The sequence below is a fragment of the Chiloscyllium punctatum genome, chromosome 9, assembly GCF_047496795.1.
Source record: "Chiloscyllium punctatum isolate Juve2018m chromosome 9, sChiPun1.3, whole genome shotgun sequence".
In the NCBI taxonomy this organism is placed as follows: Eukaryota; Metazoa; Chordata; class Chondrichthyes; order Orectolobiformes; family Hemiscylliidae; genus Chiloscyllium; species Chiloscyllium punctatum.
Window position 1 is genome coordinate 127,000,823 of NC_092747.1, and position 259,183 is coordinate 127,260,005.

At 41.5% G+C, this 259,183-nt stretch overlaps 2 protein-coding genes, 1 long non-coding RNA gene and 1 pseudogene across 5 annotated transcripts; 1 reads left to right on the forward strand and 3 right to left on the reverse strand.

Moving 5' to 3' along the window:
* Positions 1-33,105: 33,105 nt before the first annotated feature.
* On the reverse strand, positions 33,106-163,720 carry yap1 (Yes1 associated transcriptional regulator). The gene is given in 8 exon segments (XM_072578237.1): positions 33,106-35,849; positions 36,603-36,715; positions 39,321-39,451; positions 41,974-42,152; positions 67,717-67,830; positions 78,301-78,419; positions 162,932-163,425; positions 163,427-163,720. Coding segments are annotated over 8 exon segments (1,446 nt in total). The 5' UTR covers positions 163,484-163,720; the 3' UTR covers positions 33,106-35,610.
* Positions 147,941-148,832, reverse strand: LOC140481680 (RNA-binding protein with multiple splicing 2 pseudogene; annotated as a pseudogene).
* A 773-nt stretch (positions 163,721-164,493) lies between the features above and the next one.
* LOC140481681 (uncharacterized) lies at positions 164,494-167,327 on the forward strand. Its single transcript, XR_011961584.1, has 2 exons — positions 164,494-164,839; positions 166,567-167,327. It is a non-coding gene; the product is annotated as an uncharacterized lncRNA (long non-coding RNA).
* A 28,513-nt stretch (positions 167,328-195,840) lies between these two features.
* On the reverse strand, positions 195,841-231,906 carry cfap300 (cilia and flagella associated protein 300). Of its 3 annotated transcripts, none has more exons than XM_072578239.1 (7): positions 231,788-231,906; positions 231,386-231,467; positions 226,190-226,253; positions 222,069-222,235; positions 216,415-216,587; positions 203,006-203,072; positions 195,841-196,538 (listed from the first exon to the last, which is right to left on the reverse strand). In XM_072578239.1, the coding sequence occupies exons 1-7, from the start codon at positions 231,892-231,894 to the stop codon at positions 196,407-196,409; spliced, it is 792 nt and encodes a 263-aa protein (XP_072434340.1). In that variant the 5' UTR covers positions 231,895-231,906; the 3' UTR covers positions 195,841-196,406. The 3 variants fall into 3 exon arrangements, with proteins under 3 accessions (XP_072434340.1, XP_072434339.1, XP_072434341.1); XM_072578238.1 differs by having other exon boundaries at positions 226,190-226,265; XM_072578240.1 differs by lacking the exon at positions 195,841-196,538 and adding an exon at positions 201,715-201,790 and having other exon boundaries at positions 226,190-226,265.
* Positions 231,907-259,183: the final 27,277 nt, after the last annotated feature.

Consider the following 259,183-nt stretch of genomic DNA (forward strand, 5'->3'; position numbering starts at 1 on the left):
ATTTGTGAAAATAATTGAACTGTATTGCAATGCATATAATTTCAAATTGGAAGTGTTGTGATATGATTATGTAAACTTTATTTATAAAGTATTAGTTTAATATCTGATACACACTTAGCTGGGGAGCATTGATGTAACTCTAAACAATACACCTCTCTTTTGAGAGATTTTCAAAATTAACAATAGCTTTATTCAAGACAAAAGTAAAAATAGGTGGATAAGAGAAATTTTTAAAAATCTTTCCATTTAGTTTCTCATTTTTTGGGAGGTTTTTATATTACTCTAATTTTTTTCTTGATTTTGCATTCCCAAATGAATATTATATTACCATTCACTCCTTTCTATACATTTTGACTGATTGTATCTTAGGACACATGACAATAAATCAGTGAATTGTTTACAAGCAGTATACAAAGAACATAGTAAGCAAGGATATATAGATCAAGACAGAGGCTTACAGGTTACATTGAACAGGACATATGTGAGGCAAGATCATTGTTAGCATTATTTGAGGCTAGATGATCTATTCAACAGTCTAAAAATGGCTGGGAAGAAGCTGTTCCTGAACCTGTTGGTGTGTGTATTCAGGCTGCTATATCTTCTGCCTATTGGAAGAGGTTGCAGGAGATCATTATCGGAGTGTGATGGGTCCTGGATGTTGGCACTCTTTCTGCAGCAATGAGCTGTGTAAATGGAGTCAATGGATGAAAGGTTGGCTTCCCTGATGATGGGCTTGACTATCGCCTTCTGTGGTTTCTTATGGTCCTGGGCAGAGCAGTTGCTATACCAGGCTGTTCTACAGATGTCTGGGTGTATAAGTTGGTTAGGGTACTAATGGACATGTCAAATTTCCTGAGGAAGAAGAGGTGGTGTTGTGCCTTCTTGACTGTTACATCTACTTGGGAAGTCCAGGATAGTAGTCGATTATCAGCACTGCGAGGAACTTGATGCTCTCCACCCTCAAACTTGGTTCTATTGATTTAGATGGGAGCATGTCCTCTTTTCTTTTTGAAGTCAATGATAAGTTCTTCAGTTTTGCTGACATTGAGAGAGATTATTCTCATTGCACCCATTACGTCACCAAGACCTCTATCTCCTTTTTGTATTTTGTCTCATCATTGTTAGATATTCGTTCCACTACAGTGGTGCCTTTAATTAATTTGTAGAGGCCCGTTCATTTGGAATTTGGCAACACACTAGAGGATGTACAGGGAGTAGAGTAGGGGATTGAGGACTCATCCTTGGAAGACTCTAGTGTTATTGCAGAGATGGTGTAAATATCTGTCTTCACTGATTGTGGTCTATGGGTCAGAAAGCTGAGGATCCAGTTGTAGAGATTTGTTTCTTTGCTTGATGCCTCTGCCATTAACTATTGGCATCTCATCACTATCTAATCCCATCCACCACGGTAAAGATCTACTTCCTCCATAGTTGATATTACAGTTTGTAAATTCATATTATGCATTGCAGAACTTTGACAAAGCTTTATCCACAGACAAGGAGTCAGCCTAGTGGTAGTAGTGGTGGACTGTTAAGCTGGAGACTGTGATTCAAATCATGCCACAATAGGTGGTGAAACTTGAATTCAATAAAAATCTGAAGTGTTTAATAATTACCACAAATCCATTGCTGATCACTAGTGAACCAGATGGGTTTTCTCAATATCCTATAGGGAAGGAAACCACCATCCTTGCCTGACCTCCATGCGAGTCCAGATCCACAGCAATGTAGTCGACTCTTATTGCGCATTCCTAACTGCTGTCTGGGCAATTAAATGCTGACCTGGCTGTCAATGTCCCCATCAAACAAATGAATAAAATAACTTTTCAGTCTGCCTCACATCTCAACTCCTCGGACACAAACCTCCAAAAATCTGCTCCAAGTTGCATATCATCCCATTTGGACATACTTTTCAGATGGTTGTGAGGAAGGGTCACTGGACCAGAAACATTTGGGGCGGCACGGTGGCACAGTGGTTAGCACTGCTGCCTCACAGCGCCAGAGACCTGGGTTCAATTCCCGCCTCAGGTGACTCTGTGTGGAGTTTGCACATTCTCCCCGTGTCTGCGTGGGTTTCCTCCGGGTGCTCCGGTTTCCTCCCACAGTCCAAAGATGTGCAGGTCAGGTGAATTGGCCATGCTAAATTGCCCATAGTGTTAGGTAAGGGGTAGATGTAGGGGTATGGGTGGGTTGCACTTTGGCGGGGCGGTGTGGACTTGTTGGGCTGAAGGGCCTGTTTCCACACTGTAAATAATCTAATCTAATTAACTCTGATTTCTCTCCATAGATGCTATCAGGCCTGCTGAACTTTTCCAGCAAATTCTGTTTTTGTTTGTGATTTACAGCATCCGTTTTTTTGGTTTTCATTGCAGACTCTTTGTTGTTGCTGAGTCAAAATACAGGAAAACACCTATCTTACATCACTTTGTAGGAGTACTGTTACAGCTGAGGCTAGAGAACGACATAGTTGCTCTGGTCCCACTGTATCTTGGGTTATAATGTAAAATAGAAATACAATCTTCAGTTATTGACAGGACCAATTAAATCCTTTAATAATCAATTTTAAACAAAAAAGTTATTAATAAGATTGCTTAGTAAGGAGCATTGGAGGTTTATAAAATCATGAGGGCCATGGATAGGGTAAATAGACATGATCTTTTCCTTAGGATGGGGATGGGGATGGGGGTGGAAAGAGTCCAGAACTAGAGGGCATAGGATTAGGGGGAGGGGGGTAAGAGATTTAACAAAGAATATTACAGCACAGTACAGGCCGTTCGGCTCTCGATGTTGCACCAAAAGTGACCCAATGGGCAACTTTTCCACACAAGGTGGTGCGTGTATGGAATAAGCTGCCAGAGGAAGTGGTGGAGACTGGTACAATTAAAACTATCCAGATGACTTTTCAGGGCTGTATGAATAGGAAGGGTTTAGAGGGATATGGGCCAAGTGTTGGCAAATGGGACTAGATTCATTTAGAATATCTGGTCAGTGTGAACGTGTTGGACCGAAGGGTCTGGTTCCGTGCTGTACATTTCTGACTATAAAAAATACAAATCAAAAGGAACATAATGATGTAATAATTGATTATCTATTTATATTGGTCAGTAGAAAAGAAGTACAAATGCTTACGCTTCTAAATAGCTCTAAAACACATACAAATGCACAAACACATTTCAAAAGAAAAGAGGTGGAAAAAAATTACCATCACCCTAAAAATGTTTTGTGGACTAATGAGGTTACAGCTAACTCATTTCATTGCATATTCTTGAAGCTAGAAGATTTCAACCAGACAGTTGCTCTTTTTACTGCTCCATCCTTGCAACCTCTAGCTCACCATCTCTCTCTCTCTCTTTCAGCCTCTCCTTCATCAAATCTCCCTCACTGCATCACCCACTGCCACAGTTCTTGTGTTCTAGTGAGCCAACCTTTCACTACTCGCTTTCTCCAATCACTGGTTACATCTCTTCCCATGTTTGCAGCAAAGCAGCCTTCGATTGGAAGAACAGCTTCTCATTGATTCTGTCTCTTCAGTACACAGGTATAGTTTCTTTCCTTGGTTGCCTTGTGATTTGAATTTTCCAGGGCTTTCTGGGAGCTTATGGGACCACCTCACACATGTATACTGAACCTTGACTCAACTGCCTATAAGCTGAGTTGACTACAATGTGCTGCTCCATAACACCAACAGTATGAGTTCAGACACCATTTCAATTGAGATAATGCTTGCAACTGCCTGTTCTCCTTGTCCAATTGTGATACCATGGCATGGCAATGAGCAGAAAGCCATGGTTAACAACCTAGACAACAGGGTACGACATAAACAGAGAGAGAGAGAGAGAGAAAGAGAGAGAGAGAAGTTTAACTTAACTTCTTACAAGCAGCAAGAATTTGCTGCTGCAGCCTGTATGAAAAATATTTGATTGACACTTTGAAGTTCCTTTTACACAACTTCCCAAGTCATCTTTTTAATGAAACTGACTGAATCTGCAATCGATAAAACTGTGAAATGATATCACAAGGAAATTGGAGCACATCGAGAGGGACACTAAAAGGTATCTTACTACTGATAGTAGAATTATCTTTAACCTTGAGGGGATTTTTGCTGATAACCTTCAATCTCATTCTCAGTTTGAAAACGGTGGGTGGGGGCATGTATCTTTCAAGTATGAAGAAGAAAATATTGGACATTTGAAATGAAAACAAATAGCAAGTACACAGTTATCACGTTATTCAGCATCCAGTAAGGGAAAATGTAGTGAATATTTTAAGTGTATATTTTTCTTCATTGGGTAAAATTGGGAATTAAGGTTTAAGCTACTTTTATATCATTCATACATGGTGCAGTCACTGACTAGCACCAATGCATGTATCCTGACTGAGATCGATCAACTCAACAGTCCAATCTTATGATTCTCTTGATTTGAAATACTTTGTATCCAGCATTGAGCTTTCATGGTTTTCATTTGAAACAGCAAGATTTTGTTTCTCGAGATTAATTCCGTCCAGCGTAACAGAGTAATTTTTAAGTATCTCTGTTGAAGGGAGAGTTAATTATGTATCTTCATTTTCCTAAGTATTTGTTTCGAGGTTTAAAAACCCACATATTAAAGTGAAGAATTTTAGCATGCAATCCTCCGTGAATTTCTCCAGAGGCTAATTTTCTTCGACCTTTGGCAATGGCTATTGTGAAGCTATTGCAAAATTTGTCTCCATTTGTTTTGCTTAATATTTTTATCAGAATAGAAATATCATATAGAAAAGTTAATGTTTTAAAACGGTATGTAAAATATTTATTTGTGAAACAAAGGTGGGATTATTCAGGCATGTCTTGCTCAAATATTGATGTCATTGTACAAATATAAAAGCAGAAGACAACTAATCAATTCAAATACATGGGCTTGGTAACTTTACAGCCTGGGAGTTAAAATAGATCCTTCATACCAGTTCTTATATAGTACTGCAAGTAGTTTAAATTAAAATACACTGACTCTAATTTGCTGAAATGCAGAATATCATGCCATTGTTGCACAATTTGTGTTATAGGTTCATCATATATAGGCAGGAAATTCACTTTTAGAATGCTGTCCTGTTCTAGTGTTCTTACGGCATCAGTCTTTACCTCCAGGTTTTTGGATTTGTTCTGATATCCTTTTATTTTAGTTATAATCTGTGGATTCTTATTAAACATCTCTCGAATGTACATGAATTTCAAAAAATGCTTTCAGCCTTATTAATCACTAGCAAAGACAAAGACAATGTGTTTCCCATTGCTAACTGCCTTTAAAACTAAGTGGCTTACTAGACCTTTTCAGAGGCCAGTTAAGTGTCAAACATATTGCCATGGGTCTGGAGCCACATGGAGACTAGGTAAAGATGGCAGATTTTCTTCTTGAAAACATATGAGAGAATCAAGTAAGGTTTTGCAGTGATAACTGTCACAGTCACCGTGAGTGAGGCATGTCTTATAATCTATCATTTATTTATTCCAGTTAGTTCACAGTCATTTCTGGAGTCAAAGTAACCTTGACATTATTTTTTTCAATTTGATACACATGAAAGCTTAGTTTATGGCACTTTAAAGTGAAGGAAATCTTTAATAAAATGATCCATTGACATCTGGTATCTGTGACGCACTAAAGAGAAGCTACAATCACTTTGCTGACATAATAGGTGCGTGATAATTGACTATTAATGTTTACAGATATTAAATAAAACCTGAAAGCTCATCTTCAAACGATCAAGTGAAGTTTAAAAGCAGATGATTTGATAAAGACCTTCCTGATGAATGCACAGCATGATAGTAATTCTCCATCTTCAGTTCTCGGACCAGAGATCAGGTGAGACCCACAATGGCATCTATATACTTCACAAACTCAACTTCACTATGAGGGCAGAATCTTGCATTACGTAGCTGAAATCTGGTGTTGGATGTAGAAGTCAGAGATGTACAACATGGAAACAGACCCTTCGGTCCAACCCATCCATGCTGACCAGATATCCGAACCCAATCTAGTCCCACCTTCCAGCACCCGGCCAAATCCCTCCAAACCCTTCCTATTCATATACCCATCCAAATGCCTCTTAAATGTTGCAATTGTACCAACCTCCACCACTTCCTCTGGCAGCTCATTCCATACACTTATAACCCTCTGCATGAAAAGGTTGCCCATTAGGTCTCTTTTATATCTTTCCCCTCTCACCCTAAACCTATGCCCTCTAGTTCTGGACTCCCCGAACCCAGGGAAAAGACTTTGTCCATTTATCCTATCCATGCCCCTCAATTTTGTAAACTTCTATAAGGTCACCCCTCAGCCTCCGACGCTCCAGGGAAAACAGCCCCAGCCTGTTCAGCCTCTCCCTGTAGCTCAAATCCTCCAACCCTGGCAACATCCTTGTAAATCTTTTCTGAACCTTTTCAAGTTTCACAACATCTTTCCGACAGGAAGGAGACCAGAATTGCATGCAATATTCCAACAGTGGACTAACCAATGTCCTGTACAGCCGCAACATGACCTCCCAACTCCTGTACTCAATACTCTGTCCATTAAAAGGAAAGCATACCAAACACGTTCTTCACTATTCTATCTACCTGCGACTCCACTTTCAAGGAGCTATGAACCTGCACCTCAAGGTCTCTTTGTTCAGCAACACTCCCTAGGACCTTACCATTAAGTGTATAAGTCCTGCTAAGATTTGCTTTCCCAAAATGCAGCACCTCACATTTATCTACCACTTCTCAGCCCATTGGCCCATCTGGTCCAGATCCTGTTGTAATCTCAGGTAACCCTCTTCGCTGTCCACTACACCTCCAATTTTGGTGTCATCTGCAAACTTACTAACTGTAACTCTTATGCTCACATCCAAATCATTTATGTAAATGACAAAAAAAAGAGCCCAGTACCAATCCACTGGTCACAGCCCTCCAGTCTGAAATACAACCCTCCACCACCAGCCTCTCTTCTACCTTTGAGCCAGTTCTGTATCCAAACGGCTAGTTCTCCCTGTATTCCATGAGATCTAACCTTGCTAATCAGTCTCCCATTGGGAACATTGTCGAATGTCTTACTGAAGTCCATATAGATCACATCTACTGCTCTGCCCTCAATCCTCTTTGTTACTTCATCAAAAAACTCAATCAAGTTTGTGAGACATGATTTTCCATGCACAAAGCCATGTTGACTATCCCTAATCAGTCCTTGCCTTTCCAAATACATGTACGTCCTGTCCCTCAGGATTCCCTCCAACAACTTGCCCACCACCGAGGTCAGGCTCACCGGTCTACAGTTCCCTGGCTTGTCTTTACACCCTTCTTAAACAGTGGCACCACGTTTGCCAACCTCCAGTCTTCCGGCACCTCACCTGTGACTATCGATGATTCAAATATCTCAGCAAGAGGCCCAGCAATCCCTTCTCTGGCTTCCCAGAGTTCTCGGGTACACCTGATCAGGCTTTGGGGATTTATCCACCTTTAACCGTTTTAAGACATCCAGCACTTTCTCCTCTATACTCTGGACATTTTGCAAGATGTCACCATCTATTTCCCTACAGTCTATATCTTCCATATCCTTTTCCACAGTAAATACTGATGCAAAATATTCATTTAGTATCTCCCCCATTTTTTTGGGGCTCCACACAAAGGCTGCCTTGCTGATCTTTGAGGGGTCCTATTCTCTCCCTAGTTACCCTTTTGTCCTTAATATATTTGTAAAAACCCTTTGGATTCTCTTTAATTCTATTTGCCAAAGCTATCTCATGTCCCTGTTTTGCCCTCCTGATTTCCATCTTAAGTTTACTCCTACTTTCTTTATACTCTTCTCAGGATTCACTCGATTTATCCTGTCTATACCTGACATATGCTTCCTTCTTTTTCTTAACCAAACCCTCAATTTCTTTAGTCATCCAGCATTCCCTATACCTACCAGCCTTCCCTTTCATCCTGACAGGTATATACTTTCTTTGGATTCTTGTTGTCTCATTTCTGAAGGCTTCCCATTTTCCAGCCGTCCCTTTACCTGTGAACATCTGCCTCCAATCAGCTTTCAAAAGTTCTTGCCTAATACCGTCAAAATTGGTCTTTCTCCAATTTAGAACTTCAACTTTTAGATCTGGTCTATCCTTTTCTATCACTATTTTAAGATGAATAGAATTATGGTCGCTGCCCCTTGATATTTGTTACCATCATGGAGTCCCCACTATCAGCATCTTGGGGGCTACCATTGATCCAAAATTCAGTTGGACTTGCCATATAAACACTGGCTGCAAGAGTAAAGGTTAGGAAAACCCCAGTCTGTTACTCACCACCTGACTTCCCAAATTCAGTCCGTCATCTACAAGGATAAAGTAAGGACTGCAGATGCTGGAGATCAGTGTCAAAAAGTGTGGTGCTGGAAAAGCACAGCTGGAACAGGAAAGTTGATGTTTTGAACATAAGCTCCTAGTAAAGTGGCAAGTAACATTCATACCACACAAATTCGTGAACAGTTTTTTTTAAGATTACATTCCCTAGAGTGTGGAAACAGGCCCTTCGGCCCAACCAGTCCACACCGACCCTCTGAAGAGTAACCCACCCAGACCCATTTCCCTTTGACTGACCTAACACTATGGGCAATTTAACATGGCTAATTCACCTGACCAGCACATCTTTGGAGTGTGGGAGGAAACCGGAGCATCCGGAGGAAACCCACGCAGACGCAGACACAGAGAATGTGTGGAGTTTGCACAGTCACTAGAAGCTAGAATCGAACCTGGGACCATGGTGCTGTGAGGCTCTCCCACTCCTTGGATGCTCCCTGACTAGCTATGCTTTTCCACCACCACCACGTTTTGGCCATCATTGACCATGCATAAGTCAGGAGTGTGATGCAATACCCCTCCACTTGCTAGGATGGGTGCAGGTCCAACAACACTGAAGCAGCTAGTGGGTCAACATAGCAGGTGCATTGCAGCAATTCAAGGTGGCAGCTCACCATCACTTTCTCGAGGGCAACTGGAGATGGGAACAAATGCTGACCAGCCAGTGAAATCCACATTCCACAAATGAACATTTTAAAAAAAAACAGAATGGTGAATCATTTGGGACAAGAAGAAGGGAAGTTCTTGACCCTGCAATATCTTCTGGGATCAAAAGGTCTGGGCACCATACTTAAAGGCAACCAAACAACTCTTTACTCACTGAAAGCCAGGCCATAGGTTCAGCCTGTGTTGGTGACTCCTCACCTGTTCCCTCCCTCTTCCACCATCACCAATACCAGAGATTTTTCAGACCGATAGAAAATGGCCTCAGTTCAGTGAACCGTCACTGGCTGCATGAAGAGGATGAACAATGTGTTTTGTAAGGTACCTTCTACTCACTGCAAATTGACACACACCACATTCTGCAATCTAACTGCAAATGCAGAGTAATATCAGCCTAGAGTGTCATGTGCAAGCCTCAGAACCATCATCTGTTAATGTATGTGATAGCCATCTTATACTGTTCATGTTCTACTGATGCAGGACTGTGAATATTAATCACTTACCAGGGAAGGGTTTAATCGCTATGCATACTTATGAAGTGCTTATAGACCTATTGGGATACACTCAATCCCTCATTCCTGTTTATCTGCCTGCAGGACAAGAATGTCCATGACAGAACGGATAGACCCAGACCAATGGGAATGGGCGGGAATATTTGCATTTTCACCCTTTTCCAGGAGAAGGTTGGCGGGGGAGAACTGTGACTGTGCTCGAACAGGTGGAGAGATAGGACTCTCAGAGGAAGACAGTGGTTCAAATAAGTGAGTTTACACATCAAGAAACAAATTCTCTCTCTACTCCATTCCACATACTTGTGGCCAACAAAAGGGGAGACGGCCTTCCCTCAGCTCCTCCTCAAACTCCAGAACCCCATTACCACCATCTCAGAGGTGGATGTCTCCCAGATATCAATAGTAAGTTCTTCATGGCATTTACCTGCACTCTCCACCAGCAGAGACATTCATTTTGGTGCGTGTTACTTTCTCTAATAAGGTTAGGGTAATCAGCTGGTCACTTTATCACTGAAATTGGTTCGCAACCTGTGAAGGAAGCAACATCCAAGGAAAGCCAGCCTTCACACAACCCCATGTTGATGAGCCATAAGTGACCTATTGAAGATGCAAAGTCAGTCAGGGGATCAACAACAAACATGCCACAAGCCATGAATGGATTAGAATGTAAGCTGAAGCTGTCGTATCCTGCTCCCTCCCTAATTTGTCTACTGTTGTGGCTCCCATGTGAAAACCTGACTGGTTCCATGGAAACAGACAAAAGTTGAACAGTATACACAATAGTTGCAGGATAGGACATTAGACTTGCACACCATGCTATAGTCATGGGTGCAGAATATTAATGTCAAGGGTGGGGGGGGGGGGGGGGGGGGGGGGAGAGAAGATGGATGAGTACCTCAATCTGCCTCAGGTGCCTCTTCACAAGGAATTAGGGAGTTGCCATTGAGAGCGCAGAGGGAGATGGGCAGCCAACCAAGCACTCTTGAGATTTCACCCAGAGACACTGTGGTGCCTTACCATTCAGCCTCCACTCTGACAGTGATCTCATTGCCTCTTGGAGAAGAAATTCACCTACATCTGGACATCTCTAAGCAGGCCAGGGTCTGCTAGGCCCCAATCCCATAGGGTTTCTACCAAACTTCGCACAGTCAACAAGACATATCAATCAAAAGGCTACCTCCACCTCAATTGTGGATGTTGGGGCTGCACCCAATCATACTGATAGACAAACAGAAAAGATAATAAGGGAATAAAATGTTAAAAAGACAACATCTCTAACAGTATGGTGTTTTTTTCACTTTGCCATGGTGATTAAGTGTATGGAAGTGTGACTTGCAAACCTGAGCTTTTCTGACTCAGAGGTGAGATTGTTACCGGATGTTCCCCAACAGGAAACCTTGGATGAATCAGGACATACAGAACCTGCTAAAAACCAGGCGTGAGGCCTTCAGATCAGGAGACGCACTCAAGTATAAAGAATCCAAGTATGACCTTCGCAGAGCCATTAAGACAGCCAAGGACCAATACCGATCCAACCTAGAGACCCAGACAGACACCAGACAACTACAGCAAGGACTGAATGACATCACAGGTTCTAAGAGACAGTGCAACATAGAAGACGATCACATATCCCTCCCAGATTGTCTCAATGCCTTCTATGCTCGCTTTGAGCAGAATTTCGGCGGAGAGGTAACACCTATTCTGACAAGTCCTGACAAACCTATCCCAACAATCACTGCATCAGAGGTCAGATCAGTTTTCCAACATGTGAATTAGGAAAGCTATAGGACAAGACGGAGTCCCAGGCCATGCACTCAGAGCAATAGACAATAGGTGCAGGAGTAGGCCATTCTGCCCTTCGAGCCTGCACCACCATTCATTATGGTCATGGCTGATCATCCTTAATCAGTATCCTGTTCCTGCCTTATCTCCATAACTCTTGATTCCACTATTCTTGAGAGCTCTATCCAACTCTTTCTTAAATGAATCCAGAGACTGGGGCATCCACTGCCCTCTGGGGCAGAGCATTCCACACACCCACCACTCTCTGGGTGAAGAAGTTTCTCCTCATCTCTGTCCTAAATGGCCTACCCCTCATTTTTAAGCTGTGTCCTCTGGTTCGGGACTTACCCATCAGCGGAAACAGGTTTCCTGCCTCCAGAGTGTCCAATCCTTTAATAATCTTATACATCTCAATCAGATCCCCTCTCAGTCTTCTAAACTCAAGGGTATACAAGCCCAGTCGCTCCAATCTTTCAACATAAGATAGTCCCGCCATTCCAGGAATTGATCTTGTGAACCTACGCTGCACTCCCTCAATAGCCTGAATGTCTTTCCTCAAATTTGGAGACCAAAACTGCACACAGTATTGCAGGTGCGGTCTCACCAGGGCCCTGTACAACTGCAGAAGAACCTCTTTGCTTCTATACTCAATCCCTCTTGTTATGAAGGCCAGCATGCTATTAGCCTTCTTCACTACCTGTTGTACCTGCATGCTTACCTTCATTGACTGGTGTACAAGAACACCCAGATCTCTTTGTACTGCTTCTTTACCTAACTTGACTCCATTTAGGTAGTAGCCGAAAATGTGTTGCTGGAAAAACGCAGCAGGTCAGGCAGCATACAAGGAGCAGGAGAATCGATGTTTTGGGTATGAGCCCTTCTTGAGGAATCAGGAAAGATTTTCCTGCTCCTTGGATGCTGCCTGACCTGCTGCGCTTTTCCAGCAACACATTTTCAGCTCTGATCTCCAGCATCTGCAGTCCTCACTTTCTCCATTTAGGTCGTAATCTGCCTTCCTGTTCTAGTCACCAAAGTGGATAACCATACATTTATCCACATTAAACTGCATCTGCCATGCATCTGTCCGCTCACGTAACCTGTCCAGGTCCCCCTGTAATCTCCTAACATCCTCCTCACAAAGCTGGGTGGCAGGGGGAAATGTATCATCAACAAATTTGCTAATGTTACATTAATACCATCTTCTATATCATTAATATATATTGTAAAAAGCTGAAGTCCCAGCACTGATCCCTGCGGTACCCCACTGGTCACCGCCTGCCATTCCGAAAGGGAGCCGTTTATCACTACTCTTTGTTTCCTGTCAGCCAACCAATTTTCAATCCAGTCAGTACTTTGCCCCCAATACCATGTGCCCTAATTTTGCTCACTAATCTCCTATGTGGGACTTTATTTCAGGCTTTCTGAAAGTCCAGGTACACTACATCCACTGGATCTCCCTTGTTCAGTTACATCCTCAAAAAATTCCAGAAGATGAGTCAAGCATGATTTCCCCTTCATAAATCCATGCTGACTCTGACTTATCCTGTTATTGCTATCCAGATGTGTGCAGATCAACTGGCAGAGGTTTTCTCTGATACCTTCAACCTCTCCCTGTAGCAGGCCATTGTCCCTGCCTGTTTCAAGAGGGCCAACATCATCCCTGTGCCTAAGGCGGCTCATGCAGCATGCCTCAATGATTACCACCCAGGTGGCTCTACCTTCGGTGGTCAAGAAGAACTTCGAAAGGCTGGTCATGGCATTAATCAACTCCAGCCTCCCCACTACTCTTGACCCACTCCAATTTGCCTACTGGACGAACAGATCCAAGTCAGATGCCATATCACTTGCCTTTACTCCTCCCTAGAACATCTTGACACCAAGAACACTCCGTAAGAATCCTACTCATACTATAGTTCAGCTATTATCCCCTTGATACTGATGACTAGACTGTGAGATCTTGGACTAAGCCCCACTCTCTGCAACAGGATCCTCAGTTTCCTGACCCACAGGCCACAATCAGTGAAGACTGGGGACAATATTTCATCGTCGCTAACACTCAGCACTGGAGCCCCCGGGGTGCATACTCAGCCCCCTAATGTACTCATTGTATTCCCATAACTGCGTCGCCAAAGACCAGACTAATGCCATAGTCGGTCGAATCTCAGATGGTGATGAAAGAGTACAGACTGGAGGTGGAAGACCTGGAAAAATGGTGCACTGAGAACAATCTAACTCAATGCCAGCAAAACCAAGGAATTCATTATTGACTTTCGGCGGGATGGTATTCATGCCCCGCTACACATTAACAGCACAGAGGTGGAACGAGTGCAGAGTGTCAAGCTCCTGGGAATGGTCATCCACAAGCAGCTTTCTTGGACTCTTCATGTGGATACACTGGTTACAAAGGCCTAACAACATCTCTTCCTCAGGCAGCTGAGGAAATTTGGCATGACCGCGAATACCTTTACCAACTTTTATAGGTGTGCCATCGAGAGCATACTGTCTTGATGCATCACTACCTGGTATGGCAACTGTGCCATTCAAGATTGGAGGCAGTTACAGAGAGTGGTGAACTTGGCCCAGACAATTACAAAGGCCAACCTCCCATCTATAGAATCCATCTACCAGGCCCGCTGTCAAGGAACGGTCGCCAGTGTTCTTAAAGATCCATCCCACCCTGGCAATGTTTTTCTACAACCTCTACCATTGGGGAGAAAGTACAGAATCCTGAACGTACGCAACAGTTGGTTTTGCAACAGTTTCTACCCTACTGTTGTTAGAATACTGAATGGACTCTCAAACTCTTAACATTTGCCTGTACTTGTGTTTTTGTTTTGCTGTTTACCTATTATTTACTGTCTATGCTACTTAACTCCGTGATCTGCCTGTACTGCTCGCAAGACAAAGCTTTTCACTGTGCCTTGGCACAAGTGACCATAAATTCAATTCAATTCAAAATGAGCAAGATATTAACTATATTACACTCAAAAATAATTTTGACAAGATTTCATAAATCGGCATCCTTTTATCCCAGCAATATCCTTGCAAACATCAAAACGCTAATGAAGATTTACCACTATCCTGAAACCAGATTTTCTTGCACAGACCAATTCATTCCCTTCTGGAAAATCTCTGCATATGGACTAGATTCCTTCAGCTGGCAATTCTTGAGACTTCTAAATCAAATTCCAAACTAAACTCACTATTATGTTAATTTCAGAGCAAACACAAGTTCCTTAAACTCAGGCCTCCAGCTGCATTTTTCTGACAAACCCACACACAGATTAACTGATCTCTAGATATCTCTGTCTCTTTCTGTCCCTGAAACTCTGTCACTAGGCTATAGCATAATTTTAAACAAACACAAAAAGTGTTGGAAAAACTCAGGTCTGGTAGCATCTGTGGAGAGAAAGCAGGATGAATGTTTTGGGTCCAGTGACCCTTCTTTTGTTATTGGACTCAAAACATTAACTCTGCTTTCTCTCCACAGATGCTACCAGCCCTGCTGAGTCTTTCCAGCAATTGCTGATTTTGTTTCTGATGTCCAGAGTTTTAAAATTTGTTTTCAATTTACTGAGCTGAAAAAGTTGTAAACCATTTTCACAAATGCATGCAAACAAACCATCTGACACCATCTCCCATCTTCTGAACACAAAACATAAATCAAAGTTTTACATCATTCCTAACACACAAATCATAAAATTAGTATGAAAGGGCAATTCTTCAAGGTAGTCTGAAATAAACTGTGTGCATGTAAACGTTTTTTGGAATCTCTATTCAGAAAGGAAATTAAAATGTTAAAATAATTTTTTTCAACCCACTAAAGGTTACAGTTCGTAATGAGACTTTTCTAATTCTTCTAAGAATTGTGAACTTTCCTGGTTTGGCCAACATTCATCACGTGTCTCTAGTTGCCCTTGAAGTTGGTGCTGAGCTGCCTTGAACCACTTACTGTCCATTTGGGGGTGTAGGTAGAACCATAATGCTATTCATGAAGGAGTTTCAGAATTTTGACCCAGTGACACTGAAGAAATGATAATATATTTCCAACTCAGGATGGTGAGTGGATTGGAGAGTAATTTGCACTTGGTAATTTTTACACACATTTGCTGCCTTTGTCCTAGATGCTAGAAGTTATGGGCTTGAAAGGTCCTGTGGTAGCAGCCTTGTTGAATTTCTGCAGGGCATCTTTTAAATGATACTGATAGCTCAGTGCACCGTTGGTGAAGGAAATATATGTTTGTGCCATTCAGGCAGGCTGCTTTGTCTTGGATGATGTCTGCCTTCTTCAGGTGTTGTTGGAAATGCACTCCTCTAGATAAGTGAGGCATATTCCATCACACCCCTACGTTTTCCTTACAGATGGTGGACGTGCTTTGGGAAGTCAGGGAGAGTATATTTTGCAGGATTCCTAGCTTTTCACCAGTTCTTGTCGCAAAAGCATTTATCTCGCTATTCCAGTTCAATGGTAATTTCAAGATTGGGGGATTTAGCAATGATAATGCTATTGAATGTCAGAGGCGGTGGTTAGATTCTCTCTTGTTGAGATGTTAATTGCCTGACATTTGTGTGACACAGATGTTACTTGTCACTTACCAGTCTAAGTCTGCCTATTATACCCATCTGATGGCATTTTGATATGGACTGTTTCAGTATCTGAGGAGTTGCAAATGGTGTTGAGTATTATGCAATCATGAAGGAACATTCCCACTTCTTACTTTACGGTGGAGAAGGTCATTGATGAAGCAATTGAAGATTGTTGAGTCTAGGACAGTATTCTGGAGTTAAAATGACTGACCTTCAACAACTACAATCATATTCCCCTGGGCTAGGAATGACTAACTGGTGGAGAGCTCCTTCTGATTCCCATTGGCACCAGTTTTGCTCATGTTCCTTGATTGCCCTTGGCATCAAGGCTACATTCAATCACACTCACCTCCCCTTTGGAATTCAGTTTCTTTGTCCACGTTTGTAGTCAGGACCTGACAGGCCTAAGGAATCCAAGCTGAATGTCAGTGAGCATGTAATTCCATTCCAATTGCTGCTTGACAACATTGCTAATGATAGAGTGTAGACTGATCAAACAATATGTTTCTAGTTTGGATTTGTCTACATCCTTTGCAACATAAAACCAACCATTTGACGTGGTTGTAATGTCACCTAACATGGTGGAGGCTATCCTCAATGTAAGGATGGATTTCAGAAGGACAACACAGTCATCTCTCTAACTGATACCATCAAGGACAGAGGAACCTACAACAAGTAGCTTGGTGAGGATGAAGTGGAATATATTTTCTATCTTGTTAATTCATACATCACTTGTGGCTCATTTCTGTTCTTATGTAACACCCAACTTTGGAGTTAATCATTCTCACCTTTCAGCTGTTAGATAGTGTGTTATCTTAGAAACCTGGCATGTAGCACTTAAATTTCAAACCTATCAGAAAATGTGATGCATATAATCTGAAAATATTTGGATTATAAACCCTTTGTTGGTAGATTATTCACCACTCACCCCACAACTTCTCCGCCCTAATCCTTCTCCATTAAAGCCAAAGTGACGTTTCGATATTTGAGTTTTCAACTCTTCTCATCCCTCTTAGCTTTACTTTTACCCTTTATTGCAACCTTGCCAGCATTAAAAATGAAAACTTGCTTGCACTTTGCACAGAATCTGTAGAGTTTATAATGGGGTGTTTTAATTCATTGTGTACACCTTTGTTTTGGTCTTGTAGTTTTCTTTATCTTTGGTTTGGCTCACTGCTCGATTTTTGCTTAGCACAACGCCAATATCAGTTGAAGTACCGTCAGCCCAGGTTGAAAAAGAGGGCTGTACCAGTCCCCAGTGCAAACAGGACAGAGTGCTGGATCCTCAGATCACATCTCTGATATGCTAATTGCAGCATACAGACCGCTGATCAGACGTGTCAAACCGGTTCTGAAGCAGGTAAAACCTGGCCGGCAGGAGTCATTTCTGCTCCTCAAGACTGTTTTGAGTGCACTGACTGGTGAGTGTTCAGGGAGGCAGCAACCGATGGCAACTCCAACTTAAAGGAGTACATGGTGTCAGTGATTTGCTACATTAGCAAGTATATTGACGACATCACCGTGTCAAAGACCATCACTTCTCACCCCAACCAGAAGCCATGGATGATCGCAAAGGAGTGTGCACTGCTGAGGACTAGCAATTCCTCCTTCAGAGGAAATGACAAGGCAGCCCTAACAACAGCGAGGGCCAACCTGACCCAGGCCATCAAAAAGAGGCAAAGTGTGCACACACACACAGAATACACAGCCACTTTCAGGAGTGATGATATGCAGAGCATGTGCTAGGGCATTCAGGCCATCACTAACTTTAGAACAGCATCATCTGCCTGTCCTGTGATGCCTCCCTCCCGGATGAGTTAAACAACATTTATGAACGGGTTTGAGGAACAAAATTATGTGGCAGCGAGGAAGTTCATCCCCTACCTCCCTGACCAGGTGCTGTGCCTTACCACACCTGACATGAGGAAAACCCTATTCAGAGTCAACCCACATAAGGCCGCAAGACCAGATAACATCCCTGGCAGAGTGCTCAGAGAATGCTCTGGCGTACTGGCAGATGTTCTCACTGATATCTTCAACATCTCCCTGAGCTGTGCCATAGTTATAACCTGCTTCATGGCCACTACCATCGTCCCTGTGCCGAAGAAGTCTTTAGTGTCCTGTCTCAACAACTACTGCCCTGTTGCACTTACACAATCGTCGTGAAGTGTTGAGTGATGAGGCAAATTAAGGCCCTGCTGCCCCCCCCCCCCCCCCCCCTCACTGGACACCCTGCAGTTCGTGGATCGACCCAACTCAATAGATGATGGTATTTCCACCACCCTCCACCTGGCTCTCACCCACCTACAGGAGGACCCCTACGTCAGATTACCATTCGTAGACTTCAGTTCTGCATTTAACACTATCGTTTCTTAGCACCTGATCGGAAAGCGGAGTCTGCTGGGCCTAAATACCTCCCAGTGTAACTAGATCCTGGACTTTCCGAATGGGAGACCTCAGTCAGCCCGGATTGGGAACAGCATCTCCAACACCATCACGCTGAGCACGGGGGCCCCTCAAGACAGCATACAGGGAGGAGGTGCAGCACTAATGGACTGGTGCAGTGCCAACCTCTCCCTGAATGTGGGCAAGACAAAAGAGATGGCTGTTGACTTCAGGGAGGGCATGGAGCGACCACTCTCCGCTGGACATCGACGGCGCCCCCGTGGAGATCGTGAAGAGCACCAAATTTCTTGTAACACACCTGATGGAGAATCTCAACTGGACCCTCAACACCAGCTCCATAGCCAAGAAAGCCCAGCAGCATCTCTACTTCCTGCGCAGACTGAAGAAAACCCATCTCCAAACCCTCATCCTCACCACATTCTACAGAAGGTTCATTCAGAGTACCCTGAGCTACTGCATCACTCCCTGGTTCAGGAATTGCACCATCACGGATTGTAAGACCTTACAATGGATAATGAGAACAGCTGAGAAGATCACAGGGGTCTGCCCTTTCCCCCATTACAGACATTTACACCATACATTGCATCCAAAAGGCTAAGAGCATTGTGGGAGATCCCACACACCCCTCACTCAAATTCTTCTTCCTCCTGCCATCTGGTAGAAGATACCGGAGCATTCAGACTCTTTTCTTCCCCAAGCCATCAGTCTCCTTAACACAGTATGATCAGACTCTTTCCCATCTGAAACTCTTTCCATGACTTCAAATTGCTGCTAGAAAAATGTCTATTATTTAACATTCTTCTGTTAAACTGTAACTTGCGTGTTTTATACTTTATGCTGTGTATGTGTGTAGTTTGTGCTGTCTGTGTAGCACCCTCAGTCCTGGAGGAACGCAGTCTTATTTTTACTGTATCTGTTGTACGTGATAGAAATCACAAATAAAAAGCTACTGTTTAAGTATGAAGAATTTATTGGGTGACAGCAATAGAATAATCAAATATAACGTATGAATCCAAAGGTTTTAACAGAAGACAGCTGCTCCTGTTCATCAATCCAGGGTTCAAATTATATTGTACGTTATTAGCATAGATAACCTGATGGGGTACATAAAGCTGGAAGATCTCCACCAGCTAATGGTTAGCATTATCCTGTTCTGCCCTCCCACCTCCCAAAAAGAATGACAATCACCCAGGTATTACGAATTTATGCCTCCAACGGACAGCTTCTTGGGTTCATAGACATCAACAACTCCTGTATGCGAGTATTGAAATCTATTCTCGGTTTCTGGATCTCGTTATACAGCAATTGCACTCAGGAGCATAACAATCTTTCCAAAGCTTAAGGAACAGATTGAACGGATACAGTTGTGTAGCAGCTGAAACAGTTGAATTGGAACTGATTGTTGTTTCAGTACATTGATCATCTGGAGTCATTTAAGTCAGTACAAAATACCCTAAACTTATTGCTTGAAAGAATTCTCGAGCCCTGGTTGTTTGTTTGTATAGGAAAGTCTCTGTACTGTAGGCTGCAAAGCATGTGACAACTCCTACAAAGACACACGCCACAAATTTCCTTCGTAATGCAGGTTCTAAGCATGGATAATGACTAGAAATTTGCCTCATTATATTTTGGTAATTTCTGCTCTCAGTGATGTGTCAGCAACTCGTTTGTTTTATCAATGGGTTTTTGCTGTAGCACATTAGCTCAGGCAAAGCATTTTGATTGCAAGTTCCCAAGCAAGCAGATGGGAATTTTGACTGTACAGGCTATTCTCAAGACATGCTCAAAAAAGGGAGACACACAAAAGCCAGGTAACATTAAGCCAGTTAGCTTAACCTCTGTCATTAAGAACTTTTAGCATCTATTATAATCAGTGTAATAGCAGAACATTTAAAATGCGCAATATGATCAACCTGAGTCAGCATAGCTTCATGAAGGAGAAATCATGGCTCTCACATTTGTTAGGATTCTTTGAGAAAGTAACAGACAGGATGGATAAAAGGGAATTGGTAGATTTCCAAAGGTTGTTTAAGACAACACCATACATAAGGCTTAATAACAGCCCAAGGTGGTGGAGTAACATTTAAGAATTCAAGGATTGTGTAAAAATTTGTAGCTCAGGTGCCAATTGTCGTAGTTGTGGGTGTGTTCACAGAGTTGGAAAGTTGATTTGCAGACATTTCAAATTGCTTAAACTCTAGCCAGAGACAATATCTAAACTCCTGGACATACAGAACAGGCTCCGACATGATGGAGAACTTAACAAGGACGGTGTACTAAAACTACTAGACCTGTGCTTGATGACACACTTCACATTCAACAACCAAATACATGAAAAAAAAATCAATGGAACAATTATGGGCTCACCCATCTCTGGACTCATTGTATCATTGCTTCTGCTAAGACCTAAACAAACAGCCCTCCCTCAAATCCAACCCAAACTCTGGATCAGATATATAGAGATGTACAACATGGAAAGAGACCCTTCGGTCCAACCCGTCCATGCCGACCAGATATCCCAATCCAATCTAGTCCCACCTGCCAGCACCCGGCCCTTATCCCTCTAAACCCTTCCTATTCATATACCCATCCAAGTGCCTCTTAAGTGTTGCAATTGTACCAGCCTCCTCCACTTCCTCTGGCAGGTCATTCCATACATATACCACCCTCTGTGTGAAAAAGTTGCCTTGTAAGTCTTTTTTATCTCTTTCCCCTCTCACCCTAAACCTGTGCCCTCTAGTTCTGGACTCCCCGGCCCCAGAGAAAAGACTTTGCCTATTTACCCTATTCATGCTCCTTAATTTTGTAAACCTCTATAAGGTTGCCCCTCAGCCTCCGATGCTCCAGGGAAAACAGCCCCAGCCCATTCAGCCTCTCCCTATTGCTCAAATCCTCCAATCCTGGCAACATCCTTGTAATTCTTTTCTGAACCCTTGCGAGTTTCACAATATCTTTCCGATAGGAAGGAGACCAGAATTGCACGCAATATTCCAACAGTGGCCTAACCAATGTCCTGTACAGCTGCAACATTACCTCCCAACCCCTGTACTCAATACTCTGACCAATAAAGGAAAGCATACCAAACACACTTCTGTTATAAATCAGAGAACAGAAATTGAGAACACACTATTATTAACACTATGCTCACAGGGATCAGATTTACAAGAGGTGGAAACCAACAATTAACTTCCATTCCTGGATGTGATAGCACAAAGAACAGAATGGTGAATACACCACAAAAAAAAGTGTACAGAAAAGCCACACACACACAGACCAGATCCTGAACTACAACATAAAACAGCTAAACACACATAAGAGAAGCTGCATTAGGACCTTGTTTGAAAGGGCTACAACACACTGCAGCACTCCTGACCTACAAAGGAAAGAACACCTCTACAGAGTTTTTGCCAAGAATGAATATCTCCACAACTTTGTCTGCAGATGTCTAACAGATAAACAATGTGATGAGGACATGCCACAACCAAACTCACTAGCACCACTAATTATAGGTACAAGATTCTTTATCTTAAATGCTCGGGACCAGCTGATTTTCCGAAAACAGAATTTTTCGGTTTTCAGAATAAGTGGCAGTTTAATGGTAAAACTTTTAAAAATCTTAAGTCTGCTCCTCTGGTAAGAACACCCCCCCCCCCATACCCATAACATTTAAGAATGGATTGACTAACAATTGACTAACACATTAAAGAGAGTAGAGATAAGGGGGTTATTTTCAGGATACCAAACTGGGAAGGGCACAGGGATCAGTCCTGGGGCCACAACTATTGACAATATATATTAATGACTTAGATGATGGAAGTAAATATACTACATCAAATTTGAGAATGACACAAAGGGATAAAAGAAAGAGGGATGTTGGTAGGTTAAGTCAGTGGGCAAAAATTAGAGAATATAATGTGAGAAAATGAGAGTTTATACACTGGCAAGAAGAATAGAAGAACTGAATATTATTTAAAAGAGGAATGACTGCAAAAATGCAAAGAGATTTTAAGGTCCTTGTGGACAAAAAGTTTATATTCAGGAGCAGTGGGTAATAGGGAGGGCAAATGGAATGTTGGCCTCCATGTCCAAGGGAAAATGAGTATAAAAATGGGGAAGTCTTGCTAAAACTATGCAAGGCACTAGTCAATCTGTACCTGGAGTAAAATGGGGCCGTTACCTAAGGAAAGATTTACTTGCAATGGAGGCATTTCAGAAAATCTTCATTTGTTTGATCCTGGATATGTATTTTCTTATGAGTAGAGGCCAAATAGGTTGGAGTTTGGAAGAATGAAACACCATTTTAATGAAACACATACAATTCTTAAGACTTGACAGTGTAACTCCCGGCCAGACACTACCCAACCCTCATTGGGCCTGATAATGCCCTTTGACCCCAAACCCATGACCTACCTTAATCACTCATCCATCTTCCCACCTGACACCCTAACCACCACAACCAACTGGCACCCTACCTAATTCACCACCATGTTCCCTAGCCTCCTCATGCACTGGGCATCCAAACCCACTACCCAGCTCATTATCTTTTCCTCTCATTTATCTTTTACCTTCTGGCAATATTATTGTGTGCATGCTGGACATTGAAACTTCAAAATACAACGCTGTGTGGTAAACGAGTGTGCGGATTCAACATCTCATCAGTTTTTCCCGTAACCTTCAGCGATTGGCCCAGACATGCCCTACATTTTGCCAGTTAAAACAGACCGGCTTCTTGCCTCACATTTCATCTCAGCACTTTCTGTCCAAAAGAGGGCACTTCACATTGCCCTCTGTCCCATTTATGCTTAGGTTCCATCTTGGTCCCCATCTCTATCCTTTCCAGTTGACGGAATGTAACTGAGATACAGTAATTGCTAAAATTATTAATTTACCATTTGGATCATCTGTCAAAAAGTGCAATGCCGGAAAAGCAAAGCAGGTCAGGTAGCAACCAAGGAGCCAGGAGAATGGACATTTCGGGCATAAGCCCTTCATCAGGGAGGTGATCTTCGACTGATCTCCAGCATCTGCAATCCTCGCTTTTTCCATTTGTTTCATCTGCCTTCCTTTTCTGTAATACCATGGTCTTCATAAGAAACAAAAAAAACTTTGTTAAATCCTGAGGATTTGTTTCACCAAGACTTCATGGACCAACATAGTGCTTAAAGTCTGCCTTGCTGAACAAGAGCAAGGCTATTCAGAATGATAGCAATGTGCTACATCTGACTCAAATTGCACAACAGAAGATTGAAGATAACGTGAGACTGAGATAATCACATAACCAGTACACTGATGTGGAGGAGAATAAGGGGCAAAATGAAGGTGGGGCACAAATTATCAGCTCAGTCACTTACATTAGTACCAAAACTGTCCGAGTTGCTTGCAGGTTCAGCTAATGACTCAGGCAAATGGATATGATCAGCCCACTACTCATTTGCCCTGGATCCTCATGATTTTGAATGAAACAGTCGTTTGAGCACCAGAGGAGATGTCTGCAACTTAGAAAGCATGGCAGATACTTCATCTGTATCTTGCACTGTGTCGCTGATCTTCCAAGTTTTCTGTTGTAGGAATGGCATAGCCTTGGTCCAGGAAAGAGATATCAATGCACTGCTTTCCATGAGTTAATAAACAAAACTTACCTAAGTGTTTTGAAATTCTGCAAAATAAAGGGAGGTATTATTGCAATTACTTGTGCCACCAATCACATTAAAAATGTAGTGATGTGGTAATAATTAGTATGTGTGACATTTGTTAGTACCTTGGGTGCTATCGTTTTCCTTCCCCATAATGTATTGCTAAGTGCTTACTGTTGTGCACACCTCAGGCATGTGATCATCAGTGTAGCACTCCTGTGCTTCATGGAAGGGTTTCTCAGTGTTTAATTAGATATCCATGATCTCATTTATACCCAGTGTTTAATTCTGTTCCTTAATAAGGAGATCAGGCATGTTCGAATCTTACAGTATAAATTTCAGCACAGATATGTCACAGTGGTAAAGAAAAAGGAGCTCCAAAGTTATTTTTCGCTTGCCAGACTTTTCCATTAGGATCCACAACTGGTGGCATATTATTTTCAATGAAAATTTCATCTAAGTAAAGTTTGAGGGCATAGGGAAAGGTACAGAAAATATAGTCTGCAACAACTTAGACATTTACAAGCAATCACAAACTTGCGTTTTTTTTTCCCCAAGAGTTTGCACGTTGTTAAATTGTCAGAGAACAAACATTTCTGCACCGTGTAGGTAAAACATCCAATAAAACTCTGGGGCAACACCTAGTGGCCAGCTAACAAGCAACATTTTAGTCAAAATCAGGACAGTACATTTATTGTTGGGTAGCCATTTTTACAACCAGCTGCTCCCTCAATTTCTTTTTCCGAAGAAGATCCTGCTAGCAGTTAACAAAAAATTAATTCGAAGATTGTAAATAAATCTAATGAATCCAACTATGACAGGAGATAAAACTTTGCCAGCTGAGATTCATGCATGTAGCAGAACCAGGAGATCAACTAGAATGGTTGCTTTCCTCAAAAAGTAAAAACTGATCAAAGTTTGTCCTGTACGTGCCCATTTTAAGAAAGGATGGACAAAGCCTCAATTTATTTCACTTATTAATTAAATACATTTTTGAAATGCAATGACTTTTATAGCCAGGTCTGTCATTCAATACCATTAATGTATTACAAATAAAATCAGCTATTATTTCAGTGACACAAAGGGGTCACTTAAACAGGACACCAAGAACTTGCTGGTCTTCTCAACATTTCGAAGCCTGTTAACACATTCATCCCATTACAATCAACTTTGCAAAAGTAGAAGATTGCATTGGGTAAAAAATGCTGGCTTTACTAGCAATGCCCACATCCCACAAGATGTTTTTAAAATACTGCAGTGTTTGCTGCTGAACTGTTTCACAAGCTCTAAATATCACCTGTGATTGCAAATACAGTGAAGAACCCCAGTCTCTCAATTTTGAATAGATGCAAGTGTATTGCGCTATATGCCAAGCGATGACCATCTCAAACAAGAGAAAAGAGAATCAAACTATTTCACCTGACATTCAAAGACATTACCATAACTGAATGCCTCATTATCAACATATAGGCAATTGCCACTGGCCAAAAAACTGAACCGGATTAGCCATAAAAAAGTGGCAACAAGAGGTCAGAGATTAGGAATCCTGCAGCAAGTAACTCACCCCTAACTCTAAGCTTATCCATCTAGTAGTAGTAGCAGTACTGCCATTAAAGCCTTGGAGGGCCATAGGGCTGTTCTTGTATCTTGCATGTGAGAGAGAGAGAGAGAGAGAGAGAGAGAGAGAGAGAGAGAGAGAGAGAGAGAGAGAGAGAGAGAGAGAGAGAGAGAGAGAGAGAGAGGGAGGGAGGGAGGGAGGGAGGGAGGGAGAGAGAGAGAGAGAGAGAGAGAGAGAGAGAGAGAGAGAGAGAGAGAGAGAGAGAGAGAGGGAGGGAGGGAGGGAGGGAGAGGGAGAGGGAGAGAGAGAGAGAGAGAGAGAGAGGGAGAGAGAGAGAGAGAGAGAGAGAGAGAGAGAGAGAGAGAGAGAGAGAGAGAGAGAGAGAGGTGAGTGGTGATGAGTTTAACCTTCTGGTTACTAGGTGAGGAGGGGGAAGAGAGGTCGAGACGGTTGGATCTTCATGGAGACCTCAGCCAATGCTGGGCATTCCTTTGCATCACAGACCGTGTCCAGCCAAATCTCCAAGAAACAAATCAGGAATATGTTTAAATACTCCCTCACTTGCCTGGATGAGTACAGTTTCAACAGCTCAAAAGTTTGACAAAGCACCACATCTTCAAACATCCACACTCTCTGTAAGTGCTCCATTGTGGCCGCATGCATCATCTACAACATGCAATGTAGAAATTTACCAGGGCTCTTTAAACAGCCACTTTCAGATCCATGACCACTGCGACCTAGAAGGACAAGGGCAGCAGATACATAGAAACACCACCTCCTACAAATTCCCCACCAAGCCAATCACCATCCTGACTTAGAAATAACTGACCTTTCATGGTCAATGGGTCAAAATCCTGGAACCCTTTCCTAATGGGATTGTGGATTTACCTACAGCACATGGATTGCAGCATGTCAGGAAGGCAGCACACTATCACCTTCTCAAGGGCAACTAGGCATGGGAAATATATTCTGGTCCTGTCAGCAAAGCTCATATCCATGAATAGATTGATTTTTAAAAAAAAGTCCTACCCACAAAATGCAAGACAAAAACAACCCATATTATAATCCCAGTATACTCTGAACCAAAGTTGACAGTAAGTCAGTGTTTTCTCAACCCAAGACCCTATCTTTGTACGGCCTCCCACCCAATCACCACCTCTAACCTTAAAGACCAGGGACACATCAGGTAAGCGTCACTTCTTTTTTACTTTGTGATAAGGGGACTAGCAGGGATGGCAGCGCAGGGAGAGCAATGTTCCTCCTGCATGATGTTTGAGGTGAGGGACGCAATTTGTATCCCAACCAAATACATCTGCAGGAAGTGCACCCAACTCTCGCTCCTCCAAGAGGGTGTCAGGGAACTAGAGCGGGAGCTGGATGAACTTAGGATAATTTGGGAGGCAGAGGCTGTGATAGATAAGAGTTACAGGGAAGTAGTTACTCCTATGCACAAAGGAAGCTAGGTGATTGTTCTAAGGAGGGGAAAAAAAAGTCAGTGGAGGGATCCCCTGTGGTCGTTCCCCTGAAAAACATGTATACTGTTTTGGATACTGTTGAGGGGGATGACTTACCAGGGGCAAGCAGTGGGGCCTAGGTCTCTGGCACAGAGCCTATCCCTGTTGCACAGAAGGGAAGGAGGGAAAGGAGAAGAGTGGTGGTCATTGGGGACACAATAGTTAGAGGCTCAGATAGAAGGTTTGTTGGGAACGAATGAGACTCACGCTTGGTGTATTGCCTCCCAGGTGCCAGGGTCAGATGTCTCAGATTGTACCTTTGGGGTCCTGAAGGGAGAGGGTGACCAGCCTCAAGTCGTTGTCCATGTAGGTACCAATGACATAGGTAAAAAGAGGGATAGGGATGTAAGGCAGGATTTCAGGGAGCTAGGGTGGAAGCTGAGAGCTAGAACAAACAGTTATCATCTCTGGTTTGTTACCAGTGCCACGTGATAGCAAAGCAAAGAATAGGGAGAGATATCAGCTGAACACATGGCTGCAAGGATGGTGCAGGAGGGAGAGTTTCTGGTTCTTGGATAATTGAGACTCATTCTGGGGAAGGTGGGACATGTACAAACAAGATGGTCTTCATGAACCAGAAGAGTACTAATATCCTGGTGCTATTTGGGTGGGTTTAAATTAGCTCAGCAGGGGGATGGGAACTGGATGTGTAGTTGCAGTGCACAGGAGGATTAGAGTAGGAAGGACAGGGACAGGATTTCAGGGTCACAGGAATGTGCTGGCAGACAGCAAGCTGGTTTGAAATGTGTCTATTTCAATGCCAGAAGTATCCCAAATAAGATAGGTGAGCTTGCAGCATGGATAGGTACCTGGGACTTCAATGTTGTGGCCATTTTGGAGACATGGATACAAGCAGGGTGAGGAATGGATGTTGCAGGTTCCAGGGTTTAGATCTTTCATCAAGAACAGGCAAGGTGATAAAAGAGGGGGAGGCATGGCCTTGTTAGTCAAGGATAGTATAACGGTGGCTGAGAGAACTTTTGACAAGGACTCGTCTACTGAGGTAGTGTGGGCAGAGGTTAGAAACAGGAGAGGAGAGGTCACACTGCTTGGAGTTTTGTTTTATAGGCCTCCGCAGAGTTCCAGGGAAGTGGAAGAGAGGATTAGCAAAATTATTCTGGGTAGGAGTGAAAGGAACAGGATGGTTATTATGGGGGACTTTAACTTCCCCAACATTGACTGGAAATGCTATAACTCTAGCACGTCGGATGGATCAGTTTTTGTCCAATGTGTACAGGAGGGTTTCCTGACACAGTATGTCGAAGGGCCGACAAGAGGGGACGCCACACTGGATCTGGTGCTTGGTAATGAACCAGGCCAGGCGTTTGATTGAGTTGCAGGTGAGCGTTTGGAGAGAGTGACCATAATTCAGTTACATTTAGTTTAGCGATGGAAAGGGATAGGTACATGCCACAGCTCAAGAGTTATTGATGGGGCAAAGGCAATTATAATGCAATTAGGCAAGAATTAGGATGCATAGAATGGGGTAGCAAAATGCAGGGGATGCAGACAATCGAAATGTGGAGCTGGTTTAAGGAACAGATATTGGGCGTCCTTGATAGGCAGGGAGGAAGTGATAAGGGAACTGTGTTTTAACAGAAATTGCATCTTTTGTTAAGAAGAAGGAGGACGCTTATGTGTTGATGAGGCAAAATGGTCCGAAGAGGCGAAGAGTTACAGATCAGCTAGGAAGGACTTAAAGAGAGTGAAGAGCAAAGAGAGGACATGAGCAGTCTTTAGCAAATAGAATAAAAGGGAACCCTAAACCTTTCTATAGGTATGTGAGGAATAAAAGGATGATTAGGGTAGGAACACGGCCAAAAACAGAAGTGGGAAGATGAGTATAGACCCTGTGGAGATCAGAGAGGTGCCAAACAAACACTTCTCATCGGTTTTCACTCAGGAAAAGGAGAATACTGTAGAGGAGAAGAATGAGGTACGAGATATTAGATTAGAAAGGATTGAGACTAGTAAGGAGGTGGTGTTATCAATTCTAGGAGTGAAAATAGACAAGTCCCCTGGGCCGATGGGATTTATCCAAGGATTCTCTGGGAAGCTAGGGAGATGGACAGGTCATAAGGGCGGTGCAGAGTTGGAAGGTTGGATCTGTGATAAGGTGGGGAGGGGAAATGAGAAAACTGTGAAATCCGCATTAATTCCATGTTTAGAGGGTCCCAGGGCAGAAGATGAGGCATTCTTCCTCCAGGCATTGTATGGTTAGGGTTTGGTGATGGAAGAAGCCTAGCACCTACATGTCCTTAGCGGAGTGGGAGGGGGAGTTGAAGTGTTCAGCCATGGGGCAGTGGGGTTACTTCATGTGCGTGTCCCAGACATGGTCTCTGAGGTATTCTGCAAGCCAGCGTCCTGTCTCCCCAATGTAGGAGAGACTGCATTGGGAGCAACAGATACAGTAAATGACATGTGCAAGTGCTCCTTTGGGGTCTTGGACAAAGGTAAGGGGGGAGGTGTGGGCACAGGCAATTCTTGTGGCAGGGGAAGGTGCCAAGACAGGAGGGTGGGTTGGTGGGGGGGGGGGGGGGGGGGGGGGGGGGGGGGGCTGTGGACAAAGTTGCAGAGGGAATGGTTTTCATGGAATACAGATGGGGTGGGGAGGGAAATATCCGTCTGATGGCTGGGTCCATTTGTAGGTGGCGTGAATGGTGCGACGTATCCAGAGGTTGGAGAGGTGGAAGGTGAGGACTGGGGGGAGGGTGGGCTGAGCTCTGCCCTTGTTGCAGTTGGAGGGGTGGGGTTCAAGGGCGGCGATGCACTGGAGGGCATCACCAACCACATGGGAGGGGAAATTGCGATCTGTGAAGGAGGAGGCCACCTAGTGTTCTGTGGTGAACTGGTCCTCCTGGGAGTAGATGTGCAGAGGCAGAGGAATTGGCAGTAAGGGATATGGTTTTTACAGGAGGCAGGGTGGAGGTGGTGTCGTCCAGTTAGCTGTGGAAGTTGGTGTGTTGTAAAAAACGTCAGTGTTGAGTTAGTGATGGAGAGGCCCAGGAAGGAGAGGGAGACATCCAAGAAATATTGGATTTTTAAGGGGGTTGAAAGGGCAAATGCTGAGAGGTTGGTAATGTTACGAGGAAAAACATCACTTAATCCCAGACAAAACTTCCTGGGGCATTCCCATTGATCAGAAAACATGGCTGGATCAGCCATATAAATACTGCAGGCAAGACACTGGAAATTCTGCAGCCAGGAACTCACCAACTAATTCAAACAAAACCTGTTTACCATTGACATGTAAATATTGTGGAGAAATGTTCTCTATTTCACTGGTTGAGTGCAGTTCCTGCAATATGCAAGAATGTTGTTGCAAAGAGAGATATGTTGCTGAAGCTTCTCATCTTTTACAGATGGACAAGCACAAAATAATTTCAAATAATTACAACAATATAGACTACAAGAGGAAATGATACCGATTGGCTGGCCACTCAATTTTGACTGTTTTCTTCAGTAGCTTTCTTCAGCTAAAGGGGAACTATGGGGTCCCAGGCACCTGGGCAATTCAAAAGATGCCTAAGCCTTGAACATATTAATTTTGCTTGCAGGAAACAATTTTCATAGATTTCTTCTCCCAAGTATAAATAAGTCACTTTAGAGCTGAAGTGATAACATTTAAGTTGTTGGAGTAGTTTTTAGTACACTCAGCATTGAGCACTACTGCTCAAATCATTAAATCTTATCCAGTAGAAAATATTTGAAAAAAAACAAATTGGAGAAACTCAGCAGGTCTGGCAACATTTGTAATGGGAAAAACAAAGTTAATGCCTCAAATCCAATGACCTTTCGTCACAACAAAGCAGCTGGGAAAAGGTGATTTTTATGGCGATGCTGGGTGTAGAAGGAGTGAGTAGAATACATGGAGACAGCACTGAGGAGAGAAAGGAATTGCTGATGATAAAAGCTGAAATTGGGTTGACTATGCTGGGAGCACTTCAGGGTGAGGGGACAGGGTAATGAACATGGTGGAAGGTGCTCTGAAATAGTTAACCTCAATGTTAAGTCCTAAAGGTTGTAAGGTCCCGGGGGGGAGGGAGAGAAGAGAAAGAGGAGGTAATGTTCCTCCAGCTTGCACTGAATTGCATTAAGGACTGCAGGATGCCACATGCAGAAATGTTGACGCGGGAACAGTTTTTTCTTTTACAGATAGAGCGTAGGTGAGCAGCATTCCAAACAGCTATTCAAGGTCCTGATGAGACAACACCTTGAGTACGATAAAGTTCTGGGTACCTTGGCAATGATAAAATAACCTTGGAAAGAGTGCAGAATAGATTTATGAGATTGATCTCTATACTTCAAACATTAAAATGGAATAACCAGACCAACTCAAATTACTTTTCTTAGAAAATATATGGTAATGAGATAATTTGATTGCAATTTAATATTTTGTATACTGGTAGGGCAATTGGGAAAAGAACTTACTTGTGCTAGCAGAGTTTAGGGCAGAGGGGCCATATTCTAAGAATTAAAGAGATTAAAAAAAAACACCTTTTGGGAGTGAAACCAGAAACCACTTGACATAAGGTGGTGACAGAAGATTTCAACACTTCCACAAACTGAATTGCATGCAAGATCAATTATTAGCGAGATGTGCAGCTCAGGTTAAGGTTCTGTATGTAGGTTTGCTAGCTGAGCTGCAAGGTTTGTTTTCAGATGTTTCATTCAACACACTAGCTAACGTAATCAGTGAGCCCCCGGATGAAGCACTGGTGGTATGGCCCGCTTTCTGTGTTTGGGTTTCCTTGACTCAGTGGTGTAATTTCCTTTGATGTCATTCATGTGGTGACATCATTTCCTGTTTTTTTCTCAGGGGGTGGTAAATGGGATCCAAGTCAGTGTGTTCGGTGTTAAAGTCACAGTTGGAATGCCACAAATCTAGGAATTCTCCTGCGTCTGTTTGGCTTGTCCTAGGATGTGTGTGTTGTCCCAGTCGAAGTGGTTTCCTCCTCATCCTGCCTGTTTGTACAATGTAGTGTTTGTTACAGTTCTCGCAGGGTATTTTGTAAATTACATTTGTTTTGCTTGTTGGCTGTGTAGGGTTTTTCAAGTTCATACGCTGCTGTTTTAGTATTTTGGTGGGCTTGTGGGCTACCATGATGTCGAGAGGTCTGAGTAGTATTGCAAGAACTGCAACAAACACTACATTAAACAAACAGGCAGAAAACTAGCCACAAGGATATATGAACATCAACTAGCCACAAAAAGACACAACCCACTCTCACTAGTATCCTTATATATGGATGAGGAAGGACACCACTTTGACTGGGACAACACATCCATCCTCGGATGAGCAAAACAGAGACATGCACGAGAATTCCTAGAAGCATGGCATTCCAACTGGAACTCCCTATAATAAACACACTGACTGGGATCCCATTTACCACCCCTTGAGAGAAAAAAAATGACATCACCAACCCGAAGAAACCCAACCACAAATAGAATGCATACCATATCACCAGTGCTTCATCCGGTGGTTCACAGATGTTACCTAGTATGGTGATGAAACATTTGAAAACAACCCTTCCAACTCAGCAAGCAAACCTACATCCGGACCAATTATTAGTGTTAAAAGAGATTGACATACTTTTGTTCGATTAAAGTATAGGGGATGTGTGACAAAAGCAGGAATTAGGTCACATAGCAGCCACAATCTCCGTGCATACAGCCAAACAGCCTGCCCTCCAATATTAGTGCCAGTGACAGGCTCCCACTCTCAAACTCAACCAACGATGCTTATGCAACCAACAGAAATAAACTGATCCACAGAACAGTGACGTAGGTCTATCATTCACCTGTGATTACTTAAGCTTAGCTTAGGCAACAACTGAGGAACCATAATTAACTTTAATGTCTGACGCAGAGAAGTAAAAGGATTTTAACTTTGTCATTTGGCATCAAATATCTGAAAAGTACAGAACTGGTTGATTTGGTTAGCATTTAGATGGCTCATCTACCAATTAATTGGAAGCACATTCAATATTCGACACATGCAAATGCCCCAGGTTTGGAGTAGGTGAAGTGGAGCTGTTAGGAATACAGATGAACACCATCATCAAATCCAAAGTTAATTGCAAGAAAACAAAGCAACGTTTTACCACAAAGAATATATTTTATACCACATGAATTATCATGAACCATTGGAAATTATTACATACAGAAATAAATGCAACAGAATTTACTGTATGTATCCATATACTGACATGCTGGTACAGCTGAAAAAAATCAATATTATTGTATTATATATTGAAGTATGTGTGCATTCATTAGAATTAGATAATAAAATATTACATATTTATCAACTACCGAAAATGTCAGTGTTCTATGTATGCCAAGCATACGTTCTGGCTATTTAAAGATATTAAGGTCATGATCAGCAAGATTTCATTATGCATGTGCAAAAGCAAAACTGTACATTTACTCAGATGAGTATTGGGAAATATTTTGTAAATTTAAACTTTTTGTTGCATTGTTTTATTTCAACACTGATTTGTAGGAAGTGAGAACCATACAGATCATCAACTCTTAGAAAAATACAACCTTTCCTCTCACTGGTATAACTACCTGTACATGATCATGCAAAGCAATGACTACGCTTCCTCTGCGCTTACCTTAAAAAGATGGTTAAATTTAACCAAGGTGACATACATCAGAAACCACTTTCTTTTAAAAGGTGGAAACTTGCTAAACTTAATTTAGGACTTGGCTTTAGAAATAGAAGCTTAGAATTTATGCTGGTTTCTCTAATTAGTACTGATACAAAGGTGAGCACAAAACCACAAAATGATCTAATAATATTATTGCTCATCCCTAGGACTCAAGCTGCATAGTACACATTTGAACTTGTGTTAAGTTTAGAATCTACGATGGCTTCTCAAAATAGTACTTCTAATACAAATTTAGTACAAAACTATAAACTGATTCAATGCAATCTTGCTGCTCATCTCTGCGCACAAGCTGCAAAATACATGTTTGAGTGTGCACTGTCAAATTTACACAATTCTTAGAAAATCATTGTTCATCTGTGTACAATTTTAAAAATGTTACAAGACAAATGGAGCTCAAGCATTGCTCAACGCACAAGAGTTGAAATGTAGCACTTTCAATAAACACACTGCTTATGACTCAATACAAAAACTTTAAAAATCGTAGCCCGAGGAATAACAACACTAAAGGCCTGTGTAGAATGAAACAGCTGTGCAGTATATGTATTTTTTTTCTTTACCTGGATAGAAGCTTAAATCAGCACTCTCCAAGAATTGAAAAAGAAACAAAGAGGATTTAGCAACATTGCAAGGTTAAAATGTTTTCCTGGGTTCTCCATCAGTACCTATTTTAAAAAAATACTCAATTCAAAAGCCACATTATCTTTACAAGTAAAAACCCAAATACAAAAAAGGTATAACATATTCAGCAGTTCATGAGAGAATGAATGACATTTTAAAAATAGGCCTATGAACTTAAGGAAAAGGAATACTCTTTGGAGATCTATTTGATCACAAAGCTCCCCCTGATTTGTCACAATTCTTAAATCTAATACTTTATGATATACATATATGTGAACTTATAACCATTAACCCCACCTACAATACACTACTGTATATAGGACTCCTGACACAATGTCCTGCTAGCCATCTAACATGTCCCAAAAGACCATTTAACCACTCAACCTACAAAACAAGTTCATATGCTTTTTTAAGTAGAATATATAACCAGCACTTCTTTAATTGCCATGTTTTATGTATTTTGGTTTAAAAGTAACCTTTTGATCAGCTTTTGAAAGAAAAAACCTACACTAGCTCAACTAAACTAATTTTGGTAAGACATTACAGAAAAATGTACATGTCCAATATACTATGACAACACGTACAAGTAATTAAAAAGCACCAACCAATCTTTCATATTTAAATAAGGTCTAATCAAACTAACAGCTGACAGTTCACTTTGAAGTCACCCAATTCCTGGAATTAACTGGGCAATTATTTGAAAATTGTATTTCAATTGCTCAAAGACAAAAGCAAGTTAGATACTGTGCATACTGTAAAATGGAAGACAGGCAGCACATTTGGATACAAGATGTAACAGAGTTTCAAAGAAACTGGCAAAGGCACTTACAACTGGCACCAGATTCTCTGACATTGTAGCAGCTGTTAACCAAGTCTGATAACACAATTAAGCCTACTTTACAGTCAACATAACTTGCTTAAACAGAGATTTACAAATCTGAAAAATATTGGGAAAGCAAAAACATGAGATCATTGTTTCAGAACTGCACAACTTATACAAGTAAAGACTTGCACTAAACAACAGGTTTTGTTCCAAATGTATGAAATGGGGTAGGAAAATGGGATAGAGAGAGTCATATATCCTAACTAGTTAAAGAAAAGCAAGTTGAAATTCTACATTTTTTTGCTACTGTAATTATACTTCTGAAATGTGCGAAATACAATTGGCAGAATCCTTGTCAAATATTTAGAGTATATCCAATGTTGCATCAGAGGACAGAGACAATTCAGAAGTCCAAAACAACTCTCAAAAATATCTCAAGTTTTGATATCCTTCACACAATCAAAGGCAGTCTGAAAGGACCAAGAGCCCTATAGCCATGTCAGGAAGCTCTCCTTATCTATCTTTGTGGCAGCAAGAACAGACTCCATGTCATTGAGAATGTCAGAGCTCAGTGCCTCCTGTAGGCTTGGCATCAATTCTTCTCCTTCTACATTCATGCTGTCTTCCTCCAGTGTTCCAAGGTCCACATTAGTACCAGGGATAGTTTCCAAGTAGTCGGGAAAACGATTTTGCTGAGAGCCAACATTATTTGGACCAAGGTTTTCAACTAGGTAGACAAATCACAAAGAAACGGAGGATAACTAATTGCTCAAAAGACAACCTAGCTCCTAAAATTCCAATGCTGAAAGGAAAACAACAATACTATTCAACTGCCATATACTTCATTCCCAAATTCTCTCTGCTCTTTTACAGAATCATAGAATCCCTACAGCGTGGAAGTAGGCCATTTAGCCCTTCGAGCCCGTACCACCCCTCCAAAGAGCATCCTACACTAACTGGCCCCCTACCCCATAACTTTGCTCATCCATGGTTATTCCACTTGGCCTGCAAATTCCTGGACACTATGGACAATTTAGCATGGCCAATCCACCTAACCTGTTAGAAGATGCTCAACAGCGTAATTATCTGTCAAGTTCTTCGGACATTTAAGTAAGCACAGGTGACACAGTGATCAATTCATTTATATGTTGTAGCAGAATTTCCTGAACAATGGGGAATAAAATCCCTGAATCTTTTGGCAAACCCACGTGTACTGAAGCCAGGTACTCCAGCAGCTACTACAGTACTGCTACCTAGGTCAGCTACCTCAACATAATTTTAAGCATAATGGCCATTAGCTAATGTCAAAGACAATTTGAAACATTGATCAATTTACTAAAGGTAAAATTGAACATATACTTATTGTTAAGCTAACCATAATTTTTCATTACAAACTTGGTTGTTTGAATATCTTTTTTAAAAACATTGCATGTGTTTTAAAAACAAAAATGGAATTTTCTGTTCCAGGAACCCAACCAACCTGTATCCATTTCCTCGACGCTATTAAGAAAGTCATCAGGTGTTCTTGGTACACTGTAGCTGCTCATACCGAGTCCACTATCTGTACTTTCTTCCCTGGAATGGTATGTTCCACTGCAAGAAAAATAAAGCAGTGGGGAAAACAGAATAGGGTGGGGTGGGGTCAGAGAGTTATACACTGAGAAAAGCAATTCATCTGACATGCATACCTCTTCCACTTGCTGAGGAAAAACAATCCTCTGGATTTCAGCTTCTGATCAGCAAAGCCTCTGAATAGTGCTGTGAATCCAAGCTGATTAGCAGAAAATCAGAGAGGTAGGCAGAAACTGGTAATGCTGAGTATGAATCACTTCATTGTGTGGCTCTAAGCAAGAGGCTTTACTTTCTGCTTTTTACAACCATGTGCTCTCATGGTCTATTTGTTTTCATTTTTGCTTATCCATAGCAGCTTATTTATGGAAATGCATCCCAATTAACTTATTCCATAACTGCAAATTAATATGAATCAAGAAAACTCATGTGAAGAACATGTTCTGGTAACATAGGGACACGTTATCCTTAACATTTGATTCAAGTGAGGGATGTGGTGTATTTGGTATTCTTGTATAGAATATACTGAGCCAAAAAGAAGTCCTTTAACAGAGGCTTTACAAAAATGTTGCACAATTTTTTTTTGCTGAAAGCTTCAATTTTACAAAATTCAGTGTACGTTTCTTATCACCTTCACAGAAAATATTTGTAAAATTTCACACAAGATTTCAGATATCTAGGGAGATAATTAATGTAATCTTTGCATCAGTATATCTATTATGAGAAATATGACTTCAAACTAGACTGGTGCATTTTCAAAACTAACAACAAATACAGTTCCAGACCTTATTGCAGTTTGGGCATTTGAGAAACAATAAGCATTTAATACAGACTGGGTTATAACTTTTGGATGTAGGTTTGCTGAGCTGGAAGGTTCATTTCCAAATGTTTTGTTACCCTACTAGGTAACATCTTCAGTGGGCCTTAAGCGAAGCAATGCTGAAAATTCCTGCTTTCTATGTGTGTTTGAGTTGGTGATGTCATTTCCTGTGGTGAGGTCACTTCCTGTTCCTTTTCTCAGGGTGTAGAAGATGAGGTCTAACTTGAACTTTCCAGCTCAGCGAGCAAACCTACATCCAAAAGCTCAACGTGAGCTACAAATCTTCTCAAAACTCGCTAACTTAACTACACAGTTCAAATTCGGCTTAAAGATTATGTAGTCCCTCTTGATTTGGTTGCACTTGAACTATAACCGTGACAAAATTATTTATTTTTGCACTACTGCAGTGTGAATGTATCCTGAACTTTGAGCAAAGACACCATCTGATATCAAGGCAATGTGGAGAAAGTCACCCTAATTCACTCAAGTGAGATGGAGTAATAGATTGGTATTTGCTTTTAATACGGTGTCTTCTAAAAACTGCTTTACTAAACAAGTCATGAAAATTTACCTTTAGGTACAACAGAAAAGGATAGCTCACACAAGGAACAAGAATGGCCACAGAGACTAAGCAGGTGCTACTAAACTGAAAGTCACGTCTGTATAGATACTAAATACAGACAAGCCAAAAGGGCACATGCAGCAGTTCAAAAGATTTCACAAAAACCTTCTGTTTCATACCATGATGGTGATCTTCTCGTGCCACTTAATTACAGAGTACAAGAATGAACAGTTTCATTCTCAGAAAAGATAAACAAAGGTGAAGATCCACTTGAATCAGTCAGTCAGAAGAATGTAGTGGGGCGATCAGAAAAAGCTATAGAATTTAAGAGGTTACAGAATCAGGACCAGCTACAGGTTACTGAACAGTCAATTTTAGCTAACTGGATGGAGAGAGAGCAGGCTGGAAGTTTGGGCTGCTAGTCAGTCAGGTAATTGGAGCAGGGAAATGGTGCTACTGCTTTAGGCTCCAAGCCTGACTGAGAATGGTACAAAAGCAGCTGAAAAAGATGGAGCTGATATTAACTATTAGGAAATTGAAAGACATTTCAGCCAATTACTTCAGTCTTGCCAGTATTTAGCTGGAGGAAATTGCCACACAACTAGAACTGTAAGGGTAGTATTGTACACTGGAAAGCAAAGCACAATCAATAGATCTCAGTGGATTTGGAATTTGTCTCCTAGTTTTGATTGCAATATTTACTCCACTCATGTTTACTGCATCACAAAGCTGCTACATGAACTTTACTTCACAATTGGATGCAATACTTTAGTGAAAAAGCCTTCACAATTACACGGATCACCCCATTTCATCACAGGTGCAGTTTCACCATAAGTGATTTGAGTATCATGAACAAATCCAGAAGTTGCAATTGTGACATTAGTAAGAGATCTATGCAGACCTGCAATGCTGAAGTCCTGCACCAGACTCAAAATTGCAAACTTTTATTTAAGATGCATCTAGACAGATGCATGAGTAGGTGGGGAGCAGAGGGATACAGATGCTTAGGAATTGACCGACAGGTTTAGAAGTACATTTGGATCGGCTCAGGCTTGGAGGGCCAAAGGGCCTGTTCCTGGGCTATAAATTTTCTTTGTTCTTTGTACTGTTAATATACACTTAACTTTCCAAGAAAACAAGCAAATATCATCAAGGATGTAACCACACGAAATCTCATGAACACTATCAAAATAGATATCTATACAGAGCATAGAAAAAAAGCTAAGAAATTTTAGACCAATACCCACCTATTAAGGAATGGATCTGAACTGTTGGTAGTCATTGTCCTTACATCTTGGGACATGGCAGATGAAGAAACTGGAGTCTGAGGACTGCCATCTTGTTCCATGGTTGGCAATTGACTGCGCAATGCCATTTCCTTTGAACAGGATGAAAGAGCTGAAGCTAGAAAAAACTTTACTCAAAATGTGGTGATAGCTAACTTTTTATTAAAAAGAATGTACTACAGGTTGTTCTGCTATAACAGGAGTTTCATTAATATAAATTTGCTACAATAGGATTGATGAATTGGGGACACGGTTTCTAAAGCATGAATTTTTAAAGTGTGTATTGGTTATAATGCAATTTCAGCTCCGTTAGTTTATATGGTTCTGCTATTATGCAATTTTCTTCTAACAGGATTGCACAAGAATGGAACTACCGCGTTATAGCAGAACTGACTGTAGTGCTCTCTTTATCTCTGCAGAAGAGAGTCACTGATGAATAGGTAATAACTCCACATAATTCTATGCACTTTTGTTGCTGTACCAGATAAACAAGGTTTACAATAGTTTTCCTTGTAGGAGGTACTGAGAACACAGTGAAACCAATTTCTTCTACATTATCTGAAGTTAATTGGAAAAAACAAGTAATTATAATTTGAAAAAAGGAAAGGGACATTCAGGATATTGCAACTGGTGTAAAATGAACATCCTGCGTTTAGGAATCCTACAATAGCATTATTTACAAACCTAAAGCTGAATGGATTTAAAAGGGACAGTGGTTGGGCAATAAACATTTTTACAAAAAAATGGAAAGCAGTGGTCAGCAGGGGTTGACATTAAGATGACAACTTATTTGATGTACATTTATGTCCTATAGATTTGCATATAGGATAATTTGAAAGTTTATAGGTTACAGAGAAACAAACAAGATAGTAACTGACTTCAGGAGTAACTGACATAGGAAGAACAATAAGCAGCATTGAGAGTAATTCAGGGCTGTGGAGCTATCTGAATAGAAGAACGAACTAAATGGCCCCCATTTTGAAAAAATCTTGGACTCACCATAAAGAGTCACAGAAGAAAGGATATTAAAAGAGAAAAGCATGCAAAAGAATGAATCCATAAATTATCACTATCTACCGAGATGCGCAAATTAAACAAACCAGCTGAGAACTAGAAGCATTAATCATGATGGAAGAATGTGATTTCACTTCTGCTTTCAGGGGATGCAAGTGTCATTGGCAATGGCAGCATTTGTCATCCTCCTCATTTGCCTTGAGGTGGTGGTGGTGAGCCATTTCTTGTACTGCCATAGGCCAGCTGATATAGGTACACCCACAATGCTGCAAGGAAAGGACCTTTAAGATTTTGACCCGGAGGCAATGAAGGCTTGATCTCAAGCTGCTGGGTTAGTGAATTATATGCTGTCCTTCCTGGGGCAAAATATTCTATGCTTCATTGTCCCTCAGTGGTTTAAAAAAAATGCAACCTTTATCCTCACTGTGAGACAGTTAGAAATGTATGTCCACTGACTCCACAACCTGAGAAAATGGTACTTGCTTATAACCAAAGCTACTCTGGTTAAGTATAGGAACTTGGTAACATGCCGAAAAATAAGGAAGTATCATTTTCTCAGGCTGTGAAGACAGTGGACATCCATTTCTAAATGTGTCTCAGTGAGGATAAAAGTTACATTTTTTTTAAAAAAAACAATAAGTGACAATAGAAGCATAGGATATTTTGCCCCACGAAGGACAGCATGTACCTCACTAATTCAGCAGCTTGGGATCAAGCTTTTGCTGGTCCAGGAGAATATTGTGGGTCAAGATCAAAACAATCGTAAATCAAACAACTGTAAAGGAATTTAGTCTTTCTGATTATCGGCAATGGTTTCAGACTTTTTATCCCAGAGAGTTTTAGTGAAGTCACATTCTACCATCTGCCATAGCAGGATTTGAACCTGGGTCCCCAGAACATTATCTAAGTCTTTGGATTAACAGTCTAGTGATAATGCTATTGGGACATTGACTCCCCTGGATTTGCAATTTTTAGTTGAGGTAGCATAATTAAATCGATTCAAATCTGAAGCGAGAAAAATGCAGTTATAGGCAGAGAACACTTATTAGTTTTGGAACTGTTCAGAAAAGGTTTACAAAGATGCTGCCAGGATGGGAAGGTTTGTGTTATAGGGAATAAGGCTGAATAAGCTGGGGCTGTTTTCCCTGGAGTGTCAGACACTGGGGGATGACGTTATAGCAAAAATATGGTATCTCGATGATTGACAAAATATATCCCTTTCTATGCTCCAAAACTCTTTGGTTAAACCAAACTGCATTTATTAACATAGATCGTGAACCAACACTTGAAAGTTTTCTTCCACTATGGTTTAACAGGAATTTTTTAACCAGAGAAAATGAAGGATCAAGATAAAACTGTTTGCTCTCTGCAAATCCTGCACTGGATGGAAAGGTATTATTAAACATACAACATGTACTTTTAGTATGTTACCCTGATTCTGCCAAAATATTTGCACTTACAGAAGGTGGGGATCAGCTAAAAATATAATTATGTACCGTGGTGTCATGTGCATCATTGTTAAACTCATTCGCGCTCCTTACAAATCAATAGCTTCAGTAACATGGTTACAGTTTACTCCAGTTTCAGTTCAGAAACTCACCTGGCGTAGGAGCTCTTGATGCTTCAGTCGAAGTCTCTCTTTCTCAAACTGGAGTTGCTGCAGTCTCATCTGTTGCTGTGTATTGGAGCCTGACATTGCTCCTCCTTGTGGACTATGAGAACCTATGGATGGAGGTGTCTTGACAGGAGCACTTTGAGTCAATCTTTGTTGGTCCACTGCTGTTGTCAAAAATAAGAGACATAAATAATTAAATAAAAGTTCAATTCAAGTCTTATTAAAACCATAATGACTGAAATCCCAAATATAACCTAGAATATGATATGAGACACCCTGGAGAAGCTTACAGATCAGCAGTTTGCAATTTGAACGAAACACAAGTATTTTCCAGAAATGCCAGAAAATTGGGGGGGGTGGGGGGGAGATTGGACTGCAAACAACTTAGTAGTTCAAGCATCTCTGAATGGTCTTGAGTCATACAGCATAGAAACAAACCCTTTAGTCCACCTCATCCATGCTGACCAAAGTCCCACTTGCCTGTTTTTGGCCCATATCCCTCCGAACCTTTCCCACTGACGTACCTTTCCAAATGTCTTGTGGATGTTGTAGCTGTACCTGCACCTACCACCTTTGGCAGTTCATTCCACATACAAACCACCCTTTTTGTGTGAAAAAGTTATCCCCCTGGTCCCTTTTAAATTTTTCTCCTCACCTTAAAAATGTGTTCTCCCCCCCCACTCCGGTTTTGAATTCCCCCACCTAGTGAGAATACCTTTGCTATTCACCTTATCAATTTCCCTCCTGATTTTATAAACCTTTACAAAGTCATTCCTCAATGTCATACATGCAAGTAAATAACTCCCAACCACCCAGCTTCTTCCTGTAACTCAAATCCTCCAGTCCTGACAGCATCCTGATTAGTCTCTTCTGAACCCTGAACATCTGGGTTTCAATATTCCAGCCTATATTCAAAAGTACCCATACATTCCTGCACCAATCAATTCACTGCCACAACAATCAAAGGACTCAGTTATGTCCTGGCCCTGATCGTTACTGGCTTGTCACCCGCAATAAGTTCATTAAGGATGTTATATCTTTGACAAAATAAAATTTGATGTCAAATCATTTGAGTTGTATAAATACTGATCAAGAGTGTTATCAACATGCCTGTCAACCGTCAAGAATCAATTATACTTCTGAATTTATTATTGAGGGGGGTATAATACAATAAAGCTTACATACATTAACAGCATTACACAGACACCATGTAGGAACATAATTCTAAACCAAGTGCTTTAAGAAAACAGAAGTTCTAAACTAGATGTCAGAGGCTTAACAACATGTGAACAGTCCTTACAACATATCAATAAGTATATAACCAACAGGATTAGTTTTGTGTTTGATGGGGGGGGGGGGGGGGGGAGAAGAGAAAGCTGGGAGGGGGAGGGAAGAGAGGTGGAGAGGTAGTTGCTGCAAATTTATACTTCAGTCATTTGTAAGATGGTGCAGCTCTCACCATTATAACTGAAGGCATTTCACCTACTACTAACTTTAGGATACTAACTAACCTACTTTATGTTGCAGGTATTTGTTTGCTTTTCTTGTGATTGTTTTTTTTAAAAAGAAATAAATCTGTACTTGTTAGACTTTGGATGTCTGCTTTTAGATCAGCATGGTAAAACATAAACCAAGCAGCCAACTATCTATCTCCCAAACAGATATGCAACATTAATACATAGTTTCTCTGTCCAAGACAGCATTCTCTCTTTGATCTGAAGTCTGGTTTCAGAAACTGCCAGTTTCTATTCAGCTCAAGAGACTGTCCAGCTGCAGCAATCACCTCTGCATTTATTTCTTAAAATAAGAAAAGCTGAGCTGGAGTGAAGTTGGATTAATCAACCTGAATTTTTTCATTGTATTTTTATGTCATATTTCACACATTGTATTTTCACAAATTTTCAGCAGGTTCAGAAATGCTGTTGTACCCTATTTCTTACATTAAATTGCACAAGGTAATAATTAATCCAGCTCCTTGCAACTCTAGGTATGATAACCCCATATAATTTTAATTCAAAATTCCCATTGCATTTCCAAATCAGATACATGAATAACCCACAGTATTTTATTTTGCACTCCTCAATACTGCAATGCAAAAGCAAAACTTTAGGAAAAAACTAAAAATTATACAGCACAAGATGGTCTATTTGATTAAACCATTATTGGCATGAAAATACCATTGGAACTGACTGTAGTGCCAGGCTGTCAGTTGGACTCCTCATGCAATTCATTTGTACTTGGCTGGAGATACATCTATTCACTATTAAGGCAATGTTCTGCTGTAAACCCATGGCAATGCCCTGACTAACTATTGTTGTCAACCTGGTGTCACTTAACTAGGATTAACTGTCCTGCCGCATCCCCATGCCAACTATTATCCAACCAAGCAACACTCTTCTCTTTTTAAAGTTGCTTGGTATTCTCAGATTTTCTAGCTGTTATCTTATGACCTAAACCTTTGTGAGGTACGTTGTTGAATATGTTCTGGAATTCAGACAACACATTTACTAGCTCCCTTCTATCCACCTGGCTTCTGAAAAGAGCAAATAAATTAATCAAACATGATCTCTGTTTCATGAGCCATACTGACTTTACTTGATTAGATTATGGATTTTCCAGTTGTTCGGTTAATTCTTAATACTTGAACCCAATTCATTTCCAAGAATGGATATTAAATTGGCCTACAGTTACGGCTTTTTGCCTCCTTCCCTTTATGAAGGGGGCTGTTATATTGACAGATTTTGCTCTCTGGAATCCAAGAATGTCTGCAAAATTATAACCAATGCATCCACTATCTCTGTAGCTGCTTCTTTTAACATCCGAGAATGCAAGTCGTCAGGTCCAGGGGACTTAGCTGTCTTTAGCCCCATTAGTTTGTATAATACTACTTTTTCAATGAAGGTGAGAGTACCTAATTCCTTCTCCAGCTTCTCCTCCCTCCATATTTTTCAGTAATGCTGGGATGTTTGAAGCCTCTTCCACCGTAAAGATGGATGCAAAATATCGGTTTAACTTCTCTGCCATTTCCTTGTTCCCTATAACTATTTTCTCAGGTTTATTCTCCAAGTGGTTTATGTTAGTTTAACCTCTCTGTTTTGATACACAAAGAAGTTTTTGTCAGTTTTGCAGATTTCAGATCAAATCCACTTCTTTCTTTAAATTGACATCCATTGTTGGTAACAATCCCGCTATTCCCATTTCGCCCTTCAAATCAATCTTCTGTTTCTCTAATTGCTCTGTTTCCATCTCTTTTTGACATTTATTCTCTCTAGCCTTCCCATAATCTCAGAATTTACCTTTTCCTTCCGGCCTCCCGCTTTCTATTAGCTTCCAGTTCCGACAGAAAGAAGCCATCAACCAGAACTCTTAATTCTGTTTCTCTCTGCACAAATGTTGCTTGATCAGAATATTTCTATTACTTTCTGGTTTTATTTTAGAAATGGATGGACTATTATCTTAATAAATAAATGCTAGATAAAGATAAACTTTTCAGTTATTTTTACAGGACATTTCAGCTTTGTGTCAACAGGCCACAGCCTGATAGAGAATCAGAAATGCTCTGCCCAGGAATGGAAGAAACTATAGAACAGGAAGGGGTTAGAGGGATATGGGCGAAGTTTTGGCAAATGGGACTGGATTCATTTAGAATATCTGGTTGGCATGAACGTGTTGGACCAAAGGGTCTGTTTCTGTGCTGTACATTTCTGACTATAAAAATACACAATCAAAAGGAACATAATGAAAAAGGTTGTGCACACAGACCAGACCATTACAGAAGCCAACCTTCCATCCATGGACTCCATTTACATGGCCTGTTGCCACAGGAAGGCTGCTAACACGAAAGACCCATCCCACCCCAATGCTCTCCTACAACCTCTTCCATCAAGCAGAAGATACAGAAGCTTGGACACACACACCAGCTGATTCAAAAACAACTTCTTCCTTGCCATTATTAGACTGATGAATGGACTCTCGAGCCTCAAATAATGCTGATCTTGCCTCGCACACGCCCTGTGTAATGCAACTTGTATGGCTCTATCTAGTTTTTTTTACCCTATAATTTGTACGTCTAATGACCTGCCTGCACTGCTTATAAACAAAGCTTTCGCTGTACTTAGGTATGCGTGGCAATTCAAATATAAAAAGCTTTTAGAAATATTTATTCTAAATATTTTCTTCTTTCTGGAATTCAAAATGTTGATCATATTTGATTTTATTTTCCGATCCAAATAAAGTTGCTACAAATTCACAAGCGTGGTCATACAGACTACACAATCAAAGTTGAAATCTGGAACTGGAACACCAGTACTGAAGAATGAGTGTGAGGACATTGCTCATAGATTTCATGAATCATATAGAATGTGTGTCATTTCTGCTGACTGTTGATTTTTATTTTGCTTTCCAATGGCTATTCAAAACAAAAAACACAATGGATACCAACAGACAAAGAAAATAATGACTGCTGAAAGCAAATTTATAACTCCCTGAATTCAGTGATGTACTGACATTCATTTTTTGGATTTCAAGATTATGTTTCATTTGTAGGTCCAAATTAAGCTTAAATTATCACCCTCATGAAAATATTCTACACGTGTAAGTTAACCCTTCAATTTTTCCTGAAAAATTAGTCCCAACAATTCAATTTCGAGGTGGTAATATACAAAGACTGAGTGAAAGGCAAATAAGCTTAACAGTAAAATGGTTAATACATACATTCACATATATCATTGCAGAGATGGGTTCACAAATTTGATCAAAGGATTGTATGATTGCAACATGTGTAAAGGACAGAATGCTGAGATTGACACTGGGGAGGCTACTTTTAGAATATTGTGTGCAATTCAGGTTGTCCTTTCTTTTAAAGAAAGGAGGTTGTTAAACTTGAGAAGGTGCAAAAAAAAACAAGGATGTTGCCAGGTTTCAAGGTTTTGAGTTGTAGGGAGGGGCGGAATAGGCTGGGACTTTTTTTCACTGAAGCAGAGACTGAGGTGTGACCTTAGAGATTTATAAAATCATGAAGGGCATAGATAGGGTGAATAGCCAAGGTCTTTTTTTTCGGGGGGGGGAAAACACGGGACAGTTGGTGGTTTCCAAAACTAGAGGCATAAGATTAAGGTGAGAGGGGGAAAGAGAGATTTAATAAAGATTCAAGTGGCATTTTCATGTAGAGGGTGGTAAATGTATGGAATGAGCTGCCAGAAGAAATGGTCAAGGATGGTACAATTACAACGTTTAAAAAGGCATCTGGATGAGTACATGAATAGGTAGGGTGTAGAGGGATATGGGCCAAATGCTGGCAAATGGACTAGATATGATTGGGATGTGTGGCCAGTGTGTACAAGTTGGACCAAAAAGGCTGTTTCCATGCTGTATAACTCTTAGTGAGTTGTTTTTCCTCAGACCAGTGGTGTTACTCAAAGCACTGACATGACAGCCACTGCCCCCTTTGATATGTAGTAATGGCCTGGGCATAGGGAAAAAAGGCATAATTTTAAAGTTTGCAGACAACAGTGTATTCTGAAATTACGAAAGAGAGGAAAAAAAACAGGAACAAACTTCAGGAGGACAGAAAGATTTCAGTGAAATAGGTAGAAACATGACTGTGAAAATGTGACATGGACAAGCCTAACTTCAATAGTGTTTGGAATGAGCAGAGGCAGAAATGTTAACTCTTCTTTCTCTCCACAGATTCTGCCAGACCTGCTGAGGTTTACCAGCAGTTCCTGATTTTGTTTCGGATTTCCAACATCTGCAGTTCTTTTGTTTTTTTATTTATAAAGTTCTACAATTTTAAAGGGAGTACAGGGACAGAGAAACCTAAAGAGTGCACACACAGAGTTTGGACACTGGCAGGACAATTAGAGAAAGACATTTAACAAAATGACTCTGTTTTATTCAAATATAGGAGGTAATGAGTATATAAAAGGAACGCAGTCATGCTAAACCCTTATGAAGCATTGACGACAATCCAGCTGGAATTGTATGGTCAATTGTGGGCATTGCAGGACTTTGCTAACATTTCTCATTTTTAAGGTGCCAAATTGGTTTGAAGTAACATGTTTGCTGTAGTTTCTGTTTAAATCAGGACATTAATGAAATTGATAAAATAAATTGATGCAAGTTGCTAATTCAGCAGTTTAGCTACTTTTATTTTGTTGATTGCCATCAATCGTGTATAATGAAATTATTAGGTCATTTGAGTTATAACAGAGCACATAATCTAAGCTGGTTTAAACTAGTTTATGCAAATAGAAGACAAAATATTGAGAATTACTTTGTATGGTTATTATACAATTCTAAATCCCAAGACACAATAATGATTATGGAAGTAACCAAATGAATGGGCATACATCTTACGGCCTGAACTTAAACAGAATGTTGATTCTTGAAAGATATATAAATATTGCACCTTTCAGTCACTTGCATTTCAATAAAACCCCTAGCTCTCAGGCTAACATTTCTGTCCTCTGCCTGCTGCAATTTTCCACTGAAGCCCATGAACTTCACCACCTCACACTGCTTGCTGCAAGGATTCCATTCCAGTCTCCCAGTTTCTGTCCCTGCACATTGGTCCCGATGAGGGCATTTCCACTGAGCTGCCTCTGACATGACCTTTCTTCTCATCACTATCTCCCACTCCCCTCTCCATGCATGTACACATACACACACCCAGACCTTCCATCCAAAAACGAAGCAAAATGCATGCTGGAGGAACACCACATTTCTGCTTAGGCACTTTATTAACTTCAAGGTCTCAATATTGAACTCAACAATGTCAGAAACTGCTTGCATTTCTGACTGCCTCCATTTTATAATGTCTCCCCACATGGAGGGAGAGGAGAAAAAGATGAATGCTTTCAGTCCACAGAGTTTGAATGTTTCTGCTGCCCTTGCAGTCATAGCTTTGTATTAAACTTCAGCTCAACCAGAGGCGGTCAACCAACAGAATTCCCTGATCTCAACATCTATCTCAAATGAGCTCTTTCATCGTTGTGAAAAACAATATTGTCAGGCAAATCGAAAAATTTTCAGCTCTCAATTTTTCCCCAAGTCTTAAAATTCTACTGATATTTCAGCTACATATTAGTCCAACTTTAAGTTTATAGATCCAGAATAAACAAACGTGGTCTCTAATAAGATAGAAAGTTTGTTCGGTGATGCAACTGAAGAGAAAAAGAGTAATACAATTCACTTGCGCTCATTGATCAAATCTTTAACTGTAGCTGTTCAGACTACAGAACAGAACCTAGTGAACAAACAGTCACTGCAGATGTGAACCAGACATCAGATGATTAAAAGGCACAAGTTCAAATGGAACATTTCTTTTCTCTATCCCCCATAGAAGGATCATCAGAATCAGTGACAGATCTCACATCAAACAAACAGCAGTCCTCAAGTAGAACAATTCAAGAGGTTTTCAGCAATGAAGTAACTGCGGGTGCAAATGCCATCATCATACCTAATCAACAAGCTGAAGTAGAGTCTAAGGTTTATCACAAATTTATCAGTAAATTGAGAATAAAAATCACCCTGAACAGATCGAAGAGATTCAGTGATTCTGGGCATGACCAAAGCAAAACTACCAGGTTCAGTCAGAATCAGGTTACAGTCAAGATACCACTGCCAGAATCAAAAGTCAAGATTTTGGCAAACTGAAAAATTGCCTGTTTCACTAAGGCAGTCATTCTCTGCTTAGGAGACTCATGAGACAAACAGCCTTCCAAACAAGGAAATAAAGTTGTCGTTTCAGCAGGGAAGACTTCTTCCCTGAAGGCCATGAAGAAATAAATGGTCCTTCAGCACGAACAGACTTCACAGCCTTACACTTTCAGAACTGAATTGAGGTCAACAGTCCTCATGTCAAAACCTTACCACTCCTTCAAGATGGAAGAAAATCTACTCTGAAAGAACCAAAACAACCAGGCTAAAATTTATAAAGTCAGAGACTTCTGCGAAGGTGGGGTTGCGATAAATGTAAATATATAAATTTTAAAGGAGAGAAGAAAGCTTGTGGGGGAAAAAAAATGGTGTGTACGGTTTTCAGCTTGAGGGCAGAGCACTAATTCTTAACTGTATTGTACACCATATGGTTTGATGTCAGTGTGTGGTCTCAGGTGGAAAAACAGCTCTGATTCTTAATGGAGTTCACCACCCAGATCTGCCTCAATTTTTTTATCAATATGTATCATATCAATGTAACTTGTACTTGATTGCGATCACGCAATAAACTATATTAAAATAAAACCAAGAACTGTGGATGCTAGAGATCTGACAAAATAGAGATTGCTGGAGTAATTCATCAGGTCTGGCAGCATCTGCAGAGAGAAAGCAGAGTTAACATTGAGTCCAGTGACTCTCCATCAGAATTGAAGAATCATCACCAGATGCGAAATGTTAGCTCTACTTTCTCACAATAGGTCTGGCAGCATTTGAGTTCCTCCAGCATTTTCTTTTGTTTCAGTAAATTATATATTTTTTAAGACAAGAAACTCTTGTTATGTCATTATGGTTTTCCTCCACCACACCAGACCAAGTTGGCTTTCCAATAAAAGAAAGGCAAATGGTGGCAAAGGTCTATCCTCATCATGACAGATTGTCCAGATAGCTCATTCAACATAAGGATTCAACATCCATTGCTGTTGATTCCAGTGACAATTGGTACACAATCAGCTTGATTTTCTCATTCTTGAAAACCATGCATGGCCTCACCCCTTTCTCTTTTGAATTCAGTTTTACAAGCAGATGTTGTCCCATCCCAGTACTGCAAACAAAAACAGTCCTTTGAAAGCAGTATGTTTTTTCCAGCATCCGGTCTGAACCTTGTGGCCCGCTTTATAATGATTGCATTAAATTACACATTTAAAGATTACTGAATTGCTCTGCAGCCAGCAGGATCAAGTAACACATTCCAGCCAGAAAGTATGACATGTCTGACCTACAAGAGAACCAGACATTGTGTCCAAGCCATCTGAGCTGCAACACAAGTCTTTTTAGGGAGTTAACTCTACCAGAATCTACTCTCAAAATACATCTTATTCCTTGTAATTGAAATAGTTCAGATCTCATCATTAGTCAGTCACAGCTCCCAACTGTTCCATCGCAAAATGATGATTAAACAGCTGTTATCTCCAGCTCTGTAGGATCATATAAACCACCCAAATAACCACTGGCTGCTTCACCTACAGCATTACTCCTTTTGTCTGCCTACATTCATATAGCTTCCCTTCATTTTGTGACAGGGTGATTATTTTGGACTGTCTCATCAATTTAACAAAATAATCATTGTCAAGCCTTACAAAGCTTAAGCCTATATAACAAAGGATGCCACTGTGGTGATCAAAGTCCTGAAGCAGCACCATTAAATAAGTCTACTTATAAAAAACAGCCAAAGTTCTTCATCACAGCAAGGTTCATTTTATTCCAATCTCTGAAAAGCCATTTAGATGTATTGCAATGTTTTACTCATCTCATAGGAGAGTTTTGTCCTCCGATACAAAATGAACCAAACAGCACAGGACATTACAAGAACTTCCTCATTGCACAATATGTTGCACAATGGAATGTGTGAAGTCCAAATTATAGATTGAAACCAGATTCAGGTTCATTACAAACCCAGGAGCTTCTCAAAGAGTTATTGTCAGACTTGCATAATTCTGCAAAGAACAGAAAGCATCACACCCCAAGACAAATATTTGACACTGGGAAATTTATAGGTTAACATATTGGTGAGATTCAGGTTCAAACAAGTTCACTTTGATGCACGCTTAATAAGTATTTTTGTACAATTACATCTGGTTTTCTAGTCAGTAGACAGTGGCCAGAAGATAAAAGAAAAACATCAATAAGACAATAGAAAGGTTTTAGTGAAATAAGAATAAACTTTTCAAATGACTGATCTGTATCCTAAATCTATCCCTCCACCCACCTCGAAACATTGTTAGTAAAGATCTACAAATGCCAGATTTTAAATTACTACTGTAATTGTGCCAGCAGCTACAAAAAATTATATTGCAGCATTAATTTAATGAAACATCCCAAAGTTCAGTGAAGTAAAACAAAGTACAGCATTGAACTGCATGAGAAAATATTAAATTAGGTGAGCGATGCTTGGTCAAAGAGATAGTTTGATGGAGTGTCTTGAAGGAAGAAAAGTGGTGACACATGGAGATTTAGGGAAGTTAGCCAAAAGAAAAACAGGGAATAAATACCATAAGGTACAGTTATCAGTGGTGAATGTTTCAGTGGCCAGAATGAGAGAAGTTCAAGTTTGAAGAAGTGTTGGTTTGGAGATCTTCAGACATCAGGAAGGACTTAGCCAAGCAGAGATTTCAAAATTAAGTTGGGATTTTAAAGATCAAGAAATTACTTGACTGGAAACCAATGTAGGTCAGTGAGCACATAGTAATGGAGGACATACTGTTCCCCCAAGTGAAGATGTGGGCAGTTTTGAATGGCCTTAAGTTTGTAGAATGTTGATGATGAATTAGGAGTATACTCAAATGAATTTATTAAAAACTTTTAGGTTAGTGTCTCTTCTGACTTGAAACTGGACTTTAATGGTGCAAAACCAATTATTAAACACTGTGGTCGACTTTTAAATACCATCTAGAATGAGACCAAGTGCTGCCCCAGCCAGCAGCATCCACATGCTGTGAACAAACATGAAAAAAACTGTGGCTCTTAAAAACAAATTGCCATACATGGTCACATCTAGAATAATGAGAGCATTGAACAATGATCAAATTAAAAGGCAGAATAAGGAACTCAGTGGGCTGCTTCTACACTCAAATGTCAGTTGATAAGAATTGATTGAAGTTTAACATACAGTGTGAACGCGACCAATTAACTTTCCCTCTTCAGTCTACAGAGAAAGCCACAATTGCACTTGCCTGGCATTGACTATGTTGACTCATTCCCAAATTTTGATTTTTCTACGACACAGCCTTTGTGACTCATGGAGGTTACAGTGCATTTAACATTGTAACTAATCTTTGGTCGATGTTTACTGATTAAAATATTATTTCAATAATCGACGTATTGGGCAACAAGAGCTGAAAAGAGTTTTGGAAGTTAAAACTGGACTGCCAAAGTTGCTCAGGTATCTAGTCAGTCAAATAGAAATGTGCCGATTTGACTTCAATGTGGTGGGGAAGCAGTGGTAATGTGATTGGACTAGTAATTCAGATGCCCAGGGTAATCTGTTTACCCAGCTTACCCTGGGCATCTGAATTACTAGTCCAGTCACATTACCACTGCTTCCCCACCACATTGAAGTCAAATCGGCACATTTCTATTTGACTGATAATGGCAGATAATGGCATTCAAATTAACTTTCAATTCCATATTTTTACTTAAGCTAAAAACAATCATGTAACCACTTAACTGTTGTAAAACACAGAATCAGGCTCCCTAATGTCCTTTAGGGAAGGAAATCCACAATCCTTGATTAGTGGTGCTGGAAGAGCACAGCAGTTCAGGCAGCATCCAACGAGCAGCGAAATTGACGTTTCGGGCAAAAGCCCTTCATCAGGAATTTTTGCCCAAAACGTCGATTTTGCTGCTGTGCTCTTCCAGCACCACTAATCCAGTATTTGGTTTTCAGCATCTGCAGTCATTGTTTTTACCTAATCCACAATCCTTACCTAGTCTGGCCTACATGTGACTTCAGATCCACAGCAATATTGTTGATTCCTCATTACCTTTTGAAATGGCCAAACAACCAAGTTCCAGGGCAATTAGGGATGGGCAAATGTTGGTCTTGCTGGTGGCACCATATTCCTCAAACAAAAAACACTGGGGGAGGGGGGACCCAGGGAGATGGTGAGGTAAGAGATCAGTCTGAGACTGGTACGGTTGGGAAAAGTAGCAAGTCAAATAGTCAGGGCACGCAGGAACAAAGCAAAGCAGAGAACAAGGTAGGACTGAAACTGCATTTATTGCAATGCAAGGGGTCTAACAGGCAATGCAGGCGAACTCAGGGCATGGTTAGGAACATGGAACATGCAATTAGAGAGATGTGGCTCAGGGATGGACAGGGCTGGCAGCTTAATATTCCAGGATACAGATGCTATAGGAAGGATAGAAAGGGTGGGGGTGGAGGGCAAGAGAGGAAGGGGACTGACGTTTTGATGAGGGATAACATTATGGCTGTACTTCGGGCAGATATCCCTGGGAATATGTCTAGGGAATTATTTGGGTGCAAGAAATAAGAAAGGGATGATCATGTTATTGGGATTGTAATACAGATTCCTCCCCTCCACAATAGTCAGCAGGAAACGGAGATCTCCTTACAAATGTATCTCATTTATCTTAAGAAAAAATGGTGGTTATGGTAGGGGATTTTAACTTTCTAAACAGTCTGAGACTGCCATAGTGTTAAGGGTTTAGATGAATTTGTTAAGTGTGTACAAGAAAATTTTCTGATTCAGTATGTGAATGCACCTACTGGAGAAGATGCAAAACTTGACCTACTCTTGGGAAATAAAGCAGCGCAGGTGACTGAGGTATCAGTGGGGGAGCACTTTGGGGCCAGTGACCATAGTTCTATTAGTTTTAAAATAGTGACAGAAAAGGATAGACCAGATCTAAAAGTTAAACTTCTTAATTGGAGGAGGGCCAATTTTAACAGTATTAGGCAAGAACTTTCTAAAGTTGACTGGAGGCAGATGCTCACAGGTAAAAAGGGACGGCTGGAAAGTGGGAAGCCTTCCAAAAATGGGGTAACCAGAGTCCAGAGACAGTATGCGTCTGTTACGGTGAAAGGCAGCGTTGGTAGGTGTAGGGAATATTGAATGACTAGAGAAATTGTGGTTTTGGTCAAGAAAAAGGAAGCATATGTCAGGTATACACAGCAGAGATCAAATGAATTCTTAGAAGAGTATAAAGGCAGTAGAAGTATACTTTAGAGGGAAATCAGGAGGGCACAACGGGGACATGAGATAACTTTGGCAAATAGGGATAAGGAGAATCCAAAAGGATTCTATAAATACATTAAGGACAAAAGAGTAACTAGGGAGAGAACAGGGTTCCTCAAAGATCAGCAAGACAGCCAATGTGTGTGGAACCACAGGAGATGGGGTAGTATTTTGCATCAGTTTACTGTGGAGAAGGACATGGAAGATAAAGATTGTGGGGAAATTGATGGTGACATCTTGAAAAATGTCCATATTATACAGAGGTGTCTGGATGTCTTAAAATGCATAAAGGTAGATAAATCCCCAGGACTTGATCAGGTGTACCCTAGAACTGTGTGAAGCAAGGGAAACGATTGCCAGGCTCCCTGCTGAAATATTTGTACTTTCAATAGTCACAGGTGTGGTATCAGAAGACTGAAGGTTGGCTGACATGGTACCACTATTTAAGAAAGGTGGGAAGGAAAAGGCAGGAACTGTAGACCAGCAAGTCTGACTTTGATGGCGGACAAGTTGTTGGAGGGAATCCTGAGGGACACGATTTACATGTATTTGGAAAGGCAAGGACTGATTAAGGATAGTCAATGTAGCTTCGCGTGTTGGAAATCCTATCTCAATCTTGATTGCGTTTTTTTGAAGTAACAATGAAGAGGATTGATGAGGGCAGAGTAGTGGACATGATCAACATGGGATTTCACGAAGACATTCAACACAGGTCCTCATGGTAGACCGGTTAGCAAGATTAGATCACAAGGAACACTGGGAGAACTAACCATTTGGATACAGAAGTGGCTTGAAGGTCAAAGACAGAGGGTGGTGGTGAAGGGTTGTCTTTCAGACTGGAAGCCTGTGACCAAAGGTGTGCCACAAGGATCAGTGCTTGGTCCACTGCTTTTCATCATTTATATGAATGATTTGGACATAGACAGGAGAATTGTTAGTAAGTTTGCAGATGACACCAAAATGGAGGAGTTGGTTACCTCAAGAGTATAACAGCATCTTGATCAGATTGGCCAATGGGCTGAGAAGTGGCAGATGGAGTTTAATTTAGATAATGTGAGGTGCTGCCTTTTGGAAAGGAAAATCAGGTTAGGACTTATACACTTAATGTTAAGGTCCTGGGGAGTGTTGCTGAACAAAGAGACCTTGAATTGCAGGTTCATAGTTCCTTGAGTGTGGAGTCACAGGTAAATAGGATAGTGAAGACGGCGTTTGGCATACTCTCCTTTATTGGTCAGAGTATCGAATACAGGAGTTGGGAGGTCATGTTCACGTTGCAGCTGTACAAGACATTGGTTAGGACATTTTTGGAATAGTTTGTGCAATTCTGGTCTCCCTCTTATTGGAAGGATGTTGTGAAACTTGAGTGAGTTACAAGGATGTTGCCAGTATAGAATGAGCTGCCAGAGGAAGTGGAGGCGGCTGGTACAATTATAATATTTAAAAGGCATATGGATGGGTGTAAGAATAGGAAAGGTTTAGAGGAATATGGGCCAAGTGCTAGAAAACAGGATTAAATTAGTTTAGGACATCTGGTTGACATGGATAAGTTGGACTGAAGGATATGTTTCAGTGTTATAGACAATAGGTGCAAGAGTAGGCCATTCTACCCTTCGAGCCTGCACCACCATTCAATATGATCATGGCTGATCATCCTTAATCAGTATCCTGTTCCTGCCTAATCTCCATAACCCTTGATTCCACAATCCTTGAGAGCTCTATCCAACTCTTTCTGAAATGAATCCAGAGACTGGGCCTCCACTGCCCTCTGGGGCAGAGCATTCCACACAGCCACCATTCTCAGGGTGAAGAAGTTTCTCCTCCTCTCTATCCTAAATGGTCTACCATGTATTTTTAAGCTGTGTCCTCTGGTTGTACATCTCTATGACACTAAATGACAACATTGGGACAGGATAGATCGACCAAAATTGCATTTGATTGTCCTGTACATTCCTTTTGCTGTCATTACCAGGCTGTGTTCAAAAGGCCTGTAATCAATAAGACCAACTGCCCTGATGGTGCTTTAAAACATACATAAGAGAAGGTCACTCAGTCCCTCACACATGCTCCACCATTCAATAATCTAGTCTGATCAGATTGCATCTCAACTCCACTTTCCTCCGGGCAACCCATTACTGCAGACTACCTTGTAGATCAAAAATTTGTCTGACTCAGCTGTGAATATACTATGCCTAACCTCCACTGCTCATTGTTAAAGAATTAACCACCCTCAAAGGAAACTCCTAGAATCTAGTGAATTTTGACATCACACAATCAATGCCTCTCTGCAGCAATGTCTGTAACAAATAGCACCACACCATTGTGATATGATGGAAAAGTATATCTGCTCTAGCAATCCCTTGAGCAATGCTGTCAGGAGCTCCTTATTCATGCTACAGCCATCCAAGAAGTCAATAGGAGGTGCCAAAGCGTGGTCTAGTAGTTTAGGTGACGAGAGAGTCACACATCTCACTAACTGAGGGCAGAAAGTGGTTGCGACAACAAAAAAAGTGTTCTTCCTCATCACGTGATGAAAACCTGACCACCAACCCATCTAGGTCTCCGAGACAATTACAGCACACAAAAGGTCTGAACCTGAAAGAGTCATGCTCAAGGTTCGAACAGGGTCCACTCGCCAAGTCCTATGGTGATTGAGAATTGGTTATGGTAACAGGGGTGTTAATTCTTGAGGCCCTAGTCAAGAATATGAACATTAGGTGACAGAAGTATAAATTCTGTTAGGAGCACAGAGATGGCTTCGAACAGTAGATTCTGTACTGAACAGTCTCCTCATCCAAATGGGCAGTGAGAAAATATGCACCAATATTGGTTGTCAAATATTCTCCTGGCCAGGGAACGACACCCTGTGAGATTACTATCTTTGTAGTCAAAGAAAGAAAAAGCCACAAAGGCTTCTTCACCTGTAGGATGGTTCCTCTCAAGGATGACAATGCCATCCATCAACAACAAAGGATATTTTCCAACAATAACTGAAATCATAATATTTTTCAGGCTATTCAGAGACACCTTATCTTGGCATCTCTAGGTGAACCATTAATGCAAGAGCAGCAACAACCAATTTAAAAGTTGAAAAATCACCAGAACCTGTAGCCAGATGGTATACCAGTTTGAAATTGGTGGGTTTTCACTCACCAAAGTCCATGAACATTTGGCCAGATTTTGGACAATAAATAACGTTTCCTTCTCATTGCCCTGACTTCAGGAATGCAACAACCGTAACAAACGTCAAGACAGGAGATAAATCATGCTGTGCAAACTACTGAACTGCTTCCTCCTTTTCCATAGCAGGAAATATCTGAATAGCGTTTCCTTGAATCAGCTATTTCCAATAACTAAGGAAATACTACTCAAGACAAATGTGTCTTTAGTCCTTAAAGTGGAATCGCTAACATTGCCTGACAAGTACAAACACAAAAGTGTGGAGAACACCACCAGGTACATGCCATTGCATTTAATCGGAGTCTTGGATTCAGTAAATCATGAGATTCTATGGATCACTCGCCAAATATTTGGTTGTCCATAATCCTGGAATATTTATGACAATGTTATGATTGCCACTGCTTGCCTGGAAGATCTGAAACTGACTATGTCAAACAAGGGTTGAGATGTAGCACCCATACTACATACAATCCAATGACTTTTATTGATCTCAACGAGCAATTACCTTCTGTGTGAGTTATTGAATATCTAAAATGGAAACCTCTAATCTCAGTCTAACCTAAAAAAGACTACTGCCAAGAGAACCAATGGTATGCAAACATCATTGGCTACACTGCATCAAATTTACAAGCCACTCAAACTCTCTAATTCAGCATACAAGAGACTCAGCTAGTCTGGAATGTTCCCAAAACAAAGCTCACCAACCCAGAGCTAGTCTGTCAAATATTTAACCTCTCAGATATATTGAAAGAGGGGCTCTGGAACATGCTAAGCCCACTGCAGACTTTGGCAGCCACCTCTTTCAAATGACCATCGTTGGTAAGAGCTAATATCAGACCTGGTGTACCAGTTCAGTTTCCGAAACCACAACACCAGGTTTTTAAAAATAAAGACCTCCACATGTCAATAAACGACCAAGTGAACACAGCAGTTGTACTCACTACATTCTTGTACTGCAGTGAGACTTGGACTGTGCATCAAAAACTCACAAGAACGCTAGAGAAATTCTGCCAACAATACCTTCAGCACATTCATCAGATTCAGTGGGAACGCCATCAAACAAATACTCCTGTCCATAAACCAGATCTACAGACAAAACTCTCAAAGCCAACTACGATGGACCGGAAACCTTGTCCAGTTGGCTGAAATGGGTCTCCCCATCAGGTTGATTTCTCAACTCTCAAATTGTCAGCACACCAGGAGCAAACCAAAAGAAAATACTACAAAGGCACTCAGACTTGTTTTGAAATTCAGCAGTGATATTGATAAGTGGTGAAACTCGCTATCAAACATTCACAATTGTGACAACTTGTCCACCAAGTTCCATTATGCTTTCACTCCAAAAGCCATAATGATGAGGTAGAGCAACAGGGGCACTGGGGACAGGAAACAAGGGACAAGGAAAAGAGCAAATCCTGCACTCTGGATTCCACTACCTTGTGAGATATGCAGGTCAAAAACAGCTATTCAGTCATGACAACCCACAGCAGGTACTTATAAACCTGAGCAGATGACAACCTTAAATCAAGCGACAATTCACAATGACTATCCTCTTGTTTAAGCTACTGTCCTAGTTAACTTTAGCCAATTCTATCTTTGTACCTTCGTAAATCATTCAAACTGGCAATAGGATTTTGACCTGGGAATTTACAGGTCTGTATTGCTATTGACCATAGGTTGTGATGTCTCCCCCCATTGGCCAATCAAATAAACCTCATAAGACACGGACTCTTGAGCACAACCCGATACAGGATTAATAGCTTTGGGCTGGAGTGAATGATCAAATTTAGCTGATCCAGTTGATTCATTTTAGTTGCTTTGAATACAAAAAAATATAGAGTACACAAGTCTGATATTATCAAGAGCTAAATTCCAATGGACATACTTTATGTACTAGAGAATGCCCTGCCCTTGTAGCAAGACATATACATTTACTGTCACCGCTTCGATCTCGTTGTCTGTCATTGTGGTTACACATCCCAGAATCTATTTATTTAATTTATTATGCCCACACATTCTGTTGCTTTGAGGTATTGGCCAATATTCTCATATGTTGTACATTCTGGAGGTCTTCTTTATTTGCCTTTAGTCTCTCAGGTCTGTGTTTTCCCAAAATAATTGTCATTTGTGACTAATAACCGTCTTGATATCATGCAGATATATTTGCATATAGTTTGCCACTTCCCTATCATTTGAAATCCTTACACTTGAATTTCATACCTACAACCTGATTAGGCATTGACAAGTCATGTATATACAGTGACAAGTCACTCCCCTCCACCACTGTGATTCTATGTCCTGTCCTTTCTCCAACTAGGAGACAGTGAGGATTGAGATGCTGGAGAGTCAGAATCAAAAAGTGTGGTGCTGGAAAAAGCACAGGTGGTCAGGCAGCATCCGAGTAGGAGAGTCTACGTTTTGGGCATAAGCCCTTCATCAAGAATGTGGAGTGGGTAGGGGCTGAGAAATAAATAGGAGAGTGAAGGTAAGTGGTATGGTGATTGGTGGATGCAGGTGGTAGGTGATTGTGATAGGTCAGTGGGGAGGATGGAATGGATAGATGGAATGAAGATCGACAGGTAAGGCAGGTCAAAAGGGCACTGCCAAGTTAGAGGGTTGGATCTAGGATGAGGTGGGGAGATTTCGAAATTGGTGAAGTCAGTGTTGATGCCATGCAGTTGGAGGGTCCCAAGGTGGAAGATGAAGCATTCTTCCTTAAGTTGGCAGGTGGCTTCAATTTGGCAGTGGAGGCAGCCCTGGACTTGCACGTCCTTTGGGGTGTGGGAGGGATAGTTGAAGTGGTTGACCTCAGGGTGGTGGGGTTGTTTGGTGTGTGCACAGCAGAGATGTTCCCTGAACCACTCCCCAAGTTGGTGCTCAGTCTCCCCAATGTCGAGGAGACCACATCAAGAGCAATAGATGCAGCAAGTGAGATGGGTGGATGCGCAAGAAAATCCCTGCCAGATTTGAAATAATCCTTTAGGACCTTGAAATGACGGAGGCGAAGGGGGAGGTACGGGCACAGGTTTTGTACATTGTGCGGCAGCATAGGGAGGTGCCGGGTGTAGATACTGGATTGTTGGGGAGCGTAGATCTCACGAGAGAGTTGCAGAGGGAACAGTCTCTGCAAAACAGATAGGGGTGGGGTTTGACTGTAGGTGGTGAACACACAGAGGATATCTGGAAATTTGTGGGGTGGAGCATGAGGATCATAACAATTTCAAGTTGCTTTTTTTCCACATATTCTTCCACCCCTCAAAAAGAATGTTGTGCATTTTGCAACTGTTTCTGATTCTTTACCACTCGATCCAAAACCTAATTCTCCTAACCTCACATTTACCATATATGTTGCAGTAATAATTTTGTCTAAGAGTTGACCCTCCCCCAATGTTTTGACACAAAATCCTTTATTTTTCATAAATGTTGTTCTGACTTGGAAGTACAGTTGATAACAATCTTTTCATTGTGAGAACAGCTTGTCAAACTATTAGCTCATTAAAAGTCAGAAATACCAATAGGTGAACAGTGAAAGTTATCTAAGATCACAAAGAGATTGATCAAATGGGTCATTGGGTTGAGGAATGGTAGATGGAATTTAATTTGGGTAAATGCAAAATATTGCATTTTGGTGAAGCAAACAAGGGCAGGACTTATACAATTAAAAGTAGGCCTTGGCTGGTGTTGCAGGACAGAGACCCAGGGATCAGTTACAATTCTTTGATTAACCCTGCATTCCTGACAGCTGAAACGTCGATTCTCCTGCTCCTCGGATGCTGCCTGACCTGTTGTGCTTTCCCAACACACACTTGACTCTGATCTCCAGTATCTGCAGTCTTCACTTTCTCTAAGAGGGATATGGGACTAATTCAGTTTGATATTTCAGCCAGCATGGACTTGTTGGACCAAAGGGTGTATTTCCATACTGTACAACTCTACAAACAGCAAAGACCCCAGCAGACCTCTACAGTAACATTGTTCACGATCTTCTGCCATGTCACCAGAGCTCCATTAAACACATTGTTTGTTGTTGTTTTACTAATTTAGAGGCCAAAGTAGATGTGACAAGGAAGATGCTAAGGAAGCAGGACAGCCTACACATACAGATTTACACAGCACCTTCTCGATGAATTGCACAATAAAGTAATTGAAAACAAAGGATATCCGCATGCTAGATTCTTAAACATGAAACATTGTAAAGGAAGTATATATTCTGAGGAATAATGTAATCTAGCAGGAGAGATAGATGCATGCTAGATGTTATGATGCTGACTCCATCAATTTAAGTGCAGTCTTCCAGCCCAGTCCTATCACCTTATATGATAGTCATTGGAGATATAGAGTAGCTATGAATGATCATTCACCAACCATTATAGTTGGAACTAAATAATGCTTTATCAATGATGTGGAAGCAAATAACTCACTCATTAACTCAACACAAGCTGTCAGATGACACCAAAATTGGAGGTGTAGTGGACAACAAAGGTTACCTTAGTGTACAATGGGATCTTGATCGCATGCGCTGAGGAATGGCAGATGGAGTTTAATTTAGATAAATGTGAGATGCTGCATTTTGAAAGGGCAAATCAAGACAGGACTTATACACTTAATGCTAAGGTCCTGAGTGTTATTGAACAAAGAGACATTGGATTGCAGGTTTATAGTTCCTTGAAAGTAGAGGTGCAGGTAAATAGGATATTAAAGGCAGCATTTGATATGCTTTCCTTTATTGGTCAAAGCATGTTTTATGTGCGTTGGGAGGTCATGCTGCAGCTATATAGGACATTATCCCAAAAGTCGCCTAACCAATGTGCACAATTCTGGTCTTCCTCCTATAGGAAGGATGTTGTGAAACTTGAAAGAGTTCAGAAAAGATTTACAAGGATATTGTCAGGGTTGGAGGGTTTAAGCTATAGGGAGAGGTTGAATAGGCTGGGGTTGTTTTCCCTGGAGCACAGGCTGAGGGTTATAAAATTATACAGGTTTATAAAATTATAAAGGGACATAGATAGGATAAATAGACAAGATCTTTTACCTGGAATGAGCGTGTCCAGAACTGGAGGACATAGGTTTAGGGCGAGAACAGAAAGATTTAAAAGGGACCTAAGAGGAGACTTTTTCACGCAGAAGGTGGTGCATGTATGAAATGAGCTGCTAGAGGAAGTGGAGGAGGCCGGTACAATTACAGCATTTAAAAAGCATCAGGATGGGTATCCAAATAGGAAGGGTTTAGGAGGGATATAAGACAAGGGCTGGCAAATGGGACTAGATTAATTTATAATATTTGGTTGGCATGGAGGAGTAGACGGAAGGTTCTGTCTCCATACTATATAACTCTGTCTATGACAATCATTTCATTGAATAGAATCCCTACAGTGTGGAAGCAAGCATTTGGCCCATCAAATCCACACCGACCCTCCAAACAGCATCCCATTCCTTACCTTACCCTTGTGCCCTGCACCTCCCATGGCTAATCCACCAAGTCTGCACATCCCTGGGCACAATGGACAATTTAGCATAGCCAATCCACCTGACCTGCACATCTTTTAAAACTAACCATTTAGTTTGCAAATCTGTAAGAGCAGAAGGTTTGAAGTACTTTTCTCATTCCAATAAAAAAACTACAGCTAACAACTGCACAGAAGCATTCCATTTAAATAACACTCCATATTCCACTTTCTTCCCATGAATGCTTCAGTTATATTGTTACCTCACATTTCGTCTTTTGCAAATACAATGGTGTACAAGTTAAAAAAAACTATTGTTTTGTTTGTCACTGGGATTAATAAGTAACAGAAACAAGTACGCAGTTGGTTTTGTTTCCATGGTTGTAAAATCCAGGAAACCTGACAAGTTCTAACAGATCAATACAGAGGATGATGAAACAAGACATTCCCTCACGTTACACTCCAACTAGACTAAAAGAACAGATTTATTATTTCTCATTTCAGTAAACAGCAGACAAAGTACTTCCCATCCTCTCAGTTGGCAATGAGCTAGACTGTGCTAGATTTTTTGGTGCTGAAATCGGCATAATTACAAAAAATGTTGATAGGATTTTGGGAATAATTTGCATTCTGTAAGAGGTGCATTAACTTTTAAAATAATGTGCTGGACGGGAATCCCCACTCCAATGTCCTGGCTAAATTAATCACCATGAAGAAGTTACAGATGATTGTACATGGGTGTGAGCCTTCAGGGAGGCCTGACTATTAAGCTGGCATTTTTAAGCATCAAAACAAAGGGTAGAAAAAACAAACTTTCTGAATTCAATTGTTTTAATTTACTGAAAAACTTGGTCAAATATGGCTTTATATATTCATTAAAAGTTAATTCCAACCATATTCTAATGAAAGACACTGCTAGAAACAGTAACTGTTTCTGTCTTCACTATATTATCAAGTCTTGAGCAGATTTGTAGCTCAGGTTGAGGTTCTGGATGTAGGTTTGTTCACTGAGCTGCAAGGTTCATTTTCAGACATTTCATCACCATACTAGGTGACATCTTCAATGAGCTTCCAGATGAAGCACTGGCGGTATAGTCTGCTTTCTAATGGTGTGTTTAGTTTACCTTGGGTTGGGTGACATCATTTCCTGTGGTGATGTCATTTCCTGTTCTTTTTCTCAGGGGATGGTAAATGAGATACAAGTCAATGTGTTTGTTGATAGAGTTCTGGTTGGAATGTCATGCTTCGAGGAATTCTCGTACGCATCCCTGCTTGGCTTGTCCTTGGATGGATGTGTTGTCCCAGTTGAAGTGGTGTCCTTCCTCATCCGTATGCAAGGATACTAGTGCGATTGGGTCATTTTTTTTTGTGGCTAGTTGATGTTCATGAATCCTGGTGACTAGTTTTCTGCCTGTTTGTCCAATGTAGTGTTTGTTACAGTTCTTGCAAAGGTATTTTGTAAATGACATTAGAAGCTTCCAGCTCAGTGAGCAAACCTACATCCATTGTCAAGGTGTCTGAGTATTTTCAGCATTTTCCATTCTTGCTCAGGAAACATACTAGCCAGTCTAACCTTGGTAGTGGGCAAAGTATTGGAAGCAATTCTGAGGAACTGAATTAATGCACGTTTAAAGAGGCAGGGATTAATCAGTCTGGTTTTGTTAAGGGGAGATCATCTCTGACCAGCTTGATTTTATTCTTCAAGGCTTGGAATTCAAGAGCAGGGAGGTGATCCTGTAACTGCACAAAACATTGGTTAGGTCATAGCTGGAGTAGTGTGCACAGTTCTAGAATCTACATTATAGAAAGGGTGCAATTGCTGGGATGTTGCTTTGGTTGGAGAATTTTACTTATTAAGACAGATTAGTAAGTCTGGGGCTGTTTTCTACATAGTAGTGGAGATTGAGGGGGGACATGATTGAGATGGCCAAAATTATATGGGAATACACACCTGCCCATGATGGTGGATTTAATGACTGGGGAGGAGGGTATAGATTTAAAGGTAAGGGGCAAGAGATTTAAAGGAAATGTGACGAAAAATATTTTCATACAGGGGGTAGTGCATATATGGAATTAACTGCCGGAGGAAGTGGTAGATGCACGGACAGTTACAATATTTAAGACACTTGGACAGATGCATGAATAGAAAAGGTTTAGAGGGATGGGGCCAAACACAGGTAAATGGGACTAGTTTAGAAGGGAAAACCTGGTCAGCATGGACCGAAAGGTCATACATCATGGAAACAGACCCTATGACTAATTATTTAGATATACATTGGCAATGCCAGGGTGTACAAGGCTATCAGCCAAGTGTTGAAAAATGGGATTAGAATAGTTAGGTGCTTGCTTGTTTTTGCCCAGTGCAGTCTTGATGGACTGAAGGGCCTTTTCTCTGTAAAATAGATGTCTATGACCCTATAAACCACAGAAGTAATGTTGATTAGAGATAGTAGACTGAATTATTAAAAGATTAATTTTTACAACAACCACATTTTCAATGTTTGTAATGCAATGAAATGTTTCATTTTAAGGATATGAAGTTAAAAAATTTAAAGTTAATTTTTTTAAAAACATTATCCAGTTACACAAAATCCAGGCTGGTTTTGCATTTGACAATATGGCCCATTTAAGCAGAAACCAGATGAAGTTTGTATTATGGGGCAGGTTTTCAATGAGAATTATAAGGCATCTGCATCCAAAGCAGAAACTTTATAGTTTGATTCCTAAATTTAGGAAATTGCGATAGCTTGCACATCTGGTGAAATGTAAGTGGGTTAGCCATGGGAAATGAAGGATAACAGGGCTAGAATAGAGGGCTGAGTTTGGGTGGGATGCTCTTTGGAGCATCGGCATGGACTCAATAGGCTGAATGGCCTGCTTCCAGATTGTAGGTATTCTATGATCAGATCTGCGCTGTCACAGAATCACTGCTTTCCTATTCAATATTCCACATTCAATATGGTGGGCTACTTCATGTCCTGTCATCCTGCTTTAATTGTGTTACAGAAAAACATTATGTTGCTTCCAATAACAGTCAACAAGAGCATTAAAGAGAGGATCAATATTTATCAGTTTTGTAGGACTGCGTGCAAAATGTTCCTCCAGAATCACAGTATATATTTCACCCAATTCTGGCCATTATAAACGACACCTAATAACTATGGATCAGTAAAAACAAACCCAACGATACAAAAAAACCCATTCTGGTTGTACAATGTGCACTCAAGCTGCCAATGAAGGTCAGCAACTTAAAATGTTCTTGGCTTGCAGAACAAAATAAACGAAAACCACAATATAATGGCCCTGACCTCACATGCAAAAGGAAAACTCTTTTAAGTTCAATACAACTAACAGCTTGTCTCTATTTAGCTTTGTTTTAGATCTAGTCTGCATCAGCACACATGCAAGCCCCCACCCCCAACCTCGCTTTGCCTTCAGTTACACTTGAGCTCTTTGACTCAAAAGGCCTGGAAGAGATTAAGTGCCTGACCGCAAAGAAAGTCCTGGCACACACTTAAGCCTGTCTGGGATACTTTGGCAATGCTATGTGCAGACTTGCAAACGGTGGGCCCACACAGGGAAAGCAGGACAAAAATCCGCATGAGCACATAAAGGTGCTGTAAACAGTTCTGTAAAGCAAACAAATGCACTTCAACAGCTAACCAACCTCATTTCAGCAAGATGGTTTTCTACAATATTCCAACAGTTCTTATAGCTACTGCCTCTGAAGGGACATGCAATTGAACAGACATTAAACAATATTGATAATTTGGGAATCAAAGAAGCCAAACAACTGCCAAGAATTAAACCTAGAATACGTATTCATTCTTTTGCAATATTTATTAACTTATACAGGAAAGGTATGACAAATTAATGAAATGAAAAATACACGTGCTATTACAAATTTAATACTTGTGGCAAAGGAAGAGTTAAAGCTAATCTTCAGTTTGGAAACCATAATGGTCCTAGGTCAACACTTGTTAAACTTCAAAGAGTTTCTGTCCCCCCAGACTGACCTGCTCAGTGATCTGCATACTGTTTTGATTTAGCTCCCGCCAGTCGCCAGTCAGAGACTAACACAACAACACACAGCAAGCTGCTCAAGTTAAAAAATTTCCACAAGGAATACTACAAAGTTTGGCTGGACAGCTAAAAAACAAGTCAAGCATTAGCTGCAACAAAGGCTCACTTACCATAACGAGGATCAAGCCTTGGGTCCAACCAAGAGGTGGTCTTGTTTTTGTGGTTTATGTAGTAAATCTCCCCATCAGGGGTAATGCCTTGCTCCCAGCCATCGGGAAGTGGGCCTGAACAAAAAGTAAAGGAATTTATGGTGGGCTGCTAAAAGTGAAATATTGCAAGCTCAACAGTTACATGACTATCAGAAAACAATACTGAAAAAGAATTAAGTATAAATTTGTTTTGACATAAAAAAAACTAACAATCTTTTAACTTGCGTATTTATGCAAAGCCCTTGCCTGTAACTGTATAGGGCAAATTACTAAAGCGTAATCTTGCTGGAATTAATTTTTATACAGTTTTGAGACTTGCAATATTCAATTCAGATGCAGCCAGTGAATGAGCCCCAGGGGACTGGAAGAACAGATTCAAATATATCCCCAGTTACTCCACAAAAGGAACAATGAGGAAGTGTAATAACTGCTCATTTCCCCAGTTTTTTTTTAAAACGTGGAGTAAGAAACTGATGGCTTAAGCCCTCACTGTTAAATCTTGTCCTTTTAATAAGCACAATACAATAACATATTGTGCAAGTAGAGATGTTATCTCTCCTTTGATTCTCCCACATAGGGAATTATCAACTTAGCTGCGTTATTTGACAAGACACCAAATGGTGGACTCATCACAACTTGGGAAGGAGTCAGAGAATGAGAAAACAAAGAACCTACAAAGGAATTGGTGACCCATAACTGTTCTGGTCAGTTAGGAAGCTGCGAACCCATTAAATGCCCTCCCTCTGTGATTAAGTGGCTGAGAGACTGCAGAGGAGGGGGGAGAGAGAGAGAGAGAGAGAGAGAGAGAGAGAGAGAGAGAGGGAGAGGGAGAGGGAGGAGAGGGAGAGGTGGCTTGAAGATTTTTCTTAGGAGAGAGAAAAAAATGTTGATTAGAAATTGGTTATAAAAAATTTTGTCAAGCATGGTAATATTACTGCACTGGAAAACTCAACTCATTTTTTTCAGCTGAGCTTTGTGTGCTGCTCCAAAATACCTCCATTCTTAATATCAGCAGAATAGGAAAACGATAGTCATTTGTGAACTTAGGAAAAATCCAATGCACTCAGTTCTTTGAGCAAATAGCACTAAGTTACAACTAGCCCTCCACCAAAGCATCCCAAAAAAATATTGCGCGAGTACAGGGTGCACAACCCCAAATTGTTGGCTAGTTTATCCAGATGAGCTATATAAAAACAGAAAAGTCCAATAATCAGTAGTTTGCACTAAAATAACTGAGTCTGCTTTTGTGAGGACATTCAATTGGACTTGTCAATACTCACTCACTAGTAGGTAAACGTGTTCCACAGAACAAAGCATCAGGGAAGATGTAATAATCTTCAAATTTGTAGATGATTTAGGAACATATTGCAATGAAAGTTAGGATTTCTTCTCATTCGTGGCATATGAATGGAATTCCACTAAGTACAGAATCCACCAGCTACACAGTGAATTTCCATGCAACAGGTTTGAGCTTCAGAACTAAGCCACTGGTACCTTTCCTACTCCTTCTGGAGATGATTCAAAGACAGATTAGATACCAAGGAATAGCTATCTTCAAATTGCAATTTGAATGTTGTACCTTATGAAATTGCCAATGACTAGCTACACCATAGAACCCATAGAAATGTTATAGGCTGAAGAATCTCTTTATGCTATCTTGTCAGCACAGGCTTGTCACCCAATCTAATCTCGCCATCCAGTACCTCATCCATAGCTTAGCAGGGTATACACTTTTAGGTACAGTTCCAAGTTCCTTTTAAATGAGTTGAGGGCTTCTGTCTCAACCACCATACTGGACAACAATTTCAACCCCATCATCCATCTTCTGGGAAAAGTTTTTCTTCTCTCATGCTCCTTCTAGTCCTTCTACCAAATCATCTTAACTCTGTATTCCTGCTGATTAACTTCTCTGTAGCAGATCTTCCTGTCCCCTCTACCCAAGTTCTCATTATTTTGCACACCTTGGCTACATCATCTTTAGCCTCTAGTATTGTAAGGTAAACAACTCTAGCCTATCCAGTATTTCCTTGTACACATACAAGTGCTGACAATATTGTTGAAAATCTCCTCTGCACTCTCCCCATTGTAATTTTGACCTTCCTGATATGGTGACTAGATACGTACACAAACATTCAACTGTGCCCCACTCAGTGTCTTACATCATTCTAAATTTCATTCCTTCTTTTGCATTTAATAGCTTGCCCAATGAAAGAAAACATCCCATGCATCATCTTTACTACATTATCTACCTGTTCTGACACCTTCAGGAACCTGTGGACACATTTCAAGGTGTCTCATTTCCTCTACTCCGCTCTACACTCTCCTGTTTATTGTGTATTGTCTTTCTTGGTTTGCCCTCTCCTCTTGTATAAAATCATATTTTTCAGCATTGGATTCCACTTACCACTTTTCTGCTCACTCAAGCAAAGCTTTGGCATCATCCTGTAGTCAAAGGCATCCTCTTCACTATCAACGTGTCATTTGCAAATTTCCAAATTATGCCTCCCATAGATCATTTTAAATTAATACATACATACCAAATAGTAAGGGAACCAAAACTGAGCCCTGTGGAACACGAATGGAACCCACTTTCTATTCAAGAAAATATACACCGACTATTCCCGTTGCTTCCTGTCAGAGTTAATTATGGTTCCGACTCACCATATTCTGTTCAGTGGTTTGATTTCTCAAAATTAAGAATCATACAACACCAGGTTATAGTCCAACACGTTCATTTGAACGTACAAGCTTTTGAAGCACTGCTCCTTCAGCAGGTAGCTAGCTATTTAATGATGGAGCAGTGCTCCAAAAGCTTGTACTTTCAAATAAACCTGCTGGACAATAACCTGGTGTTGAATGATTTTTAACATTGTCCACTCCAGTCCAACACCAGCACCACCACATCTTAATTTCTCAATCGTCTGCTGCTTAGGATTTTGTCAGATGCCAGAATAAATTCACATAGATCACATCTATTGAGAGAGTGTTTCAACAATACCCCCTTGTTACTTCAACAAAAGTTTTAATTAAGATAATAAGAGACCAACTAGTCTTTACAAAACAATACTGAATATCATTGATGAATCTGTGCTCTTCTCATAACATTGAGATAAATGATTAACTGGTGAGTGGAGTAATTTTCCCAACAAGACAAGACTGGCCAGCCTATCCTTTACAATGGAAACCAGAAATTACTGGGAAATGTCAGAGGGTCTGGCAGCATCTGTAGTGTGAAATCAGAGTTAACGTTTTAAGTCCAGTGACCCTTCTTCTAAAAGGGTTTTTGTTGGAATCATTTGTTGTTCAGTGACACTCAGTTTGGCTGAAATTAATATCCACACAGTTTTCAGTTTGTGAGGGAACCTCATAATAAGTGTTAATACACATATATTCCAATTACCAATCAAACATAAATGGACCACTCAAGGTGCTACCATAAACAGCAAAACTGATCCTACCCATAATCACAGTTCCATTACTACTTTCTTTATATCTTCAACCAAAGTTTCTACCCACAAGCAGTCAGCTCACTCTGCTGAGTTGATGGAGCCCTCTGTATCTAATATATTTAGTGCACTTCTATTCTAACTCTCTCCCTCCAAGTCAAAATCATAAGGTTCCCCTGATTCTTGCCTTTTACTCCATGAGCCTCTATTTTCATCAGGTCCATTTCCAACATGACCGCAACAGTGAAGCCACCATCAAACATCTTCGCTTCCCCTTTCAGCAGTGGGAACAGATTATTCCATTTCCAATACATTGTTCTGCTGCTCAATCACCCATTATATCCCCTCCCTTTCTTCCTAATTTTCCAAACAAATACAGGAGGTGCAATAACTTCTTTCACTTCTCACTGTCCAAGGACTCCTTACAAATGGAACAGCAATTTGCTCAAACACTTTCAATTTAATATACTTTACTCATTTTACAAGGGAATCCTTTCTACAGTGATGAGACCAAATGTAGATAGCATTGCCACTTTAGAGAACACTTTACAGAAGCCTGACTCAAAGTCTAAAGTCAACTTAAGAAATTTATTCACTTTGCTCCCCTCTGACCGATCTTCAGCCTGCCACACCCCTAATGAAACTCAACACAAGTTCAAGAAAAAGCATCTAATCTCTTGGTTGGGCATTTTAGGAACTCAAATTTAAGTTCTTCTCAGACATTGTTTTGTTTTGTTGGCTTGGCTTTCTCGGTCAGCCATTTCTCAATTTTCCTTCGCTTTGCATTTGGATGACATCTATTAGGGATAATGTTTAAAATGTTTACTTATCCCTTGACCATTCCAATTGGCCTTGTAGAATGAAACCTTTATCACTTGATACATCCTAGCTATCATCCAATCACCAAGCTTTCGATTTCTTCACCCTTTTCCCTCTCACTAGTTCAAAGTCACTTGCTCCCCAGTTCTGAGGATAGATCACAGCCCGAAATGTGAACGCTGTTTCCCACTCTGCAGTTTCTACCTTGGCAATTGACCCTTTTCAGTATTTTCTATTTTCATTTTGGATTTGCAGCATCTATAGCATTTTGTTTTAGTATAAATGTAAATTGGTCACGAATATTAATTGGTTGATTGTAACTAAATTGCTAAAATGGGCATTTGCCTAAGTATTATTTAACAAATTTCAATCCCCTCCAACTGAAAATGAATTTTCCTAAAAATCAAGTGTGCTTTTCTTACAAATGCTTTCTCCACAAACAAATCATATTGTTCCACAGCCTACCCTCAATTCGGTCAACTTAAATCCATAAGCCGTTGTAATGAGTACAGACAACGCTAGTTGCTGTACGACTCACAATTTATACTGTCAATGTCCAGGTGTGCTTTACAATTAAAAAAAAACATGAGAACAGCAATAAGGTGCAACACAGGTACATTTTTATTGACAAACAACCCAATCTCTAGCAGAGTTCTTTGTCAGATAAATTCAAGGACTATAGAAAACTCTTGCAGCTTTTTAAATTTCAATATACTAAAATTTCACTCCCAACCGATCTGCTTATTGAGATCATTCATGAAATGTAACATTCTGAATCTGGCCACTAATCGCTGTAAGAACAACCTGTATTTTCTTATTTAAACAGCAGGGACCTAGCCTGTTTCTAGCACAGTTGAGACCCTGTAAGAAACATAATAAATGTAAAACCAACACTCTGCTGCTCTGTGAAACCAGGAGCACGGTCCACTATGAAGGCACTTAGATAACCTGGGTTCACTTCATGCCAGATTCTGCAAACATCAAACTGCATTCCAATTCAAAGTGTGCCATTAAGTGATAAAAACATGGTCATCTTTACTCAACAGAAATGGAGTAAAGAGAAATTCAATTCTTCAAGCAAACATCAAATACTCAATTGCTGAAGGACTATTTTCATCATCATCTCTGCAAAAACAGCTCAAACAGAAAGTGTAAGTGGGAGAGGATGAGAAAGAGAAATCTATGAGGGGATTTCAAACTTTGGGGGGTGGGGTGTGAGGGGGCAAAATGTTCTACAGAAGGTAAACAGTAATTAATCAAAAAATGGTCATAATTAGAGACACCAACGAAAGCCTACGTCCAAGGGAATTATTGAGGCTTTCAGATTATGGGATGCACACAGATTAACAGGGAAAAAAATGACATCCTTTAAGCAGCTATTTAATAATAAAGGAAGAGGAAAATACCGGAAGATCAGGAAGCATCATCAAAAAGTGAAACAAATTTAGTGTTTCAGGTTGATGATCTTTTGTCAGAACATTGGATTTAGAATGACACATGCTCTTTAAAGAAGCTTGTTGCAACGCGTGCGCTTAAACATTTCCCTCTAGTCTTCCCTAATTAATAATCATACGCAAGTTTCCTTTCTGTCTCCCTGCCCAGATCCTATAGAGTCATAGAAATGTACAGCACAGAAACAGACCCTTCAATCTAACTCATCCATGCTCACCAGATATCCCAACCCAATCTAGTCCAACCTGCCAGTAACCGGCCCATATCCCTCCAAACCTTTCCTATTCATATACCCATTCAGATGCCTTTTAAACCTTGCAATTGTACCAGCCTCCACCACTTCCTCTAGCAGCCCATTCCATTCACTTATCACCCTCTGCGTGGAAAAGTTGCCCCTTAGGTCTCTTTTATATCTTTCCCGTCTCACCCTAAACCTATGCCCTCTAGTTCTGGACTCCCCTACCCCAGGAAAAAGACTTTTACCAAGTGAGTTAATTCCAATGGGAGATTTTTCATTTTCTATTTAATGTGCAACTTATCAATTCTGTGTCCAGTTATGAATTTATTCACCCTCAGCCAATGACCACAGAAACAATTTATAATATTTCTTCTCTCAATTCATTTTCAACTTCTGGGTACAGTTCACTCTTTCACACCCTTATCCAGCTCCATCTGTTACCATAACAACTTCATACAAGTGCCCCACACTTGCACTTCCCATCTTTTGTGTCTTCTCTTCAAGATGTGCTGACAGAAGTTCTACATCCTGAGCAGCCTTCTCCTTCGTAGTAGACAATTTTCAGTGACATTGCATGTGACAAATACCATGAATTTTACTTTGAAATCAAGCAAGATTGTAGAGTGGGACAATAGAACCAACATGAAGGAGGGGGAAGTAATCAAAGATTAAAATCTGAGGAGATTTGTGGAACAAGGTGGGGAATTTCAGATCTGTGAATTAAAGGTTTTGGAGACTGAGGTACAGAAAAGCCAAACAGTAATCAATGATAAATATCATCTGTACCCTTAGGTGCAATGTAGACACAGTTGTCATTAAATGCTGACTATATGACAGTAAATGGTGCTGTGTGAGAGTGGGGCTCTATCAATTGTGCATTAGAATTATTGCATCCCTGCAGCAACCAAGCATCAAATACCATGATCTAATATTCATGGCCTTTAAATTTACAAACTGATATTATTCTCTTAGGTTTTGCAAAAGATTGTAGTAGCGACATGGCCCAATTTGCTTTTCGACCACACAATCTACTACACAGGACAGGCGATAGTCTAGTGGTATTATCGCTGGACTGGTAATGTTCTGGGGACCTGGGTTCAAATCCTACTATAGCAGTTGGTGGAATTTGAATTTTAAAACAAAATCTGGGATTAGGAGTCTAACAATGACTGAATCCATTTTTGATGGTCAGAAAACCCTACCTGATTCACACATCTTTTAGGGAAGGAAACGGTCATCTTTATCTGGTCTGGACTATGTGATTCCAGACCCACAGCCATGATTTTGAACTGCTCCCTAGGATGGGCATAAATGTTGACGAAGTCAGCCACACCCTCATCCTGTGAATGAATTAAAAACATGCCAACAATTTAACAGAAGTCTCGATTTCCAATCATGTGAAAATGGGGAAGTGATAGCATAGTGGTCATTTCACTGGATTGGTAATCATGAGACACAAGGTAATGGTCTGGGAACATCGGTTCAAATCCCACCACGGTAGCCACTTGAATGGAATTTTTAAAAAAAACTTAAATATCAATTGAAAGCTAGTCCTAGTAATTGTGATAATTAAACTGTTGTGAAATTTGTTTTAAAAAAAAACCATCTGGTTCACTTCTATTTAGGAAGGAAATCTGCCACCTTTACTCTGGCCTATATGCAACTCTGGACCCACTTGTTAACTTACAGTTAACTTGTAAGTGCCCTGTGAAATGCCTGAGCAAGCCACATGGTTCAAGGGTAACTACAGATGGTGATAAGTGCTGACTTTGCCAACAATGCCTGCATCCAATGAAAAAACACACATATGTTGGACTGGAAAACCCGAAATGGAAAGAAAATCAATTGGATTAGGAAAACCTGTTTTGAACTAACTGATTGGGAAGTGACCATATTTCAAAACTCTGAGCATCACTACAATATTGGCACAGAAGATGCTTACTGCAAGCATCTATAAAAGTACAACGATTAAGACTGACCAGCAATGAGATCTGTCATTCCTTGACATTGTACCAAAACAGATTTGCATGTCTAAGATAGGATACAAAAGCCAAAACTTTTCTCCCACTCTTCTCCTCAAAAACCCTTGAAACAATATTTTTGAAATGACAAGCAAATATAAACAAAAGCAATGAGCAGACGAAAAGGATTAAGACAGAGAAGATCAAAAGGTAGTGAGAGGAGGGCATGAAGATTGGGGTAGGGGGTTAAAGACACGAATAGTTGTAAAGGACAAATTAATTACTTGAGAGAAGCTCGAGACTCAAGAGCAGTCAGAAGTGTTAATGATCTCAGGTACCTGGTCACCCACGAGTGTGCTTTTGGGAGCCAAGAAAAAAATGGGCAAATTGATCAAGGTAGAACAAGACAGAATAGTTTTAAAGTGAAAAACAAATGAAACAAGGTTGATGTGAGCAAAAAACAAAACGGTTTTCACAACATGGTGGCTATGGTGTGGAATGTACTTCCTGGAAATGTCCTGAAGGGTTACACCCAAATCACTGACTTCTCCACCTCCTGATGCTAGAGTGTGGGGTGCTGGAAAAAGACCTTCAAGGACTTTTGCCCGAAATGTCAATTTTCCTGCTCCTTTGATGCTGCTGACCTGCTGTGCTTTTCCAGCACCACACACACTACTTTAATCTCTAGCATCTGCAGTCTTCACTTTCACCTCCTGATGCTGCCTAGCTAGCAGTGTTCTTCCAGCCTTCTGCCTGTCTACCTTACAAATGTGGAGGAGACAGGTTCCACTGAAGCATTTAACAGGGCATTGGTGACTTTGGATAGAAGTGGAGTACAGGGATGTGGGGAAAGGCAGGAGATTAGCACTAGGTAAATATGGTGTGGGCATGATCGGCTGAATGGTTTCTTTCTGTAGATTAGATTCCCTACAGTGTGGAAACAGGCCCTTCAGCCCAACCAGTCCACACTGACCCTGCGAAGAGTAATCCACCCAGACCCATTTCCCTCTGACTAATACACCTTACACTATGGGTAATTTAGCATGGCCAATTCACCTGACCTGCACATCTTTGATTGTGGGAGGAAACCGGAGCGCACGAAAGAAACCCACGCAGACATGGGGAGAATGTGCAAACTCCACACAGACAGACAGTCACCTGAGGCTGGAATCGAACTTGGTACTCTGGTGCTGAGAGAGAGCAGTGCTAACCACTGAGCCAGTGTCATCCTATATTACCAATTCTGTGATCAGTAATCTGGTAATGCTTTTCCTTTGTCACTAACATTATATATTTGCTAAAACTATTTTAAAAGAAAGATATATGTAATGCCATGGGTATATGGATCAAACCGATTACTTAATAAAAATGTTTGCAGTGATTCAATTCGTTGTCTCGGTAATGGTAGCTGTTGACAAATGAATCAATCTTTCTGTAATGAAGAGATTGAATTTAAAACTTTTATTTCAGTAGTTTTGTTCAGTATAAAGAGGTTGCAGCCAATGAGGATGTAATAGTAAAATAAGTCTGATTATATTTCACTAAAAGGGAGCAGTATACTGAGCCTATGCAAAAGGCAAACCAAAATTAATGATTCATTCAGCAAACCAATGTTTAAAATAACAATTAGGCACTTTTTTTGAAATGGATAACCATACACTGACATAAACCTGAATGATTACCACACAAAGAATTCCAGAAACATAGCCCATAACCTTCCTTTGAAAATAATAGCAAAGTGGTCTTTAATTTTAAGCCAAAGTCAGGTGTTAAAATATTACAGGTTTAAAACTGAATTACCTGTATAGAACATCAACCCAAACAGTACATTCAGCTCCTATAACCAGCTCATGTTGGAACTCATCTGTCATGAAGTGCTTTTTTCCCTGACTCCCAATTTGTTTCCATGCCTTTTAAGTCTCTTTTCTTTGAGTCATGTATCCAGCCTGTTCATAAACACTGACAAGGACTCTGCTTCAATCACCAACTATTGCACTATGTTTGATAGCTTCACATGCCAGTATTTTAAAGAAAAATCTTCCTCTTTCTCAAGTTTCTTCCATTTAATTTTACAATGGCGCTTTTCTTCTGGGCTCTCAGTCACTGGAGACTCTGTTGTCTTAAATATTTGAAGGAACAGAGTGAGTATCTCTGAAATCAACTCAATCTCAACTATTCAAACAATAGATTCAACATTTCAGGCTCTTGTGTATTTGCACTTCATAGAAATGCTGAATGATAGAGGTGATTATTGCTGCACTGGGTGTTTTACTGTTACTATTTACTACATTGATATATAAGCACACCCTTCCACGTTAAATAACAATGAATAGGCTAGATGTTTATGGGAGTACTACAAAGGCTGGAGAATGATATTCTGGTAAGAGAACAAATGGACAAACTAAAGCCTTTCACTATGTGAGTCAATGACATAGTCAAGAGGGAAATACATGACTAATTTCTGCAATTGCTCCTACTTTGCAAGGCTGCACTTCCCTTCAAATCAAAGCCTAGACAAGTGAAGTGCATAAAATTAATAAAAATATTTGGAAAGAGTTTGTAAATTGGGTTTACAAATGTTTCTTCACCACCTACACTCCCACTTTCCACATGGTTTTTCTCTGCTTACCTGAAGATGTTGTATTCATTAGGTTCTGCTGCAGGGACACTGTGCTGGCAGGAGTAGTTGAATTTAATACAGACATGGGCTTTCTTGGGTCTTGCCATGTTGTGGTCTGTTCAATGTGACTATAGTAAAAGAAAAGTTAAACAGTCATGTGGTCATGTCTGTAACTCTGAGAACATGAGAAAATGATGAACAACTCTATTATGCCGTACAGTCAAACACAATGATAAATCCAGCTTAAGTGTTGTAACCAGAGAACGGTCACAACACTTCAAGGGTAAAACAAATTTAAACTTCAAGCAGCAATCCCCATACAAACCTGAGATTTCAGTTGATGAGTTCATTACATGATTCATACTGAACAGACTTTTATATACAACCTGCAGTAATTTAGATTTAAGTATTCGTTTGGGTGAGATAACAGCACAAATACAATTTTTTAAGCAATGCAAATCACTTCAGACAGAAGTGGAAGGGAATACAAACAAATTGCTGGAAAAAGTCAGATTTAGCAGCACCTCTGGTGAAAGAGAGCAGAGTTAATGTTTCCAGTTGCGAATGATTTCTGAACTTGGAAGTGTGATATATGCAAGTTCAAAGTTAACAAATTAGTATAACAGGAGTGCTCAGTTTCTTTTGTAATTGAAGCTTTAAAAAGCACTTTTAAAAGTTTTTAAAAATAATCTAGAATGTTGGGGACTTTTGGCATTGGCATTTCTGCAGTCTTTTTATTTCTCTTGTTCCTGCAAACATGATCTTCGGGAGACCGCCCTCCAAGGTGGATTTTGGGACACGCAGCAATGCAGTGTGGCCAAACTTCAGAACCCATGAGGGTGGCCTCAACTGGGACCTTGGATTCATGTCATACTAACGGGGACCCACTACACTCTATATATACACACACACACAACACACAGACTCTCATACACATGTTCTCTCTCAGTGCACACACACATCCCTCACTCTCCGACCCCCTCAGCAATACTCCATTTCTCACTCGCACACACTTTCACTCTCTTTTGTATGTTCCCACATTACAAAAGTCGATGGGGTGAATTTGCAGATAAATTCTATTTTGGTCAAAAAGCGCACAATCTGCAGGCAATCAATCCATGTGACATTTTATAAATTCCTACTTTGGAAATAGAACCAATCTGACTCAAGATTGGAATACACAGACTCTAATCTCACACCTTTAATGCATTGTCTGGACGGAGATGTCACTTTTGTTTTAATAGAATCTTAAGTTATTTCTGGAATGCGACTTCAAAGCAGCTCTGGGATTTACATATTAATGAATCGAAACCCGCGACCCATTCTAAAAGATGAACGATCTATCAGCAATCTAGGTTTTGTTTAATATATTACATCAGTTGCATGACACTATGATCTTTTGCTATAAATTCTGTGTCCTATGATTCTGCTCCACAAGCTATGTGATGAAGGAGCAGAGCTCCAAAAGCTTGTACTTGTAAATAAATCTGTTGGACCAAAACCTGACGTCATGCAATTTTTAACTATCTCAATGCAGGCCATTCTGCTTTAACACACATTTTGTCAACGTGAATTCGTTGCAATGCAGCTGGTGAATAGGTGTGAATAATGAAAGTGGAGTCACAGGTAGACAGGATAGTGAAGGCAGCATTTGGTATGCTTTCTTTTATTGGTCAGAGTATTGAGTACAGGAGTTGGGAGGCCATGTTGCGGCTATACAGGACATTGGTTAGGCCACTGTTGGAAGACTGCGTGCAATTCTTGTCTCCTTCCTATTGGAAAGGAAACTTGAAAGGGTTCAGAAAAAATTTACAAGGTTGTTGCCAGGGTTGGGGGATTTCAGCCTTGGGAAAGGCTAAACAGGCTGGGGCTGTTTTCCCTGGAGCATCGGAGGCTGAGAGGTGACCTTATAGAGGTTTACAAAATTACGAGGGGCATGGATAGGATAAACAGACAAAGTCTTTTCCCTGGAGTTGGGGAGTCCAGAACTAGAGGGCATAGGTTTAGGGTGAGAGGGGAAAGATATAAAAGAGACCTAATGGGCAACCTTTTCACACAGAGGGTGGTACGTGTATGGAATGAGCTGCCACAGGAAGTGGTAAGGACTGGTACAATTGCAACATTTAAGAGGCATTTGGATGTGCATATGAATAGGAAGGGTTTGGAGGGATATGGGCCAGGTGCTGGCAGGTGGGACCAGATTTGATTGGGATATCTGGTCGACATGGACAGATTAGACAGAAGGGCCTGTTTCCATGCTGTACATCTCTATGACTGTATGAATAGGAAAAGCACGATCTTTTAAAACAGGTTGGCTAGAGCGCATTTTGCATCGCCAGTTTCCATATGATTTGTACAGCACGACTTTTGTACAGTGCGGGGTCACACAGGATAACTAACACCATATCACCAACCCTCAGTGTGAACCCTCACCAATACAGTGTGAACTACCTGCATTTAGATTGAATCACATGCATCCTCAGAAATGCTGTCTTGAACTCTGTTAAAAAGGATTTTTGAACCTCACTTTCACAGAAACAAAAGCAAAACTCACCTATTGCTACTTTAGATTCCAAATTCCCAGAAATTAATAATATCAATACAATATTATGAACTTTCATCACAGAATTCATGTAACGTTAGGTTGCCGCAAACTTTAGATATCTCTGCAGGGAATCAGTTTCCTTGTTTGGGTGAATATCCTCAAACCTTGTACCCAATGTGTAAAATAGGTAATCTTAAACCTGCACGCCAATTGGGCAAAGACCTCATCACACCCTCCTTCTCCGGTTTTTGTTCCTGCAGTGTCAAACACCTGGACAACTGAGCAGTGGCACGGATAAATCTGTCAGTGCAACAAAAGACATATTCCACATCCTAACCAAGAGCTGATGGAAACATGGTTTTTGATTGATCAGTTGTTCATGAAGCAGACTGTGCTTGCAGAATCCAAGAAAAAAAATCTGTTAGATGTTGCTTTATAATATGCATTTGCACTAATAGGGCAGCACGGTTGCTTAGTGGTTAGCACTGCTGCCTCTCAGTGGCAGTTACTCAGGTTCTATTCCAACCTCAGGCGAATGTCTGTGTGGAGTTTGCATATTCTCTCAATGTCTGCGTGGGTTTCCTCCAGATGCTACTGTTTCCTTCCACAATCCAAAGATGTGCAGGTTGGGTGAAGTGCCCATGCTGAATCACCCATAGTGGTCAGGGATGCCTAGATTAGGTGCATTAGTCAGGAATAAATTGGGTCTGGGTGGGTTACTCTTCAGAGGGTTGGTGTGGACTTGTTGGGCCGAAGGGCCTGTCCCCATACTGTAAGAATTCTATAAAAGGATATAGCAACCAAATTAGGATAATCAGTGGAGTTTATACGGTGATTTGTTTACACTTGCTAGAACTGTAAATCATTCACATTCATATGCAGGGACATGCACTGCAACAAAACAAACATGTTCAAGCCTTGCACCATTTTTGAATTACCAGGTGCTTGCAAGCCTAGAGCTTACCACTGTTTTCTGCAATAGCAATGTCTCAAGCAGTCAATTTGGCAAATAATCAGCATCATTTCCTCCTGTGCTACAAATTGTGATTGCACCCATTTTTTCTATTTCTTCTGTATCATGTAATTGGTTAAATTTTACATTTTCATTTATCTATTAATTGGTTATTTGAAAAAGACCTAGCCGAGAAGTATTAGAAGGTATTTAATTCATAATTTATTACTTTAAATAAAAGTAAGGAACTAAGCAGAGATGGATTGGCAGGTGATGTGCTCTAGCTGTATTATGTGGGAGCTGGCTGATCCCATTGTGAACGGCAGCGACCACATCTGCAGCAAGTGTTGGTTGGTGGACGAACTCCAGCTCTGAATTGAAAATCTGGAATCTGAGCTTCAAACACTGCGGCACATCCAAGAGGGGGAAGAGTTACCTGGATGCTTTGTTTCAGGAGGCAGTCATACCTGGTAGATTAAGTAATTCAAATTCAGTTCATGATCAGGGACAACAGGGTGTGACTGCAAGTGAAGTAGTTAGGGGGAACCGGAGTTCAGGAATGGAAGAGCTTCAGCTTTTGACCTTACCCAGTAGGTGCGAGATACTTGCTCCCTGTTTGGGCAAGGAAAAGGTTTGCAGGGAGGATGAGTAAGCTCACCATAGCATTCGAGGTTGTGGAGAAGGTGGTGGTGGTTGTGGTGGGGGCGGGGGGGGGTGGATTGTAGCAGAAAGACAAATGGCAGTTATAGGGGATTCTACAATTAGGGGAATAGATAGTATACTTTGCAAGCCGGGTCAGGAGTCCTGCATGGTGTGACGCCTGCCCGGTGCCGGATTCAGGATATCTACGGCCGGCTTGAAAAGGATATTGGAGCGGAAAGGGGATGATCCAGTTGTTGTGGTCCACGTTAGGACTAACAACATAGGCAAGGGTAGGATGGAGGACCCATTTGCGGATCATCAAGGACTAGGAACAAAACTAAGGAACAGGTCCTCGAGGGTCATAATCTCCGGATCACTGTCCAATCTATGTGCAAATTGGCTAGGGATAAGAAAAATTAGGGAAGTAAACATATAGCTATGGGAGTGGTGTGGGAAAGAGGGACTCCATTTCATGGGGCATTGGCATCAGTTTTGGAACTGGGGGCATCTGTACCCATGAGACGGTCTCCACCTGAATCAATCTAGAACCAGTGTTCCAGCAAAAAGGATAAATGATCAATAGGACTTTAACCCAGTGAGTCAGGGGGCCGGGACAAGGAGTATGATGGTTAATAAAAGGTAAACAGCAGGTTGGCATGTGTGCAGCAGGGTTTAAGTTCAAGGCCAACTATGAAAGAAGTGAAAAGGAAAGATAACTCAGGAGATATTATTAGAGACGCTGGAAATCATAAGGGTAAGAAAGTTAGCATAAAGGCACTTTACCTGAATGCTCGTAGCACTCGTAACAAGATTGATGAGTTAACAGCGTAAATCATCGCAATTTGGTAGCCATTATGGAGACATAGAGGATGGTCATGACTGGGAGTTAAATATCCAGGGGTATCAGACAATTTGGAAGGACAGGCAGGAAGGTAAGGGAGGTGGTGTAGCTCTGATATTCAAGGGCAACATCAGGATGGTGTTGAGAGATGACATAGGTTCTATGGAGAATGAGGTTGAATCCATTCAGGTGGACATTAGAAATTCCAAGAGGAATAACTCATCGATTGGCACAGTCTACCGCCCACCAAATAATATCACTACATTGTGGCAATAAACAACGAATAACTAATGCCTATAAAAATGGTATAGTAATTAGCACAGGGGAATTTTACTTTACATGTAGATTGGTTGAACCAACTCAGTCATGGTAGCCTTGAAGAGGAGTGCATTGAGTGTATTAGTGATAGTTTTCTTGAATGGTATTAATAGAACCAACAAGGGAGCAAGCTAACTTAGATCTGGTCCTGTAATGAGACAGGAATAATTAATGACCTCATAATTAGGGATCCTCTTGGAAGGAGTGATCACAGTATGGTTGAATTTAGAACTCGGATGGAGTGTGTGAAGATAAAATCTAATATTAGCATCTGTACTTGATCAAAGGGGACTACAATAGATTGAGGGAGGACTTGGCTAAAGTGGACAGGAAACAAAGACTTTACGGTGGGACAGTTGATGAGCAATGGAGGATTTTCAAAGCAATTTTTCAAAGTACTCAGCAAAAGTATATTCCAGCAAAAAGGAAGAAAAGGGTAATCTGCCATAAGTGTTGAATGAAATAAGGGAGGCGATCAAACTGAAAGAGAAGGCATACAAAGTGGCCAAAAACAGCATGAAACTAGAAGATTTGGAAAACTAAAAGGTCAACAGAAAGCCACAGAAAGTGCTTTTAAAAAAGAAAGACAGAACATGACAAAAAACTGGCACAGAATAGAAACTTTTGCTATCTGTCTTTATATGAATATATTAAAAAAAAGAGTGGCTAAACTAAACATTGGTCCTTTAGAGAATGAGAAGAGGAATTCAGTTATGGGATATGATGAAATGGCTGAGGCACTGAAGAGGAATTTTGTATCGGTCTTCACAGTGGAGGACATGAATAATATGCCAGTAATTGACAAAGAGACAAAGGATGGGGAGAAACAAGAAACAAATCAGTATTATGGAAGAGGTAGTGTTGGGCAAGCTAACGGAGCTATGGATAGACAAGTCATCTGGCCCTGATGGAATGCATCATGGGGTACTAAAAGAGATGGTGGCAGCAATAGCAGGTGTACTGATAGTTAGCTTCCAAAATTCACTGGACTCTGGGGCAGTTTCAGCAGATTGGAAAACAGCAAATGTGATGCCACTTCTTAAAAAGGGAGGTAGACAAAAGATGGAAAATTATAGACCTGTTAGCTTAACCTCTGTAGTGGGGAAGATGCTGGAGTCTATTATCATGGAAGAAACAGCAAGGCATCTCAATAGAAATTGCCCCCGTTGGGCAGACGCAGCATAGGTTCAAGGCTGCTAGGTCATGCTTAACAAATCTTTTCAAATTCTATGAAGACATTACGATGAGCAAGTGGACAATGGGGACCCAGTGGATGTGGTTCACCTAGATTTCCAAAAGGCCTTTGATAAGGTGCCATACAAGAGGCTGCTGTATAAGATAAGGATGCATGGCGTTATAGGTAAAATATGAGCATGGACAGAGGATTGGTTGACCAACAGGAAGCAAAGAATGGGGATAAATGCCTTACTTCCACTCCTGTCTCTTATGGTCTTATGGTCTTAAATGAGTGCTATTCTGGCTGGCAGTGACTAGAGGTATGCCTCAGGGATCTTTATTGGGACTACAATCATTTGCGACTTTTTGATAATTTGGAGTTGGGGACCATTTGCAGACTTCGACACCAAGATGAGTGGCAGAGCAAAGTGTGCAGAGGACTGTGAAACTTTGCAGAGGAACATAGATACATTGAGTGAGTGAGTAAAGGACTGGAAAATGGATTACAATGTAAATAAACCATACATTTGGTAGGAGTAATAGTAAAAAGGATTATTACTTGAAATGGTAAAAAGTTGCAGCAAGCTGCTTTGCAGAGGGACCTGGGTGTCCTTCTGTGTGAATCACAGAAGGTTAGTCTGCAGGTCCAAGCAATTAGGAAGGCAAATGAAATTTTGTCCTTCACTGCTTTTAAACTCAGTCCCTTTCGCAAAGAGGTAATGTTGCAGCTGCACAAGGTGTTGATGAGGGCACACCTGGAGTACTGAGAGCAGTTTTGGACTCCTTACTTCAGAAAGGATGTGCTGGTACTGGAGGGGGTGCAAAGGAGGTTCACTTGGTCGATTCCAGAGTTGAGGGGTTTGGTTTATGAGGACAGACTAAGTAAACTGGGATTACATTCATTGGAATTTAGAAGAATGGGGGGAGATCTTTTAGAAACATCTATTCCCTTCATAGTTTTATAGGTCATAGAAGTAAAGATGATGCTTCCACTGACAGGTGAAACTAGGTCAAGAGAGCATAGCCTCAAGATTAAAGGGAGCAGATTTAGGATTGAATTGAGAAGGAACTTCTTAACCCAGAGGGTTGTTAGTCGATGGAATTCCTTGCCCCGTGAAGTAGTTGATGTTATTTCAGTAAATGTTTTTAAAGCTAAGGTAGGTTTTTTTTTAAACAATAAAGGAATTAAGGGATCAGAGCGTGGTTAAGTGGATCTAAGTCCACGAAAAGATTAGCCATGATCTTATTGAATGACAGAGCAGACTTGAAGAGCTGGAAGGTCTACTTCTGCTACTCGTTCTTGTGTTCCAGGAGTGCATGATGAAAAACTTTGACAACAATCAAATTCTGTGCTACAAAACAACTTTATTGGTATGTAACTATGTAGTTACCTCCAAGCTAACATGATTGCTAAAAGTCCTAAAAGACAATCATGTGGGTAGCATTAGTCTCAACCTGAACCTTTTGGTCACTTGTCTGAATATTTGCTCAGGTGATTCAACATCAAAAACACTTGGTTTAATAATGCTCCTTCAACGCACCTTTAGCCAGTATTGGACAGCAAAGACAGTGACCTCAAGAGTACAACAGGATTTTGATCAGATGGCTGAGGAGTGGCAGATGGAGTTTAATTTAGATAAATGTGAGGTGCTGCATCTTGGAAAAGCAAATCAGAGCAGAACTTATACACTTAAGTGACCAAAAGGTTCAGATTGAGACTAATGGTAAGGTCCTGGGGAGTGTTGCTGAACAAAGAGACCTTGGAGTGCAAGTTCATTGTTTGTTGAAAGTAGAGTCACAGGTAGATAGGATAGTGAAGGTGGCGTTTGGTATGCTTTCGTTTTTTGGTCAGAGTATTGAGTACAAGTGTTGGGAGGTCATATTGTGGCTGTACAGGACATTGGCTAGGCCATTGTTGGAATATTGCGTGCAATTCTGGTTTCCTTCCTATCGGAAAGATGTTGTGAAACTTGCAAGGGCTCAGAAAAGATTTACAAGGATGTTGCCAGGGTTTGAGGATTTGAGCTATAGGGAGAGGCTGAATGGGCTGGGACTGTTTTCCCTGGAGCATCAGAGGCTCAGGAGTTACCTTATTGAGGTTTATAAAATCATGAGGGACATGGGTAGGATAAATAGACAAGGTCTTTTCCCTGGGGTGAGACACCAGACCTAGAGGGCACAAGTTTAGGGTGAGAGGGGAAAGATATGAGACCCAAGGGGCAAATGTTTTCACAGAGGGTGGTGCTTGTATGGAATGAACCGGCAGAGGAAGCAGTGGAGGCTGACACAATTACGGCATTTAAAAGGCATCTGGATGGGTTTACAAATAGGAAGGGTTTAGAGGGATATGAGCAAAATGCTGGCAAATATATTAGATTAGGTTAGGATACCTGGTCGGCATGGACGAGTTAGTTCCGTGCTGCACATCTCTATGATTCTGTGATTTAGATATTATACAACCCGTTAATCAGATCTTTTGGCAGCACTTGTTAATTCCAATTGGCAATAGATACTGCTGGGAGAAAGTAAGAACTGCAGATGCTGGAGATCAGAGTCGAAGCACGCAGTGCTGGAAAAGCACAGCCGATCAGATAGCATCCAAGGAGCAGGAGACTAGCTCTTCATTCCTGATGAAGAGCTTATGCTTAAAATGTCGACTCTCCTCCTCCTTGGATGCTGCCTGACCAGCTATGTTTTTTCAGCACCACACTCTTAACAGTAAATGGTGTTGATTAAACTAGCCAAAATTAACTTCAACAACTTCATCCAATATACAACCCACCTAAATTTCTGTTACAGATCGCCAATCAGTGGTATGGCATAGCATCTACTTTTGATTTTACATGATGCTACACTTGTCCATTTTGCAAAATGAATTCCAGATCAATGCTAAAGTGACTTCCGCACAATATTCAACCTTTTTTTTAAACTTGGTTCCAGTTTCCATCAAGATCTATCTAGCAGCCGGAGTACAATTTGCTGCACAAGTTTGAGGATGCTAACATACATTTGTAAACTTAAAATCCCAAATCCAAGATTAAAATTTCAAACACCAAAAAAAAAGACTGTGCACTCAATGGTGGACATATTTAAAATAACAGCAGGCAGGTTTGAACCTGATCAAGACAAAGTCTGTGTGCATCCTTACATTCTGCAGAATGTAAGGATGCAGACTCAGTAAATTTAATGGACCAGAATAAAAAGTAGTAATCAAACAGCAGATGGCAATATTCATAAAATTTTGGGTCTGCTACAGCTATGTAGCAGACTAGTACCAGAGAAGCAGCAAAGAAAAGTCAGTTTGCATTCTTTCACAGGGCATTTGTCAAGAGTCAGGGCTTCCATAAAGAAGCACAACTGGTTAACAAGGTTAGATCACATGGAATACAGGAGAACCAGCCATTTTGATACAACATTGGCTAGAAGGTAGGAGACAGAGTGTGATGTTGGAGGAGGGTTGCTTTTCAAACTGGAGGCCTGTGGCCAGTGGTTTGCTGCAGAGATCGGTGTTGGGTACACTTCTTTATGTCATTTATATAAATGATTTGGATATGAACAGAGGAGGCATGGTTGCTAAGTTTGCAGATGACACCAAAACTGGAAATTTAGTCAACAATGACGATGGTTGTCTCATTAGGTAGTGAAAGGGTAGTGAAAGCGACTTTTGGTACGCTTGCCTTTAATTGGCCATTACAATGAGTGAAGGAGCTAGGACATCGTGTCGCAGCCATACAGGACATTGGTTAGGCCACTTTTGGTAAACTGCAAGTTCTGGTCTCCTTGCTATAAAGGTTGAGACAATATTTACTAGGATGCTGAGTCGAGAGTACGAAGCTGGAAAAGCACAGGTCAGGCAGAATCAGAAGAGCAGGAGTGTCAACGTTTCAGGCATTAGCTCTTCATCAGGAATGAGGCTTGTGGGCTGGGAGGAGCTGAGAGATAAATGGGAGGGGGGGTAGGGTTGGAGAAGGAAGGTAGCTGAGAAAGCAATAGATAGTTGAAGGTGAGGGAGAAGGTAATAGGTTGGTGGGGGTGGAGCGGATAGATGAGAAAGGTGATGGACAGGTCAGGAGGGTGGTGCCAAATTGGAGGCTCGGGACTGGGATAATGTGCAGGGAAGGGAAATGGGGAAACTATTAAAATTCACATTCATCCCTTGTGGTTGCAGGGTCCCAAAGCAGAATGAGGCATTTTCCCTCCAGGTGACACGTGGTAATGGTTGGGCAGTGGAGGAGACCCAGGACCTGCATGTTCTTGACTGAGTGGGAGGGCGGAGTTGAAATGTTCCGTCACGGGACGGTACAGTCAGTAGGTGCAGATGTCCTAGAGACGTTCTCTGAAACAATTCAGAAGAAGGCATCCTGTCTCCCCGATGTCGTTTCCTCTAAATCGGGTCAACAGATACAGTAGATGACATTGGTAGGGGTACAGGTAAATTTCTGTTGCATGTGGAAGGAGGCGAGGGGAGTGGTGTAGGCGCAGGTTTTGCATTCCTGCAGCGGCTGGGGAAGGTGCCAGGAATGGGGTGTGGGCGGGTGGGGGGGGCATGGACCTGACGAGGGAGTTTGAGGGAATTGTCTTTCTGAAACACGGATAAGTGTGGGGAGCGAAAAACATCCCTGTTGGTGGGGTCTGTTGGAGGTGGCAGAGTGGGGGGTGGGGTTGGTCCTGGTTGCGTTAGGAGCGGTGGGGTTCAATGGCCATGCTGAGGGAAGTGGAGGAGATGTGCTGGAGGGCATTGTCAACCACATGGGAAGGGAAATTGCCATCTTGGAAGGAGGAGGCCATCTGGGAATTAGTCATCCTGGTAACAGATGCGACCGAGGCGGAGGAATTGGGAATAAGGGATGGCATTATTACAGAAGGCAATGTGAGAGGAAGTGTGGTCTAAGTATTGTGGGAGTTGGTGGGCTTATAGTAGATGTCCATGGTTAAGTCAGTCGCCGGAGATGGTGATGGAGAGATCCAGTATGAGGAGGAGAGGAAGGTGTCTGAGATAGAGTGTTGGAGGCAGAGGGTGAATTTATAGAGGTTTATAAAATCATGAGGGTCATGGATAGGTTGCATAGTCAAAACCTTTTCCCGAGGGGAATGGAGACCAGAACTAGAGGGCATAGGTTTAGGGTGAGAGGGGAAAGATATAAAAAGGGACCTAAGGGGCAACTTTTTCATGCAGAGGGTGGTGCATGTATGGAATGAGTTGCCTGGGAAAGTGGTGGAGGCTGGTACAATTACAACATTTAAAAGGCATCTGGATGGGCACATGAATAGGAAATGTTTGGAGGGATATGGGTCAAATGCTGGCAAGTGGGACTAGGTTAATTTAGGATATCTGGTTGGCATGGACAAGTTCGGCCGAAGGGTCTATTTCCATGCTGTACAACTCTGACTAAGTTCAGCATGTAGCAGCTGTGAAAACTTTGATCTTTAATCTGCCTACTTCAGATGGATTTATCTACTAGGACACAGCACAGAGGCTTTCAATTTAGTCTTGAATTAATGTGATTTGGTTGTCCAAACAATATACACCAAATTAAATACATTTACGTTTTATTTGCAGTTATTGACATTTGTGTACAGCCACAGGAAGAGCTTTTACTACCCAGGGTAACCCAGCTAAGGCTAATACGACACAATTTGGCTGGGGAAAACCATTTTTCTTCAGCCATTAAAACATGCCTTCTACAAACTTCATTATTCTCCAAAAAGGTTTAGGTTTAAACCATTGTTACAGAAAGGTACTGGTGAAGTGAAAAGAAGGAGTACAGGCAAGCTCATTGCAAATTGCAAAGTACAAGCAGTGGCACGGTTTACTAATTTATGCACTTTAACAGTTTTTGGCCTGAACAATTATTAACTTAACTGCACATAATTTAACCAAGATTAGCAACTTCCAGACTTTGCTTGAACATGCCAGCATCCACTGTAGCAGTTGCAGATGAAATAGATGGCAATTAAGCAATGTCAAAATCAATTCCTTACAATGGCAGTGAACCATCCTTGAATTTGTTGCTCAACATCACAACCAAATTTCATAAAATCTTAGGGGTCACTGATCAGGCATTGATCTTAACCAGCTATATCCAAACAGTGAAAAGTCTATTTGCTCAGGAACAAGTGGATTAACATATGGAGTTTGAAACGTCAAGGTTGGATTGTGTTATGTAGGTTCATAACATTATTATTTGAGCACTTGGGCTCTAAAATTGAGCTTGGTTTTCAATTGTGAAGATTTTTAGAGAAGGTTAGAAAGTAATTTTGGACAGAGAGTTCAAAACAGCATTTAAAATGAAGTTATGCAATTTCATCTAAATGAGCAACAAGCTAACTGGGAAGGTGATTGACTCTACACTCAGGGAAACATCCTTCCCACATCCAACTCCCTCAGGATCTTGCATATCTCAATAAAGTTCTCTTACTTGTCTGAACTCTAACAAATGGAAATCTACCTCGTAAAGCCTTTAATCTCACGTTAACCAGAGATTATTTAATAAACCTTCTCTGAATAGTTGAAAATGCATTTTCATTCCTACTTAAATAAGGAGACCCATACTGTAGACAGTAGTGTACAGGTTAAGGGAGTTACAGTCACAATTTTCCAATCCAATGGAACCTTATGCAGATGTTGAGAACAGCAGCCTTACCTTGCCAACATTCAGCTCCAGCTTTTACCAGGACTGGTACCAGTGAAAACAAACTGAAATTCACATTTATTACACCAACCTTGAACAATATATCCACTTTCATCTTGTATGCTTTATGCCAAATTGCATATGGCTCAAGTAGTAATAAGTGCTTCTAAAGCTTTGATTGTTCATTTGATGCCTAGTTCCTCATACTGACAATACAGAGCTTCTTTCAATGTCATCAGTGTTGCTATTTAGATTAGATTACTTACAGAGTGGAAACAGGCCCTTCGGCCCAACAAGTCCACACCGCCCCGCCGAAGCGCAACCCACCCATACCCCTACATTTACCCCTTACCTAACACTACGGGCAATTTAGATTGGCCAATTCACCTGACCTGCACATCTTTGGACTGTGGGAGGAAACCGGAGGAAACCCACGCAGACACGGGAGAATGTGCAAACTCCACACAGACAGTCGCCTGAGGTGGGAATTGAACCCAGGTCTCTGGCGCTGTGAGGCAGCAGTGCTAACCACAACGATTGAATCCTTCCTTCTCTTCCACTACAAGTCTCCCTCTAGCCCTGAGCAGACGCTGGAACTCCAGCACTGGAAAGGCTTTACAGTCTTCTGGACTCTCTCTCTTTGCTGCTCTCTCCCGTGCTAAAACATTTGGTCCCTCTACTTGCATGCTTTCCTTTACCATTTGCCTTGGTCAGTAAGCTCAATTAACCTCCATGCCCCTACCCTCATCTAAACAAACTAAAAGGAACCTCAAACCTGGTGGACAATTGCAAAAGTTGGGGCTCCTGCATTCCTGCCCAATGGGACTCCTACCTACCAAACTTAGTCACCTTTCCCTGACCAGTGATATTATATTCATGTATCGCACCTGCAAATCTTTTAATGTCTCCAGCTTTCCTGTCTTTATTTTAAGCTTAACCATTAGAAGTCTGATCCATATGTATGAAATCCTAGCAATTATCAGGTTTACGAGGTGTTGTACAATTACACAAGCTGTACCACAGACCCAGAACTAATCTTGATCAAGCAAGACTACTTTGACAGCTATTCGTACACTTTCACATCTTCTAAATACATTTTCTAAATTTTAAAACAGCTTTTTTAAAAAAAATGTTAAAGTTAACCATTCTACACCTGATCACTTCAGTTTTGTGAACAGAATTGGCCAAGTTGATTTTTTGAGAACTAGGTAGTGACCAGGTTGCCTCTTTGATCTTTGTTCCACTATTACTAATTTGTCAAGAGTTTTTTTTAAAACTCTATTTTAGCTTCTACTATACATATAGGGGCTATCCCTTCACAATTTTCTTTCCTTCAAACAAGAAAGCATTCACACACAGCACAGTACCAATAGTCTTTCATGTGGCAAAGTTGCCATGTTTTCTAAAGCTCAACAGTACCGCAGTGCCACTAGCACGTGGTTTGAAAGCATGGGATAGGTTTTGTTTTCAGTATTAAGTTCTGGATAGCCTTAAGAAAATCATTGCTGTTCTTCTCCTCCAAAAGGAGGACACTAAGCTTTCTAATTTAGTTTTCAGTTTGAAGATACAATAAGTTTAACCATCCAAAAATCCATGCGTTTTTCCCCCAAACCATCAAGCTGACGCTATCATTCATTGCAGAAAAATTGGCTGTGCCCATTTTAAAAAAATTAATAGGATGGACTTCCCTGGCTGGACCAGCATTTATTTTGGAGTGTGGTGCTGGAAAAGCACAGCTGGTCAGGCAGCATCCAAGGAGCAGGAGAATTGATGTTTGGGCATAAGCCCTTCATCAGGAATGAGGCTTGTGAACCAAGAGAGATAAATGGGAGGAAGGTGGCGCTGGGGTGGGGGGGGAAGCTGGGGAGGTAGCGGAGAGTGCAATAGGTGGGAGTAATGGTGACACAACAGAAAGGAGGGTAGAGCAAATTTAGGGGTGGGGGAGGAGGAGGGAGGAGGAAGGTAGACAGGTAGGACAGGCCATGAGGGTGGTGTCAAGTTAGGAGATTGGATCTGGGATAAAGTTTGGGGGAGGGGGGGAAATGAGGAAACTTATTGCCCATTCTTAGTTGGGCTTGAGAAGTTGGTGGTGACCTGCCTTTTGAACCATGGCAGCCCACCTGTAAGTTGACTCTCAATGCCCTTGGGGAGCAAATTCCAGCAAACTCAAAATATTTCAAGAAATGGGAGCACCATTACATAAATGCAGCAATACATTACTTCAAATGAAGTTGAAAAAAGAATATCCTGCATCTTGGGTTGAAGAAGTTTACGCTGATAAATTAATTTCAATTAATGATTAATAATCATTTTATACATCACAATGATGCCTTCTCAATTATCTTTTTCAATTGACCCCATCCTGGCCTTGTGTGGCAAGGAAAATAGCAATGTATCAATCCTAATAATTGATATAAATGAGCAGAGTACAGACTTCTTTGTCATTTAGCTACTACTTTACAAAGTCTTGTTTCATTCCTCCTTCCCAACTGCATAACTGTACAGGTGATCATGTTTCAAATGTTTTCATCTTGCAAAACACAATCAACCCACAATTAATACGAGCACTGTCCTACCATTATTTGAGGATCAAGATGTTGTTTCCCCAGAAATTTGGAAAACTATTTATAAAAGTATTCATTGAATTAAAAAAAAGCTTCCTGTGCCTTTTCAAAAGCAGATTCTAAAGAATGGTTAATTGGAACCCTTAACTCAATTCAATTTTGTTATGAAAAAAACTGCTTGCCACCCAAAATCCTTATTGCATCTAACTGCAATTGCAATTTTTTTTGATAGGAGCAGGGGAAAGACTCACTTAGTTGCAAAGGTGCTGTATTGAAATAACACTGTCCAAACTTTTCAACAATGTTCTACTGACTAAAGAGATCAGAAGCAATTCAATTCAAGCCACACTTGATGTAGTCATTTAACAGCCAATGAATTCTTTAACTCTTGCCTGTTGATATCATTAAACATTCCTCAATTACATTGGTAGATTGTTTCTGTAAAGAATCCATTCTCTTGCTATCAATCTTCACCCAGCACAGCTTCCACTTAATTCTGGAGGAGTGCCTCTGGAAGGTTAGGAATCAAACCATGTATTTATATTGAATACTAGAACATAAATACAGTATTAGATTTCCAGGAACGAATAGCCAGTTTTGACTCTAATACCACCCAAAAGAACATGCTTTCAATTATATATACATCAAACGTGCAGATGCAACCTGGACCTCCATTTGGATTCTACTTTAAAAAAACCATTGGTCGTATATGGAATTAGCACCGTATGGTCACTTTGTTGTCATATGAAACTTTATGCTTCAAGTCAACACTTAAGGAAAGTGCCAACTGTGCTGCTCTCCTAAATTTGCATCTGACCATAATACTGATCTTGTTACAAACTGGCAGTGACTGTCTGGGCTAAATGCATATATAAGGTGGCCACTCTAAATATAATTAAAAGGATGTCAGTAACTCAGGACAGGTTACACGAAGGAAGATGGTTGACGTTGTTGGAGGTCAGTCATCACAGCTCCACATCATCTCTGCAGGAGTTCCTCAGGATAGTGTCCTAGGCCCCAACTAGTTGCTTCAGTTGCTTCAATGTCCTTCAATTGTAAAGCCAATGATTGCACATGTTCAGCACCATTTGGGACTCTGAAAAAGTGAAAACTGCAAATGCTGGAGATCAGAGTCAAGTGTGTGGTGTAGGAAAAGCGCAGCAGGTCAGGCAGCATCCAAAGAGCAGGAGGATTGACATATCGGACATAAGCCCTTCATCAGGAATGAGGCCTCATTCCTGATAAAGGTCTTATGCCCAAAATGTCGATTCTCCTGCTCTTTGGATGCTGCCTGACCTGCTGTGCTTTTCTAGCACCATACTCTTGACCATTTGTGACTCCTCAGATATTAAGCAGTTCATGTCCAAATATAGCAAAATCTGGACAATAACTAGGTTTGGGCTGACCAGTGATAAGCAACAAACATGCAATAGCCAATGGCCACCGCCAACAAATATGGATGAGAATATGAGAAGAGTAACAAATTGTATGTAGATGACACAAAGATTGGCTGGCTGGTTGACAGTGAGGAATGAGGTCTTAGGTTACAGGAAGTTATAAGTTAATTGGCCAAATCAGTGGCAGATGGAATTTAACCCTTATGAATGTGAGGTGATGCAATTTGGAAGTAACAACACAATGGTGTACACGCACTAAATAGCAGGGCATGAGGAAGCTTTAGGAACACAGGGATCTTGGGACACTTATCGACAGATCCCTAAAGGTGGAAGAACAGATTAATAGAGGAGTTAAGGTGGCTTACAAGTCACTGCCTTGGTGTAGATTATAAGAGTTGGAAGGTTATGTTGGAGCTGTATAGGACATTGGTTAGACCACAGCTACAGTACTATGAACAGTTCTCGTCACCACACCACAGGAAGGATATGATTGCTGCTGGAGGTGCAGAGGAGATTTACCAGGATATTGTCTGGTATAGAACATTTCAGTTATGAACAAAGGCTGGATAAATTAGTTTTTTGGAACAGAGAAGGTGGAGGGGGGATGTGAATTGATGTGCATAAATGAGGGACATAGACAGGGTCAATAGAAATCAGCTGTCCCTGTTAGTTTAGTTGAACGATCAATAACGATGATTTAATTTTAAGGTGAAAGACAGGAGGTTTAGAGAGGATTTACGGAAAAGCCTTTTCACCCACAGGGTAGAGGGCGCCTGGAATGCAATACCTGGGACAGTAGTTGAGATGGGTAACCTGAACATTTAAAAGGTAATTGGATGAGTACTTGAACCTATTGGCCTACTGTAAGAAAGTGGACAAGCGTAGGTAAACACAGACTCACTGGGCCAAAGGGCCTCTTCTCTATGGTATGATACTGAAGAGAGAATCTAACCCTTGCCTCTTGATATGCAAATGGTATTACCATTGCTGAATCCCACACTAACATAATGGGAATTGACCAGAAACTAAACTGGACTAGCCATATACTTTGTCTAAAAGGGAGGTCATGAGCTAGGAACTGTGACAAATAACTCACCGCCTGACTCCCCAAAGCCGATTCACCATCTACAAGACAAGTCAGGGCTGTGCTGGAATATTCCCCAGTTGCCTGAATGTTGCAGCTCCAATATCATGGTGGCTCAGTGGTTAGCCTCACAGCGCCAGGGACCAGAGTTCAATTCCATCTGTCTGTTTGGAGTTTGCCCATTCTCCCAATGTCAGGGGAGATTTCCTCTGGGCACAATCCAGTTTCCAAAGATGCACAGGCTAGGTGAATTGGCCATGCTAAATTGCCCATAATGTTCAGGGATGTGTAACTTAGGTACATCCATCAGGGATAAAATGTAGGGTAATAGGGTAGGGGATTGGGTCTGGGTGAATTGGTGTGGTCTTGTTCGGCCAAGAGGCCTGTTCCCATACTGTAGGGATTCTATGTAGTCTGACACCAACCTGCAAGTGATTCCAGACCCACAATGTGGTCGACTCTTAATTGCCCTCTGGGCAATTAGAGATTGGTAATAAATGCTGCCTAACCAGCAATGCCCTCATCCTGTAAATGAATTTAAAAAAAAACTTTATTCCTTCGCTGTCACTGGGTCAAAATCCTGTTGTTATCTCCTCCCCCAACCCCTCCCCAACATCCAACATTGACACCAAATGGACTGCAGCACAGTTCAAGATGCAACTCACCAGCACTCTCTCATGGGCAATTATGGATGGAAGTTAAATGCTGGCCTAGCCAAAGCCCACACCACCTAAATGCAAACAAAATGCAGGTGTAAAGATAGTGTAACTATAATTTTGTGAAGATCAGCTGGTACCTCAAAATAAATGCTCCCACTGGTTTAACACACATGCAAAACAGCAGCAACCACTGAAACACATGAGCCCCTTACAAGTTTCCTTGGGCAAAGAACAAAATGTTACAGCACAGGAACAGGCCCTTCAGCCCTCCAAGCCTACACTGGCCTTAGAAAATTTAACAGCAGGCTAGCACTAGCATAAGTGTCTAACTGAAATAAGGTATAAAGCTACTTTTTCTAAAGCATGGAAAACACATTTATATTTTGCCAGATTGGCTCACATCACAGTTATCACCAGAGCCCAGAGGTTAAGAGATCAAATTCTAGACAAAACTTTCAGTGCATAATCTTAGCAACAACGTCTTTGTTGTGGAAAAGGGTTGTCCTTGATGCAAAATATTAAATTAAGAATCCTTGTAGATCAAATGTGTATTAAAAGATTCAATGCCATTGTTACTGGCTCATCCTTTTATTGTTGGCATTCTCTCGGGTGTGAATGTGCTGATTAACCTTGTGTCTCATCTCAGCTTTGAGTGTTGTCGTGGGCTGGGTCAGAGCTGCCCAATAATAGCTAGCCTATAACAATCGTTTTCAAATCATGAAGTGCTGCGCTGTTTGCCTTTTGCACGCTCCTTCTATTTCTCTGAAAAGATAAATGAAGTCAAATAAATGGTTGAAGTACTTCTTTAAATTTTATCAATATATAAGGCACTGATTGATTGGATTACATATCCCAATCAGTACAAAATTGTTTGTGCATAGTATGAAACAATGCATTATTATGCTTCAGCAATCACTGGATTATTTTGCTCAATATAAAACAGTAACTCCCAGCTACATTTTAACTTTATTGCACCTTCGATGTCAGCTTGCCTCACGCATTTCAAAATCTTGACTTCCGACTCCCTGTCAGTACATCATTCCCCTCCGAAATGGAAGAACACCTTGCTAAATGTTGACAGATGACCTTCAATCAATAGGATTAATTAATGGCCTGGCAACAAACATTTGCACAGATGAACCATAAACTCTTGGCACTGTTTCTCTTCAATTATTTTTTCTCCACATTCCAGTAACAGATACTATGCATCTATGATTTAACCAACATCACCAGACTTTTATTCTCCACTGCTGATTTTTACTTTTAGGATCATCATGGGACTATAGACAACACCAAGCTAGTTTTCCCCATTAATAACCTCTCCTTCAACTCCCAGTCTGCCTCCTCCACTCACTTTCAAATAAATTCACGGATGGTCAAATCCATTCACAATACTGGTATCCACCCTGCTGAAAGAGAGTAAACCACCCCATGCTCAGTTTAGCAGCCATCTCACATCCTCTCCAAACTCAGCTTCTGCATAAGCCAAACTTCTGGTGCTATCTGACCCAGCTTCTGGTTATTCAAGTTTTCTTCCTGGTAAAGGTCACCTCTATCTTGGAAAACTGCATGCATCCTCCCTGGCTCTATACATGCTTGCAAGCAAATACCCAACTCTCTCATCCCTCTTTTTTTCGAACATGATACTTCTTTTCAAGTATTTTTTTTAATGCAAGGCACCTGTCTCAACTTGTAATACCACAAAGAGTTTTGAATGTAAATCCCAAGGTTTATCTGTTCCTGTATCCATTTTAAAATTGTAACATTTTGTTTATAATCCCTCTCTTCAGTCTTACGACTGTGCTCTTTGCTGTTTACTACATTTGCTTTGTCAAAGAACTTGGAAATTATATCCCCATATCCAAATCCTTTTTTTAAAATATATAAGCAACGATCTCAATACTGATTCCTAGCAGACGATGCCAGTACTTCTCCTAAGATGCATGTCTACGCAGATACGCCAGCTGCAGTGCACTCATACCCTGGTTAATTGATGTTTACTGCCACTGTAGGTTACAAGCAAGGACCTGTAAACCCTCTGATAACAGGAAATTGATGAATGAGAGCTAAGCCTGACATGATTAACCAGGCTGAACTGAAGCTGATGTTTCCAGAGCTACACCTATTCAGGCCTTTCTTCTAGTTCACACATTGACCCACCTCCTGCTAGGACCTTCTTACATGAAACCCTTTCTGCTGTCTGGTTTCCTGAACCCTCATTAAAAGTGAGGTTGGGAGGGAGCGAGTCAGTTCATGAGTAAGCAGGGAAAGCAGTAAGCAGTTGAGAGGTGGTAAACTGAGTGAAATAGTGATTAAGGAACACAGGAACATTTTAAATGAACATGGTTAATCAAATAGTTTAATGTGTTTTACTCAAACCAGTCCATAATACTTTATGCCACTGATAATCAAACAATTCTCAAATTGTACATTACATATAAAGGCTAAGCTTCCACAGCTCTCTTTGAAACAGTATAACAAAGATTTCATTACCTGCCGAATAAAATAATTTAGAATCATAGAATCCCTACAGACCAGAAAGAGGCCATTTGGCCCATTAAGCCTGCACTGACCCTCTAAACAGCATCCCACCCAGACCCACCCCATCACCATAACCAGATTTTTTTTAATCCACTTTATCTACACATCTTTAGACAGTGGGAAGGAACTGAAGCACCCAGTGGAAATCTATGCAGACACGAGAGAACATGAAAACTCCCACAGACAGTTACCCAAAGCTTGAACTGAATCCTAATCTCTGCTGCTGTGAGGCAGCAGTGCTAACCATTGACCCAAAAGGCCATGCTCCTCTTCTCACCTCAGTTTAAACAGGATCCATCACATCTTTAAATTGCACCATCTGGTTCCAGACTCCCCAACCAGTAGAAACCACCTTAACTGCAAGTACCTTTTCTAACTCTTTAAACATTTTCTAAGTTTCAAGGAAATGACCAAAACCTCACTGAGGTATTATACTGGAAATCAAGCAAGAAGATAGGGATTTTAAAAAGTAAGGCTGCCCAATTTACAGAAACAGGTTAATAGAAAGCATGGACCAAATTTCTGTACTGAAGAATTACTATTGATTAGAAGTACTCAGACTTTAGCTTCAGATAAACATTTACAAACCATCAGCATAAACTAATTTCCTTCCTAAATTCCTCCTTACACACATGGTAAAACAGGATGGGGGCTAGAGGAGAAAACAAATTGGAGTGTTCAGCAGCTTTTATCAGAGTACAGTTGTTGAGATGATCATTATGACTATTGTCCTAGCCAGCACATTACTTCAGTCATCTTTCTCTGGATGCTTCTATTAGTTGATAAAGACAGACAAGCTGGTTCACTCAAAATGTCTCCAACTTATCAATTGGAAGATTCGGCTTACAACAACTAATGCGGGAAAGAAATGTTTTTTCCAGGTTTACTGTGAGTTTTAACTACAGAGAACAGAGAGAATGCTCCCAAGCTGGGAAGAATGTTTTTGTTCCCAGTTCCAAATTGTTCAATTACCTGAGAATCAATCACAGTTGTTGGCAAGCAAAGAACCCCTCTTCTTGATAAAGTGGTCACTATTCCATCGACTATTCAACTTCTTGTTCCCAATGTGAGCTGCATCTGTACAACCCCACAGCTTCAAACTGTCTGCAAATAAAACTTCAATTATTGTTTTTCTACAATGCCTGCCATTGGTGCCATGTTACCATGTATTGCAAAACTGGGTTTAAATCATAGACATTAATTAGATTATTTTATTGTTTAATTTTGCTCTGCTGAAGTTATTGAAAGACCAATAAATTGCTAAGATTTTTTGAGCTACAAGCTCAGTGTCTAGAATCAATTGCTCACAAAATCTAAGACTGGTTACTCAAAATGTCTGGTTAGAAATCATTGGGGTTTATTTTTGAGGGTCTTTGGAAGCTTTAATTTTAGTGTTGTGAATACAGGCTGATAGGCTGATTTGATTTCACTGTCTGTCTCCACATTGTATGTCATTTTATTATACCTTCAAACTACTTTATAGAGCCCATTAAATTTCATTTCTAGACATTCATCTTGCAAAGGCAATATCACCTGAACTGCTCTAAGGTGCTGAATGTTTATTTGCCCATTCTTTCATTTGCACCCAAAACTGTTAAATTTTCCTGTGCGAACCAACATGCTCCTGAGTGCCTTCCTAGAAGTATAAACATGTAATCTAAACAGAGTTCATCTTGTGCATTCAACTCCTCTCTAATTAAGTTTAATGGACCTCAACAGTTTGCCTTCCTGTTTTTGCTACCAAAATAAACTCATTTACTCATATTATACGTCATCTACCATGCATTTCCCCACTTACTAAATTTTTCCAAATCATACTGAAGTTTCTCTGCATCATGCTCAGAGTTCATTCTCTTACCCAGCTTTGTCTTGCCTGCAAATATGGAGTTATTACATTTTGCTCCCTCTGTTCTACACTTACTATCTACTGTGAATAGCTGGGGTCCAAGCATTGAAGCCAACAGGGAGTTCTGACTGCATGTTCACTCCCAAGCTGGGGAAGAACTGAACACTTCTCCCTGTATCTTGTCCCTAGCTTCAAGTTGGTCAATTACCTGAGAATCAATCTCTGTTATTGACAAGCAAAAAGTTCTTTATCATTGGTAATTAGTCACAAGTCCATTGACCAACCAACTCCTTGAAGACAGAAAAAAATCCATCTTTGTAATACCTTGGCTCCAAACAGTCTGCACCTCTGCAATTTCTGCTTCTTTGAACAGTTGCTCATATGATCCCTTGTACAGATGTCAGGTTATTTGCTTTTCAAAACTACAGCCACTCCTTCAAAAGAAACACCCACTAGTGGCAACATCTTCCAAGTCCACTCAATCGGTTATGATTCTGTAAGTTCATCGCTGATTCTTTTAAACTCTAACAAATGAAAGCTGATTTCACTGCTCTTTATAAGTCAACCTCTGCACGCCCAGTAAACAGCTGAATGAAGCTCTTTTCAACTGCCTCCAAAGGGCAATACATCCTTTCTTAAATACATGGTCCTAAATTTTACAGAATTGTTTAGCCCCACCAAAACCCTGTACAGTTGTAGCAGGGCTTAAGAACATTTTTCAACACAAACCCTACAGCAATGAAGAGTAATTCATTTCATTTACAGAAACATTGTCTCTCTGACCACCATTCACAATCAACATCCTTCCAAATCCTGGTTGATACTTTCCTTCTGCTTGATTGTTCGTTGATGTGAAGGAATGACTCAGCTATGTTTCTCACTAACCATAGCAATTTTAAGAAAACAAAGTTGAAGAAATAAAGTATTCCTTTTCCTAAATTTTGATCAATTCAAAAGATAAGACTTCCAAGTTCTTCTTCAAGCTTGTCAAAGAAAGGAGATCCTTGTTAGCGACTTTTGAGAAGCTTTGTAGCTCAGGTTGATGGTAAGTACGTAAGTTAGCTTGCTGAGCTTGAAGGCTTGTTTTCAGACATTTCGGCACCATACTAAGCATCAGTGAGTGTCTGGTGAACTGCTGGTGGTATATCCCACCTCTCTATTTATAGGTCTTGGTTTCTTAAGGTGGGTGATGTCATTTCATTTTTTTAAAAAAGGGAAGGTAGATAGGATCTGAATCAGTGTTTATTGATGGAGCTCTGGTTAGAATGCCATGCCCCTAAGAATTCTTGCGCATGTCTTTGTCTCACCTGTCCTAGCATGTGTATGTTGCCCCAGTCAAAGTGGTGTCCTTCTTTGTCTATACATATAGAAACTAGTGACAGTGGTTCATGTCGTTTGGTGGCCAGTTGGTGTTCATGTAATCCTGGTGGCAAGTTTTCTGCTAGTTTGTCCGATGTTTTTTTTAAAAAACAGTTCTTGTCAATGATGTTAGTTTTGCTGGTAGTATCTAATGGATTGTTTAGGTGATTTAGTCACGGTTTAAGTGTGTTGGTAGATTTGTGGGCTGCCATGATGCCAAGGGGTTGAGTAGTCTGGAAGTTACTGCTAATAGGTCTTTGAAGTAAGGTAATGGGTCTATAGCTTTTGGTTGCGTTGTGTCTGCTTGTTTGGATTTGTTTCTGAGGAATCAGCAGATTAGGTATCTGTTTTTCTTGAAAACATTGTATAGATATTTTTCTTCTGCTTTTTGTAGTTCTTGCAGTGTGATGTACCAATCCTTGTTTTGACCCATTGCTATCCATTTAATTTGTCTTCTGGCAAATTATTAGAATATAAGCAATATGCAAAGATAAAAGAAATCCCCCTAAATATCTGGTACTGCAACCCAAAACTTAAAGGTCTGTGTTTAAACATCACTAATGTAATTTTAAAATGGAATTCAGTAAACCTAGATCAAGGTGTAGTGGTATGGTATGTCACTGTGAAAGTAGCAGCTGGGAATGGAATTCTTTCTTCCAAACACACTAATCCTTTGAAATATACATGATATACAGTTTTTAACCACATTGCAGAAATAATTCTGCACTAAAAATCAAGATTGTGGGGGCTTGTGAAAGTATCAGAGGGAAAATTGGACATTAATGTAGATATTTTCTAATCAACATGTTTAGGAGGGGTTATTGTACATCCATGGAGCAGGTGGGACTTCAATTTTTAGATTATAAAGGCACCAAGGGTTATGAGGAGAAAGCAGGAAAACTGCACTCAGATAAAGGATTGGCCATGATCATATTGAACGGCAGAGCAAGCTCAAAGGGCTAAATGACGTATCCTGCTCTTATTTCTCAGCCAAGGATCATAAGTTTGATTGATCATGAAACTGCATCAAAAGCCAAATGTCTGAGAAGCATTGTGGGGGTGGGGAGAGGAAAAAACAGTGTATCCAGAATTATTATTGTTACATTCAGCACAATTTCTGGACAGCAGACAGAGTCTAACTAGATCAGAGTGTGCCATCAGGATAAAATTCAGTTCAGATATCATCACCCTGAGTGCAACCGAAAAAAAAATCAAAATATTGGCAGGAAACAGAAAACAAGTCTATATAGTAGCTGAATACAACAACAAGTAAATACAAACCACTAAGGGCAGCAAAGACTTAAAATGGTGAAATACATTTACCTGGAGCAGGGACAGAGATGTCTTGCTTACAACTGTACAGGCCTTGGTTAGACCACATCTGGACCAGTTCTGGTCTTATGAGAATGTCCTGGCTATGGACAGAGTGCAAAGGTCACCAGACTGATTCTTGGCAAGATTGAAGAATGGAGACACACTAGATCAGTTAGGACTAAAGAGTTTAGAAGAATTGGCAGAGGAGATCTCAAAAACCTGTAAAATTCTAACAGAACTAGACAGGGTAAACTCAGGATGCCCAAGTCAACTGGGGAGCCCAGAGCCAGAGGTCACAAGCAGATGGAGATGGTCATTTAGGACTGAGATGAAGAGAAATATCTTCACCCATGGTATGGAGCCTGTGGAATTCTCTGCCACAGAAAGCAGAAGCTAGAACATTGAATATTTTTAACAAGAGTTGGATATAGTTCTTAGGACTAAAAAGATCAAGTGATTATGTTCAGAAAAGAGGAAGAGGATACAGATGTGCAAGAGTCAAATGGCTTCTGCTCCGATGTTTTATGTTTCTATGTAGGAAACCTACAATGTAAGTTGAAGGCTAAGATACAGCATATCAGAAACAAGAATCCTCTGCTAAAACAGTGTTATCATGTCTGGTTTGTTGCCCATGCCACGTGCTAGTGAGACAAGAAATAGAGACCAACTGAGCGACTGATAATTGGGGCTCATTCTGGGGTAGGTGGGACCGCCACAAACAAGATGATCTACACCTGAACCAATATTCCGCCGGGGGGGAATATTTGCTATAGCTCTTTGGGAGGGTTTAAACTAACTCAGCAGGAGGGCAGAAACCTAAATTATAGTTCCACTGTCCAGCAGGTTGAGAGTAGAGTAATGAGATTAGAAATGAGGTTTCAAGGTCACAAGAGTTCACCGGCAAGCAGAAAGTGGCTTGAAGTTCATCTACTTCAATGCCAGGAACATATGGAATAAAGTGGGTGAACTTTGTATCAGGTACCAACCCATGTTCTTTGATTTTGTGGTCATTTTGGAGACATGGATAGAACAGGGACAGGAATGATTGTTGCAGGTTTGGGGATTTAAATGTTTCAGTAAGAACAGGAAAGATGGTAAAAGAGGAGGTGGTGTAGCATTGTTAGTTATGGACAGTATTACGGTGGCAGAAAGGACTTTTGAGAACTCTTCTACTGAGGTAATATGGGTGAGGTTAGAAACAGGAAAGGAGAGGACACCCTGTGGGAGTTTTCTATAGGCCTCTGAATAGTTCCAGAGATGTAGAGGAAAGGATAGCAAAGATAATTCTGGATAGGACGGAACGCAACAGGGTAGTCGTCATAGTGGACTTTAAGTTTGCAAATATTGACTGGAAATATGATTCAAGTACTTTAGATGGGTCAGTTTTTGTCTAATGTGTGCAGGATGGTTTCCTGACATAGTATGTATACAAGCCATCAAGGTGCGATGTTGCACTGGATTTGGTACTGGATAATGAACCAGGCCAGGTTTGAGGTAGGTGAGCACTTTGCTGATAAGTGACCACAACTTTGTTTGTTTACTGTACCCATGGAAGGGATAGGGTACATACCACTGGACAAGAGTTATTGCTGGGGTAAAGGTAAATATGATGCAATCAGGCAAAATTTAGGATGCACAGGAAAACAGAAAAACATTCATTACGTAAAGCCACCTAACAACATTGGAAGCATTCAGTATGCAAGGTCCACTGATAAGGCAAAAGTATCCATTGAATGAATTCAATTAACAAGGTTAAGAACATTTACTGTATAACAGTAAAGTGCTTGGTCTCTGCTATCGATACTTGTTGATTGTAACGGTCACCCAATTAATATGTATATTGCCTTATCTGGATGCTCCTCCCTGTAAAATGACTACATAGTTCATTGAGAAACTGCTGTTCCAGAGAAGACTGTGAACTCATGTCTCTGTGCACATGGGCGATTGTTCTCTCTCCCCGCAGAGCCTAGAATAAAGATGAAGGAGTTAAAACTATACTGTCTGAGCATTTCACTTTTTTTGGGGGCCAGGGAAAGAGAGAGAACAGGACAATAATGGGATCAAGGAAAACCCTAACACTTTCTATTAATACATCAGGAATAAAAAAAAAGTGTGTCTTCAGAAAGATTAGGGCCAAGGATAGTAGTGAGAAGTTGTGCGTGGAAACCAAGGAGATAGGTGAAGCACTAAATAAGTATTTTGCATCAGTATTCACACTGGAAAAAAAGACAGTGTTGTCAAGGAGAATACTGAGATACAGGCTACGAGATGGGATCGAGGTTCACAAGGAGGAGTTAGCAATTCTGGAAACTGTAAAAATACACAAGTCCCTTGGGCTGGATGGGATTTATCCTCTGATTCTCTGGGAAGCCAGGGAAGAAACTGCAGAGCTTTTGGCTTTGATCTTTAGGTCATCATTCTCTAAAGGAATAGTGCCAGAAGACTGGAGGATAGCAAACATTGTGCCCTTGTTCTAGAAGGGGAATAGAGACAACCCCGGTTGTGAGTAAAGTGTTGGAAAAGTTTATAACATATCTATAGAGGAATAGTCAACACGGTTTTGTGAAGGGTAGGTCCTACCTCTCAAACTTAGAGTTCTTTGAGATGGTGACTAAACAGGTGGATGAGGGTGAAGCAGTTGATAGGTTGTATATGGATTTCAGTAAGATGTTTGATAAGATTCCCCACGGCAGGCTATTGCACAAAATACGGAGGCATGGGATTGAGGGTGGTTTAGCGGTTTGGATCAGAAATTGGCTGGCTGAAAGAAGTCAGTGGTGGTTGATGGGAAATGTTCATCCTGGAGTTCAGTTACTAATGGTGTACCACAAGGATCTGTTTTGGGGTCACTGCTGTTTGTCATTTGTATAAATGACCATGGTTAGGACATGGTGTCATCCACACCAATCCATTACTAATCCATCCTAAGTCGGTGGAGTCGCAGATAGTGCGAAGGATGTTGCAGGTTACAGGAGGGATATATATAAGCTGCAGAGCTGGTCTGAGAGGTAGGAAATGCCAGAGTTTAATGCAGAAAAGTGAGGGGTGATTCACTTTGGAAGGAGCAGCAGGAATAAAAGCAGTGGCTAATGCTAAGATTCATGGTAGTGTCAATGATTAGAGAGATCTCACTGTCCACATACATAGATCCCTGAAAGTTACCACCCAGTTTGGTAGGTTTGTTAAGGCGGCATGCAATGTGTTAGCTTTAATTGGTCGAGGGACTGAATTTCTGAGCCACGAGGTCATGCTGCAGCTGTACAAAACTCTGGTGTGGCTGCACTTGGAGTACTGCGTACAGTTCTAGTCACCGCATTACAGGAAGGATGTGGAAGCTTTGGAAAGAGTTCAGAGGAGATTTACTAGGACATTGCCTGGTATGGAGGGAAGGTCTTATGAGGGAAGACTGAGGGACTTGAGGCTGTCTTTGTTCGAGAGGTTGAGAGGTGACTTAATTCAGACGTAAAAGATAATCAGAGGGTTAGACAGGGTGGACAGTGAGAGCCTTTATCCTCAGATGGTGATGGCTAGCACAAGGGGACAAAGCTTTAAATTGATGGGTGACAGATATAGGACAGAGGTCAGAGGTTCTTTCCTTACTCAGTAGTTGCCTGCAACAGTTATGCATGTAAATGGTCATTGGATAAAGATGTGGATGAAAATGGATTGGTGTAGGATAAATAGGCTTCGGATTGTTTCCACAGGTCAGCTCAATAGAGTGCCTGTACTGCGCTGTAATGTTCTATGATTCCTGGAATCAATTAAGAGTCTATTTAATACTATGACTAAGCTTTCTTAGATGTGCCAAATTGTCTCATTCATATTTATTTTCAAAACTTTGTGAAATGAAGATACCTCATACACTGGCAAAGCAGCAGATACTCAACCAGTGACTGGACGTATTGCCAGCATAATCAGAAGAAAATTAAGCTTCTTTACAATTAGACCATGCAGAGAAAAACATTATACAGCATTTGGATGAAAATTATTGTACTGCTCATGAATTTGAATTAAACTGAATTTAAATGATTGAATTGGCCCATCGTCAAAAACAGATCATTCCAAATTAGGCTTATTGCAGAATTATTCGCTCAACAGAACTCTGCATCTAACCCTAATAAAACTGCTTGGAATAGAGCCAATTTTTCACAAACTACAGAACAGACATTTTGATGCTGTGCAAGCTCAACTGGCTGAAGTTGAATTGGTCACAAGCAGTATAAGAACCACTTTTAAGATAACCCCTCAGTCCCTCAAAGTGGAAAAAATACATTACTTTTCAAAATCAGCAAAATTCTGTTTTTGGGAAAACAAAACATACTTGCAAATGCAAGAACATGCTACAAACAGATTAATTTATAAAAAATAACTCCACAATGGGATAAGGAAACGAGTGCTAGCTATGCACACAGGGAGAGCTAGCATATGGATGTTGCTCTCACAATGCAAACTGTAATCTTAAATGAAAAGCATCCATTCACTTACAGCTTGCCAAAGTCCTAACATCTTATCAAAATAAAAGATATCAAGAATTTAAACAAGACTAAAAATAACTTGTCTTTTCAATGTTCAATTTATTTTGTTTTAAGTTACTGGGTTTGCTTGTAATAGAGCACTGGATATATGCAGGGGAGAAGATTGTAGATCAAGATTGTATTTTCAATGAACACTGTCTGCTTTTAAAGAAATCCTATGGCCAATCTAAATTTAGACTGGACAAAGTACAACACACCAAATTAGTTAACTGCAATTATTTCCTTTTTTGATTTAGTGACATATTTTATGACATTGAGATAGAAATCAGAAAAATATAAATCAATTGAAAGGAGGTATTAAGAACGAAAACCAAAACCTCAGATTTCGGGCAAAGAAACAAAATGAGACAATAATGCGTGGCTTTAATAGAGTCACAGGTGTATAGCATGGAAACAGACCCTTCAGTCCAACCCATCCATGCTGACAAGATATCCCAACCCAATCCAGTCCCATCTGCCAGCACCTGGCCCATATCCCTCCAAACCCTTCCTATTCATATACCCATCCTGATGCCTCTTAAATGTTGCAATTGTACCAGCCTCCACCACTTCCTCTGGCAGCTCATTCCATACACGTACCACCCTGTGTGAAAAAGTTGCCCCATAGGTCTCTTATATTCTTTCCCCTCTCACCCTAAACCTATGCCCTCTAGTTCTGGACTCCCTGACCCCAGGGAAAAGATTTTGCCTATTTACCCTATCCATGCCCCTCAATTTTCTAACTTTTATAAGGTCACCCCTCAGCCTCTGATGCTCCAGGGAAAACAGCCCCAGTCTGTTCAGCCTCTCCCTATAGCTCAAATCCTCCAACCCTGGCAACGTCTTTGTAAATCTTTTCTGAACACTTTCAAGTTTCACAACATCTTCCAAATAGGAAGGAGACCAGAATTACACGCAATATCCTAACAGTGGCCTAACCAATGTCCTGTACAGCCGCAACATGACACCCCAACTCCTGTACTCAATACTCTGACCAATAAAGGAAAGCATAACAAACATCTTCTTCACGATCCTATCTACCTGCGACTCCACTTTCAAGGAGCTATGAACCTGCACCTCAAGGTCTCTTTGTTCAGCAACACGCCCTAAGACCTTACCATTAAACGTATAAGTCCTGCTAAGATTTGCTTTCCCAAAATGCAGCACCTCGCATTTATCTAAATTAAACTCCATCTGCCATTTCTCAGCCCATTGGCCCATCTGATCAAGATCCTGTCGTAATCGGAGGTAACCCTCTTCGCTATCCACTACACCTCCAATTTTGGTGTCATCTGCAAACTTACAAACTGTACCTCTTATGCTCACATCCAAATCATTTATGTAAATGACAAAAAGTTGAGGAACCAGCACCGATCCTTGTGGCACTCCACTGGTCACAAGGCCTCCAATCTGAAAAACAACCCTCAACCACTAGCCTTTGTCTGCTACCTTTGAGCCAGTTCTATATCCAAATGGCTCCCTGTATTCCATGAGATCTAACCTTGATAATCAGTCTCCCATGGGGATCTTGGTAATAAAAAATTCCCCAAGAGCTCTTCACAATTGAAGAGGAGAGGTGGAAGGAAGATATGGTGGGGATGGTTAGAGGAAATGGAGAAGAAAAGAAATGGCAATATTCTTAATCCTACAGTGACTGCTTTTATTGAAGATGTTACCAGCAACACTTACTGTGGTCCAGTCAGATCTGGGGTTGGATAACTAACCATGTATGCACTGTGCAGGCTCACTGTTTTGTAATTTAACCCACAGTCACCAAAATGGCTGAATTTTACTTTGGTCAAGAGATCGAAAGAGGAAGCTGAGGGAATGAATAACTAGATTAACAATTTCAACAACACAGTCATTTTCATTTAGCATGATGATAGTTCCACACAGCACAATGGAGGGTATCAGTGCAAAAGACGGGACTTCATCTCCACAGGACTGTGCGGTGGTCAGTCTTACCTATATTGTCATAGATAGATAGGTAGGACTAAGGTATGTATGTTTGTCGTCCTCATTGTGACAGGGAACCAATCAGCAGCCAGTAAGAGCTGAACTAGTCACATGACTAGATAGACAGTGTGCAAAAAGCTACAGGATGGTCGTGAGGTAAGTCACTTCAAACTATATCAGGGAATCCATGGGGGTTTTACAACTGTAACACTCCATCTTGCCAATAAAGTTTATACTGATACCTTTCTACCATGATCGCCGCATATCACTTTCCCCATTACACCTCAAAAATAACTAATGTCTCTTATTTGTATCATACCATGACAGGGTTAAAATATTGCATTTTGTCAAAATCCCAACTCAAATCATATTACCCAATCAAGGAGTGGGAAGAGATGTTAATGTTGCTTAGTTTCAAAGGAATGTTGGCTTTAATTCACTCTACCAAATGCAGGAAATAACCTGTATTTTCACAACACCTTTCATGTGTTCAGGAAGTCCAAAATTACTTTTTGCAAGTGATGGACTACTTTTGAAGTACAGCAGCCAAATAATGCCCACTGATTACATGTTTCAGTATTGGTGGTTTATGGAAGGAATATGGACCACGATGCATCTCTATTGCCCCCATGATCTTTTACATCGGGTGAGATTAGGAAAGGAAAACAGAAGTGGACAAATAGGCTTGTCTCAGTCAGTCAGCAGCTAGTTGGCTCATGGGAGACAGTTTGTTAGCAATGTAACATTCCCTTACCATGGCAATGAAAAGTCAGCTTAGTATTCAAGGGTTACAGGGAGAAAGCAGGAGAATGGGGTTGAGAAACTTATCAGCCATGATTGAATGGTGGAGCAAACCCAATGAGCTGAATGGCGTAATTTCTGCTCCTATGTCTTAAAGTCTTATCTCATGTTCAATGCTGTGGGCATTTGAAACAAGGAGTGTACTACCGAGTCAAGCCAAAACTGTAAGGTATATTAAGCAAATCCTTATACTTGCTATTGATCAAAAAAGTAGCAATCACTCTGGCCTTCAGAAGTGCACCAACATAGCTTGGAAAAAAGGTCTAATCCATAAGAATAAGACCATAAATGCTGAATTACAACTAGCGTGCTGGTATGCTCAATGAAGCCAGTAACATCTCTCTCAAAATGCAGTCTAGAATCTGTACAGTTAAATACTATCAGTTAAATATCAAAACTTGTGGTTGAGCTCACATCAATTGTAAGGCAAGAATCTCCCTTTTTAAAAAATCCGGTATAGTTTTGTTTGTATAATCACTTGGTGACTGTCCAATCTTGTTCTCAGCTTGCAGTGAAGACAGACCCTGACTCAGCATTTCCGACAAACAAAAGCAATTTGCTTTCATGCTTACCATTTTTGCTTTAGTGATCAAAGACCTGCCAATTTTTCTTTTCCCCTTCACCATTAATCTCAGGGAATAGTGCTGAAACTTGATGGGGGCCTCCTTCAGGAAAAGGTCAGAGGTCAAACCCAGAGCCTGCTCATGGATTCATTGGACTCCTTCCCGGCAAGCTATTGCTCACTCTTCCCATTCCCTACTTATTTATTTCCACTGCCAGGAGTTTGTTGGTTATGGAATCAACTCAAACAACAAAAGCTTTGCCAATGACATTAAAAAAAACTTCAGAATGTTGTAAATAGTAAGCATTTAGTTGTACACAATGATTTTCTGAAAATCATTTTTAAAAATACTTTTAAAAGCCTGCGTTAAAACAGAGCTTAAAAGCCCTTTAGTTGGCCTCAACTTCAGTCACCTTGAGCTACAAACCGCAATGTTAAATTCTACAGAATCAACTGCTGACTCACCAAGGCATGCCCACACTTAAGACTTAATTTCTTTCTACAATTTGTGTCTTGAAGGAACTATCCCGTAATTAAACTGTTTGGGCTTGTACACGTAACAAAACTGAAGAGCTGCAGCAACATTCCAACAAACTAACCATCAGATCCCATTATTTTCTTATGGAGTTCTGACTAATTGGTGAATAATCTAATCTCTTTCAACACAGAGTCATAGAGATGTACAGCACGGAAACAGACCCTTCGGTCCAACCCGTCCATGCCGACCAGATATCCCAACCCAATCTAGTCCCACCTGCCAGCATCCAGCCCATATCTCTCCAAACCCTTCCAATCATTTATTCATTCTCTAGCTAATTTTCTTAACTTTTCTTCAACTCAATTAATTTATTGAATGGTCTTGATTACAACAAATTTACAACAGTCTACTCAGCAGCACACCTTGAAGCAGGTTGTTTTAACATGAACCTGCAATGTTAATTTACATTACACATTCTGGATCTAGGAGATTTTGACAAATTAATCTGCAGTCCCCGAAAAATTGTGATCACTATCAGTTGGAGTTTAGAACCAGATGCCACAACTTAAAAATGAGGGAGATGCCATTTAAGCCTGAGATGAGAAGAATTATTTACTCAGAGCTGTGAACCTTTGGTATTCTGTCAAGGGGCAGGGTGTGTGTGTGTGCACGTGTGGAATCTCAGTCTTTGAGTTTGTTGAAAGTAGGGATTAATTCATTTCTGATAACATGTGAAGTACAGGGTTATGCAATGGAGCAAGTAAAAAACATTGAAATGATTGATCAGTCACAATCATCCAAAACATCAACTTCACCTCCTGATGCTGCCTGACTTGCTGTATTCTTCCAGCTTCCTGCCTTTCTACTTTGGATTCCAGCATCTGTAGTTTTTGTGTCTCTACATGAAGTGGCAAGGCAGACTCAATATGCTGAATGGCCTATTCTGGTTCATATCATGATTATGATCATTCTTCCCTCCGGTATAGATGCCACAGAACCCCTACAGTGGAAACAGGCCCTTTGGCCCAACAAGTCTGCACCAACCTTCCAAAGATTAATCCACCGAAACCCATTCCCCCTACATTTACCTGAGACTAATGCTCCTAACATACTCATTCCTGGATACTATGAGCAATTTAGCTAATTCACCTAACTTGCACATCTTTGAGTTGAGAGGAAAGTGGAGCACCAGGAAATGCACGCAGACATGGGGAGAATATGCAAACTCCACACAGACAGCTGCCAGAGGCTGGAATTGAACCTAGGTCCCTGGCACTGAGAGGCAACATGGCTAACCACTGAGCTACCATGCTGTCCCATATGTGCCACAATTATGTTGAGTGGGTGGCACTGTTGCCTAGAATGGAGTTTTGTACCTACAAGTTGCACTGTGGAGTCTTAAGCATAAAACAATGCTGGTACCCTGGTGCAGTGCAGAGACCATGCTGGAGTTGAGTGAAGGATCCATCTGCCGTCTCAGGCGGACTTAAAATACTCCATAGTTCTATCACGAAGGGGAGATACCTGGGTCCCGGCAAACCAGTGCCCCTCAATTAACATTGCTGAAAATAGATTATCCAGTCGTTACGATATGCTACTTGTCAGAGCTTGCTGTGTGCTAATTGGTTGCCACATTTCACACACTACAACAGTAACTGCATTTCAAAAGTACTTCACGGCTGTAAATGCTTTTGGACATTGAGACAAAAAAAATCATTTTTAATACAGCTTTGGACAGGTATTTTTCTAGATGAGTGATTTGCAAATCAAAATATATATCGGTGATCATTAAGGACATCTTGGTAACCTGAGGAAATGAGAAGATAAAAGTTCTACTTTACAGTTGTGCAGCCTCATTTTTGGAGCACATCCAATGATCCACTGTTACAACAGATGGGCATCAAGACAGACAAATGAGATTGGGGTGTGGTGGGCAGAAAAGAGGGTGTATGTGTAAGCACACAGGGGGGCAACGTGGGAATAAGAGAAGCAAGATAAGAATTGGGTCCACAAACAACTTAGAGCTTAAATCAGTGTTTAGGAATAGCATTTTGGTGCCTTTAAGTAAGGCAGATTTACACAAATTTATTTAGGCTGCCTGCTTTAATGGGATAACTAAATTGTTGTCCTTAACTAATGTACAGCAAAACAGATCACTGATACAGTGGGCAAAGCATTACAAATCTAGTAGAATTATATAAACGCACTTTAATTTACCCCTAACAATACTACTGCCAAGTTACATTCACAGATTGCTGTTTGCCAAAGACGGCTGAATACAAACATGATAGCATGTGACAAGTGACTACCACATTTTAACAGGACAGGCCAAAGCAGTTTTCTAATTACTAACATATACATACCTTTATTGTGATGAAAGAAGCAATTATAATGTGAATCATTACTTTCATATTAGAGTTGACTATTCGCTTGCCCTGTACTACATAATTTTTAAATCAATCCAATAAGAGAAATGCAGTATAATTCGCACAAAACCTACACCTGTGTTTTTATTGGTTCATGAGATGTAGGCATCACTGGCCAGGTTTTTGTCAATCACTAGTAGTCCAATAGGAGGTAGTGGTGAGCTGCCACTTAAATATGGAGAAGTGCTCTCACACATAATTGAACGGTTCGTTTTCATTATTAACTCTCATTTTGTTTCAATTATTAACCACCACCAGTAAATCACCCATATTTCTAACTGATTGACTTTGCGTGTAAGTTAATTAAGAACGATGCAGACGACCAAAAGAAAACAGTGCATTGGAAGGGGAACCGCTGCAGTCAGACCTATGATTCAGCTAGGAAGGGAGATCCAGATTTGAATACAATGACAGTCAATTGTTGGCAGGTGGTGGTGTGCTAATGTGTTGACTGATTTGGTTCTTCTAGATGGTAGTGGTTATGAGTTTGGAAGGTGCTGTCTAACAAGCCAAAGCCTTGGTGAGTTTCTGTACAACATTCTGTACATCGTATAGTGGATGTTTGTCAATGTGATGCCAATCAAGGAGGCTTTGTTCTGGATGGCGTCAAACCTCTTGTTGGAGCTGCACTCATGCAGGCAAGTGGGGATTATTCCATCATGCTCTTGATTTGTGCCTCGCAAAGATGGTGGACAAGCTTTGGGGTGACAGGTGAGTTACTCACTCCAGTATTCCTAGTCTCTGACTTACTTTGTAACCAGTGTTTATATAGCTACTTCAGCTCAGTTTCCGATCAAACGTTAACATCCAGGATAGTGAGGATTCAATGTTGCTATCATTGAATGTCATGGGGCAATAGTTAGCATCTCTTTGGAGATGTTTACTGGCTGACAATTTTGAACCAGCGACAGTGAAGAAATAGTAATATTGCCCCAAACTTTGTAACCACGAGGGGAATTTGCAGATATTCCCATGCATTTGCTGCCCTTGCCTCTATAGGCCGAGGCTGTGGAGTTAGAAAGTACTGTTGGAGGAATCTTTCGGAGCTACTGCAGTAAAATGTTTGCAGAAGGTACACATTGCTGCACACTCTCCTCACTGCTGGAGTTTAGCTTTTTTTTTCCCCCGTTTGAACAAATGGCTTTTGAGAAACCCAGAGTGTTTAGTGAGTAGTTTACTCCTTTACAAATGCAAAGTGTGGCCACTTCCATCATTTTGTTGATGATACAGCAGGGACAGATTGTGCGCTAATTGAGTGTGTTGGATTTGTCCATTTTGTGGACAGGACATATCTACACTGTTGGACAGTTGCCAGTGTTGTAACCATACTGGGACAGTACAGCTGTGGACTCTCCTATTTCTGGTACATCTAAGAGAAATATCAGAATATAGTTTTATAACGCTGTCACACGTGTAGTAGTAGTCAATGCCAACAACAGTTTCTTGATAACATGGAGTGAATGAAATTGATTGAAAACTAGCAACTGTAATTCCATGGATCCCAGGAGGCCAAGGCGGATCATCCAGTTGGCACCTCTGAAGATCAAAGCAAATGTTTCAGTACCATCCTTTGCACTGATGTTCTGGCCTGCACATTGTTTAGGATGGGGATATTTGAGGAGGCACCTCATGTCAGTTGCTCATTCACAACTGGATGTGGCAGGACTAGAACTTAGATCTGATACATTGGTTGTGGGATCACTTAGCAAAACAGCATGCAATAGACTGGGCTATTTGGTAAGCAAATACAGGTAGTCCTGTTTGGTAGCTTCACCAGGTGGACATCTCATTTTTAAGTGTGCCCAGTTCTGCTCCCAGCACTTCTTCCTGCAGTCTCCATTGAACCAAGTTTGACTTTCCAGTTTGATGGTAATGATAATGGTAATGGTAATGGTAGAGTGGGTATATATGCCGCATCATGAGGTTCTGGTCCTGTACAACTGTGCAGATTTTTGTGTGCTTATTTTTGAGTTGTGATGTATTTCAAGTTTCCACCACTTAGAACCATGTGGCAGTAATCCCATGCATGATGGAGGGCATCCTCAATTGGAATATGAAACTTTGTCTTTACAATGACTTTGCAGTGGTCATAGAACATAGAACAATACAGTGCAGTACAGGCCCTTTGGCCCTCGATGTTGCGCCGATCCAAGCGCACCTAATCTACACTAGCCCACTATCCTCCATATGCCTATCCAATGCCCGTTTAAATGCCCATAAAGAGGGAGAGTCCACCACTGCTACTGGCAGGGCATTCCATGAACTCACGACTCGCTGAGTAAAGAATCTACCCCTAACATCTGTCCTATACCTACCACCCCTTAATTTAAAGCTATGCCCCCTTGTAATAGCTGACTCCATACACGGAAAAAGGTTCTCATGGCCAACCCTATCAAAACCCCTAATCATCTTGTACACCTCTATCAAGTCACCCCTAAACCTTCTTTTCTCCAATGAAAACAGCCCCAAGTGCCTCAGCAAGGCAACATCCTGGTAAACCTCCTCTGCACCCGTTCCAGTGCCTCCACATCCTTCCTATAGTATGGCGACCAAAACTGCACACACTCTGACCAATGATTTTGGACAAGGTCAGATATGTTTTTCCAATTTGTTGGTTCCTTCACCATTTGCCAACAGACCCCATAGAACAGTTATACCATTCAGAACTCAGCCAACTCAGTCAGTAATACCAGACCACTCTTGGGGGGGAACATTATAATCCTCCATCTGGGTTACAATTCTGTGTCTTTGCCATTCTAGTGGCTCTTATAGGTTGCACTCAACAGAGAGGAGTACTCATTTATCAGCTGAGGATGGGTGGTGCACACCAAACTGGTGGCTTCCTTACCCGTAGTTAAAAACCAGGTTTAGTCCAACAGGTTTATTTGGAAGCTCTAGCTTTCAGACACAACTACTTGATGAAGGAGCACCGCTCCGAAAGCTAGTGCTTCCAATTAAACCTGTTGGACTAGAACCTGGTGTTGAGAGATTTTTTAATTTGGTCCACCCCAGTCCAACACCAGCACCTCTAAACAATCCTTCCCCATAGCTGATGTGATGTCATGAGAATTCACGGGGTTTACATTGACGTTGAGGACTCCCAAAATAACTGCATTGAGGGTACACCTTTATTCAACCATCTTTAGTGGGTCTGTCCTGTTAGTGGATCAGGACATATCCAGGGATGGTAATGGTGGGCTAGAATATCGTGAACATGTGTAGAATTTCACAGGTCAGACTTGCTTGATTTGGATGTTTGCCAGCGTTCTCAATTTAAGCATAAATCTCCAGATGTTGGGAAGGAGAGCTATGCAGGATTGGGTTTGCAGTTGATGATTCAGGTATAGAGTAGCCCAAGTGGCCCATTTGGTTTCAGTCTTTTCTTTAGATGTTTGAGTCGCTTCCTTGGCCATTTCAAAGGAAAATTAAGAGTCAATGTCGCTGGGCCTGGAGTCACTTGTAGGCAAAACCAGACAAGGGCAGTAGACTCTTCTCTAAACAGTCAGGTGGTTAATGAATCAGGTGGTTATATGGTGGCAATTGGACTAGCTTTTAATTCCAGATTGTCATTGAGTTTAGATTTTGCCAGCTGCCATAATGAGAATCCATGTCTCTAGAACATTAGCCAAACACAGTGGATGACTAGTCCAGTTACAATGCCACAACACCATTGCTGCCTGAGCAGAGTCATATGTCTGGTAACTGCAGATTAATTCAGGCACAGAATAAAGTCGATGCTGAAAATAAAAACACTTTACTCACTCTCATTCAGAAAGCAATTAGCCCATACCAAATTTATAGCACCAGCTGGATGCCAAAGAATCAAATCTAATATGAATAACAGCATTTAACAGCAATGTTAAACTGCCAAGCTCAATGTGGCTTTATGAACTGTAAAACGTTGCTAATCTAACCAATCCTGTTTGTTTTAAAAAGTATGAAACATATCCCGGAAAATGTGCCCTCAAGGGAACTCCCTCTAAAGGGCATATAATTCAGACATTTCTGTATGACATATTAGACTAAGACTAAAAGCAGTGCACATTATTGTTTTAAAGGTGCCCAGCAGCTGTAAGTATCAGAAAAAAATCTTAAACTTTACAGTCAAACAGGAAACTCTACAGTTAAACAGATTTTCCAACTGGGAAGTAAACAGTACTATTATCAACCTTTTTCAGCCAGCAGTCACCATTAAACTGGGAGGATAAGACTCTGGGGTAGTTTTGCTGATCCAAAGCCAAGCCAATGTTTGAAGTGAAGGAAACAAGCTTTCAGGACCAAAGTAGGGCTCTCCTTCAGCACATCCGGCCCAGCGTACCATTGAAGTTCAAGTACTTTTTCCAAAAGCTGTCAATACTGCACTGGGCCTTGGGATTTGATCCTTCACAGTCACTTTTCTACTTTCATATTTTGTCAATCCTTTTAAAATTGTCCTCAGTTAGCAAAGCAAATTGGCAGCTTGTTCTCAAGCTTGTTTTGGGAGATTTATCAGCCGTTTCCAGTTCAATACAAGCAGCTTTGTGACCTGACTTCAGATCTTTCTTTTCTCCCCTCATGCATAAGACAAACACACTGCATTAGGTTCATGCCTCTAGCTTCCCCTCATTTATTTTGAGGATCTGTGCACTAATTTACAAACATCCACAATGTAATATATTCAGTAACAAGGATTACATTGATTGATACAGGTGGTATCAAGGAGAACAAAAAAGTTTACAGGGACCTAAAACAGTAAGTTAATGCAAAACAATTTGGACATGTTACCCCTTCAGCACCTAACTTTATTTTTAGGTTACAACGGAGGTGTCCTTCCTTCAAGTCCTCGAAGTAGCCTCAGTCAAATTGGAAACTTACTGCATGGGCAATTGTAGGTGACAAGACCTTGTCTGATGCTAAGGATATCTATGCAATGCTTTTAGAATCAAAGCTTCAACATGGCACATCTAAAAGGTGCGTCTCTGAACACAATACAAACTTTGCTTTCTCTGCCCGTGGTGCCAGACCTGCTGAATTTCTCCAGTAACTTGTTTTTGTGACACATTACCCTGGACAGCTATAGCAGCAAACTGCAATGTTTCATTCAACTGTTTTGGAGAAATGGGGTAAAAACAAAGTTGACGATGGATATATTGTATAAGGAGGTTTGGTTTGAACACAAGACAATTTCCAAGTTCGGTCTAAGAATGGAGTCCTCAGTTCAGACGCTTGACCCAAAACATTAACTGATTTCTCTCCACTGATGCTGCCAGACCTACTGAGCTTTTCCAGCGATTTGTTTTTGTTTTTGATTTCCAGCATTTGCAGTTCTTTTGGTTTTAAGAAAACAATTACAACTGGATTCAATACATGGTGAAACAGTGCAGAATGGATAAATCCAGAGACAAAGACGAGTGGCACACCAGAATTTTGGAACTCTTTGGCAAAGTAGTATATATTTTCTCTTCAAACATCTGTCTGACTGCCTAGTTGTATTTGGGTTTGCTACCCATTATGCCTGCTGCTCTCAAGACTTAAGCAATTTCAAATGGCCTAATAGTTATAAACATCAAAATTACTCAACATGAAAAGTATATTAAAAACAGTAACATTTTTCAGATATATTCGTGAGGTGAGTGCACCTGCTTCTTTCTGAAGTGTCTATCCTTGATAGCCAACACAAGGAGCATAAGAAAATACAGTGAGCCTCAAAGCAGCTGCACATTTGTTAACTAGGCAATGAGCGATCATCACGTTGTCCTCTTGCATGGCTTATGTCATACCTTCAGAACCAGTGCCTTTTTTAAATCAGAGGCTAAAAGTTTTTTTTAAAAACAATTATTGAGGTAAAAATAACTAAGTGCTTTTGTTTATAATCTTTCAGGAGAGGTGTATGGGAATGCAAAATCAAATGTCCTTTATTTATTTTATTTTCCCTAAAAGCTCAGCTGACTGTGCAATGCTTTTAAAAATCAATAATGAAGCAAGATTTTTTTTCCACTCCTTCCCGGTGGAAAAATGGTCAAACGCCAAACTGTGACATAGACTGATGCTTAACCAGTCCATGTGGATACAAAACATTAGTGAAATATTGACTTCACGGAAGAAGCCACTGCCAAAATGACGTTCCCATAAAGACTTCCAATGTGGTCAGAGAGGACTAAAAATAAGCATCACATGTTCGAATTACATGCCATATTAGATGTACTGATGGAGTCTGGTGTACCCACAAGTAGAGGGAAGTAGTGGAGAACAAGCTAGCCACAGTTATTTGAATAGGATTCTACTGCAGCATATAAATAACAAGGAATAAGTCAAGGACAAAGCCCGGGGAGGGGGTGGGGTGGGGGAGTACACTTTTGGGACAAATCAGGCATGAAATGAGGAACGGTGTTTAGTGACAAATAACTGAGGCAGACTGTTAAAAGCAAGCACCTTCATGTTTACAGCTTGCAGATTAGTAAGTTGGATATGGAGCCTGGGAAAAGCGATCTCTCAAAATAGCCCTTGAAACCTCTTTGGTTGAAAGTTGGATGAAAAGTATAGCAGATAGTTAAGGAGGTACCTGTATACCTTTGAAAGTTTAGAAATAAAGTCTTCCTTTCTCAACTGAAATATGAAGAATGCACCATCTGCAGCCAAAAAGAGGACTTAAGGATGGTATCAAATAATCACCGACCCTCAAGAGAATCCCAACCAGAACCACCCTGACCTCTATACCTGTAATCCTGCATTTCATATAGCTAACCCACTATGGGCAATTTAGCATGGCCAATCCACCTAACCTGCATATTTTTGAACTGTGGGAGGAAACACATTCAGACATGGGGAGAATGCGCAAACTCCACACATTTCTGCCAAGGCTGCAATTGAACTCAGGTTTCTGGCACTGTGAGGCAGCAGCACTAACCACTGAGTCACCATGCCACCTTATGATGATTAATATCTTAGAATTCAAAAGATGACAACTAGAATAATGAGAAAAATCAACCAAGAAATATATAAAAGACAGTAAACAACATTTATACTGAAAAGGAAAAGGGGAGCTAGAGTATTGGGGGACTAATAATGTGAAACTGTGAAATGGCAGAGATTTTTTAATAAATAACCCTTGTATCTGAGTCTTCAGAGTAAAAATTCACAGAACGCATCCCAAACATTTTTAGAAAAGCAGGATCAAAACAAGGGTCTAACTTGAAACATCAGTGGAGAAAACATACAGGTAATTCTTTTTAATGTGATGATTGGGCCCTTGTGCAAGCTTGCATTATAGAAAAATTGCACTTTAGAAACACATTGTATTCACGTTACAGCCAACATGTTTTAAAAGTTTGTGCTTTAGAAACAGTGTCCCTAATTCGTCAATCAGATTACTGCAAATTTGCAAACGAAATGTGCATTATAGCAGAACAACCTGTACTGGGAAAAGTAATGGGAGTAAAAGGCTGATCAGTTCCTTGCCTATGCTAACCAATATCCCAAAGGTTTTAAAAGTAGTGGCTTTAGCAACAGTGAATGTATTGGTCATAATCTTCCAAACATCCCCAGCTGAAGATCCAGAGAAGTACAAATGGAAATGCTGCGACCAGCAAAGCCTACACTATCATCCTAATCCCATCAGCTACAAAGGTCAAAACAGAATTCAAAGTTACTTCTTCCAGTTACCAAGATCACCAATTAAATACTTTATCATTGGCTTAGCCAGACATTGCTGCCCTCAAATTGGTGAGAGATCACTACTTGAACCGCTAAAGATCATGTAATGCAAGTAGTCTGACAATGTCATTGGCAGGAATTGCCAGGATTTTTATCCAAAGACAGTGAAAGAACAGTGATATAATCCCAAGTCAAGATGGCGAGTGGCTCAGAGGGGAACTTGCAAGTGGTAGGTAGGCCTGGAAAACTTCAGAGGAACTCTTACAGAGATGTCCTTGTAATATGATGACTGATCTCCCACAACGACAACCATCTTCATATGTGCCAGGTCTAATTTCAACCAATGGAGAGATTTTCTTTGTCCTGATTCTCACTGATTTTAGTTGATGCCATGATGCCACACTGCCAAGTGCAATCTTGATATCAAGAGCAGTCACTCTCATCTCACCCCTAGAATTCAGCTGTTTTCTCTATTTAAGAATCTAGCTCATAACAAGGGCAAGAATTAAGTGAACCCGGTGCAAATGTGCAGGTTATTGGTGCCACTTGATAGCACTGTTGATGACACCTATCACTTTACCATGATTGAGAGTAGACTAATGGGGCAGTAATTGGCTGGGTTGGAAAATGTTTTTTAATGGTTTTTTTGTGTAGCAGATACATCTGGTGGATGTTTCTAAATTCTCAGGTGGACGGTAGTGTTGTGGTTGTTCTGGAACAGCTTAGCTACTGGCAGAGCCTTTGCAGTATCACATGCCTCCCACCATTTCTCGATATCACAAGGACTAAATCAAACTGGACGAAGAAAGTGAGGACTGCAGATGTTGGAGATCAGAGTTGAAACTATGGTGCTAGAAAAGCGCAGCAGATCAAGCAGCATCAGAGGAGCAGGAAAATCAATGTTGCAGGCATAAGCCTATCATTAGGAATAAGGCTTGTAGACTGGGGGAGCTGAGATATAAATGGGAGGGGTTGGGTAGAAAGCGGAGGTAGATGAATGTGACGGGGGTGGTGCAGATGATGGGAAATGTGTTGAACAGGTTAGGAGGGCGGTGCCAAGTTGGAAGCCTGGGACTGGAATAATGTGGAGGGGGGGGGGGGGGGGGGTGGAAATGAGGAAACTGTTGAAATCCACATTCATCCCATGTGGTTGCAGGGTCCCAAGGCAGAATATAAGGCACCCTTCCTCTAGGCATTGGGTGATAATGGTTTGGCAGTGAAGGCAGCCCAAGACCTGCGTACCTTTGACGGAGTGGGAGGGGGAGTTGAAGTGTTCACCCATGGGGCAGTGGGGTTGGTTGGTGTGGGTGTTCCAGAGATGCTGCCTGACCTGCTCTGCTTTTCCAGCACCACACTCTTGACTCAAACTGGATGAAGACAATTATCTATGAAGGTGGGAATCTATGCAGGAGGCAAAGATAGATCAATGTAGCCATTCTGGCCTAAGATTGTTGTAAATTATTTGATGTTTAGAACTGATGTGTGAAGCTCCCATCATCATTGATGATGGGAAAACTTGTGGAGCCTGTTCTTCCAGTCAATTATTTAATCATCCATCAACATTCACAACTGGATCTGGCAAGAGCTTCAATCTGAGCTTCCCTATTGTTTGTGGGATCACTTAGCTTTGTCTATCACTTGCTGTTTGACACACTAGTCCTGATTTTTTTTAAATCCTCGCCAGGTTGACACCTCATTTTCAGGTATACGTGGTGCTGCTTTTGGCACGTTTTTCTGCCCTCTCCATTGAAACAGGATTGATCTAATATTGCAGTGTTAAGATTCCTGAAAACAAACCTCAGCAAGATTCCCTTGGTGGCCCTGTTAGTTAAACATTCCCTTATGCTCAGTTATTTAGTAAACCATTCACTTCTGACATCGAAACTATGTTAACCTTTTCAAGGACATCAGTCATTCAAGCATTGAGTCAACAGTGTTCAGATTGAGACCATTGACGAGACATGTTCAGCACTTAAATTAAGCCAAGATTAAACTGGATATTAATTTTTGTACTGAGAATTTTTTGATGAGCCACAACACAAGAAACTCTCTAGGTATTAATGTATGGCATCCCAAAATAAATACAAGACACAGCACCAAGCCACAGGTGGGCAACATCAAATCACTGCAAAAGCTGTGAAAACACAGCACTGTATTATTACTTTTAAAGCCAGTAAGGCCTTGTGAAATTGATTTTAAACTGCACTGACTCTCTAATGAACTTTTCCCTGTGCAATGGCAATAAAGCAGTAGTTGCAAAATAAATTTATGGACACTTCAGTTTTCCTTACACAACCAATTTATAGGCAATTGTAACTATCTAAATAATGAAAAACCCATGTATAGTAATTATAAATGGATTTTAGTTCTAATTATTGCACAGCAAAAGGTCATGGAAACAAAGTCAGGAAATGGAAAAAAGTTTGACAAATCCTATCAACAATGGAAATCCCTAATATTTGGGAGCATAAGGAGAATTAACATCAGTCCTCTGAGACTATATTTCCTCAGCTGTTTGCAGCAGATCATATTTTCCATTAGACTATGCTGGTAAAATTTGAGATTAGTTTTCTGTCAATGTTTGTAATTAAGAGAAATTGTTGTTTTGCTTTAAATTGCACCAAAAGGTGCACATTTATTTAAAAAAAAGCTTTACTAATATTTGGCATTTCCAAATTCCATCACTTCATTTTAAAATAAAGTGTTAAGTGAAGATCACACCAAATTTTTTGTACTTTGCAAGGGCCAGGGATTTTTTTAAAAAAACTTATTCTTTCCACAGATCCGATGTAAACTCTATTTGTAGTCGATAAAACAGTTATATGGAATGAAACCAAAAAAATGTCCTATCTTGCTCAAGAGTGGATGCAGGAATCAGTGTTTACAGAATTCAAGCTGTATACTGAAAATGTCTTGGCAATCACAGAACCCCTGCAGCACGGAGACGAGCCAATCAAGTCCTGCACCAACTCTCCGAAGAACATCCCATCCAGGCTTCTCCAACCTAGCCCTGTGACCCTGCAAACTTTGCATGGCTAACCCAGCAAGCCTGCACTATCCCTTAACGTACACATTCTTGGACATGCCCACGCAGATATGGGGAGGAACGTGCATATTCCACTCAGGGAGAATGTGCAGAGGTCTAGCAATGACCCTAGTTTTGTATGCTAGATCAGCTATATTGTAGTTAAAGATGCTGAGAGTTCAATTTCAAAACAAAACACATTATGTCCACATTGACAAAAAAATGCCAATGTGCCCTAACTGACATCAGTAACCTTGTGAGACGAAGCTGTTCCTTTAACAAGTTTACACAGTCTTTGGCTTCCCGCCCCCAAGTAGATCATAAATGACACACACAAATGTCTGGGGCAATTTGATAATAGCTAACAGATACTGCCTCAGACAGAGGCTTTCAAGTTTAAAAAAGCCACTTGTACAATGAAAGGTGTGTGGCCAGTTTTCCCAGCTCAGCTTTTCTCTGGCTTAGTTTCTTTTAAAAAGTAGTAGTGTGAAGAAATGCTGCTGGACCCAAAGCAGCAGATTCATACTGATGCTCTCTCTCGGACTTCTATCCTCTGAGAATCAGTGTTTGATTTTACCTTTTGTGCCAAGGGGTTTTTAGGGGGATTGTTGCAAGTATTTAGAACAGCATCATTAAGTTGGGATGATCTGTTAGGTTTTCAGAGATGTTAAGTTATTCAGTATTCTGTTTTCTATTGTTTGAGCTTCATTCAGTAATCTTGTAAATAAATTATGTTTTGTTTAAAACTAAGTGGTTTGACCAGTTGATTCTCTCCTGGAATATTCACTTGATACCCCCTTAAAATAGCTAGCAAAGTTAGGGTCTGGGCTACCTTCTTGAAATGTTTTGAGGGGTCCAGCCTGGTCCGTAACACCTTGTCGTGGTGGTTGGGAGTTTGCCCTTATTCAAATCCATTGTTGTGGAAATAAAAGCATTAAGACATTTTAAGAAGCTAGCTTAACAAATACCAGCTGAAACCAAACACGGAAAGAAGAAACCAAGAAATTAAGGACAGCACAGTGACCATACAAAACAGAATGGTTGTATCATTACTGGATAACAATGAACATTTCAGGCACTGGAGTTACACGAACTAAGTATACAGCCAAGTACTTAATGTAGGAGTCTTGTTGATACTTTCTTCTAATCATACCATTACTGTACGTTGCATGGAATTGGCTGGACCTCATTGTGTTACACATTCTATTTCAGTAAATTATTCATACTAAGATTGTTACTGAACTTGAATATACAGATGCTAACAATAAAAAGTGGCACATTACAGAAATGCAAATAAGGAGGACAGGCTAAGTATCAAGGATTTGCTTTCTTTGGGAAAAGATATCAAAATTATCTAGTTCAAGGTTTCACAAATGACAAAGGAAATAGCATATTGATCCAGGTTAAATTATGCACTCCACGTGAGTCCAGTTTGAGATGGCATATTGAATGCTAGCATATTTATAGATATATTGTGCTGGGATCAGCTACCTAAATACAAACGGGACTAAAATCAACTTTCCCAGTCTGTGGACTCAATTATATACTGCCAAGGTTTTCCACATCAATGCACTTATTACAAATTAAAACTGGTTAGCAGTAAGAAAACAGGAGGTAAGAAAGAAGTCAGATAGAGCTTTTTGATTAAAATGGACCAGAATTATAGATTAATTTACAAGACGAGGTCTTTGACATACACGGTCTTAATGGATTAAAAGCTTTCAAAGAACAACAGCAAACAGCATTACAGCGCAGGAACCCAGCAAGACTGCACTGACTATACCTTTCTAAAAGCTTTTGCCTCTACTTGGTCCGTATCCCTCTATTCTGTCCTTATTCACATATCTGTCAAGATGCCTCAAAAGTAGCTATTTCAACCAACTCCACTGGCAGCACACTCCAGGCACTTACAACCCTCTGTGCAAAAGAAATTTCTGTCTCTCATCTCCTTTAAACGTACCCCTTTTTACCTTAAAGTCATGGTGCCCAGTAATTGATGTTACTACCCTGATGAAAAAGCCTCCAACTATCAATTCCTGTCAATTTTGTGAACTTCAATAATGTCACCCCTCAAACCTTGATGTTCAAGTGAAAACAAACCAAGTTTGGCCAGTCTCTCCTGAAAACTAATAGCTTCCAAACAAGATAACATCCTGATAAACTGTTACCATGCCCTCTCCAAAGCCTCCACATCCCTCTGCTAGCATGATGACTTTCAAAAATGAACAGTGAATAAAAAAAAATCCTCAAATAATGATGGATGATAGAAAAGTGGAAGTCAATGCAGAAAATTAAACATGGCTCACTGATGAATATTAAATAAACTTGATTGACAACTAAAACAGTGACTTATTTGGCATTTGCTATACACTTTAGTAATACTACCATTTGAGGAAACTGGGCTAGATTTTCAGGGAAGTATAGAGTCAGATGTACAGCACAGAAACAGGCCCTTCGGTCCAACTTGTCCATGCCAAATCTGACATGTTAAAAACCAAAAAAACTAGACGGCATAGGTTTAAGGTGAGAGGGGACAGATTTAAAAGGGCAACCTTTTCATGCAGAGGGTGGTGCCTGTATGCTATGAGCTGCCAGAGAAAGTGGAGGAGGCTGGTACAATTAAAACATTTAAAAAGGCACCTGGATGGGTACATGAATAGGAAGGGTTTGGAGCAATACAGGCCAAATGCTGACAAATGGGACATGATCAGGTTAAGATGTCTGGTCGGCATGGACGAGTTGGACCAAAAGGTCTGTTTCTGTGCTGTACAACTCAGAGCTCTGCATTTCAGACAAGGGATTCTAATTACAGCTCCTTCAGAAATGCAAAGCTGTACTTGTATTCTTACAGTTATGTAAACCACACATTTTTCATTGCAGTCAGCTGCCATCTTCTGAAATGGAATCACAGACAACTACTGTCAAACATCAAATGTATAAGATAAATGAGGTTTGGGTGCCAAGTGGGGTAGGGTGTAGGATACCAAGTGATAGGATGCCAAGTAGTATGATGCAAGGGGGCCAGTGAGTGATGCAGTTTTTAGGATATATTAGCAGATTGTGTTTGGTGTGAGAAAAGGACAGTGAGGGGATAGGTGGGGTGGAGTTTAATATAGGGCCGGGCGAAATACATGTTGAAGACAGTGTGGTGCTGAAAAAGCACAGCTGGTCAGGCAGCAGAGGACAGGAGAATCATTGTTTCGAGCAAAAGCTCTCCATCAGGACAAATTCCTGATGAAAAGCTTAAAGCTCAAAATGTCGACTCTCATACCCCTCCAATGCTACCTGATCAGCTGTGCTTTTCCAGCACATTTTTTGACTCTGATCTCCAGCATCTACAGTCCTCACTTTTTCCAGGGTTAGAGACACATTAGCTAAATAGTTCCTCAGGACTTGAGTATATATTTAAGTTTGATTTTTTGAGTAGTTATTTACTTCATATTGAAATCTCCACATTCTGATTTGAATGGATAGATCCAGAGGAACTTCCCAGGCAGCTCCTTCAGAGACTGCTACAGTGGGTTTCCACATATCACTATGCAACTCCCATCTACCTGGGTCAAATGGTTGTTTGGACATTAGAAAATCTGAGCCATTATTTCTAGTGTGATGTAAGCTGAGTGACTTGCATACACTTTAATATAATTTAGGTTGGATTTGAATAACATGGATTTTTGTGTGCCTGAAGTTTAGTGATTAACTCAAAACAATTTCAGTGACCATGACATCAGTTTTAAATATAAAGTTGAGAAAGTGTGTGTTTGAGTATTCCTGGTATTAACAGGATTGCATTTTCATTGGGAAAGTTCTAGGAAGTAGTCAAAGCAAACTTGCGCATTAGGCTTTCAGTTAAGGCAGCCAAAGATTGATTTATTGATTTGGTTTCTTTTGATTAGCTTTAAAACATCTGGGTTTCAGCTGGCAGCTTTGCACAAGTCTTGGTTTAAACTGGATGCTTAGAACAGTTGCTTCTAATGAAGGAAGGTGGCTCAGAGTTATTAAGATTCAGATTAGTTCAGTCCAAGATGCTTATTTTTAAAGTTCCAGACCAAAGGTGTTTAGGTAAAACACAAAGGGTTATTTGAAGTTGAGAAAATCTAAACACAATTGTAAGAGGATTCAAGGAAAAGGCAATCAGATTCTCAAGTCCAGGCAATTATGGTCACAGCTAAGTCAAATCCTTTGTGTGATAAATGGAATTCTCGCTTTGGTGTTTAAGCATTGTAAAGAAGTGTTGCTAGAATGAATAGGATAATAATTTACTGTGTATTGCAGAATCATTAAAATTTGTTCTATGTAAACGGTTTATTGCAGTTTATAAGAATATTATACAGAAGAAATAATGGTTTATTAAGTACCAAAGCTACTTAAAGAATCACTAATTAATCTCTTTGTGGAGCTCATTAATTAAGACTTTCCCAGGTAAGAGGTAATGCCTACCCAACTGGCACTCAACACCTGTGTCTTTTTAAAGCAGGTGCAAGTCATGGGCTCTTGTGCACATTAGTTGCTTCCCCACCTATGAGCCAGGAAGCCTAGATTCAAGTCTCACCTGTTCTGGAAATGTCATAACAAATCTAAACAGGTTGCTTAAAAAGATCCATAAAGCAGACCCAGGTCAGGGGCTCTTCGGGTGCAATGGTATGTGCCTAGCTCTGACCCAGGACAGCCAGGGTTCATGTTCTACCTGCTTCAGAAGTTTGTAATAACATCTATGAATGGGTTATTTAAAAGTATCTGCTATGCCTGTTGTGCCCCACTTTAATTTATAAAAAGGTGGGCCCTGGAAGGTTCTCTTATGGCGTAGTGATTCAGTTGCACCTGCCCTGGAGATGTGAAATACCACCTCTGGGCAGGTTAATTAGAAAATATCCATAAGGCCAACAGAGATGTGGGTTCAAGTCCTACCTACTCCAGAGAGTGCAATTCATTCTCTGAACAGGTTAATTAGAAAACATCTATAAAGCTGATCCAGTTTTGATTTAAACTTTCCCCCCTCCCTTACTTTTGATGGTTTGCATTGCCCTTAATGGTCTTTGCATGTAAATATCCAATTGTTTACAAGGGTGATTTACTGGTAGCACTTAGTATTAAAAATAAAAATGTCCTGATGATTAGTAATGGATAAACAACATTCAATTGATGGTAAGATCACTTAGAGTCAGAGAGATGTACAGCATGGAAACAGACGCTTCGGTCCATGCTGACCAGATATCCCAACCCAATCTAGTCCCACCTGCCAGCACCCAGACCAAATCCCTCCAAACCCTTCCTATTCATATACCCATCCAAATGCACCAGCCTCCACCACTTCCCCTGGCAGGTCATTCCACACCCATACCACCCTCTGTGTGAAAAAGAATGCCTCTTACGTCTCTTTATATTTTTCCCCCCTCACCCTAAACCTATACCCTCTAGTTCTGGACCCCCCAACCCCAGGGAAAAGACTTGGCCTATTTACCCTATCCATGCTCTTCAAAATTTTGTAAACCTCTATAAAGGTCACCCCTCAGCCTCCGACGCTCCAGGGAGAACAACCAGAGTCTGTTCAGCCTCTCCCTATAGCTCAAATCCTCCAACCCTGGCAACATCCTTGTAAATCTCCTCTGAACCCTTTCAAGTTTCACACCATCTTTCTGATAGGAAGGAGATCAGAACTGCACGCAATATTCCAACAGTAGCCTAACCAATGTCCTGTACAGCCGCAACATGACATCCCAACTCCTGTGCTCAATACTCTGACCAATAAAGGAAAGCATACCAAACACTTCTTCACTATCCTATCTACCGGAGACTCCACTTTGAAGGAGCTATGAACCTGCACTCCAAGGTCTCTTTGTTCAGCAACACTCCCTAGGACCTTATCATTAAGTGTATAAGGAGAAAGTGAGGACTGTAGATGCTGGGGACCAGAGTTGAAAAACATGCTGGAAAAAACACAGCAGGCCAGGCAGCATCAGAGGAGCAGGAGAATTGACGTTTCGGGCATAAGCCCTTCCTTCAGGAATGAGGCTGGTGTGCCAGGCGGGCTGAGATAAAATGTAGGGGGTGGGGGAAGGAATTAGGAAGCTGGAGAAATCTACATCTCCGGATTCAGCACCGCCCTCTTGACCTGCAATTTTCTTTCCGACCTCTCCGCCCCTACCCCCTCTCCGGCCCATCACCCTCACCTCCTTCCACCCATCGTATCCCAGCACCCCTCCCCCAAATTCCCTCCCCCCTACCTTTTATCTCAGCCCGCTTGGCACACCAGCCTCATTCCTGAAGAAGGGCTTATGCCCGAAACGTCAGTTCGCCTGCTCCTCGGATGCTACCTGGCCTGCAATGTTTTTCCACCACATTTTTCAACATTAAGTGTATAAGTCCTGCAGCACCTCGCATTTATCTGAATTAAACTCCATCTGCCACTTTTCAGCCCATTGCTCATCTGGTCAAAATCCTGTTGCAACCTGATGTAACCCTCTTCGCTATCTTCTACACCTCCAATTTTGGTGTCATCTGCAAGCTTACTAACTGTACCTCTTATGCTCGCATCCAAATCATTTATGTAAATGACAAAATGTAGAGGACCCAGCACCGATCCTTGAGGTACTCCACTGGTCATAGGCCTCCAGTCTGAAAAAACCCTCCACCACCAGCCTCTCTTCTACCTTTGAGCCAGTTCTGTATCCAAACGGCTAGTTCTCCCTGTATTCCATGAGATCTAACCTTGCTAATCAGTCTCCCATTGGGAACGTTGTCAAATGTCTTACTGCAATCCATATATGTCACATCTACCGCTCTGCCCTCAATCTTCTTTGTTATTTCTTCAGAAAACTCAATCAAGTTTGTGAGACATGATTCCCCACGCACAAAGCCATGTTGACTATCCCTGATCAGTCCTTGCCTTTCCAAATACATGTACACCTGGTGCCTCAGGATTCCCTCCAACAACTTGCCCACCACCGATGTCAGGCTCACTGGTCTATAGTTCCCTGGCTTGTCCTTACCACCCTTCTTAAACAGTGGTACATTTTCCAACCTCCAGTCTTCTGCCACCTCACCTGTGACTATCAATGATACAAATATCTCAGCAAGAGGCCCAGCAATCATATCTCTAGCTTCCCACAGAGTTCTCAGGTACACCTGATCAGGTCCTGGGGAATTATCCACCTTTACCTTCTGGATGTAAAACAGAAGGAGACCCAAGGATCAGTCTTTAGAACTGTCTGCCCTTGTGTGCAACTAGCCTATATAAGCCCCTATTAGTTGCTTTGTTTTGGTGTTCAACAAACTATGTTCCTTTCCAGTCTGGCTTCCTCAGTTATTACAAATCGCCATAAAGAGGGAAATTCATAGAATCCCTACAGAATAGAAGCAGGACATTTGACCAAACAAGTCCACACTGACCCTCTGACAAGTAACACTCCCAGAGCCATTCCCCTACCCTATTACTCTACATTTACCCCTGACTAATGCACCTACACATCCCCGAACACCATGAGCAATTTAGCACGGTCAGTTTACCTAACCTGCACATCTTTGGACAGTGGGTGGAAACCAGAGCACCTGGAGGAAAGCCACGCAGACAGGTGGACAATGTGCAAACTCCACACAGATAGCAGCCAAAGGCTGGAATCTAACCCAGGTTCCTGGTGCTGAGGCAGCAGCACTAACCACTGAGCCACTATGCCAGGATATTATTTCATTTTGTTATTCCAACACTCTGCACATCTTAGCTAATAGAAAACAAATCTTAAAAGTCAAGTTTCCTCTCATGTTAATCTGAAGGTGTTGATTCAGATTGGTACATTTCTCAGATGCCAACGTTACTTGGTACCATGTCCAAATGCCATTTCTTTATAAGGATGCCTGTACAGAGCATCAACAGTATTTTACAATGAAAGGTGCTAGAGTAGAGCCTGGTCCAGTTGTTAACTGATCTCCATATATACACACTTATAAAATCACTGGTTAGTGGATGATATGAATCTATTTAAATTTCTTCAGCTTTCTTGCTAGTCCACTTTGTTTTATCTTGAGGCTCATTTTCTCGTCAAAAAAAGTCACAGATCTTCAATAATCAATAATTCTGCAAATATTGGAGAGAGTTATCCAAAAGTTATTTGCTCCAACCAAAGCAAAGAAAGGGGTTAATGGAAGAGTACAACAGACCTTCCAAAACTAGAAGTAACAATTAAGCCAGCTCAGTGAACTTGGATATTTTAAGTAAATATCCAATTAGATTTCAATGGTATCCAGCAGAGATAACTGTAAAATATTTAGTTTAAGAACAAGTAATATTCTAGTAAATGCTATCTAAAAGAAACAAAAATAATCTTTTCAGCCATGCATCATTGTTGGGAACCTCTACCTGATACAACAGAGGTTGAAAAAAAAACTTCTCATACTATTTTCTGTGAAAGGATACTCGTTCAATTCAAAGCTAAAGGAAATTAACATTAGCCCGCTGAATGAATAAGAAACCACAAGATTAACCGATTACTCATTAAAAGATAATGCGTCAGATTGGATTGGAGTTGTTGGATGAAAATAGTTATGCACCTTGCTCCAAACGTTCTCCAGTCTACACGAATAATCTGGATTCAGGAGCTAGATGCAAAATTGGTCAACTTGCACAATGCTAAGCAATTCAAAAGCATAAAACAAATCAGAGAATGCAGATCAACTTTAATGTTGAAAAGTGTGAAAGTACTACATATTGGAAGGATACATGACAAAATGCTGAATTTGGTCAATTAACCTGAAGACAGAGTTGTCTTACGAAAGCACAAATTAGGTCACCATTTAATAAAATCAGACCTGATTGGTTGGTACTTTGAACTCTACATTCACATCAATTCTCTTGCCTATCAAACACTGCATAGTCAGGGCTATTGTTCTCTACAGCAAACAGCACAAGCCCAGATGGCTGCATTGTCTGCCTCATGAAAATGTTCAGAATATCTTTAGGCTGGAGGAATACCTGCAACAAACAAGCCATAATCCACCAGTTTCAATGACTTGGATAGAAATTAGGAGAGATTCTGCCAAGGGAGTACAAGATTATAAAGGCAGAACTCAAAGACTGTTGTAAGAGAATTGGTTCATGGGACATTGGTACCCAAACTGAAGGAAGTGAGATCGAGTAGTTTGCATTTATGCCACCTCACATTAGCAGGGCAAGCCTGCGTAATGGTCACAAGAGGTAGAATTGAAGCCAAGGAGCAAAATTGTGATAGGAGAAATGGTCAAGGAATGGCAGGAAAGGACAAAAAAAACACTAATTACAATGTGATGCAACTGAAATGATGCAGTTGCATGACACTAACCTTTTACTATAAATTCTCTGTTTTATGGTACTGCTCCACAGCTACCTGATAAAGGAGTAGCACTCAAAAAAGCTAGTGCTTCCAAATAAACTTGGACAATAATGTAGTGCTGTGTGATTTTTAACTTAGGATACCTTAGTCCAACACTGGCCCCTCCAAATAATGGCGAGAAAGCACGAGAGCGAGGTTGTACTTTGCATTTAGTCACACTTACTAAGCAACTAACAACAGAAGGCAAGAGTTGAGCAAATCTGGCCTAGCAGGTTTCACCCTCTGAAAAAACTGTACAGCAAGGAAACTGGCCCTTCAGTCCACGGGCACAGTTGCTTAGTGATTAGTAAGGCTGCTTCACAGAACCAGGGACCTGGGTTTGATTCCGCCCTCGGGCAACAGTTTGTATGGAGCTTGCACATTACCCCAGCACGTGAATGAGTTTCCTCTAGATACCCCAGTTTCTTCCCACAGTCCAAAGATGCATAGGTTAGGTGGATGGACCATGGGAAATACAGGGTTACAGGGATAGGGTATGGTGGTGTTCTCAGTGGATACTCTATGGAAGGTCAGTGTGCACTTGATAGTGTGGAAGCAGGCCATTCGGCCTAAGAATTCTATGTTGTGCCAAACATGCCGCCAAATTAAACTAATCCCTTCTGCCTGCCCTTGGTCCATATCCCTCTATTTCTTGCAATGCCCCATCGTATCTGCCTCTACCACTTTAAAATAAAACTTGCCCCCTCTCACTATAAACGTATGTCTCCTAGTTTCAGGCATTTCAACTCTGGGGAAAGACGAACCGTCAACCCTATCTATGCATCTCAATCTTAGAGACTTCTATCAAGTCTCCCTTCAGCTTCCACCACTCCAGAGAAAATGAGTTTTTCTAGCCTCTCCTTATAGCTCACATCCTCTAATCCAGGCAACATCCTGGTTATTGCTTCTGAAACTTCTCTAAAACTTGCACATCCTTCTTGTAAAGTGGCAACCAAATCTGAATACAATACACTCAGTGGGGCCTAACCAAAGTCTTACAAAGCCGCAACATGGCAAAACCTGCGCCCACACCTCACCTCACCTCAGTCCAAGGCTCCAAAGGAGCATTCCAAGTTCAGCAGGGATTCACTTGTACATCCTCCAACCTCTTCTATTGCATCCAGTGCTCTCGATGTGGTGTCCTTTACACTGAGGAGACAGAATAAACTAGCCAAACAGCTCAGGGAAAATCTCTGGTCTGTACGCACCAACCAACCCCACCTTCCTGTGGTCATCCACTTCAACTCCCCCTCCCACTTCCCTGATGATATCCATTCTAGGCCTCTCCACTGCTTACACGAGGCCACCTGCAAACTGGAGGAATACCTCATTGTCCACCTCTGCACCCTACAAACATGTGGCATGAACATTCAATTCACCAATTTCCAGATCCACCCACAGCTCCCCACCACCCCACCTAGATCCACTCTTGACCTGACCTACCTGCCAATCTTCCTTCCCACCTATCCACTCTACAATTCCCAGTCTATCACAAACACGTGCTACATTTTCTCAACTATCCAATTCCATTTACCTCTCCCCTAGCCTTCCCCCCCCATTTATTTCCCAGCCCCCTTACCCAGTCCTGAAAGGTTATGCCCAAAACATTGAGTATCTTGCTTCTTGGATGGTGCCTGACCTACCATGCTTTCTTCAGCGCCATGATTTTTCAACTCTGACTCTCCAGCATCCGCAGTCCTCACTTTGTCTTGGTTGCACGAAACAATATTAAAACCAAAAGAACTGCAGATGTTGTAGATCAGAAATAAGGACAGTAATTACTGGTAAAGCTCAGTATTTCTGGCAGCAGTTATGGAGAGAAAACAGTTTAACGTTTCTGCTCCAGTGACCCCTCAGAATTTGGTACTAAATAGTGTTATTTGAAGTCTGAGTCTGAAGACTTATTGGCTTTGTCTTCCCTTCCACTGCCTGTCTTTAGCCCAAACTCAGTTTGACTTTAAACCACATGATAAAAGATGAGAACAGCAACGTAATTCACTGCTGCCACAGTTTTATTTTGGCAATGAAGGTCAAGAAACAGACTGGGGATTTTACATAAAAGACAGTGATTCAAACAAACTTCAGTAATTTTTGAATAAAAGCAAATTACTGCAGATGCTGGAATCTGAAACCAAAAGAGAAAATGCTGGAAAATCTCAGCAGGTCTGGCAGCATCTCATTCCCCAATCTCTCATCACCTTTTTCTCTCCTCTTTCCCCTTTGCTACCCTTCTCCCCTGTTTTCCATTTTGCCTCTGCTTCACCCCTTCCCCACCCCACCCCCTCCATCCCACACATTTTGTCTCTCAGCACTGGCTTCAGCCTTGGTCATTCACAGCTCCTAATCTCCCTACAATCACTCTATGCACTGTCATTACCATCTCTTTATTGCTACCTTTGCTTCTGGAGCCATGACTCACCTTCTCTCAGCGTCGTATAAATACCTCCCTATTTCTCCCCTTTTTTTTAGCTTTGACAAAGGGTCAGTTAGACTTGAAATGTCAGCTCTTTTCTCTCCTTACAGATGCTGCCAGACCTGCTGAGATTTTCCAGCATTTTCTCTTTTGGTTTCAGTCATTTTTGTACAGCTTTAAGAGCGGCTAATGGTCAGTAAAGCCACACAGCTGAACAAAAAATCTCCTTCAGAGAACCTATCAAAGCACCCAGACTAATCAAACTTTTAGTACGTTTGGTAAAAACAATGACTGCAGATGCTGGAAACCAGATTCTGGATTAGTGGTGCTGGAAGAGCACAGCAGTTCAGGCAGCATCCAAGGAGCTTCGAAATCGACGTTTCGGGCAAAAGCCCTTCATCAGGAATAAAGATGAAGGGCTTTTGCCCGAAACGTCGATTTCGAAGCTCCTTGGATGCTGCCTGAACTGCTGTGCTCTTCCAGCACCACTAATCCAGAATTTTACTAAGTTTGTAAGCAGCAATAGCAAGAAAAGCAAACTTGTGACAAAACAAATAAATCCAAATCAGTACCCATGAAGAGGCTAACTCCTAAATACCTGAACTGAATTGGATTCTTGAAAAAGGGACAAAACTTTTTGTTCTCACAAAGATAGGTACAGGGGCACCAACAATGGGTTAGCAAACTTCTGAACTATTTCTTCAAAGAGAATATTAACAGCAAGACAATTCTTTAGGTTCAGACTCAAGAATACTATCAAACAAGGAATAAAAATTACTACAATACAAAGCAAAAGCCCTAACAGTCAGGTTAATGAACTCTACTGAGTGTGTATAGCGTATAAGCAGGCGGGGAAAGAGTTAAGTTCTGAGTTTTGTGAAATAAGATGATCAGCTGAGCATGACTCCGATCAGATAAGAACTTGCAGTGAACAATGGGGGCTGGAGAATGGGTTAAAAAGGTGGAAAAGCATTATGTAGAGCCATTTAACAATATCAGAAACAGTCTGTAAGGTCAGTTTAACAAGGTGAGAAGTATTCATTATGTGAAGCCAGTTATTCATTGTGTAACTGCACATGGCTTAGTCTTTACTACTGACACTCTCTGATTGTGACAGTCACCTAATCAATATGTATGTTGCCTTGTCTGGATGCTCCTCTCTGTAAAATGACTATATAAATTAAGAAACTGCTCTTCCAGAGAAGACCATGAATTCATGTCCCTACTCACATGGGCAATCGTTCTCTCTCTCTCTCCAGGGCCCGGAATAAAGGTGAAGGAGGTAAAACTATACTGTGTCTCTGGGCATTGTTTGGGGAGCGAAACTGAAATAATGGTTTGAACAAATGTGACTTCCAACACATTTAAGTTAAGGTCACAACACCACATTACAGTCTGACAAGTTTATTTGGAAGCACTACCTTTTGGAGTGCAGCTCCTTCATCAGACCACCTGATGGAATGGCGCTCCAAAAGCTAGTGCTTCCAAATAAACCTGCAGGACTGTAACCTGGCGTTGTATGATTTTTAACTTTGCCCACTCCAGTCCAACACTGGCACCTCCAAGTCATTCTATCACATTGTCAAACCTCAACTGTTGGGACAATTGTATAACCTGAGGCTCCTTGATTAGCTCCTGTACTGGCGAGACCTGCTTTAAACAGGACTTGCAGCATTCCCTTTGGGTTTTCTTACCAGCAGACCAGGCCTCCAAAAATGAGATGGAAGACATGACAGGCACGCCAATGTCAATCACCACACACAGAATATCAGAGGGTCTGCAACTTCAAGTGAACATTTCCCTCTTGTCCCTGATCTCACACCAATTTTGGATAACTGCCTTCTGTCAGGGAACTTTACCCCTCCCTGACATGGCCTGATGTCTGCAACTCAGATCTAAAGCTGCTTGAGCTGCAAACTCTGTAGTAACAACACATCAATCTGCATCTCCATGGTATTTTGTTCGATTTATTAATCACTCTTGTATTCCTACTCTTTACACTTTATTGTTGTTCGTTTCTCTATAACCCCCCCCCACAGGATCTATTGCCGAAGCCCGAAACTGCAGATATGAGCGAACCCATGCATTCAGTGGAAAATTAACCTTCCCAGCAGCCTCCTAGTGCCTGGTTCTCTATACGTTCACGGCACAGTAAGCCACAGGTAGCTGAAACCGCGTAAATTAATTCCCGGATACAGGGGTAACCCTGTATTTAATTTCATATTTAAGAAAAGAGAAAACAAGAGCGACCTGACTAGAAACTAAAAGCCTTACTATACTTTACTTTAAAAATTGAAATGCTCCCCAATCCAAACTAATTAGAGTCACAGGTAGATAGGATAGTGAAGGTGGCGTTTGGTATGCTTTCGTTTTTTGGTCAGAGTATTGAGTACAAGAGTTGGGAGGTCATATTGTGGCTGTACAGGACATTGATTAGACCACTGTTGGAATATTGCGTGCAATTCTGATCTCCTTCCTATCAGAAAGATTTCGTGAAACTTGAAAGGGTTCAGAAAAGATCTACAAGGATGTTGCCAGGGGTCAAGGATTTAAGCTATTGGGAGAGGTTGAATAGGCTAGGGTTGTTTTCCCTGGAGCATCGGAGGCTGAAGGGTGACCTTAAAGGTTTATAAAATGAGGGGCATGGACAGAATAAATACACAAAGTCTCTTCCTGGAGATGCCTGCCTCTCTGTGTGCACGCCTGCGGGGTGGGGAATGGGGTCCACAACTAGAGGGCATAGGTTTAGGGTGAGAGGAGAAAGATATAAAAGATACCTAAGGGACAACGTTTTCATGCAGAGGGTGGTACGTGTATGGAATGAGCTGTAAGAAGAAGTGGAGGAGGTTGGTACAATTGCAATATTTAAAAGGCATCTGAATGGGCACACAAATAGAAAGGGTTTGAAGGGATATGGGCCAGGTCCTGGCAGGTGGGACTAAACTGGGTTGGGATATCTGGTCGGCATGGAAGGGTTGGACCGAAGGATCTGTTTCTGTGCTGTACACCTCTATGTAGTCCCAACAGAACCTGGACTGACTGCTGAGAATGAATGTTTGTTCCAAACAGGGTATTTTAGTTAGTTAAAGAAAATCACATGACACCAGGTTATATTCCAGCAAGCTTCCAAATAAACCTGGTGTCATGTGATTTTTAATTTTGTCCATCCTAGTCCAACACTGGCACCTCCACATCAGGGTATTTTAGTTTAGCATTGCCACATTAGATATTGAGTATCATAAGAAATTGGGCATGAATAATGCAGAATTGAAGAATCCAGACATTTATTGTCACTATTTTGCAAACATTTTACATTCCTCAGACACAAATATCTGCATTAAGCCATTAGTTTAGAGGAAAGCCAGACTTGGGCCTCCTTCTGCTGAAGGTAATCTTACAGCCAGGGTCATAGGATATATTTAAGTAACCGTTAATTTTTCACACTATCTTCAATATGCCCAAAGGACAATCAGACCACCCGAGGACTCCACACCCCTGTGAAATGGGACAGTTTCAGCGCGAGTGGGAAGGTGGTATAGGCCAGCCACACTCTTTTACAATTCCCACCCCAACTTCAAAAAGGTGCCTCCCCTCAAAATTAATTTAGCCTAAGGCATCAAAAGCCCTGGACTTAATGTGTACAAAGTTAATTTTCTAATGGAGTGGAGATGAAATACTCCATCTTAAAGATCTGTTTCCCCAGCTTCCCCATTTACAAAAGGCCACAGTGCATAATTCAAATCAGTCAACAAAATTAACTTGGTTTTAATGAGTAGAAATAGAGTACATTGTCATCAATAGGTCACCCATGAAAATCAGATTTAAGACTAAAAGATGATTGATATCTGCTCAACTACTGCACAAATTAGATATCACAGAGTTGGCTGCATTTTTTGCACTTCAATAGTCCTTGTCCACATGTTGTTTGTCAAAGACTCGTAACAACTTGCAAACAGTCTTTTTCAAAAGGAAGGAAATAGTATGACGCACAATACAGTCAAACTTGTTCAACTGGTGTCACTACCCTCGCTCAAATTTATGCTGTGCTTTGAAATGTAGCAGCAGAAAGCTTAACCTCCCCACCTAAAACAAAAGAGAAGCAATTCAGGGAAATTTAAAAAAAGAACTTGGCATAAGAGGATAATGGTCTCAACTTCTACCAAATTGCCTGTAGGCAGGATGATTAACCAAAATGACAGTCAATATCCAGAATGTTTAGTTACTTTGTGAAACAAAGTCAGACAATACCCTCTAGCAGGATACTAAAAATAACTCAAAATTTCGAACATCTGTGAGAAAGACATGATACATGTAGGTCGATAGATCTTACGGCCATATACCTGTACTTTGTTCCAGGGCAACTTTAAACTTTCCACTTATTCCACTGATTTGACTGACATTATGGACAACATTTTCAGCTATAATAGTTGGTTCAGGGGTTGGAGTCAGATGGAGGGAAAGGAAAATAAATTCAATTGTTAGCATTCAGAGGAGGATTAAATAGAAAAGTGGCACCTTAAACGTGGGTGTTCCTTTACAGTTAATGTGTCCATCAGTGTTTGAGATTTAGATTTTGCTTGATTATGTAGTCAGAGATTGCCTACAATTTTTAAAATGTCTATTAGGCTTTTATTTGGACCTCCCTTAACTTTTCTCCCACTCAGTTACTTGTGAGTAAACTATATCAGCTTTCGTGTTAACTGGGGAGTAAAAGACAATCAATCACAATCAGCAGAAAAACAGAAATTAGAACACACTATTTGAAAACAAGACTGTCTTGGTAAGGTTTGAATGTACAAATCGACATCATCAACTTCCTGATTCTCACGTTGAGCTGTGCATGTCATAGTCACAGAGTCGTAGAGATGTACAGCATGGAAACAGACCCTTCGGTCCAACTCGTTCATGCAAACCAGACATCCTAACCTAATCTAGTCCCATTTGCCAGCGTTGGGCCATGTCCCTCTAAACCCTTCGTTTTCATATACCCATTCAGATGCCTTTTTAATGTTGTAATTGTACCACCCTCCACTACTTTCTCTGGTAGCTCATTCCATACACTCACCACCCTGTGTGAAAAGATTGCCCCTCAGGTCCCTTTTTACATCTTCCCCCTCTCACCCGAAACCTATGCCCTCTAGTTCGAGACTCCCCGACCCCAGGGAAAAGACTTTGCCTATTTATCCTATCCATGCCTCCTTATTTTATAAACCTCTAAGGTCACTCCTTAGCCTCCAACACTCCAGGGAAAATAGTCCCAGCCTATTCAGCCTCTACAGCTCAAATCCTAGCAATATCCTTATAAACCTTTTCTGAATCCTTTCAACATCTTTCTGAAAGGAGACCAGAATTGCACGCAATATTCCAAAAGTGGACTAACCAATGTCCTGTACAGCTGCAACATGACCTCCCAACTCCTATATTCAATACTCTGACCATTAAAAGGAAAGCATACCAAATGCCTTCTTCACTATCCTATCTACCTACAACTCTACATCCAAGGAACTATGAACCTGCACTCGAAGGTGTCTCTGTACAGCAACACTCAAGACCTTACCATTAAGAGTATACATCCTGCTCTGATTTGCTTTTCCAAAATGCAGCAGCTCACATTTATCTAAATTAAACTCCATCTGCCACTCCTCAGCCCATTGGCCCATCTGATCAAAATGCCATTGTACTGAGGTAACCTTCTTTACTGTCCACTACACCTCCAATTTTGGTGTCATCTGTAAACTTACGAAGTATACCTCTTATGTTCACATCCAAATCATTGATATAAATGACGAAAAGTAGTGGACCCAGCGCCATCCTTGAGGTCATAGGTCTCCAGTCTGATGTATGATTTCCTCCATTACCACAGTGAGCATCAGTCAACTGATTCCAAATGAGTCAAATCCAAACTATAATCTGGAGTGATGTTCCAGTGTGAGGCTTCAAATTAGCTGCGTTATCCTGAATTCAGTCTTCAGGGTATTTTGCTAAATCGAACGGTTCACCAGTCTTCAGTGACTCAAGTGGATACAGATTTCAGTGTCAAAAGTGTAGTGCTAGAAAAGCACAGCAGATCAGGCAGCATCGAGGAGCAGGAGAATCAATGTTTCGGGCATAAGCCCTTCATCAGGAATGAGACTTGTAGGTCGGGCCTGAGATATAAACTGGAGGGGGGGGCGTAGGGTTTGGGATTGGAAGGTAGCTGGGAAAGCAATAGATGGATGAGGTGAGGGAGAAGGTGACAGGTCAAAGGGGACAGTGATGGATGTGTCTGGACGGCGGTGTCGACTGGGGGGAGGGGGGCATGTGTGTGGCTGCAGAGTCCCAAGGCAGAATAGGAGACGTTCTTCCTCCAGGCATCAGGTGTAACGGTTTGGTGGTGGAGGCGGCCCAGGACCTGCATGCCCTTGACAAAGTAGAAGGGGGAGTTGAAGTGTTCAGCCACGGGGCTGGTGGGTGCCCCAGAGATGTTCTGAAATGATCCGCAAGGCAGCGTCCTGTCTCCTGAGACCACACACTGTAACAGATGCAGTAGATGACACTGGTAAAGGTTCAGGTGAATTTCTGACAGATGCGGAAGCATCCCTCCCTTGGGGCTTTGGACAGTGAGCTGGTAGATTTGTTCTCAGACATTTCATCGCCATGTGAGGTAACATCAGTGGGCCTCTGATGAAGCGCTGGTGTTGTACCCCACTTGCTATCTCCGTGTGTCTTAGTGCTCTGGTGGGTGATATCACTTCTGGTTCTTTTTCTGAGAGGCTGGTAAATGACGTCCACTTTTGTTAATGGAGATCCAGTTTGAAAAAAATCGATAGGTATGTCAGGAATTCTATAGGTATGTCAGGAATTTCTATAGGTATGTCAGGAATAAAAGAATGACTAGGGTAGGAATAGGTCCAGTCAAGGATAGTAGTGGGAAGTTGTGTGTGGAGGCTGAAGAGATTGGGGAGATACTGAATGAATACTTTTGGTCAGTATTCGCTCAGGAACAGGACATTGGTCGCCGATGTGAATACGGAGTCACAATTAATTAGAATGGACGTCTTTGAGGTATGTAGGGAAGTAGTGTTGGAAATTCTGGAAAGGGTGAAAATAGGTAAGTCCCCTGGGCCTGATGGCATTTATCCCAGGATTCTCTGGGAAGCAAGGGAAGAGATTGCAGAGCCATTGGCCTTGATTTTTCTGTCCTCGTCGTCTACAGGAGTAGTGCCAGAAGACTGGAGGATAGCAAATGTGGTTCCCTTGTTCAAGAAGGGGAGTAGGGATAACCCTAGTAACTATAGGCCGGTGAGTCTCACTTCTGTTGTGGGCAAAGTCTTGTAAGGGATAGGATTTATGAACATCTGGATAGGAATAATGTGATCAGGGATAGTCAGCATGGTTTTGTGAAGGGCAGGTCGTGCCTCACAAACCTTATTGAATTCTTCGAGAAGGTGACTAAGGAGGTGGACGAGGGGAAAGCGGTAGATGTGGTGTATATGGATTTTGTAAGGCGTTTGATAAGGTGCCCTATGGTAGGCTACTGCAAAAAATACGGAGGTATGGCATTGAGGGTGAGTTGGAGGTTTGGATTAGGAATTGGCTGGCTGGAAGAAGACAGAGGGTAGTAGTTGATGGTAAAGGTTCAAGTTGGAGTGCAGTTACTAGCGGTGTTCCCCAAGGATCTGTCTTGGGACCATTGCTGTTTTTCATTTTTATAAATGACCTCAAGGAGGGGCTAGAAGGTTGGGTGAGCAACTTTGCGGATGCTACGAAAGTCAGTGGAGTTGTTGACAGCGAGGAAGGATGTGTCAGGCTACAGCGGGATATAGATAAGCTGCAGAGCTGGGCAGAAAGGTGGCAAATGGAGTTCAATGTAGCTAAGTGTGAGGTGATTCACTTTGGTAAGAGTAACAAAAAGATGGGGTACTGGGCTAATGATCGGATACTTGGTAGTGTGGATGACCAGAGAGATCTTGGTGTCCATGTACACAGATCTTTGAAAGTTGCCACCCAGGTAAATACTGCAGTGAAGGAGGCATATGGCGTACTGGCTTTTATTGGGAGAGGAATTGAGTTCCGGAGTCCTGAGGTCATGTTGCAGTTGTATAAGACTCTGGTGCGGCCGCATCTGGAGTATTGTGTGCAGTTTTGGTCGCCATACTATAGGAAGGATGTGGAGGCACTGGAACGGGTGCAGAGGAGGTTTACCAGGATGTTGCCTGGTATGGTAGGAAGATCGTCTGAGGAAAGGCTGAGGCACTTGGGGCTGTTTTCATTGGAGAAAAGAAGGTTTAGGGGTGACTTGATAGAGGTGTACAAGATGATTAGGGGTTTAGATAGGGTTGACCATGAGAACCTTTTTCCACGTATGGAGTCAGCTATTACGAGGGGGCATAGCTTTAAATTAAGGGGTGGTAGGTATAGGACAGATGTTAGGGGTAGATTCTTTACTCAGCGAGTCGTGAGTTCATGGAATGCCCTGCCAGTAGCAGTGGTGGACTCTCCCTCTTTATGGGCATTTAAACGGGCATTAGATAGGCATATGGAGGATAGTGGGCTAGTGTAGGTTAGGTGGGCTTGGATCGGCGCAATATCAAGGGCCAAAGGGCCTGTACTGCGCTGTATTCTTCTATGTTCTATTCCCCCTTGTTGCAGATAGTCATTACTTGACAATTGTGTGGTGCGAATGTTACTTTCTAGTCATATGATGAAAGGGGTCAGATTTATGCATACATAAAATCCAAACCTTAAAAATGATTTTAAAACACTGATAGAAGAAAAGTAATTAGATCAGACAGGTTTTTTACTGAATGGTGACCGACTCCAGTAAGGATGGTACAGGGTAAGGATACCTGGACTGTTAACCTAAGATTATTGGTATTGTGTTCCATCCTGCTGCTGGGACAGGATATGCGTAGGGAATAATGATGGTGGGTATGCAGGCCAGCTCTCCCAATTTTGGGACAATTCCCAGATATAACAACTTTGCAGGATCAACAGGGCCAGGTTTATCAACATCATTTCTGGTGCTTGGTTGATGCTAAAAGACCCATCCGGTTTCAATTCTTCAGACATTTTTTCCAATTGTAGTACCCTCACTGCTGAGCCACTGTAGTAACTGCAATTAGCATTCATTTCAAGAAGCCTAAAAATAAGGCATGTATCGTTGAGGCTGTATTCGGCTCTAGTCAGACCGCATTTGGAATATTGAGCAGTTTTGGGATTATTATCTGATGAAGGATATGCTGACAATGGAGGGGTCTAGAGGAGGTTTACAGAATGATGCTGGGGATAAAGGGCTTGTGACAAGAGTGGTTGAAATCTCTGGAAGTGTATTCAATGGATTTTAGAAGATTGAGGGGGAATCTCACTAAAACTAACAGAGACACCTGTATAGAAAGGATCTGGAGAAAGTCTCTCCTGCTAGTGGAAACGCTAAGACTTGAAGGCACAGCTTCAGAATGAAGGGATAACACTTTGCATATGAGGTGAGAAGGAATTTCTTCAGCTAGAGGTGATGAATATGTGGAACTCTCTGCCGCAGAAAGTTGTGGAAGCCAAGCCATTTGGGTGTGTTTAATACAAACAGGGACAGACCTTAACTATTAAGGGTTATGGGGAACTGGCAGGGGAATGGGGTTAAGAAACATAGCCATGATCAAATGCCAGAGCAGACCCAAGGGCTGAATGGCCTAATTTTGCTCCTATATCTTAAGGTCATGAGTTCAACAGTCCAAAGGGAACACTTTCCCATGCATGTAGCCTCCCCCAATTTCTGGAGAAGTGGTGCTGGCAGAGCACAGCAGTTCAGGCAGCATCCAAGTAGCTTCGTAATCGACGTTTCGGGCAAAAGCCCTTCATCAGGAATAAAGGCAGTGAGCCTGAAGCGTGGAGAGATAAGCTAGAGGAGGGTGGGGGTGGGGAGAAAGTAGCATAGAGTACAATGGGTGAGTGGGGGAGGCCATCTCCATTTCCATTATTGACGACCAACTTGACACTGACATTTTTTACAAACCCACCGACTCCCACAGCTACCTGGATTACACCTCTTCCCACCCTACCTCTTGCAAAAATGCCATCCCGTATTCCCAATTCCTCCGCCTCCACCGGATCTGCTCCCAGGAGGACCAGTTCCACCACAGAACACACCAGATGGCCTCCTTCTTTAGAGACCGCAATTTCCCTTCCCACGTGGATAAAGATGCCCTCCAACGCATCTCGTCTACATCCCACACCTCCGCCCTCAGACCCCACCCCTCCAACCGTAACAAGGACAGAACGCCCCTAATGCTCACCTTCCACCCTACCAACCTTCGCATAAACCAAATCATCCGCCGACATTTCCGCCACCTCCAAGCAGACCTCACAACCAGGGATATATTTCCCTCCCCCCCCTTTCTGCCTTCCGCAAAGACCGTTCCCTCCGTGACTACCTGGTCAGGTCCACGCCCCCCGACAACCCACCCTCCACAACCAGCTTATTCATAAGAATCTGACAGCCCGTATTCAGGTTGTGACACACAACGCAATGATTAGAACAAGAATTACTAGTCCATGAAGCAGATAGGATACCCAGGGTCCTCCCACATGGAAAAAAAAAGTGTTCACTAATAAAGTTCTTAAATCTACAGACCTTAGTGACCACTCCACCCCCTCCATGTTGAGTGGAAACGAGCCAGTTATCCAAATCATCAGTAAAGTCCAAACTGAAAACAAAATATAGTCTGCCCTCAGGGATCACTCCATGAAGAAATCTGAATTAGAGTCATAGATGTACAGCACAGAAACAGACCCTTCGGTCCAACCCGTCCATGCTGCCCAGATATACCAACCCAATCTAGGGCCTTCTTGGATAAGGGCAGTTAAATACTTAACAATACTGACGAGACTTCCATTCTTGCGGTGATGCTTTAGATGGAAGATACCAGTGCATCTGAGCGTGAAGGGCAGCAGCTGTAGTAGCAGGATAGCTGAATGCAGTATGTGCAATGGCAGGGGTCCGTTCTGTTGTGTACAGTGAATAGGGGCCTAGGCCTTTGGAGATGCAGGGAAAAGTGCTGTCCCTGCAAGGTCATGGGGCCCAGTGCAATGAATTGTGCTCCCAAGGCAGGGTGCATATTTGTGGGGTTAGGTGTAACTGTCAGTTTGCTTTTGGCCATGTTTGTGTTCGTCTTTGCAAATTCCAAATAAAGAATCTGAGGATTTTCGGGATCAAATCGAATGCTATTTAATGCATTCTTTGCTGCTTCTGCTCTTGCTCTGCTATCAAATGTAACAAAGCCAACTGGCCATTTTGATGTTAGCTTGATCAGTGAACCTTCATATCCCTTAAATGGTTGAAAGAGAAGATAAAGCTCACATGATTTAATATCCAAAGGAGGGCTACTGACAAAAAGTATACAGACCACCTCTTCACACTTGTTAGCTTCCTCACTTTTAGTGTTCATGACTGGGGAGCTGACTGAATCCATTGTGTATCCCTACACCAGGCAGGTGAAATGTGGCTTGGTGGGGAGTGCACAATGGGTAACATTAGACAATAAAGCCTTTTCTTATATCCTTGAAAACTTTGCTCGGCTGTTTCCGCAAAGTCACTTGATTTCCTGTAGACAGTAGGTATACCACAACAGATATTAGACTGTTGGCTTCAGCTGCAAGGAATCACATAGCAAAGCCCTTAAAACTCCAGAATGTCAGAAGTGCAAAAACTTACAGTATTTCCAGGTGGCCCTTAAAAACATGCATCCCCAATACTACATTTGGTAATTAAAGTCTAGTCTGTGCAGCCCTCTCTCAATTTAACACTTCCATCCCATTGTCCTTGCCAATCTGTAGTGCACCCTCTCCTAGGTAACAAATTCATAGATAGCAGCAAAGCAATTTCCTAAAAACAGTTAAAGTATTAATTGTACATCAAACCTGATGAAGGGCTTTTGCCCAAAACGTCGATTTCGAAGCTACTTAGATGCTGCCCGAACTGCTGTGCTCTTCCAGCACCACTAATCCAGAATCTGGTTTCCAGCATCTGCAGTCATTGTTTTTACCTTGTTAAAGTAGCAGGCAACCAGAAGCTCGTCTTTTTAGCAGTCACAATATACATGTTCTGTGAAGCAGTCACTCAGTCTACATTTCATTTCCCCATTGTAGAAGGGATCACATCATGCAGGCAAATGCAGTAGACTCTTATGTGAAAAGTGCAGGTAAAATGCTGCTTCACCAAATGTATGTTTGGGCCCTTTGATACGAAGGAGGGAGGTGGCAAACAGTCAGGTGTTACAGCTTCAGCAGCTGTGGGGTGGAGAAGAGTTAAGAGTGAAGGGAGAGTGGACCAGGCTATCTCGAGGGAATGGTCCCTGCAGAAGGGAGGGGAGGGGAAAGTGTCAGTGGTGGCAGCAAAAGCAGCTGATGATCTTCTGGATGCTGATGGAATGGTAGGTAAGGAGAAGGCAATCCTTATCGCTTTTGCAGAATGGAAGAGCGGGGAGAGGGCAGTGGTGCAGGTGATGGGTCGGACCCAGTTGAGGGCCGTGTCAACAATTGAGTCCAATCCATCTCCCACACTTATGCCCTCACCCTTTCTCTTCCCTCCAGCAACAGCAATAGGGATCCCCTTGTCCTCACCCACCAGCATCCACATCAAGAACATAGAACACAGAACAGTACAGCAAAGAACAGTCCATTCAGCCCATGACGTTGCCCCGAAGATTATTCCTAATCTAAAACAAAATAACATAACCCACACACCTCACAATTCACTGCTGTCCATGTGCATGTCCAGCAGTCACTTAAATGTCCCTAATGACTCTGCTTCCACCACCACCGCTGGCAATGCATCCCATGCATTCACAACTGTCTGCGTAAAGAACCTACCTCTGACGTCTCCTAATATCTTAAAACTATGATCCCTCATGCCAGTCAATCCTGCTCTGGGGAAAAATCTCTGGCTATTGACTCTATCCATGCCTCTCATTACCTTGTATACCTTGATCGGGTCACCTCTTCCTCCTCCTCTCCAGAGAAGACATCCAAGCTTAGTCAACCTTTCTTCATAGGACAAGCCCTCCAGTCCAGGCAGCATCCTGGTAAATCTTCTTTGCACTCTCTCCAAAGCCTCTGTATTTTTCCTATAATGGGACAACCAGAACTGGACACAATATTCCAAGTGTGGTCTCACCAGGGACTTGTAAAGCTTTAGCAAAATCTCACAGCTCTTAAACTTGATACCCCTGTTAACAAAAGCCAAAGCACCATAGGCTTTCTTAACAACCCTACCCACTTGGATAGCAAATTTGAGGGATCTTTGCACTTGAACACCAAGATCCTTCTGTTCCTCCACACTGCCAAGAATACGGTCTTTAATCCTATATTCAGCATTCAAGTGCAACCTTCCAAAATGCATAAGTTCACACTTATCCAGGTTGAACTCCATCTGCCATTTCTCAGCCCAGCTCTACATTCGGTTTATGTCACACTGCAGTCTGCAATAGCCCTCGATGCTATCAATGGCACACCCAAGCTTTGTGCCATTGGCAAATTTAGTAACCCATCCCTCAACCTCCTCATCCAAGTCATTTGTAAAAACTACACTGAGGTGGCGCCAAAGAACACAGCCCTGTGGGACACCACTCAACACTGACCTCCAGGCAGAATACTTTCCATCTACAACCACTCTCTGCCTTGTCAGCCAACCAATTCTGAATCCAGAGAGCCAAATCTCCCTGTATCCCATACATCCTGGCTTTATGAATGAGCCTACCATGGAGAACCTTACCAAATGCCTTGCTGAAATCCATACACCGCATCCACTGCTCACCCTTATTCTACCTCTCTTGGCACCTCTTCAAAGAGCTCAGTAATATTTGAGAGGCATGACCTGCGCCTCACAAAGCCATGCTGACTGCCTTCAATCAGTCCTCAATTCTTTCCAAAACCTTGCTGACCACAGACATAAGACTGACTGGTCTGTAAATGCCAGGGATTTCCTTATTCCCCTTCTTGAAAAAAGGTACAATATTCACCTCCCTCCAATCCTCCAGCACAATTCCCATGGAGAGTGAGGAAGCAAAGATCTTCGCCAGCGGCTGAGCAACCTAGGATGAATCTGGACTGGCCCTGGGGACTTATCCGTCTTAATATGATGATCAGAAAATCATCAGCTGCCATTTCTGCTACCAGACACATTCTCTTCCCCGCCTTCCACAGGGACCAATCCCCTCCGGGAGACGCTGGTCCACTCTTCTTTCAATACCAACACCTTGCCATGGCAAATTTCTATTTATCCACTCCCTCTTCAGGATCAAAGGGCCCAAACATACCTTCACAGATTTGCTGCTCAAACCTTTGCATTGTGACTTAATCTAAATCATAATATTTACAGACTACCCACTAAGTCACAGCAGCATTGTAATGTACCCTTCACAAACAATGCATTAAGTCAATTCAAATCAACTAAATTAATCCAATGTACTCTAATACCATTCATTTGTCAGTATATTTAGCTAGTCGTAAACTATTCACATTAAACCTTGGTTTGGTGCTGGTTAACATGACCTTTCACGTCATCTGTGAAAGCATTAGGTAGGTCAACCAAGTCTGGAAATTGATTTTGAGCAAAAGTCATGGTGACAAAACAATTTAAGATTCACCATGCCTCTGAAACCTACATTAATGTTAATATCATAAACCAGTGCCAATTCAATAGAAGCAATGAGCCAACTAAAAGCCAGAGGAAAAGCCATCATTAGTTTGTGTTGCTAGTTAGTTTACATCATGAAAACCTGAATACTCGGAAGCATTTTGCAATATTTCGAGAATGCGAACTTTTGATGAATATACGAACTTGCCTACTATGATAATCAAACCAGCTGTTCCTTTCCTCATTCACATGTGGAACATGAGGTCTTCTGGTAAGGCCAGTGTTTAAAGAGTTATACAGCACAGAAGTAAACCCTTCGGTCTAACTAATCCGTAATCATACATCCAAATCTGACCTAGTCACATTTTCCAGCATTTGATTCATGCCCTTCTAAACCCTTCCTATTTACGTATCCATCCAGATATCTTTTAAATGCTGTAGTTATACCAGCTTCTATGACTTCCTGTGGCAACTCATTTCATGCACACACCACCCTCTGCATTCAAAAGTTGCCCCTTAGGCCCTTTTTATATCTTTCCCCTCTCACCTTAAAAACTATGCCCTTAAGTTTTGGGCTTCCCTAACCTGGGGAAAAGGCATTGGCTATTCACCCTATTTATGTCCCTCATGATTTTAAAAACCTCTACAAGGTCACCCCTCAGTTTTCCCTTTCTCCAACTGTCTGCAAAATAAATGGCTTCATAATCATTTCAGAAATGATAGAATATATTTTATTTGTAAAAGAAATTGGAAAAAAAAGAGTTTAGACGAGGAATTAGTAATGACTGCAGATGCTGGAAGCAGAGTCAATAGATTTGAAGCTGGAAATGCACAGCAGTCAGATAGCATCTGACCAGCAGGAAAGTTAACATTTCTGACTAACGAAGGATTGCCTGCTCCTCCGATGCTGTCTGACTCGCTGTGCCTCTACAAGTTTAGACTGCTATGCTGCAGGAAGAGTGGGTTCTTGTTTCAAAACTTGAAGCAACAGTGGAACTGAGAGATGTTAATGCTTAAAGCTGGATTTGATACTTTAAGACAAACTGGCACCAGATGCCTCTAAGATTGCAACAAAAACTGCTCAGTAGCCTTTGAATTGATTTAAGCAGCAGCCTAATACAAATATAAACAGAGCGCGCAGCTGGATTCGGATTTTCAAAAGCCTGTAAGCAAGTCTGTTTGAAGTGGGGCAGGGGAATTAGCGTAGAAAATAAATAAAAAGGACATTAATAAAACAGGTGGGTGTTTGACTTTCCACATAGTCACCAAAATAGTGAAACTAGCTTACAATTCCAGATATTCCCCAAATTCTTATTTACAAGAGGTATAAGTCACAACACAGGACTATTTCAGTCTAATTCACCTGTTAGTGCATTTATCCTCAATGACATTGTTCACACCACCTATGTAACCTTCCTACTCCCATATTCCTTCAACTATTTTTCCTCAACCACCTACTCAATCTAATCATGAATTATGGATGCGCCAAAATAATGCAATGCCTGCCTTCTTGGTTTGAGATAAACATTCCTGAGTCAACACTGATGTCAAGACATTCCTCACCAGCACTCTTGACAATATGGATAATCAACATTTAAGCTGATTATCTAAACATTATTACATCTTTATTTGAGGAAACATTGAATGGAGAGACAGAGAAAGGGAAATAAAATTAGAAATGAAAGACAGAAGGATAAAGCAAAAGTGGAAGGCAGAGGAAGTTAGGGCCATCACCAAGGCCAAACTAATGTGTGAAAATATGGAAAAATAAAATCTAAACATACCATCCTTAAATGCATAGTGTGCAAACTGACAGGTCACCAGGGTTGAGAAGTGAATAGGTGAGTGCGTGGTGCTGGAAAAACACAGGTCAGGCAGCATCAGAGTAGGAGAAAGCAGGAGCTGTGCTTTTCCAGCACCAACGCTCAACTCTGATCTCAGCATCTGCAGTCCTCACTTTCTCCTCCCTGAGAAGAGAGCATCAAAGGTAATTCAATATTTAGAAAGGATGGAAACAACAACAGAAGTGGAATAATGTTTCTAGCAATAGAACAGATAGTGAGATGGAAAACCTAGACGTAGAATCAGAATGCATGAAGCTAAGAAATACAGGATGGGAGAGAGTTAGCGGGTGAGATCCACAGGTTTCCAAACAATGGTGGTAAGGTGGGTGGTGGCATGAAACAGGAAATTAAAGATGTGTGTGGTAAGGGTGCTACAGTAATGATGGGTAACTTTAATCTTAGAGATTGGACAAACCACATGTGCAATAAGGTGAAGAATGAATTCTTGAAGTGTATGCACAATGTTTTCTTAGATCAGTACACTAAGAAACTAAAAGAAGAATACGATATCCTATATCTGATTGTGTGCAATGAGAAAAGGTTAGATAATTATCTTGCTACACAAGAACCTTTATGGAAGAGAAGCTACAACATCAAATTTTTCATTTGGTATAAAGTGAAATAAAAAATCTGATGATAGAGTCCTACACCCAAACAAAGGAAACTATGATGGTATGAGGGGCAAACAGGCTGCAGTAGACTGGTTAACTTCATTAAAAGAACAGTGCATATGTCTCTGTCTGACTTGACCTAGAATGGATGTGTTGTTCCACTCAAGTTTACAGAGGAGAAAGGACACCACATCCATTCTAGGACAAGCCAAACAGAGACACGCACGAGAATTCCTAGAAGCATGGCATTCGAACCGGAACTCTATCAACACACACACTGAGTTAGACCCCATCTACTACCCCCTTAGAAAAAGGAGAGGAAATGACATCACCACAGGAAAAGAAACCCAAGCATATAAATAGAAAGCAGGAATTATCAACAGTGCTTCGCCCAGAGGCACACTGAAGATGTTACCTAGTTGGGTGATGAAACTTCTGGAAATGAACCTTCCAGCTCAGCGAGCAAACCTACATCCAGGAAATCACATTTGACCAACCTACTGAGATTTGCCAAGGATGCAATTTGTCAAATAAGGGAAAACCAGTCAATGTAGTGTAAAGGCAGCCCTCAAATTGAAGTTTGAGTACATTTGCAAGTCAATCTGTAAGAGTTGGAACAATGCAAGCCAACATAAAATAGCCATTCAATCGCGATGCAAGACTCTATGTCAGATTTTTAAAATTAATATTAATACATCCCTTATGGAATCTCATTCATACATCAGATGGTCACAAATCAGAGACCCTAGTACAGTACTTGGATTTTCAGGAAGCTTTTGATAAAGATAGAATTTCGGGTAATAGAGTAGTAGAAAATTGGGCATCAGACAGATAACAGTAGGAACAAATGGCTTTTTTGGAGTGGAAGGCGTTGACTATTGATGCACCACAGGGTTCGGTGGCGGTGATCCACTCCAGCTATTCACAACTCTGTCAATGATTTGAATGAGGGAATGCAGGGAAATATTCCCATATTTGTTGAAGACAAAACCAGGAGCAATTGCAAATGGTGAGGAAGAATTAGACAAGTTGGGCGATTGGGAAAATGACAGATTACTATAATTACAAAAATGTCCACTTTGGTAGGAAATATAGTATAGTATTATTTAAATGGTAATAACTTGAGAAATTTTAATGTACAAAGAATGCACACTTTATACTGAATGCAAGCATACAGTACAACATGCAGATAAAATGACAAAAGAAATGCTGGCCTTCATTGCCGCAGGATGAGTGGACGGGAGCACCCAACTGGAGTACTGCGTGCAACAAAGGTCTCCTTACCCAAGGGGCCACGTTATGAGGATACAGTATAGATGGGTTAACACGGCAATAAGGATAACTTGTACTTAGTGCACCTGTGGAATTCTCAACTGCTTAGTGCTAGAGGTCATGTCAATCAATAGTCAAGAATAAAATGGATTGATTCTAAAGCCATCAATGGTTATTAGAGAGAGCATAGTGTTCAGCCAGAGGAACACCCACAATCTTACTGCACTGGAGAGAAGACTTGATTAATCAAAAAGCCTACTCTTGCTCCTATTTAGATACTGCTATGGAACATGCTGCATTCAAAGTGTGTGGAATTTGCTGTGGTACAATAGCTACTTCAGTAAAAAAGGTGTTTTATTGGTTGTAAAAGGCAGCTTTGGGATAGCCTGTGTTTTTGCAAAAGTTCTAGAAAATGCATTTTTTTTGTTTGACATGTGGTCACTTGCTCTTGACCCCTTAACTACAACTTCAATTAAGTTTTCCGAATTTTAAACACTATATAATCAAAAGAATTCTATGCAAGTGAACTTTCATATCTCTTTTCTCTTAAATTGTACCATAACTAACTACAATTTACCTGTTATCTATCATAATGTTGCTCATGCTGCACTAAGCCACTTAATGATACACAACAGCTTATTAATGTTTTTGCTAAAGAGACATTAAAGAGCAAGTTTTACAAGAGTTACAATTTTGTGAACGACTTTTGAAATTTTTTGTGCAGTCTACGCGATGCTTAGGTTGGTCTCAGTTCAGCAGGAAAGCCAAACTATGTTCAAATACTTCATGCATTCCTATTCACCAAGCAGTAAAAACATTTAGCATAAAATAAATTGTCAGGTAGCTAAACAGACATAGAACATACCATTGTGCATTTTTCTGTAAACCTTGTACGATTCAGCTGCACTCGAAAGCACAATGATAGACTCTCTCTTCCAGAAAACCTAGTATACTTCCAGACTTGGGTCACTAGATTTCACAGAATCCCTGTACTGCAATTGAGGCCATTTGGCCCATTGAGTCTGCACCAATCTTCCGAAGAGCATCTAATCCCTATCCCTGTAACCCCACATTTACCATGCCTAATCCACCTAACTTGCATGCCCCTGGAAATTATGGTACAATTTAGCATGGCCAATCCACCTAACCTGCACATCATTGGACTGTATATTGACCAATGTGAAGTGAAATCTGCTCCACACTGATTCTAAAGATTGGTGTAAACTTTTTTTTTCCCAAACTAAGTGGAAATCCTTCAAGAGGAATCTGGTTTTAAGGTTGCAAACATTCTACTCACCTGGAGAGGACAACTACTCATCAACATCCTAAATAATGCACAAAAGCCATTTCAGTTCAACATTTTCAATTAATCTATAAATTGCTCAAGTACTTATTTTGCCCTGTTTTGGTAGGAAGGATTGTTACATTTAAAAGACATTTGGATAAGTACCTGAATAAGACCTGTTTGGAGGGATACGGCCAAGTGCAGGCAGGTGGGATTAGTTTAATTTGGGAACATGGTTGGTGTGGACTGGTCAGACTGAAGGGTCTGTTTCCATGCTATATGACAGTATGATTAAATCATAAATTCATTCTGGCTGCAGGAAATAAAACTGTTCACTTTCCTGGTAGTAATCCCTACAACAAGCTCCTGCAACTTGGTGCTCTAATGCACAATGAGTTATTTTATTCCAACTTGTTTAGCACACTTTTGCCTTTATAGAATAGAATAGCTTTTGAGGACAAGGTTGCAAACGTCCCAAACAGTCATAAGACCATAAGACATAGGAGTGGAAGTAAGGCCATTCGGCCCATCGAGTCCACTCCGCCATTCAATCATGGCTGATGCGCATTTCAGCTCCACTTACCAGCGTTCTCCCCGTAGCCCTTAATTCCTCTAGACAACAAGAATCTATCAATCTCGGCCTTGAAGACATTTAGCGTCCCGGCTTCCACTGCACTCCGTGGCAATGAATTCCACAGGCCCACCACTCTTTGGTTGAAGAAATGTCTCCACATTTCTGTTCTGAAATGACCCCCTCTAATTCTAAGGCTGTGTCCACGGGTCCTAGTCTCCTCGTCTAACGGAAACAATTTCCTAGCATCCACCTTTGCCAAGCCATGTATTATTTTGTACGTCTCTATTAGATCTCCCCTTAATCTTCTAAACTCCAATGAATACAATCCCAGTATCCTCAGCCGTTCCTCATATGCTAGACCTGTCATTCCAGGGATCATCCGTGTGAATCTCCGCTGGACACGTTCCAGTGCCAGTATGTCCTTCCTGAGGTGTGGGGACCAAAACTGGACACAGTACTCCAAATGGGGCCTAACCAGAGCTTTATAAAGTCTTAGTAGTACATCTCTGCTTTTATATTCCAACCCTCTTGAGATAAGAGACAACATTGCATTCGCTTTCTTAATCACAGACTCAACCTGCATGTTTACCTTTAGAGAATCCTCGACTAGCACTCCCAGAACCCTTTGTGCTTTGGCTTTATTAATTTTCTCACCATTTAGAAAGTAGTCCATGCTTTTATTCTTTTTGCCAAAGTGCAAGACCTCGTACTTGCTCACGTTAAATTCCATCAGCCATTTCCTGGACCACTCTCCCAACCTGTCTAGATCCTTCTGTAGCCTCCCCACTTCCTCAGTACTACCTGCCTGTCCACCTAACTTCGTATCATCGGCAAACTTCGCTAGAATGCCCCCGGTTCCCTCATCCAAATCATTAATATATAATGCGAACAGCTGTGGCCCCAGCACCGAACTCTGCGGGACACCGCTCGTCACCGGCTGCCATTCTGAAAAAGAACCTTTTATCCCAACTCTCTGCCTTCTGTTAGACAGCCAATCCTCAATCCATCCCAGCAGCTCACCTCGAACACCATGGGCCCTCACCTTGCTCAGCAGCCTCCCGTGTGGCACTTTATCAAAGGCCTTTTGAAAGTCTAGATAGACCACATCCACTGGGTTTCCCTGGTCTAACCTACTTGTTACCTCTTCAAAAAATTCCAACAGGTTTGTCAGGCATGACCTCCCTTTACTATTACAGTACAAATTACAGTCTATTACAGTACAAATATATGCTTACAATCACTGCATGTATCTATGCTGTAACAAACCTGATGCCTTACAAAACAAGATTCTGTTGGTTTCAGTGACTGAAATAAGGTTTCAGCATGAACCAAACAATGTACTTGCAGCTGAAGATTTCTAGATTTTTAGATATTAAAACAGCACAGACAAGAGATAACCAGTACCTAAATCTTAAGTTGTAAATTAACATAGTTCCCAGAACACAAAGGCACTTCATCTTTTAAATAGATATAAAAATGTGCAGTTAATTGGCAGGTTAATAAATCTGTGTGATTCAGCTGAGACAAAGTGTAACAATTACTTTTCCCAAATAAAATAATGAATTACTTCTATTTTAGGTATCTGAGATATTATCTGATGAACAAACTAAGAGTTTCAGAATAAAAATTGAATCACTCTGGTTTCTGCTGGTTAAAATTTCACTTATCAAACTGGAATTAACGGCCACAGAAGCTTGCATTGGCAAGATGATACTGCCAAAATGCAGCATTACTGCATTAAGGTTTCTGTTACCACTCAAGTCTCCAGGATACAGGCTCCCTACCTTAATCACACTTTCCAACTCATGTCCAAAATCCAAAGGCCACTCAGAAATTACTGACAACTATATGACACTAGCACCCAATACAGTTGATCAGGTGACGCCAATCTTCTGCAAGCCCATGTGGTCATGGAGCGGAACTAAATAAAGACAATTCAATTGCTGCTGACAATTCATTGAGACGACAACTACCCTGAGGCTCTACAACCAAAATAATACAGACAGCCCCTCCATTTCAAATAAAACTTACCATATTCTGACAAGTACCTACGTCATGGCCAGCGTTCATATAGACTTAAAGATCTGACAGGATCTGGAAAGTCCCTGGTCCAGGTTGGTACATGACTATCAAGCCAAAGTTCATGAAGAAAACAGAAAACAATGAAGTTCCAGCTCCATTAGTGAACAAACAGGAACAGCGAAGACCAAGACCACACATCTTCAGATAAATCAGTCTTCACAAGGCTGAATCATAAATCATTATTATAAAATAATAGCAAGTCTTGCAGCCTTGGATACCTGGAAACTTCAGTTTAAGTTTTGAAAAGAATGGATCTATTTCTGTAAGATTCCGGTTTGAAACAAAGTACCAGTCTAACAGTATATACATATCATTTACAGTAACGGTTGGCAAAACCATATTAAACATTGAGGATATCAGGAGCCAATAGATCAGTCAGGAAACGCAACATTGCCTCTTCAGGGAAAGCCTGACAAATCACATGCGAGTCAGCACTGGCCTGGTATTAATATGTGTATTAGAAAATACTCCCCATCCTATCCCCACCGCCACCCCAACAGGACCTGTTAGCTCCTCTCACTAACAGTAATGCCAGAGATGAGGCCTTGACTGCAACCAGAGAGCAATCCTGCAGTGTTAGGACCACAGACTAAGATACAGTGCACTTAGTGGGAAGGTTGATCATAGACTTTCCTGCACAGACTGATTTTGGCAGAGACAAAAAGCTGGCGAAGTTTGAGTACACCACCATTTCACCTAATGAGATGCTCACCTTCAAAGTTTCCCACTGATACAGCAGATAATTTCGCTCTGCGTTTGAATCAACAGTAAACTGAATGATCAATTTGGGTCTGGTTATTTGCAACTTTGGATGACCATAATGAAATAGAAACCGTAGTTTTTACCTTGTAATATTAATCGCATCCCATAACAAAATTGTTCCTTCTATACTGTTGATTTCAATTAAGACAGTGGGCAAAGCTACAAATGATAAGAAAGTACAGAGAAAAGATGGACCGTTTAGTGGCAAGACAACCTCTCCCTCAAAGGAGCTGGTCACTGACTTCAGGAAGCAGAGCAGAGGACACACCCGTCTGCATCGATGGTGAGGTGGAGGTAGTCAAGAGCTTCAAGTTTTGGAGTAAATATCACTAATCTTTCCTGGTCCATTCACATCTATGCTACAGTCAAGAAAGCACTGCAAAGCCTCTACTTCCTCAATGCTAAGGAAATTCAGTATGTCTTAATTTTTGCAGATGCATCATAGAAAGCATCTTATATGGATTGTCACAACTTGGTATGGCAACTGCAATGCCCAAGATCACAAGAAATTAGTGAGTTATGAACACATCCCAATTCATCATGAAAACCAGTCCTTCTTCCATTGACTCAGTCTATACCTCCCGTTGCAGCAGGAAAGTGGCCAACATAATCAAAGACTCCTCCCATTCCAGTTATACTCTTCCATTGGGAAGGTAAAAGTTTGAAAACACGTACCAACAGATTCAAGAACACCAATACTTATCAGTATCTTGAGTAAGTGATAATAATAAATTAAATCAAATGATTCATTACATGTTTTATTTAGACTTGGAGTGGTTAGTGTGTTAAAAGAAGTGATTGAGGAGAGTTGTAGACAATCTGGTCACCAGCAAGAACAGCAAAACAGTTTAACAGTTGAAAGCAAATGCATTATTGTGTTGTTGAAAGTAAGTATGCCTGCAAACTTGCACGCTTTACAACTTATTAACTCTGTGGTACTAAAGCCTATTTGAATGCCAGATCAGTGATAAAAAGTTACAGTAGACAATTAAAAATTATGATTTAGGATGACCATCTCGGATATACATATTTTTCACTGCTTGAAATCTGCCAACTGTGCCCAGGCTCGTGCCCCCTCCCCCCCAACTCCTCCCGTGATGCGGGAGAAAGGTCACAATGTGCAGAAACTTTACAAGTAGGTTTTGTCCCGACTTCCCACGTTACTCTTTTGCTTAAAGAAACATCCTGGTCAGCACGCCGTTGTTTCAATAGTTGGCTCTAGCCGTCTGCAAGGGAACACATCCCAGTCACAAGGAATTAAGGGCTACGGGGAGAATGCGGGGGTAAGTGGAGTTGAAATGCCCATCAGCCATGATTGAATGGCGGAGTGGACTCGATGGGCCGAATGGCCTTACTTCTGCTCCTATGTCTTATGGTCTTATGGAACAAACGTTGGACCCAGTGCAGTGACTCCTGCTACACATGTGGACTTTTGTACAGTCGGGCTCCTACAGAGTACTATTGTTCCCCAAGTAATCGGACACTCAAATGGATACAGCTCGTTGCCTGGCCTCGCCGCGAGGGAAGTGAAACTTTGCAATTTTCAGTTTCCTTCAAATCGGATCAAACGGAAAACCTTTTCCACGAAAGCGTATGCGGGCAGGGGCGACTAATTCAGATCGCATTGCCTTCATTATTTATCAAAACTATAACGTTAAAAGTCTTTAAAAATAAAATTAGTCAGTCTCGCCCTGCGTAAACATGTATTTACTTGACTACTTTTACAATATACTCAAATGAAACGAAACTCTTAACATAAACGGAATTTGTTGGATTGAAAACTCGGGGTCGTCCAGCGGAATACGAAATCGATGAAACTCAAACCCTGCATGAAATTTTGAGTCCGGGTCAGTAGGTGAAAGGGGTGTCGCCAAGTACAAAGCTGCTGATTATTTCTGGATCCACTAACCCGTTCATTCCAGCAATGCAGGAACCAAATATTTAAATTTTAACATCTCCACGTCCAAATGGATGAACAGCTCAGGGACAACTGTCTCGGTGAATGGATTTTAGCTTAAGTTATAAGGACGGCCCCCATCCACCCTGAAACACACAGGGCTGCAGAAAGCGGGCATGAACTTTGCACATTGCTTCGCAAACTGTTTAGAGAGCAGCTTTCTGCACTCACTCCGGTCTCCCCTCAAAACCCAGGCGCCTGTCACCACGGGAAGTGAGCGGTTTTATAACCGAACCACAACAAAACCAGCTCCTTTTCCTCCCACACACACACTTCGATACCGGGGTCAGCAATGCTGCAGTTCCAAGAGATAAAAAAATCGGTTCCCGTCACATTCAGCAGTTCGGACTTAAATCAAACCCTGTCACTGCGACACCCATTACCTGGGTGAGAGTAACCAGTGATGTCCTTCAGACTGCAACAGTTACACACATTCACCAAGCAAAAGGAGAGGTAGATCTTGGCCAAACTTACACTCCTGAACTTTAGACACTCAGAACCAACGGCTGACCATCCCAACTTTACAATTTGATCCCCCCACCCCTCTCTCAGATTAAATTGTAAACAAACACTGTACCCCATCCCTGGGAGAGGAGAATGGGGGGTGAACTGGAAACGACTTACTTTAAGTAGTATCTCTGGCCCGAGGGAGTTTTCGCCATTTCCCAGCCCGGGGGTAGAGGGACATCGTCGGGGATCTCATAGGAAGCCTGCCGGAGGTGAGCGGGGGCCGGGGAAGAGCCGCTTCCCTGCGGTACTGCAGCAGCGGCGGGCGAGGCCGAGCCGGAGGAGCCGGACGATCCCGACGCTGGGGGAGCGGAGGCGGTAACGGCAGCGGCGCTGAGCAGGGAGGCCGGTGAGGAGTGAGCCCGCACATGCTGGGGCTGCAGCGACGGAGCATTCGGCCCGTCAGTACTAGCCTGGCGGGAGTGGCTCTTGGGCTCGGGCTGCTTGAAGAACGAGTCGGGCAGTTTGCGGAGCCGCATCGGCACAGACTGCGGCACGTTCGAGTTCTTGGGGTTCATCACGGCGTTGAAGAGGGCCTCCAGGTCGGTCTCCGAGTCCCCCCGGACGTGCACGATCTGGTGGCCGGCCCGAGGCACCGCCGCCCCCGACCCCCGCCGCCGGAGACGTCCCGGTCCCGGTCCCGGTCCCCTGCTGCTGAGCCGGATCCATCCGCCAAACGGGCCGGGCCAGCCCGGTACCTCCTGCCGTGCCCTCACACTCACTGTCCCGCTCTCTCTCTCTCACTGACTGACTGACTGACTCTCCCCAGAGTTCCCTCAGGCGGCGGATGGCGCCAGTTTCCCCCCCGCGCTCCCCTCCAGGAGCGGAACCTTCTGGAACTCTCTGCTCGCGCTCGCTCCTCCCGCTGGGAAAGTTTGCAGAGACTTTCACAACTTTTCCTACTGCGCACGTGACCGCTGACGTCACGCGGGGCGGAGCCCATTCATGGGCCCGGGGAGGGGGGGGGGTCTTTAACTTTGATTCGGTTTTGTCCTTTGACCGCCCCCTCCCCGCGGGATGGTACGGTTCGCCCTCTACTTGCCTCAGTTACTCCCGCTCCCCTTTTTTTTCCTCCTATTCTTCCCCTCCCCATTCCTCACTCCCTCCCCATTCGCCTCCCTCCCTCTCTCTCCCTCCCTCCCTCTCTCTCCCTCCCTCTCCCCCCTCTCTTTCCCCCTCTCTCTCTCCTCCCCTCTCTCTCCCTCTCCCCCCTCTCCCCCCCTCTCCCCCTCTCCCTCCCTCTCCCCCTCCCTCTCTCTCTCTCTCCCTCTCCCCCTCCCTCTCTCTCTCCCCCCTCCCCCTCTCTCTCCCTCCCCCTCTCTCCCCCCTCCCCCTCTCTCCCCCCTCCCCCTCTCTCCCCTCTCCCCCTCTCTCTCTCTCCCTCTCTCTCCCCCCTCTCCCTCCCCCCCCCTCCCCCTCTCTCTCTCCCCTCTCCCTCCCCCCCCTCCCCCCCCCTCCCCCTCTCTCTCTCCCCCCTCTCTTTCTCCCCCCTCTCTTCCTCCCCCCCCCCGTGTTGCAGATAACATTTGAAAAAATGTGTGTGCACGAACTCAAAATGCAGCGTTTTCCAAAGTTTTGAAAATGTAAACATGGTTTTGTTATTATCCTGAAAACTGGACCGCACAATATTTGAGTTTGAGGAAGGGAAAGTTTTCATCACGTTGTTTAACGGCTGAAGTTCTCTACCCTTTCCCTGAATTGTAAAGCATCTCGATAAAACAAAATAATTTTCTTAAGGAAGGGTCTGCATGGGAATTCTGTTTCCGATCTTTCTCAAATCCCAAATTTTAGTTAAACCCTTGTAGACAGTAACCACTCTCGAAGCTAATGGCGGTTATTTGCGGGAACTGCAGAGAGAATGCGCATTATACAAAGTTGTTCTGCAGATATGTCCACCCAGACCACACACAGGCAGATAGTGCTTTCTGTAATCGTTCTGTTGGGGCTGGGGAATACAACGCAATATATCCGGGAAAATCAATCACCATTGTTGGTATTGTTTCATTCCACGATTCTATAATGCAGGTATGACAAATTGTTTCAGAAAGTGGATTTGATTTACAGGGTATATTGGATGCGTGTCGATGACATTTGGTGGATTTTAAAATTCTTGCTCCACGCTCCAAAGTTATATCAGTAACGGAGAGATCGACCAAGTTTTGCAAAACGTGAAGAGAAAAAACAATTTTACACTCGCTACTATATCTAGGCGGCAATACACATGGAATGTACTCCATTAATAAGTAATTATTTCTTATCTTTAAAATAGAACAAAATGATTGTGTGTTATAACCCCAAAACTTACCCTGAGCAATAAAACGCAAAACTAAATACGCCAATACCGTTGTTTCTCTCGGGAAGAGACAAACACTCATGGTTCAGATTGCAGGTTCATATTGTTTCATCAGATCGTTGGATGTAGCGGAACCATTTTTAAAAATATTTTAATGAATGCAGCTATGTTTTCCGTAAGGCTCATGCAATGAAATGATCATGTCCAAACAATAATCCCATAAATCATAGCTGTTCCTTATGGTCACAATGAGATCAGTTACTAAGGCAAAGTTGTAACTAAAGTTCAAAAGGTTGGTGTTTGGACGTTCAATCAGTTAAAAGGAGAGATCACATGATATCATGATACATTACAGATGACAACCAAGTGATTATACGGAGAAACTCACCAAAGTAACAACAACCAAAGAAATCACAGATATCAGAAAAAAACTAAAGCAATGATTGGACTTCTCTACTTCCAACTTCATGATTTGTTTGTATTATTCCCCCTTTTATGCTTTGACTGAGACGAAGAAAAAATTTCTTCACCCATAGTGGTGAGCCTGTGGAATTCTCTGTGACAGCAAGAAGCTGAGGTCAAAACATTGAATGTTTTCAAGAAAGAGTGAGATATAGTTCTTATAACTAAAGGGATCAAGGGGTATGAGAGAAAGTGAGAACATGGCACTGAGTTGGACGATCAGCTATGGTCATATTGAGTGGTGAAGTAGGGTCAAAGGCAGAATGGACCACTCCTGCTCCTGTTTTCTATGGTTCCATATTTGATCATAATGGTCTTCTAGCTTTGCTAAGTTTTAACTCACAAATAAAGGAAAGGGAGCAAAATGATTGCAGTTCCTAAATCAGCAATAAAGGACACAAAAGCTTGGAAATTTGAAGGTTCTGTTTCTTAATCTTGTGCCAAATGGATGCTGAAGCCCCAAATAAATTAGGCAGGAAGCGTGCTGGAGCATACTGGAGTCATGTCCTGCAGAATGCTTACCTGAACTATTTAAATCATACAATCAAAATATGGTAATGCCAATAAGGACACCATTGGACTCATTGTTCATGGACTGGTTCTTTTGAACAGCATGTTCAACTCATTGCTGTTCACAACATAGTTTTTTTTTCCACAAGCCCCTGCATCTCTTGTCCAAATCCCTCAATCTGTGTCCTCCCTACAACATCAGGCAGAACAGCTCTTGAGGAAGGGTCACCAGGCCAGAAACGTTAACTCCGATTTGTCATCACAGATGCTGCCAGACCTACTGAGTACATCCCCAGGTTTTTCAGTCTTTCCATCTAATTCGGGGGCATATCAATGGAACTCAATTGAATCAGTTCTGAAGAGTCAAATTTGACTTCAATCATTAACTTTGTTCTTCTATCTTTATGGATGACACCAGATCTGCTGAGATTTTCCAGCACTGTTTGTTCTTATTATAACAAGTCGCTTTTTCTGTGCTTTCTCACAGGATATGGGCAACATTGGCAAAGCTGGCCTTCATCTACCATCTCTAACAATTGAGTTGTTTGTTACACCATTTCAAAGGGCAGTTAAGAATCAACCATATCTGTATGAGTTTGGACCAGATCCAGAAAGGAAATTAGATTTCCCCTGGAAGGAACTTATGACGAGAAGCCTTGAGGCTGAATGAAACAAAGGAGATCTATAACCAAGACAGGTGGAGGATGAAGGAAACCACAAAGATTCCAACATAAAGCAAAAGCAAGCAAAGTCCGTAAGAGGAAGCTCATCTGTACTTGTGGGGCTTGGGAGTATGTGAAGAAATTAATTTCTCTCTCAAGAAGAGGTCTTTTTAATGTTTGTCAGAAAAGTAGACATGACCTCTTAAGACAATATGGAAACTTGCTAAAAGTGCTAACATCTGAAAAGCTGTGTAAATATCTTAATGGTACTAAAACTCGAGGTATTTTCCCAGAAATTGTTAAACCATGAACCAGGGTGCTGTTGTGTTGGTTGAAAAGTAATTTAGGACAGTCTTGAACTGACAGAGTGAACTTCTAGGAGTGTGCCTTGCTAATGCTAGTGTGTCTCAGTAAAACTCAAACATGAAAACTGCTATTGGTTAGCATGACCATATATGAATACAGAACCCTTTTCGTACGTGGAGCTATGTAGTTACACAGTGTCACATTTGTGTAGGGAATGATACCTGTTCTTTTGATTGTATCTTTGTTGTATTGACTACTTAAAGTGAAATTTACCCTCTTATTTGAAGCATCATTTGTGTCCTAATCCATATTAATTTTCATTGATTCTGATTCATGTTAACGTAAAAGGTACAAAAAGTGAAATCCTGTTGGTGATATCCTCTTTGGATGGTCATTTTATAAATTTAGTTCCTTTGGCCTACAGATCCCCCATGGGAATTGTACACAAGTTTCAGTGAACCTTTGAAATGACACCCTGTATACTCAAATCTAGGTCATTAAGTTATAACAAAAACAAGAGTGGTTCTAATTCCTGCACCTGGGGAATACCATTGTATACTTGCCCCAGTCTGAAAAATGACTCTCTGCTTTCTGTCTCTTAGCCAATTTTGTATTGATGCTGTCACTGTGCATTTAATCCCCTGAGCTTTACTTTTATTAACAAGTCTATTATGTGGTACTTAGTTAAACAGCTTTTGAAAAATAATATGCACATGAACCATACTATTCAAATCAGTACTCCCTGTATGTTCATTAGAAAAAAATCAACTTAATCATATGGTTTCCTTTAACAAATCCATGATGACTTTCAGTTATTAACACATAGCTTTTATACTACCATTAATTTTATCTCAAATTACTGTGTAAACTTTTTTCCCACCACTGATGTTAGACTCACTGGTCCAGTTGTCTTGTTTTCCATTTTTTACTACAAGGATAATATTTACAATTCTCCAGTTCTCTGGAACTGCACCCACAGTGCAGGCTGACAGAATGATTGTAACCAGAATCTGCAATTCCACAGTAACTTTCCCTTGTATTTTAGGATGAATTCCATCCAGACCATTTGTATTTTCATTATTGAGACCAACAATAAAAATGCTGGCCAACCAGCGTTGTCCATGTCCCACAAGTGAATAAACACTCAACACTGGAGCCCATTAAGGATGCGTCCTCAGTCCTCTATTGTACTTGTAAACCCAAGACTGTGTGGCCAAATTCTGAACAAACTCCATCTACAAGTTCACTGATGACACCACATTAGTAGGACAGATGTCTAACAATGATGAGTCAAAGTACAGAAGGAAGACAGAGGGCTTGGTAATGTGGTGCAATGAGAACAACCTCCCTCTCAATGTCGGCAAAACTAAAGAAATGATCATTGATTTCAGAAAGAAAGGAGGAGAACATCTCCCCATTTACATCAATGGAACTGAGTTTGGGAGGGTGGAGAGTATCAAGTTCCTCACAGTGACAATAACTGACCAGCTGTCTTGGACTTGCCACGTAGATGTGACAGTCAGAAGGCACAACTCCTCTCCTTCCTTAGATGGTTCAGGAAATTTGGAATGTCCATAAAGACTCTTACCAACTTCTGCAGGTGCACCATTGAAAGCATACTGTCTGGGTCTATAGTGGCCTGGTATGGCAACTGATCTGCCCAGGGCCGTAAAAAACTACAGAAGGTGGTGTTCACAGCCCAGACCATCATGGAGGTGAACCTTCCATCCATAGACTCCAATTACACGATTCGCTGATGCGGAAAGGCTGCCAACATCATCAAAGATCCATCACACTCCAGTAATGATCTCCTACAACCTCTTCAGTCAGGCAGAAGATACAGAAGCTTGAATACACACAACAGCAGGTTCAGGAACAGCTCCTTCCCAGCCCGTTGTTAGACTGATAAATGGATTGTCTGGCCTCACATAATGCTAACATGGATCTTGACTAGCACACACCCTGTTCAATGTAACCTGTATGCCTTTGTCTATGTCTTTTTGATCTGTACATCCTTGCTTACTATGAACTGCCTCTACTGTTCATAAACATATCTTTTCACTGTACTTCAGTACACATGACAATAAATCAATCAGTCAAAACAAAAATGAAGATTGCCAGACTTCTCGGTAGCTCCTATGTCCCAGTTTTTATACTATCCAATATCAGATGATCATCCATCACTCCAAAATGGCCTCTGTGTGTGTGCAAATGACCAAGATGATCACAAGCATGCACAGATGTGGTCCATAGAGTCAGCTGCCTGTTACAGGCAGCAGGAAGCCTTTACATATGTGTTCATGACACCACTACATTACACGTGCTATGATGTTTGCACAAGTCCGTGTGCGGATAGCCCACTGAGGATGCAGCACCTGTGCATGTGCCGTGATGCTGAGGAGGGGCTGGAAAGCAGGCTGCAGTGAGCTGGAGGATAGGACTGATAAAATGAAGTGTCCCCTCTCCAGCAATGTTTACAGAGTCGCTCTCTGTCACCACATTACGTCCTGGGGTGGGGCCCATGATACAACTTTACATTATGTTTGAAAGTGAAATAGGGCTAAATGTGTATGAGGGAATTTCTGAAGGTACGAAACCCAAATGGCAGATTCGGAAAATACATTAAAAGACATAACAATGCATGGGCAATAGGTCTTTAAAGAACTCTAATATGGCCAACAATAGCTGTGCATTCTTTCGAGGTGCAAAAGCCTAAAGGTTAGTCAAACATGACTAACAAATGGAGTTGAAAGTTGTATAAGATTAAAAGAAAAAGTGTATAAAATTACCAGAATTATTAATAACACTGAGGATTGTGAGGTTTTTAGAATTCAGAAAATGAAACCACTAAAGAAGGGGAGAATAGAATATGAATGTAATTCTGCAAATAACAGAAAAATAAACTATAAAATCTTCCAAAGAAGGGTACAAAGAAACATTTAGTTCTTCCAGGCAGAGTCAGGAGAATTTATAATGGAGAATGGAAAGTGGCAGAGAAGCGAAATTATTACTTAGTCATTTTTTTACTGAGGAAGATACCAGAAATCGGTCAGAACCAGAGATCCAAGTGTGTAGGGAGAGCAAGGAGCGCAAGGAGCTGAAGGAAGAGAGTATTAATACATGGATTATATAGTTTTTTTAAGATTCCCTACAGTGTGGAAAAAGTCCCTGCGGCCCAACAAGTCCACACCAACCCTCCGAAGAGCAATCCACCCAGTCCCACTCCCCTACATTAACCCCTGACTAATCTACCTAGTACTACAGGCAATTTTAGCATGGCCAATTCACCTGACTTGCACATCTTTGGACTGTGGGAGGAAACTGGAGCACCCGGAGGAAACCCACGCAGACACGGGGAGAATGTGCAAACTCTACACAGACAGTTGCCCGAGACGGGAATTGAACCCGGGTCCCTGGCACTGTGAGGCAGCAGTGCTGACCACTGAGACACCGTGCCAGCCCTAAAGGAAAAACTGATGAGGCTGAAAGCTGATAAATTCTGAGGACTTGACATTCTACATCCCCGAATGTTAGAGGAAGTGGCTATAGAGACAGTCACATTGGTTATTGTCTGACAAAAGTCTATAGATTCTGGAACAATTGTAATGGATTTAAAAGTAGCAAATGTGACTCCATTATTTAAGAAGGGAGAGAGAAAGAAACCACAGATATGTTAGCCTTACAACAGCAGTAGGGAAAATGCTAGAATCCATTTTAAAGGATGGAATAAATAGACATTTGGATAGTAACTTTCTGATTGGGTATAGTGACATGGATTCTAAATGGGAAATTGTACTTTATGAATTTGTTGCAGTTTAAAAACCGAGAAAGGAAACCTTTTGGTCAAGAGCATACTTAGAATTTCAAGATAAAGTCCTCCACAGGAGTCTGGTTAGAAAACTAAAAGCAAATGTGATAAGTCTGCTATGGATTAATGATTGACACACGAGAAAAAACAGAAATAAATGGGTCACTCTTGCCTTTGCAGACTGTGATTTCTGGGATACTGCAAAGATCATCAATTGGGCCCCAGCTGTTCACAGAGATATCAATGATTTGGAGTTAGAGACCAAACGTACTATTTCCAAATTTTTAGATGACAAAAACCTAAGTGGGAATGTATGTTGTGAGGAAGATTAAAAGAAGTTTCAGGAGGATATAGAAGGACATAGTGAGTGGGAAACCACGTGAAGAGCATTTTTTAAATGGCAAAAGGTTGGAAACAGTCGATGTACAAAAGGACCTTGGTGTACTTGTTGATAATTTACTGAAGGCTAACCCGCAGATGCAACATGTTATTAGGAAGATTAACAAAATGTTAGCCTTTATTGCAAGAGGATTTGATTACAGCAGCAGCGGAGTCTTGCTTCAGTTGTACAGGAATTTAGTTAGACTGAACCTGGAGTATTGTTTTACAATTTTGGTTTCCTTATCTCAGGAAAGATATTATTGCCATACAGGGAGTACAGTGAAGATTTACCAGAGTGAAAGGTTCCCAGGATGGCAGGACTGGCCAATGAAGAGACTGAGCAAACTAGGCCTGTATTCTCTACAGTTTCAAAAAATGAGAAGTGAATTCATCAAAACTTATAAAATACTTAAAGGGATAGTGGAGATAATGTATTTCCCCTGGTTGGGGAATTTAAAAAGAGGGGGCACAATTTAAAAATTAAGGAGATGTCTCTTAGGTCTGAGATGAGGAGAATTCCCAGCGGACTGGGAATTTGGAACTCTCTACTGCAGACGCCTGTGGAAGGTCAGTCTTTGAGTATGTTTAAGGTAGAGATAGATAGCTCACTGGTTACCAACGCTGTGCAGGGTCATGGGGATGGGGTGGTTAAAAGGCATTCATGTGTTTGATCAGCCATGATCCTATTGAATGATGGGAAAGGCTTGATAGGCTGCTGCAAAATCTCACGTCAGTCTTCAAGGTGGAAAACGTGAGTAATATCCCAAACCTTCAAGAGAGTCAGGGGCAGAGCTGAATATGGTGGCCATCACCAAGGGGAGGGTGTTAGAAAAACTGACTGGCCTGAAGGTGGATAAATCATGTGGACCAGATGGACTACACCCCAGAGTACTAAAAGAGCTAACTGAAGAGGTAGTGGAGGAGTTAATGGTGATCTTTAAGGAATTGCTAGAGTCAGGGAGGGTCCTGGAATACTGGAAAATTGCTAATGTGACACCCCTGTTTAAAAAGATTGTAAGGCAAAAGATGGAAAATTACAGGCTGATTAGCCTAACCTCGGTCATGGGTAAGATTTTGGAATCCATTGTGAAGGATGAGATTTCTGAATATTTAGAAGTATATGGTAAAATAAGGTAAAGTCAGCTTAGGTTCATCCTGCCTGACAAACCTTCTAGAACTCTTTGAGGAAGTAATGAGCAGATTAGACCAATGTGAACCAATAGTCGAAGAATGTGTTGCTGGAAAAGCACAGCAGGTCAGGCAGCATCCGAGGAGCAGGAGAATCGATGTTTCGAGCATAAGCCCTTTATCAGAAACCCTTCATCTCCTGCTTCTCGGATGCTGCCTGATCGGCTGTGTTTCATCAGCACCACACTCTTTGACTCTGATCTCCACCATCTGCAGTCCTCATTTTTTCCCAATGAGAGCCAATGGGTGTTATCTATCTGGACTTCAAGAAGGCCTTTGACAAGGTGCCACACAGAAGGCTGCTGAGTAAGATAAGAGCCCATGGTGTTAGAGGGAATGTACTAGCATGGATAGAAGCTTGACTGTCTGTCAGAAGGTGGAGAGTGGGGATGAAAGGGTCTTTTTCAGGATGGCAGCCGGTGACAAGTGGTGTTCCACAAGGTTCCGTTTTGGGCCACAACCTTTCACTTTGTACATTAATGATTTGATGGAGGAACTGAGGCCATTCTGGCTAGGTTTGCAGATGATACACAGATAGGTAGAGGGTCAGGTAGCATTGAGGAAGTGTAGAGGCTGCAGAAGGATTTGGGCAAATTAGGAGAGTGGGCAAAGAAGTGGCAGATGGAGTACAATGTGGGAAAGTGTGAGGTCATGCACTTTGGTCGGAAGAATAGAAGCATGGACCATTTTCTAAATGGGGAGAAAATTCAGAAATCTGAAGTAAAAGAGACTTGGAATTTCTAGTCCAAGCTTCTCTCAAGATAAACCTGCAGATTGAGTGATGACATTTATTTCAAGAGGAGTTGAATATAAAAGCAGGAATGTACTTCTGAGACTCTATAAGGCTCTGGTCAGGCCACATTTGGAGTGTTGTGCACAGTTTTGGGCCCTATATCTCAGGAAGGATGAACTGGCCCTGGAGTGTGTTCATTGGAGGGTCACAAGAATAGTCTCAGGATTGAATAGATTAACATATGAGGAACGATTGAGGACTCTGGGTTAAGACTCAATGGAGTTTAGACGGATGAGGGGGGGATCTAATTGAAACTAAGAGAATACTGAATAGCCTGGACAGAGTGGATATTGGGAAGGTGTTTCCATTGGTAGGAGAGGTGAGGATCCAATGGCACATCCTTAGAGTAAAGGGAAGACATTTTTAGAACAGAGATAAGGAGAAACTTCTTCAGTCAAAGAGTGGTGAATCTGTGGAATTCACAGAAGGCTGTGGAGGCCAGGTCATTGAGTATATTTAAGACTGAGATAGGTAGGTTTTTGATTGTCAAGGCAAAAAATACGGAGGTATGGCATTGAGGGTGAGTTGGAGGTTTGGATTAGGAATTGGCTGGCTGGAAGAAGACAGAGGGTAGTAGTTGATGGTAAAGATTCTTCTTGGAGTGCAGTTACTAGCGGTGTTCCACAAGGATCTGTTTTGGGACCATTGCTGTTTGTCATTTTTATAAATGATCTGGAGGAGGGGCTAGAAGGTTGGGTGAGCAAGTTTGCGGATGCTACGAAAGTCGGTGGAGTTGTAGACAGTGAGGAAGGATGTGTCAGGTTACAGCGGGATATAGATAAGCTGCAGAGCTGGGCAGAAAGGTGGCAAATGGAGTTCAATGTAGCTAAGTGTGAGGTGATTCACTTTGGTAAGAGTAACAAAAAGATGGGGTACTGGGCTAATGGTCGGATACTTGGTAGTGTGGATGACCAGAGGGATCTTGGTGTCCATGTACACAGATCTTTGAAAGTTGCCACCCAGGTAAATACTGCAGTGAAGGAGGCATATGGCGTACTGGCTTTTATTGGGAGAGGAATTGAGTTCCGGAGTCCTGAGGTCATGTTGCAGTTGTATAAGACTCTGGTGCGGCCGCATCTGGTGTATTGTGTGCAGTTTTGGTCGCCATACTATAGGAAGGATGTGGAGGCACTGGAACGGGTGCAGAGGAGGTTTACCAGGATGTTGCCTGGTATGGTAGGAAGATCGTATGAGGAAAGGCTGAGTCACTTGGGGCTGTTTTCATTGGAGAAAAGAAGGTTTAGGGGTGACTTGATAGAGGTGTACAAGATGATTAGGGGTTTTGATAGGGTTGACCATGAGAACCTTTTTCCACGTATGGAGTCAGCTATTACGAGGGGGCATAGCTTTAAATTAAGGGGTGGTAGGTATAGGACAGATGTTAGGGGTAGATTCTTTACTCAGCGTGTCGTGAGTTCATGGAATGCCCTGCCAGTAGCAGTGGTGGACTCTCCATCTTTATGGGCATTTAAACGGGCATTGGATAGGCATATGGAGGATAGTGGGCTAGTGTAGGTTAGGTGGGCTTTGATCGGTGCAACATCGAGGGCCAAAGGGCCTGTACTGCACTGTATTGTTCTATGTTCTATGTTCTATGGATCAAGGACTACAGTGAGAAAGCTGGAGATTGAGGTTGAGAAACATATCAACCATGATTTAATGGTGGAGCAGACTTGTGCTGATTGGCCTCATTTCTGCTCCTATGTCGTTTGGTCTCTCTTCCACTCACACATACACATACACAAACACACATACAGCCACGTTTCAGCCTTCAGCCATGGAAGAGTACCTTTTCTCAATGTTTGCCATGCTCACCCTACCAGATCATATCCTTATTGAATGTTTGTATTTGAATTCCTCTCCCTCTCTCTATTTCCCTCTCTCTCTCTCTTACTTTCCATAGACTGGGAGAAGTGGCCGAATATGAGGACATTTAAGAGGGAGAGGGCTTGTTGCTAAATATTAAATTTATGGGGCATGAGTAAGACACAAAGGTAGAATGGTCATAATTCTACATCATCAGAATAAATGAAATTTCTAAACGGTCCTTACTCAAAACAAAAATAAATCAATAAAAAGAGATGATGGTACAACATGTTCAGAGAAGCTATGGATGTTAAAAATATCTGTTAGGTTTTGAATGTGCTTTGCATAGAATGTAGTGATGCCTTTGACCATCTGAGGTACCAATGGGTTGAAGAAGCAAAAGTAGAGGTGTGGAGAACTACTCTGCAGGGACACTGGGATGGGGAAGATTGGTTTTATTAGCCCAACTTCCACCTCACCGAGTCTTGGATGACATGGTACATCCAGTAGGAACTGTTTCCTCAGTAGCACCATGTTTGAGACGGGCTGCTGCTTTCCATCACTTCAAAGTGATGTCAGGTACCTTCTGGCACGTGTGCACTTTGCAGCACCTAGAAGTGGTATCTGCAACATTCACACCATCCAATATTGCTGCTGTCTCCTCCTTGACTACTGTCCTGGCAGTTCTCTTTCTCTAATTAAGACAGATGCAAAATATTAATTTACCATCACAGCAATGCTTATGATTGTTTTGGTTGGCACAATCAAATATTCTTTTTGGTTTTTAGTCACTCTCATTTTTCCTTTGTCTACCCTTTTACTGTTGATGTGTTAACAAAAGATTTTTGGGTTTCCTTTTAAGTTGTCCACTATTAATATACTGTATTCTCTTTCAGTCCCTCATATTCCTTTTATTTAGATCACATCTGGACTTTCTGTATTCAGCTTGGTTTCCTTCTATGTGATGAATGTTTTCTGGAATTATAATGAATAGTACATTCAACTTGGGGTGTTGCAGTTCTTGGGGGATGATTTTCTCATTTTGATATATCCCAGTGCAGTACCTGATTCCCCACATGATAAATACACCAGCCACTCTGACCAATGATAAGGAAGGCTCCTTCACCACTAACACTCAAATCGTGTTTAAATCTCTTCTTTATAGAGAACAGCCCCAGTTTCTCTAACCTATCCAGGTGACAAAAGAAGGTCTTATTCATGAAGTCATTTTTGGGAATCTTTCTAGTGCCCTGCCTAAAGCTTTCCTATTCTTCCTGAACTGCGATGCCCAGGATTTGCCCCAATACTCTAATTGAGGCCAAACCAGTGTTTTATGATAACCAGGCTTATCTTAAAGCTTAGAACAGCATCTTATTTAACACATGCAGCCTTGAGGACTCAATATCAAGAACAACAATTTTACAGCCAAACATCTTCTTCCATGTCCTTTACCCACACACACACACCCCAGGCTCTTTCATCACATGGGCTGCTTTCAGCACAGCCCACAGTGAGTGTGAGAAGTAGTGAAGTATTGTTTTGGATGTACAGCAATGAAGAGAAGCAAAAGGAGAGTATTGTGAAGAGAGAATGTTATTGGTGAAGATGGATCATTCTGAGTGTATTGAATTTCTTGCTTGACTGCAGCCATATCCCTGGAGCTAAGCAGTGTGTACTGATCTCCTGAGGAAGGTTGATGTTAGAGCATTTTCTGTAAACTGGGGGTGGAAAAGGATTTCTCAGGGACCTCCAATGAAGATAGTGCCATGACCTGTTGGGTTTCTCCAGCACTTGCTGTTATTATTATAAAATAACTTTTGTTTCCAGCATTAGTTGCAATGAAATGGTTCTTGTTATTTGGCAACTGGAATGCGTCTAATGTTTAAGAGGCGTTGACTGTTTAAGTGTGGTCAGAGGTGTTTGGTATCTGCTTTCCCAAATAAGCAGCAGCCACTAAATAGATCAAGAATTGTTGGCTGGATGCCTGAGCTATTATAATTAGCTGCACAAATATTATTGCTGAGTGGGGCAATACTACACGTATGTGCAGTGCCTGCCCATTTCTTAATGCGATCAAATTTCAAGGTCAAAAATTCTAATCTCTGATATATCATTGTTCTATCCTCTCAAGAGATTACTATGATATATGTATCATGTAATCTCAATCAAGGTTTATAATTATATCATGTTGTGTTTATTTTTTCAGGAAAATGGAATTGTTTGTAATTGTTAAACATGTTTAGTTTGTGAGGGAAGCGATGGATGTTTTGGTTTGATTTTCCAGGTAAACAGTGAAGAATAATTAGCTAAATCTTTTTTGATTTATTATTGTCACATGTACCTAGTACAATGAAAAGTTTTGTTTGGTGTGTAGTACAGGCAGCTCATACCATACAAAGTGCATTATGGTAACAGAATTAGGAATACAATGTTACAGTGCACTGTTTCTGTTCATTTTCTATAATATTTTGTAGAGAGCTAAAAACAAACACACATTAGTGTTGTGGATAAATTGCATATTACATTGACTTTTACTTTGATACGTTTTGCTATTTGTGTTTTCTTTCTTCATCCTGGCTTTTTCAGGTTGGCTGTTATTTTCTGTCTCTTTTTTTTCCTTCCATTGTCTTTATCTTTCTCACTTCTGTTGTCCTCAATGAATTTTCACTTAAATCACTTATTCACAGTGCCAGTAAATTACATTTGATTACACCTTTTTGTCATGTCCAATGTCATCTTTTTTTAACCTATGGGCTTTAATTGATGTGGGCAATGCTCAAAATTGCTCAGATATACCCTGACCACAAAATGCAGGGCAATCCAGTTAACTAGTTCCTGCTCTATCAGTTTTAGTTTTGCTCATTAATAAAGCAATGGTAGATGTCATCAGCAGTGCTATCAAACAGCACTTGTGCATCAATAAACTTGTTAACCATTGCGTGGTTTGGATTCCGTCACTGCCACCTGACTCCAGAATTGATTACAGCTTTGGTCCAAATACAGACAAAAGAGCTGAATTTGAGGGTAGGTGAATTTGACTGTGCCCTCAACATCAAAACAACACTTGGTTGACTGGCATCAAAGATCACTAGCACAATAAGCTCACATTTTCTTGCAGAGGGTGTGCTTATATGGAATGAGCTTTCAGATTAAGTGGTAAAGGTGGGTACCATTACAACAACTAAAAGGCATCTAGATGGGTACATGCATAGGAAGGGTTTAGAGGGATACGGGTCAAATGCTGGCAAATGGGACTAGATCAATTTAGGATATCTGGTCGGCATGGATGAGTTGACCAAAAGGTCTGTTCCATTCTGTATAACTCTATGACTCTATGACACGGGGAATCAGGGGTTATAACTATACTTAGCACAATGGAAGATGATTGTAGTAGTCACTGAAGGAACCCCTTAGGACTTCTTTGTCTTTTTGAAGATCTCATCAGTTAGTAAATTCAACACACAATAAACAACACACATGAGGTCCTGCAACAATAACAAAGATGAAAGTTAGGGAAAGAGGGAGGGGTTACAATAAAATAGAATGGGAGTGGAGGAAATAATGAAGCCCCACAGGATAGTAACCACAACCCAACCATCTTCAGCTGCTTCGTCAATGATCCTCCATCCGTCATAAAGTCAGAAGTGTGGGGGGTGGTGATGTTCACTGATGACTTGTTCATTGAAGCAGTCCATGTTTCAAAACCCACAGACCTGGTCAGGCTTGGGTTGGTAACTGGCAAGTACCATCCATGTCACACAAATGCTAGTCAATGACCATTTCCAACAAGAGAGAAATTAGCCATTTGGTAATGTTCCCCACCAACAAGAACCTAGCATATATAAATAGACCAGAAGCTTAAATACTGCATAGAAATACTGTGGCTCCAAGAGCAAGTCAAAGGTTAGCAATTCTGAACTAGCTAACTATCTTCAGATTCCCATCTGCACAATACTAATTAGGAGTATGATAAAATACTCTCCATTTGCCAAAATGAATGCAGCTCCAACAACACTTAAGAAGTTTAACAACATGAGGACAAACAAATCCACTTGTACAGTACCCTGTTTACCATCACTACATCTACTGCTTGTGCACTTTGGCTGCAGTGTGTACGATGTACTGTAATAACTCACTCAGCTTCCTTTGACATTGTCAACAAAACCAGCCATTTCTGACACCTAGAAAGACAAAGACCATTAATTCATGTTAATATTACCACCTGTAAATTCCCGTCTAACCACCACACCATCCTGACAAAACGAAAATTCTTTCTCTATCATTGGTCAAAATGCTGGACCTTCCTTCCTAACAGGACTCTGGCATACCCACAGCAGGTGAATACTGTGAGGGTTCAAGAAGGCCCAAGTGTTATGATCTATGCAAGGGGCTTAAGGACAGACAATAAATTCTGGTCTTTCCAGCAATATTCACATTCTATATAATAATACGTGCAACTTAGCCGATAACTGGACTCCAACAGTAGTTCAAGTGCATTGATAAATTTTGAGAATTCCTGTAATAAACTTCATCACGAAAGTTCGCTGTAATCTGCACACTATAACAGTCCAGAGATGATTGTGGAAGAGTCGGCTTGTCAAGGAGATTCGTATTCTGATGAGGAACAAATAAGTGAAAGAAGAAACAGAGAAAAGCCGCCATGCTGTCCTCCTGGGAGGGCAACTCATGTTCATCCTGCAAAGGTGGTTTCTGGTGTTAGCTCCACAGTAATACTGCCTGGAGGAGAGCAGTTAGCAAACCATGATTGACATGTTGGAAAGACCATATCCATGTGGTCCACCAGTTTATCCAAAGTGAAGCAGCAATTAGGAGGCCGTGTCTGGATGGAAGCCAGCTGTTAAAGTTATAAAGGCCTGTGATGCCGAACATTTACTGCAGCAGTCTGTACTATCTCGAACAGTTCCTGGAGATCACCAGGTGCACTACAGGACATTGCAAAGTGAAAATGCCATTTAACAAAACTCTGCTCAAATTGGAAGAGAATTCCTTTGTATTTCCAGGTATTGCAGACCTTTTTATACACTGAAAAATAAAAGCAAATTTAAAAACAAACTATTCCTGGCTAAGATAGTCAAAGTTTTTAAAATTCAGTCAGTTATGACTGCAAAGTCTTTGCTTTTATTTCCTCCTATGACTGAGAACTCTCACTGCCAATCACGACCTAAAATCTCTGTATGCCAACCTGACAATTTCAGAAATGGAATGATTAAGTTAATCATTCCGAGTCTTCTCTCTGCCTAACAGACTCTGAAGCAGGTCTCAGACTAAGTCACTACCTTGGAAATGTGAAAGGGAGCTGTGTTACAAGAACTTTCTAACCAACCTGCCCACCAATGTTGTTACACACCACTGGAGCAGATAGGACCTGAACTTGAGGCTGGATTACAGGCTGAGGGCAGGTCCCTCATATCCCAACAATAATTACTGGGGTGAGTTTACCTCTGCTCAGACAGCTTGCCATGGTTGAATGGCTTTGACCCAGCCCTGTGATTGTTATCAGGCGACATTTCCACACCTCTCCAGGACGAACTCCTGCCTCTGTTTCAAGCTGGCTGCTGGCAATGACTCAGTGCCTCCAGGAACATTGGACTGCACCAAGAATACACTCAACAATGGAGCAGATTTCCAGGTAAGTCTGGGATCACCTCTGGGGCAGGCTGGCAGGCCACAGTGAGGTAATGGCACGGGCATTTAGCCAGGATCAGGTGGTGTACATGGGAAGAGGAAACGGAGAGGGGTGGGATCCAGAGGAGGGAGGCCACCTCATCCTTCACTGGCCAGCATCCTACAGGTCAGACTTGTTGTACTGCATGTTGAGAGAAGGCCTGAACTGTCACCAGTAACTCGGGGCAGTGGGAGGATGAAGCCCTTAAGTAGACATTAACTTATCCACAAGTCCACTGATCAATATGTACAAATCACTGGAATTAATAAAATGAAGCTGTTAAACTGACAATTATAGCCAGGGAACCATTCAGTAATGACTTATTTTACACCAGTCAATTTAGCACAGGGTTTCCATAGCTACTGTGAATACAGCAGTAGTGTGAGGCAACAGACAATGTAACTGTTGACCATATGTGCATTCTCTCAGTGAGGTAACACAGCATTGTCTCCATCATTGCTCTCAGTAAAACATCTACTTGGCAGAGCATCTTCCTCCCCAGGTTATATTTCTTTCTTTTACATTTTAAGGCTCATTTCATGCTCTCTTGATCTTTCCTGATCAGCAACCAGTGAGACCACACAGAATCTGAGCTGTGGGAGCAAACTGAAGGTTTCAGCTTCAAGCAGTGTCACGTAACAAACCTTGGATAAAATACATAAAGATCTGGGTTTAGGCGGTACTACGTAAGCTTGATCAAAAACAGATAATTTTCAGTTTGAAAATCTGTAATTCTGCATTTATTTCCTTAGTATTACAATTATGTGTATATAAATATTCACAGTTCACAAGGATATAAAGTGTTGTCAGTAAGACCCATAAATATACTTAGAACTAAAGCAAATATGCACTCTTATTAGTTAATTGTCCAGTAAAAAATGTCGTGTTATTAATGTAGTTTTCTAAAGATTGTTATGCATTAAATTGTTTTTTTCTGATTCAAGGTAAAATAAAGCACGTGACTTCCTATCATTCCTGCCTGATGATAAGCTGATTTGATCTGGTCCTCAATGAGGACGAGAAGCAAGGTCAAGTCCAATTAATGTCAAATGCCAGACTTTAACACCCGAATGAAGGGAGAAGCAGTTGACCTTATTTTATACAGTCTTACAGACTTCAGTCAGACTCAGAGACCTGTACAGGAAAGTGAGAGATGCTACTTAGTGGAGACACAGAATATTGGTCCGATAGAATCCCCATCAGAAGTGATGTCATTAACATCTCTTGCAGAGACGTATACTGTAAGGTTTCTAGGTGGTGCCTTACTGTGAGAAATCCAATCAGAAGGATTGAAAGGACTATGGAAGACTTTGTCTGGTGTAACACGGAAAAGAGAATCTATTGAAATGTTTAGAGGAAAACAGGATTTTAAAAGCGCTATGGATTTACTCAGTTGTGCTGAGAGTGCAGCATAATGTATAAATGTAATATGGAGTTACTAATTGTGTGAAGAAACTAATAAGGAATATGGTGGCTCAGCAGTTAGCACTGCTGCCTCATAGCACCAAGGTCCCAGGTTCAATTCCAACCTCGGAAGACTGTCTGTGTGGAATTTGCACATTCTCCCTGTGTCTGCATGGGTTTCCTCCGGATCGTTCTGGTTTCCTCCCACAATCCAAAGATGTGCAGGTTAGGTGAATTGGCCGTGCTAAATTGCCCATAGTGTAGGATGCATTAGTTAAAAGGAAAAGGGATTTGGGTTGGTTATGTTGGGCTGAAGGGCCTGTTTCCACACTGTAAGGAATCTAATCTAATATGTTCTAAAGATTGGTGAATGTTTCTTAAAGTAAGTTTTCTTTAAACTTAAAAGAATCACACAACAAGATTTCAAGTTGGTTATTGGGAATTCAAATGCTACATTATTCTACAAGGATCTGAACAACTATTTTACTGAAATCATTAACTCCTTTACTTGGTTAGAAGGACGTGGAAAATTTCTTTCAGTTAAACATTGGCAAGATCAAAACCACGGTTATCAGCCCCTGTGACAGAGTTGTTGCAGATTGCATCTGCTTTCCTCACTGACTGAAGAGACCAGGAATGTTCAAGTACAAAATATTAAACCTATGGTCCAAACTTCAACATTTCTACTCTCCTGAATCTGAAACCTCTTGCTCAAAAACAGTTCTACAGTCCATTACCACTTTAAGTATCTTGATCTAATAATTCTTGCTTATAGATGGATCTAGAATGTGAATAATTTAGTGTATTCAATTGCATGAAGTATCATCATCGATGTCTTAATTCATATCTATGCATGCATACATTCCAGCACAGGGTAATGGACTGTACAAGGAACAAATAAACCTATTACATTCCTGATGAAGGGCTTATGCCTGCAATGTCAACTCTCCTGCTCCTCGGATGCTGCCTGACCTGCTGTGATTTTCCAGTACCACACTTTTTGATTCTTTACTTCTCACTTGTTTTGCAGCAAAGGTTAGATTACAATAGTCCTAGCAGGCTACAGAGCTGCTCTCTCTTCCTCCGCTACATTGATGACTGCATTGGCGCCACCTCGTGCTCCCGCGAGGAGGTTGAGCAATTCATCAACTTCACCAACACATACCACCCTGACCTTAAATTTACCTGGACTATCTTTGACACCTCCCTCCCCTTCCTGGACCTCTCCATCTCCATTAATGACGACCGACTTGCCACTGACATTTTTTACAAACCCACCGACTCCCACAGTTACCTGGATTACACCTCTTCCCACCCTACCTCTTGCAAAAATGCCATCCCATATTCCCAATTCCTCTGCCTCCGCTGTATCTGCTCCCAGGAGGACCAGTTCCACCACAGAACACACCAGATGTCCTCCTTCTTTAGAGACCGCAATTTCCCTTCCTACGTGGTTAAAGATGCCCTCCAATGCATCTTGTCCACATCCCGCACCTCCGCCCTCAGACTCCACCCCTCCAACCATAACAAGGACAGAACGCCCCTGGTGCTCACCTTCCACCCTACCAACCTTCGCATAAACCAAATCATCCGCCGACATTTCCGCCACCTCCAAACAGACCCCACCACCAGGATTATATTTCTCTCCCCACCCCTCTCCGCCTTCCGCAAAGACCGTTCCCTCCGTGACTACCTGGTCAGGTCCACACCCCCCTACGACCCACCCTCCCATTCTGGCACCTTCCCCTGCCACTGCAGGAACTGTAAAACCTGCGCCCACACCTCCTCCCTCACCTCTATCCAAGGCCCTAAAGGAGCCTTCCACATCCATCAAAGTTTTACTTGCACATCCACTAATATCATCCGTTGCTCCCGATGCGGTCTCCTCTACATTGGGGAGACTGGGCGCCTCCGAGCAGAGCGCTTTAGGGAACATCTCCAGGACACTCGCACCAATCAACCAAACCGCCCCGTGGCCCAACATTTCAACTCCCCCTCCCACTCTGCCGAGGACATGGAGGTCCTGGGCCTCCTTCACCACCGCTCCCTCACCACCAGACGCCTGGAGGAAGAACGCCTCGTCTTCCGCCTCGGAACACTTCAACCCCAGGGCATCAGTGTGGACTTCAACAGTTTCCTCATTTCCCCTTCCCCCACCTCACCCTAGTTCCAAACTTCCAGCTCAGTAACTGTCCCCATGACTTGCCCGGACTTGTCCTACCTGCCTATCACCTTTTCCACCTATCCACTCCACCCTCTCCACCTTGACCTATCACCTTCATCTCCTCCCCCACTCACCCATTGTACTCTATGCTACTTTCTCCCCACCCCTACCCTCCTCTAGCTTATCTCTCCACGCTTCAGGCTCACTGCCTTTATTCCTGATGAAGGGCTTTTGCCCGAAACGTTGATTTCGAAGCTTCTTGGATGCTGCCTGAACTGCTCTTCCAGCGCCACTGGTCCAGAATCTCATTAGAGGGAGATGACCAGTGACAGATTAACACACCACAGGCAAGGGGAAAGGTTGAGAAGATGAGACCTACATGGTGACCTCAGCCAGTACAGGAATTGAATCCTCGCTGTTGGTGTTGTGCAGTCAACTAACCTCACTTTCCACACACTCACTGCTGCACCAATTAAAACCATTTGATCTTTGTGTTCTGTATGACTCAGTGGCAAACAAACTAATGTGCACTTTATAATTAGGCTGTTGATGAGACTTGGCTGGGCCTTTTACTAAAAGAATCCAAAAAATAATTGCAGGAAATTATTTATCAGGCTTGGTGACTGACATGGCCCCCTTCTTGTTGAATTTGCGATTCAGGGTTTGAATACACGGCTCAAAGCTGAGTGAGTGCTGCATTGCTGGAAATGCTGACTGATGCTTTATTAAATTCAGGCCTGATCTTGTCAGTTGGCAAGTCATATGGCACTATATGACGAAGAGCATGGTTATTATCACTGTTATTTAGTAAGTTTGCCGATGACACCAAAATTGGAAGCTTGGTGGACATCGAAGAAGGTTACCTCAGATTACAACAGGACCTTGATCAGATGGGCCAATAGGCTAAGGAATGGCAATGGAGTTTAATTCAGATAAATGCTGCATTTTGGAAAAGCAAATCAGAGCAGGACTTATACCCTTAAGGGTAAGGACCTGTGGAGTGTTGCTGAACACAGAGACCTTGGAGTGCAGGTTCATAGCTCCTTGAAAGTAGAGTCGCAGGTAGGTAGGATAGTGAAGAAGGTAAAAACAATAACTGCAGATGCTGGAAAGCAAATACTGGATTAGTGGTGCTGGGAGAGCACAGCAGTTCAGGCAACATCCAACGAGCAGCGAAATCGACGTTTCGGGCAAAAGCCCTTCATCAGGAATAAAGGCAGTGAGCCTGAAACGTGGAGAGATAAGCTAGAGGAGGGTGGGGGTGGAGAGAAAGTAGCTTAGAGTACAATGCGTGAGTGGGGGAGGAGATGAAGGTGATAGGTCAAGGAGGAGAGGGTGGAGTGGATAGGTGGAAAAGGAGATAGGCAGGTCGGACAAGTCCGGACAAGTCAAGGAGATAGTGCTGAGCTGGAAGTTTGAGCTTCAGAGCAGAGGAAATGACCTGGGAGTTGCAGTGGGAGAGGGACTCCCTGAGATTCTTGTAGAGAGAGGAGGAAAACTTCTTCAAGGCAAGCATCCTTGCAAGAGGATTCGCAGTAGGGTTAAAATCAACGAGGGTATGCTTTCCTTTATTGGTCAGAGCATTAAGTATAGGAGTTGAAAGGTCATGTTGAGGCTGTTCGGGACATTGGTTTGGCCGGTTTTGGAATATTGTATGCAATTCTGGTCTCCTTCCTATTGGAAGGATGTTGTGAAACTTGAAAGAGTTCAGAAAAGATTTACAAGGATGTTGCCAGGGTTGAAGGATTTGAGCTATAGGGAGAGTTGAATAAGCTAGGGCTGTTTTCCCTGGAGGTTCAGAGGCTGAGGGGTGATTTCATAAAGGTTTATAAAATCATGAATGGCATGGATAGGGTAAATAGACAAGGTCTTTTCCCTGGGTGGGTGAGTCCAGAACTAGAGGGAACATAGAACCATAGGGTGAGAGGGCAAGATATAAAAGGGACCTAAGGGGCAATGTTTTCACATGGAGGGTGCTGTGTGCATGGAATGAGCTGCTAGAGAAAGTGGAGGCTGCTACAATTACAGCATTTAAAAGGCATCTGGATGGGTATATGAATAGGAAGGATTGAGAGGGATATGGCAAAAGTGAGGACTGCAGATGCTGGAGATTAGAGTTGAGAGTGTGATGCTGGAAAAGCACAGCAGGTCAGGTAGCATCCAAGGAGCAGGAGAGTCGATGTTTTGGGCAAAAGCTGTTCATCTGGAATGAGACTGTGAGTTGCAGGTAAATAAATGGTGAGATAAATGGGAGGGGGGGGGTGGGGCTGGGGGGAAGGTATCTGAGAGTGCAATAGGTGGATGGAGGTGGGGATAAAGGTGATAGGTCAGAGAGGAGGTTGGAGCAGATAGGTGTGAAGGAAGATGGACAGGTAGGACAGGTCATGAGAGCAGTACCGAGTTGGAAGTCTAAATTTGGGATAAGGTAGTGGGAGGGGAAATGAGGAAACTGGTGAAATCCACATTGATACCATGGGGTTGGAGGGTCCCGCGGCAGAAGATCAGGTGTTCTTCTTCCAGGCGTCAAGTGGTGAGGGAGCAGCGATGGACGAGGCCCAGGACCTGCATGTCCTCGACGGAGTGGGAGGGGGAGTTGAAGTGTTCGGCCACGGGGCGATGGGATTGGTTGGTGCAGTTGTCCCAGAGATGTTATCTGAAGCACTGTGCGAGAAGGCATCCTGTCTCCCCAACGTAGAGGAGCACACATCGGTATTAACGGATATGGTAACTGACGTGTGGAAGTGCAGGTGAAACTTTGATGGATGTGGAAGGCTCCTTTGGGGCCTTGGGCAGAGGTGAGGGGGGAGGTGTGGATGCAGGTTTTGCAATTTCTGTGGTGGTAGAGAAAGGTGCCAGGAGGGGACGGTGGGTTGGTGGGGGAGGTGGACCTTACGAGGGTATTGCGGAGGGAGCGATCTTTACAGGAGGTGGACAGGGGTCAGGAGGGAAATATAACTCTGGTGGTGGGGTTGTTTGGAGGTGGTGGAAATGGTGAAGAATGATGCAATGTATTGGAGAGATATGGACCAAATATGGGCAAATGGGACTAGATTGGGTTAAGATATCTGGTTGGCATGGATGTGCTGTTTCCGTGCTATACATCTCTAAGACTGTATTTTGGCTAATCTTTAAAAGATCTATAGAAATGCAGCTCAGTTTGTTTGGAATATCCTAGACAAGAATGCATAAAATGAAAACCCCTTCTTACATAGAATTAAATAGGACAGATAGATATTTTGGAATATGATTACCTTCGAAAGAAATTTATTGCCTGATGAAGAAAACAACCACTATGTTAACTTGGAGCAATGATGCAAAATTAGTTAGCTTAGTTGGCTGGACAGCTGGTTTGCCATGCAGACTGATACCACCAGCATCAGGTCAATTCCCACAGCTAGTTGAGGTGACCATGAATGGACTCTCTTTCTCAACCTTTCCCCTTGCCTGGTGCATGGTGACCTTCAGATTAAGTTACCACCAATCATCTCTCTCTCTCTCTCGAATGAGAGAGTAGTCTCACGGTCCAGTAGAACTGTGGTGACTTTATATATCCTATGGTTAAGTCTATATAGGGTGAATCCGAACAACTTTGTTCATTGCTGCTCTGCATTGGTTCAACATAATTAATTTGCATTAAGTTTTCTAAGACTTAGATGTCTTTTAAAACTTCACCCTTAGCCTTGTCAACATCAGTCACACAACATACAGTTCATCTCCTTTTCATTTTGTGTGTGGCACGTCACATTAGTTGGTATTAAATTCAATCGCCAACTATTTATTCTTTCATATTTTGTCAAACTCAATCTCTATTTTGGAGAAAGTGAGGACTGCAGATACTGAAGATCAGAGTCGAAAAGTGTGACGCTGGAAAAGCACAGCAGGTCAGGCAGCATCTGAGGAGCAGGAGAATCAATGTTTCGGGCATAAGCCCTTCATCATAAAATGTCGATTCTCCTGCTCCTAGGTTACTCCCTGACCTGCTGTGCTTTTCCAGCGCCACACTTTTTGACTCAATCTGCATTTTGCCCATTGCTCCATCCAGTTTCACATAAAGCTGGGTGCTTGATGTTAAGTATCTAAATTACTTATGCAGCACATTCAATTCTCAGTCGGAGAAAGTGAGGACTGCAGATGCTGGAGAACAGAGTCGAGAGTGTGTTGCTGGGAAAGCACAGCAGGTCAGGCAGCATCCGAGGAGCAGGAGAATCAACATTTCAGGCATAAGCCCTTGATTAGGAATATATAAAACACTGTAGCAAGACTCTCCTAATGAAATCTCATTGCCCAGCCCTATTCAAAATTTCTTATTCACTCTCAGGGTTCATTTACCTGAAATCCCTATAGGTTGGAATTAATATAATGTCTTTTCATGACAAATTTTATGAACATTATTTTGGGTTGTCACTTTCAAGGAAGCTAATCAAGCAGGGTCTTCCATTTCTGAATCGACAATGACTGCTGTAAACAAGGTTATTGATGACCCTCACATTTCCTCTGGATAACCAAATCTATGGTGTGTGATCCGAACAAATTTAATGCACAGTATGCCTTGAGAGACTTAGGAGTGAGTTAATTGGCAACTACTGTACTGACGGATATAGTAAATGGCAGAATCCTTCACAGCATTGATGTACAGTGGGATCTCTGGGTGCAAGTTCATTACTCCCAGCAAGTGGCAACACAAGTGCATAAAGTGGTAAAGAAGGTGTACATTCTATGTTCCTTTCAACAGACTCAGGCTATTTTATTAAGCTAATCATAATTGCTTGAGAAAGAAGCTGTGATTTTTCTATGGTAAGATGTGAGGTCAAGCTGATATCAACAAGATCACAGTGTCTGACTGATCTGCACCTAGCTCCAATACAGAAACTGACTTTAAGAGTTCTGCTAACAAACCTTCAGCTTCAGTAACCTATTCAGAGATACTGTTATAGCATCCTCAAGGCCAAGGAAATGAGATATCAACAATTGACAAAAGTTAATGTGTTCTGATTTGTACAGTTTGGTTGGGGGGTGATGCTGCTAAGTTATTGGATATACAGAGGAACCTCAATTATCCATCATTTGATTATCTGAATTTCGGATTATCTGACAAGATCAACTTTGTTATCCAGCATTTGATTAACCAAACAAAATACTCCCTGCCTGTGTCCTACAGATAACTGAGGTTCCCCTATAAACATAGCATTCCAAGGATACTCTTGGATGGTTGATGCTGTTAGTCAGCATAGACATGATGGGCTGAAGGACCTGTTCCTGTTCTGTATGAGACTATGACTGAATGCTGTACTGAGTGATCGGTTATACAGTAAGAACCTACACTAATGCCTGCTGAACTGATCACTCCCTGACAGTAGTGTGCTCCTGCTTAATTGTAACAATTATCAATTGAAATAGAGAAACTGTTAACCTTAAAGCTTTGGCCCAAGTTGTCTTTTTAACAACAAATCCAGGCTGTAAGTACTAATAGACTGAGGTATCCAAACAGGAAACTGTCTCTAACAAAGAATGGTAAAGGTAATGAGTGAGTTGGTCTCAAACTATGTGCCAGGGAAGTGATTCACAAAGAAAATGTAGAGTATATGAGTCACATAGATGGAAATGACATTCTCTAAGACCAAACATTGGGCACAATGTCCATGTGTTAGCCAGCAATGATGAAGGTGCATGGCAAACTAGAAGCAGGCTAAAATACTGAACAAACATTAAATTACAAAGGCAGAATTAGCAAACAGCATAAAAGGCCAGCGATAGAGAAACAATGTTTGTAGAAACTGGAAGAAGAAAGGGAAAGCAGGAGAATCTTGAATTTGAAAATGGTTTAGCCAAGGACAGTTTCTTGAGAACCAGTGAATAAAGATTAAGGATCAGTGAATTGTTAGACAGTGTCCAAGCAGGAATATCAAGCTGAGCAGTTACAGGAAACCAGTAGGATGTGAAGGTCACATATAAGGTCACGGAAAAACATATTCTAGAGAAACAGTATGACATCAACTGTAAAAAGTTCAAGGGAATGCATCAAAAATTATAGATCCATTAAGGTCTATTATGGTCATGACTCCCAGTATCGGCAGCTACAAGGATGGGAAAGAAAATGATTGAGATTGGAAATCGGGGTCACTCCACTGCAATAGGATTGACCACTGCCCATGAACCTGATACATTGGAAATGGTACATGCCACCTGGTGATGCTGGTGCTTGGGCCATGTTCAACTGAGTATTGGAAAAACCATGCAATACAGAGAGGTAAGGAAAATCATATGTGATTAAATAAGGTTGGGACAAGAAGGAGAATCCCAAAGGCAATTTCTTAGATACTCTGAAAGGCCACAACAAGGAAGTTGTACTTTTGTCTTTTCACCTAGAGTTATTGGGAGGGATAGAATTATGATTACAAGGATATTCAAGTCTCCCTGTTCTGCAGCATTCTGAGGTGTCTCACCATTTAAATAATGTTTTGTAGTTTTCCTGACAAACTAGACAAGGTCAGATTTTCCAATATTATACACCATCTGTCAGACCTTTGCTCACTCACTTTACGTATTTATTTCTCTTATATCTTGCTTACACATTGTTTTCCTACCTATGTTCATATCATCAGCAAATGTAGTACAACACGGCTGGTTTCATTATCTCAGGCATTAATGTAGATTGTAAACAGTTACAAGTTCCAGTGCTGAACTCTGCAACACTCTACTAATTATGGCTTGCCAAGATGAAAATCAACCATTTTTCCTGACTGTTTCTTGTTATTCTTGTGTCCATGCTAATATATCACCCTCAACAGCATATGTCCTTAACATCTATAGCAATCTTTTATTTGACACCTTGTTGGATGTCTTTGGAAAGCCAAACACAACATGCAGAGGAACCTCGATTAACCGACATTCGATTATCTGAACTTTGGATTGTCCGAACAAGATCGCAAGGTCCTGATGCTTGGCTAAACTGTGTTATCCAGCATTCGATTATCCAAACATTCATGTCGTTTGGATAATTGAGGTTCCTCTGTATTCTAATAAATCTGTCATACACAATTTCCTTTCCACCAAAACCATGTTCACTTTGCCTGATAATATTGCTATCCTCAAATATATTATGAACATTCAATGTATACATTTAAAATTTGGACACAGATTATTAAAATACTTTTACCACTGAAAATCATATCACCTTTGATATTTTCAGCTCCATAGGGTAATGCATATCAAGTAATTACCTAATTAAATATGGACATATCCCTCTGTCCTTGATCTCTTCTTCAGATTAATGATGAATCTGAGAGTATCAAGCCACAAGACAGGATAATTGGAATTACCACGCATGATCTTTTATTTGAGAAAATGACTGTGAACTTGTTGAATTCACATGATGAAGAAAACATGTTGTTAAAATGCATTACTGTCAAGTCATCCAAACAATCAACATAATGAGCAAGTTTGGAAGTAGGAGCTTCCTAGAGGGACTCTGACCAACCCATTCCACCTTCAAAAGCTGACCTCCTGGAAATGGAACTAAGAAAACCTCACACCTCACCGACAATCTTTTGCCTTTCAGGAATTTCGCTTCAACTTTAAATCATCATCACCATCAGATAAACTGCAGAGCTACTGCAGCAGAAGCAAATATAAGTTACAACCATTTGATTTAACCATAATCTGATTCTAACCTGGCATGAAGGTAGGGTAGGGAGGTTTAATGGAGTAGTGCAAATGTTGTGGGATCAGTAATTACAGTGTCCCTGGGGATAGAAGTTCAGATCCTACTGTGGCAGATCGTAAAATTTGTAATGTATAAAAATATTGGAATTAAAAACTTGTCCAATGGTCACCATAGAGTTGTGTCCTGAATGTTGTGACTTTATGTGAAGTGACTTTAAATAAATTAACATTTCTCATAGAAATTAATGCGAAATCTAGAGTTGGGTTCCTTGGGTCACTTCTGAAATACTGTGTACAATCCTGGTTATCCTGCTATAGGAAGGATACTCTTAAATTGGAGACGGCACAGAAAGGACTTACATGAATATTACTGGGACTGGAGGGTCTGAGTTATAAGGAGAGGTTGGATTGGCTGGGACTTTTTTCCCTGGAGCATAGGAGGTTGATGGGTGACCATGTAGATATTTATAAAGTTATGAGGGGCATAGATAAGGAAAATACCATTCAAAACGAGAGGGCATCACTTTAAGATGAGAAGGGGAAAGACTTAAAAGGGGCAACTTTTTCACACAGAAGGTGGTGCATACGCAGAATGAACTGCCAGAGGAAGTGATAGATGTAGATACAGTTGCAACATTTAAAAGAAATTTGGACAGGTACATACATAGGAAAGGTTTAGAGGGATGTGAGGAGAAAGTGAGGACTGCAGATGCTGGAGATCAGAGCTGAAAATGTGTTGCTGGAAAAGCGCAGCAGGTCAGGCAGCATCAAAGGAGCAGGAGAATCGACGTTTTGGGCATGAGCCCTTCTTCAGGAAGTGAGCCAAACACAGGCAAATGAGACGAATTCAGTTTGGGAATCCTGATTAGTATGTACAAGTTGGACTGAAGGGTCTGTTTACATGCTGTATAGCTTTGACATTTTTTGCTTGAGAAAAACACTGTACATGTTGAAACAGTATGAAAGCTATACAGACGTGTAATATCTAATAAAATAAATCATTAAACATGAAAGAAATACTGTACATATGGACACTTCAGGACCTTTCTCATCAGAAAATATCTTTAAAACATTATTAAGTTAAAATGCTGTCCGTTCCTAAATTCATAAACAAAATAATTGTCAACATGAAAAAAACATGAAAATATCAAACAACTATAATGTAATTGTAAGTTCTGTCTTTTTAATATGTGGAAGTATCTCTCTGTCTGTCTCTATCTGTCTCTCTCTCTCTCTCTATCACACACACATACATACACTTTCACTCACACATACCCATGTGTGCATTCGCTCTCATACGCGCACTCTCACTCACACACATGCACTCTTACCCATATTCATTCTCACTCACGCAAGCAGATATCCAGGTAACAAAAACAGGACACTGTTTCCAAGGAGGGAAAACAAGAGATTATGGAAAAGCTGTTCTAATCTTGGTGGAATATGAGATGTAAAGGTCCTTCATAACACATTAACTTGCTTATTTTATTTTGTAAGAAGCCGATGGTTCTCAATACATGACTGTCAATTATAGAAACTGGAATAAAACATAAACAGAAATTTCTGGAGAAACTCAGCAGGTTTGGTAGCATCTGTGGAGAGAGAAAGCAAAGTTAATGTTTTAGGACTGCTGACCCTTCTTCAGATCATCCCTGCTGTATCCCACGGTGATCTCGTGGTTGACTTGATTGATAATATCCATGTTGCGATCATGGTATTAGACAAAAGGCAGCAATGTACACACTCCCTGAAACAGGGGTTTCACAACAAGTTATTTTTCATCAATACATGGCCAAAGAGCTGACAAAATACAGTCAGCTGCCAGGCTAACTTGTTCTCTATGGATGATTTGTTACTGACTTTAGAAGGTGAGAAACAGAGAGTGCAAGGGGCTAGGGGAAGAGATGATAGAATTCCTCCAAATGGTGAGTTCTCAGGTAAATTTCAAGAAGGTTTGGATAAGATAAGAGGTTGACGTTCTTGAGCTAATTCTTTGAACGTGTTATAGATAAAGCAAAGTGTGACTGATAAACAAATTCAGCCTGTGTTGTTTCTGGATCTGACACAATGTCAGAAATTCAGTGAGAATTATATTATTAGGGTAACTCACTTTTCGATCAAGGAATGCAATGGGAATAGGATGAGGAGTCTAGATGCAAGTGTGCGGCGAAAAAGAAGCTTGTATACAGGCCTGGACCGAGAGGTTGTGAATGCTCTCAGGGATTTATACTGAATAGTGGCAGCAATGGACACCAGTTCCTTATGTCAGAAACACAGTCATCCAACAGCATGGCCTACACTACCAAAGTATTGTCTGTGGTAGCAAAATACTAATCCCTTTGTGAGTGGCACTCACTTACTACTTTCAGTGTGGGGAATCATTTGGTGGTGTTCACCAGGACTCTCCTGGTCCATTATACACAGCCTCATCTCTCATTATTAGTCCAAGGGAATGGTTGCTAGTATGCAGTTTGTTAGCTGGATGTTCCGACCAGAAGGGATGGAAGGAAGAACATGAAAAGATTAACTAGGTCATGATTAGATTAGATTAGATTCCCTACAGTGTGGAAACAGGCCCTTCGGCCCAAAAAATCCACACCGACCCTCTGAAGTGTAACCCACCCAGATCCATTCCTCTACTCTATATTTACCCCTCACTAATGCACCTGACACTATGGGCAATTTAGCATGGCTAATTCATCTAACCTGCACATCTTTGTGACTGTGGGAGGAAACCGGAGCACCCGGAGGAAACCCACGCAGACACGGGGAGAATGTGCAAACTCTCACAGTCACCCAAGGCGGGAATCGAACCCAGGTCCTTGGTGCTGTGAGGCAGCAGTGCTAACCACTGAAGTTGATTTGAGGCTGAAGGAACATAAGGGGTGAGGGTTGAAGGGCCTAACAGCCTTTAATACGTCTGAGCTGAACTTCCAGAGTCCCATCCTGATAGACCTTCTAACCAGCCCACCTTAACAGTTTCCCAATAGATGCCAATGTTCTGCTTATGTGATGAGGTGGCTTGTCTTCATTCCACACCCACACGAACCCTTCCACCTTGGAGTGGAGATCATGGCATTAAGGTCTGTATTCAGATGGTCAGGATAGCTAGAAAATCTCCTGATTTGAGTTCTTCATCTCAATAGTAAAAATCCAGTCTAAAATACTTCTTCACTGTCTTTGCTAATTCCTCATTTCCCATGATAATTTCTTCAGTCACTGTTTCAAAGAGACTAATGTTTAGTTACTTGCTTGCCTTTTATATGTGTGTGTGTATGGAATGAGCTGCCAGAGGTTGGTACAACATTTAAAAGGTAATTGGATGGGTACATGAATAGGAAGGGGATAGAGGGATATGGGACAAACGCTGGCAATCAGATAGATTAATTTAGGATATCTGTTCAGCATGGACAAGTTGGACCGAAGTGTCTGTTTCCGTGCTGTACATCTCTATGACTCTAGAAACTTGTAAAAGCTCTTATGATCCACTTTTATGCTTATGACTGATTTATTCTCATGTTCTGCATCTTTTACTTAACCTTTTTTATTAACTTTCTGGTGGCACTTTGTTGGTTTCTAAAACACACTTAACGATCAGACTTATTTGTACACTTTGCAACGTTATAAGCTTTTTTGTAGGCCTTATGATTCTTATTCCATGCACTTGACCTGCTCAATTATAGGGACAGTGGCCATGAAGCCAATAATTTGGCCCGGTGATACCAATGTCATATGGTTGGAACTGGAATCCAAAAATACTATTGCAAAACTGGTCAAGAAATGACAAAAAATTTTGCTTTTTACGTTTAATCTGCACTGCTAAAAAAAAACTGGCTATTTATTTGTTGCCATATCAAAAAAGGTTCCAGGGTAAATGATGTCTAAAGCAAGTTTCATCAAGTTACATAGAATTGCAATTTATTACAAGCATATATAAATTACATTTCAGATTGATTTCTATTATCTCAGAAACTCAGAATTATTATAGAATTACAGAATTGTTAAGGTGAAGAAGGAGGCCATTCAGTCCATCTTGTCTGCAGCAGACATGTTAAAGAAAAAGTGCTGAAAGTTTTTAGATGAAAAGAGTGGAGTTACATCCAAATAATGTAATGAGTAATGTAAAGGTAAGTTACACAAAATATATATTTCATAAGATTCACATATGCCAGATAATAACACTATAAATTATCCCAGAAGCAAACTCTTGTGATAAAAGAGTCATTAATAAACTTTGCTATTTAGCCAAATGAACAAGTTAAATAATGTACTTTGCAGAATCTTTGAAGCTGCCTACCATTTCTCACTTTGAATTCCAATTAAATGCAAAGATATAGAAAAAGAAGTCTGAAATATCGAAACAAATAATCCTTCATTTTACTTCTTATAACACAATGTTTTCACCATAGAACATTTTCAACTAAATAATCCACTTGTAATAAGATTAAAACAAAGGCTCTTTAAACATTAATTGCAGAATAATCCTCCTCCAAAGCAATGGTATAACACATGGACGTGACATTTTAGAGGATCCACAATTAGATAGGCAAAGGTCTGTTCATGCTTGTTTGTGGAAGGGTAACAAATGCCATATTCATCCTAGTGAAAAATGATAGACATGAACAATTAGTGTCACTGTTTCTCACATTTTCACAAATATAAGTAACAAAGCAACATGAGTTTGGAAGGCAATAATAATTATGTAATACTTAGGCAAATAATTATGCTAAGATATGAGTATGCTAATTCTCAATATGGATCCATACTGGAAACACTGTTGTTTGTGATTTACATAAATGATCTGGAGGAAGGTCTAGGTGGTCTGATTAGCAAGTTTGCAAATGACACTAAGATTGGTAGAGTAGCAGATAGAGAAAGGGACTGTCAGAGAATGCAGCAGAATAGAGGTTGATTGGAGAGTTGGGCAGAGAAATGGCAAATGGAGTTCAATTCAGGCGAATGCTAGTTTATAGAGCACATTATACAGTAAATGGAAAAGCTCTGGTTGATGTACAGAGAGATCTGGGTGTTCAGATCCATTGTAATGTGAAGGTTGCAACGCAGGTTGATAGAGGTCAAGAAGGCATACGGCATGCTTTCCTTCACTGGACAGGGTATTGAGTACAAGAGTTGGCAGGTCATGTTACAGCTGTATAGGACTTTGGTTTGGCCACATTTGGAATACTGCATACAGTTCTGTTCGCCACATTACCAAAAGGATGTGGATGCTTTGGAGAGGGTGTAGAGGATGTTCACCAAGATGCTGCCTGGTATTGAACACGCTAGCTATGAAAAGAGGTTGAGTAGATTAGGATCATTTTCATCAGAAAGACAGAGGTTCAGGAGGACCTGCTTGAGGTCTACGAAATTATGAGCGGTATAGACAGGGAGTGAACTGAGTAGATTCATTTGGGGCACCTCTAATGGCAAACAATATGAATGGGATATCTTTATCCCAGTCATTCGGGTAATCCTGACAGTACACTCTTAACATGGTCCTCAAGGTCTGATGCCACCTTTCTAAAGCTCCCTGGGATTCAGGATGATATGCACTGGATTTAAAGTGCTGTATACCTAAGCTATCCATAACCTCCTTAAACAGCCTAGCAGTAAAATTTGACCCGTGGTCTGACTGAATCTCTTTGGGTAGCCCATACTGTGTGAAGAAAACAACTAAGTCCTCTACTACCCTTTTTTTGCCTTGATACTCCGTAATGGAATTGCTTCTGGAAATCTGGGAGACACATCCATTATAGTTATCAAGTACTGGTTCCCACTTTTAGTTCTCGGGAGGGGACCTACACAATCCATTATAACCCGTGTGAACGGTTCTTCAAGTGCAGAAGTTGGCAACAAAGGGTCTGGTTTTATTACCACCTGTGGCTTACCTACCATTTGGCATGTATAACACGTACAGCAAAAGGTAACCACATCCTTGTACGTTCCAGACCAATAAAAATGTTTTTGTATCTTACCCTGAGTCTTTTGTACCCCTAGGTGACAGGTAGTTCATGTGCTACCCGTAACACCTCCTGTCTGTATGCTACTGGCAACCATCTGGTGAACTTTGGCCCATTTCTCCTCTGCACTAACCTGCCGTGGTCCCCATTTCCATCTAAGAATTCAATCTTTCAGATGATAACCCTCTGGAATATTCTCTGTCTCCTTTTTGGAGTATGCACCCATATATATATCTTTTATTGTCTTGTCTTGCTGTTGCAAGTCCCTTAGCCTTATGTCAAACAGGGTGTCCGCTGAGTGAACCTCAATTCCTTCACCTTTCTCTTTTCGCTTCATGCTGTGATTTATGATAGTGGGATCTTGTTACTATACTGTCAGGGAAAATACCAGGCTATTTCTGTTTTAACTCCTCAGTTTCTTGGTCTTCCTTGGGCTTCTCCACAACAAAGGGGTGTCACTCCCACCTTGGATCCTGCCAAATCATTTCCAAGAACAAACTGAATTCCTGAAACTGACACTCTGTCAATCGCTCTCACTGTAACTTCCCCAGTCTTGAGCACTCCAACCTGATCTTATATAAAGGAACATTAAATATCTGTCCCTCTATCCCACTATTTCCACATTCTCGGGTTACAGATCAGAAAGGGTGCATGTTCACTCATCTTTAACCATTAGGTCCTGTATCTGTCAAAATTGTAACTTTTTGTCCTTCGCCCTCTGTTCTTTCGGAGTAAACTTTACCCACAGTGGCAAATTCTTCATAGAGATCAAGTACTAACTCCCCTACCTAGACTGTGCACTCTCCTGCAGCTCCTCAGCCCTTCTTGGACTCTCCATTACTACCTTCACTAATGCCACTGGCTTAGCTTTTACCACATCTTTTCCCACAATGCCTTTTATTAGCAACCAGCACTGTGTCTTTATATGTCCTACTTTACCACAGTGGAAACACCTGAGGCCTTTCACATCCTTTTCACCCTCTTGGGCATCTTTTTTATATCCTGTGGTAAACTCTGCCCAGTGCTCTCTACTCTTTCTTTCATAGTGTAGGATCTCCGTTCTTCCAACTTCTGTCCCTCACAGGATGAAATTCTGGCCAGAAGCTTGTCTTATGCACCAACATGTACTCATCCACTAATTCTGCTGCCCTTCTACTTCCTGAATGTTCTGTTCCTCCACGTGAATTCTTACCATTTCTGGAAGTGAGTTTTTAAACTTCTCCAGCAGAATAATCCCTCTTAGAACCTCAAAAGTCCTGTCTATCTTTAAAGCACATACCCATCGATCAAAATGACTATGTTTAATTCCTTCAAACTCAACATAGGTCTGACCTGGTTCTTTCTTTGTGTTTCTAAGCCACTACTTCTGGTACCAATTCATAAGCACTTCAAATAGCCTGTTTAACCTCTTCATAATCTCTTGACCTCTCATCTGACAGCGCGGCAAACACTTCACTAGCTCTGCCTACCAGTTTAGTCTGAACTAGCGTTACCCACATGTCCTCTGACCACTCCATCTGTCTCATCAATATTTCAAATGAAATAAAGAAGGCTTCAACATTTTTCTCGTCTAAATGTGGCAGAGTTTTGACATATTTGTATCTATCAGTACCTTCTCTTTTAATCTCCATTCTGCCAACTTGACTTTGCTGACTAAGTCACAACTTCTCAAGTTCAAATTTTCTCTCTTTTTGCTCAGCTAAGAATCTTCTCTAGCTTTCCTTTACCTCTATCTCACTTCTCTCTCTCTTCTCTCTCCCTTTCTTCTCTCTCTCTTTGCTCAGCTAAGAACCTTCTCTCTCTCTCTCTCATTCCCCTCCCTCCCTTTGTTTATCTTCTCACTCCATTTTCCTCAATTGTAGTTTAAGTTTTTTCTGCCTCTACTGCACTTGTCTGTTTCTCTGATACACCTAAGTGTTTGAGTAACTCCCTTACAATTTCAGCTTAATTTTTGTCCATGGTAAAACCCAAATCTAACTTATTTGCTAATTCTAAAAGTATGGCCTTTTTCTTTACTTCTAAACTTTCTTGGCAAATTTGAGAATCATCTTCAAATCCCAGATCCTCTTTTGCAATTCTAAGAGCCATTTCCCTCACATTTAATTTAATCAACCACAAGTTAACGAAAGTAAACAAATTCCCTCACCTATGTTTTATTTAAAGATCTGAGACACTAACCTGCAAGTATTTAAATCTACTGGGCTTTTCTGTAGCCTCAAACCCATTCAAGTCTGTTGAAACCAGAGCAAATCCTGGACGAGCCCCCAAACAGTTACGACACAGGTAAACCCATCCGGTTAATTTAAACCAGCATCACAGAAAAGATTTATCCTGCGCAGTAATCTGTGAAATTTGAGAGGCCACAAACTATTCCCAAAAGTCACTATTTAAAGTAAAAAGGAACAACTTTATTTTTTAAAGTCTAACAGAGAATTAACAACTATTTCCAACTCCTTTACTAACCTATCTTTTACCTCCCCCTTCTACAATACTAGCCCGATAAAACTTCCAATTAAGATTTACCAAAAAATTCAAAGTTCAAACCCAGCAGCTGTTGAATCTTCTCTTTGTACTTCCTCTGTAGATTTGCTCTCCAGGGTGTTTTTCTCTGTGTAAACACCTTCTCCAGGCAGGTACCTCTTACTAGCAGCCTACATCTGTTGGTCTTTTGGCAGTTCTACTCCAACTGTTCAAATTTTATTTTTGGTTTTATACCCCAAAGCATTGGTATTGATGTTGTCAAAATACCAAATTCAACTTGATTGGAATTTAGTATTTTGGGGCATAATCTAAACTGATTGGCTGAATTCACATTTATTTTGTCTCCAGGCAACCCAGCTCCTCTAGCTGTTTGACCAAATTTTCTAGTACTTTGTATGCTTCTCTAAGTCCTTGCTAGCTTTCAACTCTCTTTAAGGTACAGTACCCCTTACACCTTCATAACACTAGACATGAATGGGCAGGGAGCAGAGGGATTACAGATCCTTAGAAAATAGGTGACAGGGTTTAGATAGAGGATCTGAATCAGCGCAGGCTTGTTTGACTGAATGGCATGTTCCTGTGCCATAAGGCTCTTTGTTCTTGTTCTTGTTCTTAAATGGTAAAATCATGACCATCTTCAAAATTGCTTTTATTTAGGATTAAACAAGACAAAAATTCCCAGTGACTGAATGAACAAAGATATTGCCTGGTTTAGCACTGTGACATAAGATAAGGTTTGAATTGAATAGTTGATCACAGTTAAGATAATACTTAAGTAGAGTGTTAGCATGAATAAACCAGGGAGTGCAGAAAAAGCAACATAGCTTGGATTTATTGCTAAAAGGAGACATTGTATGAAAGTGCAAGTACGCAGAATGTGAGGGAAAAGCATTGCTAAGACAGGCAAGCTCTGACTAATGTAATGCTGCATGAATCATTGGTGGGGCCTCAGTTACTTACAATCTATATTAATAGCCTAGAGAAAGTGATAGAGGGTAGTGTATCGACATTTTTTGACACTACAAATGCAAGATGTAAGGAGGAAATAAGGTGGTTGCCGAGGGATATAAACATGTTAAGTGAGGGGAAACATTGTCAGATAGAGCATAATGTGGGGAAGTATGAGATTTCTTAACATGGTCATTCGTATAGAAAATGCCTTTTTTAAAAAAGGTGTAACATTTGTAAATGTTGATTTTCAGAAAGCATGGGTGTACTCATATATGGAATGTTGAAAGTTGGTATACAAGTACAACAAGTAATGAATGGTAAACAGCAGGTTGATCGTTTTTGCAAGAGAAATGAAATTTAAGAATTAAAGAAAGAACACTTGCCTCAAAGCCGGTATGGACAAAGGTTCATTCGATTCGCTCCTTTGGTAAGAGCCTACCAAAATTGGATTTATAAGCCCTGGAATTTAGAAGAATGAAAAATGAAGCCTGCCAGAGTTTGAAGGTTGACCCAGGGAGGTATTTTTCCCAAAGCTAGGAAATCTCAAATACTGGGCCATAGAGTCAGTGATTGTGGGCACTCTGTCATGAATATATTTAAGATTGAGGTAAACAGGTTTTTGGTCCCTCAGGGAATGAAGAGATAAGGGAAGCAGGCATGAAACTAGAATGGGGACCAATGAAGAGTCATGATCACCCTGAACGACAGTGCACATTGTACAGACAGAATGGTTTCCATCCACTCCTATCTCACATGTTCACATCAGACATTATTTCACAATTATTGTCAATGGTTTGATTTGGTAAGAGGTCAAAATACTGGATGGAAAAAATAATGAATTATTAACATAACTTCAAAGTTTGTGAGAAGATTTGTAGCTCGGGTGCTCGTTGTTGTGGTTCTGTTCACCGAGCTGGGAATTTGTGTTGCAGACGTTTCGTCCCCTGTCTAGGTGACATCCTCAGTGCTTGGGAGCCTCCTGTGAAGCGCTTCTGTGATCTTTCCTCCGGCATTTGTAGTGGTTTGTCTCTGCCGCTTCCAGTTGCCAGTTCCAGCTGTCCGCTGCAGTGGCCAGTATATTGGGACCAGGTCGATGTGCTTATTGATTGAATCTGTGGATGAGTGCCATGTCTCTAGGAATTCCCTGGCTGTTCTCTGTTTGGCTTGTCCTATAATAGTAGTGTTGTCCCAGTCGAACTCATGTTGCTTGTCATCTGCGTGTGTGGCTACTATTAACATAACTGTGTTATGTTCTTTAGTCTGCTATTTTAACTCAAGGTGGATGGTTAGCTCAGTTGGCTGGACAGCTGGTTTGCAATGTAGTGTGATGCCAACAGTGTGGGTTCAGTTCCTGTACTGACTGAGGTTACTGTGAAGGACTGTCCTTCTCAACCTCTCCCCTCACCTTAGGCATGGTGACCCTCAGGTTAAGCCATCGATTGTGTCTCTCCAATGACAGCAGTCCTACGGTCTGACAGCATGATGGCAACTTCAGTTTAGTTGTCGATACTGTTATTTAAAATGGTAATTCTCCCATTAATGTAATAGACTGGAATTCCATATGTATAAATAATGAGTAAATTTTATACCTAGGTTCTATCTTTGTAAATTAGCACATCAGCCACAAACTTAAAGGAAATCAAAACCACAAATTGTAATGGAATTGATACTTACATTGGCTATAACCTTGAACACTGTGGAGATGATGCGTATGTCTTTTGCGTCAGGATCCTTCTGTACACTACAGGAAAACAAATTCTGGTTCAGTATTTTATTGTGTTTTATAGTAAAGTGATGTGCTATAGTACTATGACAAATCTGTTTCTGAAATGCTAGTGTGACGTCCTTTTTAACTTAGGCTATTGTCAGCAAATACCTTCCACTTCTCTGGGTAAATCTACTAAACAATCAGAGAATCCCTACAGTGTGGAATTCAGCCCATCAAGTCCACACTGACCCTCTGAAGAGCATTTCACCCAGAACCATCCTCCTCCCTGTAACCTTGCATTTCCCATAGCTAATCCATTTAGTCTGCACATCCCTGGACATTGTTGGCAATTTGGCATGGCCAATCCACCTAACCTTCATACCTTTGGATTGTGGGAGGAAACCGAAGCACCTGGAGGAAACCCACACACACACGGGTAGAATGTGCAAAGTCCACACAGTGGCCTGAGGCTGGAACCGACCCTGGGTCCCTGGTGCTGTGAGGGAGGAAGACTAACATTGAGGCACTGTTTTCTTGATTTTCTAATTGGGGCTGTTTCCTGTCATATTTTGAATTAGTGTAACAGTACCAAGCATCACAGCTGCTTAACAGGTTGATTGGACAGCATTAGAGACCTACTGAGGTGGGTCGGCTATGGCAATTGTATGCTAAATACAATTTCAAGTAACTGTAAAAAGACAGTATGGAATCAGTTAAATGTGTCACACATGGAATGAGCTTGGGGAACAAAAGAAAAAGACATGAGCCAGTGATTGGGGAGCTCAAAACCTATTACATTTCCATCTTTCCTTGGTTCTGATGCACCATGGTCATCCTGAAACGTTAGCACTGTTTCTCTCCACAGACACTGCTTGATCTACTGAGTATTTCCTGCATATTCAGTTTTTACTTCAGATTTGCAGCATTTTTCTTTTGTTTTAGAAATAGACATTCAGCTAAAGAGAACAAATGGATTCAAGAGGTAACAAGGTGTACGAGGATTTTCCTGTGGGTTTGGAGGTAGCTGCAATGTGGTTATCTTCCTCAACGACAGGACAAAGAGAACAACCTCTCCAACCCAGCAGACACTGTGGGAAGTAACTGAGGAGTAGCTACAGAAGTCACCAGATTGTCTGCAGGCCATGGACAGGGAAGCGTAATGACACAGAAAGCTGCAACATCAAACTGAAAGATGCCAGGTCCCATTCTTTTACTGATTTGGCAGCATCTGTGGGGAAAAATCAGTGTTTAACGGTTTGGGTCCACTGACCCTTTTTTCAGTTCTGACCTGAAACATTATCTCTCATTTCTCTCCATAGATGCTGCGAGACCTGCTGAGATTTTCCAGCAATTTCTGTTTTTGTTTCTGACTTCCAGCATCCATAGTTCTTTTGATTTATTTCCTCCATTCTCTACTTTTGTGGTATTCTCCGGTCGTGTTGCACTCATCAAAACAACACACCTTCCAGCTCCACTCATTCCCTTGTGTCCAAAACCTTAACATTCCCCTTCACACTCTTTCGATTGCTCAGTCAGCCCCCGTAAACACTGTCCTTCCCTCCTCCACAATCTTTAGGAATCATCTTGTTTCTCTGCTTTCTCTCACTTTCGGACAGCACACAACTTGGTGTGAAGAACTAACCAACAGAATGGTTGGGGTGGGGGGGGGGGGGGGGGGGGGGGTAGGGCAGAGGGACCAGTGGGGATGGAGAGTTGTTGGGCCTGGTCTTCCAATGATACAAACTTTATTGGACATTGGAAATATATGAAAAAAAGACTTGTATGTATACAGCATTTTTCAGGACATCGATGTGCCTCAAGTAAATAAAGTACATTTGAGTCTAGTTACTGTTGTAATGTAGAGGATGTAGCAGACAATATATGCTCAGAAAACTCCCTCAAACAGTAATGTGATGATGACCAGGTGTTGACGGAGGGTAACTATTGACCAGGACACCAGGTATAACTCTCTTGATCTTAAACAGGTTAAAAAGGCACACACTGGAAGCTTTTCATCCGGCACTCATCAGGACTGAGCTGCAAGAAGTCAAACTTACAGAGAGGACACTATCTTCTTCAGCATGTGAAGATTGGTTAGACCATAGTTGGCATGGAGATACAGCAGGAACTGTCAATCTTAGCTGAAAGGAATACCCAGAGCAGACTGGTAGACAGTTCTCACTGAAATAGTAGCAGGGATTGGCAGTCTCCATAACGTTTTAGAGCTGAAAATGTGTTGCTTGAAAAGCACAGCAGGTCAGGCAGCATCCAAGGAACAGGAGAATTGACGTTTCGGGCATAAGCTGCCTGACCTGCTGCACTTTTCCAGCAACACATTTTCAGCTCTGATCTCCAGCATCTGCAGTCCTCACTTTCTCCTCCATAATGTTTTACTCAATAAAGCATTGTGCTGTATGGACAGATACTTTCACTACACACCATTATTTTTAGAATAGTGCTACTGGATCTTTTGCATCCAGACAAGTAGGCTGCTGTGGTCTTTGTTTAATATCTCATCAAAACCACAGACGAGAGAGTATTTCCTCACGACTGCATTGAAGTGTTAGCCTTCAGTTTTTGCACAAAAGTGAAACCTGAACCCCGGACCTTATGACTGACAGCTGGGAATACTGACAGCTCAGCCAAGATGCAACTTGTGGTTGTGGGGATAGTCGGAATATTGAAGAGGTAGTGATGTAGTCTTGTGGGGATCGGTAGGGGAGCTGACTGTGAGGAGGTCAGTGTGAGTGATTGTGCAGTCAGTCCTGTATTTACTAAGAAATAAGACTTAAATTTTCTTTCCTAACATTTCCTGAGTATCTATTCAATGAAGTACTACAAAATTGTGCAGTCTTTGACTCTAGCTCACAGTCAGAGATCATCAAGGAGGACTGGGGAGTAGGCTAATTGCCTGTGAGAAATTTAAATGTCCTGGGCAATTGGCCCACAGGTCAGCACATAGGGACTTCCACAATCTGACAGATATATTGGATTGTGATTTCAATATCCAACAATCTAGAGACCAGAAAATCAGAGCTAAAGCCCCTTACACTTCCACAACATTATGTCATAAAACTCCTGTCTCACCGAGAGGGTGGAATAAAAATACTGCCCACACTGAATGCAGCTCAATCAAATTTGCCTGGAATGTTAATGATTGTTACTGATTGTGTTAGTCTCTGCTTTGAGCCTGTTAGTCTTAACTATCAATCTTCTCACCATTTGGGCAGCTTTTTCATACATTGGCCAAAAATGGATGGAAAATCTAGCCATTAAAAATATTTTACAACATTCCCAGCATCATGAAATGTTCTACAATGTGGAAACGTCTGGACTTCTAAGGGTCACATTGTAATGGGCTTCTTAATGTTACTTTCTCTCAGAATTCAAAACTTTGATTCATGTTTATGGCTCTGAAAAAACTATACATCAGTTTCAATAAATCATTGTAATTTCCCATTGCTCAGCAAGAAAGGGCTGTAGAGACATGCACTAAGCCATTCAATCTGTGCCAGCTCGGAAAGAGCTATCCAGCCTAATCTTATTTTCAAAGGCTTGATCTGTCATTTTGTACAGTCAAATGTATATCAAAATACTTTTTAAATAAGGTGAGGGTTTTTGCCTCAACCATCCTATGACCCAGCTGCTGACCCACACCATGCTCTGGTGAAAAGATTTCTCCTAACCTTCCCTCCAATCCTACTGGAAGTAACTTTAAATCTATGCCTGTTGGATTAATGGCCTCATTGTTAAGGGGTTCTCCCAGACTTTTGAGACCCGTCTTAATTTTATATGCATCAGTTAAATTTCCCCTCAGCCTCTTCTATTCCAAACAAAAGAACCCCAGCTTATCTGATCTTTCCTCATGGCTGAATCTTTCTAGTCTGAGCAACATCTTGTGAAATTTCCCTGTACCCTCTCTGAAAAGAGCACATTCCACTTGATTGGTAAGGAGATCGAGGGTTACAGGAAGAAGGTAAGGGAATGGCATTAAGAAACATGTCAGCCAGAATCAAATAGCGGTGCAGACTTGATGGTCCAAATGGCCTAATTCTATTTCTGTGTCTTATGCTGTTATGGTCTTGTAATGTGATAATTAGAACTGTATGCAGTACTCCAGCTGTTGTCTAATGAGCATAACCATCCAGCTCTTCTATTCTATGCCTTAGTTTATAAATGCTGAAAATATGTTGCTGGAAAAGCGCAGCAGGTCAGGTAGCATCCAAGGAACAGGAGAATCGACATTTTGGGCATAAGCCCTTCTTCAGGAATGAGGAAAGTGTGTCCAGCAGGCTAAGATAAAAGGTAGGGAGGAGGGACTTGGGGGAGGGGCGTTGGGAATGCGATAGGTGGAGGGAGGTCAAGGTGAGGGTGATAGGCCGGAGTGGGGTGGGGGCGGAGAGGTCAGGAAGAAGATTGCAGGTTAGGAAGGCGGTGCTGAGTTCAAGGGATTTGACTGAGACAAGGTGGGGGGAGGGGAAATGAGGAAACTGGAGAAATCTGAGTTCATCCCTTGTGGTTGGAGGGTTCCCAGGCTGAAGATGAGGCGCTCTTCCTCCAACCGTCATGTTGCCATGGTCTGGCGATGGAGGAGTCCAAGGACCTGCATGTCCTTGGTGGAGTGGGAGGGGGAGTTGAAGTGTTGAGCCATGGGGTGGTTGGGTTGATTGGTCCAGGTGTCCCAGAGGTGTTCTCTGAAACGTTCCGCAAGTAGGCGGCCTGTCTCCCCAATATAGAGGAGGCCACATCGGGTGCAGCGGATGCAATAGATGATGTGTGTGGAGGTGCAGGTGAATTTGTGCCGGACATGGAAGTGTCCCTTGGGGCCTTGGAGGGAGTTTATAAATATCAGGAACCTTTTCAGATAGACATTAATGCAACAATTAAAAACAAAAGCTGCAATTTCCTTTGTTCCTAACTACATTTTAAAATGAACAATGCATGAATGCTATAGTGCCATGGATAACATAAGTCTAAAATCAATGGTGGAATCTCCCTTCAAAAGCAGTGACACTAAGACAAGGCTGTGTCTGAAACAAACAATATCAGGCATGGTACATATGGCACTGTAATTCAACACACAGTTTCTAAGCTTGATTGTATAATTGCCTACATTCACTTTATTTCTTGATAGTTTATATTGTGGGTTGAACAGATTCCATGTTATATCCTTGTAAATCAAACTGCAATATCTGGCATTATTATTGAGTTTAACTTGAATGCATTATGCTGGTTGGCTGGTGCATTACATTTATAACTTGGGGCACTGGGATGAGAGACTCCACAGTGTAAGGAGAAGTGTTGGCTTAATGGAATTAGCATTGGACTATGAATCCGGAGACTCAAGTAATGGTCCAGGGAGCTAGCTATGGCTGTTAGTGCAATTTGAATTCAATTTTTAAAAAATTTTGGAATTAGGTGTCTAATAATGTTGAAACCCTGGTCAATTGTGGGTTCACTAATGTCCTTTAGGGATGGAAATTGCTGTCCTTACCTAGTCTGGCCTTCGTGTGACTCCATACCCACAGCAATGTGTTTAAATGGAAGGTTAGAAGTCTGGAAGCATTCAGCTGGATGTAATGATATTGAGCAAATGGGATGTGATTCATAGGATTTTGGCAACAATACTGAAGATTGGTGCTCTAGAATTAGTTGTACCCCCACTCGAACTGTTACAGTCCAGATAAAATACTGGTATCAATCCAACAATGTGTAAAATTGCCCAGAAAGGTCCTATCCACAATAAAGCAGGACAGCTCCAACCCAGTCCACCTTCTACCATCAGTAAAGTGACAGAGGAAATCGTTGATAGTGCCCCCAAGTGGCACTTGCTCTGAAATAAGCTGCTCATTGATGTTTACTCTGGGTCTGCAATAGCCTCTCAGTTCCTAATTCCATCACAGCCTTGGTCCAAGTGTAAACAAATGTACTAAAATCCAGAGGTGTAATGAAAGTGATTTCCTTCAACACTAAGGCTGTGTGACATTAAATATGTCATCAAGAAGCCTTACAACTCACTGGGGTAGCAGACTATTCCCAGTGTCATCACAAAAGTTAATGCTTATAAAAGAAATACATAAAGCCCCCAAACTACCTGATTTTCAGACTCAGTTTGATAGAAATCATGGACCAGGTTTCTGTAATTCAGTATTAATCACAGAGATTTAGATTCTGGCTACAAGTAAACAATTAAACTCAACTACGTAAACTGTACAAATTAAAGCATACACACAAAGCACAAACACAAATGCATGCACACACACACACAAACACACACACACAGACATACAGAGACATACACACACACACACACACACACACACACACAAACACACAAACACACAGACATACACACATACAAACATAAAGAAAGAAAAGAAAAACACATGGGCTGAGGGACAACTGGAAAAGCAGACCCGTAGTCCTTGGTCACACGATCAGCCTTCACTGAACCTGAATTGGTTGTTTAAGGGCCTCAATGACCAGTGGAGTGGGAAGATCGGACATGGTCTTCCTCACCAGATCTTCATCCTGGTGGAGTTGGGGAGCTACAGGGTTTGGCACTGCCACTGCCCTTACTGGATAAATGTCCTTTCTGTCTCCAAGCTTGCCACTTCTTGAGGAGATTCTTGAGAAGATTGTGTCCAATGTTTCAGGAAATAAAACTGCAACATAAAGTTACAACTTTAAAATAAAAATACATACCTTTCAGAAACCTGAAAGTTAATCTTGAAGTACCACAGGTTAAAAAAGAACTTAAATTAACAAAGGAAAATAGCTAATAAAATTCCTCAAGTCATAATTTTAAAAATATGATGCAGATAAAAATCTGCCCTGATATTAGCCACCTGGCACTTTGCTTAAACACTTAATGCATATTCTTAAAATTCTCGGTTACTTTAGTTGAGATATTACCTAAGCTATTTTAAACAGGATAATGTCTAAGCCAAAATAATTTTAAGCGAGTGTATTAATTGCTTGCACTGTAATATTCCACATTTATTCCCAGATGTATTATATAAACTGATACACAAAGCAAAATGTTCATGTTATTGTAGCAGGATTTAAAATATGGAGATTTTTACTGTAACTTACTGTGCTACATGGTGTTCTAACTGCTTTTTGAGCAGAACATTACGTCTAATGAGCCATATTTAAGGTATAATACAAATGTATTTCACACAATACTTGTGGCTGGCAGAAACAAAACTGATTTAGCTTGGGGGAGTTTCTGTGGGAAACTTGGAAAATCGATTTTTCCCACATGATATGGAGTTTGGGCTTTGTTTCCACTTGGGTGGAGAACACCTGAAAGCTTTAGCTGCAGGTAAGTTAACTGCTGTTGTTAACGTGAACATGAGAGCGGAAAGGTGAGGAACTGATCTTCAATACTGAGCTGGGTGTGTCTAATTCCAAAATCCCAGACAGGGGTGTGAGGTGGTGAGGCAGCTTGATAGACCAGGGAAGTTTCCCAAAGGTATTTTTGCCTCCTTTATGTTACCAGGCTTTCTGTGGCTTGGGAAATCAGGTTAGACAAGATTAAAATTGCCAAGTAAGCAAAAATCAGTAAGTTTCAGGCTTTTTAATATATTTAAATAGCTAACTCTGGCTTTCCACTTCATGTCACATCTCAATTAAACATGAAATTGGGCTGCTTGGAGGTGGTTTGAGATTTTTAATGTTTTAATATCTCACCTGATCCAACAAAGCTGATTTTTAGCCTTAAACCTCAGGCAGGATAACAACTTGCATTGTATACAATCTTTAATGTGAAACAACCCGAGAAATTTCACAAGTGAAGACCAGACATTGAAAGAATGTGGGGGAAATGGTTAGGGAAGGTATGATCAGAAAAGTAATTGCACACCACTTTTTATTGGGAGACAAAGCAGAATGGTTTAAAACAAAGTGGAAGGATGTAAGTTGGATTGGAAAGCTGGAAGCTATTACAAAAGTAAGGCAGAGAAAGTTTATTCAGGAATTTGTAATTGAAAACGACAACTTTCTATAAAATTAACTGAAGAATGTCATCACCTGGTTCTTGATTTGAGGATGACCTATAACTCAGGTTCATGGTTTCTGCACTGGGTCTTCATGTGACTGAATAGATTGACTCTAAGCTCACACGGCTTTGCTCATGAGGCAAGTGCTAGCCTGATCTATTTGAATTAGAGCGCAGTACTTGTTCTTTTTCAGCTGCAGGCTTCCTCTATTAAGGCATTTGAATCAAAGCACGACATAGTTTGATGGACAGGTTGTTGTTGCCATTTTCAGCCAAGCTCCTCCCACTCATTTATGTCAACGATCCTGTGCAATAGAAAACACTTTAAAGAGTCTCTGACCGTCCAACTCTATTTTGATTTAATCCCTGCCCTCCCTTCACTGTTTTGATCACACAGCATTGCCCTTTGATGTGAAGGGCAGTGCTTGTCACTGGCCACGCGGGTGTTTCCTTGCTTCCTGGTGGTGGAAACTGATTAAAGATTTGTGCACCTTGTGTCTCTCACCTGCACACACACATGGGTGCTGGGGAAAAATAAGCACTACCGCAGTTAGGAGGTAGAAAAAAAAATAAAAAAAGAAAAAATAAATAAACACAGGAATCAAATAAGCACTACCACAGTTAGGCGGTAGTGTGGGGGACAAAAAGTAGGAGTGTTAGACATCCTATTCAAAAAGAAAAAAAAATCTCTGAAGCATTGTCCAACCTTGGCATCCTGGCCATTTGAATGTTGAGAAAACAGGATCTATTGAGAGAGACAGTTCTGGGCCATCCAGAAATGGTGTCTAGTCCATTGTAGTTTATTTTATTGGAGTTTTGCCTGAAAATGAACAGAAAAAAAGCAGGAGAAGAAGTAGATCATTCAGCCCATCGGATCTGCTCTACCGTTCACTAAGTGCAGGAGCTTGCTTGAAAAGGACACCAGAGCTGTTCGATAGGTCCTCCTGAGAATGAAGTGGAGGCAATAATGATGAAATTCCTCCAGCGCTCATGCTGCTGATGTATGGGGATTTACATCTCATTACAGTGTTCAACTATTGATGACAAATGCACTGTATACTGTTTACTATGACTTTTGTTGACTTGTGGAGACTTTTGTTGTCAAAAACTCTCTGCTGTAGTTTGTAGAAGGTTGGATTGATGCATTCCTTCCATAGATCCCCACCAGTCTAGTGGAGAGGTTTCAGTGACCAGACAATGATCTGACTGATGCTATAGTGAGCTCCTTGCTCCTGTCAGGAATGGTCACAGCAACAAGGGGAGGTGCCAGATTGATTTAGTTCAAAATGTCCTCAATGGCCAAACTGGTAAAGAAAGACTGTGAAGAATAAAGAACTTTGGAAATATGATAGTGAGCTAATATTTGAATTGAACATGGAATTGCAGATTAACAGCCACTAAGGAAAACATTGGAGAAGCTAAATTTGTAGATGGGAAATGAACAGTTGATTTCTGAAGCAATAGGGTTTGAGCTAACCAACATGTTAAAGGTGGAAATAGATAGACCTGGTAATGACTCAGAGCATAGGGTGGGGGAGAGGAGGTGAGAGGAGTTAACACAGCTCAGGGAACAGCCAGGAAGGAGGATGAGATCATGAGCTATGTTGTAAAGTCTCTTGTAGGAATAAACCAAGATAGGTCTCCCTCTTGTATACATTGATTAGAATCATGTTCATGTTAAACAGATAACTAGACATCGCAGCTATGATCATGGAGCTGAAAAGATGGAAAGGCAACAAATGGTGTTGGCATTCAAAAGAAAATTGATGCCGTTAATACTTGTGAGTCTTGATTTAGTGAGGTGTTACCAACTGCATGGCCTTACCAACTGCAGATATAGTCTCCAAAAGACATTTAAGAACAAGAAACATGGCTCCCGACTGGAGGTGGCCTCCTGGAGTCATCCAGGCTTTAGAGACCTAAGCATAGCATGCCAGGTCCATGTAGTCAGGAACACAGCAGGAAGTCATCAGACAAAACATGAAAGTTTGCAAGTAACAAAGCATTGGCTGCGCATCAGCGGAAAAACTTTCGGGAAGGTCTTAACAAATTGGGAGGAGGAAGGAGTGTGCTTTCGGAACAACCAGAAACAAGGTTCTGCCCCAAACAGGACATCAGTCCATTCAGCCCAGTTGCAGCATTCACTCATCACCAACAAGACTGCATCTGGACACCACAGCAACTCTCATTTAAACCGAGAAGCAGTAGGAGCACAACAAGAACAGGTGGGGGAGGAGGGGGAGGAGGGGAGGAACAGGAGGGGGGAAGGGGGAGGAACAGGAGGGGGGAAGGGGGAGGAACAGGAGGGGGGAAGGGGGAGGAACAGGAGAGGAAGGAGGGGAGGAACAGGAGGGGAGGATGGGGAGGAGGAACGGGGAGGAGGGGGCGGAGGAACGGGGAGGAGGAACAGGAGGGGAGGACGGGGAGGAGGAACGGGGAGGAGGAACAGGGAGGAGGAACAGGAGGAGGAGGAACAGGAGGGGAAGGAGGGGGAGGAGTAGGAAGAGAAAGATTAAACATATTGATGCTGTGGGTTCCGGTGCTCTCAAAGAACATTCCTCATTTCATAATCACTCAACCAGTATCAGGAGACTTTCTGAAAAACTCTGTCAATGTTTCAGTAACACTCGAACAACACCTCTTTCACATACAAATTAAGCATTTCACCTAAAACAAGTAAATGTTCTCCCCCATCTCAGTAAACACCTTGTAGGGAGGAGAGGTATTTGGTCATATTGCTAGGGGTCCTTTTTGGTCAAAATAGGAGGAATACCTAAGGCCATAAAACCCACAGGAAGAACACACTTCCTGTACTCCACAACATACCGAGTACAAAGCTCGGTACAAGATTAATAGCTATTGCAGGAACTTAAAATAAGCCTTAAATAGGATTATCATGATTACAATGCAACAACTGTACTGTACAACAAAATTTGTAAACTAGGCCTAGAGACTGGATGATGTGGGGAGACTGGAACTATCTGGTCAGGTCCACACCCCCCAACAACGCACGCTCCCATCCTGACACCCTCCCCTGCCACCGCAGGAATTGCAAAACCTATGCCCACATCCCCCTCCCCCCACTTACCTCAGTCCAAGGCCCCAAAGGAGCCTTCCACATCCATCAAAGTTTCATCTACACTTCCACACAGGTCATTTATTGTATCCGTCGCTCCCAATGCAGTCTCCTCTACATTGGGGAGACTGGATGCTTTGTAGCAGAGCACTTTAGGGAACATCTCCGGGACACCTGTGGCCAACTCTCCTGCCCACTCTGCTGAGAACATACAGGTCCTGGGCCTCCTCCATCACCAACCCCTCACCACCCGATGCCTGGAGGAAGAACGCCTCATTTTCCGCCTCGGAACAGTTCAACCCCAGGGCATCAATGTGGATTTCACCAGTTCCCCCATTTTACCCCAGTTCCAACCTGCCAGCTCAGCACCGTCCTCATGACTTGTCCCACCTTCCCATCTCTCCTCTCCACCCTCCTCTCCAATCTATCACCTTCATCCCCACCTCCATCCACCTATTGCACTCTCAGCTATCTTATCCTCAGCCCCCCCCCCACCAATTTATCTCTCTACCCCCGAGGCTCCCTGCCTCTATTCCTGACGAAGGGCTCTGGTCCAAAAAGTCGATTCCCCTGCTCCTCGGATGCTGCCTGACCTGCTGTGCTTTTCCAGCAACACATTCTCAACTAGAATAAAACGCACCAACATTGTCAGTTTTGACAAGTGCTTTAGTTTATCGGGCCCTGGTAAGTTTTACAAGTAATTTTACAAAATTAAGAAACTGCAAAATAAACATGTTTTAATTAACTCCTTTTCATTTCAAATTTGCCATTGTACATGAGATTTGCAACTCCCAGTGAGGTGCAGTGAATTAATTCTTAACAAGGATCCTTAATTCCCTTCAATGGTCCTCAGTAAAATGTATATTTTCATCATAGTTACTGCAAAATCTTTCCACATCTACCACATAGTTTCAAGTAACAAAAGTATGATTGTGAATAAATATAAACTGAGTATCTTTGATGCATTAATTGCCAGTATATTTCTGATAGGCTGAACACATCACAACAGTATACACATTTGCGAAGGAAAGATTCACGTAAATATATCATAAATAAAGGAATGAAAAAAGCAGGGGTATGCTTTGTGCTGTAACATAACTTAGAGACCTTCTGATGATCTGATGGCTGGCACGGTGGCTCAGTGGTTAGCACTGTTACCTCACAGCGCCAGAGACCTGGGTTCAATTCCCACCTCAGGCGACTGTCTGTGTGGAGTTTGCACATTCTCCCTGTATCTGCATGGGTTTCCTCTGGGTGCTCTGGTTTCCTCCCACAGTCCAAAAGATATGCAGGTCAGGTGAATTGGCCATGCTAAATTGCTGTAGTGTTTAGTGTAGGGGAATGAGTCTGGGTGGGTTGCTCTTCGGAGGTTCGGTGTGGACTTGTTGGGCCGAAGGGCCTGTTTCCACACTGTAAAGTAATCTAATCTAATCTTACATTGCTCATGGCTCATTCTTGCCATTTATCAGATTCCTTAACTGCAGCTGTGCAAATTATTCTGACACCTTCATACCTTTCAAACACTGGGACTCGAACTGGTCCCTTCTGTACATCTCCACCCAAACAATATCCAAGCAAGTGAGATACCCTCCACTGAGACCTGAGGTAATTGAAGGCAATGTGATACTGACACATCCTAAACAACTTCAGGCTCTTCAGTTAAGATTACTGTTACGTTTGCTATTCAATTCTTCGGGCTTCAAGGTAAGGCAAATGCAATAACAAAACTAGGAAAATGAATGCATCACGAAATGTGCAAGCTTTCCCATAAGTGTAATGTGAAAGCTAACAGTGCAACATCAGGAGTAGAAGGAACACAAATGTATGCAGTAACTTGACTGATGATTTCCTCCTACCCCTCCAGCAAATTTACAGTTGCAAGCTTTTCCTCCACAGGCTACTGTCATGGAGTATGTGATAAAGTACATAGAGAACAGGAATTATTAAATTAGAAAGAATGAAAAGATACCCTTAGTTCAGATACAGGAAATTTTCCAGACCACTTCAGACATTTCCATAATACAGAGAAGTGAAGAACTCTCTAACAGGTGCAAACTGAGGTCTTGAAAACTTTATACAGAGGAACCTTGATTATCCAGCATTTAATTATCCGAATATTGGATTATCCGACAAGATCGCAATGTCTCGATGCTCAGCTAAATGATGTTATCCAGCATTCGATTACCTGGAATTCGATTAACCAAACAAAACACTCCCCGTCCATGTCCTTCGGATATTCGAGGCTCCTCTGTACTTTGCTACTCAAAGAAAATAAATCAAGGACACATTTTTCAAACCTGACCAACTCCTTGTACATTGTTTTGCAGGTTTCCAGATAGGGATCAATTGTATCTTCATATTGGCAGAGGACTCCCCCCAAACAGAGATGTTTGAAGATACGAAAGACAAATTCCTCACGTTCTTTATCACTGAATATTTGATATTTATCTGATTCTTCCAAAAGTAATACCTAAATTAAGTGTGAAACAGTTAAATATGGAATTGGTCAAACTTAAAGGAAAATTAGGGATAAAACAACATTTGTTTATTACTTTCATAATTGATGATGTATATATGATATACTTCAGCACATTTCTCAAACAGTATTGTTTCTATTTTGTAGGTAAAAACAATGATTGCAGATGCTGGAAACCAGATTCTGGAGTCGAGTGGTGCTGGAAAAGCACAGTAGTTCAGGCAGCATCCGAGGAGCAGGAAAATCGACGTTTTGGGCAAAAGCCCTTCATGAGGAATACAGCAGAGCGCCTGAAGGGTGGAGAGATAAAACAATTTTTTATCTCTCCACCCTTCAGGCACTCTGCTTGTTTCTATTTTGTGTAACATCTTTCCTACTGCTTCAAGATAAATAATATGAATTTGCTCCTTGTTTTTTTCAATCATTGCATCAATGCTAAGTTGGTGGTCTCCCCCACCCTGAGAAAAAGACCTTGGGCTATTCACCCTATCTATGCCCCTCACGATTTTATAAATCTCTACAAGGTCACCCCTCAGCCTCCGACGCTCCAGGGAAAACAGCCCCAGCCTGTTCAGCCTCTCCTTGTAGCTCAAACCCTCCAAACCTGGCAGCATCCTTGTAAATCTTTTCTCAGCTCTGTCAAGTTTAACAACATTTTCACTTTAGTAGGAAGACCAGAAGTGAATGTAGTATTTGAAAAATGGCTTAACCAATGTCCTGTACAGCCTCAACATCCCGACTCCTATGTCTGATGAAAGCAAGCATACCAAATACTTTGTTCTCTATCCTGTCTCCCTCCGACTCCACTTCCAAGGAACTATACACGCACCTCTAGATCTCTTTGTTCGGCAACACTCAGTGCCCTACCATTCAGTGTATAAGTCCTGCACTGACTTGCCTTTCCAAAATGCAACACCTCACATTTATCTAACTTAAACTCCACCTACCACTCCTCAGCCCATCTGATCAAGGTCCCATTGTACACTGTCCACTACACCTCCAATTTTGGTGTCAGCTACTAATTTACAAATGAGACCTCCTATATTCACATCCAAAACATTTATGTAAATGACAAAAAGCAGTGGACTCAGCCCCGATCCTTGTGGCACTCCACTGGTCACAGGCCTCCAGTCTGAAAAGCAACCCTCCACCACCACCCTCTGTCTTCTACCTTCAATCCAATTTAGCATTGAATTGGCTAGCTCCCCCTGGATTCCATGTGATCTAAACTTGCTAATCAGTCTACTCTGCAGAACCTTGTCAAACACCTTGCTAAAGTCCATATAGACGTTGTCTATTGCTCTGCCTTCATCAGTCGTCTTTTTCACTTCTTCAAAAAACTTTATCAGGTTAGTGAGACACAATATCCCCCACACAGTCATGCTGACTATCCCAAATCACACTCTACCTCTCCAAATGCATCTAAATCGAGTCCCTCAGGATCCACTGACATAAGGCTCACTGGTCTATAGCTCCCTGGCTTTTCCTTACAGTCTTCTTAAATAGTAGTATCACATTAGCCAACCTTCAGTCTTCTGACACCTCTCCTTTGGCTGTTGATGAAAAATATCTCAGCAAGGAGCCCAGCAATCACTTTCCTAGCTTTCCACAGAGTTTTGAGGTACACCTGATTAGGTCCCAGGGATTTATCCATCTTTATACATTTTAAGATTTCCAGCAGCTCCTCTTCTGTAATATGGACACTTTTCAAGATATCTGAAGAAGGGTTTATGCTTGAAACATCAATTTTCCTGCTCCACGGATGCTGGCTGACCTGCTGTGCTTTTCCAGCAATACACTCTCGACTTTTCAAGTTTTCACTATTTATTTCCTGTAGTTCTTTGGCTTGCATATCCTTCCCCACAGTAAACACTGACATGAAAGCTCCTGTGGTTCCACATATAGATGGCCTTGCTGACCTCTCAGGAGCCCTATTCTCTCTCTCTTACTCTTTCGACTTTAATATATTTGTAGAATCGCTTTGGATTCTCCTTAGCCTTATTTGCCAAAGCTATTTCATGTCCCCCTTTTGCCCTCCTGATTTCTCTCTTACATATACTCTTAGTGCCTTTATACGTCTTTGGGATTCACTTGATCCTAACTGTCTATACCTGACATAAGCTTCCTTCTTTTTCTTGGCCAGAGCCTCAATTTCTCTCATCATCTAGCATTCCCTATACCTACCAGCCTTGACTTTCACACTAACAGGAATATACTGTCTCTGAAGTCTATTTATCTAATTTTTAAAGCCCCCCCCCCCCCACCCCCGCCACTTCCCAACTGCCCCTTTACCTGTGAATAGTCACTCACAATCAACTTTTGAAAGTTCTTGCCTCATAAAGTCAATATTGGCCTTACTCCAATTTAGAAGTTTAGATCAGGTCTATCCTTTTCCATCACTATTTTAAAATTAATGGAATTCTGATCACTGGTCCCAAAATGCTTCCACACTGACACCTCAGGTACATGCCCTGCCTTACTTCCCAAGACAAGGTCCAGTTTTGCTCCTTCTCTAGTAGGTACATTTACATATTGATAAGAAAGTTTTCTTGTACACACTTAACAAATTCCTCTTTATCCAAGCCCTTAACGCTGTGGTAGTTCCAAGTTAAAATCCCCTATAGTTACTATTACAGATATCTGAGGTCTCCTTTTGTATTTGCTTCTTATGGCAGAGGTATTAAAATTAGAGATGCTCAAGAGATCAGGATCAGAGAAAAGACGATTTCTTAGAGGATATTTTGTGTATATTTGTACAGTGGTACAAATACGTTAATAAATCAAATTGTGTCTGTCACATTTTTCTCAATTAGTTAAAGGAAAATTTGAATTATCAAGGTAGTGTAATGGAAAGAACAGCCACTGACCTCTAGTGTGGCAATATGGTTGTAAGAGGAGTGTTTTGTCCTGACTATTTTTTGAAGAGAGGTTTTGAGTCTTAGGGATTTGAGCTGTCTATTCCAAGCCAATAATGTAAACAATTTGTGAAGCTTTTTTTTTAAAGTTAGAACAATAGAAGCAGCCTGAATGGGTGGAGTCATGTTCCCACAGAATCAGGGTTTTAGTTTAGCTTTCATTAATTATTGGGGCTTGAAAATTGGTTGTGGAAACTGCCATGCACCCTTCTCTAGCAGAAATTTGCTTGGTGTTCTTTCCTCCTGGACAGGAGACAAAATGCATGTGAGATAATCTATTTTACTGAATTTGCCTTTGCCAAGGGAGTGTTTATGGGATGTTACTATATTGGAACAATTGCTATTTAGTAGTTAAATAATCTATTATTTGTTAAGTGTTTGAATAGAGTTGAAGTTAGACAATTCTTCTTTCTTTTGTTTTATTCTAACTGCAGAGTAAGAATAAAGTGTGTTTGCCTAAAGTGAAGTAGATGTAACCAATCAAATTACATCTGAAACACAGCACCTTACACTTGCCTTTAAATAAGTTAAAAGTTAGGGTCTAGGCTATCTCTTTCATATATTTGAGGGGGGTTTTGTCAAATCCATAACACTAGATAGTTCCTAATCAGTTAACCTTTGAATTCAACAATTTATTTCTGAATAAATAGTTCAACATACTGGCCATCTCTGACATCTTGTGTGTTTCCCATTTCTATCAGTAATATTCTGGATGTGACGTGATGAGAAAGCCAAGGGTAATTCCTTGAAGTCTACAGTTTCCTTCTCATTTTTAGGAGAGAAACAGCAGGCTACAGTTTCAATTTTAAGAAAATACTACCTATGCCTCAACTTATGTTTGATGCTTTCAAAGATTTTTATTTTAATAACGGGACTGGTCCGGTCTGGATGCAGGGGCACTGCAGTTAAGGGACTACTTTACGTGATTTCCCTTTGGCTCAATACCTTTTTTGCCAGCCCTCCATACTCATACGTGTGCTGTATACCACTGCACCCTCTGCTGTGGCCCACCCCGTTATCACTGTCCAGACATAAGCCTCATGCTCAGTATGATGAGGAATGTTTCAGCATTGCCGTGCTGCTAAACATGGTGGCAGTACAGCTAGGTATTTGTCATTGTATACATTGGATTGAAAATTCTGCTTCTTTCTTCTTAATGTGACAGAGAGTTGGAGAATGAGGAGATGCAAGGACAAATCTCTGACAAGCAGATTTTACTTGTGACCTTCTGTGAAAAATGTTACTTAAGGGTTTCTTGGTAATTTATAGTGCATGTGACCCAACAGCCATAGCGGCAAAATAAACCAAATACCACAATGAACTCCCATCTTTCACCAGCTCTCTGATTTTCCTACATCAAAAACACTCCTGGGTCCCCCTGGGGAGCCTCTTGTTCATAGGAGTAAAGAATGGGGGTTGAGGAACCCGAGCGGATCTCTCTGATGTAACAGTCAGTTTTCTTTCAAAAACAACTTAAAGGGATGCAGTTATAGATATCAGCAGGTATAATGCATTAATGATGAGTATGTGAATCAAATAAAAACATCAAAGGTAGCAGTAATGGGGTTGATGTAAGCATGGCTGCAAATAACTTAAATTGAACTGTATAATTTTCTCTGGTTTAATGCAAACTCTTGAAGCATTTTATTTATAGTGTCAAAATACCTTATGGTGTGCAAGTGAGGCAGGGAAAAGCAACCCTGTAAATGAAGACCCTTAAAAACATCTGTTCAAGCCGAGACGATATCATACAATTGGTAGTTTCACTCAGAATAGTGATCACAGACTATATGGTCCCTTAGATTGAAGTTTGTTGCAAAATATTTAATTGTTTCATGAAGTTAGGCATAGATTGTTTTTAGCACAATCACCCATTTCCATGTACTCCTAGGAACCCATTCCCTTATTCTCAGCTTGTATTAGTGCTTATCCAACTTTTCTTCTGTCCTGGTCTGCTATCCATAATCTCCTTGTTTACCAACACCTTTTGTATCTCTCTCTCACCCCCCATCTCCACCGATCCGATTACATCCACCTCCCCCATTGCCATTTCAGCTTCACCATACAGTACCTTTTCCTAGTGACTATCAGCTCTGATAAGGAATCACCAGATTTGAAACACTATGTTTTTCTTCCTGCACACACTGCCAGACCTGCTGAGTTTCTCCAGCTGATTTTGTTTCAGATGATCAATACCTTGGTCAGAGAGATAGGTTTAAACATGTGAAGAAAGAGAGGTAGAATAAGAGAGTAATCTCCATAAATTGCACAATTATACAACTGGCCTGGATCTGATTAATCATATTTCTTTAAAATCAGTTATATAAATATTTTCTTTCATCTGACAAACATACTGCATTTGCAGAGCTCTCCATCTTACAGGCAAGCTAAGAAGTGAAAACTAATCTGATTTGTGGTACATTCAGGTACCAGAACCAAAAACTGCAATATTGAATTTGTGAAGCAAACAATATGGTCACTGACATTATTAAAATGAACTAATTCTGCACAGCGATGCCATCAACACATCATGGCATTTTCTGTTCCACAAATACCTTACCTGTCGAAGTTGGTCAGAGATAACAAAATCCTCATAAAACTCATCCAGACACTTTGTAATATGGCCTGTTTCTCGCACAATCTCTTCCGTGTACAAACAGTCAAAGAATAACATTGAAAGTTGATTACACGGAACCTCTTCAACCTGTATTTCCTTAACTTCTTTCCCTATTAAGACAAAATTAAAGATACACTGAAACATATCAATACCTGACCATATTTACATAGAATGTAGAAACTTATGTATTTAGTGGCACAATGGCATTGTCTAATCGTGGGTCATAGGTTCAAATCTCATCCTGGTAGAAGTTGAATTTAGTTAATAAAATTTGAAATTATGAAACTAGGCTCATTGATGGTCATATTAACTTTAATTGATTGTTGTAAAATTCCAGCTGATTCATTAGTGGCATTTAAGGAAGGAGATCTACAATCCTTACTTGGTCTGGCCCACATGAGTTTCCAAAGCAATAGTACCCAATGTGGTAAGGTTTTAACTTCACTCAGTTCAAGAGCGATGAGAGATGGGCTACAAATAATGTCCTTGCCAGTGATATCCATGCCCCATGAAAGAACAAAGAAGGCAAAAAAGTGTTGTAATGAACAATTGCTTTAATCTTAAGTAAGCTACAGTGCACACTGAGCATTACAATTGTTCTAACACACTGCACCATGAAGCAATGGTACCAATAGTTACCATGCAGTAAATTTCCAGTTTGGACTGTAGTATCAGAGTCACAGTGCACCCTTCAAAGCCCATTTCAATAGACAGTAAGTGCTAGGGCTGTACTGCCAGAGGCATGCCTTCACATTACACTCAGCTAGAGGAGCATTCTTGGGATTGAACAGAGGTAAGAAACTGGGAAAAAATAGGAACAAAATAACTGCAAATACAATGGGTTAGCCAGTACCTTATGCTTTGTAAAAAGGAGGTTCAGTTGTGATTGATTGAATGTCACATGAATGGAGGTACAGTGAAAAGCTTTGTTTACGGGCAGTACAGGCAGATCATAGTCAGTAAGGATGTACTGAACAAAAGATTTAGACAGAGGCATACATTGATTAAACAGCATTATTTGAGGCTAGAGAGTCCATTCGATAACCTAATAATGGCTGGGAAGAAGCTGTTCCTGAACGTGCTGGTGCGTGTGTGTTCAGGCTCCTGAATCTTCTGCCTGATGGAGGAGGTTGTAGGAGAGCATTACCAGAGTGCAAAGGGTCTTTGATCAACTTGGTAGCCTTTCTGTGGCAGTGAGCCGTGTAAATGGAGTCCATGGTGGAAGGTTAGCTCCTGTCATGGCCTGGGCTGGGTGGATGGCACACTGGCACAGTGGTAAGCATTGCTGCCTCACAGTGCCAGGGATCCAGGTTCAATTCTGCCCTCAGGCAACTGTGTGGAGTTTGCACATTTCCCTGTGTCGGCATGAGTTTGCTTTGGTTTCCTCCCACAGTCCAAAGGTGTGCAGGTTAAGTGGATTGGTCATGCTAAGTTGCCCCACAGTGTGAAGGCTAGCTATGAGAACTACATGAATTGGGTCTGGATGGGATGCTTTTCAGAGGGGTTGGTGTGAACTTGATGGGCAGATTGGCCTGCTATAGGGATTCTATAATAATTATATGAATAAAAATGATAAGGCTCACAGAAGGTGCTAAGTTGTACATATTTCATATAAAGTTTACATAATAACAGCAGATTTACATGGACAAACTGCCCAAGTATCACCGGTCTCAACTTTAACATCACTACTATCAGCAACAGAAGCCATATTCGTGTGACAAATTTGCAATGAAATATGTCACAGCTGAGAACCTCAGGAGACTAATTTTCTACTTGGGATTTCTTGCTGGTGGTAGTTGCAAACTACTTCGCCTTGTCTTTTCAACCAGTGTTTTGAGCTCCCCTATTATTAACGCTGGGGATGTCTAAGAAACCTCCCCCAACAGCCCGTTGTTTCACTGTCTCTCACCATTCACACTTGTGGGCGAGTGTAGACCTTTGGACTCTCCCACTGATTGTGGAATTGCTTAGCTCTGTCTGCTGCATGCTGCTTATGCTGCTTAGCATTTATATAGTCCTGTGTTGTAACCTCACCTCACCAGATTGGCCCCAGATTGCCACACTCTCCCACACAGCTCATTGTACCAGGATTGATCCTCAAACATGATGGCCATACTAGAGTAAGGGATCCATTGGATTACAAAGTTAGATTATTGTTGAATAAAATTATGCTCCTGCAGATAGTCCACTAACACAAATGCCCAGTATTAGGCTGCTGGATCTATCTTACAGCTATCCCATTTAGCATAGTTGGTTTTCAATGTGGAAATGAAGTCCTATATTTATAAGGACAGTGGGTTGACCATGGTTACCAGTGCTGTTATGGATAGATGTATTTGTGACCTGTAAATTGGTGAGAATGAGGTTAATTAGGTTTTCCCTTGATGCTGGTTTCCTAGAAGCTGCCCCAGGTCTAGCAAGTATGTTCTTCAAGACACCCAGCTTTTGCTCTCGAGTTGGTGTCTTTTCGTCAATCTTGGTGATGGGCATTAGAGTCCTCTTTTCACAAGTGTGAACGATGATAGACAGTAAAACAACAAGCTGATGGAGGAGGATTCTTAGACATCCTCAACGTGAATTATAGGGGAGCCGAGCAGGTGAAGTAATTTGCAACTACCACCAGCCAGAAAACCCAAGTAGGAAATCAGATCCTGAGGTTCCCAGCTGTGATGTATTTCATTGCAAATTTGTCACAAGAATATGGCTTCTGTTGCTGATAGTAGTGATGTTAAAGTTGAGACCGGAGATATTTGGGCAGTTTGTCCATGTAAATCTGCTGTTATTATGTAAACTATATATGAATTATATGGAATAGTGCACTATTAAAAATATAGCACCTTCTGTGTACCTTATCATTTTTATTCATATAATTATTACAGAATCCCTACAGTATGGAAGCAGGCCATTCTACCCATCAAGTTCATACCAACCCCTCTGAAAGGCATTTCACCCAGACCCAATTCCTGCATTTTTCATAGTTAGTCTGCATACTACGGGGCAATTTAGCACAACCAATCCACTTCACCTGGACACCGCTGGATTGTAGGAGGAAACCAAAGCAAACTTATGCAGACACAGGGAGAACACACAAACTCCACACAGACAGTCACCTAAAGGTGGAATTGAACCCAGGTCCCTGGCGCTGTGAGGTAGCAGTGCTAACCACTGAGCCACTGTGACATCTACTCAGCCCAGGCCATGACAGGAGCTAACCTTCCATTCATGGACTCCATTTACAAGCCTCGCTGCCACAGAAAGGCTGCCAACTTCATCAAAGATTCTTTGCACTCTGGTAATGCTTTCCTACAAACCCTTCTGTCAGGCAGATAACACAGAAACCTGAACACACGCACCAGAAAGCTAGCACGTTAGTTTAAAAGACAAGGCTAAGTTGTTGGAGTCCTCCACCCAGAGTATATTCCATGTGGACTAATGTTAAATTGTTTCCATTGAAAGGAGAAATAGGCAACAGACAAACTTTGTGAATGATACTAAAATTGATACAGATGAAGTATTGGTGTTCAAAATGTTCAACCAATGCAAAACCACAATCAGTAAAGTCAATACATGTAGGAGAATAGAGTTAACTCAGTAAAATAGATTTCAAAAGAAGTCATGAACAATCTTTAAGATCATTCTTTCAGTGCTATTTGTCTATCTGGACAACAAAACAGCCTCACTGGTCTAAATATGAGGGTAAATTGGAGAAATGGGTCCTTCATTATTGAACTGTTATAGTGCTCTGAACGAGATGGAAAATCGGCAAGAAATCTTGAAGAAACATTTGCGAGGTGTTTTTCTTTGGAAAATTGGAAGCAACTCATTGAACTTTCCAAGAGGTTCCTGGTGTGAAATTGATATTTTTATCCATGTTATGACCCCAACTGATTTATTTATTTTTAAACTATAGTTTAAATTAAACTATAGGATCAGAATAAGCAATCATAGGTCTAAACTAGTAAAATATATATTGAAGACTGTTGTCAGGATTATGTCCACACAGATTGGTCAATGTATGGTGAAAATGTCAGATACAGAAAGACAAGTAGAGAACTGAATCGTACCTAGAGTTGTCCATTCAGAAGATAAGGGTGAGAGGACCTTTAGATTCACCTTAACGTTTGAATCCTGAAAAAATGCCTACGGGATAAAAGGCATAGAATGAATGAATGTAATGAATAGACACAATAACTATCTGTCCATTGGATTTTTCACATATATTTCTAAATTTGTGTCCACAGAATTCTAATTGCAATTCAGAAGTAACTCATTGACCATGAAGTGCTTTGGGGTCTCAGTAATATAAAAAGGCCCTGCCTATATTTTTGCTGCTATCAATTCTAACATAACAATTTATGTCAGACGCTGCCCAGACGCACTGTAGCTCTTTGTCAGAAGGTTACAAATTCAAGTCCTACTCCAGGTTCTCCGTACAAAATCTAAATTTGCGTTGCAAAGCCCGACTGAGGAAGTGGTCTTTGTTTGTGTTGCCATCATTTCGGTGGGACTTTTCACCGTTTGCTCCCTGAGTTAGTCAACAAAGTTTGGAGTGTGTCATTTGGAAGAAGAGCAGAGGAGTAGGGTTTGACAATATTTATCAACAAGTTAAAACATATGATCTAGTCATAATCATATTGCTATGCAATTGAATCCCACATTGCCTATCTTAATTACAAGAATAACTAGCATTTCAAAGTGACTTGACTGACCATAAAGCACTTTAGGAAAGTTTAAAATCTTGAAAGGCACAATATGAACACAAGTCTTTCTTTCTTCTGAGATCTGCTCCACTCTGTAGAGTATATTGTTATCCTATTCTATTGCTTCTGAAATACGTACCAATTATGTTCCACAAGTTTACTGTTTTAATTGGAGAAAAGTAACATTAAAGCACAAATTTATATCTAATTTGTCTCTCAAGTTGATTTGACACAACATGAAGAACAATGGCACAGTTTCTGTTCGGGGAGAAAGTGAGGACTGCAGATGCTGGAGATCAGAGCTGAAAATGTGTTGCTGGAGAAGCGCAGCAGGTCAGGCAGCATCCAAGGAACAGGAGAATCGACATTTCGGGCATAAGCCCTTCTTCGGGAATGAGGAAAGTTTGTCCAGCAGGCTAAGATAAAAGGTAGGGAGGAGGGAGTTGGGGGAGGGGCGTTGGAAATGTGATAGGTGGAAGGAGGTCAAGGTGAAGGTGATAGGCCGGAGTGGGGTGGGGGCGGAGAGGTCAGGAAGAAGATTGCAGGTTAGGAAGGCGGTACTGAGTTCGAGGGATTTGACTGACACAAGGTGGGGGGAGGGAAAATGAGGAAACTGGAGAAATCTGAGTTCATCCCTTGTGGTTGGAGGGTTCCTAGGCGGAAGATGAGGCGCTTTTCCTCCAACCGTCGTGTTGCTATGGTCTGGTGATGGAGGAGTCCAAGGACCTGCATGTCCTTGGTGGAGTGGGAGGGGGAGTTGAAGTGTTGAGCCATGGGCTGGTTGGGTTGGTTGGTCTGGGTGTCCCAGAGGTGTTCTCTGAAACATTCCACAAGTAGGGTGCCTGTAGGCGGCCTGTCTCCCCAATATAGAGAAGGCCGCCTACTTAAGGAACATTTCAGAGAACACCTCTGGGACACCTGGACTAACCAACCCAACCAGCCCGTGGCTCAACACTTCAACTCCCCCTCCCACTCCACCAAGGACATGCAGGTCCTTGGACTCCTCCATCACCAGACCATAGCAACACGACGGTTGGAGGAAAAGCGCCTCATCTTCCGCCTACGAACCCTCCAACCACAAGGGATGAACTCAGATTTCTCCAGTTTCCTCATTTCCCCTCCCTCCACCTTGTCTCAGTCAAATCCCTTGAACTCAGTACTGCCTTCCTAACCTGCAATCTTCATCCTGACCTCTCCGCCCCCACCCCACTCTGGCCTATCACCCTCACCTTGACCTCCCTCCACCTATCGCATTCCCAACGCCCCTCCCCAAAGTCCCTCCTCCCTACCTTTTATCTTAGCCTGCTGCACACACTTTCCTCGTTCCTGAAGAACGGCTTATGTCCAAAACGTCGATTCTCCTGTTCCTTGGATGCTGCCTGACCTGCTGCGTTTTTCCAGCAACACATTTTCAGCATAGTTTCTGTTCATTGGATTCGTAATATTAGAGAAATCTGTCAAACCAGTGTAAACAATTAATGAACTTTAACTGAACTAGATCCAAAACCATTGTGTTTTCTGTGCCCTTTCACACTGGTGAAAGATTCCATATACTTCAACAAGTTCTGTTTATAAAGTTAAACAGGAATTGCTAGGGAAACTTAGCAGGTCTGACATCATCTGAGCAATGTGTTTTCTCTCCACAGATGCTACAGGACCTGCTGAGTTTATCCAGTACTTCTTTGTTTTATTTTATTGTCCATGAAACTGCCCAAGTCAAAGACTTGAAATTGAAATAAATGCATTGTTGGAGGAAGTGTCTTCAAACAATGTTTAGGCACACAGGCATTTATAGCACATTTTAAAATATTTTCATAACAGATTTTAAATTACTCTATAATTGTCTAAAGTAGATCAATAAACTGAAAAAAACTGCCCATAACTATTTGAAGTTATTTTCAGTGATTTTGGGACAGTATATTCATAGGTGCAAGACTGGTCACACATTAGAAAATACTTTTATTGCTGAAAGACTCATTTAATTCTATGAATTATACTGCACAAAGTTACTTCTCTTAAAGATATTGATGCATAATCCTTAATGAAAATAAAATTATGCTCTCCTATTAACCTAGTTAATTCAATGAAGTCTTTACATTTATCATAATGAAAATAAATTTGATCAGAGACTTGAAGAGTAATTATGTGTGCAGTTTAGCAAAATTTTATGATTGCAGCCAAAGCAGAAACTCTATCCCTATGAATTTGAAAACTTAAATGTTCAGTTGGACATACTGCAAAAGGTTACAAGGTGGAATATAAAACTATAGTGGGTTGCATAGTGGTTAGCACTGCTACCTCACAGCACTAGGGTCCCAGGTTCAATTCCAGCCTTGGATGACTGTCTGTATAGAGTTTGCGTGCTCTCCCCATGTCTGCATGGGTTCCCTCCCACAGTCCAAAGATGTGCAGGTTAGGTGAATTGGCCATTCTAAATTGCCCATAGTGCTAGGTGTATTAGTCAGAGAGGAATGGTTCTGGGTGGGTTGCTCTTTGGAGGGTCGGTGTGGACTTGTTGGGCCGAAGGGCCCGTTTCCACATTGTAGGGAATCTAATCTAATCGTGTACACCAAATGTTCCAGGATAGAAAAGGATTGCCATAGATTAGGCAATTGAATCAGAGTAATCAAATTTAAGAATTTCCGCAAATATTATGTGACATGATTTGCCAGTCTAGTATATTTCTGTATTAACATTGCAATATGGTGCGAAAATATCTATTTCTGAACATATTTAAGCCAGTAGTTCTTATACCCAAGTCTGTGGATCTCCTGTGGAATCTGTATCTCTGTGTTCAGATTAAACACTGCTCTTTCCCTATTCTTTGGTGCGTTCTCAGTCCCCTGTTCTCTCTGTTTTATCTCTAGCTTCCCCTGCTGCCCAGGACCCACGCTCACTCTGTTGCTGTGCTTCACAAGTACTCTCTCTATGATTTTGCTAATATTCCTGTTCACCTTGCGCTCCTACCAAAGGTAGCTATGTTTTGCAGTGAGAAGTAGGCACACCCATTGTTAATATTTTCTAATCAACCTGAGGTGTTATTACACGCCCCTATAGCAGTTGGGACTTGAATCCAGGTCTAATTGGCTCAGAGGTAGGGACACTAGACACTACGATTGCATCACAAAAGCCCTTAAGTTTTAATTGTATAAGTATTCGAATCAACCTGTTCAGAGATGTTATTACATGCCTCTGGAACAGGTGGGACTTGAACCTAAGACTCCTGCTCAGAGGTAGTAACATTATAAGTGCCCCCTTTTATTGTGATGTATAGTAACACTGGAGGACAGCGTCTCAGTGTGCAGTTGCTGCAACCAAGACTGCCTGTCCCAACCACAAACAGTCAGTGGTCTACAAACACTAATTGGAGCAAAGTGCAGATCCATGGTCTCACAAGTCTAACAGATGCCACCTACCATGGTAATTGTGTTCAGTTGTAGGCAGATAGTGAGCAATAACTAGAATCCACTGTATCCCAACAGATTGACTGGAAGGTGTTGTTGTACTGTGCTCGGATCCCTGGCTCTCTATCAGGTTAGAGTCCCACCTGGTCCAGATGTGTACCATAACACATCTGAACAGATTGATTAAAATATACTTTAGACTGTTGAGCTAGAATGTGCATTCTTATAATGTGTAACTCTCTAAATAAATGATTATTAAAATGTGTAAAGATTTACACTGGTTCTATTCGATCCTTCATCAATGTGGCAGCTCAGCTCAGTGGTAAGCACAGATGTCGTGCTGTGCTCAGAACCTGGGTTCAATTTCAACTTTGGGCAACTATCTGTGTGGCCACTCTCTGTGCCTATGTAGGCTTCCTCCCATGGCCCAAAGGTATATAGGCTAGGTGGGTTAGCCATGAGAAATGCAGGTTTATAGGGTCTGGGGATGGGTCTGAGTGGGGCGCTGTTTGGAGGGGTGGTATGGACTTGATGGGTTGAATGGCCTGCTTCCACACCGTAGGGATTCCATGAAATGGTTTTTTGAAATATCACACCCACCCGACTGGTGGCTGTGATGAAATATCTTCTTACGTTTTAAAAAAACCACATCTTCATATTGTGAGTATGCTAATTGACTTTAATTAAAGTGGAGCTGGTGATGTGTGTGTATCTGTGAATGGGAGGGGTCGGGGTGGAGTAGGGGGGAAAAGGGCCTCTTACTTTGAAAGGAAGTCCTTGAAGCAAAAAGGCTTGCTATTATTATAATATTAAATAATAATTTTAAATAATATTAAATAATAACAGTTACAGTTGCCATATATATTGATAATCAGAACACAGAGCAGGAGATTATCTGTATCTGATTTCAACATTATATTTAAAAGGATTTTATCACTTATTTGATAAATAAAAACTGCTAGATATGAATAAGCTCACACTTTTTTGGGTAAGAAATTCGCACACCAAAGGAGTCTTTTCAAAATTATGTGATCGCTCAGCAACAGTGTGTAAACGGAAATTTGAGATGAAAATACAAGCAGTACCACAGCTCAAAAATACTACAGAAGCCAACATGAGATTTAAAAACGTTATGAAAAAGAACTGGAGAACCTACCTGGACAAAACTGTCCTTTTCATAAGGCTGGAAGTGTTGGTCAAAACTGAAAACCTGCACACTCATCCTTCCAAGCATTGACCTGAGAGGATGGAAAATTCCAGAAAGGGGAAATCTTAATGAGAAGACGATTTCAGGATTAGCTTTTCAGAAAAGAAACGGGTGTGTTGTTTCCGGCCCTAATGATAATGAATTTCTTTGAGTTACATTGTCAATTCTTTACCCAGAGGGTCCTGCCTAATAACTGTAAACGATAATAAAGATAATGATTAAATGAACAAAATGAGTGAGTGAATCATTCGGGTAACGCTTTGCCCCTAACTTTTCCTGATTCTTGTTGTACACTTTGCTCCCAGTCTCAAGCCTCTCATCATTTCTTTCTCATGGCTGTGCAGATCTTACCATTTCATAAAGAGGTCTCTGATTTTACTGTCTTCCAGGAAGTTGATCTTCTTGTTACTCAGATATCTGAAAGTAAAAGCTGGTTTCACAGCCCTTTCTGCAGCCATTGCTTCGCCAGTGTTTATAGTTGCTAGGAAACGCCCAGCCGCGTTGAAATTCTTCCCTGGATCCCTGAGAGTAATTCCTATCGGTTCCTGACCGCCTACATTGTAGGAGGAGCTCATATCTAGGAGAGAGAAAACTACAGGCACTCAACATCATTCTGGAGGGAATGGGTCAAGCACAGACTTGAAAATTGGTTTGGTAATGCCCGATGAACTCACATGTAGATTGCTAGGGACAAAAAAAAACTGCAGATGTTGGAATCTAAAGTCGACAGGCAGGAGGCTGGAAGAACACAGCAAGGTAGGCAGCATCAGGAGGTGGAGAAGTCAGTGTTTTGTGTATTAACCCTTTTGCAGGACTAGGTGTGGGGTTAGGGGGAGCCACAGATAAAGGGAGGGAGGGGATGTGCCAGTACTCTCCCCACCCCAACCCCCCCTCTCTCTCTTTATGTGTGGCTCCCCATACCCCCACATCTAATTCTGAAGAACAGTTAATACCTGAACCTGATTTCTACACCCCCTGATGCTGCCAGGCTTGCTGTGTTCTTCCAGCCTCCTGCTTGTCTACGAAGGGTGGTTTGCTGTTTATTTAAATCTTTCATAGGACACGGAAATTAAGACCAGGGGTTGTTGCCCATAAGTAAATGCCCTTGAACCTGGGTGACATTCTGAGCACTTGCTGAGGGCAGTTAACCACCTTGATGTGGGTCTGGAGTCACATGTTGGCCAAACCTCACATTTCCTACCCCCAAGGACATTCGTGAGTGTTCTATCAATGACAGTTTGAGAAGGGAAAAAACTGCAGTTATTGGACATCTGAAATAAAAGCAGAATATCAACATATGTGCAGCAGCTTCATCACACTGTGAGCCTATTACCATAGGGTTATTTTCTCATTAGAGAGAGATAACTTGTAGTGGTTTAACCTGAGGACCACCAGACCTCAGGTGACATTGAGAAGGAGTGTCCTTTATGATAACTTCAGATGATGCAGGAATTGAAACCACACTGTTGGTATCACTATATTACAAAGCAGTCATCCAGCCGACTGAGCTAACTGACCCTCAGAATTCACAACTCTACATCACACAAATTCATGTAAGACCCTAAGGTGGTCACCCTTGGTCCTGAAAAGTGCTTAATCTATTTCAGATTAATCATTTTAGGTGCCATAAAATACAAGTTGGTTTTGAAGTCTGAGCTCTGTATACATCAGTGCACATTTTACAATGACCAAAACTATACAATAATCTAAATGCAGGTTTTATGCCCTGAATTAAGCAATCTTTCAGCATTTAAATACCCATGTGCAGCATCCCAGCATTTATTAAAACTTTTGTTAATGGTTTCATTTTAATAGGTCTTTCAGATGTTTACATATTTTCTTTGAATGGGTAACAGTCATTTCCAAAATATTTGTTTTTATTGGGTTTAATATATTCTTCCTGTCAAAGTACACCACTTCACACTATCGATAATGAAATTTATTTTCCCAGTACAACCCCATTCTGCAATTTTAAAAAATGTCTTATTTTGTGGCATTCTGCCCTAGGATTAGCTATAACCCAAAAGTTGTCATTGTTTGCAAAGTTTGACATTCTATTATAATTTTCCAAGTTTAGTTTGTTAATAATAAATGTGCAGATTTAGATCTCAGTGCCTCAGATCTGCAGCTTCAAGCTTATTCAATTGCTGCCAACACATTGCTATTCTGTGGTCAGTTCTACATCTCTGCTTCCCCAATTACTATCAATTTTGATACTTAATTAACCTGAGCTCTATTTCTAGTCACAAACTCATCATTAAACTTTCCTTCAACTCTATCTATAGTCTACAAAATTTTATTTTATTTCAATAAAAATTCTACTTGGATAAAAGGATCTGTGCCTGGACACCCTCTGAGAGCCCTTTTAAAGGCCCCTCTTTATTTTTGATCCAAGGTGCTGTCCACCAATATTCAAACACTAAACAGCAGGGCCGAAGAGTACAAATGATTGGGAACATGACAGAAGTCTAACCTCCAATATACAGCGTATCATCCGCCGTCATTTCCACCACCTCCAAACAGACCCCACCACCAGGGATATATTTCCCTCCCCTCCCCTATCAGCGTTCCGAAAAGACCACTCCCTCCGTGACTCCCTCGTCAGGTCCACATCCCCCACCAAGCCAACCTCCACTCCCGGCACCTTCCCCTGCAACCTCAAGAAATGCAAAACTTGCGCCCACACTTACCCCCCCTTACTTCCCTCCAAGGCCCCAAGGGATCCTTCCATATCCGCCACAAATTCACCTGCACCTCCACACACATCATTTATTGCATCCGCTGCACCCGATGTGGCCTCCTCTATGTTGGGGAGAAAGGCCGACTACTTGCGGAACGATTCAGTGAACACCTCTGGGACACCCGGACCAATCAACCCAACCACCCCGTGGCTCAACACTTCAACTCCCCCTCCCACTCCACCAAGGACATGCAGGTCCTTGGACTCCTCCATCGCCAGACCATGGCAACATGACGGTTGGAGGAAGAGCGCCTCATCTTCAGCCTGGGAACCCTCCAACCACAAGGGATGAACTCAGATTTCTCCAGTTTCCTCATTTCCCCTCCCCCCACCTTGTCTCAGTCAAATCCCTCGAACTCAGCACCGCCTTCCTAACCTGCAATCTTCTTCCTGACCTCTCCGCCCCCACCCCCACTCCGGCCTATCACCCTCACCTTGACCTCCTTCCACCTATCGCACTTCCAACGCTCCTCCCCCAAGTCCCTCCTCCCTACCTTTTATCTTAGCCTGCTGGACACACTTTCCTCATTCCTGAAGAAGGGCTCATGCCTGTTCTCCTGTTCGATTCTCCTGTTCCTTGGATGCTACCTGACCTGCTGTGCTTTTCCAGCAACACATTTTCAGCTCTGATCTCCAGCATCTGCAGTCCTCACTTTCTCCTAGAAGTCTAAGTAAACTCCTGTGAGGCAGTCCACTACATTTTATAAAGACATTACATTAATGAAAGAGATTATTGAAGTGTTGTTTTCTGAATTTGTATCTAACTAGCATAGGGTAAGCATATTGTGATCCCTGTGAACTGGCAGGAAATTTAGATTGTTCTGAGCATGCTCTCCAGTGGATTTCTGTTTCCACTTCCTATTGGCTGCCATGCTGATAAGGGTTTCAGAATCTTCTAAAACAAACAGCAGTGCAGCGCATCCAGAAACAGATGTAAGGCCTACTCTATTGTTCTTTTCATGAGGAGATTGATATGGATTGGACTAATTAAATCTTCTGGAGCTTTCTGTTTGTGCAGCAAACAAATTGTCGTCACAAACAATGTTTCGTTCACCTCTACTTTGTAATTTTAGCCTCTTTGTACTCAATCTCAGTAAAGTCAATTGTTGGAATATGCAGCTTAAGTAACTGAAATAGTCCAGAATAAAAGGATCCATAAAAAAAGGCTTTTTTTAACTGAAATTTGTGCAATGAACTGATATGGAAATGAAAAAGAAAATCAGGTATTAACTTACTGTGTGTAAATCAGTTTGCAGTGCCATACACTACTTTTGTTTTTGGATATCACACCTCGTTCCAGCTGGCATCGGATCCTGATACAGTTGCTAAAATATGGGATAGATGTATTAATGTAGGTGTAGCTGCTGTAGAGTTTATGCAGCAATAAAGATTCATTGGGTGACTCTGAGGGGTTTGGCTTTCAGCAGAACTGCACAGGGACAGGAACAAATTCCTGCTGCTTCGTATCCATTCAGGAGGTCAAGAAATTATTACATTCTGGACCTTGAGTTAGAGGAGTCCATCTATTAACAGTCAAAAGTTTGAGGGAGACTGTATAAATTCTTTTTACTTAGTAAAATATTCCCCTTTTGCTCTAGAATCATTTGTCATATGGGTGGCCTTTTATCTAATTTAGCCCAAGAAAGCAGGAAGCTCTATCATTGCAGTCAAGAGTAATCTCTGATCAGCTGAGACACCTCAGGTGCTGCTACCCGGGGAGCCAAACCATGAGGTTCTGATGAGGTGTGAAGGGAAAGTCTGGATGGTTGAGCTGTTCCAGATACTCTGAATAATCCTGTAAAAGCCACAGGCTGACCATAAAATGCAACAGATTTTGAATTGCCTGTTTGAGTTCACTTTGTCCTGACAGTGCATACAGCATATCTTTTCTGGATCTCAATATTTCTGAACCGATAAGCAAGTAATTAAGATTAAAATTGCTAAGGGAATGGAGGCATACATAAACTGAAAACTTCAAAACTCTTGGACAATAACCTTACAATTGCAGATAAAATAATGTCAACACTTGCAGGTGAAATATTGAATGAAGCTGAACTTTACAATACACCAGCTGGAATTCATGTGGTGTGTAATGCAAGCAAGACCATTCCTTGATTCATTTGCAGATACTGTAGAGATAATTGGCAGAATAGCAACATTACAGCAACAGAATTATAAAACTCTTAACAGTGTCATGAAGATTCAGAATATATTAATGTTGTTATTTGAGATCATAGGTTCTAAAGTAGAAGAAAAGTTGATTTTAGTATCTCACTTCAGTGAATTAGAAGATTGAGTTCAAACAGCATTTACAAGAAGTCAAGTGGTTTCAGCTAAAGTCCCAGCATACCCCCCGAGGAAAAATAATTGTTGATATGTTTGCCACTAGAAAGAGAAAGAGACAGAGAAAGTGTGTGTGTGAGACAGAGAGAGAGATAGAGAGAGAGAGAGAAGGAACAGGAATCAGCTTTATGAATGGGAGAAGTGGCCCACAGCAGTAGAGATGCTGTTAATAGTAGTCCCCACACAATCAGGGCTGGGGAGAAATTCTCAGGTGTTTAGATGTCAGTTAGAAGAAAGCTTCAAAAGCAGAAGGCCGTGGAGATGTCGGAGAGGAAGGAATCCTAAAAGGCTGTTCTGAATAATATGAGCTCTAGTAAGATGAGTGGTCGAATCGAAAGAGATGTTCAGCAAGACCAATTTCAACATGGGGATTATCTTGCTACATCTTGTTCACTCTTCTCCAGTGGTGTGCCAAGATTCTCACTAGCCAGTGACCGTGGTCATTCTTGCTAGTTAAAGGGCTTGTTCACAACCCAATTTGGTCTGTGATCTTAACAGACTCAACATAAAATCCAGCCATCAGGAAAACCCTGTGGAAACCAGAGTGGACTCTGGTGTCTTCAACTTGGGGAAAGGGCTGGAGATAAGGACCTGGGGGAAGGGGCTGGGCAACATGTACAGAGAAAGGGACAGGTCGGCTGTTTTAGTTGCTTGAACACAGTTTGAGTAATGACCTGGGTAAATAAAAAGCTGTGGGCTGAATGGAATGGACACCTGGAAAGACGAGGACAATGTCGGGGTTTCAGGAGAACATTAATACTGAGGCTCATAGAGGATCACTTACTGTCACACCAACCAGGAAACACATGGTTAGAGTGTAGTGTGGAGGAGAATGGCTGGGAAGGGACTCACAATGGATCGGGTATGTGAACCGACTTGTGAGGGAGGGATCTTCACCTGCGACTGTTCACTGGCCGTGCACAGAGGAACAACATTGTCCTCTGGCACAGGTTCACAGGGTGCCTATCCCTGACAGTGCTACAGGATTGACCACCTTGACTTGGAAAATATTGCTGTTCCTTCAGTGTCACTCGGTCAAAATTCTGAAACTCTCTCACTAACAGCATTGTAGGTGTACCTGCATGAAATGGACTACGGCACTTCAAGAATACAATTCACCATCACCTGTCCCAAAGGCAATTAGTGTTTGGCAATAAATGCTGACTTAGCCAGCAAAATGTCTGTGCTCTGAAGGAATTAAATAAAGTCCTACCAACAGATTAGTACAACTATAGAATCCCTGCAGTGTAGAAACAGGCCCTTCAGCCCAAATCAACCCACCCACTGCCATACATTTAATAGTTGACTAATGCACCCAACCTTCACATCGTGGGCAATTTAGCATAGCCAATTCATCACACTTGCACAGCTTTAGATTGTGGGAAGAAACCCACACAGACATGGGGAGAATGTGCAAACTCCACACAGACAGTCATCCAAGGCTAGAATTGAACCCAGGTGCCTGGCGCTGTGAGGCAGCAGAGCTAACCACTGAGCCACCATGTCACCCTGCATGCACACACAGAAACTACTCTGCTGATTGTTCAAATTTTCTGATGTTGAAACCTGTTGCCTGGTTATTCTTCAAATGGTTTTCCGAATATCTATCACCAAGATTTTGGTGTTTTTTATATAGAGAGCCACCATGCTAACCATGATGTGATTTTGCCATTAGCTGGGTGTTTTTACCTGATGCAGCAATCCTTTCCTTATCTTCTGTAACATAAGAAAATGGACATGGGTATCATTATGTTGAAGAGTCTATCAGACATTTTATTATGGTTAACTATTATAAATAAATAGTCAGTTGTAATTGAGCAGTATGCTTCCAGGAGTATGTCATTCTTCAAATGATACCAATAAAATGGGCTCAGGTCACATGCTGGGATACAGTGATGATATCATGAGCTTGTCTCTAGAAGGAATGACATACTGACAATGAAACATCAAAACAGCAATGGTGGTCCTCTGATTGTACAGACATACCAATCAAGCAGTCATAATTCAGTTTAATTTGGAACTACCTCAGTAATATGCAGAAAGCATGTAGAAAATGTGTCCTCAACTGCTTAATCTAGTTTCTAAGTTTACCTCGGGATATTGAAATGGCACAGAACAACTGATTTGCTTAATCCATAATCTCTTTATTAAAAAAAAATCACAGAACAGGTTTTGTTATAGTTGAACAAGCCACATTTCTTCTGAACCCTATTTCCTGGCTGACAAAATTGACCTATTTAAGCTTTCTCTTTGTACCCATTCCCGTATCTGTACCTTGAGACACAAAGTAATACCTTAAATTGAGCCATTCAAGTACATTATTAACCTGGTTCTGACCATCTGGGACAACTCTCATGGAGTCATATCCTGTCTCCCAATGTATGCCATTACTGGACATAGTTTCTGTATGTCAACAGGGCAGGAAGAAACCATTCACACATAACTGAATGGTCATTGTCTAGGTTAGCTGTTTTATATAAGAAATCTGTGACAAATTCCCCTTTCGTAGAGGTGTCATAAACTGTGTGTTCATCTCTGTATGAGTAATCACTATTCCTTGTGGCCCAGTAATAATGTCCTTGGACAAAACCCCTCATTCATCACTCCATCATCTATCATCACGAGGTACATCGTTGCCTACGTGACTCCTTCAAAACTAGGTTACATGTGACAACATGCATAAAATAAAAGCATGACTTCCATAATCAATTTATGCTGTAAAAGCAATTTTGGTAATAGTGTGTAAGATCACATAACTAGACACTTTCATATATGATACTTTATTCCACACTACTGAAAAAGGTGTTTTCCAATTTTACTCATTTCCTAAGAAGTTTTTAAGGATGACATGAACAAAATTAGTTAATAAAATACAAAATAGGAATAATATGGATACAATACAATTAAAAATAATACAATGGCTACAGAGGTATCTTCCAACCAATTGGAAATTGAAATGTCTGCTCTGACAAAGTGTGTGTACTGTGTGACCAATGGTGCATCTCACATTATAAAAGCAGATGAGATTCAAAGATCAACTTTTGTTGATTCCTCAGATCACTTACTTTAGTTGCCTAGCAACTAGTCTAGGTTTATACAGGGTCTGAATTTATTTATCACCCTACATTCCAAACCAGTCGCACACAGTACATCAATCTACATCACCTTCACCTGTTCCAGCCAGTCCAGCGATCTCTCTCCTGTTCTTCACTATGATGGATAGTGGAAATGAAGGCTGGAAGCTCCACGCCTGTCAGTGCCTGAGGGAAATCGGGGTTGCACAGATTTACAATGTTTTCTCATCACTTATCTTTCGTAGAAACTCAAAACTCAATAATCAACTCAAAATGATAATGTTAATCATCTCTTGGCAATGGAAGAAAGAAGCTATACAAAGTCACTTTAATATCCTGATGAAAACTTTTCATTTCACACAGAAAACCACATTAAATGTAAACATTTAAATCCTTCTTCATGACTTTGAGACCACAGAATTAATTGGAGATTAAACCCCACTCCGGAAAACAGATTATTTACTGAGAAGGCAACATCCCAAACTATTAGATTTCAATTTGTATTATTTGCTCTGACAATTTCTTGAATTATGAACCCAAAGATTTCTTACCCAGCAGAAATCGTAGCATGGGTACAAAATTTATTAAACTGTTTACAGAACAGTCATTCATCAGTGTTTTTCAGACTATAATGCTGTAAATAATGGCTGATATTTGATATTACAGACTGAATTTATGGATGAATTTTGTTCTCCCTGGTGTGTGTAATGGCGAGAAGATGCAGTGAGAATGAAAAAGGATCAGATTTTAAACTTAGAGAAATATGCTTCAGATTCTCCCTTCGAGCAGTAAATGGCAAGTTGAGAAGTTCACTCCCACTGAACAGTCACTGCCTTGATTTCATGCATTTACATCTCATTAACGCCTCAACTCACCTTATTTATCTGCTACTTTAAATTCTCTTCGTCTTCACTGAGAAATGAGATTGATTCAAGCAAATAGCCACACGTGAAAGTCAGAGGGGAACAGTCCTTGGTGTGGGGATGGGGGTCTACAGTTATTCACCAGGTGCCCCCATAGACAGTCAGGGAGGTCAGTTTATTCCTACCCACAGGGATGGGCCATGTTCTGTCAGCCACTAGCTCCTACAAAAGCCCTGGAATTCTTGTCCTTGCAGTCCAATGAAGGCAGGCATACTATATGCCTTCTTGGCCACTCTATCCACCTGTGCAGCAACATTCAGGGTACAATGGACCTGCACTCCCAGATCTCTTTGCCTGTCAGAGAGGTATGGCTTCATAGAGATCAGAGAGAGGGAGTTGGAAGCTCTGGAAAGGGATGTTCAAACAGACCACAGTATCTGACCTCGAAGTGGGGAGTGTGAGAGCCACAAAGGCATGGGGATTTTCAAAGTCATACTCAGGAGGAGAGTGGGATTTGAATACTTTTGTAAAGGGATCAATCGAAACAGGGGCAGACTGAAAGGTCATAGGGATCACAGGGACAGCAACACAAAAGGAAACATGAAGATGAGGGAGTCCATGTATCACAGGTAGAACCTACAATTCACTCACAGAGAAACAAGGTTTCAGACCAAAGGTCGACTGCACAGTAACTATACAAAATACTGGATACAATGTGGATGCTGTAGGTTTCTTTGGAATGGAGTAAAAATGTTGGAATTGAAGATCTGCCAGGACAGTTGCAGTAATCATATCTCTCTGATTCAGTAATGCCACCCAGCAGCTTCATTCACTCTTCAAGGAAAAACTTTCACAATTACAGCCTCAAACAATCATCAGCATTGTGTCACTTCTTGTCATGTCAGCAAAGCAACTTTTAAGATGAACTGGGCATTTCAGGCTTGAAGTTTCTATCTTACAAACATACTCCTGGAGTGCAATGCTTGGCTGCGACCAGTTTCACACAATGAACTATCCGAATGCAAAGACATGATCTGCAATGTGGAACAGTCCATTTTCTTTGAGTGGGGGCGCTGGTGGGGGAGGGGGGGGGAACTGCTATCATGTGGCTTACTGGCAGAACTGTACTCCAAATGTAATGTGATGATTCTGGTTACAGATGTCCAGATGGATGCGGTGACACACCTGAAGGCTCCTCCTGGAGACATGGCATTGGGCTCCTTGGGAACCCTCAGTATCACATGATGTTTGGGAATAACATGAGGTTTCACTGTTATGGATGTCCAGCTCAGAAGATTCTTCAATGAAGTTGAATTACTTCTCTGACAGTTTCCACAGATTATCTGCTAACTATTCTCCTTTAATGTGCCTACTTTAACGCAAGGAGTGTCAGAAATAAGAGTGATGAACTTACAGCATGGATCAGTACTTGGGCCTATGATGTTGTGAGTATAACGGAGACATGGGTTTCACAGGGGCAGGAATGGTTGCTTGATGTTCCAGGGTTTAGAACATTTAAAAAGAGCAGGGAATGTGGAAAAAGAGGAGGGGGTGTAGGATTGCTAATCAGAGAGTGCATCACAGCTCCAGAAACAAAGGTTTTTGAGGAAGGTTTGTCTACTGTGTCAGTATGGGTGGAACTTAGGAACAGCAAGGGAACAGCCATCGCATTGGGGGTTTTCTACAGACCACCTAATAGCAATAGAGAGATTGAAGATCTTATAGGCCAGCAGATTTTGGAAAAATGCAGATGTAGCAGGGTTGTTGTTATGGATGACTTCAACTTTTCCAATATTGACTGGAACCTCCTTAGTGCAGATGGTTTGGATGGAGCCGTTTTTGTCAGGTGTGTTCAGGAGGGTTTCCTTACTCAGTATGTAGACAGACTGATAAAGGGGGAGGCCATTTTGGATTTGGTGCACGGCAATCAGCCAGGACAGGTGTCAGATCTCCTGGTGGGGGGAGTACTTTGGTGACGTGATCACAACTGCCTCACATTTACTATAGCCTTTGACGGGTGGGGGGCTGCGGGAAGGAGCAGTTACCAAGGGAAGGCATTTAATTTTGGAAAAGAAAATTATGATGCTACCAGACAGGAGTTGGGAAGTACAGATTGGGAGCAATTGTTCCACAGAAAGGGCACAGCAGACATGTGGAGACTATTTAAGGAGCAGTTGTTGCAAGTGGTACACAAATTTGTTCCTCTCACACAGGCAAGAAGGGGTAAGATTAAGGAGACTTGGATGACGAGAACAGAGGAGCTTCTCGTCAAAAGGAAGAAGGCAGCTTACATAAGGTGGAGGAAGCAAGGATCGAGCACAGCTTTAGAGAATACGTCGATTTCGAAGCTACTTGGATGCTGCCTGAACTGCTGTGCTCTTCCAGCACCACTAATCTAGAATTTAGAGAATTACAGGCCAGCTAGAAAGGAGCTCAGAAATGGACTGAGGAGAGCCAGGAGGGGCCACAAAATAGGCTTGGCAAGAAGAATTAGGGAGAACCCAAAGGCATTTTACTCACACATGAGGAATAAGAGAATGATCAGGGTAGGGCCGGTCAGGGATAGCGTAGGGAACTTGTGCGTGGAGTCTGAGCAGATAAGGGAAGCTGAAAATGAGTTTTTGCTTCTGTTTTCACTAAGGAAAGGGAACTTGTTGTGAATGAGAACTTTGAGGGGCTGGGAAACAGGCTTGAACAGATCAAGATTGATGAAGTTGATGTGCTGGAAATTTTGGCAAACATGAAGGTTGGTAAGTCCTCAGGGTCAGATCAGATTTAGCCTAGGTGGCTCCAGGAAGCGAGAAAGGAGGTTGCTAAGCTACTGGTGAAGATCTTTGCTTCCTCACTCTCCACGGAGGTTGTACTGGAGGTTTGGAAGGAGGCGAATGTTGTTCCACTTTTCAAGAAGGAGAATAGGGAAATCCCTGGCAAGTACAGACCAGTCAGTCTTATGTCTGTGGTCAGCAAGGTTTTGGAAAGAAGTCTAAGGGATAGGATTTATGACTATTTGGAAAAGCATACAGTGATTAAAGGCAGTCAGCACGGCTTTGTGAGGGGCAGGTCATGCCTCACAAATCTTACTGAGTTCTTTGAGGAGGTGACGAGACAGGTCAACGATGGTCGAGCAGTGGATACGGCGAATATGGACTTCAGCAAGGCATTTGATAGGGTTCCCTATGGTAGTCAATGTATGTTTGATATCACGACGCTACTTTTTCCAGATCTTCTCCTGTGATGGACAGTCTTCATATCTACCACTATTTCTTGAAACCGTACAAGCTTCTTTTAATCAAATAGAATCTTTAATTCCTCTAGGATATCATGGATGGATCTTTCCCATTGACTTTCTGCTTTTTAAATTATACATATATTTGTTTAATATTTTGAATAAATATTTTCCTCTACTTATTTATTGCCATATTTTCTAATGAACTTTAGAAAACACTCTCCTTGCAATTATGTAATTGCTTTTCGTAAATTTTAAAATTTGGGGTTTGAAGTCAAATATTTCATTCACAAACTTAATATGGAATTCAATTGTGTTACGTTAAGAAAAGTATGTTTGGCTATGAAACAAAAATGAGGTATTTGTGGATTATTTATTAGATTCTGTCATATTGGCTGAAATACAGACAACTCAAAACTAAGGTTCACTTAAGGGTGCTTTTTGATGAAGGCAGGAAGTATGGGATACAGGGAGATTTGGTTGCTTGAAACATCTTTTCTCACTTGCTATTACCCATCCAATTCCCTGACACAGTGAACTCAATATGGCTTTGGCACTGCCTACTGACTCGGAACCCCTCACTACCTTCCCTGCACCTGCACTTGCACTCACGGCTGCACTTGCACTAATGTATCTCTCAATCCCTCACTGTCTCTCTTTCCAGAAAGAAAGAGCCAATGAGAGGGGAGAAAAGTGAATGGTGGGTTCCTGACATACAGCTTTCTCTCCTTTCTGAGGTACAGATCCTGACCCTGACCTCCCTAAGCAGCTCATGACTGTTACCAAATCCCAGGCTGACATTGGTAGTTGCCTTAAACTGACTGCTGGGATCCCTGACTGAGTCCCTGACAGTCCTCAAACTTTGACACATGGCTAATTGTTTGAAGTGAAGCAGTGTGTTAGCTGTGTATGTTGTTGCTGCAGATGTGAGATTGACAAAACACAGAGCTAGCCAGTAATATCATCACCCCCTTGACTGAGTACTGCTGACAGCAATAACAAGTTTTCTCAGTCTTGTGTCCTCCACGTTGCCAGAGGAGGGGGGTGGAAGCAGATACAATAGCAGCATTCAAGAAGCACCTGGACAAATACATGAACAGTAAGGGAATAGAGGGACACAGATTCTGTAAGTGAATACAGTTTCAGTATGGAAGGGCAAAATGTGTCGACGCAGGCTTGGAGGGCTGAAGGGCCTGTTCCTATGCTATACTGTTCTTTGTTCTAAAAGGCAAGAGAATACAAGTCAAGGCAGGGAAATGGTGGGCATCCAGGTAAGTGAGTGCTATGAAAGTAAACAAGTGACTAATTTCTATCCAGTAGGTGGTTGAATAGGAGACTGCATATTAACGAGTCAAGGTCAAGTGATAATGAGTGATAATGGGTCGAGAGTGTGGTGCTAAAAAAGCACAGCAGGTGAGGCAGCATCCGAGGAGAAGGGGAATCGATGTTTCGGGCATACACTCTTCACCAGGAATTCAGACTTATGCCCAAAACCTTGATTTTCCTGCTCCTTGGATACTGCCTGACCTGCTGTGCTTTTCCAGCACCACACTCTCAACTCTGATCTCCAGCATCTGCAGTCCTCACCTTCTCCTATAATGACTGATAATCTCAATCAATGGGTCACTCACTACTCATGAGCAAGAATGTCATCTTAAAATCCAGAACTCAAGTGGAAAATCTGGCTTATTGCCCTCATTATCAGAAAGATCTTGAATTTTCACATGATTCTCATCTCTGGTATTTTTCAAGGTCTGGGTAGATTCCACCCGGAGAGTTTTGGTGAACCTTCTTATTATGGGATAACCACAGTCTGGATTGATTTTACCTTCACTTGATGAATGGACAATGCACATTTGCAGCCGCAGTTACCAATCAAACAATTCCAGCAGCTTTTGTATCTGCTTCTCTAACTAGGGACACAAACGTCAACATAGTGAGGATGTTACTGAGCAAAGATTGTTGGAAATGAGAGGACTCTAACATTCTTTTTGTGACCTCGTTCTTTTGAGGTTATGCCAGGCTGTCATTTCCATTGTTCTGGCTTCAGAAGTGAAGCATAAGAGTGTTCTAGTTAGCTGCTTTGCTCTTTTTTATCAATTAGAAATGCTTAGAAATACAGGAGAGCAATAGAGTATATTCTGTCTGTAATTTTGAGCAGGGATCCACACATCTGTATCAGACATCTATCACTTCTGTTGGAATGTTAGTAGTGCTACATGAGTGGGTAATAACATATCTTTAACTCACTGGGAAAGTTGATTAAACAGTTCACTAATGACTGATCCTTTATTCAGAAAATTAGAAACTGTGACACAGAAGGAGACCATTAACAATGCTAAAAATCACACAACACCAGGTTATAGTCCAACAGGTTTAATTGGAAGCACACTAGCTTTCGGAGCGACGCTCCTTCATCCTCCGAAAGCTAGTGTGCCTCCAGTTAAACCTGTTGGACTATAACCTGGTATTGTGTGATTTTTAACTTTGTACACCCCAGTCCAACACCGGCATCTCCAAATCATGATTATTAACAATGCTGTCTTTCAGTAGAACTGTCTACTCTCACTTCATTTCTCCAGCCTTTTCTTCACAACCTTTTATAGTCTTCACTTCTAGCAGTCATTCAAACCCTTTAAAAGTCATGGTCTCTGAAGTAATAACCCACATTGTGATAAAACTTGCCATGTTTCAAAAACTCTGTATTAAACAAAACATCTTGTAATCTTACACACATTTTATTCTTGATCACAATGATCCTACTTATTATTGCATCACCCACCAATAAAAAAGATTAATTACACTTCTCCGATATTGAATCTTACAAATATTTCAGATATTGAAACCAACTATTGGATCTTCCTTCATCTATTTTTATCCTCCCAGGTATGGGAGCAGTGCCAGCGGATTCAAGGCTTCAAATATTACATCCCCACTTAAAAATAGTTCAATAATACACATGATAATGACAGGTCCCTGGTGGAGAAACCTTTAAATGGAAGAGTCTGTGGCAAAATCAGTTTATTACTTGGAAAAATAGGGGTGGATAGCTAAGACAAGAAAGGCAAATGATGTTTGATTAAATTGAGTTCTTTGGTATAACAGAGAGATAGAGAGAGCGAGAGCTGATGAATGGTGTCCAGTTGATGTTGTGTATATGCACTTTCAAAATACATTTCACAAATTACCACACAAGCACATTAGTAGCATTAAAGGATAAGAGATTACAGGGGTAATATGAGGACAATATTTGCTATTGGACAGAAAGCAGAGAGGAGCTATGAATGGTTGTTTTCAGTCTGGAGAGATGTACGTATTGGTGTTCACCCAGAACATGGTACCAGTCACTGCTTTTTGTTATTCATATCACTGACCTGGATTCAGGGATACGGGATATAATTTCAAAGTGTGAAGCTAATACAGAATTCAGTCACGTACGTCTTGGCTGTGAAGCAATGGAGAAATCTGATGAAAGCAATGCAGTTTTTATGTATTTGTACTTTCAAAACACATTTGATAAAAGTACACATTATAGACTTGCTGGCCAAACTGAAATCCATTCAATTAAATAAGCTTTGGTTGAGTGATACAAATTTGGCAAAAGGTTGTTTTAGGGAGCAAATATATGGTAGTGTTTCCAAGAGGTCAGTAAATTAACGGGTGACTTAAAACTCAGTAATGCAGTAAATAATGTAAAGGACAGTAACAGTCTTTAACTGGATATGGAGAGATGGGTGAAATGAGTAACCATGTCAAATGCATAATCAGAAATTGCTGGAAAAACTCAGCAGGTTTGACATAGTCTGTGGAGAGAAAGCAGAGTTACCTGAAAGTTGAGTGACCCTTCTTCAGGATGATTTTGAAAGTACCACTAGAAGCCTTTAAGAAAAGCAGATTTGCTGGATCATGTGATCTGTAAACAACTAAATGGCTAAGAAAGAAATCCTGCTCAGGGTGTAAGGGCAGCTCAGGATAAAATTAAATTGCATAAACACAAGGTAATCATTTCTAGACTGTTACTCAAGCCTCAAGCAAAATGGCAAGTACCTTCAGTAGGTAGCCTGCAGCGGTTTGAGAAGGCAGCTCACCACCATCTTCTCCAGGGCAACCAGGGACAGGCAATAAGTGCTGATGCCCATGTCCTACGAGTGAATATATAAAAAGAAATTCAAGAGCTAAACACATGACTCAATGATTGGGAGAAATGGCTTTTGACTCAAATGGTACTGAATCAAAGTGGTACTGGACAGAGCAGGAGCTTTAACGTATCATAGATTCCCTACAGTGTGGAAACAAGCCCTTCAGCCCAACAAGTCCACAATGACCCACTGAAGAGTAACCCACCCAGACCCACTCCCCTACATTTACCCCTGACTAATGCACTTAACCTATACGTCCCTGAACACTATGGGCAATTTAGCTTGGCCAATCCATCTAACTTGCACATCTTTGGACTGTGGGAGGAAACCGGAGCACCCGGAGGAAACTCATGCAGACACGGGGAGAATGTGCAAACTCCACACAGACAGCCGCCTGAGGCTGGAATCAAACCTGGGTTCCTGGTGCTGTGAGGCAGCCGTGCTAACCACTGAGACACCATACCACCCTCCCACAACCTTGACATTATCAGCATGTAGCTGAAAATGTGTTGCTGGAAAAGCGCAGCAGGTCAGGCAGCATCCATGGAACAGGAGAATCGACGTTTCGGGCATAAGCCCTTCTTCAGGAATGAGGAAGGGCTTATGCCCGAAACGTCGATTCTCCTGCTCCTTGGATGCTGCCTGACCTGCTGCGCTTTTCCAGCAACACATTTTCAGCTCTGATCTCCAGCATCTGCAGTCCTTACTTTCCTCGAATATTATCAGCATGTAGGCTGGCCTTAACCGGGACCACATTGATGACCGTGTCCCGCGGGTTATAGAGAGGGTGTTAAACTAAATAGAGAGGGGATGGCTCATGTGAGAGAAAATTTTAAAGTGAAAGAGAAAGAGAAGACAACAGTGTTCAGACTACTTATGAACTCCCCAGTTCCGTTCCTGCATATGTCAAAATTCATGGGCGTTTCCTCCATGTTTCTGATTTAATATAATGGGTTCTTACAGCTTTGCTCCTGTCAGATAGGGAATTATTGGAAATTGGAAATTTGGCATTGCAGTTTTGGCAGTCTCTGATCTGCAACAACCACAACATCAGATATATTTACTCTGCAAAACTGGCAAGACCAATAGCTCTGAAATCTTTGGTTTTATTTGGCCCATTTAAGTGCAGATTGCATTTCTGGTGACCATGTCCCAGACACTCCTCTCAAGCTGCACAGCTGCTTTGAAGGTCCACACATAAGGACTGACTCTTCATGAAACACTATTCCCAGCATTGGCCTCCCGTTTCAGAAGACACTACTCTGTACAGATCTCAGAGATCTATTCAGAGGAAAAACAAATTAGATGGAACATGAGATGCAACCATTCTGACAGATTTCAAGAGCCATTCCAATCTATCGGATCTCCAGATTAGGCCAATGCCAAGTCCCTGTTGTAATGACACATTTGGTTCTGGCCTTTTTAGGCCAAATTCCTCTTTCATCAAGTCTTGCATCAGACTATTTCATGAGTTAGAAAATGCTGGGATTTTCTTTAGAAACTAGTTTCATATTTCAGTCTATTTGCAGAAGGACCCATTTCTGTTTATCATGGAGAGTCTGCTCTGTGTGAGTGTGTATCTCGTGCACATTCTTGGCAACATGGTCTGTACCATTTGCTTAAAACCATGCAGCAAGTGTGACCCTACACATCTATACCTGAGATTAAAAATTGAGGTCATTTCCAAATATGAATCAATTTACAAATGGCAAATATAGGCCTAAACATGCATTTTGTCATTGAAAAGAAATGGGGTTGTCTTCTATGCAGCAAAGTACTGTACTTTCAGTGGATAGATGACCATAGTTGATCACACAGATGTGACGTGGGAAGTTATTTTGAAATTTATACATGTTTACCTACAGTTACTTGACTAGGTCTATACTTTATGCTCTACAACAAAACATTGCCCTGGAATTGTCTGTAAATATGTTACATTGACAGATTAAATACCTGCACATTAAAATCCCACCATAATCAATAATTACAATAAATTACTGAGATTGAATCAGATTCCCATGGGACTTACAGAATATACAAATACTGCTTGACAATACTTTGTAACTCACTTCAGTCAGTCAATAGTGGTGATGTTAGACAGACATAAAATAAGATTAATACTCAAGTGCGCCAACAGTCATTGTTAAAACTACCACTATACAATCAAATATCTGTTTCATTTGTGGGAATAACAAAAAGATTAACCATGATTAATTGGATTAAGATCAACAATGAATAATCTTCTCACAATAATACATTACTTTGTTTTAAAACAGTCTCGCAGGTTGCTAAGCAACAACATAGGGTAGGAATTTCCAAGGAGTGGCAATCTCATTTCAACTGGCATTCTGTCCCTTCTGTTCTGTGATAGGAGTGTGCTTCATATTTCTGACACGACAGCCCATTCAGGGCTCTTCTGAAACATGGAGCAGTACCCCCATTCTGATAGCTCTCTCGTAATGGAAACTTGTTGAAGAAGGCAGATCACATCCTTATTCACAGAAGTCAACTACTGCTTATGGAATTGTAAAGGTCCAGAATCATGGAAATTAACTTTGACAGCTTCTGTACATAAGGTGTAAAGTTAGGGTGCTGGGAGAGTAGGGGGGTAGGGTCAGGTAAATAGGATGCCAACTGGATCGGGTGTAGGGAATTGGGGTTAGGGTGCGAGCTGGGTAGGAGGTGGGATATTGGGATTAAGGTGCCAGGTGGATAGGGGTAGGGCACCGGTGTTAGGGTGCCAAGTGGGTATAGAGTAGGGTACTAAGTTTCGGGTATCAGGTGGGTATACAGTAGGGTGTTGGGGTTAAGGTATTAAGTGGGTATGGGATAGTGTACTGGGATTAAGTTTCAGGTGGGTATGTGGGTAGGGTACTGGGGTTAGGTGCCAGGTGGATATAGGGTAGTGTACTGGGGTTCGGGTATTAGATGGGTTTGGGGTAGGGTGCTGGGGTTAGGTGGCAGGTGCGAAAGGTGCCAGGGTGTAAAGTAGCAAAAATATTGCTGCAGCATTTAGAGCAGGTCAGGGAGAGTGGGAGAAATCCGGTCTGGCCGGATGTGAGGATGGGTGTGAGAGTGGGGATGGGGGTGAGGTTGGGAGAAGGGGAGAGTGTGGAGACAGATTAGGGAAAGAGGGCTCCTGATGAATGAAGGGGATTTCATACCCAGAGAGGGGGATGGCTGTGGAGAAAGGGGCCGGGTTTGGCTCCCAGGAACAAGAGGATGTTCCAAGACCCAGGTGCTGACGGTGGATCAGATCCAGAGAGGGTGAAGGGAGATGAAGTCTGGCGATGTTGAGTCAGGGGTGGGGTGTAGTTGGGGTTTGCCTGTCACAGAGGATATGTGGAGACTTTTGGAGAGTTCCAGGTGTGGAGGAGTTTCCCCTGTGAAATTTCCTGAACAATTCCTTTGGATTGTACTCCACTGGGGGTTCTGCAAGTCCCCCTTTGCAATCCCCCATTGAGATTGGAATAATAACTGTCTGTCTGACCATCAGAAAATCCAGGCCACAGTTTCACACTGTTATTTGAGGTTATGCTTAAACATCTCTGCACTTGTTACAGTGGAAAATTTCAAGTTATGGGAAGTTGTTTTACTTAAATGTTAATGTAAATTGATTGTTGTCAACTGGTCAGAGTTCACAAACTACTTATTGACAAAATAAATTGCGTCATTACTGCACTATTGCAAAAATTAAGCAATTAGAATGAAAGTGTATGTTAGACATCACCAGCTGCTAGTTTCCTTCCAAGTCATTCATCATCATGACTTGATGTGGAGGCACCAGTGTTGGGTTGGGGTGGACAAAGTCACAAGGCCCATGATACTGGGTTATCGTCCAACAGGTTTATTTAAAATCATAAGCTTTAGGAGCGCTGCTTCTTTGTCAGGTGAAGTGACTTATCTGATGAAGGAGCAACCCTCCAAAAGCCTGTGTTTTTAAAGATTGGGATATCTGGCTGGCATGGACAGGTTGGACCGAAGGATCTGTTTCCATGCTGTACATCTCTATGATTATAACCTGGTATGGGACATCTGATCATGACTTGCCAATATATCACCACTCCCTCAGTGTCACCGGATCAAAATCTTGGAACTCCACCCCCTTACCCCCCCCCCCCCCCCACCCCCCAAAAAACCATAGCAATGTCAGCAGCAATAAGCACACTGGGAATGCAATGTTGGGTGAAAGCTGTGATTTACAGTTTTAATTTTGGAGGCTGGCTTTCCTGCAAGCTTGGAGAAGTCCTTACTGAAACCCAAAAGGAAATCTAATTATTCTGTACAAATCACAAAAACATTGTCGCTGTAGCTTGGATGCTGCCTTGGAAATACCGACAAAAGTCATCTTCAGGATCAGAAAGTTTTCCCATTTAAGTTAAAAATCTATTGCGAAGCTAATTATGTCTGCAATGCTATAAAATGTCATTTGTTTTAAGTGTTTTACATCTTTGTTTTAAAACATTAACTGTTACTTTTGTCCTGCAAAACTGTCATGGTGGGAACTGCGACCAAACTCTATCAGGAGTAGTTTGACAACAGTTTTGAGGGATTTATTTGTTCATTTTACACTTTGCCAATTTAAGTTTCCTTTTGCTGAAGGCTTGGCCAAAATCAGGGCTTTATCATTGAAGACGTTGAATCACGAAAAGTAGACTGAAGGAGATCTTATTGTTTATTGGAGTTAAGCCAACAATAACTTACAATCGACTGATTAATCCACTCAATGACTGCTTCCTTGTTAAAGAAGAAATGCACAGAGAAGTACAACATGGAAACAGAGCATTTGGCACAACTATTCCAACTCAACCTTTATCCTACACATCAAGAACTAGGTCTGAGCATATTTATATTTCTGTTTATTTGCATTTCCCTTCAAGCCCCCTATCTGCATCAATTACTGCAATAATCCTGGTGAATTTTACAGTCTCACAACTCTTGTGTTTATATTACAGAAATGTATTGAAATTTGAAAACACTTACATTTAACCCTGACCTTCATCTGGACTCGGAGAAAGTGAGGACTGCAGATGCTGAAGATCAGAGTCAGTAAGTGTATTGCTGGAAAAGCACAGCAGGTCAGGCAGCATCCGAGGAGCAGGAGAGCTGACATTTCAAGAACAAGCTGATGCTTACTAAGAACTTATGCTTGAAACATCGATTCTCCTGCTCTTCGGATGCTGCCTAACCGGCTGTGCTTTTCCAGCAGCACACTTTTTGAGCCTTCAACTGGACTCCCCAGTTGCTGGAAAGAATTTATTTCTCCCTATTTTGTACTATCCTTTTATTATTTTAAATACTTCTACATCATCTCAGAATGTGTTGTAACAAAACAGATTTATCTTTTTGAGTTTGTATTTATATTTCTTCATGCCTGCCGTGATTTAGTCTGGTATCCTGTCTGTGGCCTCAGGCTGCAAAACTCAGAGGCTGAGCATAAGTATTCCTCATGTCACGGGCGCCTTCCTCTCAAGTCCAAAATGGTGACGGTGTACATGTGTTGGCAAATACTGCCAAAGCTGAGGATGCAACCAGCTGAGGCACAGCAATACTTCTTTGTAACCAGCCTTTCTTTCTTGGCCTCCAGGCAGCTGGCACTTCTACTGTTCTTTTAATCTATTCTGACCACAGTGCATTCATGTCTAGTGATTCACCCTGTGCACATTCTGTCTCTCTATATTACCATCAAAGACATGTGTAATACCTGTACTGAGCTGCTGGCTACAATTTCAGATCAAGGGTGGGTGCTTGTTCCACAGAGATCTACTCTTCCTCTGTCTCTCCTCTACAGCACTACTGGAACTACACACCTGGAGAATTAGGATGATAGTGATGGGAGAAAAGTGAGAAATACATGGTTAAACCATCCACACTTTATACATCATACCACATTGCAGGGCAAGGGTGAACTGGAATTTTAGAAGGTAAATAATGTGAGGAATGTATTTGATAGTTTCAATGACAGCACTTGCTACAGCTTTAGTGGCAACCACATTAAGAACACTGAGCAGCTCCAGGAGAAATTGAGGACAGGCAGCTAATCCTACTCCGTGCAAGTTCTTTACTGCTGTTTCCTTTTATGGGCTGTGTTCTGCAACGTAGAAGATTGCCAGTAAATGTGTTGAATTGTGTGTGGACAACCCATCCGTCACAGCTGAATAGCTTTTAGTGTGTGGAAACGATTGCAATGGTCAGTGCCTGAGGAGGTGATGGAGCCTATGAAAGTTTGGCAGGAGTCCTGAATAAAAGCTATTGTTGATGGTTCGGTAATGGGGATGTTAAATGTTCATCAGTGTGTAAGGTTGTCAGTGCTGTTGTAGGATGACATTTCAAACTATATTTATGGATGTTGACTACTCATGTTTGATCATTGAACTTCTTCTTATGAAAGACCATAAGATGTGGAAGCTAGACTAAGTCAATCAGCTCATCAAGTCTGCTCCACCAAGGTTTATCTGATCATCCTCAACCCCACTTACCCCCCCCACCCCCACCCCCATAACCCTTGATCCCCTTACTGATTAAAATTCTGTCTGTTTCAGCCTTGAATACACATAATGACCCAGCCTTGACATCCCTCTATAGTAAAGGATTTCACAGATTTATTCTCCTTTGAGAGAAGAAATTCCTTCTCATCTCAGTCTTAAATGTGCAATTCCTTGCTCTCAGATTGTGCCCTCTGATCCTGGACTCTCTCACAAAGAATGTCTGTATCTACCTTGTAAGCTCCGTAAGAAGCCTGTATGTTCCAATAGGATTTCCTCTCATTCTTCTGACCTGCTTAACTTTCCCCTGTGAACATTTTCTGAACTACACCATCACCAACACCCGACAATTCCAGTATGTATATCTTTATTCAGGTAAGATAATGAGAACTGATCACAGTATTCTCAGCGAGATCGGAAATTAGAGCAAAACCTCTCTATTTAATATTCAGGATTAGTGGTGCTGGAAAAACACAGCAGTTCAGACAGCATCCGAGGAGCAGTAAAATCGACGTTTCGGGCAAAAGCCCTTAATCAGAAATACCTGAAACGTCGATTTTCCTGCTCCTCGGATGCTGTCTGAACTGCTGTGTTTTTCCAGCACCACTAATCCTGAATCTGGTTTCCAGCATCTGCAGTCATTGTTTTTACCCTCCCTATTTAATACACAATTCCCTTTGAAGGAAAGGCCAACAGTTCACTTGCCTTCCCTCGATGCCAGATTTTTGTGATTATTAAGTTTTCACCAACTCACTTCAATTATTTACATGCCTCTGATTCTTTGTATCATCATTACCACCTGCCTTTCCACCTATTTTTGCATCATACTCAAATTTGGCTGTAGGATATTCACTTCCATCATCCAGGTCATTAATATATTTTGCGGATAACTGTAGCACCAGCATTGTCTTCTGTGTCACTCATGGAATACAGGGAGAACGAGCCAATTGGATACAGAACTGGCTTGAAGGTAGAAGAGAGAGGGTGGTGGTGGAGGATTGCTTTTCAGATTGGAGGCCTGTGACCAGTGGAGTGCCACAAGGATCGGGGCTGGGTCCACTACTTTTCATCATTAATATAAATGACTTGGATGTGAGTAAAAGAGGTATAGTTAGTAAGTTTGCAGATGACACCAAAATTGGAGGTGTAGTGGACAGCAAAGAAGGTTACCTCAGATTATAACAAGATCTTGATCAGATGGGCCAGTGGGCTGAGGAATGGCAGATGGAGTTTAATTTAGATAAATGCGAGGTGCTGCATTTTGGGAAAGCAAATCTTAGCAGGACTTATACACTTAATGGTAAGGTCCTAGGGAGTGTTGCTGAACAAAGAGACCTTGGAGTGCAGGTTCATAGCTCCTTGAAAGTACAGTCACAGGTAGATGGGATAGTGAAGAAGGCGTTTGATATGCTTTCCTTTATTGGTCAGAGTATTGAGTACAGGAGTTTGGAGGTTATGTTGCGGGTGTACAGCAAGTTGGTTAGGCCACTGTTGGAATATTACATGCAATTCTGGTCTCCTTCCTATTGGAAGGATGTTGTGAAACATGAAAGGGCTCAGAAAAGATTTACAAGGATGTTGCCAGGCTTGGAGGATCTGAGCTACAGGGAGAGGCTGAACAGGCTGAGGCTGTTTTCCCTGGAGTGTTCGAGGCTGAGGGTGACCTTATAGAGGTTTATAAAATCATGAGGGGCAGGATAGGATAAAGAGACAAGGTCACTTCCCTGGGGTGGGGGAGTCCAGAACTAGAGGGCATAGGCTTAGGGTGAGAAGGGAAAGATATAAAAGAGACCTAAGGGGCAACATTTTCACGCAGAGGGTGGTATGCGTGTGGAATGAGCTGCCAGAGGAAGTGGTGGAGGCTGGTACAATTGCAACATTTAAAAGGCATCTGGATGTGTATATGAATAGGAAGGGTTTGGAGGGATATGGGCCGGGTGCTAGCAGGTGGAACTAGATTGGATTGGGATATCTGGTCGGCATGGACGGGTTGGACTGAAGGGTCTGCTTCTGTGCTGTACATCTCTTTGACTCCACTAGTTACAAGTTGCCATATGAAAATCCCTCTTTTATGCCAATTCTTTTCTTCTATTAGTTGGCAAATATCCTAAGTACATTCATATACTATTCAGCTAAAAAAATGGTGCTTCTTTTACTAATAGCCTTAAGTATAGGAGCTTATGAAATGCCTGTTGGACATCCAAATATATCACACTGATTTCCTGTTTTCTCATCAACCTGTTACATCCTGGAAGAGCTGACATAAAATTGTCAGGCAAGATTTCCTCTTAATGAAGTCATGATGAATCTGATTAGTTGTATTATTTAATTCTATTTGTACTTTCCACTCAACTGAATATGTCAAGATAGCCAAAATACATTTCCCCTTTCATTAGTCTGTACTGACTGAGGAGCATGTTTTAAATTGGGCTATAGATCACAATCATGTAAATGAACAGACAGCAGGGAGTTTGGCTGTTGCCTACATTATTTTCAATGGCTACAATGGATCCATCACAATCCCTGTAGTCAAGAAAGGAACGTTAACATATGGGATTGCCCATGGGTTCCAGAGTCGAGAGTGTGGTGCTGGAAAAGCACAGCAGGTCAGGCAGCATCCGAGAAGCAAGCAAATCAACGTTTCGGGCAAAAGGCTGACCTGCTGTGCTTTTCCTTTGACTCTAATCTCCAGCATCTACAGTCCTCACTTTCGCCCACATGGTTCCAGAGTGGCTACTGTTCTGAGCTGATGCTGATGGGCAGTTAGTGATGAGTAATGAATGTGGCCTAGCCAGTGATGCTCATATTCCATAAATAAATAAAACAAAAGAGATGAAGTCTAACCTTGAACAATTAACATTGATCTTAGCATTAATTTGGTGGAAGGCAGTCACTGGAATTGTGGGCATTCTTTAATCAAACTTTTAGCTCTGGTTGGGGCCAGGTGGGATGTGTAGTACAGTTTCTGACACCCCATGACACAGTCTCTAAGTTTGTAGCCCTATTTGTAAATGTGGCCACGTACTGATTCACCACTGATTGAATACACATCAGCAAGCATCACTCACTTCTGATCTGTTGATGGAATGAAGGCTACTGTTTAGGAACTCCTGCAGCAATGTTTTGAGGCTGAGACAATTGGATTTCAGCAATAATAACCATCTTATTTCAATGAATGACAGTAATGTGATGGTAATGGGCAGGATTGGATTTTTCCTGCTTTGTATATCTGTCTAATACTCTAACTACAGCACTGTAGTTGTCGAGGAACAGTTCAGCTAAAGGAGCATTTATGTCTGGAACACATGTCTTCAGCAGTCAAACTAGAATGTTGCTGAGATCCATAACCTTTGCCATAGCCAATTCAATTACTTGTTGGTACAGACTGAGGAAATTGAATTGGCTGAAGAATGGTTTCTCTGATAGTGGGGATTTCAGGAGCAAGCTGATTTGGTTCACAAATTTGGCACTTCTGTTTAGGGATCCTTGCAAATGTTTCAGTTTTATATGGAACATATGAGCAGTACAGCATAGAAGCAGGCCCTTCGGCCCATCATGTCTGCGCTGACATGATGTCATAGCTTCACATTTTAATTTTAAACTGCAGTTTATCTTTTTGCCAATAAGTAAAATCAAGTGCTCAATTGTCACTGCATTTAAATGTGGAACTCTACATTTATCAAGTATCACTTTTTAGCACTTCAATTTATCCTTAGTTTGTGGATATCCATTGTGCTTACCATACATGATCCCAAGGGCGATGCTGATTATTGCAATGTAGCCAAAATAGAACGCTGTTTGAAACAGTCCATACATCTTTTTTTGTCTTTAATTCTCATGCACTGGACTCCTACCATTCAAAGTGGGATGGTTTATGGAGCATTCTCCTCCAGCTGGTTGCTTCTTGTCTACAATCGTTCATGCTGGGTGTTGCAGGACTGCATTGTTGATTTGATCTGTTAATGATGGTATTGCTTAGTTCTGATGGTAACATACTATTTCTGCTGTTTCACCTGCATGGATTCTTGTGTTGTAGCTTCACCATGTGGGCAGCTCACATTTAGAAATGTCGCAGGCTGCTCCTGGTCTGCCTTTCTACATAACTCTCTGTACCAGGCTTATTGTTAATCTTAAAACAAATAAGAAAAAAGGTCATGAGATTATAGATTGTGATGGAAGGCAATTTTTCTCCTTTTGATTGTGTGCAGGACCTCATGGATGCCTGTTTTTCAGCTACTAGATCATCGTGTATACTGTACACTCAAAAAATAGGACATCGATGGACTTATAAGGCAAACATTCTGATTAGCACAGTGATTTCTGTTTCTGCTCGATAAACTCCCATTTTGCAAATCCTTCAGACGTCAGTCAGTGCAGGAAATTGTGGAGGGAGCCTTGCAAAAGTCTGTGCAGAAGTCATGCTCCCTTTTTACAGCAACACCTGTGGTATTCCAATAAGTGTCTCAAAGCTTCCCAGTATGATATTGAGCTTGTATGAATGAATTGGTGGGTGAATGGATAAATGTGTAGGTGTGTCAGTAGCTGGGATGGCTGGGTAAATGGGTAAGCAGTTGACTAGCAAGATTGAGTCAGGAAGGAGATGGGGCAGGGGCTGTTTTACAAGCAGGTCAGACAGGGTCTGGACTGGGGAATCGGGGGGTCAATTGTATTGATACCCAAGAGTTGTATTACGGTTTTTCTGTCTAACATTTTTTTGGATAACTATTCAGTTAAGGAAGTTGGAATTGTCTGAAGTTTTTTTTAACTACTACAGAGCTAGTGCCTTTTTCAGAGGGTCTTAGACAACAGGGGCCCTGGCTAACAGAAGTTCAAGTCCCTGGCAACTCCCAGCAGAGACTTGAAATCTTGAGTCAATA

Excerpts from the sequence above, each read along its gene's own strand:
- cfap300 (XM_072578238.1), bottom strand. The coding sequence starts at position 231,894 with ATGGCTGCAGAAAGGGCTGTGAAACCAGCTTTTACTTTCAGATATCTG. Across the intron at positions 226,266-231,385 it reads AAAAGGACAGTTTTGTCCAG|GCATTTTTTCAGGATTCAAA; the intron begins GTAGGTTCTCCA and ends TTTATCCCGTAG. Across the intron at positions 222,236-226,189 it reads TTCTGAATGGACAACTCTAG|GGAAAGAAGTTAAGGAAATA; the intron begins GTACGATTCAGT and ends TTGTCTTAATAG.